This window comes from Salvelinus fontinalis, chromosome 21, assembly GCF_029448725.1.
Source record: "Salvelinus fontinalis isolate EN_2023a chromosome 21, ASM2944872v1, whole genome shotgun sequence".
In the NCBI taxonomy this organism is placed as follows: Eukaryota; Metazoa; Chordata; class Actinopteri; order Salmoniformes; family Salmonidae; genus Salvelinus; species Salvelinus fontinalis.
Window position 1 is genome coordinate 20,420,028 of NC_074685.1, and position 288,358 is coordinate 20,708,385.

A 288,358-nucleotide genomic window follows, 5' to 3' on the forward strand; every position below is an offset into this window, starting at 1 on the left:
AGATCCATCCAACTTGAAGGAGCTGGAGCAGTTTTGCCCTGAAAAATAGGCAAAAATACCAGTGGCTAGATGTGCCACGCTTATAGAGACATATCCTAAGAGACTTGCAGGTGTAGTTGCTGCAAAAGGTGGCTCTACAAACTATTGATGTTGTGGGGGTGAATAGTTATGCATGCTCAAGTTTGTTTTTTTTGGTCTTATTTCTTGTTTGTTTCGCAATAAAACATATTTTGCATCTTCAAAGTGGTAGGCATGTTGTGTAAATTAAATGATACAAACCCCCCCCAAAATCTTTTTTAATTCCAGGTTGTAAGGCAACAAAATAGGAAAAATGCCAAGGGGGGTTAATATTTTTGCAAGGCACTGTACATGTGAATTGTTTGGTCATGGAAGTGTGCTACTACCTTTGTTCAAGAAAGTAAGACTTAAAGTAGACCGATTACCTGAACAGTAGGTTTTCGTGTAGTTTAAAATGTTTGCCAAACATGCCAAACAACATACCTTAAAGACCTACCCCAGTCTAATTTTTACCTCATTTACTTCACAAAAAGCACATCTCAATAGGTGGTCCAGGTATGACATGACATGGCACACGTGGGGGGTGGACCTTAACTCTTTTGTCCTCTATTGCTCTATTGTTTTTCAACAGGAACAGTAAAAAAATTGCTGGAGTGTGTCTTTAAACTGTCCAATGAGTAGGCAATACATTTTTAAAGGGATATTAGCCAATTACAAATTGTTGAATCTTCACAGAAACTGTAAACAGCTCTCTGGTTTGTCATAATTGGCTATATTTCCAGAAAGGGTGCAGTAGCCTATTCGTGTTTTCTAAAGTGTAATTTGTAACCTGGCCAGTTTCCATATCTGCTTCTCTAGGTTGTTCTGCCTCCTAAACATAGGCTGCCAGTTTCCATATTTAATAAAAAAGTGTACCTTTATATAACTAGGCAAGTCAGTTAAGAACAAATTGTTATTTATAATGACGGCCTACCCTGGCCAAACCCCGGCGACGCTGGGTCAATTGTACGCCACCCTATGGGACTCCCAATCATGGCCAGATGTGACACAGCCTGGATTTGAACCAGGGACTGTAATAATGCCTCTTGCACTGACATGCAGTGCCTTAGACCGCTGCGTCACTCGGGAGCCCTGTTTGTAAATGATCCGCGCCTCTAGGTTGTTCTGCCTCCTAAACATAGGCTGTCAGTTTTTTTCACTTCATCATCTAACTGTGTTCACTCCTTCATTAACATCAACAAGTTGAAAGGATGTCTCCATCTTATTTTCTCTTCATTTGTGAGTATTCAATTATCTATTATTTTAATAATATGAATTAATTGTAACAGAGTAATTCATTTAGATGATGTAGGTTTAATATGTAGGACTTCACATAAAAGCCTTTTTTAAATGTTTTGCCATGTTTAAAGGTATGGCTGCTGTTGCAGTTAAAGAAGGTTGTGCAGGTATGTAATGTATTACCACAAGAATATTTCCTGAATCATTCTATTTCTAACAATTAAAATGTGTTCTCATAGTTTCTCTCTTTAACTCTAAACAGATTCAGTCCCTACTCCCACCATTGTGTTAGACCCTGGGTACATCAATGTAGCTATGCCTGTCATAGTACGCTGTGAGTCAACAGGTGGCACAAAGTGCCACTTCTACAAAGACCACGACCCCAACCCAATAAGAGAAGTGAATTCCGGTGTTTGCCAATTCATATTGTTCTGGAATGAGTTCAAAAAGTGGAACAAGACTGAAGTAGATCTCAGCTGTGCTATTCTACAGAAGGGAGAAGAAAAAATAATCCCAACATTTTACAACGCTCGAAGACTTCATGTAAGTGGTAAGTGACCATTTTATTACCATGCAGTATCACATTTGCTTGATTGACTACATAATCTTTCCCCTAATTTACAAACAGATTCCATTGGAATACCCAGGATTTTTGTGGAAAATACAGGAACTTACTTAAGTCTTCGGTGTGAGGCCAAGCATGCTGGTACCTCATGCTACTATTACCTGAACAACAGTGACGTCCCGTTTAAAAGTCAGCCCTACAAAGACAATGTCTGTGTGGGGAGAGTGGCGGAAAAGGATCTGCTGAGAAAGAGGAACAGTGCCGGAGAGGTCTTCATCACCTGTGCTGTGGAGCTGGTAATGGAGGGTGAAGATACTGTGAAATCACAGCATAGTGAACCGTTCAAGATTGCCATAGATGGTGAGACCATCAATTAAATGATTGTGCAATCTAACATGACAATCAACTGTCTGTATTGCAATACTGATGCATATGTCATATTCTTCCTCCAATGATAGACTATCCTGGGCCCACTACTTCCTTATCAACATTCAGTACCAACAAAACCAGTGTAACTAATGGAGAAGGTGAGTAAACTTACTGTTGATAGACCCACCCACCTAAGAGCATTTCAAGATAACATTGACTGATTCTGTTGCTAATGTGCTGTACTGTTTAATCTAATTCAACAAACAATTTCAACTTGATCTGAAAGTCATCTCCCCCTTTAGAGTCCTCAGAGTTCCCCCTCTACATCAGTCTGAGTGTTGGGGCCTTTAGCCTTATTCTGCTGGTTGTATCTGTCCTGTGTTTTCTCCGGTACAAGCGAGGTACATGCATTCAAATACTGATACTTCAAGGCTTAATTTGTTCCAATGTCTATTTTGAGTTATTTGTGTATTATACATGTAAAATCAGGGCTGGTTTAATCTATTATCATTTCATATTTATTTCTGAAGGTGATCAACAAGACTGGTCTGCAAATAGGTAAGTGAGTGATCTATTTGTATTGTAATTACATTTATATTTGTCTTCATACACATCATTATACAGTGTCATATCTAAATGTACTGGGTAAATTGTCTCAACAGATCCCAATGGAACCAGAACAAAGAAGTTATCTGTAAGTATGAAAGGAAACCTACTACAACATATTAATTTCTCAGAAAAGTGGTTATATTCAGTGCTCTACATTTCACCTTTCTCTTATTTGAAATAGATGCAAATGCTTCATTATTTCAACAAGGCGGTCTAAATGTGGGGATGTGACCATGCTGCGTTGTACTAGTTCAAGTGTACTTCCACCTGTTGATGAACTTCCTCCACATCCCTTCTCTGCTTCCTGATTTACATATCTGCCACTCTCTGCTCTTCATGTATTCTGACGCCATCTGTTCTTCTCAGATGAATGGTGTAATATCTTACTGGGCAAGAAATAGATGTGCATAGGTTTTAAGACATGATCCATTTGAAGCTTCACATTGTTTGTATATAAGGGTAAATACCCGTGTTCTTTTATTACCTTGTCTTTTTTTAACGCTTTTCTTATTTTATTACTATTTTTTTATCTACTTTGTATATTGATAGTTTTGCTACTTGACATTTATTCTGCACAGTTGAGGAAAGCTGAAAGTAAGCATTTCACTGTGCCATTCCACCTTCTGTACTCTGGGCATGTGACAAATAAACAGTGATTTAATGTGAAGATTGTGTAGATTAGTTTTAACATACTGGTATACAATTTTCCTATTCTGTACAGTTTTTAATATGTAACTCTGTTTTGAATAAATTCAATACATGTATTGTATTACAGCATTCCCATTTTATGCTGCAATTTGTGGTTCTGTTTTCCTAAGGAAATACAAGTTAGTTCATTTCAGCTTTCAGGCAGTTGAGGGGCTTTTTCTCCCCATCCTGGATTATGTTGATATGGAGGAAGAAATAGCCACAATCAGAAGGGATCATCACTGTACTAGTCCTTGGATGGCTGGTACCATTTTTGCCCAGTAGATGGGGCTGAAAGATTGTGTGAGTTAGAGAAACAACAGAGGTTCGGCATGGAGAAGGGGGATCGTAGAGATGGGGGTAAACTCTAACCACTAGTTTGTGGGGACACAGTGTGATGTTAAAGTAACTAACAGTAACTAAACTGGCTGATGTCGCTTGATGCCTGATTGTTTGTGCTTCGGTTTGTCAAGTAGAAGTGACCACGTGGGGGGTGTACTGATCGTTCACTCACACTCGTGTATTTCCAGAGACGAGACGCTAACAAAGCAGCATAAACTGTTTTTGACTTAACCACAATTAAGCTCAAAAGGCTTTCAACACATCTCATATGAAACGACTTCTCAGAAAACATTGTGTGCATGATAATTTCTTACAGCGGTGTACAGTGCCTTCAGAAAGTATTCATACCCTTTGACTTATTCCACATTTTGTTGTTACAGCCTGAAATCAACATTGATTCATTACATTTCCCTCACCTATCTACACACATTACCCCATAATGACAAAGTGAAAACATGTTTTTAGAAATGTTAGCAAATTTATTGAAAATGAAATACAGAAATATCTAATTTACATAAGTATTAACAACCCTGTCAATACTTTGTAGAAGCACCTTTGGTGGCAATTACAGCTTTTAGTCATCTTGGGTATGTCTGTATCAGCTTTGTACATCTGGATTTGGGGATTTTCTCACATTATTCCTTGCAGATTTTCTCAAGCTCTGTTAATTTAGATGGGGAGTGGCTGTATCGATATCATATCCTTCCGTGCAGCAGGATACATTCCGAGTAAGGATTTCAGACTAGTCCCGTGTACCGGGTAGGGCTGTGGCTGACCCCCTTAAATAGCTGCCGTCACACTACTTCCACCTCGTGTCTTTTCCGAGGCACAAGGATTGGAGGGATCCAATAGCTCACATAACCGTGGTTACATACGTAACCTTCGTTATGCAGCATTATATTGGATCGCTCCAATATGATATCACAATTCCAGATGAATCGGTGAAGTAGTCATGGCCAAGCAAAGAGCAAAGTCTCATAGGACTGAGCTCAGGGCAGTCATGATTGCTGTGTCCCTCCGTCCCCATCCAGGGAAGTGGAGACAATACCCAACATGGCCATCCCGACCTCATTGGCGGCGGAAATATTGACTCGGTAGTACCTAGCAAAGGTGCTAGACGATGCCCAACTGGCCGAGGCACAAATGTCATCAAGGGGAACTCCTTGGAGCAGGGCCCACGATGTAGCTACTCCTCTAGCAGAATGCGCCACTACAGCAGGTGGCAGAGGCCGCCCGGCCAGCTGAGATGCTGTAGGTAGTGTCCACAATCCAATTTGAGAATCTCTGTTTCGATAGGCTCTTCCCCAGAACTCTCTGACCATAGCAAAAGCACAGCTGATCATATTGTCTTTGTCTGTGTAACTCAAGTGTCCAATGCCCTCACCGGGCACAGCACATACTGTAGCTCACTTGCAGCCGTGGGAGGGGCGTATGCGGACAAATGTAAGGGCCGATTCACATGCCTGTCAGACAGGACTTTTGGCAAGAAAGAGGGGTTAGGCCAGTGGATAACACTCACCGAAAGAGCATGACATTCACTGACCCTCTTAGTGGAGGTAATAGGCAACAGGAATTCCACCTTTATGGATAGGTGCTTCAAAGAAATTAACCCCAGGTGCTTCAAAGACATTAACCCCAGGTGCTCGAAGGGTGGCTTAGTAACTGCTAACAGCACCATGTCAAGGTCCCAGCTTAGCACCGAACGGGCCTTCGCTGGACGCAGATGTCGAACTCCCTTCATTAACTCGGAGAGCAATAGGTGGCCACCTATGGGTCCCTCTAGGCCGTCATCATGGCATGCAGAGATTGCGGCTAAATACACTCAAAGTGGACTCCGCTCAGCCCGCATCAAGCAGTGATTGTAAAACATTTTTTAACTGTTTGTCCATCACACGACTCGGGGGCAACATTATGACCCTCAAACCAAGTACAGAATATGTCCCACAGCATCTGATATGACGCGTTGGTGGAGGAAGCCCTGACGTTCAGCAGCATGTTCACCACATTGTCCTGAATGCCTAGACTGGCCCATTTACACTTCTCAGAGGCCAAGCCCAAAGCTAGAGCGGGTGCAGGTCCGGATGCCACAGTGTCCTCTGAGCCTGAGAGAGCAGGTCGGGTCTCTGCGGTAGCTGCCATGGGGTCCCCGACAGGAGGGACAACAGGAGGCTGAACCATGGTCCTCTCGGCCAATATGGGGCTATGAGGAGCAGCAGGTGGCCCATTAAGCTGACCTTATCTAGCATAGATTGTGTTCCCACCATAGGAAATGGTGGGAACACAAAGTGTCGTAGCCAGCCAATCGTTAGCGAGAGCATCCAGACTCAGGGCCTGGAAGGCCCGACACCGAGAACCAGCTGGGGCAACGAGTGTACTTCTGAGATGCAAACAGGTCCCCCTGTGCTCTCCAAATCAAATTTGATTGGTCACATACAGATGTGTAGCAGGTGATATTGCGGGTGTAGCGAAATGCTTGTGTTTCTAGCTCCAACAAGGCAGTAATATCTAGCAAGTAATATCTAACAATTTCACAACAATACACACACATTTAAAGTAAAGGAATAGAGTTAAAACTTCTTGTCAATAGGGGGGCGCTGTTTTCACTTTGGAAAAAATCGTGCCCAAATGAAACGGCCTCGTACTCTGTTCTAGATCATACAATATACGTATTATTATTACTATTGGATAGAAAACACTTTCAAGTTTCTAAAACTGTTTGAATTATATCTGTGAGTAAAACATAACTCATTTTGCAGCAAACTTCCATACAGGAAGTGAAAAATCTGAAAACGAGGCTCTGTTTCAGGGCCTGCCTATTCAACTGGCTTTTATTTATCAATATGCATGCACTTCATACGCCTTCCACTAGATGTCAACGGGTGGAAGGTGGAATGGGGTGTCTAGCTTGATCTGAGGCCGAACAAGAGCTTTTGGAGTGACAGGTCCGGTATTTGCTTTGTCTTCGACGGCGCGCGAGGGACCTCGACATTATCTTCTGAAAAGCGTTTGGTATAAACGGCGAATATCTCCGGCTCTGATTTTATTTGATACATATGATAATAACATCATAAAGTAGGTTTTTTCAACCGAGTTTTATCAGTTTATTCAACGTTTATTGGGACTTTTGGAGTTTTCCGTTCTTTGCGCCAAGAGAGGATGGAATGTTAGCAACCTTGGCTAGCATTGTGGCACGAATTCGACAGAAGAAATGGACATTCTAAAACCAAACAACGATTTATTCTGGACCAAGGACTCCTTGTACAACATTCTGATGGAAGCTCAGCAAAAGTAAGAAAACATTTATGATGTTCTTTCGTATTTCTGTGTAAAATGTTGACTCCTATTCTCCGCCGTGTTGGTGAGCACTGTCTCACAATAACGCAAGCTGTATGTTATGGTAAAGTTATTTTTTTAAATCTAACACAGCGGTTGCATTAAGAACCAGTGTATCTTTCATTTGCCATACAACAAGTATTTTTATGTAAAGTTTATGATGAGTTCTTTGGTCAGATTAGGTGAGTGTCTCCGGAGTTTCTGGTGAATCGTTGCTACATATTCACAATGTATAACCAGGATTTGTAGCTATAAATATGCACATTTTCAAACAAAACATAAATGTATTGTATAACATGATGTTATAAGACTGTCATCTGATGAAGTTGTCCAAAGGTTAGTGATTAATTTTATATCTTTTGCTGTTTTTTGCGAAAGCTACCTTTGCGGTGAATAAATGCCGTTATGTGTTTGGCTATTGTGGTAAGCTAATATAATTCTATATTGTGTTTTCGCTGTAAAACACTTAAAAATTCGGAAATATTGGCTGGATTCACAAGATGTTTATCTTTCATTTGCTGTACACCATGTATTTTTCATAAATGTTTTATGATGAGTATTTATATATTTCACGTTGCTCTCTGTAATTATTCTGGCTGCTTTGGTGCTATTTTTGATGGTGGCTGCAATGTAAAACTATGATTTATACCTCAAATATGCACATTTTCGAACAAAACATAAATGTATTGTATAACATGTTATAAGACTGTCATCTGATGAAGTTGTTTCTTGGTTAGTGACTAATTTTATATCTATTTTGTCGGTTTTGTGAAAGCTACCTATGCGGTGGAAACATGGTGAAAATATGTGGTTGTGTGTTTGGCTATTGTGGTTAGCTAATAGAAATATATATTGTGTTTTCGCTGTAAAACATTTAAAAAATTGGAAATGATGGCTGGATTCACAAGATGTTTATCTTTCATTTGCTGTATTGGACTTGTGATTTCATGAAAATTATATTATATGATATCCCTGTCCCATTAGGCTAGGCTATGCTAGTCAGCTTTTTTGATGAGGAGGATCCTGGATCCGGGAGGGGGATGAAGTAGAGGTTATTAACAGTCTGATGGCCTTGAGACATCGGGTGCTGTAGGTGTCCTGGAGGGCAGGTAGTTTGCCTCCGGTGATGCGTTGTGCAGACCTCACTACCCTCTGGAGAACCTTATGGTTGAGGGCGGAGCAGTTGCCGTACCAGGTGGTGATACAGCCAGACAGGATGCTCTCGATTGTGCATCTGGAAAAGTTTGTGAGTGTTTTTGGTGACAAGCCAAATTTCTTCAGCCTCCTGAGGTTGAAGAGGCGCTGTTGCGCTTTCTTCACCACACTATCTGTGTGGGTGGACCATTTCAGTTTGTGAGTGATGTGTATGTTGAGGAACTTGAAGCTTTCCACCTTCTCCACTGCGGTCCCATCGATGTGGATACTGGGGTGCTCCCTCTGCTGTTTCCTGAACTCCACGATCAGCTCCTTTGTTTTGTTGACATTGGGTGAGAGGTTATGTTCCTGGCACCACACTCCCAGGGCCCTCACCTCCTCCATGTAGGTTGTCTCATCATTCTTGGTAATCAGGCCTACTACTGGTGTGTCGTCTGCAAACTTAATGATTGAGTTGGAGGCGTGTGTTGCCACACAGTCATGGGTGAACAGGGAGTACAGGAGGGGGCTGAGCATGCACACTTGTGGGGCCTCTGTGTTGAGGATCAGCGAAGTGGAGGTGTTGTTTCCTACCTTCACCATCTGGGGGCTGCCCTTCAGGAAGTTCAGGACCTAGTTGCACAGAGCATTGTTCAGACCCAGGGCCCCAAGCTTAATGATGAGCTTGGAGGGTACTATGGTATTGAATGCTGAGTTATAGTCAATGAACAGCATTCTTACATAGGTATTCCTCTTGTCCAGATGGGATAGGGCAGTGTGCAGTGTGATGGCGATTGTGGTGCCTGTGGATCTATTGGGGCGATAAGCAAATTGAAGTGGGTGTAGGGTGTCAGGTCAGGTAGAGGTGATATGATCCTTGACTAGTCTCTCAAAGCACTTCATGATGACAGAAGTGAGTGCTACGGGGCGATAGTCATTTAGTTCAGTTACGTTTGCTTTCTTGGGTACAGGAACAATGGTGGACATCATGAAGCATGTGGGGACAGCAGAATGGGATAGGGAGAGATTGAATATGTCCATAAATACCAGCCAGCTGGTCTGCACCTGCTCTGAGGAAGCGGCTAGGGATGCCATCTGGGCTGGCAGCCTTGCAAGGTTTAACACGCTTCAATGTCTTATTCACGTCGGCCACGGAAAAGGAGAGCCCACAGTCCTTGGTAGCTGGCTACGTCGGTGACACTGTGTTATCCTCAAAGCGGTCGAAAAAGGTGTTTGGCTTATCCGGAAGCAAGACGTTGGTGTCCACGACGTGGCTGGTTTTCCCTTTGTAGGCCGTGATTGTCTGTAGACCCTGCCACATATGTCTCGTGTCTGAGCCGTTGAAATGCGACTCCACTTTGTTGCTTTACGGAGGGAATAACTACGCTGTTTGTATTCGGCCCTCTTCCTAATCACCTTGCCATGGTTAAATGCGATGGTTTGCGCTATCAGTTTTGCCCAAATTTTGCCATCTATCCACGGTTTCTGGTTTGGGTAGGTTTTACTAGTCACAGTGTGTACAACATCTCCTATACATTTCCTGATTAACTCAGTATTCGTCAATATTATTGTCAGAGGCTACCCAGAACATATCCCAGTCCTCGTGATCAAAACAATCTTGAAGCATGGATTCCGATTGGTCAGACCAGCTTTGAATAGTCCGTAGCATGGTTACTTCCTGTTTGAGTTTCTGCCTATAGGAAGGGAGGAGAAAATGGAGTCGTGAACTCCCTCTGACAGGAAGGAGTGAGGGTGCCACTTCAACAGAGTCCTCACCCATGCATTTGTCACTAACAGCTGACGATGTCTGTGTCGTCTCGGGTGTAGATGGTGAGAGTTGAACTGTCGCTGGAGTGAAGGTGAAGAAAGCCCAACGGAATCAACAGAGCAGCTGAAGTGAGTAGGCCGAGGAACTTCTGGCACTCTAACACGGAGAGGGCTCGTCCAAGCCGGAAACAGTCAAGGTAGGTGTGTATCTTTTCTACTTTTCTATTTTTTCTACTTGAGCACACACCAGCCAAGTAGTTGAGCACTAGAATGCCCTGGGACGTGATAGATGCTAGAACTGTGTCCGTGCACTTTGTGAATGTACACGGCGCCAGGGAGAACTTTGAATTCGCAAGCTAGTGATTTTGATTAAAACTTCTTAAGCCGCTAGCGGGACAACTTCCCGTGAAACTGGAGGGGGCACAATTCATATAAATAATCATAAAAATGATGGATATTAAACATTTAGGTACATACACAGTACGTGTCTTATATCGATTGAAAGCTTAAATTCTTGTTAATCTAACTGCACTGTCTGATTTACAGTAGCTATTACAGCGAAAGCATGCCTTGCGATTGTTTAAGGACGGCGCCCCACATCAAAATATTTGTCCACCGGCACTAGTTTCATAAATTCACAAATAGCGATGAAATATTCCCTTACTTTTTGAAAATCTTCCTCTGATTTGTCATCCAATGGGTCCCAGCTATAACATGTAGTGTAGTGTTGTTTTGTTAGATAAAATCCTTCTTTATATCCCAAAAAGTCTGTTTAGTTGGCGCCATCGATTTGAGTAATCCACTCATTCAACATGCAGAGAAAACAATCCTAAAAAATATACCCCTAAACTTTGTTTCAACAGGTCAAAATAAGTTTCTATTTACTCCTCAGATACCCTAAAATGTAATCAAACTATAATATTTCCTACGGAAAGAAGTATGTTCAACAGGAAACCGATTTTAGCAGGTGCATCTGGTCTCCAAGACTGTGTCCCTGTACTAAAACTGATATTTTTTATTCATTTTGGAAGTTACAAGCCCGAAACCTTGAACATAGACTGCTGACACCCCGTGGAAGCCAGAGGAATTGCATCCTGGGAGCTAATTTCCAATATGCCCTTATACTCGCCATTCTAAGAGGATGGTCCCTAAAAAAAAATATAAGAAGTTCATGAACGTGGAAGTACGCATCCTTCAGGGCGAGCGTGGTGAACCATAGGCCACTCGAGATGGCCTGCAACACCCCCGCTGGCAAGTGCATCTTGAACTTGAGCTCCTTTAAACATTTTGAGGTCGACAAGGCCGACCGCCAGCATATCAGGTGGACTGCTGGGGCCCAACCTTCTTAGCTGCGTGTTGCTGCCTGTAAGTGTGTTCACGACGCCTGACCTTGCGCCGTCGGGGTGTAAAACGCTGGTACCAATTTCCCGGCCCTTGCTGTTTCGGCAGGGGAGGAGGGGGCCAAGACGTTGCTGGAGAGCTTTCGAGACATTCAACCCTGTCTTCCAGCTATCATGCAAATTCAGTTGAGTGTGGTGTACCACAGGGCAGCCGACTAGGGACATTATTGTTTTCTACTTTTACTAATACCCTTCCACTGACCTTGAATAAAACCAGTGTGTCTGTGTATGCTGACAACTCAACGGTACACAGTACACACATTGGCTGCAACAGTAAAATAAATAACTGACACCCTTAACATGGAGCTCCAATCAGTTTTAGAATGGGTAACTAGCAATAGGCTGCTGCTAAATATCTCAAATCAAAAAGCATCATTTTTGGGACAAATCACTAAACCTAATTTAGATCTATTATTGAATAATCTGGTGATTGAGCAAGTTGAGGAGTCTAAACTGCTGGATGTAACCCTAGATAGCAAGCTGTCATGGTCCAAACATATACTGTAGACTCAATGGTTGCTAAAATGGGAAGAGGTCCGTTCATGATAGGGCGCTGCTCTGCCTTTTTGACATCTCAGTCAATCAGACAGGTCCTACAGGCTATAGTTTTATTGCACCTGGACTACTGTCCAGCTGTGTGGTCATGTGTGGCAAAGAGGGACATAGGTAAATTGCAGTTGGTACAGAACAAATCAGCACGTTTCGCACTTAGATATTCAGTGCATTCGGAAAGTATTCACACCCCTTGACTTTTTCAACATTTTGTTACATTGAAGCCTTATTTTCAAATGAATGAAATAGTTTTTTCCCTCATCAATCTACACACAATACCCCATAATAACAAAGCAAAAACAGATTAAAAAAAAATGTTTGCAAGTGTATTAAAAACATAAATATCACATTTACATAAGCATTGAGACCCTTTACTCAGTACTTTGTTGAAGGACCTTTGGCAGTGATTACAGCCTGGAGTCTTCTTGTGTATGATGCTACAAGCTTGGTACACCTGTATTTGGGGAGTTTTCCATTCTTCTCTGCACAGCTGTCAGGTTGGATGGGGAGTGTTGCTGCAGAGCTATTTTCAGGTCTCTCCAGAGATGTCCGATCGGGTTCAAGTGTGGGCTCTGGCTGGGCCACATTCAGAGACTTGTCCCGAAGCCACTCCTGAGTTGTCTTAGCTGTGTGCATAGAGTTGTTGTCCTGTTGGAAGGGGAACCTTCACCCCAGTCTGAGGTCCTGAGCGCTCTGGAGCTGGTGTTCATCAAAGATCTCTCTGTACTTTGCTCTGTTCATCTTTCCCTCGATCCTGATTAGTCTCCCAGTCCCTGCCGCTGAAAAACATCCCCACAGCATGATGCTGCCACCACCATGCTTCACCGTAGGGAGGGTATTGGCCAGCTGATGAGCAGTGCCTGTATTCCAAAGAACTCCAAAGAGTTCAATCTTGAATTCAGCAGACCAGATCATTTTGTTCCTCATGGTCTGAGAGTTCTTTAGGTGCCTTTTTGGCAAACTCCAAGCGGAGTGGTTTCTGTCTGGCCACTCTACCATAAGGGCCTGATTGGTGGAGTTCTGCAGAGATGGTTGTCCTTCTGGAAGGCTCTCCCATCTCCTTAGAGGAAGTTTGGAGCTCTGTTAGAATGAGCATCGGGTTCTTGGTCACCTCCCTGACTAACGCCCTTCTCCCAGGACTGCTCAGTTTGGCCGGGCGGCCAGCTTTAGGAGGAGTCTTAGTGCATTCAAACTTCTTCCATTTAAGAATGATGGAGGCCACTGTGTTCTTGGGGACCTTCAATGCTGCAGACATTTTTTGGTACCCTTCTCCAGATCTGTGCCTCGACACAATCCTGTCTCGGAGCTCTACGGACAATTCCTTCGACCTCATGGCTTGGTTTTTGCCCTGACGTGCACTGTCAACTATGGGACCTCATATATGCCTTCCCAAATCATGTCCAATCAATTGAATTTACCACTGGTGGACTCCAATCAAGTTGTAGAAACATCTTAAAGATGATCAATGGAAACATGATGCATTTGAGCTCAATGTCGAGTCTAATAGAATAGGGTCTGAATACGGTATTCATTTTTATATATTTTTTATATATGTGCAAACATTTTCTAAAAACCTGTTTTCACTTTGTCATTATGGGATATTGTGTGTAGATTGATGAGGGACATTTGTTTTATACATTTTAGAATAAGGCTGTAACGTAACAAAATGTGGGAAAATAATGCACTGTGCACAGAGGGCAAGTGTCAGTAACATGCATATCAATCTCTTGGCTCAAAGTTGAGGAGAGTGACTGCATCACAATTGTTTTTTGTTCAAGATATTGATGTGTTGAAGGTACTGAACTGTCTGTTCAAGTAGTTGGCACACAGTGCGGACACTCATCGGTACAACACACATCTCTTGACAGTCCCCAGGTTCTGAACAAAGGCTGGGAAATGCACAGTATTAAATAGAGCCATGACTACATTGAACTCTCTGCCCCCCCAGGTAACTCAAGCTAGCAATAAAACCAGATTAAAAAAACATATAAAAGAACACCTTACTGCACAAAGGGGACTGTGAAGAGACACAGCCATTTTATTCATCTTGTATTGTAATTTACACTGTATTATGTATTAGACCTAAATATAATGTGAATGTACTGATATGTAGGCTATGTGTGACGTTGTAAATGTATGTAGTTCAGTCCTTGACTAATAATGTTCTGTACTATGTATTATGTCATGTTTCATGTGGACCCCATGAAGAGTAGCTGCTGCTTTTGTAGTGGCTAATGGGGATCCTATTAAATATCAAATACCTCTGAGTGATGGCGTTAGGACACACAATTGCCAAGATCTTCTGCAAAGTCTCTCTGTCTTTGCACAGTTTTGTAGTCTGCTGTATGATGTTGTCAACCCCTGGCCCAATGGTGGAACCTGGCGTGAGGGGGGAACTCCAAGAATGTTTTCTTAAATGGCGGTGGCAGTTTAGACGGCGCCCAAAACGGCCTAAGGGCTGCCATGGAGGCCAAAGAGTACATTTTTGGTCTCATTAGACCACAGAATCTTTTGCGGTATGATCTAAGAGTCTTTCACGTCTTTTGGCAAACTAAAGGCATGTGGTCATGTGCCTTTTTCGCGGGAGTGGCTTCCGTCTGGCCACTCTCCCATAAAGGTCAGATTGGTGAAGTGCTGTAGAGAATGTTGTCCTTCTGGCAGGTTCTCCCATCTCAACCAAGGAACTATGTAGTTCTGTCAAAATGTGGAATAAGTCTAGGGGTATGAATACTTTCTGAAGGCACTGGAAAGCACACACCCAGATACCCACTTCTTAAAAGCCAACATTTTCAATTACCCATTTATTTTTTACAGACAACCAGAAACTGCATAGCCAATAGGTCTGCCCCTCCACCAGATGTTTTATTAGCTGTTTATATATAATTTTGTCCAATGAGAAGGGGTATTTTAAGATGTACGAGTCCATGTCATGATTTTGAGATCCTGATTTTCAAATAATGGCTACTCATAGTTGCTTCTAATTATTTCTGTTCTGAAACTGGAAATCTGTTCAGGGTCCCTGAAATGTGAAACATGTATGTTAGTTTGAACATCTGGACATGGTAACTTATCATAAGTTCAACTGTTCAAATGAATCCACAATGGTAAAGGTGGCATAGAGATATCCTTGGTCCCCCACCATGGATTATTCAATTCTCTCTGTTGGAGATGCATTAGCCATCTGAATAATGTGTCTAAACAATAGTTTGGATGCAATAAATGACCTTTGACTAGTTAAAATGCATTCTTTACTCATCAATTTACTGTTCATCTATAGTTTCAGTAAGCAGTATTGAGGGTTCATTACATGGGCAGCAATTTAGTGGACAATGAAAAAAGTCATACATTTCAACGTAGCGCTGGGATGATAAACCTAAAATTATCGACACCAACCAAACTGACACTTATCGTGGACATTTAGCTGATATTGTTCATTACGATAAATAATCTATAGGGCCCTACTAGAGAAATCTGAAGTTTTAAAATGAAATATGTTTAATTATTAATAGGACAATTGATAGCAACAACATTCGAAGTAGTAACGTAAACTCACCCCATTCCGTACAAATGTGCGTAACCGCAACATTCAAACGAGGCTACAAAGAAAACTAATGGGACTGTAGCGACTGTGTTGACTTCAAAATCGGGGGTGTGAACTAGGTTTCTATTCAAGCGTTGATCGACATGGTAATGGCTCTATAGTATTGGAGAAAAGTTGAAAAAACGGATCGTCTGTTACATCGGGACGTGTCATGTCGTAACGTACAGCACACCTAAAGCAACTATTTCTGTCTTACAATCTCTTTCCACCAGGTGTAGCACTTCTCTCATCCTTTAAAAACAAGAAATGGACAGTGACGGGGGTAAGGGGGGGATACCTAGTCATTTTTTGCGTCATCATTGCATGCGATCATCATTCTCAAAGCCGCTGTTTACTTCTAAGATCACTTTAGCACCGCCCTAAACACCCGATTCAAATTCGACACAAACCTTCAAATAGGTATGTAATGACACATTATATAAACTCTTTATAGTGTTTAATTTACATTTTAGAGGCGATAAGGTGATATTTTGGACAGATCGAGTGAAAAAAAGCAATTTTCCCACACGACATCTCTCCTTCTCACTATCACGCATTAGTTTCGCTTCCCCACCCGACGGGGCTCATTGCCTGCTTGAATTATGTAGAAACGGGCAGTGTTTAGGTCATGTAATTGATTCTGTTGGAAAGGGGAGAAATTGTGCTTTACAATGGTATTGACTTTACAGTTGATCTGGAAGTATTACGTTTTTTGGGCGCTAAAATAAGGGCAATTGTACGGACCAAGGCGATGTACGAGTTTACGTGAGTTTACGTTAGTAGTTTTCAGGGTAATATAAAATAATTACTGTGGTGCACATTATGTTCTAAACTTATTGTTCAATTTACCATTATTGTGATAATTCAGTACATTTATGCTAATAAGGATTGTTGTCCATATCGCCCAGCTCTAATTCAATGTGACTTCAGACCTGCCCAGAGTATCCATATCCTCTTTGGGCTGTCCTTTGTCCTAAGCACAGATCAGCTCTCACCTCAGAATCTTATTCGTTGATGGCAGAAAGAGGAAAATATGTCTCCATCTTATTTTCTAATGATTTGTGAGTATTCAATTGTCCCTTATTTCAATCCATTTATATTTAGAGTGTATGGTGTGTATCTTATGTTAACTGAAATGCCTTGTTTAAAATGTCTTCCTGTTATCCTTGTTAAAGTTGTGGCCGGTGTTGCAGTTAGAAAATGTTATGCAGGTATGTATTACATCATGTCATTAGCTGTGGAAGGATATTAGAGATAGGCTATTGTCTTTCATATACGATTTGTCACTACAGCAGTTTGGTGATACCGTTTCTACAACTCGTTCTCTAAATGTACATTATTTAGCCACAACAGTTTCAGAAACATACATAGATTTCAGTCTACGATTGACAGCTTTAACAATTTGAATTCTCACTATTTATATATTTAAATCCAAACAGATTCTGTCCCCACTTCAAGCATTGTATTATCCCCTGGGTACATCAATGCAGCTAGATCTGTCAAAGTACGCTGTGAATCAACAGAAGGTACAGAGTGCTATTTTTACAGAGACCAGGATCCAACCCCAATAAGAAAAGTGGACTACAACAGTGTTTGCCAATTCACATTGTTCTGGGATGAGTTCAAAACCTGGAACAAGAGTGAAGTAGATCTCAGCTGTGCTATTCTACAGAAAAGAGAAGGGAAAATGATAACTTCAGAACGTAGTGACACTCGAAGACTTCATGTGAGTGGTGAGTGACAATTTTACCCTAGGGCCAAAATTAGGGCCTCGGGAACTTGTTCAGTTATTGTTACCCAGAACACACTGGGTTCACTCATATTGTATCTATTATCTTACATTTTTCAAACAGATCCAATTGGGAAACCCAGTGTTGACGTGGAGCAGAGAGGGAAGTACCTCAATCTCAGGTGTGAGGCTCAACATGGCACCTCATGTTATTTTTACCTGAACAATGGTGACTTACACTTCAAAAAGCAACCCTACAAAGACAATGTTTGTGTGGGGAGAGTGGCCCAAGAGGAGCTACTGACGATGAGGAAGAGGAGCAGCCCAGGAGAGATTTTCATCACATGTTCTGTGGAAATGGTGATAAAGGGGAATTCTGTGACATCACAGCACAGTGAACCCCTCAGTATCACCGTAGATGGTGAGGACCCCATCCATTTCAGTGAAATCTATCTATTGCTGCAGCTGCAGTGCATGGCTGATGAATAATTGTTCATATTTGAATAATATTTTCAGATGTAAATCCTACAGGAGCCACAGGTTCCATAGCAGATTTCAGTTCCATCCCACCTGGAGAGGAGAAGGCAGTCAGTGAAGTCATCAGCCTAACTACCCAAGAAGAAGGTATGTACATTTAGGTGGTTTAGACATAGATGCTCACAATTGCAGGACATTATGAACATTAATGTGAAATGGACATGATACATGATGTCCTTTTCCCTTCCAGACCCTTCCTCAAGGATCCCCCTCTACATCGGTCTCCGTGCCGGTCTTTATGTTCTCATCCTTCTGGTGGAATCTCTCCTGTGTTTTCTCTGGTGTAGACATGGCAAGTGCCTTTTGCTTCAAAAATACTCCAATTTGTATGTTGTTCCAAAGGCTGTTGTCAGCTGTACAACCAGGGTCTGTTAGTTACGCTCTCATCATACTTTTGTTTCTGAAGGTGATGAACGAGGAAATAACAGTAGGAGGTGAGAGTGATCTATTTATTTAACTGCACATTTTCATATTATCTGTTTGAATGTACTGGAAACTGCTCTTGACTGGCAAAACCCATATGAGCTGCAAACGGTGTGTGTTGAGTATAACTATACTCTTTACTATCCACTATGGTTATAGTCTATTATAGTGTAACTGTTCACTGCTTATGGTGCATTGTGGTATGTTTTCGCTCTCTTACAGGAAGAGAACTCAAGTCTGCACGACGCTATAAGGATGTGGCCTTGCTGGGGAGTTCAAGTTGGATAGATCAAATCAACTCAAATCAAATGTTATTGGTCACATACACATGGTTAGCAGATGTTAATGCTTGTGCATCTAGTTCCATGCAGTAATATCTAACAAGTAATCTAACAATTTCACAACAACTACCTTATACAGACAAGTGTAAAGGAATGAATAAGAATATGTATATATAAATATATGGATGAGCGACGGCCGAACGGCATAGGCAAGATGCAGTAGATGGTATATACATATGAGATGAGTAATGTAGGGTATGTAAACATTATATAAAGTGGTATTGTTTGAAGTGACAAGTGATACATTTATTACATCCAATTTTTTATTATTAAGTGGCTAGAGATTTGAGTCAGTATGTAGGCAGCAGTCACTTAATGTTAGTGATGGCTGTTTAACAGTCTGATGGCCTTGAGATAGAAGCTGTTTTTCAGTCTCTCAGTCACAGCTTTGAGGCACCTGTACTGACCGAGCGTTCTGGATGATAACTGGGTGAACAGGCAGTGGCTTGGGTGGTTGTTGTCCTTGATGATCTTTTTGGCCTTCGTGTGACATCGGTGGTGTAGGTGTCCTGGATGGCAGGTAGTTTGCCCCCGGTGATGCATTGTGCCAACCTCACTACCCTCTAGAGAGCCTTACGGTTGTGGGCGGAGCAGTTGCCGTACCAGGCGGTGATACAGCCCGACAGGATGCTCTCGATTGTGCGCCTTTAAAAGTTTGTGAGTGTTTTTGGCGATAAGCCACATTTCTTCAGCCACCTGAGGTTGAAGAGGCGCTGTTGCGCCTTCTTCACCCCGCTGTCTGTGTGGGTGGACCATTTCAGTTTGTCCGTGACGTGTACGCCGAGGAACTTAAAACTTTCCACCTTCTCCACTACTGTCCCGCCCATGTGGATAGGGGGGTGCTCCCTCTGCTGTTTCCTGAAGTCCTCCATCATCTCCTTCTCCTTTGACGTTGAGTGTGAGGTTAATTTCCTGACACTGCACTCCGAGGGCCCTCACCTCCTCCCTGTAGGCCGTCTCGGCGATGTTGGTAATCAAGCCTACCACTGTAGTGTCGTCTGCACATTTGATGATTGTGTTGGAGGTGTGCATGGCCACACAGTCATGGGTGAACAGGGAGTACAGGAGAGGGCTGAGAACACACCCTTGTGGGGCCCCGGTGTTGAGGATCAGCGGGGTGGAGATGTTGTTTCCTACCCTCACCACCTGGGGGCGTCCCGTCAGAAAGTCCAGGACCCAGTTGCACAGGGCGGTGTCAAGACCCAGGGTCTTGAGCTTAATGACGAGTTTGGATGGTACTATGGTGTTAAGTGCTGAGCTGTAGTCGATGAACAGCATTCTTACTTAGGTATTCCTCTTATCCAGATGGGTTAGGGCAGTGTGCAGTTTGATTACGTCGTCTGTGGACCTATTGGGGCGGTAAACAAATTGGAGTGGGTGTAGGGTGTCAGGTCAGGTAGAGGTGATATGATCCTTGACTAGTCTCTCAAAGCACTTCATGATGACAGAAGTGAGTGCTATGGGGCGATAGTCATTTAGTTCAGTTACCTTAGCTTTCTTGGGAACAGGAACAATGGTGGCCCTCTTGAAGCATGTGGGAACAGCAGACTGGGATAGGGATTGATTGAATATGTTCGTAAACACACCAGCCAGCATGCTCCTCAGCATGCTCTGAGGACGCGGCTAGGAATGCCGTCTGAGCCGGCAGCCTTGCGAGGGTTAACACGTTTAAATGTTTTACTCACGCTGGCTGCGGTGAAGGAGAGCCTGCTGGTTTTGGTAGCGGGCCGTGTTGGTGGCACTGTATTGTCCTCAAAGCAGGCAAAGAAGCTGTTTAGTTTGTCTGGGAGCAAGACATCAGGGCCCGTGACAGGGCTGGTTTTCCTTTTGTAGCCCATGATTGACTGTAGACCCTGCCACATACCTCTCGTGTCTGAGCCGTTGAATTGCGACTCTACTTTGTCTCTATACTGACGCTTAGCTTGTTTGATTGCCTTGCGGAGGGAATAGCTACACTGTTTGTATTCGGTCATGTGTCCGGTCGCCTTGCCCTGATTAAAAGCAATGGTTCGCACTTTCAATTTTGCGCGAATGCTGCCATCATTCCACAGTTTCTGGTTGGGGAAGGTTTTAATAGTCGCCGTGGGTACAACATCATCGATGCACGTGCTAATAAACTCGCTCACCGAATCAGCATATACATCAATGTTATTGTTCGACGCTATCCGGAACATATCCCAGTCCATGTGATCGAAGCAATCTTGAAACGTGGAATCAGATTGGTCGGACCAGCGTTGAACAGACCTAAGCACGGGTGTTTCCTGTTTTAGTTTCTGTCTATAGGCTGGGATCAACAAAATTGAGTCGTGGTAAGATTTGCCGAAAGGAGGGCGAGTGAGGGCTTTATATGCGTCGCGGAAGTTAGAGTAACAATGATCCAGTGTTTTGCCAGCCCGGGTCGCGCATTCAATATGCTGATCAAATTTAGGGAGCCTTGTTTTCAGATTAGCATTGTTAAAATCACCAACTATAATAAATGCAGCCTCGGGTCATGTGGTTTCCAGTTTACATAGAGTCCATTGAAGTTCTTTCAGGGCCGTCGAGGTGTTTGCTTGGGGGGGATATACACGACTGTGATAATAATCGAAGAGAATTTTTTTGGTAGATAATGCAGTTGGCATTTGATTGTAAGGAATTCTAGGTCAGGTGAACAAAAGGACTTGAGGTCCTGTATGTTTTTATGATCACACCGCGACTTGTTAATCATAAGGCATACACCTCCGTCCTTCTTCTTACCAGAGAGATGTTTGTTTCTGTCGGCGCGATGCGTGAAGAAACCAGGTAGCTGTACCGACTCTAACGTATCCGGAGTGAGCCATGTTTCCGTGAAGCAGAGAATGTTGCAATCTCTGATGTCTCTCTGGAAGGCAACCCTTGCTCAGATATGGCTGGAGAGTATGATTTGTCAATGTTTTTATAAACCAGAAGTCAATAGGAGTAGAAGTTATAAAATTCGAACAAGTTGCAATTTCCATGCACCTTGTGAATGTATTTTTATATTATGCACGGTGTTTAATGTGTTTGTATATGTAAAATATAGCAATTTCATTAGCATTTCATTTTGTTCTGCTCTTGTATGTTGTGTTTTCCAGTGGAAATAAAGCTTGTACAGTATATTGTAAATAATTGTTGGAAATGTTGTTTCTTTTCTCTGGAAGAGAAATTTGTGTTGTTTAGATTACACAGCAGTTGTGTTTCAACGGTCTGTCTCATGATGTTCATTGTTGTACCTGAGCTTTAGCTGAACCTGAGCAGTACCCCCACAGTGGGGGTACTGCTCATTGTAAGGTTCAGCTTTTCTTTTCTTTGTCAACCTTGTGTTCTTTTTCTTTGTGTTCTGGAACGTAGCCCTGTTACTTTGTGTTCTGGAACGTAGCCCTGTCTTTCATTTTTGTTCATTGATTTCACCTGTGTTCGTTTCTCACCTCATCATCAGCTCCCAATTTACTTCAGTTCTTTCTGTTTGTATGGTTGTGAGGTATTGTTTGTTTTTGACTACCTACCTGTGTTTGACCATTGCGTGCCTGTGACCACGATTCCTGCCTTCCGTGAAAGCTTAGTAAACATTTGCCATGCTCTGCGTGTGAATCTACACCTTTTTCTCCCTGAGCATGCATTACACTCATACAGATACAGCTCTATCTATAGAGATGAGGAGAAGGCAGAGTAGAAATGGGTGACCCACGTCTACACCAACATCACCCCTGAAAAACAACACCACAAAGGGCTCTCAATACATCTATCATATGAAGCTCATGTCTATATCCATCAATATACAACGACTTGTCAGTGAACATGCATAGGTGCAGAGGTGTGGAAAGACACAGTAATGGAATTGTGGTCATGATCTAAGCTGAGATGTGCTACAATAAGCCATTGTGCTGCAACTGGTAACCTAACACTCTGTCCCTAGCCCTCAAACCCATCATTTAACATAAATAACATACTAATGGTACGTGCTGTATATATTACAAAATTAAAACATTTTCAAACATTAAAAAGAAACTGGTGCAACCTGCAAGGAGTTGCTGTCAATGTTAACCAATACATAACTGTCATTTGAGGAACAGTCAACGTTTAACCTTTCCACATGTCTTTTTTTATTTAACAATTCATTGGTGGTCATTAAATGAAAAACTACTCAATTATCTTCTGATTCCTGTTTTCCATTTCTCTACAAATCTGCAATACTTGGAATTAACAAAAAAAAAAAAAAAGTTAGCCAAAAATACACAATAGTAATGTGGTCTATGCATGCAATCCAAGCCATTACCTGACACAAACTGGTTACACTGACTGAAAATATAGACAGGGATCAAGGTATCTGTCATTTCCTCATTTGGAGAAACTTTAGTCACCTGCGTAACATGGCTGGAGAGAAGCTGGGTGCTTAAACAGAAAATATCTATAACGTCCGACTACTAATAAAACCCAATAAATAAGCTACTGAACTAATTTTGATCATGTCTTTGTTATGTGGCTCAGGTGGTAGAGCATGGCACTTGCAACACCAGGGTTGTGGGTTTGATTCCCACAGGGTACCAGTGTGAATGAAAATGTATGCACTCACTAAGTTGCTCTGGATAAGAGTGTATGATGAAAATGTATATTTAGGGTAACTTTTTTGTATGTGTACTGTATGTGCAAGGTGTACACAGTTACTGTCTTGTTTGAAAAGTCATCTTTAATGGCAAGCAATGAAATCTTAATCACAAGGGTTCTCCCATTTGAAATAGTTATGCTCTAGTTACCTATATTTTCACTAAATTCAATTAAGGTGCACATCAGGGACAGTCCTTTAGTGGTCAGTAAAATAAGGTGCATTGTTCAACATCACTAGTCATCTGTCACAACATCACTTATGAGTCTCCATATCCTGCTTTCTAGGTTGCTCTGTGTCCTAAGGAAATATACTTTTTACACATTATAATCTGTAAGTTCTCCTTTTTATTGATGGAAGGAAGTGGAAAATATGATCTTATCTTCTATTAATTTGTGAGTTTTCAATTATTACTTTTATTTTTTTATCAATGATCTATTTACACAGATATTTTAAGTAGCCCATTCCATATGTTAGCCTTTCTTGTCAACAGAAGTTTTGTACAACTATGGAGTTATTTAAGAATTTTGACTTGAATAATAACGTTTTATAGTTGCAAATAGAGAAATGCGGAAGTGATACTCCACATGCAAAATACCTTCTAAATCAAGGAACAATTCAAGTTTTCAAAGATTCTTTTTCGCTCTAACAGATTCTGTTCCCACTGTTCCCAACCATTTTATTATCCCCTGGGTACATCAATGTAGCTATTCCGCCTGCTACAGTACGCTGTGAGTTACCAGAAGGCATTATTTGAGGAACAATCCATAACCTTTCCTCCTGTGGTTTACCAAAGAATGTGAAACAATTTATTGGTGATGATGAAATAAAAAACAACTGAAATATATTTAGATTCCTGTTTTGCATTTCTTCAATGCTTGGATTTGCTTCCAAAAAACGAAGTTTGCCAAAAATACACAAAAGTAATGTGATCTATGGATGCAATCCAAGCCATGACTTAGTTGGCACAGACTGGTTACTCTGACTGGAAATATGTATTATGTAAACTAAACAGACATGGATCAAGGTATCTGCCATTTCCTCATTTGGAGAAGCATTAGTCACCTCCATTACAAAGCTGTGAAAGTCGTGGGGTGAAAAATATCAAACAAGAAACTATTCATCAAATTGTCCAACTACAAATAAACCCAATAGATCAGTAACTGAACTCATTTGATCATGTCAATGTGTGTGTTGTGTTGGGTTCTGAGAATATGAAAATATACTTATTCATGTCACTGATGGAGTGCTGACATTTAGAGGGCCTACACCAGAAGTTAATGGTTATAGGAGGAAGTTACAGTTGAAGTCTAAAGTTTACATACACCTTAGCCAAATACATTTTAACTCAGTTTTTCACATTTCTTGACATTTAATCCAAGTAAAAATTCACTGTCTTAGGTCAGTTAGGATCACCACTTTATTTTAAGAATGTGAAATGTCAGAATAATAGTAGAGAGAATTATTTATTTCAGCTTTTATTTCTTTCATCACATTCCCAGTGGGTCAAAAGTTTACATACGCTCAATTAGTATTTGGTAGCATTGCCTTTAAATTGTTTAACTTGGGTAAAACGTTTCGGGTAGCCTTCCACAAGCTTCCCACAATAAGTTGTATGAATTTCGGCCCATTCCTCCTGACAGAGCTGGTGTAACTGAGTTCGGATTGTCGGCCTCCTTGCTCGCACACGCTTTTTCAGTTCTGCCCACAAATTTTCTATTGGATTGAGGTCAGGGCTTTGTGATGGTCGCTCCAATACCTTGACTTTGTTGTCCTTAAGCCATTTTACCACAACTTTGGAAGTATGCTTGGGGTCATTGTCCATTTGGAAGACCCATTTGCGACCATGCTTTAATTTCCTGACTGATGTCTTGAGATGTTGCTTCAATATATCCACAAAATGTTCCTTCCTCATGATGCCATCTATTTTGTGAAGTGCACCAGTCCCTTCTGCAGCAAAGCACCCCCACAACATGATGCTGCCACCCCAGTGCTTCATGGTTGGGATGGTGTTCTTCAGCTTGCAAGCCTCCCCCTTTTTCCTCCAAACATAACAATGGTCATTATGGCCAAACAGTCTTGTTTTTGTTTCATCAGACCAGAGGACATTTCTCCGAAAAGTATGATCTTTGTCCCCATGTGCAGTTGCAAACCGTAGTCTTTTTATGGCGGTTTTGGAGCAGTGGCTTCTTCCTTGCTGAGCTGTCTTTCAGGTTATGTCGATATAGTACTCGTTTTACTGTGGATATAGACACTTTTGTACCTGTTTCCTCCAGCATATTCACCAAGGTCCTTTGCTGTTGTTCTGAGATTGATTTGCACTTTTCGCATCAAAGTACGTTAATCTCTAAGAGACAGAATGCGTCTCCTTCCTGAGCGGTATGACGGCTGCGTGGTCACATGGTGTTTATACTTGCGTTTGGAAATTGGTCCCAAGGATGAACCAGACTTGTGGAGGTCTACAATTTTTTTCTGAGGTGTTGGCTGATTTCTTTTGATTTTCCCATGATGTTAAGCAAAGAGGCACTGAGTTTGAAGGTAGGCCTTGAAATACATCCACAGGTGCACCTCCAATTGACTCAAATTATGTCAATTAGCCTATCAGAAGCTTCTAAAGCCATGACATAATTTTCTGGAAATTTCCAAGCTGTTTAAAGGCACAGTCAACTTAGTGTATGTAAACTTCTGACCCATTGGAATTGTGATACAGTGAATTATAAGGGAAATAATCTGTCTGTAAACAATTGTTGGAAAAATTACTTGTGTCATGCACCAAGTAGATTTCCAAACCGACTTGCCAAAACTATAGTTTGTTAACAAGAAGTTTGTGGAGTCGTTGAAAAATGAGTTTTAATGACTCCAACCTAAGTGTATGTAAACTTCCAACTTCAACTGTATATAGTGGGTGCAATTAAGCTTGGAATGTGTTGAGTGCAGGGAAGCAATTACATGTGGCAGGCATTGATGAAGGGAGAGAGCCATGGATTAGTGATGGAGGGGGGTCAGGTCAGGTCAGGTCACCTTAATGGAGAAATAAAAGTTTATGGCCCGTATCACTAGTGTCCTGCTGTCACGTTCGTCGTATTGAGGAGACCAAGGTGCAGCGTGGTATACGTACATTCTATTTATTAAACGAATGAACACTGAACAAACTAAACAAAATAACAAAACGAACGTGAAGCTATAAAAAAGAGTGCTGTAATAGGCAACTACACATAGACAAGAACCCACGAAACCAAACGGGAAAATGGCAACCTAAATAGGATTCCCAATCAGAGACAACGATAAACAGCTGCCTCTGATTGGGAACCAATTCAGGCCACCATAGACCTACAATATGCCTAGACTTACAAACACCCCTAGACATACAAAAACCCTAGACAATACAAAAACACACCCTCGTCACACCCTGACCTAACCAAAATAATACAGAAAACATAGATAACAAAGGTCAGGGCGTGACACCTGCCTAGCTGTTGTTAGGGTGATGGTTTTGTTTATTTGTGTGTGTATAGTTTAAAGTAACTCTCTGAAAAGTCAACAAGTTTATTTGATCAATTCATCACAAGACTTCTCCTATTTGAAATAGCTGTGCTGTAGTTACCTATATTTTCAGGAAGTTCAATGTAGGGTGGACCACATGGACAGTTGTCAATGAAAGTGGTCAATGAAAATAGGGTCATTTTCTTCAGCGTCACTAGTGATCTGTCACAACATCTCTCGTGAGTGTCCACATCCTTCTCTGTAGGTTTTTCTGTGTCCTACCAAACACACATCAGTTTTCTCACATCACAATCTATGTGTCGAGTTCACTTCACTGACGGAAGGAAGTGGAAAATATGTCTTTGTCTTATATTCTTCTCATTTGTGAGTATTCAATTATTTTGGTCTTTGGATCAATATCTCTTAACACCGATTTTAAGTTTTGGTAATATGTTACTTAATGTATGCTTTATAGCTTGTTCTAAGTATGTATGACACTTTATTATGCTTTATAGTAAGGCTTGTAAAATGTCTCACTAAGTTGTTTTTACCTTGTTTGAAGATGTTGCCGGTGTTGCGGTAAAAGGAAGTTGTGCAGGTACATATACCAAATGTCACTTCTTTAATTGTCCAGCTCAACAGCTATTGATTTATTTCAGGCAAAAAGTTATTTTTTTTGATGACAGATTTGTACACTACTTTTCACAATAGAGTAGCACAATGCTTAAAGTGACAAATCTTTATTAAGAAATGTATTTAGTTGCAAATAGAGAGACAAGGAAGTGATACTCCACATGCAAACACATTCTGAATCAAGATTCTTATCACTCACAATTTCATAGATTCTCTCTATTTCTCTAAACAGATTCAGTTCCCACTCCCACTATTGTAATTTCCCCTGCGTACATCAATGTAGCTACACCTGTTACAGTACGCTGTGAGTCACCAGAAGGCACAGAGTGCAATTTCTACAGAGATCATGACCCCAAACCTATAAGAAAAGTGGATTACAAGCAAGGTGCTTGCCAGTTCAAGTTGTTATGGAATGAGTTCAAAAAGTGGAACAAGACTGAAGTAGATCTCAGCTGTGTAATTCTACAGAACAGACAAGGTGAAACGATCAAAACCTCTAAACCCAGTGACGCTCGAAGACTTAATGTGGGTGGTAAGTGACAGTATTAAAGTACTCCAAACCACATGTTTACCAGAGTACACTTCCCACTTGTTAAATGACTTCATAAATTACTTTCACAATTTACTGACAGATCCAATTGGAAAGCCCAGAGTTAATGTGGAGAAGATTGTGAATTACCTCAATCTTCGATGTGAGGCCAAGGCTGGCACCTCATGCTACTTTTATCTGAACAATGGTGACTCACACTTTAAAAAACTACCCTACAAAGACAATGTCTGTGTGGGGAGAGTGGCAGAAGAAGAACTGCAGAGGAAGAGGAGCAGTGCTGGAGAGATCTTCATCACCTGTGCTGTGGAGCTGGTTGTAGAGGGTGAAGATACTGTGACATCACACTATAGTGAACCCCTCGGTATCACCATAGATGGTGAGGAAGACTAGAGCCCATCATTTTCTGTGATTTCAAATGTGTCAATCTTCTGTCTTTCTATTGTTGTATTGCAAGACTAATATATTATTAATTTATTACATATCAATGTTTTAATTATTTGAGTTGTAAATCCTCCAGGAGCTACTAGTTCCCCATCAGTGTTCAGTGTAATCAAACCTGTTCAGGAGAAGACAAGCAGCAATGTCACAGCCGAAGGAAGAGGTCAGTAACATTGGTTTGGTTTTAGATTAACTGTGAAAATATTATCATGACATTCCTCTGTCTGTCTAGTACTGTATTGCAAGACTAACACTGTATATAATTATTGTACATACTGTGTATATCATTGTTTTATTTATTTTGGTTGTAAATCCTCCTGTAGCCACCAGTTCCATCTCACTTGGAGAAGATAGGTCAGTCAGTAGTATAACTACCCAAGGAGAAGGTGTATTAAATAAACATGGTTATTGTGAGCTCAGTTTGTTGAAATACATCAGCAAGTGCCTATTCAGATACTGTTTTTGATAGTGATGTCCCTTTCCCTTCCAGAATCTGTCTCAGAAATCCCCTTCTACCAGTATACCAGTCTTCGTGCTGTTGTCTATGTTATCATTCTGCTGATGGAATTTGTTCTGTGTCTTCTCAAATCAAATCAAATCAAATCAAATGATATTAGTCACATGTGCCGAATAGAACAGGTGTAGGTAGACCTTACAGTGAAATGCTTACTTCCGAGCCCCTAACCGACAGTGCAGTTTCAAAAAATACGGATAAGAATAAGGGATACAAGTAACAAGTAATTAAAGAGGAGCAATAAAAAATAGCAATATATAGAGGGGGGTGCCTGTACAGAGTCAATGTGCGGGGGCAACGGTTAGTTGAGGTAGTATGTCCATGTAGGTAGAGTTAATTGAAGTGACTATGCATAGATGACAACAGAGAGTGGCAGTATAGACGTGGTGCATGCCTTCTCATACTCACACAAATTGTAACTGATGTAGGAACTTCATTTGATTACTCTTTTGTTTCTGAGAATGTACCTGCACAGCAGGAAATGCCTACTTGCAGTGCATTTGAGATTTAAAAATGCTTCTAAAGTTTGTAATTTCCGCTTTGAAATTTTCAAACTTGATTTGCCCTAAAAGAAATCTATCAACCCCAACAAAAATATCCATTCATTTTCATCCACATAATAATTCACATTTCCTGTTGCTGCCGGATTATTTTCCTGCTGTAGCAAACTGGCTCAAATTAAGATCCTACATCTGTTTGTTGTTCCAAAGGCTTTTGTCATGTCTTTTAATAGCTATACAACCTGCCCGTATGATTTATTTTCATCATACTTTTATCTTTGAAGTTGATCCGCAAGGCAATGTCAAACGGAGGTAAGAGTGGTCTATATATTCAACAAAATGTACTCATGCATGTTTTTATATTATCTGTTTGAATGTGCTGGTGAATTGTTGTGTCTTGACCAAAACCCATCTAAGCTGCAATATGTGTGTGTAGAACAATGCTCTTTACTCCCCACTGCTTGTTAATGTATTTTGTATTATGCAAAGTGTTTCATGTGTAATGAGTTCATATGTCTGAAATACAGCAATTTTATTAGCAATTCTTTTTTTTCTGCTCATGGATGTTGTGTATTCCAGTGGAAATAAAGCTTGTACAGTATATTGTAAATCTTGTTGAAAATGTTTATTTTCTTTGGAAGTTGAGGAGGCACTCTGAGAGGAGACAGCATTGTGTTTAGTTTACACAGCAGTTGAGTTTCAAAGGTCTTCAACGATCTTCAACGGTCCGATGTCTCATGATGTTCACTGTTGTACCTGAACTTTAGCAGAGTGTGTCGAGTCTGTTTGTCACGTAGATGTGACCACAGTGAGAGTACTGATCATACAGGTACACTTCTATTTCTAGAGATGAGGAGAAGGCACCAACATCACCCCTGCAAACAACACCGCAAACGGCTTGCTATACATATCTTCATACTGTGAAGCTCATGTCTATATCCATCAATAGAAATGACTTGTCAGAGAACATGAAGAGGTGTGGAAAGACACAGTAATGGAATTGTGGTTGAGGGCCAGATTGGGAATTTAGCCAGGACACCGGGGTTAACACCCCTACTCTTACGATAAGTGCCATGGGATCTTTAATGACCTCAGAGAGTCAGGACACCCGTTTAACGTCCCATCCGAAAGACGGCACCCTACACAGAGCAGTGTCCCCAATCACTGCCCTGGGGAATTGGGATCTTTGTTTTGACCAGAGGAAAGAGTGCCTCCTACTGGCCCTCCAACACCACTTCCAGCAGCACCTGGTCTCCCATCCAGGGACTGACCAGGACCAACCCTGCTTAGCTTCAGAAGCAAGCCAGCAGTGGTATGCAGGGTGGTACCATACCACTTCACAAATGATTTGAGGTCAAGACCAGCAATGTCCCATTGGGCTCAACAAAGCCGAGAGTGAGGTTCTAGAAAGAGGACTGACTTTCATACCAACTCCTAAACAGGTGAACTGCAGGGAGCTCCGGAGGGATCTACACGTCTATCATAGAAGATTGAAGTTATAAGATCATTTTGATTGTGAAACAGATTTTCTTCATATACTATTTCCAAACCCCTCACATTGGAAACCTCAGTTGGAGTCAGTGTCAGAAACTATACAGACTCTTACACGTAGGGATGTGGCTTCCTTTTCACAATTCAGAACCAGACCTGTACATCACTTTAACCTTACAAATCAACTAAATCAAGCTCTCAAAACATTGAACAGCAATCAGAATATAGTGATTAAACCAGCAGATAAGGGGGCTCAGATTGTTCAAATGGATAAAGTGCAATATCTTCATGAAGCAAATTGAAAGTAGGATAATCACTATTGTAAAGTGGCTGTTCCACTGGATGTCATAAGGTGAATGCACCAATTTGTAAGTCGCTCTGGATAAGAGCGTCTGCTAAATGACTTAAATGTAAATGTAAATCTAAGCTGAGATGTGCTACAATAAGCCATTGTGCTGCAACTGGTAACCTAACACTCTGTCCCTAGCCCTCAAACCCAGATGGATGAGAATAAGATCTATCATACTACAATTTAAATAAATAACATGCCTGTTGTATAATTTTTGGATATATTGCAAGATTCACATTAGAAATATGTCCAACCTTTAAAAAGAAACTGGTGCGTCCTACAAGGAGTTGATGTCAATGTTATCCAGTACTATAACCGAAATCTTAATTATTTGAGGAACAATCCATAACCTTTCTTCCTGTGGTTTACCAAAAAATGTGAAACAATTTATTGGTGATGATGAAATAAAAAACAACTGAAATATATTTGGATTCCTGTTTTGCATTTCTTCAATGCTTGGATTTGCTTCCAAAACACTAAGTTTGACAAAAATACACAAAAGTAATGTGATCTATGGATGCAATCCAAGTCATAACTTAGTTGGCACAGACTGGTTACTCTGACTGGAAATATGTATTATGTAAACTAAACAGACATGGATCAAGGTATCTGCCATTTCCTCATTTGGAGAAGCATTAGTCGCCTCCATTACAAAGCTGTGAAAGTCGTGGGGTGAAAAAGCTCAAACAAGAAACTGTCCTTCAAATTGTCCAACTTCAAATAAACCCAATAGATCAGTAACTGAACTCATTTGATCATGTCAATGTGTGTGTTGTGTTGGGTTCTGAGAATATGAAAATATACTTATTCATGTCACTGATGGAGTGCTGAGGTTTAGAGGGTCTACATCAGAAGTTATTGGTTTTAGGTGGAAGGTATATAGTTTGTGCAATTAAGCTTGGAATGTGTTGAGTGCAGGTAAGCGATTGCATGCGGCAGACATTGATGAAGGGAGAGAGCCATGGATTAGTGATGGAGGGGAGTTGAGGTCAGGTCAGGTCACCTTAAGGGAGAAATAAAAGTTCATGGCCCATATCACTAGTGTCCTGCCTAGCAGAAAAGAATTATGTTTGTACAGATATGTAGAAGGAGACTCAGCCTATGAGGAATGATTAAATATCAGTGCTTGTGTGAAAATGTTTTTTGTCTAATTGGGAAGAATAAACTTGGTTAAGCTTCCATAATGTCTGAGAGTTTTTACTATGAGAATTAGAACCTAACAGTTGTTCGGGTGATGTTGCTGTTAAGCTACTGCATATTTAATTTTGGTTTTGTAAATTTGTGTGTGTATAGTTTAAAGTAACTCTTTGAAAAGTCAACTAGTTTATTTTATCAATTAATCACAAGAGTTCTAATATTTGAAATATCTGTGCTGTAGTTACCAATATTTTCAGTAAGTTCAATGTAGGGTGGACCACATGGATAGCCTCTTAGTGGTCAATGAAAACAAGGTCATTTTCTTCAGCGTCACTAGTGATCGGTCACAAAATCACACGTGAGTCTCCATATCCTCCTCTGTAGGTTTTTCTGTGTCCTACCAAACACACATCAGTTTTCTCACATGACAATCTATGTGTGGAGTTCACTTCACTGACGGAAGGAAGTGGAAAATATGTCTTTGTCTTATATTCTTCTCATTTGTGAGTATTCAATTATCTTGGTCTTTGGATCAATATCTCTTTACACCGATTTTAAGTTTTGGTAATATGTTACTTAATGTATGCTTTATAACTTGTTCTAAGTATGTATGACATTTTATTACGTCTTATAGTAAGGCTTGTAAAATGTCTCACTAAGTTGTTTTTACCTTGTTTGAAGATGTTGCCAGTGTTGCGGTAAAAGGAAGTTGTGCAGGTACATATTAACAAATGTCACTTCTTTAATTGTCCAGCTCAACAGCTATTGATTTATTTTAGGCAAAAAGTTATTTTTTTGATGACAAATTTGTACACTACTTTTCACAATAGAGTAGCACAAAGCTTAACGTGCTATATCTTTATTAAAAACAATATGTTTTTAGTTGCAAATAGAGAGACAAGGAAGTCATACTCCACATACAAATACGTTCTGAATCCAGATTCTTATTGCTCACAATTTCATAGATTCTCTCTATTTCTCTAAACAGATTCAGTTCCCACTCCCACTATTGTAATTTCCTCTGGGTACATCAATGTAGCTACACCTGTTACAGTACGCTGTGAGTCACCAGAAGGCACAGAGTGCCATTTCAACAGAGATCATGACCCCAAACCTATAAGAAAAGTGGATTACAAGCAGGGTGCTTGCCAGTTCAAGTTGTTATGGAATGAGTTCAAAAAGTGGAACAAGACTGAAGTAGATCTCAGCTGTGTAATTCTACAGAACAGACAAGGTGAAACGATCAAAACCTCTAAACCCAGTGACGCTCGAAGACTTAATGTGGGTGGTAAGTGACAGTATTAAAGTACTCCAAACCACATGTTTACCAGAGTACACTTCCCACTTGTTAAATGACTTCATAAATTACTTTCACAATTTACTGACAGATCCAATTGGAAAGCCCAGAGTTAATGTGGAGAAGATTGTGAATTACCTCAATCTTCGATGTGAGGCCAAGGCTGGCACCTCATGCTACTTTTATCTGAACAATGGTGACTCACACTTTAAAAAACTACCCTACAAAGACAATGTCTGTGTGGGGAGAGTGGCAGAAGAAGAACTGCAGAGGAAGAGGAGCAGTGCTGGAGAGATCTTCATCACCTGTGCTGTGGAGCTGGTTGTAGAGGGTGAAGATACTGTGACATCACAGCATAGTGAATCCCTCGATATCACCATAGATGGTGAGGAAGATTAGAGCCCATCATTTTCTGTGATTTCAAATGTGTCAATCTTCTGTCGGTCTATTGTTGTATTGCAAGACTAATATATTATTATTGTACACATATCAATATTTTATTTATTTCAGTTGTAAATCCTCCAGGAGCTACTAGTTCCCCATCAGCATTCAGTGTAATCATAACTGGTCAGGAGAAGACAAACAGCAATGTCACAGACCAAGGAAGAGGTGAGTAACATTGGTTTGGTTTTAGATTAACTGTTAATAGTCCTAAGAACTTCAAATTGCAAGTTTAGTGAATGACTCTGTTTCTAAATGTACAGGTATTGATACATTTCCAACATCTATAAACTGTTAAGTGTCTCGATAGTCGCTATTAATAAGGCTTATTTGCATTAACATACTAGTCATTGTATGGTCAGGTTATACTGTATAGATGACTCACTGTCGGTGAGCCTTCATTCAGTTTCTTCAGGTCCAGGGTTCCTCATCATCATCATTCTGGGTGCTGGTTCCCTTTTCCTGGTTCTGCTAGCTGGGTCTGTGCTGTGTGTTCTCCAATGCAAATGTGGTGCGTGCTTTCAGATAGGTCTTCTCATATCCCATTCTTATTTTGTTCCAAAGGCTACTTTGAGTTTTTTTCAAAATTGCTACATTTTTTCTCTGTATCTTTTGAAGGGGTTCATGGCAGGCCTGTAAATACAGGGTAAGACTGGGGTATTCATTTTAGATTCACGTAATTTATTCTTTATTCATGCACGGCTATATCTTTCTGACTGTACTGCATTGTCTCGACAGAAGGCCACCTGAGCAGCAAGACCAAACCCCACCTTGTGTCTGTGAGTATGAGAGTTAACTAAACCACCAACTTTATCTTCTTTTGTTCAGTGTTTTATTTTCCCTCATTCTCTCATTTTAAACAGATTCTGTCATCACAAAGCCGTCTAGGGATGAGGTGAGTTGGTTTGAACCAGTGCAGTGTGAAGTAGCCTAATATGCACTTTACTTCCACAATATCAAGCAATATTGCCAATAGCACCAATGACAACCCTACCGTGCACACAGCTCAAAGTGACTTGAGCTCTCTCTTACAGGAAGAGGACACTAGTCTGCAATACGCTACAGTGACATCAACTGGTGACCCAGCTAGTATTCAATATGCAACAGTGAAATCTACCGGTAACCAAGTTGGACCTGGGCGCACCAAGATCAAGTTTGAAATAGCTGGAGAGTACGCCCTCTTAGCAGAATCATAGAAGATTAAACATTTACTGGATAACATTTTTTGACATAGTTTACAGTTATAATCCTATATTTCTTTCTTTCTTCATATTGGATCATAATTTACTCATAGTACAACAAATACTGCCACAACAACAAAGACTAAAGATATCTACTCCTTTCTGAAAACAAGCAGTTTCAACTATTTGCATTTTAGGTTAAATGAAATAAATGAAAAATTAACTTTGTCTGAAACGTAAAATAAATATTTTCCTAAATTGAGTTACCCAATCTAGTCAGCAGTCAACAATCAGTAGTCACCAATCTATTTCCCTCCTTGACAAGAGTCAATAGAGACTCATAGCCACAAGAAGGTAGAACAAATGTCAAACTTCGCTTGTTACATCTCTACATCTCTCTCTCCTTTTCTGATCTCTCGCTCTCTACATCTCTCTCTTTAACCATGTCTGGTGTATATTAGTTTTCAGTGGTGGAAAAAGTAGTCAACTGTCATACTTGAGTAAAAGTAAAGATACCTTCATAGAAAATGACTCAAGTAAGAGTAAAAGTCAGCCAGTAAAAGTTTACTTGAGTAAAAGTCTTTCAGTATTTGGTTTAAAATATACTTAAGTGTCAAAATTAAAAGTATAAATCATTTTAAATTCCTTATATTAAGCAAACCAGAATGCACCATTTTTTCTTTTTTTACTGAAGGCCACTCCAACACTCATCATTTACAAACAAATCATGTCAGTTTAGTGAGTCCGCCAGAACAGAGGCAGTAGGGATGACCAGGGATGTTCAGTTGATAAGTGTGTGAATTTGACTATTTTCCTGTCCTGCTTATCATTCAAAATGTAACGAGTACTTTTGGGTGTCAAGGAAAATGTTTGGAGCAAAAAGTACAATATGTTCTTAAAGAATGTAGTGAACTAAAAGTAAAAGTAGTCAAAAATAGAAATAGTAAAGTATAGATACCCCAAAAAGCTACTTAAGTATTACTTTAAAGTATTTTACATTAAGTACTTTACACCTCTGTTAGTTTAAAAAATGTGTTTTGTTATTATCACGGTTTACTTACAGTATGTGCCTTTACTTCCACATGTTGATACACTACCTCCATATTTCTTCTCACTGCTTCCTGATTTAGATATCAAATCACATTTTATTTGTCACATACATATGGTTAGCAGATGTTAATGTGAGTGTAGCGAAATTCTTGTGCTTCTAGTTCTAGTTCCAACCATGCAGTAACATCTAACAAGTAATCTATCAATTTCACAACAACTACCTTTTACACACAAGTCTAAAGGAATGAATTGTAACGAACGTCGTCGGGAGAAGGAGAAGAGGACCAAGGTGCAGCGTGGTAAGTATTCATAATACTTTTAATAAATACAAACACTTGAACAAAAAGACAAACGGACAGTTCTGCAAGGTGCAATACACAAAACAGAAAACAACTACCCACAAACACAGGTGGGAACAGGCTACCTAAGTATGGTTCTCAATCAGAGACAACGATAGACAGCTGCCTCTGATTGACAACCACACATGGCCAAACACAAAGAAATAGACAACATAGAACACCAGACATAGAATGCCCACCCCAACTCACGCCCTGACCAAACCAAAATAGAGACATAAACAAGGAACTAAGGTCAGGGCGTGACATAAATAACAATATGTACATATAAATATATGGATGAGCGATGGCCAAACGGCATAGGCAAGATTCAGTGGATGGTATAGAGTACAGTATATACATATGAGATGAGTAATGTAGGGTATGTTAACATTTTATAAAGTGGCATTGTTTAAAGTGACTAGTGATACATTTATTGCATCAAATTTTTATTATTAAAGTGGCTAGAGATTTGAGTCAGTATGTTGGCAGCAGCCACTCAATGTTAGTGATGGCTGTTTAACAGTCTGATGGCCTTGAGATAGAAGCTGTTTTTCAGTCTCTCGGTCCCAGCTTTGATGCACCTGTTCTGACCTTGCCTTCTGGATGACAGAGGGGTGAACAGGCAGTGGCTGGGATGGTTGTTGTCCTTGATGATCTTTTTGGCCTTCCTGTGACATTGGGTGGTGTAGGTGTTCTGGAGGGCAGGTAGTTTGCCCCCGGTGATGCGTTGTGCAGACCGCTCCACACTCTGGAGAGCCTTGCGGTTGTGGGCGGTGCAGTTGCCGTACCAGGTGGTGATACAGCCCGACAGGATGCTCTCGATTGTGCATCTGTAAAAGTTTGTGAGTGTTTTTGGTGACAAGCCAAATTTCTTCAGCCTCCTGAGGGTTAAGAGGAGCTGTTGCGCCTTCTTCACCATGCTGTTTGTGTGGGTGGACCATTTCAGTTGGTCCGTGACGTGTACGCCGAGGAACTTAAAACTTTCCACCTTCTCCACTACTGTCCCATCGATATGGATAAGGGAGTGCTCCCTCTGCTGATTCCTGAAGTCCACGAACATCTCCTTTGTTTTGTTGATGTTGAGTGTGAGGTTATTTTCCTGACACCATACTCCGTGGGCCCTCACCTCCTCCCTGTAGGCCGTCTCGTCATTGTTGGTAATATCTGCTACTGGCTAGGCCCAACCTAATCTCGAAAACCCAGAACAAAATCTTGCATGAACTTAACTCTCATAACCCCTGTGCTCCCGACACAGGTAACATGTTTGTTTTCCGATCTTAGGACAGAATAGGCCCACCCAGATCTGTCTTATCTACACCTACAATTGGAGCACATTAAAAAACCTATGACAGCTTTAGGTATGTTAGTGTATATGAAAATGATGCACCATCACAAAAGGGAGCTTTTGTTTCACCATAAATGTAGAGAGGAGAGACACAAAATACAGTGTGTCACACTCACTACTGTGGCATTGCCTGAGTCATTATCTACAGCCAACAGCTCCTGTGTATATTTATAAAAACATTTTTGTTGATAATATCTGCTACTATCTGCTACTCTGTGGACCCCACCTATTGTAGTCTGTTCCTGTTCCTCTCAGACCAATTGCATTCTCATACTGGGCTATAAATAGATGTGCAAAGGTTTTAAGATGTGATTCATTTGAACAAGTATACTTGATGCATTTGTAATGAACAGCTTTCATGATGTATAAGTAAATTATTTGTGTGCAAAACTAGAGACTAATGAAACCCACATGATAATTGCAACAATTTAATAAAATTATTATTATTTATTTTTTTACCCCTTTTTTCTCCCCAATTGGTAGTAGTTACAGTCTTGTCTCATCGCTGCAACTCCCATATCGATTCGGGAGAGGCGAAGGACGAGAGCCATGCGTCCTCCTAAACACAACCCAACCAAGCCTGCTTCTTGACACAATGCCCATCCAACCTGGAAGCCAGCAGCACCAATGTGTCGGAGGAAACACCGTACACCTGTCTACCGTGTCAGAGTGCACTGCGCCCGGCCCGCCACAGGAGTCGCTAGTGTAACCGATGTGAAATGGCTGGCTAGTTAGCGGTGGTGCGCGCTAATAGCGTTTCAATCGGTGACGTCACTCGCTTTGAGACCTTGAAGTAGTGGTTCCTCTTCCTCGGCTTTTGTGGAGTGATGGATAACGATGCTTCATGGGTGACTGTTGTTGATGTGTGCAGAGGGTCCCTGGAACGCGCCCGGGTCGGGGCGAGGGGACGGACTAAAGTTAAACTGTTACATTGATGCTGTTGATCCGGGTCACGGCACCAATGTAACAGTTTAACTTTAGTCCGTCCCCTCGCCCCGGGCGGGAACCAGGGACCCTCTGCACACATCAACAACAGTCACCCACGAAGCATCGTTACCCATCGCTCCACAAAAGCCACGGTTCTTGCAGAGCAAGGGGAACCACTACTTCAAGGTCTCAAAGCGACTGATGTCACCGATTGAAACGCTATTAGCGCGCACCACCGCTAACTAGCTAGCCATTTCACATCGGTTATACTCACCCCCTTTCGACCTCCTCCTTTTCCTCAGCAACCAGTGATCTGGGTCAACAGCATCAATGTAACAGTTTAACTTTAGTCCGTCCCCTCGCCCCGGGTGCGAACCAGGGACCCTCTACACACATCAACAACAGTCACCCACGAAGCATCGTTACCCATCGCTCCACAAAAGCCGCGGCCCTTGCAGGGCAAGGGGAACCACTACTTCAAGGTCTCAAAGTGAGTGACGTCACCGATTGAAACGCTATTAGCACGCACCACCGCTAACAAGCTAGCCATTTCACATCGGTTACACTAGTGCACGATGAGACAAGGATATCCCTGCCGGCCAAACCCTCGCTAACCCGGACGACACGGGGTCCATTGTGCGCCGCCCCATGGGCCTCCTCGTCGCAGCCTGCTGAGACAGAGCCTGGACTTGAACCCAGAATCTCTAGTGGCACAGCTAACAATGCGATGCAGTGCCTTAGACCACTTCGCCACTCGGGAGTCCCCAATTCAATAATATTTTTAACATATTTTTTGCAATTACAAGTGGTTCCTGCCAGTTAGGCCTGGTTAGGCCCAACCTAATCTCGAAAACCCAGAACAAAATCTTGCATGAACATAACTCTCAAAACGCCTGTGCTCCCGACAGAGGTAACATGTTTGTTACAGATCGTAGGACAGAATAGGCCCACCCAGATCAGTCTTATCTACAACTACAATTGGAGCACATTACAAACCTATGACAGCTATAGTTATGATAGTGTATATGAAAATTATGCACCATCACAAAAGGGAGCTTTAATTTCACCATAAAAGTAGAGAGGAGAGACACAAAATACAGTGTGTCACTCTCACACTCACTACTGTGGCATTGCCTGAGTCATTATCTACAGCCAACAGCTCCTGTGTATATTTCTAAAAACATTTTTGAGGACATGTGAAAACAGTTGACCCCGAAAGCAAATCTTATTTCCATATATCCTGTTTCACTTCTCTCTCTGCATTATAATAATAACAGGTGGCAGGTTTGGGACGTTCAAAGAACTCTTAACCATGATCCAATGAATGTGCTGCTGGTGCCTTATGTGTGAGTTATGTATTATTAATAATATCATTATTGTACTGTGTAATAAAATGTAAAATGTTTTACTTCTTTCATAACATTATCCCTAATTGTACTTTTGCTGGAAAAACAATGAACTACATTTCTTGTAGTCTCTCTTGACCTACAGTTAACAGATGCAGTGTCACGCCCTGGCCTTAGTTATCTTTGTTTTCTTTATTATTTTAGTTAGGTCAGGGTGTGACATGGGGAATGCATGTGTTTTGGATTGTCTAGGGGTTTTGTATGTTAAATGGGTCAGTGTCTTGTCTAGGTGTTTGTATGTCTATGGCTGCCTAGGTTGGTTCTCAATTAGAGGCAGCTGTGGTTCATTGTCTCTGATTGAGAGCCATATTTAAGGCAGCCATAGGCATTGGGGTTTTGTGGTTAATTGTCTATGTTCTATGTTGCATGTGTGCACTTAGTTCTTTCATAGCTTCACGTTCGTCTGTTTTTTTTTTTTTCGTCTTCCAAATAAAGAAGATGTATTTTTCACACGCTGCGCCTTGGTCCTCTCTCTCACCGCAAGACGATCGTGACATGCAGGTACGATTCTCCCCTTCTCTTGCTTGTTTTGTCATTCAACAATAGGGATGCACTTTTGTGATTTGCATGGTTATCAATGGCTGGGAAATAAATGTTGAGCTCTAAAGATGGGAATAATCTTGCATTTTGAAGTAGTTTTAGAACGGACACAAACTAGTTTTTCACTATGATGTTATCATACCTATCTTTCCTCAACTATCTCTCTCTTTCCTCAACTATCTCTCTCATTCCTCATCCTTCAAGGGGACAAGGAGAATCAGACAAACACTTGGATTACCCAGAAGAAGCACCAGATCTCAGTAAGCCTGAAGTTTGTGACCCTGACTGAAGTGGTTGAGCTGAGCTGCAAGTCCTCTGCCCTTGTAGAGGGTCAGCAGTGTTTGTTCTATGTGGATTCTAAACTCAAGGAGCTTGGTCGCGCAAATGCCAGCCACAAACAGTACTCCCTCCCAGTAATGCGGTCAGAGCTGCTTGAGTGAAAGCCCAGAGGGCTGTGGTCAAAGGTCACCGTCCAGTGTCATTACGAAGAGGAGGAGGGCTTCCACTCACCTCCCAGCAAAAATGTCACAGTGGTGGTGTGGAACACAAGTAAGAAAGATTACATGAGAAATGTAATGCATAGATTCCTGATTTAGGTCATTCATCCATTTGGTCAAAAATACATTGTTCTCTGTTACAGACATGCTGACTAAGTACATCATCGGATGTATGGCCCTGATAGGATTCATAATTATACTTGCAGTATTCATATTCTGCATCACCTGTCTCCTCTCACTGAAAGCAAAGAGTATGTGAACCTGGTATCTAACAGCCTTATAAAAGTATTAGCAAACCGATCAGACAGAATCACTCATGTATTCCATTGTTTTACTGTCATAGGGAACGGACGCCTCGTCATAACAAGGTGAATATTGTTGGTTGTGTGTTGAACAGTATGATTATGACAGCATACAGAACATACAGTTCAAATGTGAAGGCCTATCTCACCTATCCATGTCTTTCAGATTGCCCAGTGTCCAGACATTGCAAGGAGACCCTACCCTAACAAGTATGTATGATGCCACAGTGAAGTGTACGTGTGTAGGCCTATTATTATGGAGATATTTACCACAGTCCCGTATTAACAGCACATTTCTGTGATTCTGTTTACACAGCAAGTGACACAAATCTTGCAGAATCTCCACAGGTGTCACGACCTCCGCCGAAGTCGGTTCCTCTCCTTGATCAGGCGGCGCCCTCTGTTCCCCCCATGTCTTTGTATGGAATTGTTTATTGTAAGTGCATGTGCACATTTTCTCTGGTGCGTGACGGGTTTTGTACCCATTTGTTTGTTCTGGTTTCCGGTGGATTTATTTATAAAACTGTTCCGTTGATTACCCAGTTTTGCTCTCCTGCGCCTGACGTCCCTGCCACCAGTTACACTCCCTTACAACAGGAAAATAAGACAATACCATGACATTTTTATGTAGCTGCCTCATGCTCTTCCTCTACTTTGCCAACATAGTGCTTTTTTAGTTTTCTGTGCATAAACAGTACAGTGGGCTGGCACACAACATATAAGCATGTTATAAATGAATAACAGTTGGAATTTTGGTTTATTGAAAGGATTTGATGATTTTATGTTTTCTTTCAAATAGTGATTTGTCCTCATCCCTTTGTTGCAATCACAGGAAGGTGAAGATGATTTGTGCTATGCCCCCGTGTCCCATGCTGGTGCTCCTCCATCCTACTCAGTCATGTTTGAGCAAGGCCATGACTATGCCACAGTGGTCATATACTGACCAGCATGTGCCGACCTGAATGGACATGAAAGGACTTCCACATGGATAGATTGTTTGACTTCAACACCCCCATTTCAATCTATTTGCATTGTAGTTTTGATCATCCAATTTGTCACTTTAAGAGAACAATAAAGATTTTGTATTCCACCATAATTTCTGTTTATCTCGTGTGCACCTGTCAGTCCCAGTCGCAAGAAACAGTAACATAGCGCATGCTACTTTTTGCTGACCAGGCACTCATCTTTGCTTACCTGCTGAATGCTTCTAAATGTAAGCCATTTACTTAAAGTAATAATGACTTCTTAGGCTACTCTCTCATTTCTCAATTAAATTGAAATCATATGTTAAGTCATCTGCTTTTATAAATTCAACGAGGGTTAAGTCTACTCAATGTGCACGGTCCGTTGGTAAATTGGCAAGTTTTCTAACCGTTATCTCACGGTGTGGTGGTTACAAACTACTCTACTACTACCCCACCGTAGCAATACAAGACACGTTTATACCACTAGGTGGCAATGTTGAATCCTGTTTTGCAACAATTTTAAGAGCTCCTTGTAGGCAGGGAAAACCCTTTTAGGACATTCCTGTTATTGGAATAGGCTATCAAAATAAGTCAATCGTACAATACCATTGGAATTAATGTTGAAAGTTACATTCATGTTCCTAAAATGTAAATTGAAAATGTAATGTCGCTGCTTCCTGTTGACAAGCCATTTTGATAAATAGCCCAATGTCAAAACACAGTCTAGAGATTAGATTAGACAGTTTAATAGTCACATAATGCACATAGTTGCAGATGTAATTACAGGGCACAAGCTCCAACAATGCAGGACAAAGTGAAATAAAATACAAATAGATAAAAATACAATGATAAATGTCCATGGGGGGGGGGGGGGGGGGTGTCACGTTCGTTGTAGTGAGGAGACCAAAGCGCAGCGTGATGTGAATACATATTTTTAATAGAAGACGACTGAACACGAAGAACACTAAACAAAATAACAAAATAACAAAACGAACATGAACGCTATAAACAATGAGTGCAGACATGCAACTTCACATAGACAATAACCCACAAACCAAACTGGAAAATGGCAACCTAAATAGGATCCCCAATCAGAGACAACGATAAACAGCTGCCTCTGATTGGGAACCAATCTAGGCCACCATAGACCTACATATGTCTAGACTAGGCTAGACACACACACCTAGACATACAAAAAACCCTAGACAAGACAAAAACACACATACCACCCTCGTCACACCCTGACCTAACCAAAATAATAAAGAAAACAAAGAATACTAAGGTCAGGGCGTGACGGGGGTTAGCGTCCATTAGAGGGGAAGGGAAATGTCCAAAGGAGGAGCAGCAGGGGGAGTAGGTGACTAGTCGTGACTATTCAGCATAATACATGTCTATTGGGGTGAGGGCAGGGTAAAAAATGACCTTTGAGGTGGGGGGTAGAAGCCTGATGGTCTGGGGGTAGAAGCTATTGGCCAGTCTTACAGTTTTTACCATGATGCTCCTATGCTGCCTGCGTCTGAGTGATAGAAACAGGGAGAACAGTCCATGGCTCGGGTGGCTGGGGTCCCTGAGGATAGTCTTGGCCTTCCTGCGAGACCTGGTGCAGTAGGTGTCCAAATCAATAAGCAATATGCAGAAACAGTTCGTTATATATTTATAATCTAAACCTAAAATCTACTATCTTCACAAGTGCAACAACAGTAATCATCTTACTTGTATTTTTTTAAACGAGCACCTTATAAACTGCACACGCATCAAAACCCAGGTGTTTGGACAAGTGGCAAGAAATCACTGATATCGATTAGGTGGGGGGGGATCAGGTTGTAGCGCTGTTGAAACTAACACAACTAAAAAACACATGGAAACTGTAGATACTTTTTACATCACTGGTTAGAGAACAACCTGCAGAAGACAGTCAGCTACATTTTGGAGTGAGGCAATTTGGTTTGGGGGTCACCAAAACAGAAAGAGAAACGTAACACTTATTTTCCAATCACTCATATTGATATTACATTGAAATCAATTGCGTGAGGGGGAGATAAGTTTGCAAGTCCTGTTAAAACTAACACAGATCAAAAACTACACGGAATCTGGTAATAATGTGTTGCCTACAATTTGTAGAAGACAGCTAGTGTCACGATCGTCTTGAGGATAATGAGTGGACCAAGACGCAGCGTGTGAAAAATACATCTCTTTAATTTGAGACGAGTGAAACACGAATCGAACACTTAAAACAAAACTAAACAAAACAACAAACGACCGTGAAGCTACAAACGTAAGTGCAATACAAAAGCAACAAACGTTCTACATAGACAATTACCCACAAACACATAATGCCTATGGCTGCCTTAAATATGGCTCCCAATCAGAGACAAACGAAAGACAGCTGTCTCTGATTGAGAACCACTCAGGCAACCATAGACTTACCTAGACATATTCACTAACCACAACCCCATACACTAAACCCAACACCCCCTTTACCATATAACCACCCAAGACGAGACAAAACACAAACATTCCCCATGTCACACCCTGACCTAACTAAAATAATAAAGAAAACAAAGAATACTAAGGCCAGGGCGTGACAGCTAGCTACATTTTGAAGTGTTGTATTTTGATTCAAGTGGATTGCCAATGCGGTAAGTGTAATGTAACACTAATTCTTTTTACCACTGATAATGGAATTTATATGTTTAAATTAATGATTAGAATATTCCACCCTGAAACCATATAATTGTATGAAATTGATTAGAATCATAAAATTATATTCTGATGATGTGTGTAGTTTTAGTCAGAATTAGGTTAAAACAATGTATCTGTATAGTTTAAAAACCCAGACTGTCTGAGCAAGGCGTAGCTCAGGATTGTGTGTGTGTGTAGTAAAATACCGAAGAACAATTAAAACTGTTTTTGAACCGACCTGGCTAGGCCTCTGAGAGACTTGGGAGAGGACAGGGAGTACTTCAAGGTCTCCCTAATCTCGGGGGAATGAAACTGTTGGCTGGAGAGGGACACCGAGTGGTGCGAACTGTGGAGAAGGACTGTTTGTGTGTATGTATGTGCGTAGGATACCTACTGTTTGTGTGGAAGTATGTGCGCAGCTATAAAATGGATGTTTTTGTATTCTTGACTTCAGAACGTTCTCTGAATAAACTGTACTAGGCTTTTGCATAAGTTGAGTCTTTGACAAATTATTATTAAACCTATGGTCTTACAAACCTCGGGGATTGGTCAAAGCTATTGATTGATTGTTATTATCATTGCGATTGAAAATTCTCATGACAACCACTTCCATCGATATCATGCTTAAATCAATAGAACAGGGTCAAACGTTTGGGCTGTAGCATTGTTGGTTAGATGAGAACTTATAGAATGCACACAGTATTGGCCTATCTATATTTTGGAATGTCTGAAGTTGATTTTCGGCAAGCAACTTTTATAGAGACCAGGTCCTCCCGAGTGGTGCAGCACAATTGGCCAAGCGTCGTCCGGTTAGGGGAGGGTTTGGCTGGCCCGATTTCCTTGTCCCATTGCGTTCTAGAGACTCCTTATGGTGGCCAGGCACCTCCAAGCTGACTTGGTCGCCAGCTGGATGGTGTTTCCTCCGACACATTGGTGCGGCTGGCTTCCGGGTTAAGAGAGCAGTGCGGCTTGGCAGGGTCGTGTTTCGGAGGACGCATGGCTCTCGACCTTCGCCTCTCCCTAGTCCATAACATGGCTGGAGAGGGTTGGGTGCTTAAACAGAAAATATCTATAACATCCGCCTACTAATTAAACCCAATAAATCAGTTACTGAACTCATTTTGATGATGTCTCTGTTAAGTGGCTCAGTTGGTAAAATCAAATCAAATTTTATTTGTCACATACACATGGTTAGCAGATGTTAATGCGAGTGTAGCGAAATGCTTGTGCTTCTAGTTCCGACAATGCAGTAATAACCAACAAGTAATATCTAACCTAACAATTCCACAACTACTACCTTATACACACAAGTGTAAAGGGATAAAGAATATGTACATAAAGATATATGAATGAGTGATGGTACAGAACGGCATACGCAATGCGGTAGATGGTATAGAGTAGATGCAGTAGATGGTATAGAGTACAGTATATACATATGAGATGAGTACTGTAGGGTATATAAACATAAAGTGGCATAGTTTAAAGTGGCTAGTGATACATGTATTACATAAAGATGGCAAGATGCAGTAGATGATATAGAGTACAGTATATACATATACATATGAGATGAGTAATGTAGGGTATGTAAACATTATATTAAGTGGCATTGTTTAAAGTGGCTAGTGATACATTTTTACATAATTTCCATCAATTCCCATTATTAAAGTGGCTGGAGTTGAGTCAGTATGTTGGCAGCGGCCACTAAATGTTAGTAGTGGCTGTTTAACAGTCTGATGGCCTTGAGATAGAAGCTGTTTTTCAGTCTCTCGGTCCCTGCTTTGATGTACCTGTACTGACCTCTCCTTCTCGATGATAGCGGGGTGAACAGGCAGTGGCTCGGGTGGTTGTTGTCCTTGATGATCTTTATGGCCTTCCTGTGACATCGGGTGGTGTAGGTGTCCTGGATGGCAGGTAGTTTGCCCCCGGTGATGCGTTGTGCAGACCTCACTACCCTCTGGAGAGCCTTACGGTTGTGGGCGGAGTAGTTGCCGTACCAGGCAGTGATACAGCCCGACAGGATGCTCTCGATTGTGCATCTGTAGAAGTTTGTGAGTGCTTTTGGTGACAAGCCGAATTTCTTCAGCCTCCTGAGGTTGAAGAGGCGCTGCTGAGCCTTCTTCACAACGCTGTCTGTGTGGGTGGACCAATTCAGTTTGTCTGTGATGTGTACACCGAGGAACTTAAAACTTTCCACTTTCTCCACTACTGTCCCGTCAATGTGGATAGGCGGGTGCTCCCTCTGCTGTTTCCTGAAGTCCACAATCATCTCCTTTGTTTTGTTGACGTTGAGTGTGAGGTTATTTTCCTGACACCACACTCCGAGGGCCCTCACCTCCTCCCTGTAGGCCGTCTCGTAGTTGTTGGTAATCAAGCCTACCACTGTAGTGTCGTCCGCAAACTTGATGATTGAGTTGGATGCGTGCATGGCCACGCAGTCGTGGGTGAACAGGGAGTACAGGAGAGGGCTCAGAACGCACCCTTGTGGGGCCCCAGTGTTGAGGATCAGCGGGGTGGAGATGTTGTTACCTACCCTCACCACCTGGGGGCGGCCCGTCAGGAAGTCCAGGACCCAGTTGCACAGGGCGGGGTCGAGACCCAGGGTCTCGAGCTTGATGACGAGTTTGGAGGGTACTATGGTGTTAAATGCTGAGCTGTAGTCGATGAACAGCATTCTCACATAGGTATTCCTCTTGTCCAGATGGGTTAGGGCAGTGTGCAGTGTGGTTGCGATTGCGTCGTCTGTAGACCTATTGTGTCGGTAAGCAAATTGGAGTGGGTCTAGGGTGTCAGGTAGGGTGGAGGTGATATGGTCCTTGATTAGTCTCTCAAAGCACTTCATGATGACGGAAGTGAGTGCTACGGGGCGGTAGTCGTTTAGCTCAGTTACCTTAGCTTTCTTGGGAACAGGAACAATGGTGGCCCTCTTGAAGCATGTGGGAACAGCAGACTGGGATAAGGATTGATTGAATATGTCCTTAAACACACCAGCCAGCTGGTCTGCGCATGCTCTGAGGACGCGGCTGGGAATGCCGTCTGGGCCTGCAGCCCTGCGAGGGTTAACACGTTTAAATGTTTTACTCACCTCGGCTGCAGTGAAGGAGAGCCCGCAGGTTTTTGTAGCGGGCCATGTCAGTGGCACTGTATTGTCCTCAAAGCGAGCAAAAAAGTTATTTAGTCTGTCTGCGAGCAAGACATCCTGGTCCGCGACGGGGCTGGTTTTCTTTTTGTAATCCGTGATTGACTGTAGACCCTACCACATACCTCTTGTGTCTGAGCTGTTGAATTGCGACTCTACTTTGTCTCTATACTGGCACTTAGCTTGTTTGATTGCCTTGCGGAGGGAATAGCTACACTGTTTGTATTCGGTCATGTTTCCGGTCACCTTGCCCTGGTTAAAAGCAGTGGTTCGCGCTTTCAGTTTCACGCGAATGCTGCCATCAATCCACGGTTTCTGGTTTGGGAATGTTTTAATCGTTGCTGTGGGTACGACATCGTCAATGCACTTTCTAATGAACTCGCTCACCGAATCAGCGTATTCGTCAATGTTGTTGTTGGACGCAATGCGGAACATATCCCAATCCATGTGATCGAAGCAGTCTTGAAGCGTGGAATCAGATTGGTCGGACCAGCGTTGAACAGACCTGAGCGCGGGAGCTTGCTGTTTTAGTTTCTGTTTGTAGGCTGGAAGCAACAAAATGGAGTCGTGGTCAGCTTTTCCGAAAGGAGGGCGGGGGAGGGCCTTATATGCATCGCGGAAGTTAGTATAACATTGATCCAAGGTTTTACCAGCCCTGGTAGTACAATCGATATGCTGATAGAATTTAGGGAGTTTTGTTTTCAGATTAGCCTTGTTAAAATCCCCAGCTACGATGAATGCAGCCTCAGGGTGTGTGGTTTCCAGTTTACATAGAGTCAGATAAAGTTCGTTCAGGGCCATCGATGTGTCTGCTTGGGGGGGAATATATACGGCTGTGATAATAATCGAAGAGAATTCCCTTGGTAGATAATGCGGTCGACATTTGATTGTGAGGAATTCTAAATCAGGTGAACAGAATGACTTGAGTTCCTGTATGTTGTTATGATCACACCACGTCTCGTTAATCATAAGGCATACACCCCCGCCCCTCTTCTTACCAGAAAGATGTTTGTTTCTGTCGGCGCGATGCGTGAAGAAACCAGCTGGCTGCACCGACTCCGTTAGCGTCTCTCGAGTGAGCCATGTTTCCGTGAAGCAAAGAACGTTACAGTCTCTGATGTCTCTCTGGAATGCTACCCTTGCTCGGATTTCATTAAACTTGTTGTCAAGAGACTGGACATTGGCGAGTAGTATGCTAGGGAGTGGAGCGCGATGTGCCCGTCTCCGAAGCCTGACCAGAAGACCGCTTCTTTTGCCCCTTTTACTGCGTCGTTGTTTAGGGTCGCCGGCTGGGATCAGATCAGATAATGATTCTCTCCACCACAAACGGACCAATGAACTTTGGTGACAGTTTCCTCGATTCAGTCCGTAGAGGAAGATCCCGTGTAGCCAACCAAACCTTATCTCCGATGGTATAAGCGGGAGCCGGAATACGGCGACGATTCGCCTGGATCTGATACCGGTCAGAAACTCTAAGGAGGACCTTCCTGGCCCGATGCCAGGTCCGGTGGCAACGACGAATGTGGGCCTGGACAGAAGGAACCGAGAGATCCCTCTCCTGAGAAGGAAACAAGGGAGGTTGGTATCCGTACAGGCATTGGAAGGGGGACATCCCAGTAGCAGATGAAGGAAGGGTATTATGGGCATACTCGACCAAGGGTAATTGAGATGACCAAGAGGTGGGATCAGAGGAGACAAGACAACGCAGCGTGGACTCCATCTTCTGGTTGGCTCTCTCCGCCTGACCATTAGATTGTGGGTGAAATCCAGAAGTGAGACTGACTGTAGCTCCAATGGCCAAACAGAAGGATCTCCAGACAGCAGAGGTAAACTGAGGACCACGGTCAGAAACAATGTCACTGGGCAATCCGTGGACCCTGAAAACCTCCCTCACAAGGATCTCGGACGTCTCCGTGGCAGATGGAAGCTTGGAGAGAGGGACAAAATGAGCAAACTTGCTGAATCTGTCCACAATGGTCAGAATGACCGTGTTCCCACCAGAAGAGGGCAATCCAGTGACAAAATCCAGGGCCAGATGCGACCAAGGTCGCCGAGGAATAGGTAGGGGTTGAAGAAGCCCAGAGCTGGGCCGATTGGTACTCTTGTTCTGCGCACAAACAGGACATGCGGCAACAAACCTCCGGGTATCTTCTCCCATGGCAGGCCACCAAAATCGTCTGCGCAGTAGCGCCATAGTCCGAGCAACGCCAGGGTGACAAGCTATCTTGCTGGCGTGGGACCACTGAAGGACAGCAGAACGGACCGACTCAGGCACGAACAACCGACCGCGTGGACCGTTACCGGGGCCGGGCTGCTTCTGAAGGGCCGTCATCACATCCTCCTCAAACCTCCATGTAACGGCTCCCACGACAAGGTTCTGGGGAAGAATCGTCTCAGTCTTGGCCCCACTCTCATCCGTCTTGGAGAACATCCGGGACAAGGCGTCCGCTTTGCCGTTCTTCGACCCAGGTCGGAACGTCAGGGAAAAATTGAAACGTCCAAAAAACAACGCCCACCTGGCCTGACGGGAGTTGAGACGTTTAGCCGATTGCACGTAAGCCAGATTCTTGTGGTCCGTCCAAACCACAAACGGTTGCTCCGCTCCCTCCAACCAGTGACGCCATTCCTCCAAGGCAAGCTTCACAGCGAGAAGCTCCCGGTTACCCACATCGTAGTTTCTCTCAGCTGGTGAAAGACGACAAGAGTAGAAGGCGCAGGGATGGAGTTTACCGTCAGTGGAGCTACGCTGGGACTGGATGGCGCCCACCCCCACATCAGACGCGTCCACCTCAACAACAAACTGACGGGAAGTGTCAGGTTGAGAGAGAAATCGGGGCGTTGGTGAATCGGCTCTTCAAGTCCAGAAATGCTCGGTCTGCCTCAGGAGTCCAACAGAAATTCCTGGTACAAGACGTCAAGGCAGTAAGAGGAGCGGCCACCCGGCTGTAATCCCGGATTGAACCCGCTATCTCGTGTAGCGCCGTGTTGTCCCAACATCTTCTCCTGCTGGGTAATTGCATGGCAAACGGAGTCCAGGTCCGCTGGGTTCATCGCTGGCCGGATCGTTCTGTCAGGGTTTACCAAAATTGGACCCAGAAGCAGACCAGGACAAGGTGAGTATGAAGATGGTGAGTTTTTATTAATAAATGAGAGCGTGGAGGTAGATAGTTCCAGGTGGCGGAGCGGGCAGCGGAGGTGTGTTGATGGGAGTGGATAGGCAGATCCAAGGGATAAACAAAAACTGGCGACGAGCAGACAGGGATGGGATATGGGTTCCGGGTGAATGGCTGTAGACAGAACAAACGGAAGTAAGTTAAAGGCAAGCAAGACGTACAAGACAACAAAACAAAACAAAACAAAACAAACTCTATCAACTGGAGGCTGGTTCGTGGGCACAACATACTGTTCATGGCTAACGATCCGGCAGGGAATGGATGTCAGGTCGGGGCTTAAGAAGAGGAGAGATGATGATCAGGACCAGGTGTGCAGATAGCTGATGGGATACAGGTGCGGTTAATCAGAACTCTCCCAACTGGCTACATTGCCCGGCAACCAGACAGGGTGCGTTCCAGGACGCCGGAAAAAACACTCCAGGACAGAACACAGGCAAAAAACAGACTCAGGAAACGGGATTCGTGACACTTTGAGGCACAAAAGCCTTTCTTGTTGATAGACGTTTTGTAAAACTATGGAGTTATTTAAGAATTTTGACTTAACATTTATAGTTAAGGATAGTAAATAGAGAAATATGGAAGTGATACTCCAAATGCAAAATACCTTCTAAATCAAGGCACAATTCAAGTTTTCATAGATACTCTTTCGCTCTAAACAGATTCTGTTCCCACTCCAACCATGGTATTATCCACTGGGTACATCAATGTAGCTAGTCAGCCTGTTACAGTACGCTGTGAGTTACCAGAAGGCATTATTTAGGAACAATCCATAACCTTTACAGCTGTGGTCTACCAAAAAATGTGAAACAATTTATTGGTGGTGATGAAATAAAAAACAACTGAAATATATTTGGATTCCTGTTTTGCATTTATTCAATGCTTGGATTTGCTTCCAAAACACTAAGTTTGCCAAAAATCCACAAAAGTAATGTGATCTATGGATGCAATCCAAGCCATGACTTAGTTGGCACAGACTGGTTACTCTGACTGGAAATATGTATTATGTAAACTAAACAGAGATTGATCAAGGTATCTGCCATTTCCTAATTTGAAGAAGCATTAGTCACCTCCATTACAAAGCTGTGAAAGTCGTGGGGTGAAAAATCTCAAACAAGAAACTATCCATCAAATTGTCCATCTTCAAATAAACCCAATAGATCAGTAACTGAACTCATTTGATCATGTCAATGTGTGTGTTGTGTTGGGTTCTGAGAATATAAAAGTATACTTATTCATGTCACTGATGGAGTGCTGAGGTTTAGAGGGTCTACACCAGAAGTTAATGGTTATAGGTGGAAGGTATATAGTGTTTGCAATTAAGCTTGGAATGTGTTGAGTGCAGGTAAGCGATTAAATGTGCCCGGCATTGATGAAGGGAGAGAGCCATGGATTACTGACGGAGGGGGGTTGAGGTCAGGTCAGGTCACCTTAAGGGAGAAATATAAGTTTATGGCCCGTATCTCTAGTGTCCTGCCTTGCAGTTGTTAGGGTGATGTTGCTGTTAAGCTACTGCGTATTTAGCTTTGGTTTTGTTTATTTGTGTGTGTATAGTTTAAAGTAACTCTTTAAAAAGTCAACAAGTTTATTTGATCAATTAATCACAAGAGTTCTCATATTTGAAATATCTGTGCTGTAGTTACCTATATTTTCAGTAAGTTCAATGTAGGGTGGACCACATGCACAGCCCCTTAGTTGTCAATAGATATAAGGTCATTTTCTTCAGCGTCACTAGTGATCTGTCACAACATCACACGTGAGTCTCCACATCCTCCTCTGTAGGTTTTTCTGTGTCCTACCAAACACACATCAGTTCTCACATCACAATCTATGTGTGGAGTTCACTTCACTGACGGAAGGAAGTGGAAAATATGTCTTTGTCTTATATTCTTCTCATTTGTGAGTATTCAATTATTTTGGTCTTTGGATCAATATCTCTTTACAATGATTTTAAGTTTTGGTAATATGTTACTTAATGTATGCTTTATAGCTTGTTCTAAGTATGTATGACACTTTATTATGCTTTATAGTAAGGCTTGTAAAATGTCTCACTAAGTTGTTTTTACCTTGTTCGAAGATGTTGCCAGTGTTGCGGTAAAAGGAAGTTGTGCAGGTACATATTAACAAATGTCACTTCTTTAATTGTCCAGCTCAACAGCTATTGATTTATTTCAGGCATAAAACATTTTTTTTTATGACAAATTTGTACACTACCTTTCATAATAGAGTAGCACAATGCTTAAAGTGCCAAATCTTTATTAAGAAATGTATTTAGTTGCAAATAGAGAGACAAGGAAGTCATACTCCACATACAAATACGTTCTGAATCAAGATTCTTATCACTCACAATTTCATATATTCTCTCTATTTCTCTAAACAGATTCAGTTCCCACTCCCACTATTGTATTTTCCCCTGAGTACATCAATGTAGCTACACCTGTTACAGTACGCTGTGAGTTACCAGAAGGCACAGAGTGCAATTTCTACAGAGATCAGGACCCCAAACCTATAAGAAAAGTGGATTACAAGCAAGGTGCTTGCCAGTTCAAGTTGTTATGGAATGAGTTCAAAAAGTGGAACAAGACTGAAGTAGACCTCAGCTGTGTAATTCTACAGAACAGACAAGGTGAAACGATCAAAACCTCTAAACCTAGTGACGCTCGAAGACTTAATGTGGGTGGTAAGTGACAGTTTTAAAGTACTCCAAACCACATGTTTACCAGAGTACACTTCCCACTTGTTAAATGACTTCATAAATTACTTTCACAATTTACTGACAGATCCAATTGGAAAGCCCAGAGTTAATGTGGAGAAGATTGTGAATTACCTCAATCTTCGATGTGAGGCCAAGGCTGGCACCTCATGCTACTTTTATCTGAACAATGGTGACTCACACTTTAAAAAACAGCCCTACAAAGACAATGTCTGTGTGGGGCGAGTGGCAGAAGAGGAACTGCAGAGGAAGAGGAGCAGTGCTGGAGAGATCTTCATCACCTGTGCTGTGGAGCTGGTGGTAGAGGGTGAAGATACTGTGACATCACAGCATAGTGAACCCCTCGGTATCACCATAGATGGTGAGGAAGACTAAAGCCCATCATTTTCTTCTGTCGGTCTATTGTTGTATTGCAAGACTAATATATTATTAATTTACACATATCAATGTTTTAATTATTTCAGTTGTAAATCCTCCAGGAGCAACTAGTTCCCCATCAGCGTCCGGTTTAAACACAACTGATCAGGAGAAGACAGGCAGCAATGTCACAGCCCGAGGAAGAGGTGAGTAACATTGGTTTGGTTTTAGATTAACTGATTATAGTCCTATGAACTTCTATTTGCAAGTTTATTGAATGACTCCACTTCTAAATGTACAGGTATTGATACATTTCCAACATCTATAAACTGTTAAGTGTCTCGATAGTCGCTATTAGTAAGACTTATTTGCACTAACATTCTAGTCATTGTAAGGTCAGGTTATACTATATAGATGACTCACTGTCAGTGAGCCTTCATTCAGTTTCTTCACTTCCAGTGTTCCTCATCATCATCATTCTGGGTGCTGGTTCCCTTTTCCTGGTTCTGCTAGCTGGGTCTGTGCTGTGTGTTCTCCAACGCAAGTGTGGTGCGTGTTTTCAGATAGGTCTTCTCATATCCCATTCTTATTTTGTTCCAAAGGCTACTTTGAGTTATTTTCAAAATTGCTACATTTTCTCTCTGTATCTTTTGAAGGGGTTCAAGGCAGGCCTGTAAATACAGGGTAAGACTGGTGTATTCATTTTAGATTCAAATAATTTTTTCTTTATTCATGCACTACTATATCTTTCTGACTGTACTGCATTGTCTCGACAGAAGCCCACCTGAGCAGCAAGACCAAACCCCACCTTGTGTCTGTGAGTATGAAAGTTAACTAAACCACCAACTTTATCTTCTTTTGTTCAATGTTTTATTTTCCCTCATTCTCTCATTTTAAACAGATTCTGTCATCACAAAGCCGTCTAGGGATGAGGTGAGTTGGTTTGAACCAGTGGTGAGTTGGTTTGAACCAGTGTGGATGGGAAATGTCCAAAGGAGGAGCAGCAGGGGGAGTAGGTGACTAGTCGTGACTATTCCCCCTAATCTCGGGGGAATGGAACTGTCGGCTGGGGAGGGACACAGTGGTGTGAGTGGTGCGAACTGTGGAGAAGGACTGTTTGTGTGTATGTATGTGCGTAGGATACCTACTGTTTGTGTGGAAGTATGTGCGCAGCTATAAAATTGATGTTTTTGTATTCTTGACTTCAGAACTTTCTCTGAATAAACTGTACTAGCCTTTTGCATAAGCTGAGTCTTTGACAAATTATTATTAAACCCATGGTCTTACAAACCTCGGGGATTGGTCAGAGCTATTGATTGACTGTTATTATCATTGGGATTGAAAATTCTCATGACAGCTTGGTCCTTCGAGCCAGATTTCAATACCTGTTTTCTGTCGTCCCATGGGAGCGGCGAAAACCGTGCACGGACGGATCGGAGATCTGTAAGTTAAACACCTGACCTCTGGAAATTGAGGTTCCATTTCAGGCCGGTGGCAAACTGGTACACGACAGAAAACAGTGACGAAATCCAACCAACATTGAATTCTCAGCTGCAAGGTAAGGTCTGTGATCTTTATTCAGTAGTTTGGGGTTAAATTCTAAACTTACTAAAAATTAAAGCATTGATCAAGATAAATGTGAGTGAGGATTTTATCTGTAAAACTAACAGTAAGTAAAATTTGTATCGGGTATACCGTCCATATAATCTAATGTAGAGAAAGTTTAAGACAAATGTATCTATGTTAGTGTTGGGTCACTGGGTCACAGATCTAATTAAGAAATTTTGAAGTACAATATCTAACAGTAAGACTTAAAAGTAAAACTGGTTGAAGTACGGTATCTAACAGTAAGACCTAAAAGTAAAACTGGTTGAAGTACAGTAGCCGTAAAACGTAATATAGAAGGCAAAATAAAGTAAAGTAAGTTACGTTAGTCTAGGACTAACGGGAGTAAGTGAGATTTAAATATAATAACAGATTATAGAAACACACACATAGATTGTGAGAATTGGAGCTAATATTGAGACCTAAACGATAACTGGTCAATAAAATATTAGGCGGAAAACGTAATGTAGAAGGCGAAATATAATAATAAAAATTACAAGAAAGTAGGTCGGGGACATAATTTGTATGAATATAGATCCCGTGTCGAAATACATTTTGGAGAGGAGCGCAAAATAGGTCTGATTATTCCAAACAGGAGGAAGGAGGTTACACCCATAGAAAGTGAGAATACATATTACAAAATAAATGTAGTAATTGAGTGAGTACACACATAGATTGTGAGAATAAGCATAATAGTAATTGAATAAACATGGGTAGTAAATCCTCTAAGGGAATCCCGGAATTAACGGGAGATGAGAAATATATGCAGGAAAAAGCTAAGAGGAACATCTATTTTGGCCCGAAATGGAGGAAAAATAACAAATTTGACGGATGTTTAAATATAGAAAAACTGGAATCCATGATTAAACAACTATATAGAGTTTGTGGGGACAAGGTAGAGGAGCAACGGACAGAAGGGCACGACACCGCTCGTATTTGGCTGGCTGAAGCTAGAAAAAGAGCGGAGGGGGCCAAGAAAAAGGGGGCTACTAAGGAGTTAGCCAGGAGCAGACAGGAGCAGACAGAAAGGACTCCCACATCTCCCACAGAGACATCACCTAAACCCAAATTATACCCCTCCCTTGCAGACCAGGGGGAGAGGGAAAATCCAGACGACGAAGTGGTGGTAATGAAACGGAGGCAGCCGAATCAGGTGCCGCCCGTCCCGTTACCCCTTCTCCCATATGCTGGTCCTCAGGGAGCTGAGGGAGGAAGAGAGGAAGAGGCACAGAAAGGAGGACAGGATTTAGCAAACTTATTGAAAAAGTGGATAGAGGTAGAGAAAGGGAGAAAGTTGAGAAAAGTGGATAGAGACAGTCAAAAGAAAGGGGGAGATAGATGCTTTAACTGTCACAAACTGGGTCATTATGCTAGAGATTGTAAGGCACCGTGTAAACACTGCAATAAAGTAGGCCATAATCACAGAGACTGTAAAAAGAGAGACCAGGTTGAGTCAGAGCATCTGACAGTAACTATCGGTCAGGGAGTAACGTTTGCTTTCTTGGGTACAGGAACAATGGTGGACATCGTGAAGCATGTGGGGACAGCAGAATGGGATAGGGAGAGATTGAATATGTCCATAAATACCAGCCAGCTGGTCTGCACATGCTCTGAGGAAGCGGCTAGGGATGCCATCTGGGCTGGCAACCTTGCAAGGTTTAACACGCTTAAATGTCTTATTCACGTCGGCCACAGAAAAGGAGAGCCCACAGTCCTTGGTAGCTGGCTACGTCGGTGACACTGTGTTATCCTCAAAGCGGTCGAAAAAGGTGTTTGGCTTATCCGGAAGCAAGACGTTGGTGTCCACGACGTGGCTGGTTTTCCCTTTGTAGGCCGTGATTGTTTGTAGACCCTGCCACATATGTCTCGTGTCTGAGCCGTTGAATTGCGACTCCACTTTGTTGCTTTACGGAGGGAATAGCTACGCTGTTTGTATTCAGCCCTATTCCTAATCACCTTGCCATGGTTAAATGCGATGGTTTGCGCTTTCAGTTTTGCCCGAATGTTGCCATCTATCCACGGTTTCTGGTTTGGGTAGGTTTTACTAGTCACAGTGTGTACAACATCTCCTATACATTTCCTGATTAACTCAGTATTCGTCAATATTATTGTCAGAGGCTACCCAGAACATATCCCAGTCCTCGTGATCAAAACAATCTTGAAGCATGGATTCCGATTGGTCAGACCAGCTTTGAATAGTCCGTAGCACGGTTACTTCCTGTTTGAGTTTCTGCCTATAGGAAGGGAGGAGAAAATGGAGTCGTGAACTCCCTCTGACAGGAAGGAGTGAGGGTGCCACTTCAACAGAGTCCTCACCCATGCATTTGTCACTAACAGCTGACGATGTCTGTGTCGTCTCGGGTGTAGATGGTGAGAGTTGAACCGTCGCTGGAGTGAAGGTGAAGAAAGCCCAGCGGAATCAACAGAGCAGCTGAAGTGAGTAGGCCGAGGAACTTCTGGCACTCTAACACGGAGAGGGCTCGTCCAAGCCGGAAACAGTCAAGGTAGGTAGCAAACTTATCTTTTCTACTTTTCTATTTTTTCTACTTGAGCACACACCAGCCAAGTAGTTGAGCACTAGAATGCCCTGGGACGTGATAGATGCTAGAACTGTGTCCGTGCACTTTGTGAATGTACACGGCGCCAGGGAGAACTTTGAATTCGCAAGCCAGTGATTTTGATTAAAACTTCTTAAGCCTAGGCTTCCCGCTAGCGGGACAACTTCCCGTGAAACTGGAGGGGGCACAATTCATATAAATAATCATACAAATGATGGATATTAAACATTTAGGTACATACACAGTACGTGTCTTATATCGATTGAAAGCTTAAATTCTTGTTAATCTAACTGCACTGTCTGATTTACAGTAGCTATTACAGCGAAAGCATGCCTTGCGATTGTTTAAGGACGGCGCCCCACATCAAAATATTTGTCCACCGGCACTAGTTTCATAAATTCACAAATAGCGATTAAATATTCACTTACTTTTTGAAAATCTTCCTCTGATTTGTCATCCAATGGGTCCCAGCTATAACATGTAGTGTAGTGTTGTTTTGTTAGATAAAATCCTTCTTTATATCCCAAAAAGTCTGTTTAGTTGGCGCCATCGATTTGAGTAATCCACTCATTCAACATGCAGAGAAAGGAATCCGAGAAAATATACCCCTAAACTTTGTTTCAACAGGTCAAAATAAGTTTCTATTTACTCCCCAGATACCCTAAAATGTAATCAAACTATAATATTTCCCACGGAAAGAAGTATGTTCAACAGGAAACCGATTTTAGCAGGTGCATGTGGTCTCCAAGACTGTGTCCCTGTACTAAAACTGATATTTCTTATTCATTTTGGAAGTTACAAGCCCGAAACCTTGAACATAGACTGCTGACACCCTGTGGAAGCCAGAAGAATTGCATCCTGGGAGCTAATTTCCAATATGCCCTTATACTCGCCATTCTAAGAGTATGGTCTCTAAAAAAATATATAAGAAGTTCATGAACGTGGAAGTACGCATCATTCAGGGCGAGCGTGGTGAACCATAGGCCACTCGAGATGGCCTGCAACACCCCCGCTGGCAAGAGCATCTTGAACTTGAGCTCCTTTAAACATTTGTTGATGTCGACAAGGCCGACCGCCAGCATATCAGGTGGACTGCTGGTGCCCAACCTTCTTAGCTGCGTGTTGCTGCCTGTAAGGGTGTTCACGACGCCTGACCTTGCGCCGTCGGGGTGTAAAACGCTGGTACCAATTTCCCGGCCCCTGCTGTTTCGGCGGGGGAGGAGGGGGCCAAGACGTTGCTGGAGAGCTTTCGAGACATTCGACCCTGTCTTCCAGCTATCATGCAAATTCAGTTGAGTGTGGTGTACCACAGGGCAGCCGACTAGGGACATTATTGTTTTCTACTTTTACTAATGCCCTTCCACTGACCTTGAATAAAACCAGTGTGTCTGTGTATGCTGACAACTCAACGGTACACAGTACACACATTGGCTGCAACAGTAAAATAAATAACTGACACCCTTAACATGGAGCTCCAATCAGTTTTAGAATGGGTAACTAGCAATAGGCTGCTGCTAAATATCTCAAATCAAAAAGCATCATTTTTTGGGACAAATCACTAAACCTAATTTAGATCTATTATTGAATAATCTGGTGATTGAGCAAGTTGAGGAGTCTAAACTGCTGGATGTAACCCTAGATAGCAAGCTGTCATGGTCCAAACATATACTGTAGACTCAATGGTTGCTAAAATGGGAAGAGGTCCGTTCATGATAGGGTGCTGCTCTGCCTTTTTGACATCTCAGTCAATCAGACAGGTCCTACAGGCTATAGTTTTATTGCACCTGGACTACTGTCCAGCTGTGTGGTCATGTGTGGCAAAGAGGGACATAGGTAAATTGCAGTTGGTACAGAACAAATCAGCACGTTTCGCACTTAGATATTCAGTGCATTCGGAAAGTATTCACACCCCTTGACTTTTTCAACATTTTGTTACATTGAAGCCTTATTTTCAAATGAATGAAATAGTTTTTTCCCCTCATCAATCTACACACAATACCCCATAATAACAAAGCAAAAACAGATTTAAAAAAAATGTTTGCAAGTGTATTAAAAACATAAATATCACATTTACATAAGCATTGAGACCCTTTACTCAGTACTTTGTTGAAGGACCTTTGGCAGTGATTACAGCCTGGAGTCTTCTTGTGTATGATGCTACAAGCTTGGTACACCTGTATTTGTGGAGTTTTCCATTCTTCTCTGCACAGCTGTCAGGTTGGATGGGGAGTGTTGCTGCAGAGCTATTTTCAGGTCTCTCCAGAGATGTCAGATCGGGTTCAAGTGTGGGCTCTGGCTGGGCCACATTCAGAGACTTGTCCCGAAGCCACTCCTGAGTTGTCTTAGCTGTGTGCATAGAGTTGTTGTCCTGTTGGAAGGGGAACCTTCCCCCCAGTCTGAGGTCCTGAGCGCTCTGGAGCAGGTGTTCATCAAAGATCTCTCTGTACTTTGCTCTGTTCATCTTTCCCTCGATCCTGATTAGTCTCCCAGTCCCTGCCGCTGAAAAACATCCCCACAGCATGATGCTGCCACCACCATGCTTCACCGTAGGGAGGGTATTGGCCAGCTGATGAGCAGTGCCTGGATTCCAAAGAACTCCAAAGAGTTCAATCTTGATTTCAGCAGACCAGATCATTTTGTTTCTCATGGTCTGAGAGTTCTTTAGGTGCCTTTTGGCAAACTCCAAGCGGAGTGGTTTCTGTCTGGCCACTCTACCATAAGGGCCTGATTGGTGGAGTTCTGCAGAGATGGTTGTCCTTCTGGAAGGCTCTCCCATCTCCTTAGAGGAAGTTTGGAGCTCTGTTAGAGTGAGCATCGGGTTCTTGGTCACCTCCCTGACTAACGCCCTTCTCCCAGGACTGCTTTAGGAGGAGTCTTAGTGCATTCAAACTTCTTCCATTTAAGAATGATGGAGGCCACTGTGTTCTTGGGGACCTTCAATGCTGCAGACATTTTTTGGTACCCTTCTCCAGATCTGTGCCTCGACACAATCCTATCTCGGAGCTCTACGGACAATTCCTTCGACCTCATGGCTTGGTTTTTGCCCTGCCGTGCACTGTCAACTATGGGACCTCATATATGCCTTCCCAAATCATGTCCAATCAATTGAATTTACCACTGGTGGACTCCAATCAAGTTGTAGAAACATCTTAAAGATGATCAATGAAAACATGATGCATCTGAGCTCAATGTCGAGTCTAATAGAATAGGGTCTGAATACGGTATTCATTTTTATATTTTTTATATGTGCAAACATTTTCTAAAAACCTGTTTTCACTTTGTCATTATGGGGTATTGTGTGTAGATTGATGAGGGACATTTGTTTTATACATTTTAGAATAAGGCTGTAACGTAACAAAATGTGGGAAAATAATGCACTGTACACAGAGGGCAAGTGTCAGTAACATGCATATCAATCTCTCTTGGCTCAAAGTTGAGGAGAGATTGACTGCATCACAATTGTTTTTTGTTCAAGATATTGATGTGTTGAAGGTACAGAACTGTCTGTTCAAGTAGTTGGCACACAGTGCGGACACTCATCGGTACAACACACATCTCTTGACAGTCCCCAGGTTCTGAACAAAGGCTGGGAAATACACAGTATTAAATAGAGCCATGACTACATGGAACTCTTTGCCCCCCCCAGGAAACTCAAGCTAGCAATAAAACCAGATTAAAAAACATATAAAAGAACACCTTACTGCACAAAGGGGACTGTGAAGAGACACAGCCATTTTATTCATCTTGTATTGTAATTTGCACTGTATTATGTATTAGACCTAAATATAATGTGAATGTACTGATATGTAGGCTATGTGTGACGTTGTAAATGTATGTAGTTCAGTCCTTGACTAATAATGTTCTGTACTATGTATTATGTCATGTTTCATGTGGACCCCATGAAGAGTAGCTGCTGCTTTTGTAGTGGCTAATGGGGATCCTATTAAATATCAAATACCTCTGAGTGATGGCGTTAGGACACACAGTTGCCAAGATCTTCTGCAAAGTCTCTCTGTCTTTGCGCAGTTTTGTAGTCTGCTGTATGATGTTGTCAACCCCTGGCCCAAAGGTGGAACCTGGCGTGAGGGGGGAACTCCAAGAATGTTTTCTTAAATGGCGGTGGCAGTTTAGATGGCGCCCAAAACGGCCTAAGGGCTGCCATGGAGGCCAAAGAGTACATTTTTGGTCTCATTAGACCACAGAATCTTTCGCGGTATGATCTAAGAGTCTTTCACATGTCTTTTGGCAAACTAAAGGCATGTGGTCATGTGCCTTTTTCGCGGGAGTGGCTTCCGTCTGGCCACTCTCCCATAAAGGTCAGATTGGTGAAGTGCTGTAGAGAATGTTGTCCTTCTGGCAGGTTCTCCCATCTCAACCAAGGAACTATGTAGTTCTGTCAAAATGTGGAATAAGTCTAGGGGTATGAATACTTTCTGAAGGCACTGGAAAGCACACACCCAGATACCCACTTCTTAAAAGCCAACATTTTCAATTACCCATTTATTTTTTACAGACAACCAGAAACTGCATAGCCAATAGGTCTGCCCCTCCACCAGATGTTTTATTATCTGTTTATATATAATTTTGTCCAATGAGAAGGGATATTTTAAGATGTACGAGTCCATGTCATGATTTTGAGATCCTGATTTTCAAATAATGGCTACTCATAGTTGCTTCTAATTATTTCTGTTCTGAAACTGGAAATCTGTTCAGGGTCCCTGAAATGTGAAACATGTATGTTAGTTTGAACATCTGGACTTGGTAACTTATCATAAGTTCAACTGTTCAAATGAATCCACAATGGTAAAGGTGGCATAGAGATATCCTTGGTCCCCCACCATGGATTATTCAATTCTCTCTGTTGGAGATGCATTAGCCATCTGAATAATGTGTCTAAACAATAGTTTGGATGCAATAAATGACCTTTGACTAGTTAAAATGCGTTATTTACTCATCAATTTACAGTTCATCTATAGTTTCAGTAAGCAGTATGGAGGGTTCATTACATGGGCAGCAATTTAGTGGACAATGAAAAAAGTCATACATTTCAACGTAGAGCTGGGATGATAAACCTAAAATTATCGACACCAACCAAACTGACACTTATCGTGGACATTTAGCTGATATTGTTCATTACGATAAATGATCTATAGGGCCCTACTAGAGAAATCTGAAGTTTAAAATGAAATATGTTTAATTATTAATAGGACAATTGATAGCAACAACATTCGAAGTAGTAACGTAAACTCACCCCATTCCGTACAAATGTGCGTAACCGCGACATTCAAACGAGGCTACAAAGAAAACTAATGGGACTGTAGCGACTGTGTTGACTTCAAAATCAGGGGTGTGAACTAGGTTTCTATTCAAGCGTTGATCGACATGGTAATGGCTCTATAGTATTGGAGAAAAGTTGAAAAAACGGATCGTCTGTTACATCGGGACGTGTCATGTCGTAACGTACAGCACACCTAAAGCAACTATTTCTGTCTTACAATCTCTTTCCACCAGGTGTAGCACTTCTCTCATCCTTTAAAAACAAGAAATGGACAGTGACGGGGTAAGGGGGGATACCTAGTCATTTTTTGCATCATCATTGCATGCGATCATCATTCTCAAAGCCGCTGTTTACTTCTAAGATCACTTTAGCACCGCCCTAAACACCCGATTCAAATTCGACACAAACCTTCAAATAGGTATGTAATGACACATTATATAAACTCTTTATAGTGTTTAATTTACATTTTAGAGGCAATAAGGTGATATTTTGGACAGATCGAGGGAAAAAAAGCAATTTTCCCACACGACATCTCTCCTTCTCACTATCACGCATTAGTTTCGCTTCCCCACCCGACGGGGCTCATTGCCTGCTTGAATTATGCAGAAACGGGCAGTGTTTAGGTCATGTAATTGATTCTGTTGGAAAGGGGAGAAATTGTGCTTTACAATGGTATTGACTTTACAGTTGATCTGGAAGTATTACGTTTTTTGGGCGCTAAAATAAGGGCAATTGTACGGACCAAGGCGATGTACGAGTTTACGTGAGTTTACGTTAGTAGTTTTCAGGGTAATATAAAATAATTACTGTGGTGCACATTATGTTCTAAACTTATTGTTCAATTTACCATTATTGTGATAATTCAGTACATTTATGCTGATAAGGATTGTTGTCCATATCGCCCAGCTCTAATTCAACGTGACTTCAGACCTGCCCAGAGTATCCATATCCTCTTTGGGCTGTCCTTTGTCCTAAGCACAGATCAGCTCTCACCTCAGAATCTTATTCGTTGATGGCAGAAAGAGGAAAATATGTCTCCATCTTATTTTCTAATGATTTGTGAGTATTCAATTGTCCCTTATTTCAATCCATTTATATTTAGAGTGTATGGTGTGTATCTTATGTTAACTGAAATGCCTTGTTTAAAATGTCTTCCTGTTATCCTTGTTAAAGTTGTGGCCGGTGTTGCAGTTAGAAAATGTTATGCAGGTATGTATTACATCATGTCATTAGCTGTGGAAGGATATTAGAGATAGGCTATTGTCTTTCATATACGATTTGTCACTACAGCAGTTTGGTGATACCGTTTCTACAACTCGTTCTCTAAATGTACATTATTTAGCCACAACAGTTTCAGAAACATACATAGATTTCAGTCTACGATTGACAGCTTTAACAATTTGAATTCTCACTATTTATATATTTAAATCCAAACAGATTCTGTCCCCACTTCAAGCATTGTATTATCCCCTGGGTACATCAATGCAGCTAGATCTGTCAAAGTACGCTGTGAATCAACAGAAGGTACAGAGTGCTATTTTTACAGAGACCAGGATCCAACCCCAATAAGAAAAGTGGACTACAACAGTGTTTGCCAATTCACATTGTTCTGGGATGAGTTCAAAACCTGGAACAAGAGTGAAGTAGATCTCAGCTGTGCTATTCTACAGAAAAGAGAAGGGAAAATGATAACTTCAGAACGTAGTGACACTCGAAGACTTCATGTGAGTGGTGAGTGACAATTTTACCCTAGGGCCAAAATTAGGGCCTCGGGAACTTGTTCAGTTATTGTTACCCAGAACACACTGGGTTCACTCATATTGTATCTATTATCTTACATTTTTCAAACAGATCCAATTGGGAAACCCAGTGTTGACGTGGAGCAGAGAGGGAAGTACCTCAATCTCAGGTGTGAGGCTCAACATGGCACCTCATGTTATTTTTACCTGAACAATGGTGACTTACACTTCAAAAAGCAACCCTACAAAGACAATGTTTGTGTGGGGAGAGTGGCCCAAGAGGAGCTACTGACGATGAGGAAGAGGAGCAGCCCAGGAGAGATTTTCATCACATGTTCTGTGGAAATGGTGATAAAGGGGAATTCTGTGACATCACAGCACAGTGAACCCCTCAGTATCACCGTAGATGGTGAGGACCCCATCCATTTCAGTGAAATCTATCTATTGCTGCAGCTGCAGTGCATGGCTGATGAATAATTGTTCATATTTGAATAATATTTTCAGATGTAAATCCTACAGGAGCCACAGGTTCCATAGCAGATTTCAGTTCCATCCCACCTGGAGAGGAGAAGGCAGTCAGTGAAGTCATCAGCCTAACTACCCAAGAAGAAGGTATGTACATTTAGGTGGTTTAGACATAGATGCTCACAATTGCAGGACATTATGAACATTAATGTGAAATGGACATGATACATGATGTCCTTTTCCCTTCCAGACCCTTCCTCAAGGATCCCCCTCTACATCGGTCTCCGTGCCGGTCTTTATGTTCTCATCCTTCTGGTGGAATCTCTCCTGTGTTTTCTCTGGTGTAGACATGGCAAGTGCCTTTTGCTTCAAAAATACTCCAATTTGTATGTTGTTCCAAAGGCTGTTGTCAGCTGTACAACCAGGGTCTGTTAGTTACGCTCTCATCATACTTTTGTTTCTGAAGGTGATGAACGAGGAAATAACAGTAGGAGGTGAGAGTGATCTATTTATTTAACTGCACATTTTCATATTATCTGTTTGAATGTACTGGAAACTGCTCTTGACTGGCAAAACCCATATGAGCTGCAAACGGTGTGTGTTGAGTATAACTATACTCTTTACTATCCACTATGGTTATAGTCTATTATAGTGTAACTGTTCACTGCTTATGGTGCATTGTGGTATGTTTTCGCTCTCTTACAGGAAGAGAACTCAAGTCTGCACGACGCTATAAGGATGTGGCCTTGCTGGGGAGTTCAAGTTGGATAGATCAAATCAACTCAAATCAAATGTTATTGGTCACATACACATGGTTAGCAGATGTTAATGCTTGTGCATCTAGTTCCATGCAGTAATATCTAACAAGTAATCTAACAATTTCACAACAACTACCTTATACAGACAAGTGTAAAGGAATGAATAAGAATATGTATATATAAATATATGGATGAGCGACGGCCGAACGGCATAGGCAAGATGCAGTAGATGGTATATACATATGAGATGAGTAATGTAGGGTATGTAAACATTATATAAAGTGGTATTGTTTGAAGTGACAAGTGATACATTTATTACATCCAATTTTTTATTATTAAGTGGCTAGAGATTTGAGTCAGTATGTAGGCAGCAGTCACTTAATGTTAGTGATGGCTGTTTAACAGTCTGATGGCCTTGAGATAGAAGCTGTTTTTCAGTCTCTCAGTCACAGCTTTGAGGCACCTGTACTGACCGAGCGTTCTGGATGATAACTGGGTGAACAGGCAGTGGCTTGGGTGGTTGTTGTCCTTGATGATCTTTTTGGCCTTCGTGTGACATCGGTGGTGTAGGTGTCCTGGATGGCAGGTAGTTTGCCCCCGGTGATGCATTGTGCCAACCTCACTACCCTCTAGAGAGCCTTACGGTTGTGGGCGGAGCAGTTGCCGTACCAGGCGGTGATACAGCCCGACAGGATGCTCTCGATTGTGCGCCTTTAAAAGTTTGTGAGTGTTTTTGGCGATAAGCCACATTTCTTCAGCCACCTGAGGTTGAAGAGGCGCTGTTGCGCCTTCTTCACCCCGCTGTCTGTGTGGGTGGACCATTTCAGTTTGTCCGTGACGTGTACGCCGAGGAACTTAAAACTTTCCACCTTCTCCACTACTGTCCCGCCCATGTGGATAGGGGGGTGCTCCCTCTGCTGTTTCCTGAAGTCCTCCATCATCTCCTTCTCCTTTGACGTTGAGTGTGAGGTTAATTTCCTGACACCGCACTCCGAGGGCCCTCACCTCCTCCCTGTAGGCCGTCTCGGCGATGTTGGTAATCAAGCCTACCACTGTAGTGTCGTCTGCACATTTGATGATTGTGTTGGAGGTGTGCATGGCCACGCAGTCATGGGTGAACAGGGAGTACAGGAGAGGGCTGAGAACACACCCTTGTGGGGCCCCGGTGTTGAGGATCAGCGGGGTGGAGATGTTGTTTCCTACCCTCACCACCTGGGGGCGTCCCGTCAGAAAGTCCAGGACCCAGTTGCACAGGGCGGTGTCAAGACCCAGGGTCTTGAGCTTAATGACGAGTTTGGATGGTACTATGGTGTTAAGTGCTGAGCTGTAGTCGATGAACAGCATTCTTACTTAGGTATTCCTCTTATCCAGATGGGTTAGGGCAGTGTGCAGTGTGATTACGTCGTCTGTGGACCTATTGGGGCGGTAAACAAATTGGAGTGGGTGTAGGGTGTCAGGTCAGGTAGAGGTGATATGATCCTTGACTAGTCTCTCAAAGCACTTCATGATGACAGAAGTGAGTGCTATGGGCAATAGTCATTTAGTTCAGTTACCTTAGCTTTCTTGGGAACAGGAACAATGGTGGCCCTCTTGAAGCATGTGGGAACAGCAGACTGGGATAGGGATTGATTGAATATGTCCGTAAACACACCAGCCAGCATGCTCCTCAGCATGCTCTGAGGACGCGGCTAGGGATGCCGTCTGAGCCGGCAGCCTTGCGAGGGTTAACATGTTTAAATGTTTTACTCACGCTGGCTGCGGTGAAGGAGAGCCTGCTGGTTTTGGTAGCGGGCCATGTCGGTGGCACTGTATTGTCCTCAAAGCAGGCAAAGAAGCTGTTTAGTTTGTCTGGGAGCAAGACATCAGGGCCCGTGACAGGGCTGGTTTTCCTTTTGTAGCCCGTGATTGACTGTAGACCCTGCCACATACCTCTCGTGTCTGAGACGTGGAATTGCGACTCTACTTTGTCTCTATACTGACGCTTAGCTTGTTTGATTGCCTTGCGGAGGGAATAGCTACACTGTTTGTATTCGGTCATGTGTCCGGTCGCCTTGCCCTGATTAAAAGCAGTGGTTCGCACTTTCAATTTTGCGCGAATGCTGCCATCTTTCCACAGTTTCTGGTTGGGGAAGGTTTTAATTGTCGCCGTGGGTACAACATCATCGATGCACGTGCTAATAAACTCACTAACCGAATCAGCATATACATCAATGTTATTGTTCGACGCTATCCGGAACATATCCCAGTCCATGTGATCGAAGCAATCTTGAAACGTGGAATCAGATTGGTCGGACCAGCATTGAACAGACCTAAGCACGGGTGTTTCCTGTTTTAGTTTCTGTCTATAGGCTGGGAGCAACAAAATTGAGTCGTGGTAAGATTTGCCGAAAGGAGGGCGAGTGAGGGCTTTATATGCGTCGCGGAAGTTAGAGTAACAATGATCCAGTGTTTTGCCAGCCCGGGTCGCGCATTCAATATGCTGATCAAATTTAGGGAGCCTTGTTTTCAGATTAGCATTGTTAAAATCACCAACTATAATAAATGCAGCCTCGGGTCATGTGGTTTCCAGTTTACATAGAGTCCATTGAAGTTCTTTCAGGGCCGTCGAGGTGTTTGCTTGGGGGGGATATACACGACTGTGATAATAATCGAAGAGAATTTTCTTGGTAGATAATGCAGTCGGCATTTGATTGTAAGGAATTCTAGGTCAGGTGAACAAAAGGACTTGAGGTCCTGTATGTTTTTATGATCACACCGCGACTTGTTAATCATAAGGCATACACCTCCGTCCTTCTTCTTACAAGAGAGATGTTTGTTTCTGTCGGCGCGATGCGTGAAGAAACCAGGTAGCTGTACCGACTCTAACGTATCCGGAGTGAGCCATGTTTCCGTGAAGCAGAGAATGTTGCAATCTCTGATGTCTCTCTGGAAGGCAACCCTTGCTCAGATATGGCTGGAGAGTATGATTTGTCAATGTTTTTATAAACCAGAAGTCAATAGGAGTAGAAGTTATAAAATTCGAACAAGTTGCAATTTCCATGCACCTTGTGAATGTATTTTTATATTATGCACGGTGTTTAATGTGTAATGTGTTTGTATATGTAAAATATAGCAATTTCATTAGCATTTCATTTTGTTCTGCTCTTGTATGTTGTGTTTTCCAGTGGAAATAAAGCTTGTACAGTATATTGTAAATAATTGTTGGAAATGTTGTTTCTTTTCTCTGGAAGAGAAATTGTGTTGTTTAGATTACACAGCAGTTGTGTTTCAACGGTCTGTCTCATGATGTTCATTGTTGTACCTGAGTTTTAGCTGAACCTGAGCAGTACCCCCACAGTGGGGGTACTGCTCATTGTAAGGTTCAGCTTTTCTTTTCTTTGTCAACCTTGTGTTCTTTTTCTTTGTGTTCTGGAACGTAGCCCTGTTTCTTTGTGTTCTGGAACGTAGCCCTGTCTTTCATTTTTGTTCATTGATTTCACCTGTGTTCGTTTCTCACCTCATCATCAGCTCCCAATTTACTTCAGTTCTTTCTGTTTGTATGGTTGTGAGGTATTGTTTGTTTTTGACTACCTACCTGTGTTTGACCATTGCGTGCCTGTGACCACGATTCCTGCCTTCCGTGAAAGCTTAGTAAACATTTGCCATGCTCTGCGTGTGAATCTACACCTTTTTCTCCCTGAGCATGCATTACACTCATACAGATACAGCTCTATCTATAGAGATGAGGAGAAGGCAGAGTAGAAATGGGTGACCCACGTCTACACCAACATCACCCCTGAAAAACAACACCACAAAGGGCTCTCAATACATCTATCATATGAAGCTCATGTCTATATCCATCAATATACAACGACTTGTCAGTGAACATGCATAGGTGCAGAGGTGTGGAAAGACACAGTAATGGAATTGTGGTCATGATCTAAGCTGAGATGTGCTACAATAAGCCATTGTGCTGCAACTGGTAACCTAACACTCTGTCCCTAGCCCTCAAACCCATCATTTAACATAAATAACATACTAATGGTACGTGCTGTATATATTACAAAATTAAAACATTTTCAAACATTAAAAAGAAACTGGTGCAACCTGCAAGGAGTTGCTGTCAATGTTAACCAATACATAACTGTCATTTGAGGAACAGTCAACGTTTAACCTTTCCACATGTCTTTTTTTATTTAACAATTCATTGGTGGTCATTAAATGAAAAACTACTCAATTATCTTCTGATTCCTGTTTTCCATTTCTCTACAAATCTGCAATACTTGGAATTAACAAAAAAAAAAAAAAAGTTAGCCAAAAATACACAATAGTAATGTGGTCTATGCATGCAATCCAAGCCATTACCTGACACAAACTGGTTACACTGACTGAAAATATAGACAGGGATCAAGGTATCTGTCATTTCCTCATTTGGAGAAACTTTAGTCACCTGCGTAACATGGCTGGAGAGAAGCTGGGTGCTTAAACAGAAAATATCTATAACGTCCGACTACTAATAAAACCCAATAAATAAGCTACTGAACTAATTTTGATCATGTCTTTGTTATGTGGCTCAGGTGGTAGAGCATGGCACTTGCAACACCAGGGTTGTGGGTTTGATTCCCACAGGGTACCAGTGTGAATGAAAATGTATGCACTCACTAAGTTGCTCTGGATAAGAGTGTATGATGAAAATGTATATTTAGGGTAACTTTTTTGTATGTGTACTGTATGTGCAAGGTGTACACAGTTACTGTCTTGTTTGAAAAGTAATCTTTAATGGCAAGCAATGAAATCTTAATCACAAGGGTTCTCCCATTTGAAATAGTTATGCTCTAGTTACCTATATTTTCACTAAATTCAATTAAGGTGCACATCAGGGACAGTCCTTTAGTGGTCAGTAAAATAAGGTGCATTGTTCAACATCACTAGTCATCTGTCACAACATCACTTATGAGTCTCCATATCCTGCTTTCTAGGTTGCTCTGTGTCCTAAGGAAATATACTTTTTACACATTATAATCTGTAAGTTCTCCTTTTTATTGATGGAAGGAAGTGGAAAATATGATCTTATCTTCTATTAATTTGTGAGTTTTCAATTATTACTTTTATTTTTTTATCAATGATCTATTTACACAGATATTTTAAGTAGCCCATTCCATATGTTAGCCTTTCTTGTCAACAGAAGTTTTGTACAACTATGGAGTTATTTAAGAATTTTGACTTGAATAATAACGTTTTATAGTTGCAAATAGAGAAATGCGGAAGTGATACTCCACATGCAAAATACCTTCTAAATCAAGGAACAATTCAAGTTTTCAAAGATTCTTTTTCGCTCTAACAGATTCTGTTCCCACTGTTCCCAACCATTTTATTATCCCCTGGGTACATCAATGTAGCTATTCCGCCTGCTACAGTACGCTGTGAGTTACCAGAAGGCATTATTTGAGGAACAATCCATAACCTTTCCTCCTGTGGTTTACCAAAAAATGTGAAACAATTTATTGGTGGTGATGAAATAAAAAACATTTGAAATATATTTGGATTCCTGTTTTGCATTTCTTCAATAATTGGATTTGCTTCCAAAAAACTAAGTTTGCCAAAAATACACAAAAGTAATGTGATCTATGGATGCAATCCAAGCCATGACTTAGTTGGCACAGACTGGTTACTCTGACTGGAAATATGTATTATGTAAATTAAACAGACATGGATCAAGGTATCTGCCATTTCCTCATTTGGAGAAGCATTAGCCACCTCCATTACAAAGCTGTGAAAGTTGTGGGGTGAAAAAGCTCAAACAAGAAACTTTCCATCAAATTCTCCATCTTCAAATAAACCCAATAGATCAGTAACTGAACTCATTTGATTATGTCAATGTGTGTGTTGTGTTGGGTTCTGAGAATATAAAAATATACTTATTCATGTCACTGATGGAGTGCTGAGGTTTAGAGGGTCTACAGCAGAAGTTATTGGTTTTAGGTGGAAGGTATATAGTGTGTGAAATTAAGCTTGGAATGTGTTGAGTGCAGGGAAGTGATTGCATGCGGCAGACATTGATGAAGGGAGAGAGCCATTGATTAGTGATGGAGGGGGGTTGAGGTCAGGTCAGGTCACCTTAAGGGAGAAAAAAAAGTTCATGGCCCGTATCACTAGTGTCCTGCCTAGCAGTAAAGAACAATGTTTGTACAGATATGAAGGAGACTCAGCCTATGAGGAACAGTTACATATCAGTGCTTGTGTGAAAATGTTTTTTGTCTAATTGGGAAGAATAAACATGGTTAAGCTTTTATAATGTCTGTTGAGTTTTTATACTCTGAGAAATAGAACCCAACAGTTGTTAGGGTGATGTTGCTGTTAAGCTACTGCATATTTAGTTTTGGTTTTGTTTATTTGTGTGTGTGTATAGTTTAAAGTAACTCTCTGAAAAGTCAACAAGTTTATTTGATCAATTAATGACAAGACTTCTCCTATTTGAAATATCTGTGCTGTAGTTACCTATATTTTCAGGAAGTTCAATGTAGGGTGGACCACATGCACAGCCCCTTAGTGGTCAATGAAAATAAGGTAATTTTCTTCAGCGTCACTAGTGATCTGTCACAACATCAAACGTGAGTCTCCATATCCTCCTCTGTAGGTTTTTCTGTGTCCTACCAAACACACATCAGTTCTCACATCACAATCTATGTGTGGAGTTCACTTCACTGACGGAAGGAAGTGGAAAATATGTCTTTGTCTTATATTCTTCTCATTTGTGAGTATTCAATTATTTTGGTCTTTGGATCAATATCTCTTTACAATGATTTTAAGTTTTGGTAATATGTTACTTAATGTATGCTTTATAACTTGTTCTAAGTATGTATGACACTTTATTATGCTTTATAGTAAGGCTTGTAAAATGTCTCACTAAGTTGTTTTTACCTTGTTTGAAGATGTTGCTGGTGTTGCGGTAAAAGGAAGTTGTGCAGGTACATATTAACAAATGTCACTTCTTTAATTGTCCAGCTCAACAGCTATTGATTTATTTCAGGCAAAAAGTTATTTCTTTGATGACACATTTGTACACTACTTTTCATAACTAATATAGAGTAGCACAATGCTTAAAGTGCCATATCTTTGTTAAAAACTATATATTTTTAGTTGCAAATAGAGAGACAAGGAAGTGATACTCCACATACAAACACATTCTGAATCAAGATTCTTATCGCTCACAATTTCATAGATTCTCTCTATTTCTCTAAACAGATTCAGTTCCCACTCCCACTATTGTATTTTCCCCTGGGTACATCAATGTAGCTACACCTGTTACAGTACACTGTGAGTCACCAGAAGGCACAGAGTGCAATTTCTACAGAGATCATGACCCCAAACCTATAAGAAAAGTGGATTACAAGCAGGGTGCTTGCCAGTTCAAGTTGTTATGGAATGAGTTCAAAAAGTGGAACAAGACTGAAGTAGACCTCAGCTGTGTAATTCTACAGAACAGACAAGGTGAAACGATCAAAACCTCTAAACCTAGTGATGCTCGAAGACTTAATGTGGGTGGTAAGTGACAGATTTACAGTACTCCAAACCACATGTTTACCAGAGTACACTTCCCACTTGTTAAATGACTTCATAAATTACTTTCACAATTTACTGACAGATCCAATTGGAAAGCCCAGAGTTTATGTGGAGAAGATTGTGAATTACCTCAATCTTCGATGTGAGGCCAAGGCTGGCACCTCATGCTACTTTTATCTGAACAATGGTGATTCACACTTTAAAAAACAGCCCTACAAAGACAATGTCTGTGTGGGGCGAGTGGCAGAAGAGGAACTGCAGAGGAAGAGGAGCAGTGCTGGAGAGATCTTCATCACCTGTGCTGTGGAGCTGGTGGTAGAGGGTGAAGATACTGTGACATCACAGCATAGTGAACGCCACGGCATCACCATAGATGGTGAGGAAGACTAGAGCCCATAATTTTCTGTGATTTCAAATGTGTCAATCTTCTGTCGGTCTATTGTTGTATTGCAAGACTAATATATTATTATTGTACACATATCAATATTTTATTTATTTCAGTTGTAAATCCTCCAGGAGCTACTAGTTCCCCATCAGTGTTCAGTGTAATCATAACTGGTCAGGAGAAGACAAGCAGCAATGTCACAGCCGAAGGAAGAGGTCAGTAGCATTGGTTTGGTTTTAGATTAACTGTGAAAATATTATCATGACAATCCTCTGTCTGTCTATTACTGTATTGCAAGACTAACACTGTATATAATTATTGTACATACTGTGTATATCATTGTTTTATTTATTTTGGTTGTAAATCCTCCTGTAGCCAACAGTTCCATCTCACTTGGAGAAGATAGGTCAGTCAGTAGTATAACTACCCAAGGAGAAGGTGTATTAAATAAACATGGTTATTGTGAGCTCAGTTTGTTGAAATACATCAGCAAGTGCCTATTCAGATACTGTTTTTGATAGTGATGTCCCTTTCCCTTCCAGAATCTGTCTCAGAAATCCCCTTCTACCAGTATACCAGTCTTCGTGCTGTTGTCTATGTTATCATTCTGCTGATGGAATTTGTTCTGTGTCTTCTCAAATCAAATCAAATCAAATGATATTAGTCACATGCGCCGAATAGAACAGGTGTAGGTAGACCTTACAGTGAAATGCTTACTTCCGAGCCCCTAACCGACAGTGCAGTTTCAAAAAATACTGATAAGAATAAGAGATAAAAGTAACAAGTAATTAAAGAGGAGCAATAAAAAATAGCAATATATAGAGGGGGGTGCCTGTACAGAGTCAATGTGCGGGGGCAACGGTTAGTTGAGGTAGTATGTCCATGTAGGTAGAGTTAATTGAAGTGACTATGCATAGATGACAACAGAGAGTGGCAGTATAGACGTGGTGCACGCCTTCTCATACTCACACAAATTGTAACTGATGTAGGAACTTCATTTGATTACTCTTTTGTTTCTGAGAATGTACCTGCACAGCAGGAAATGCCAATTTGCAGTGCATTTGAGATTTAAAAATGCTTCTAAAGTTTGTAATTTCCGCTTTGAAATTTTCAAACTTGATTTGCCCTAAAATAAATCTATCAAACCCAACAAAAATATCCATTAATTTTCCTCCACATAATAATTCACATTTCCTGTTGCTGCCGGATTATTTTCCTGCTGTAGCAAACTGTCTCAAATTAAGATCCTACATCTGTTTGTTGTTCCGAAGGCTTTTGTCATGTCTTTTATTAGCTATACAACCTGCCCGTATGATTTGTTTTCCTCATACTTTTATCTTTGAAGTTGATCCGCAAGGCAATGTCAAACGGAGGTAAGAGTGGTCTATATATTCAACAAAATGTACTCATGCATGTTTTTATATTATCTGTTTGAATGTGCTGGTGAATTGTTGTGTCTTGACCAAAACCCATCTAAGCTGCAATATGTGTGTGTAGAACAATGCTCTTTACTCCCCACTGCTTGTTAATGTATTTTGTATTATGCAAAGTGTTTCATGTGTAATGAGTTTATAAGTCTGAAATACAGCAATTTTATCAGCAATTCCATTTTTTCTGCTCATGGATGTTGTGTATTCCAGTGGAAATAAAGCTTGTACAGTATATTGTAAATCTTGTTGAAAATGTTTATTTTCTTTGGAAGTTGAGGAGGCACTCTGAGAGGAGACAGCATTGTGTTTAGTTTACACAGCAGTTGAGTTTCAAAGGTCTTCAACGATCTTCAACGGTCCGATGTCTCATGATGTTCACTGTTGTACCTGAACTTTAGCAGAGTGTGTCGAGTCTGTTTGTCACGTAGATGTGACCACAGTGAGAGTACTGATCATACAGGTACACTTCTATTTCTAGAGATGAGGAGAAGGCACCAACATCACCCCTGCAAACAACACCGCAAACGGCTTGCTATACATATCTTCATACTGTGAAGCTCATGTCTATATCCATCAATAGAAATGACTTGTCAGAGAACATGAAGAGGTGTGGAAAGACACAGTAATGGAATTGTGGTCATGATCTAAGCTGAGATGTGCTACAATAAGCCATTGTGCTGCAACTGGTAACCTAACACTCTGTCCCTAGCCCTCAAACCCAGATGGATGAGAATAAGATCTATCATACTACAATTTAAATAAATAACATGCCTGTTGTATAATTTTTGGATATATTGCAAGATTCACATTAGAAATATGTCCAACCTTTAAAAAGAAACTGGTGTGTCCTACAAGGAGTTGATGTCAATGTTATCCAGTACTATCACCGAAATCTTAATTATTTGAGGAACAATCCATAACCTTTCCTCCTGTGGTTTACCAAAGAATGTGAAACAATTTATTGGTGGTGATGAAATAAAAAACAACTGAAATATATTTGGATTCCTGTTTTGCATTTATTCAATGCTTGGATTTGCTTCCAAAACACTAAGTTTGCCAAAAATACACAAAAGTAATGTGATCTATGGATGCAATCCAAGCCATGACTTAGTTGGCACAGACTGGTTACTCTGACTGGAAATATGTATTATGTAAACTAAACAGAGATTGATCAAGGTATCTGCCATTTCCTAATTTGAAGAAGCATTAGTCACCTCCATTACAAAGCTGTGAAAGTCGTGGGGTGAAAAATCTCAAACAAGAAACTATCCATCAAATTGTCCATCTTCAAATAAACCCAATAGATCAGTAACTGAACTCATTTGATCATGTCAATGTGTGTGTTGTGTTGGGTTCTGAGAATATAAAAGTATACTTATTCATGTCACTGATGGAGTGCTGAGGTTTAGAGGGTCTACACCAGAAGTTAATGGTTATAGGTGGAAGGTATATAGTGTTTGCAATTAAGCTTGGAATGTGTTGAGTGCAGGGAAGCGATTAAATGTGCCCGGCATTGATGAAGGGAGAGAGCCATGGATTACTGACGGAGGGGGGTTGAGGTCAGGTCAGGTCACCTTAAGGGAGAAATATAAGTTTATGGCCCGTATCTCTAGTGTCCTGCCTTGCAGTTGTTAGGGTGATGTTGCTGTTAAGCTACTGCGTATTTAGCTTTGGTTTTGTTTATTTGTGTGTGTATAGTTTAAAGTAACTCTTTAAAAAGTCAACAAGTTTATTTGATCAATTAATCACAAGAGTTCTCATATTTGAAATATCTGTGCTGTAGTTACCTATATTTTCAGTAAGTTCAATGTAGGGTGGACCACATGCACAGCCCCTTAGTTGTCAATAGATATAAGGTCATTTTCTTCAGCGTCACTAGTGATCTGTCACAACATCACACGTGAGTCTCCACATCCTCCTCTGTAGGTTTTTCTGTGTCCTACCAAACACACATCAGTTCTCACATCACAATCTATGTGTGGAGTTCACTTCACTGACGGAAAGAAGTGGAAAATATGTCTTTGTCTTATATTCTTCTCATTTGTGAGTATTCAATTATTTTGGTCTTTGGATCAATATCTCTTTACAATGATTTTAAGTTTTGGTAATATGTTACTTAATGTATGCTTTATAACTTGTTCTAAGTATGTATGACACTTTATTATGCTTTATAGTAAGGCTTGTAAAATGTCTCACTAAGTTGTTTTTACCTTGTTCGAAGATGTTGCCGGTGTTGCGGTAAAAGGAAGTTGTGCAGGTACATATTAACAAATGTCACTTCTTTAATTGTCCAGCTCAACAGCTATTGATTTATTTCAGGCATAAAACATTTTTTTTGATGACAAATTTGTACACTACCTTTCATAATAGAGTAGCACAATGCTTAAAGTGCCAAATCTTTATTAAGAAATGTATTTAGTTGCAAATAGAGAGACAAGGAAGTCATACTCCACATACAAATACGTTCTGAATCAAGATTCTTATCGCTCACAATTTCATAGATTCTCTCTATTTCTCTAAACAGATTCAGTTCCCACTCCCACTATTGTATTTTCCCCTGGGTACATCAATGTAGCTACACCTGTTACAGTACGCTGTGAGTTACCAGAAGGCACAGAGTGCAATTTCTACAGAGATCAGGACCCCAAACCTATAAGAAAAGTGGATTACAAGCAAGGTGCTTGCCAGTTCAAGTTGTTATGGAATGAGTTCAAAAAGTGGAACAAGACTGAAGTAGATCTCAGCTGTGTAATTCTACAGAACAGACAAGGTGAAACGATCAAAACCTCTAAACCCAGTGACGCTCGAAGACTTAATGTGGGTGGTAAGTGACAGTATTAAAGTACTCCAAACCACATGTTTACCAGAGTACACTTCCCACTTGTTAAATGACTTCATAAATTACTTTCACAATTTACTGACAGATCCAATTGGAAAGCCCAGAGTTAATGTGGGGAATAATGGGAATTACCTCAATCTTCGATGTGAGGCCAAGGCTGGCACCTCATGCTACTTTTATCTGAACAATGGTGATTCACACTTTAAAAAACTACCCTACAAAGACAATGTCTGTGTGGGGAGAGTGGCAGAAGAGGAACTGCAGAGGAAGAGGAGCAGTGCTGGAGAGATCTTCATCACCTGTGCTGTGGAGCTGGTTGTAGAGGGTGAAGATACTGTGACATCACAGCATAGTGAACCCCTCGGTATCACCATAGACAGTGAGGAAGACTAGAGCCCATAATTTTCTGTGATTTCAAATGTGTCAATCTTCTGTCGGTCTATTGTTGTATTGCAAGACTAATATATTATTATTGTACACATATCAATATTTATTTATTTCAGTTGTAAATCCTCCAGGAGCTACTAGTTCCCCATCAGTGTTCAGTGTAATCATAACTGGTCAGGAGAAGACAAGCAGCAATGTCACAGCCCAAAGAAGAGGTGAGTAACATTGGTTTGGTTTTAGATTAACTGTTAATAGTCCTAAGAACTTCAAATTGCAAGTTTAGTGAATGACTCTGCTTCTAAATGTACAGGTATTGATACATTTCCAACATCTATAAACTGTTAAGTGTCTCGATAGTCGCTATTAATAAGGCCTTATTTGCATTAACATACTAGTCATTGTATGGTCAGGTTATACTGTATAGATGACTCCCTGTCAGTGAGCCTTCATTCAGTTTCTTTAGGTCCAGGGTTCCTCATCATCATCAGTCTGGGTGCTGGTTCCCTTTTCCTGGTTCTGCTAGCTGGGTCTGTGCTGTGTGTTCTCCAACGCAAGTGTGGTGCGTGTTTTCAGATAGGTCTTCTCATATCCCATTCTTATTTTGTTCCAAAGGCTACTTTGAGTTATTTTCAAAATTGCTACATTTTCTCTCTGTATCTTTTGAAGGGGTTCAAGGCAGGCCTGTAAATACAGGGTAAGACTGGTGTATTCATTTTAGATTCACATAATTCTTTCTTTATTCATGCTATATCTTTCTGACTGGCATTGTCTCGACAGAAGGCCACCTGAGCAGCAAGACCAAACCCCACCTTGTGTCTGTGAGTATGAGAGTTAACTAAACCACCAACTTTATCTTCTTTTGTTCAGTGTTTTATTTTCCCTCATTCTCTCATTTTAAACAGATTCTGTCATCACAAAGCCGTCTAGGGATGAGGTGAGTTGGTTTGAACCAGTGCAGTGTGAAGTAGCCTAATATGCACTTTACTTCCACAATATCAAGCAATTTTGCCAATAGCACCAATGACAACCCTACCGTGCACACAACTCAAAGTGACTTGAGCTCTCTCTTACAGGAAGAGGACACTAGTCTGCAATACGCTACAGTGACATCAACTGGTGACCGAGCTAGTATTCAATATGCAACAGTGAAATCTACCGGTAACCAAGATGGACCTGGGCGCACCAAGATCAAGTTTGAAATAGCTGGAGAGTACGCCCTCTTAGCAGAATCATAGAAGAAGAAACATTTACTGGATAACATTTTTTGACATAGTTTACAGTTATAATCCTATCTTTCTTTCTTTCTTCATATTGGATCATAATTTACTCATAGTACAAAAAAATACTGCCACAACAACAAAGACTAAAGATATCTACTCCTTTCTGAAAACAAGCAGCTTCAACTATTTGCATTTTAGGTTCGATTAAATAAATGAAAAATAAACTTTGTCTGAAACGTAAAATAAATATTTTCCTAAATTGAGTTACCCAATCTAGTCAGCAGTCAACAATCAGTAGTCACCAATCTATTTCCCTCCTTGACAAGAGTCAATAGAGACTCAAAGCCACAAGAAGGTAGAACAAATGTCCAACTTTGCTTGTTAAATCTCTACATCTCTCTCTCCTTTGCTGATCTCTCGCTCTCTACATCTCTCTCTTTAACCATGTCTGGTGTATATTAGTTTTCAGTGGTGGAAAAAGTAGTCAACTGTCATACTTGAGTAAAAATAAAGATACCTTCATAGAAAATGACTCAAGTAAAAGTAAAAGTTACCCAGTAAAATTCTACTCTAGTAAAAGTCTAAGTATTTGGTGTAAAATATACTTAAGTATCAAAAGTAAAAGTATAAATCATTTCAAATGCCTTATCTTAACCTGTCTAGGATCAGCGTGGCGCTAGCGGCACACCCCCCCCCCCCCCACTGAAAAACCAGTGCCGCGAAATTCAAAAAAAATATTTTTTTAAAATATTTAACTTTCACACATTAAAGTCCAATACAGCTAATGAAAGACACAGATCTTATGAATCCAGTCAACATTTCCGATTTTTAAAATGTTTTACAGGGAAGACACAATATGTAAAGATGTACATCTATTACCTAAAAACACATTAGCATATTCCACCATCTTTTATTTGTCCACCAACACCAGTAGCCATCACCAATTCGGCTAAACTAAGATATTTATAGCCCCTAACCAACAAAAAAACTCATTAGATGACAGTCTGATAACATATTTATGGTATGGGATAGGTTTTGTTAGAAAAAAGTGCATATTTCAGGTATATGGCATAGTTTACAATTGCACCCACCATCACAAATGGACTAGAATAATTACAATGAGCAACGTGTTTACCTAACTACTAATCATCAAACATTTCGTAAAAATACACAGCATACACGAATCGAAAGACACAGATCCTGTGAATACAGACAATATTTCAGATTTTCTAAGTGTCTTACAGCGAAAACACAATAAATCGTTATATTAGCTTAGCACATAGCAATTAGCAGCCCAGCATTGATTCTAGCCAAAGTGAGCGATAAAAGTCAACATCGCCAAAAGATATTAATTTTTTCACTAACCTTCTCAGAATTCTTCCGATGACACTCCTGTAACATCACATTACAACATGCATATACAGTTTGATCGAAAATGTTTATATTTAGCCACCAAAATCATGGTTAGACAATGTGAAATGTAACTCAGCTGGTCAGAATTTGTCCTTGCGCCACTTAGACAGTGATCTACTCTTATACATAAATACTCATAAACGTGACTAAAAAATATAGGGTGGACAGGGATTGATAGACAATTTAATTCTTAATACAATTGCGTTATTACATTTTTTAATTTATCCTTACTTTTCAATACAGTTTGCGCCAAGCGAAGCTACGTCAAAAAACATGGCGTCCTAAGCCACTAAAATGTTTCGACAGAAACACGATTTATCATAATAAAAATGTCCTACCTTGAGCTGTTCTTCCATCAGTATCTTGGGCAAAGGATCCTTTCTTGGGAGAAATCGTCTTTTGGTGGAAAGCTGTCCTCTTGCCATGTGGAAATGTCAACTACGTTCGGGATGAACTGAAAAGCGTTCCCAACTTTTCACATCGTTGCAAAAATAAATGTCCCAAAATCGCACTAAACGGATATAAATTGCTATAAAACGCTTTAAATTAACTACTTTGTGATGTTTGTAACTCCTATAACGAGTGAAAAGATGACCGGAGAAATATAACAGGCTAAACTAATGCTTGGAACAGGAGAGGGTCGGTGTCTTCCACGCGCGTTACGCAGCAAGAAAAGACTTGCTAGCTAAAGGTTTTTTTCATTTGTAGTGCCTGTGAACGAGCAATCGAGCCCGTTGGAATCGTCATCACGTAAAGGCATCCAGGGGAAGACGTAAGAAGTGTCCGTATAGTCATAGCAACGACAGTGCCCGTTTAAATGACTTCAGAAAAGTGGCCAACGTTTCTCAAATCTGACTCCATGTCAGGGAAATTGCTGTAGAATGGGCTCTGTTCCACTTAGAGACAAAATTTCAACTCCTATAGAAACTATAGACTGTTTTCTATCCAATAATAATAATAATATGCATATTGTACGATCAAGGATTTTGTGGGAAGCCGTTTAAAAAATTAGCCACATTAGCATAAATAGTCTAAACAGCGCCCCCATCCCCAACAGGTTAAGCAAACCAGAATGCACCATTTATTTATTTTTTTCACGGAAGGCCAGGAGCACATTCCAACACTCAGCCATCAGTTACAAACAAATTATGTCAGTTTAGTGAGTCCGCCAGATCAGAGGCAGTAGGGATGACCAGGGATGTTCGGTTGATAAGTGCGTGAATTTGACTATTTTCCTGTCCTGCTAATCATTCAAAATGTAGCGAGTACTTTTCGGTGTCAAGGAAAATGTATGGAGTAAAAAGTACAATATTTTCTTAACTTCTCTAGGGTAAGGGGCAGCATTTGGAATTTTGGATGAAATGCATGCCCAAATTAAACTGCCTGCTTCTCGGGCCCAGAAGATATGATATGCATATAACTAGTAGATTTGGATAGAAAACACTCTAAAGTTTCCAAAACTGTTAAAATAGTGTCTGTGAGTATAACAGAACTGATTTGGCAGGCAAAAACCTGAGAAAAATCCATTCAGGAAGTAGTTTTTTTGTTTGTTGTAGTTTTCTATTCAATGTCATTACAGTATCCATTGACTTAGGACACAAATTGCAGTTTCTATGCCTTCCACTAGATGTCAACAGTCTTTAGAAATTGTTTCAGGCTTGTATCCTGAAAAATTAGGAAGTAAAAGCAGTTTGAATGAGTGGACCCTAAAGTGTCACAGAGCTTTTTCATGCCCGCGACCGAGAGAGTGCGTTTCTTGTTTACCTTTTAAATTGACGACGTTATTGTCCGGTTGAAATATGATCGATTATTTAGGCTAAAAACAACCTGAAGATTGAATATAAACATCGTTTGACATGTTTCTATGAACTTTACGGATACAATTTGGATTTTTATGTCTTCCTGTTTTGACTGCGTTTGAGCATGTGGATTACTGAAGAAAACGCGCGAACAAAACAGAGTTTTTTTGGATATAAAGAGACTTTATCGAACAAAAGGAACATTTATTGAGTAAATTAATGTCTGCTGAGTGCAACCATATGAAGATCATCAAAGGTAAGGGATTAATTTTATCTCTATTTCTGACTTGTGTAACTGTTCTACTTGGCTGGTTACTGTTTGTAATGATTTGTCTATTGGGCTATGTTCTCAAATAATCGTAAGGTATGCTTTCGCCATAAAGCATTTTTACGGCATTTTTACATTCATAAATCTGACACCGTGGTTGGATTCACAAGAAGTTAATCTTTAAACCTATGTAAAATATGTTTTGTTTTCTGAATTTTTATAATGAGTATTTCTGTATTTAAATTTGGCGACCAGCAGTTTCACTGGCTGTTGAAGAGGTGGGACGCTACCGTCGTAAGTTTTAAGATTGTAGTGAACTAAATGTAAAAGTAGTCAAAAATATAAATAGTAAAGTATAGATACCCCCAAAAGGTACTTAAGTATTACTTTAAAGTATTTTTACTTAACTTTACACCACTTTTAGTTAAAAAAATATGTTTTGTTATTATCAAGGTTTACTTACAGTATGTGACTTTACTTCCACATGTTGATACACTACCTCTATATTTCCTCTATCTGCTTCCTGTATTACATATCAAATAAAATTAAATGTTCTTGGTCATATACACATGGTTAGCAGATGTTAATGCGAGTGTAGCAAAATTCTTGTGCTTCTAATTCCAACCATGCTGTCACGTTCCTGACCTGTTTTCCGTTGTTTTTGTATTTGTTTAGTATGGTCAGGGCGTGAGCTGGGTGGGTAGTCTATGTTATGTGTTTCTATGTTGGGTTCAATGTGTTGCCTGATATGGTTCTCAATTAGGGGCAGGTGTTTGACGTTTCCTCTGATTGAGAACCATATTAAGGTAGGCTGTTCTCACTGTTTGTTGGTGGGTGATTGTCTTCCGTGTTAGTGTTTGTACCACACGGGACTGTATCGTTTGTTCTAGTCTGTACCTGTTCGTACGTTCTTCGTGTTTATGTAAGTTCATATGTTCAGGTCGGTCTACGTCGTTTTTTGTTTTGTAATTTCTCAAGTGTGTTACGTGTTCGTCTGGCTTTAATAAAGCATTCATGTCTTCATACCTCGCTGCGTTTTGGTCCGATCCCTACACCTCCTCTTCAGACGAAGAGGGGGAAATCAACCGTTACACATGCAGTAACATCTAACAAGTAATCTAACAATTTCACAACATCTACCTTTTACACACAAGTGTAAAGGAATGAATAAGAATATGTACATATAAATATATGGATTAGCGATGGCCGAACGGCATAGGCAAGAAGCAGTAGATGGTATAGAGTACAGTATATACCCATGAGACGAGTAATGTATGGTATGTAAACATTATATAAAGCGGCATTGTTTAAAGTGACTAGTGATACATTTATTACATCCAGTTTTTTATTATTAAAGTGGCTGACCCATATTTGGGTCAGTATGTTGGCAGCAGCTACTCAATGTTAGTGGTGGCTGTTTAACAGTCTGATGTCCTTGAGATAGAAGCTGTTTTTCAGTCTCTCGATCCCAGCTTTGATGCACCTGTACTGACCTCACCTTCTGGATGATAGCGGGGTGAACAGGCAGTTGCTCGGGTGGTTGTTGTCCTTGATGATCTTTTTGGCCTTCCTGTGACATCGGGTGGTGTAGGTGTTCTGGAGGGCAGGTAGTTTGCCACCGGTGATGCGTTGTGCAGACCTCACTACCCTCTGGAGAGCCTTACGGTTGTGGGCGGAGCAGTTGCCGTACCAGGCGGTGATACAGCCCGACAAGATGCTCTCGATTGTGCATCTGTAAAAGTTTGTGAGTGTTTTTGGTGACAAGCCAAATTTCTTCAGCCTCCTGAGGGTTAAGAGGAGCTGTTGCGCCTTCATCACCTTGCGTTCTTTGTGGGTGGACCATTTCAGTTTGTCAGTGATGTGTACGCTGAGAAACTAAAAACTTTCCACCTTCTCCACTACTGTACCGTCGATGTGGATAGGGGGGTGCTCCCTCTGCTGTTTCCTGAAGTCAACAATCATCTCCTTTGTTTTGTTGATTTTGAGTGTGAGGTTGTTTTCCTGACACCACACTCCAAGGGCTCTCACCTCCTCCCTGTAGGCCGTTTCATCGGTGTTGGTAATATCTGCTACTCTGTGGATCCCACCTCTTCCTGTAGTCTGTCAGTATCTGTTCCTCTCAGACCAATTGCATTCTCATACTGGGCTATAAATAGATGTGCAAAGGTTTTAAGATATGATTCATTTGAACAAGTATACTTGATGCATGTGTAAATGAACAGCTTTCTTGATTTATAAGTAAACTATTAATGTGCAAAGCTTCAACTGGAGACAATTGCAACCCACATGATAATTGCAGCAATTCAATAATATTTTAAATATATTTTTTGCAATTACAAGCAGTTCCTGCCAGTTAGGCCTGGTTAGGCCCAACCTAATCTCGAAAACCCAGAACAAAATCTTGCATGAACTTAACTCTCATAACCCCTGTGCTCCCGACACAGGTAACATGTTTGTTTTCGGATCTTAGGACAGAATGGGCCCACCCAGATCAGTCTTATCTACACCTACAATTGGAGCACATTAAAAAACCTATGACAGCTATAGGTATGTTAGTGTATATGAAAATTATGCACCATCACAAAGGGAGCTTTTGTTTCACCATAAAAGTTGAGAGGAGAGACACAAAATACAGTGTGTCACACTCACTACTGTGGCATTGCCTGAGTCATTATCTACAGCCAACAGCTTCTGTGTATATTTCTAAAAACATTTTTGAGGACATGGGAAAATAGTCGACCCCGTAAGCAAATCTTATTTCCATATATCCTGTTTCACTTCTCTCTTTGCATTATAATAATAACAGGTGGCAGGTTTGGGACGTTCAAAGAACTCTCAACCATGATCCAATGAATGTGCTGCTGGTGCCTTATGTGTGAGTTATGTATTATTAATAATATCATTATTGTACTGTATAATAAAATGTTAAATAATTTACTTTCATAACAATATCCCTAATTGTACTTTTGTTGGATTGACAATGAACTACATTTCTTGTAGTCTCTCTTGACCTACAGTTAAAACTTCTTATGGCTGCAAGGGGCAGTATTGAGTAGCCAGTTAAATGGTGCCCATTTCAAACGGCCTCGTACTCAATTCTTGCTCGTACAATATGCATATTATTATTACTATTGGATAGAAAACACTCTCTAGTTTCTAAAACCGTTTGAATTATTTCTCTGAGTGAAGCAGAAGTCATTCTGCAGCACACTTCCTGACCAGGAAGTGGAATGTCAGAAATCGATGCTCTGTTCAACTTCCTGCCTATACATGGGCATGATACTTCATACACCTTCCCCTGGTTGTCAAGAGGCGGTGAGAGAAGAAATTTCGTGTTTATCTTGGTCTGAGGTGGAATTACAGCTCTTTGTATGACGTGACCGTCCATTTCCTGTTTCTGGAGCGCGCGAAAGGGGACATGGATTTGCCTTCTGTTTAGCTGTCGTTATGGACGACTAACATCTCCGGCATAGATTTTATTTGATACATGTGACCATATCATCGTAAAGTATGTTTTTTCAATATAGTTTCATCAGATTATTGAAACATTTTCGGGAGTTTTGCCGTGTTCCGTTCTCTGACTTTGTTGACGTTGGAGAGATCCGTGTCACTTGGCTCGTGCGCTTCCTAAATCGAGAGGGAAAATGAAGGTTCTAAATCCAAACACCGACTGTTCTGGACAAAGGACACCTTGTCCAACATTCTGATGAAAGATCATCAAAAGTAAGAAACATTTTATGATGCTATTTCATATATCTGTCGAACTGTGTACTAGTCGTGGGCGGCCAACGTTTTGGGTACTCTAGCTATACCGAAGCTGCATATCGTAATGAAGTTATTTTTAGAATTCTAACACTGTGATTTCATTAATAACTGATGGATCTATCATTTCCTATACAACATGTATTTTTTAGTTATGTTTATGAATAGCTATTTGGTCAGAATATGTGTGTCAGAAAAAGTGTCAGTAAAATATCCGAACGTTGTGGGAAATAGTAGCTATGTTAGCAGAATGTATAACCGCTGATTTCAGCTCTAAATATGCACATTTTCGAACAAAACATAAGTGTATGTATAACCTGATGTTATAGGACTGTCATCTGAGGAAGAAAATCAAGGTTAGTCAAAAATTATATATCTTTTGCCTGTTTGTTACGATCGCTTACTTTTGCTACTGGGAAATTGCTTGTGTTTCTGGCTATTGTGGCTATGCTAATATAACGTTATATTGTGTTTTCGCTGTAAAACACTTGATAAATCGGAAATATTGTCTGGAATCACAAGATGCCTGTCTTTCAATTGCTGTACACTATGTATTTTTCAGAAATGTTTTATGATGAGTAATTAGGTATTTGACGTTGGTGTCTGTAAATATTATGGCTGCTTTCGGTGCAATTTCTGAATGTAGCTGCAATGTAAACTATGATTTATACCTGAAATATGCACATTTTTCTAACAAAACATATGCTATACAATAAATATGTTATCAGACTGTCATCTGATGAAGTTTTTTCTTGGTTAGTGGCTATTTATATCCTTATTTGGTCGAATTGGTCTTATTTGGTGATAGCTACTGATGGAGTAAAAAACTGTTGGATTAAAAAAAGTGGTGTCTTTTGCTAACGTGGTTAGCTAATAGATTTACATATTGTGTCTTCCCTGTAAAACATTTTAAAAATCGGACATGTTGGCTGGATTCACCAGATGTGTACCTTTAATATGCTGTATTGGACTTGTTAATGTGTGAAAGTTAAATATTTAAAAAATATATATTTTGAATTTCGCGCCCTGCACTTTGAGCTGGCTGTTGTCATAAGTGTACCGGTGTCGGGCTGCCGTTAACAGATGCAGGTACGTTTCTCCCCTTCTCTTGCTTGTTTAGTCATTCAACATTAGGGATGCACTTTTGTGATTTGCATGGTTATCAATGGCTGGGAAACAAATGTTGAGCTCTAAAGAAGGGAATAATCTTGCATTTTGAATTAGTTTTAGAACGGACACAAACTGTAGTTTTTTCACTATGATGTTATCATCCCTATCTTTCCTCAACTATCTCTCTCTTTCCTCAACTATCTCTCTCTTTCCTCAACTATCTCTCTCTTTCCTCAACTATCTCTCTCTTTCCTCAACTATCTCTCTCTTTCCTCAACTATCTCTCTCATTCCTCAACTATCTCTCTCTTTCCTCAACTATCTCTCTCATTCCTCAACTATCTCTCTCTTTCCTCAACTATCTCTCTCTTTCCTAAACTATCTCTCTCTTTCCTCAACTATCTCTCTCATTCCTCATCCGTCAAGGGGACAGGGAATCAAGGGGACAAAGAATCAGACAAACACTTGGATTACCCAGAAGAAGCACCAGATCGCAGTAAGCCGGAAGTTTGTGACCCTGACTGAAGTGGTTGAGCTGAGCTGCAAGTCCTCTGCCCTTGTAGAGGGTCAGCAGTGTTTGTTCTATGTGGATTCTAAACTCAAGGCGCTTGATCGCTCAAATGCCAGCCACAACCAATGCTCCCTCTCAGTAATGGGGTCAGAGCTGCTTGGGTGGAAGCCCAGAGGGCTGTGGTCAAAGGTCACCGTCCAGTGTCATTACGAAGAGGAGGAGGGCGTCCACTCACCTCCCAGCAAAAATGTCACAGTGGTGGTGTGGAACACAAGTAAGAAAGATTACATGAGAAATGTAATGCATAGATTCCTGATTTAGGTCATTCATCCATTTGGTCAAAAATACAATTTTCTCTGTTACAGACATGCTGACTAAGTACATCATCCGATGTATGGCCCTGATAGGATTCATAATTATACTTGCAGTATTCATATTCTGCATCACCTGTCTCCTCTCACTGAAAGCAAAGAGAGTGTGTGAACCTGGTATCTAACAGCCTTATAAAAGTATTAGCAAACCGATCAGACAGAATCACTCATGTATTCCATTGTTTTACTGTCATAGGGAACGGACGCCTCGTCATAACAAGGTGAATATTGTTGGTTGTGTGTTGAACAGTATGATTATGACAGCATACAGAACATACCGTTCAAATGTGAAGGCCTATCTCACCTATCCATGTCTTTCAGATCGTCCAGTGTCCAGACATTGCAAGGAGACCCTACCCTAACAAGTATGTATGATGATGCCACAGTGAAGTGTACGTGTGTAGGCCTATTATTATGGAGATATTTACCACAGTCCCGTATTAACAGCACATTTCTGTGATTCTGTTTACACAGCAAGTGACACAACAAATCCTGCAGAATCTCCACAGGAAAAGAAGGCAATACCATGACATAATTATGTTTTTATGTAGCTGCCTCATGCTCTTCCTCTACTTTGCCAACATAGTGCTTTTTTAGTTTTCTGTGCATAAACAGTACAGTGGGCTGGCACACAACATATAAGCATGTTATAAATGAATAACAGTTGGAATTTTGGTTTATTGAAAGGATTTGATGATTTTATGTTTTCTTTCAAATAGTGATTTGTCCTCATCCCTTTGTTGCAATCACAGGAAGGTGAAGATGATTTGTGCTATGCCCCCGTGTCCCATGCTGGTGCTCCTCCATCCTACTCAGTCATGTTTGAGCAAGGCCATGACTATGCCACAGTGGTCATATACTGACCAGCATGTGCCGACCTGAATGGACATGAAAGGACTTCCACATGGATAGATTGTTTGACTTCAACACCCCCATTTCAATCTATTTGCATTGTAGTTTTGATCATCCAATTTGTCACTTTAAGAGAACAATAAAGATTTTGTATTCCACCATAATTTCTGTTTGTCTCGTGTGCACCTGCCAGTCCCAGTCGCGGGAAACAGTAAAACGCTACTTTTCGCTGACCAGGCACTCATCTTTGCTTACCTGCTGAATGCTTCTAAATGTAAGCCATTTACTTAAAGTAATAATTACTTCTTAAGCTACTCTCTCATTTCTCAATTAAATTGAAATCATATGTTAAGTCATCTGCTTTTATAAATTCAACGAGGGTTAACCTCTAACAAGCCTCAACCCCGGATCCGGGATCACCCCCCACCCCCCCCCACACTGATTAGCATCGCTAGCATAGCGTCACAATTAAATAGTAGCATCTAAATATCATTAAATCACAAGTCCAAGACACCTAATGAAAGATACAGATCTTGTGAATAAAGCCACCATTTCAGATTATTTTAATGTTTTACAGGGAAGACACAATATGTAAATCTATTAGCTAAACACGTTAGCAAAAGACACCATTTTTCTTTGTCCACCATTTTTTCTCTCCACCAGTAGCTATCACCAATTCGGCTAAACTAAGATATTGATAGCCACTAACCAAGAAAAAACCTCATCAGATGACAGTCTGATAACATATTTATGGTATAGGATAGGTTTTGTTAGAAAAATGTGCATATTTCAGGTATAAATCATAGTTTGCCATTGCAGCCACCATCACAAATCTCACCAAAGCGACTAGAATTACTACAGAGAGCAACTTGTATTACCAATTTACTCATCATAAAACATTTCTTAAAAATACACAGCACATAGCAATGGAAAGACACAGATCTTGTGAATTCAGACAACATTTCAGATTTTCTAAGTGTTTTACGGCGAAAACACAATAAATCGTTATATTAGCATACCACATATGCAAACGTTACCCCAGCATGAATTCAAGCCAAAGAGAGCGATATCGTTATCATCGCCAAAATATATTAATTTTTTCACTAACCTTCTCAGAATTCTTCCGATGACACTCCTGTAACATCATATTACAACATACATATAGAGTTTGTTCGAAAATGTGCATATTTAGCCATAAAAAAACGTGGTTATACAATGCAAAACAAGCAAAACAAGCCTGAAAATGTCTGAAAATGCCTGAAAGCCTGAAAATGCCTGAAAATGTCGGTCGCCATCTTTGAGTGATCTAGTTTAATCAAAAGCTAATCATATACTTGACTAAAAAATACAGGGTTGACAGGAATCGAAAGACAAATTAGTTCTTAATGCAATCGCTGATTTACATTTTTTAAATTATCCTTACTTTTCAATACAGGTTGCGCCAAGCGAAGCTATACAAAACAAAATGGCGGCATAAGCGTTTAACATTTTTCGACAGAAACACGATTTATCATCATAAATTGTTCTTACTGTGAGCTGTTCTTCCATCAGAATCTTGGGCAAAGAATCCTTTCTTGGGTCTAATCGTCTTTTGGTCGAAAGCTGTCCTCTTGCCATGTGGAAATGCCCACTAACGTTCGGCATGAACTGGAAACGTGCCCAGCGGTTCAAAGTGTCTCAGAAATAAATGCCTCAAAATCGCACTAAACGGATATAAATTGCTATAAAACGGTTTAAATTAACTACCTTATGATGTTTTTAACACCTCTAACGAGTAAAAACATGACCAGAGAAATATTACTGGCTAAACAAAAGCTTGGAAGGAGGCGAGTCCGACGTCCTTCGTGCGCCAGGCGCAGGCAGCAAAGGGAAGCTACTTCCGGTATTTGCTGTTTTATACATCCCCTGATTGCGCAATCGACTCCATTCAAAGCGTCATCCTGTACTGACATCCAGGGGAAGACGTAAGAAGTGTCTGTTTCTCCATAGCATTTACAGGGACCTTTAAACTGACTCCAGATCAGGGGCCAAGATGTCTGAAATCTGACTCCCTATCATGAAAGTGCTGTAGATTGAGTTCTGTTTCACTCAGAGACAAAATTCCAACGGCTATAGAAACTAGAGAGTGTATTCTATCCAATAATAATAATAATATGCATATTGTACGAGCAAGAATTGAGTAGGAAGCCGTTTAATCGGTAGAGGAAATTATGCTAATGCGAAACAGCACCCCCTATAGTGGCAAGAAGGCAAATGTGCACGGTCTGTTGGTAAATTGGCAAGTTTTCTAACCGTTATCTCACGGTGTGGTGGTGACAAACTACTCTACTACTACCCCACCGTAGCAATACGAGACACGTTTATACCACTAGGTAGCAATGTTGAATCCTGTTTTGCAACAATTTTAAGAGCTCCTTGTAGGCAGGGAAAACCCTTTTAGGACATTTCTGTTATTGGAATAGGCTATCATCAAAATAAGTCAATCGTACAATACCATTGGAAATTAAGGTTGAAAGTTACATTTATGTTCTTAAAATTTAAATTGAAAATGTATTGTCGCTGCTTCCTGTTGACAAGCCATTTTGATAAATAGCCCAATGTCAAAACACAGTCTAGAGATTAGATTAGACATTAGAGAGTTTAATAGTCACATCATGCACATGGTTGCAGATGTAATTACAGGGCACGAGCTCCAACAATGCAGGACAAAGTGAAATAAAATACAAATAGATAAAAATACAATGATAATTGGGGTCCATGGGGGGGGGTCACGTTCGTTGTAGTGAGGAGACCAAAGCGCAGCGTGATGTGAATACATATTTTTAATAGAAGACAACTGAACACGAAGAACACTAAACAAACTAACAAAATGAACGTGAACGCTATAAACAATGAGTGCAGACATGCAACTTCACATAGACAATAACCCACAAACCAAACTGGAAAATGGCAACCTAAATAGGATCCCCAATCAGAGACAACGATAAACAGCTGCCTCTGATTGGGAACCAATCTAGGCCACCATAGACCTACATATGTCTAGACTAGGCTAGACACACACACCTAGACATACAAAAAACCCTAGACAAGACAAAAACACACATACCACCCTCGTCACACCCTGACCTAACCAAAATAATAAAGAAAACAAAGAATACTAAGGTCAGGGCGTGACGGGGGTTAGCGTCCATTAGAGGGGAAGGGAAATGTCCAAAGGAGGAGCAGCAGGGGGAGTAGGTGACTAGTCGTGACTATTCAGCATAATACATGTCTATTGGGGTGAGGGCAGGGTAAAAAATGACCTTTGAGGTGGGGGGTAGAAGCCTGATGGTCTGGGGGTAGAAGCTATTGGCCAGTCTTACAGTTTTTACCATGATGCTCCTATTCTGCCTGCGTCTGTGTGATAGAAACGGGGAGAACAGTCCATGGCTCGGGTGGCTGGGGTCCCTGAGGATAGTCTTGGCCTTCCTGCGACACCTGGTGCTGTAGGTGTCCAAATCAATAAGCAATATGCAGAAACAGTTCGTTATATATTGAAAACCTAAACCTAAAATCTACTATCTACACACGTGCAACAATAGTCATTTTTTTAAACGAGCACCTTATAAACTGCACACACATCAAAACCCTGGTGTTCTGTTTAAACTAACACAGATCAAAAACTACACGGAATCTGGTAATAATGTGTTGCCTACAATTTGTAGAAGACAGCTAGGTACATTTTGAAGTGTTGCATTTTGATTCAAGTGGGTCGCCAACGCGGTAGGTTTAATGCAACACTTTTTTTTACCACTTCCATCGATATCATGCTGAAATCAATAGAGCAGGTCCAAATGTTTGGGCTGTAGCGTTGTTGGTTAGATGAGAACTTATAGCTTACAGTATTGGCCTATCTAAATATTGGAATGTCGGATGTTGATTTCCGGTGATCTGACAACATTAGTCTGCACTATTGAGGTATGAGTACAGGTTCAGTAGTCTTATTGTTGTAGATTAAAATGCATTATGTCATTATTAAAAAATATATTTATAGGATATCATTCACCAACATTTCAGTAGGTGGCAGTATTATACATATTTTTGTATTCCAGACTATTTGCAAGTATAACATCTATTCTCATAGTGGTATTGACATTTTTGACACATGGGAAAAAACTTAATTGGAACCTGCCCCATCAGTTAGAGTGGAATACTGCCTAGCCTACATTGATGTGCCTAGTATGTCATTTCCCATTTGACATTTGTGCTGAACACAGAATAAACCCCCATTCTATTCCTGGGGCTATTGAACCATATTTTGGAGTGTTTATTGCCTCCAGTTGATTGGGGACCATTACCATCAGTCAAAATAAAGTCCAAAGCTGTCAATCACACAAACGGAATTTCCCTCCCTGCTTGGTGTCAGTAGTGGTAGTTGGAGTTTGTACCCTATTGAATGACACATGAAGAAGTGATGAATGGAAAGACCCCAAATCAATGCAGGTTTTATTGACATACTGTACACACACACACACACACAGACACACACACACACACACACACTCAATAAATAAATTGCTTGGTCACCAGGGAGACATCCCCTATTCATCTATGAGTCCTTAATGGGAAACATTATTAATTATTTATTTACTTGTTTAAACAAAAATGCTTGACTGAGGAATGCACAGTTTCATATATTTGAATATGTGTTCCCTATGCACAGTATTGATTTAATGCTTCATTTTTCGGGTAGGCTAACTGGAATGAGCAAATCATTTCAGTTGCATTCTCAAGCCAGGCAGTTGAATGCAGGTGTGCTGATATATTGGCTCATGGCAACCATAAATAAATATGACTAATGTGTTTCTGGTCAGGTGACTGCTGTCTTAAGACTATGCAGAGAGCGTGATACCCCCACCATGATGTCAGTGTAATTCCTTTGTTTCTATGTCTCCGGCGTTGAGAAGGATTCCACATATAGCGCTGAGATTACATTTAGTGTGACTGGAATATAAATAAATGGAGCGACTAGAATATGCCTTTTACTTCCATTTCCATGTTTGCCCTTGCTCTCTTTTCCCTCGATCAATGATTGTGTGAGGTCCTTATTGGTTCTGGAATGATTCATTATTTGTTCTACAGTGAAAAGGAGAGGGAGAAGACAGGGCGGCAACGTGCATGCAATTTTTATGAAACACACATGTTTTTGATGTTTATTCCTTGTCTGTTGCTGACTGTAAAACATAACAGAACCTGATTAGCTAGGGTGAACACAGCCCCATCTTACTGCTTGTGTACTACTCCATGTCAATAAATCACACAGAGAAATACATACCAACAATTGTCTATACATCTTTGAAAACCCAAAGATATATAGAATAGACTTTAGAGCAGAGCAAGAAAAGGCTGTATATTTAAGCAATAATGCCCAAGGGGGTGTGGTATATAGCCAATATGCCACTGCTAAGGGCTCGGAGTGCCTGGACACAGCCCTTAGCTGTGGTATAATGGCCATATACAACAAACCCCAGAGGTGCCTTATTGCAATTATAAACTACTAATCAACGTAATTAGAGCAGTAGAAATAAATGGTTTGTCATACCCGTAGTATATGACCTGATATACCACGGCTGTCAGCCAATCAGCATTCAGGGCTCGAACCACCCAGTTTATACATTTGATCGAAGAATAACAACATTTCTGCTATACTGCAGGATTGGCGTCCTTTTCCTTTCAGGGAATTGTGGAACCGTGGAAGAGGCAAGAAGAAGCATGGGGTGACAAAAATTATTTGAAGGAATCTGCAGTTCGTGTGCCCTTACAATTGTATTTTACACACACAGTTCTCAGCAGCTTGGTCAGTGAAGTGGAGGATAGAGAGAAGCAGAGGAGGACATAACGGAGGGAGAAAGAGGGAGCTCTGCAGCAGGATCCCCACCGTGCTGAGCCCAGGACTGCGTGACTGGTCTGTGCTGGGTGAGGGGGAGGGGAGGCATATCAGTGCAACACAGCCTTACTGGATGAGTAGCAGCAGCAGCAGTAACACTAGCAGCATCTCATTTGTGGCTGCTGGGGGCTCGGTCGCTAGAGCACCGCGCTCCCGCTCACACACACACAGGCGCTCCCAGCGCCACCGTCACACACACGCAGTGGCAGCCACAGCCGTCGTTAGAGCCTGGGCTGGGGCAGGGACGGGGACCGCTACTGTGACGACTGGAGCTACGGCGATAGCAGCTGCGGCACCATGGCGCAAGCCGCCAAGCAGCTACGCAAGAACAAGGACCTAGCAGAGCTCGCAGCTCAGGAGCTGAAGGATAAGGAGGAGGAGAAGAACAAGAAGAGGAATCGATCGAGGGACCGCAGACGCAAGGTATGGCTGACTGAGGATGGTGTCAATTTCTCTGTCTTTGTTCTCTCTCTCTCTCTCTCTCTCTCTCTCTCTCTCTCTCTCTCTCTCTCTCTCTCTCTCTCTCTCTCTCTCTCTCTCTCTCTCTCTCTCTCTCTCTCTCTCTCTCTCTCTCTCTCTCCCTGTCTCTCTCCCTCCATTGTACAGGATGGGTTAGGAATACTTAACAATATAATTACACACACAGTCACGCGCACACATCCGCCATGTGTAAACCAGTCGTGCACAGATGCTCATGCACAGGTTGTGTTTGTTCAGTCAGACATGCCCTGCCCGCTTCTCCCCGGAGGGTGTCATGCTCTTTACTCTGGTGTTTTCCCCATATGTCATTTCTCTTGGAGGGTGGAGTCACAGAGGGTCGGGGGCGGTGTGGGGAGACAGGCAGGGATCCTCTCTGTCTCCTTCCACTCTTCCCCTCTCCTAATCTCCTAGCTGAGTCGTTATGTCCTGCTTGCTGCGTTTAATGTGCCTTTCAGGTTCTATTGTTTTCCCCTCCTGAGGACCGTCTGTAGTATGTGCCACATATCTCTGATAGGCTGGCTTTTATAGTCACTTTCCTAGATGAGTGTGTGAGAGAGACTGTTCATCCATCCTCGGCTGAGAGGGAAAGAGTGATCTCTTCTCTCCTTCCCCTATTTGCTAAACTTAATATTCCTCCTATAAAGAACAGCCTGTTTTAATGTAAACCTCCCAGCTCTACCTGTGAGATTAAGGTTTAAAAGGATGTTCTCCAATGGGGTGCACTGCAGCTGCCTCCAACTCTCGAGTCAGTGTTCTTTGCTGTAGGCTACAGTGATATCTCCACCTGCTCCTTCAATTATCATGGCTCATTTGCTCATTACCTGGGTATTGATGGTGACATGACACCTCATTGTTGATGTCTTGTGTGTGTATTATCATCACTGTAAGACAACGTGAGGTCAGTGTGTAGAGTGGTGGGATCTTGGAGAAGTCTGAGGATGGTGGGAGAAAAGGAGAGAACAGAGATATATAGATGGAATAGCAGAGAGAGAGAGAGAGAGAGAGAGAATAAGGAGAGCAGAGGCAGAGGAGGGAGCCCGTAGCTCCACGTGACGGTTGTTCATACCATGGCAAACAGTCTCAGCAATGTCAGAGGCGTCTTACATGGAGGATATCCTGTTCAGAACATCTGTCACAGGCCAGCTTTTATCTCTGACCTCCACATCAACACCATCCAAATGAGAGACGGCGAAAGAGAGGGAGGAGAGAAGGAGAGGATACCTCTGCAATACCAGTTAATAGCAATTGTTGGCTGCAATCATTTCAATACAACACACACATTTGAAAACATCATATTGCTTGCTGTATGCCAAGGTTGGCATTGGAATAAGGTTGAGACAGCGGCATTATGAATTATTGAGAACCCTTCCATAATGTGATGATCTACCCTGTCAGTAGTCGGTATGTGTAAAAGGAAAGGTGTCTACACTACAATATCTTCATGCATACAATGCATTCAGAAAGTATTCAGACCCCTTGACTTTTTCCAAATTTTATTACGTTACAGCCTTATTCTAAAATGGATTTAAAAGAAAATCCTCATCAGCTTACACACAATACACCATAATGACAAAGCAAAAACACGTTGTTTGTGCAAATTTATACAAATAAATAAATGAAATAACATATTTACATAAGTATTAAGACCCTTTACTCAGTACTTTGTTGAAGCACCTTTGGCAGCGATTACAGCCTCAAGTCGTCTTGGGTATGTCGCTACAAGCTTGGCACACCTGTATTTGGGGAGTTTCTCTCATTAGTCTTTGCAGATCTTCTCAAGCTCTGTCAGGTTGGATGGGGAGCGTCGCTGAACAGCTATTTTCAGGTCTCTCCAGAGATGTTCGATCGGGTTCATGTCCAGGCTCTGGCTGGGCCACTCAAGGACATTCAGAGACTTGTCCCGAAGCCACTCCGGCGTTGTCTTGGCTGTGTGCTTAGGGTCGTTGTCCTGTTGGAAGGTGAACCTTCACCCCAGTCTGAGGTCCTGAGTGCTCTGGAGCAGGTTTTCATCAAGGATCTCTCTGTACTTTGCTCCGTTCATCTTTCCCTCGATCCTAACTAGTCTCCTAGTCCCTGCCCCTGAAAAAACATCCCGACAGCATGATTCTGCCACCACATTGCTTCACCGTAGGGATGGTGCCAGGTTTCCTCCAGACGTGACGCTTGGTACTCAGGTCAAAGAGTTCAATCTTGGTTTCATCAGACCAGAGAATCTTTTTTCCCATGGTCTGAGAGTCCTTTAGGTGCCTTTTGGAAAACTCCAAGCGGGATGTCTTGTGTCTTTTACTGAGGATTAGCTTCCGTCTGACCACTCTACCATAAAGGCCTGATTGTTGGAGTGCTGCAGAGATGGTTCTCCTTATGGAAGGTTCTCCCATCTCCACAGAGGAACTCTGGAGCTCTGTCAGAGTGACCATCGGGTTCTTGGTCACCTCCATGACCGTGGTCCTTCTCCCCTGATTGCTCAGTTTGGCCGGACGGCCAGCTCTAGGAAGAGTCTTGGTGGTTCCAAACTTCTTCCATTTAAGAATGATGGAGGCCATTGTGTTCTTGGGGACCTTCAATGCTGCAGAAATATTTTGATACGCTTCCCCAGATCTGTGCTTCAACACAATCCTGTCTCGGAGCTCTACGGACAGTTCCTTTGACCTCATGGCTTGGTTTTTGCTCTGACATGCACTGTCAACTGTGGGACCTTAAATAGACAGGTGTGTGCCTTTCCAAATAATGTCCAATCAATTGAATGTACAACAGGTGGACTTCAATCAAGTTGTAGAAACATCTCAAGGATGTTCAATGGAAACAGGATGTACCAGAGCTCAACTTCGAGTCTCGTAGCAAAAGGTCTGAATATTTGTGTAAATAATGTATTTCTGTTTGTTTTTTTAATACATTTGCAAACATTTCTAAAAACCAGTTTACGCTTTGTCATTGTGGGGTATTGTGCGTAGATTGATGAGGGGAAAAAATACTTAATCCATTTTAAAATAAGGCTGTAACGTAGCAAAATGTGGAAAAAGTCAAGGGGTCTGAATACTTTCCAAATGTACCGTATCTTCTCAATCATCACAATTTATAGATCAGTTAGGGTTTTAGGTTGGCTGAGAAAAGTGGAGAAAGTATTATCAAATATAGGGATGCTGTAGAATGTTTTGTGTGTTCATTGCAATGCATTGGGCTGTAGTACATTTTCCTATTTCCACAGGGTGTGGACTTAATACAATACTAGACTCAAGACCTGCTAATTTGTTGTGTGTGTGAGCGCGTGTCCATTTGTATGTGCAATCGCGCATGTGTGTATGAGATGATATGGCTTTAGGGTACCTCATTCCTCTTTTATATAACCTCCTGGATGCAGCCCTCTAATGATAAAACCATTACAGTGTGAGCTCAGAGGCATTCACTCTCTCTAGTATTGCTTTGTCCTTGAGGATGATCTCTTCCTTCATAGGTGGAGGCACAGAGATGACTAAAAATGACAAAATAAATGTTTCAATGACCAGAGATGTGCACTGTCTTAGACCTTCTGTTAGTGGAATTCCAAGCTGTTAACATTTTGCATTAACATTTTTAGAAGCCTTGTTGAAACTGCTATGTACTGCTTGCATAATGATTGTGCTATATCTGTGTGTGCCAATTGACCCTTCGCTAAGCTCCACCTCAACCAATCACAGCGCTCCGATGGATTGCAACTGTCGTCAAGCCTGACACCTCAGACAGGCTTGCTCACGTTTCAAACCTTTGGAAGCCAAGAAGGGCTATGGCAAAAACTGAGAGTTTTTATCAAATAATAAATATTTTAAATTAGGGATGCACGATACATCGGTAGGCATATCGGTATCGGACGATATTATCTAAAAATGCCAACATCGGCATCGGTCCGATGTCTAGTTTAACGCCGATGTGCAAAACCGATGTCGAAGCTGACGTGCATACCTATATAATGTAGGTAGATGACGTAATGACGCCACGGAAAATGCAGCGCTACACAGAACAAAAGAAGAAAAATACTAAGCGCCAACTTCCAACAACTAAACAAGTTCAAGTTGAGCAGTCATTTGAAAGAGTAAGAACACAGAGGAAGAGTAAGCGCACCGAGGGAGAGAGGCCACGGACAGACAGAGCTGAAACTTCACTGCTTGACATGTATGATGAAATCCTGGTTGAGACTGAACAAATGAACAACGAAACATCACAGCAAGTAAGTGAAAGAAATAGGTTTTGATTATGTTTTACTGGTAATGGGGACATACGTAAATGCCAACAAAACAACTTTTTGGTCAGTGTGTGTGTGAGTGTGTGTGTGTGTTTCAACTATTTAACTGTACTAGAATGCTTTAAAGGTCGCACATGTCTTTTCATATCGGTATCATTTCTTTTGGCAAGGAAAATATTGGATATCGGTATCGGCCAGAAATACCATATCGGTGTATCCCTAGTTTAAATGACTAAATAATTGAACAGTGCGCTAGGGGTACTTGCAACTATGAAACATGAAACAGAGTGTCACGTTCTGACCCTAGTTATTGTGTTAATCCTTTGTTTTGTTGGTCAGGACGTGAGCTGGGTGGGCATTCTATGTGTTGTGTTTCTATGTTGGGTTTAATGTGCCTGATATGGTTCTCAATTAGAGGCAGGTGTTTAACGTTCCTCTGATTGAGAACCATATTTAAGGTAGGCTGTTCTCACTGTTTGTTTGTGGGTGATTGTCGCTGTGTCTGTGTTTATTGCACCACACGGTACTGTCTAGTCTCATTCGTTCGTTCGTTCTTTCCTGTTCGTGCGTTCTTCATTTTATGTAGTTTGCATGTTCAGGTCAGTCTACGTCGTCTGTTTGTTATTTTGTATTTATCAAGTATTGTTCGGTTCAGTGTTCGTCTTGTCTAATAAATTCATGATGTCTACATACCTCGCTGCACATTGGTCTTCCGATCCCTCTCTCCTCTCCTCGTCCGAGGAGGAGGAGGAATATTACGACGACCGTGACACAGAGCCTGTTGAAGTGTTTTTCGAATTACGAAATTATACTGTTTTCATTGTTTGCTAGCTAGCTGGTTATTTAGCTCTCATTGAAAATGTTGCTAACGCTAGCTAGCCATAGTGAATATAACTTGTATTCTCCAGATGTATGTTAGCTAGCTAAATTGGCTTTATTAGGAATATAATTGTCATCTGTGTTCAACATCAGCACACGATTTGAGAGCACTTGTTCGCTCCAAAAGTGGTCCAGGTTCCCAGGAAGCAATTGTAATGACAGTTCACCACAACACACCCTAAAGTCTCCTGATCAGCAAGGGGTAGTGTGTGTTTAGTCTCAAGAAATACAGAAAGCATATGCATAACCATGGTAACAATTAAAAGGGAACAGTTTGGAGATTATGGAGAAATGATTAGACTAAAGGTGAAGAGACAACAGTTTACCTGACAAGACTGAATCCAAACATTACACTGTTGATTTCATGTGCATTTTACATTTACTGTACTTTTCGCTGCATTTCTGGATAACAAAATCTGAAAATACTCTGGATAACATTCAGTAACACGATCAGAAAATTCTTGGAATATTTGGGGTAGGTACAACATAAGAAAAACTATTAAAAGGATTTGAGTGAGAGGTCTAACTGTTTTTTCCAAGTGGTCACACACCTCCACAGTTCCTGATTAATTTAAATACACTTTTAACTCAAAGAAGAGTCTTCAAATATAAGGTGTTTTTTTTATCTCTCCTAGCTGTGCCGTTGAGGAACTAGAGCAAGCACACTTGTAGTTGTTTTCTTTGGAACACAACCCTGCATCCCACCATTACACAATTACTGTTGTTGTTTATGCAATCCAAAAACGTTCCATTATAAATCACAATCTGGGTCAGGTGGGCATAATTTGAAAGCTTGTTCTATTGCCAACATGACTAGCTAAATTATAAAATAGGATCTTACAGTGTTAGGCTTTCAGTAGGCAATTCAGAGAAGCAGATCGTTATTTTGGTGCGCATATGTCATGAGTGAATTCAAATGTATGGTCTGCGACAAATTTTCTTCACAATACAATAAACATGGGCTAATTCTGTTCAGGACAACCCAGGTTATAATGCCATGTCTTATTTTAACTGTACATCAAACAGAGTGATCATACACTGAGTGTACAAAACATTAGGAACACCTTCCTAATATTGAGAACGGCCTCAAAGTTTTAAAAGCGTTCCACAGAGATGCTGACCCATTTTGATTCCAATACTTCCCACAGTTGTGTCAAGTTGACTGGATACACAATCTATGTCTCAATTGCTTAAAAATCCTCCTTTAACCTGTCTCCTCCCATTCATCTACACTGATTTGAAGTGGATAAATCCTCTTAATGTAAAGTTCCCATATTTGGGGACCCTATTACATTTTTTTATTCAACTCAGTCTTGTATGAGAACGGTAGCACCTATTGTCACGTTCGTCTTAAGGAGTAGACCAAGATGCAGCGTGGTATGTTTCCATCCTTTATTTTGGATTAGAACATTTCAAAGAACAAACAAACAAACAAAGAAACAAACAAACAAACAAACAAACAAACAAACAAACAAACAAACAAACAAACAAACAAACAAACAAACAAACAAACAAACAAACAAACAAACAAACAAACAAACAAACAGCTATAAATAAGCTCACAAGCAACTATACATAGACAAGATCCCACAGAGCACAAAGGGGAAATGGATGCCTAAATATGATCCCCAATCAGAGACAACGATAAACAGCTGCCTCTGATTGGGAATCATACCAAGCCAACATAGATATATAATTACCTAGATGACCCACCCTAGTCACACCCCGACCTAACCAACATAGAGAATAACAGGCTCTCTATGGTCAGGGCGTGACACCTATCTGCAAAAGTAGGGTGTCTGCGGAAAGCTGAGTATCTTGGCTATTGATCTCTGCCTTAAAATCTTTGGTGTGACCTACTACCATATATGGGCATACACATGTATAAGTGCAGGCCGAGCCGATGACCTCATTTCAAGATGGCTGCTACCTACGTTCCGGTTAACATTGTGAAGCACAAACAAAACAAACACGGAATATGTTGATTCACACCGAAAGCCGGGACTCCATAGATTATGAGAATATCTTATGTGTCTGCCTGTGACCTACCATTATTTATCACCAGCCCCGAGAGTCAAAATATTTATTATACACAATGTTTTCATCTCACAAGGTTCGTCTCACAAAGGTTATTTTACACAGCAAACATCTCACAAGGTAAGCTTCGATTGGGTGGGTATAATTTGTGGAACGTTCCAACAGGAGTCCGTTCCAAAAACTTCGTAAAGTACAAGGTTGCCAACAAACAACGCATACAAAGTAGCATGATCAATTCACCTATCTAACTAGCTGCCGAATAGGCGTCAACTCACCACGTAGCTTATTCATAATGTTTGTCCATAGGCTAGTGAGGACAGACATTTTTCGGAATAAACGTGGTGAGTGAAAAATTCATGAAATAACCCACTCCCTACCCGTTTTCTTATTTGGCCGCTATTCAACTTTGTATGCGTTGTTTGTTGGCATCCTTGTTATTTAAGACGTTTTTTGGAACGGATTCCTGTTGGAACGTTACACAAATTATACCCACCCACCCACCCAATTCTCTAGTGTGACAGTGGCCATTGACGGTGAGCATTTGCCCACTGAAGTCTGTTATGACGCCGAACTGCAGTCGGGTCAAGAACCTGGTGAGGACGACGAGCACACAGATGAGCTTCCCTGAGACGGTTTCTGACAGTTTGTGCAAAAATTATTTGTTTGTGCAAACCCACAGTTTCATCAGCTGTCCGGGTGGCTGGTCTCAGACGATCCCGCAGGTGAAGAAGCTGGATGTGGAGGTCCTGGGCTGGCGTGGTTACACATGGTCTGCGATTGTGAGACAGGTTGGACGTACTGTCAAATTCTCTAAAACAACATTGGAGGCGCCTTATGGTAGAGAAATGAACATAGAATTCTCTGGCAACAGCTCTGGTGGACATTCTTGCAGTCAGCATGCCAATTGCACACTCCCTCAAAACTTTAGACATCTGTGGCATTATGTTGTCGCGCACTAGCGACTCCTGTGGCGGGTCGGGTGCAGTGCACGCTGACATGGTCACCAGGTGTACAATGTTTCCTCCAATACATTGGTGCAGCTAGCTTCTGGGTTAAGCGGGCATTGTGTCAAGAAGCAGTGTGGCTTGGCTGGGTTGTGTTTCGGAGGACGCATGGCTCTCGACCTTCGCCTCTCCCGAGTCCGTACGGGAGTTGCAGCGATGGGACAAGACTGAGAAAAAGGGGAAAAAGGGGTAAAAAAAATGTTTTAATAAAACATTTAAATAAAATAACAATAGTGCAAAAAATGTGTGAGAAATAAGATTTATCTGAGTATGGAACATTTCTGGGATCTTGTCGTGCGGTTCTCAGAATGGATCTCAGTCAAAACCCATCCATATCTGTGAGGTGGAGACCCTGAGCTCTGACGTCATGTATAGCATCTTACTGTGCAGCCATTGCGTTCTAATTTAGGCACTTCTCAGTGTCCAAATCTGCCATTTTCAACCCGTATATGGTATGAGTGTAAAGGTCTACCCTAGCCCAGTCGGCCGGAACTGCACAGACCATGGTGTTTATTGTGAGTAAGACCTACATTCAGTCTTCCTGCTAAGCTGATATATGAAAAGAACAGCAATGTATGTGCGTGAGCATATTTACGTGTGTGTGGGGCGCAAACAGAAGTGTCCCAGATTCCGAGGGACCTGTGTGTGTGTGTGTGTGTGTGTGTGTGTGTGTGTGTGTGTGTGTTTGTGTGTGTTTGTATGCATCTCAGAGGAGTAGGCAGGATGAGGCAAGGTCGGGCTGATGTGTAAGCACCCTTCATCCCAGCCACCGCCATGCTGGAAGAACATTCTGAAACAGGAACATACAGTCTGCTGTCTTTATGACAGGTACCTGCAGTGTAAAACAGGTGCCAAGTAGAGGCAGCAGTAACAGAGAGACAGATAGGGATGAAATTGCAGTTTATAGGATTGTATGAAATATTACAGTAAGAGGTTAGAGGTGGAGGTTATCCTCAGTGTAGGGTTTAGCCAGGTTTCAGCAGGGCTATTACCTCATCACAAGATGGCCATCCCATCTGCCATGCTTGCCTTTATTACCCAAAACCACCTGACTTTAATGAATAGAAATATTGATCCGCTAGACGCCCATCTCCTTTAGTGGCAGCCATGTTATGTTGCTTCAAATTCAATTCATATCTTAAGTACCATCCTATTAAAAGGCACCTTGTCTTTAACATGTCACCGAACATAGACTATGGTTGTCAATGTGGATTAAGGACCTTGTTCATCTCATCTATCAAACTTACCTGCAACCCTCATGATTGTGGAAGATAATGTTTGCTGGGATCTGGTGACAAATGTATCAAACACAACAGATCAATGAGACTTGTTCTGCTGACGGGGGGTTATTTGCCAACTGCAGTCAGAATTATTTTGCTCTAATTGCCGTTGTGAAAAGTGACATTATAAGTGCTTAGAATAAGTAATGAAGCATAGCTGACTTAAAGAAAGGGGCCGTGTGTTGGTGTGTACTGTATGTCCGTACTGCGTGAGTGTGTGCATACACACATGCATGTTGTGTGTCCTTGCACACAAACAGTAGCTGGCCTAGCATCACTGCTGTCAGACCTTGGATGTGGTTCCCCATGGCAACTGAAGGTGTGAAGGACAGGTAGGAGCAGAGGTTGGATCTGCGAGGTTTTGACGTGCAGGTTGTAGTGCCATTGGCATCTGAAACCATCACGTGTGTGTAAATGAATGGAATGGAATATAAACTACTAGTCCAGTAGCAGATCAATTAGCAATTTAGCCAAATCCCCTGTTGTGTTTGTTGTCATGCCAAACATTATGTACGACTTGACAACGGGCGGAAAAACAATTGGCTAAAGGCACGCACATACAGATCTGAGAACATGCTAATAAACTACTTAATGTCAAATTAAACAATTAACTGGGTTGTTTAATTCAGTGTTACAAAATGCCTTCACCTAAATTGGTTATGGAAAGGTGTTTTGGCCACTGTAAAGTCAAGTACCAGTATAAGATACTTTCCCGGCACATCCGGTAGTTTTGGGTGGATTACATCTCCTACTTACCACAGCACTTCAACTGGAGATCCATTATTAGAAGCTCTTAGAGAGGCCTCTGGGAAGGACTGTTACCACCATGTTAAGAGCTTAACCGACTGAATTAGTAATAAAGTAATGGAGTGGGGGCCTTTTATGAATAGTACTTTTGAGACATTAGCTAGAAAACTTAAGCTATAGCCTACTTCTGATTATGGCACCGTGACTCAGTATGAAAAGTAGGTTGACTTGACTGCTATATCTGTTCTGTAGTGTCTCATACTGTATGTGGCGTAGTTAATAATACCAAATCTACTGATTAATGCAAGTTGCTGTGGAGAGGGAGGAATAGAGAGAGAAAAAGGGGAGTGGTGTGGAGGGCAGATGAGAGGTGAGAAGGGTGGATGCCCAGCCTAGGGACCTCTTCCACATGTTTTGATCTGCAGCTGGACTCACAGCTGTCTCAACCCCAGGGTTCTCACTGCATGAGTGTTTCTTTCTGTGTGTGTGTGTGTGTGTGTGTGTGTGTGTGTGTGTGTGTGTGTGTGTGTGTGTGTGTGTGTGTGTGTGTGTGTGTGTGTGTGTGTGTGTGTGTGTGTGTGCACATCTCATCACATGTCTACAGGATGTGTGTCTACTTTGCTAGCTGACGGTGACATGACATGGTGTGTCTGCATGTATTGTGTGGAATGGTTCCTCGATGTGTCTTGGACCAATCCTGCTTTGGTTTGAGGTTTTGTCTCTGGCTTGTCTCAGTGCTGGGTAATATGATGCAGTGAAGTCACGAAAAGAGATCCACTGACAGCTCCTAAAGACAAAAGCGCTCTGTTTTGGCTCATCAAAAATCAATAGCTTCATTAGAAGCGTGTAACCTCTGAATCTTTGAGCTAATTTTATACCGAAGCCCAAACTCTGTCCTGTTGCCAACAGACACCCTGCCAACCTAAGGCACAGAATGGGGGGGAGGGGGGGGTTAGGCCGGGGAAGGGGTATGGCGTCCTCCACAGCATCTGTTTGTTCCTGAGTTATCCTCTCCCCAATCACTTCCACCTCACTGTAGTATTTTAGGGACTATGGGCAAGCCTGTTTTTGGTGGAGAGTTGACCCCTCTCTGGCCATCTCTCTCCAGCCCACTGATCTGAAAGGGACTGAATGGAGTGAGAGCTCTGGGACGGAAGATATCCACCTCGAGGCGGGATAGAGAGGAGAACACCAGTGACTATTTAAGGCTGTTGGGACCTGATACCTAGCTCTTGTGTGTTCCCTGTTTGAAATGAGGGAGCCAGTCTGCCAATGCCATTCAGATCGATATATTGTCTCACCAATCAAACAGCTCATCTATCAGCCTGCCCGTTAATCAGAACATCGCCTCTAGAGGAACTAGACAATCAGAGCCCTTCTAGTGCAGGGGATGGGTAATGGCAGTAAATCGCATCTGCAAAGTTTATTTTGACCTTGGGTCAAGAGGCAGGCATCTGAAGTGACAGATTTTTGCCATGGTGATTACAGTGTGACATATTGACGCTGCACACCAACCATACAGTGATTGAGTCCTGAGAGTAAGCCCAGAAACACACATCAGCTGCAACTGGATTCCGTAGTCTTTTAATTGACCTTAATTATAAATAACATGCTGCTACTACAAGAGAAATCGTCTCCTCACAGATTGGCGCTGTTTTCATCTGATCTCGATTACCATTCCCCCAGATCCGCTGCAGGGGCTGGCCATTAGACCTCTGCTACACAGCCCTCTCATTATCAGACCGAGACAGCGAGCCAGGTTATGTAATGGAAAGAGCTCCTCAAGGTCTGTGTGGATCATGTGGCCTTGGAACACCCTACATCCCATCAGTGACACTCCATGTACCACTCATACTGGACTCTATGTACAGTATGTGCTGCTGGGGACAAGTGGAGGTCACTGAGACAGTTGAGAACAATTGTCCTTGGGATGTAAACAAAGGGAAATTCAATTGGTATCCCTAGAAAGGGCAGATACCTCGTGGAAGATCGTTGAGAGGAGATGGATGATCTAGCAAGGGCAGAGGAAATATTGTTGAGAGGAAAACATACTGTAGCAAAGGTATATGGGAGATTTTGTATAAGGTTGATACACTAGCAATGTTAAAATGGAGATAATAGTTGAGGGATAGTTGGCTAGGCTGGGGCAGAGAGGTGTATACAGTTATGCCCTTGTAGTGGTAGTAGAGGGTATGTGTGCAGTGCACTTTAAGTAATCATGTCTGTGTCGCTGTGCTCCTCTGTAGTGTTGATGCTGTGTTATTGATTGATGTGTTTGATCAGGGAGGGGTAGATCCATCAGCTGGCTCCCTGACAGAACAAGGCCCAGGGAGTTTTACACACACGCACACACACAAACAGCTCTGTCTGTCCTCCAACCCTCTTCCCTTACCCTCCTCTGCCAACCAGCTCCGCATCCCTCACTCCTTCGCCCTCAACCTCTTCCCCTCTCCAGCCCCTTTGCCTCAATCCCTTCTCCCCTATCCCTCTCTCCTCCCCCTGACCCTAGCCCTGCTCTCTGGCTAGCCTCTAATGGTATAGCATGGAGCACATTACTGAGGAAGAGAGAGAGAGAGCGAGGAGAGGGGGAGTGGGAGAAAGGAGCAGCTTACACCCATTCCCACTAGGGGGGAGGAGAAGAGCACAAGGAAAAGGAGAGAGAAGGTAGATAAAAGGATGCAGAGAGATGGGTTGCAGGAAGGAGATAGAGGGGAGTGGTATAGAGGTAGAGAGAGATAGGTGGGAAAGAAGCAAAGAGCAGAGGAAAATGTCCTCTACACTTAGAAAAGAGAGAGACTATTATATCTGGGATGTAGCACAGTTGTTTGCTCTCTTGATTATTCTCTGTTTATTTGCTACAGGCGCAATAGCACACACAGACTGGAAACACTTACAGGCACAGGGCGAGAAAGAGGGGAAGGGAGAGCGAAAGGAGTGAAACTATGGACAGACTGATAGGCGGTTTGTCGCCCCAGCCGTGTTCCTCAATCCTCCCTGTTTAGATACCTGTGGTGAATGCTGATGAACATTCTCCCGTGCCATTCAATGGGAAGTGAGATGATGAATATAGAATAACTGCCACGCTTGGTGGAACCAATATGTAAATGAAGTTAGGAATCCTCTGGCAGGAAGCTGGGTCTACTCCATTTGCTTGGCTTGGCATTCAACAAATATTTCTGAATGATTCCCAATGCAAGTTTAGGAAGGCAGTCTGACCATGGACGTTGATATTGATACCAATTTACATATTATGTTAATTTGTTTGCCAGGGGTCGCTGTGTGTGTGCGTGTGTGTGTGCGTGTGTGTGTGTGTGTGTTTGTGTTTGTTTGTAGGCTACTGGAATTGTGTGTGAGTCTGACTGAGGTTGAGGCAATGTGTTGTTATCAACTGGTTAAGATTCCTGTGTGGTGTCCACATTCTGCCTAATGAACTGACATGGGGATGTTCCTCAGTGGAAAGGCTAAGTACGCTGCCTCTTCCCTGCCTCTGCTGATGGAGTTAATAATGATTATCGACCGTGATCCATTGAACCAAGCTTAATGTTTACCCCATTTCCTGCTCATTCTGCATATTCAGGAACAGCATATTTTGAATGATGTACATTTGATTTGAACCAAAGGGACTCGAAGCCAGTGAGTCAAGCGACCTTCCCATACACTGTGAGTGTATCCCCATTGCTCAGTATCTCCCATGCATATCTGTAATCTGAGAGAGATACAGCGTCTGGAGAAGGAGAGAGAAAGTAGGAGAGGCAGAGCGAAGGAGACCGATGGGTTTTGTTTGGTAAGGTTGATAAGGAATAAGATGTATTCTTTTATGACTCACGTCTACAGAAGCGTCTGGATCTCTGAGGAGATTGAAAATGAGGGAGTCAGACGGCTAGAGGGGGTTGAATTGAGGGGTGGTGAAATACAAATCTAAACTTGGTAGTGTGAGGTGTAGGAGAGGTTGGGTCAGGAAATAGACAGTGTGAAGGAGTGGGGAAGGTACCAGGGTGTTTATTTGATTTAACCTTTATTTTGACAGGGAGTCATGCTGAGGGCAAGGTATATTTTACAGATGAGCCCTATAATTTAAACAAATATACACATCAATACAATATGAAAAGCAAAACAGATACAATCATAGAAAACAAACACATTCTTCAGTCAAAAGGTCATCAATCAGCCGTCTGAATCCTAGAGGCACCAAACCATACAGTTTAAGAGAGTTTGGGAGATTATTCTACAAGTAAGGTGTAAAAAAACACAAGCAGATTTACCTAACTAAGTGGAGATTGAAGGGATCTCCAGAGGTAGCCGTTGAAGATGGAGGAGTTGTATATCACAAGTTGTGAGCATTGATGTGCCCTCCTTCTCACCAAGGTCAACGTCTCCTCTTTTCTGTGACTGTGATTTTAACCTTCTCAGCCCCTCACCATCTCCCTCCTCTCTATTTCCCTCTCGCTCTCCCCTCCTCTCTCTTCCTCGCTCCCTCTCTCTCTCTCTCTCTGCATGCTGGGAGTGTTTGGTGCATGCTGGGAATCGTGTGAGTGAGTGCAAGTGTTGTGTAGAGTTAGATATCTTGGTTTTTCTTTTACGTTTCCTTTTCTTGTTGCTATCTTTTTTTTCTTCCTACGGATGATTAAGGTTATCATTATTTTTATTTAGTTGTTGTGGTAGAATTAAGTATATTGTTTTTCGTGTCGAAATTACCCTGGTTTTGGCGGGGATGGCGACCCACATGGGGACGCCGTCCCTGTCACTTCGGCACGGCTTTAGATGTGTTACTGAAGCTACTGTCACTGTGGAGGAGTTTCTGGTCGCCGTAGGAGAGAAGGTAGGATATGAGAATGTTGCTTATGCGTCACGGATGAATAAAGCGGTTGTGGTTTTTCTTAAAGAAGAGCGTCTTGTTGGAATGTTTGAGCAAGGCGTACTTCTTAAAGGGATGTTTATTCAAGTTACGCCGCTTTTTTGTCAGTCAACAAGGGTAACGATTTCGAATGTACCGCCGTTTATTCCAAATGAGCTATTGGAGCGCGAGTTATTGCGGTTTGGAAAGTTCGCAAGTTCAATTAAGTTTGTCCCGTTGGGTTGCAAACACCCAGCTTTGAAACAGGTTATGTCGTTTCGGCGACAGGTGTTATTTGGACTCACCGGAGCAGACTTTGGAGTTATCATTTAAAGTCAAGTATGACAACAGACTGTATATGGCTTATGCTAGTACGGGTAGTCAATGGTGTTTTGAGTGTGGGGATGTTGGCCATAAGCGACATGCTTGCCCGAAAAGGGAGAAGGCAGAGGGAGAGGCGCAGGTGGTCATCGTAACGCCTGGGCCCACTGATGTAGGGAGAGGTGGGCTGACAGAGGTAGAGCAGCCACAAGCACCTGTTGCTGAGGAACAAGTTGTCCGTGTTGAGGGCACGGAGTTGCAACTTGTACCAGAGGGAAATGTTATGCAGCAGAAAAATATTGTTGTAGAAGGTAAGGATGGATCTGAAGAGCCATTTCCTCAGACTGGTGAGGAGGTGCCCAGTACAAGTGCTGGGGTACAGGAGGGGGTTCATGTGGAGCTAATCTCCCAGGTAGTGGAGGAGATGCCCACTATGAGTAATGGGGTACAGGAGGGGGTTCAGGTGGGGCTAGTGTCCCAGGTAGTGGAGGAGATGCCTGTTACGAGTGATTGGGTGCAAGTGGGGAGTGTTGAGAGGGATATGGTAAAAGAGAGTCGGGTCTGTGGCCTCAGTTGAGGAGGATCAGGAGAAGGATATGGATATCTCTATTGATAAGATAGCAGTTGGTGATGACTCAATTTACAATCTAGAGGAGGTAAATGGGTTCCTGGATCAGACTTTTGGGAAATCTGTCAAATTGGCAGATTTATTTGATGTTGATAAGTTTGTGAGGTCAGCTGTGATGTTAAAGAAGACGGTGGGGTTAGACCAGTTGAGTGAGAAGAAGCGTTTTCGCTTGAGGAAATGTGTTACTGCTGTCACAGCAGCAAAAGGTAGTGGGAAACGTGATCAGGTAAAGAGAACATTTAAATAATGATGATGATCATGCTTCATAGGGTGTCTTTTTTCTCTTTGGTTTCTCTGTGGTTTCTTCTGCTTTTCCTTTCTCCTTTCTATATGGAGATACTAAGGGTAGGTTCTCTCAATATAAATGGGGGAAGGGACAGGAGTAAGAGGGCTTGGGTATTAGAAGTAATAAAACAGAAAAGGCTTAATGTAGTTTTTCTACAGGAGACACGTGGTGATGAGGCTAATGAGGTTGACTGGGGTATGTGGTGGGAGGGGCAGCATATACTCAGTCATGGTACTAATTTCAGTGCTGGGGTGGTGATTTTGTTTTCCTCAGGCTTAGGGGTGATAGTGGTATCTACAACAGAGATTGTTAAGGGTCAGGTTTTATTGGTCAATGTGGATGTTATGGGTTTTTATTTGTTTTTTTGAGTGTTTATGCTCCTAATGAGGGTACAGAGCGTATTGTTGTTTTTGATAAAATAAAGGAAACCTTAAGACAGTGTGACAAAGAGGGGTGTGTGGTTTTAGGGGGGGACTGGAATTGTACAGTAGATTTTACTGTTGACCGCACTGCTGAAGAACCTCACCTGCGGTCAGCCACTTGCCTGTCTGGTCTATTAACTGAGTTTGAGCTTTCTGGTGTGTAGAGAGTTAGGAATGCAAAAGTTAGGCAGTACACATGGCTAAAAGTTAATGAAGGTTGTGTCAGTGCAGCAAGGTAAGACAGGTTGTATGTATCTGAGCAATACTGTAGTAGGGTTGGAAGTTGTGATATTACTCCTGTGGGTTTCTCTGATCACCATAATGTGTCTGTTGATATTCACTTGTCCTGTCCATGAAGGTCATCACCTTACTGGTATTTTAATGTTAAGTTGTTACATGATGTCATGTTTAGAGGTCGACCGATTAATCTGAATGGCCGATTAATTAGGGCCGATTTCAAGTTTTCATAACAATCGGAAATTGGTATTTTTGGACACCGATTTGGCCGATGTTTATTTATTATTTTTTTTATTTTTTTACACCTTTATTTAACTTCTCTGGGATATGTGGGACGCTAATGTCCCACTTGGCCAAAAGCCAGTAAAAATGCAGAGCGCCAAATTCAAATAAATTACTATAAAAATCCAACTTTCATGAAATCACACATGAAAGACACCATATTAAAGCTACACTTGTTGTGAATCCAGCCAACATGTCTGATTTCAAAAAGGATTTATGGCGAAAGCACACCAAACAATTATGTTAGGTCAGTACATAGCCACAGAAAAACACAGCCATTTTTCCAGCCAAAGAGAGGAGTAACAAAAAGCAGAAATAGAGATAAAATTAATCACTAACCTTTGATGATCTTCATCAGATGACACTCATAGGACTTCATGTTACACAATACATGTATGTTTTGTTCGGGAAAGTTCATATTTATATCCAAAAATCTGAGTTTAGGCGGGACGCTACTGTCTCACTTGGCCAAAAGCCAGAGAAAATGCAGAGCGCCATATTCAAAAAATTACTATAAAAATCAAACTTTCATTAAATCACACATGAAAGCTACCAAATTAAAGCTACACTGGTTGTGAATCCAGACAACATGTCAGAATTCAAATAGGCTTTTCAGCGAAAGCAAATTATGCTATTATCTGAGTTAGCACCATTGTAAACAAAGAGAGATAAGCATATTTCAACCCTGCAGGCGCGACACAAAACGCAGAAATAAAAATATAATTCATGCCTTACCTTTGACGAGCTTCTGTTGTTGGCACTCCAATATGTCCCATAAACATCACAAATGGTCCTTTTGTTCGATTAATTCCGTCGATATATATCCAAAATGTCCATTTATTTGGCACGTTTGATACAGAAAAACACCGGTTCCCACTCGTGTTCAATACAGGATTAAAACAATCTGTAGCATGCTTTCTGGTCACGCGCCTCTATCTAACAGTACACCTCAAGTGACCCTCATTCAAAATGGCCGTACTTCTTCATTACACAAAGGAAAAACCCTCAACTAATTTCTAAAGACTGTTGACATCCAGTGGAAGCGGTAGGAACTGCAAGAAGGTATATTAGAAATCTGTATTCCCAATAAAAATCCATTGAAAAGAGAGTGACCTAAAAAAAAGAAAAAAACTGAATGGTTTGTCCTCGGGGTTTCGCTTGCTAAATAAGTTCTGTTATACTCACAGACTCACAGATTCGAACAGTTTTAGAAACTTCAGAGTGTTTTCTATCCAAATCTACTAACACTATGCATATTTTATCTTCTGGGGATGAGTAGCTGGCAGTTGAATTTGGGTATGCTTTTCATCCAAACGTGAAAATGCTGCCCCCTATCCTAGAGAAGTTAAATAGGCAAGTCAGTTAAGAACACATTCTTATTTTCAATGACGGCCTAGGAACGGTGCCTTGTTCAGGGGCAGAACGACAGATTTTTACCTTGTCAGCTCCGGGATTCAATCTTGCAACCTTACAGTTAACTAGTCCAAAGCTTTAACCACCTGCCTCTCATTGCACTCCACGAGGATCCTGCCTGTTACGCGAATTCAGTAAGAAGCCAAGGTAACTTGCTAGCTAGCATTAAACTTATCTTATAAAAAACAATCAATCAATCAGAATCACTAGTTTAACTACACATGGTTGATGATATCACTAGTTTATCTAGCGTGTCCTGCGTTGCATATAATCAATGCAACGCAGGGGGATGATTTAACAAAGCGCATTTGCGAAAAAAGCACAATCGTTGCACGACTGTACCTAACCATAAACACCCATGCCTTTCTTAAAATCAATACTCAGAAGTATATTTTTTAAACCTGCATATTTAGGTAAAATAAATCCAGGTTAGCAGGCAATATTAACCAGATGAAATTGTGTCACTTCTCTTGCGTTCATTGTACGCAGAGTCAGGGTATATGCAACAGTTTGGGCAGCCTGGCTCGTTGCGAACTAATTTGCCAGAATTTTACGTAATTATGACTTAACATTGAAGGTTGTACAATGTAACAGGAATATTTAGACTTAGGGATGCCACCCGTTAGATGAAATACCGAACAGTTCCGTATTTCACTGAAATAATAAACGTTTGGTTTCGAAATGATAGTTTCCGGATTCGACCATATTAATGACCAAAGGCTCGTATTTCTGTGTGTTATTATGTTATAATTAAGTCTATGATTTGATATTTGATAGAGCAGTCTGACTGAGCGATGGTAGGCAGCAGCAGGCTCGTAAGCATTCATTCAAACAGCACTTTCGTGCGTTTTGCCAGCAGCTCTTCCCTGTGCTTCAAGCATTGCGCTGTTTATGACTTCAAGCCTATCAACTCCCGAGATTAGGCTGGTGTAACCGATGTGAAATGGCTAGCTAGTTAGCAGGGTGCGCGCTAATAGCATTTCAATCGGTGACGTCACTCGCTCTGAGACTTGGAGTAGTTGTTCCCCTTGCTCTGCGAGGGCCGCGGATTTTGTGGAGCGATGGTAACGATGCTTCGAGGGTGGCTGTTGTCGATGTGTTCCTGGTTCGAGCCCAGGTAGGAGCGAGGAGAGGGACGGAAGCTATACTGTTACACTGGCAATACTAAAGTGCCTATAAGAACATCCAATAGTCAAAGGTATATGAAATACAAATCGTACAGAGAGAAATAGTCCTTTAAATACTATATTAACTACAACCTTAAACCTCTTACCTTGGAATATTGGAGTCTCATGTTAAAAGGAACCACCAACTTTCATATGTTCTCATGTTCTGAGCAAGGAACTTAAACGTTAGCTTTTTTACATGGCACATATTGCACTTTTACTTTCTTCTCCAACACTTTTATTTTTGCATTATTTAAACCAAATTGAACATGTTTCATTATTTATTTGAGGCTAAATTGATTTTTATTGATGTATTATATTAAGTTAAAATAAGTGTTCATTCAGTATTGTTGTAATTGTCATTATTACAAAAAAATAAATAATCCAATAATCGGTATCGGTATCGGCGTTGAAAAATCATAATCGGTCGACCTCTAGTCATGTTTTGGGAGGGTGTAGTGGAGAAGGTGTGTGCCAGACTGTCAAGGTGGAAATGGGTGCTGCCCCAGCTGTCTTATAGGGGAAGGGTACTGGTAGCTAATAATCTTGCTGCCTCTACCCTGTGGCACAAACTAATGATTTTACAGCCACCGGGGGGTCTGATACAAGAGATTCAGAGGACCCTTGTCAATTTCTTCCGGTCTGGACAACACTGGATTAAAGCTGCACCTGTACCTGCCACTGCACGAGGGTGGGCAAGGCCTGGTAGACATTTATTCCAGGATCATGGCTTTCCGGCTTCAAGCAGCCCAGAGATTGTTGTACAGTGACGGTTCTAGCTGGGTCGACACAGCCTACACATTGATGAGGAGAGCGGGCTGTTTGGGCTTAGACAATCACCTTTTCCTCTTAAAGCTGGAGGGGGTTGATTTGCCTGGCCTGACTCCATTTTATGAGTCTGTTATGCAGGCTTGGAGATTTCATGTCAAGTCCTGTAAGGCCGGCACGCCACCAGGGATGTGTCTTTTTGAAGAGCCTCTTTTTCACAAACTGCCTATTGAAAAGAGGACAGCTGACCTTCAATGGAGGATAATACATGGAGCCATAGCCACCAATATGCATCTGGTACACCTGGATCCGACAGTTGGGGAAGGGTGTCCATTCTTTGCTGAGTCTGAAACTCTGGCACATCTGTTTTTACAGTGTCCCAGGTTGGTCGGGATGATTGACACTTCACTTCTTGGTTCTCAGCTTTGGGGGAAGTTTTCTCTTTTCAACTGTTTATATTTGGGCCAAAGTACAGGTTATTCGGGGACAGCCTATTACAAACTGGTTAACAATATTGATCTGTTTATGAGTATATGGGCTATTCAGAGTCTGTTGTGTTTAGTTACTGTGGAGGAGGTTTTGGTGTTGTGTTTAGTTACTGTGGAGGAGGATTTGGTGTTGCGTTTTTAATTGATGTGTAACTATGGTTTTGTATGAGTTTTTATTGTGTTGTGGGTTCCCAGACCCAATAAAGATTATTTAACTCTCTCTCTCTCTCTTTCTCCCCCCCCCTTGTCTCTGTTCTGTGTGTATTAATCATTGTTTATGTGTGTGGCAGACTGTCACTGAGTGTGACTAACAGTGGGCCCACACTCCCTGTCCCAATCAGTCCCCCTTTCCCAGCTGCCCCAGCCCTCTCTCAGCTCTCATCTCCCTCAATTGGCTATTTACTGATGAAACCTGGGTTAGCCACCCTGTTCCAGGCCACAGAGGACCAACAGTCACCACACTGAGTCACCACACAGCCCACACAGCTCATAGGGCAGCATCACAGACCAGCTAAGTGCCTCCAGATCCTCTATCTCTCTATGTAAACATCACGGTTGCTTAACCCCAGAAGGACCGTAGGTCTCGTTAGAGTTAATTCATTATGACGAACAACTGGCAGATCCTCTCTTTCTCACAAAATGTCCATGTTATTCACACAATTTCCATGTTATTCACACATTGGACACACATTTCTTTATTTTCGAAGATGGACACATACTGTAATAGTGAATCATGGAGTCTGACTCAGCTGGTTTGGGACAGTGACAGGGTGACAGTGCAGTGCTGGCTCGACACAACAGCCCTTGGGTCGGGGTAGCAAGGTTAGAGGAACAAACACAGGGAAGGACAAACACCAGCTGACCACTGACTGACTGTCCTAAAGCCCACCGGCCAGCAGTGTGTGAGAGTGAACGAAAATCATGATTTCTACACTTTTTAAGTAAAGCGTCTGGAAATCCTATAAATCAGTTTAAATCTGTGCTGTATATAAGCATCAGTAGCTGGTTAATGTGGATGTATTAAATTATTTATGATGGGCTCAATGAGAACGCTATATTTTGGGGGCATAATATGTCAACATGTCTGTCTGGGCTATGTTCTTAGGACTCCTTGTGTATCCAATGTATAACAGCATGTGTCATGGAGGATGGGGGTGCTGAGTTCTCAACATACCACCATCATATGATAAATGTCACAACAATGTTGCCACACCACTGTTTGCTTGTTATATGGGCTGTATGATTTTGTCATGCACACATATTACCAATGTCTTGGCTGTGATTATGTGTTAGCTATGCTACAGACAACAGCGAGAGAGTGGATCACTATAAAACGTTTTGGCCTGATTATGGTAATCTCACGGTGTCTATGTGTGTGTCACTGTGATTGTCTCAGTAGCTGGTTAGGCCTGGGGGTGTTTGGCTGCTTTAAACACTAGTTTAATGAGTTTAGATCAGAACCTTATTTAGTATTCCACTCTGCCTCTCTGACTCACTGCTGCTAGATCACGTTTCTAGAAAATAGCCCCAGCCCTAGGCATCAGTTTAGAAAGCAACGCAGAATGTGTTAACCCCTTGGACCTTAAGGCTTATCGTTGACCCTGGCACCAACAATCTATCTGATGAATGGGACCTGAGGATAATGCTGATTCAGAACGGCTATCGACGGTCACATGGAGTGGTCATAATCATATTAAAAGTCTGCTGGAGTCCCATAGAGCAAGAGGGATTTGAGCTGTAGATATGACATAATTCTATGAGGAAAGTAAAGTGACGTATAGTTTACTTACTGGTTTGTATGCTATTGTAGTCTCCTTTGGGAGGGGTTGCAGACTATGCGTGTGGGGGTGGCTTGATGTACTGATCTTGTCCTCTGCCCCACCTTGCAACCTCCTCGTGTCCCCCCTCCACTCCCCTCACCTCCCCTCTCTCTCCCCCTCTCTCCCATCTCTCAGCATGGCCCTGAGTCGTAAGACAACACCCACTGAGTGATTAGTGATAACCTGCTGTCACAAACACAAACGGACGTAGTGGGATCAGCTACACACGCACACAAGTACATGCACACAAACCACAGGCATATTCCTTTTTTGAAATATTGTCCTTTTTTAAATGTTTTTTTTATTTTTACAATAAACAAAAAGATACATACAGTAGACAAAACAATAGACAACTTAGCATTTACATACATACATTTCCACAAACATGAATAATATCCCACTTGCTCAGACCCACGTTACCACCATATCCACACCCAATGTTGTTTCCAATGCTTGTAAGACTCTACCTCATATGACTTTAAATGGTGTTATGTTGTTTCTGTCTGTAGCCAGAGTTTTTTTCAACATTTAAATCATTAAGCATTTTGATTCTTCCATTCTCTTTACATTGGGGTATCATTTGACTTCCAGTATGTAAGTAATAGCTTCTTCAATATAATTGACAAAAATAATATTGTCCAACCCATTGGGTATCTCACCGCACTTCCATATGCCATGTCTTGAAATATGCAGATAGACAGATTAAAAATACATTTACATTGTAAAACTTCTGACAGCCATCTTTTTAATTCTGCCCATAACCTTTGGATTTTATAGCACTCCCAGAAGGCATGAATTATTGAGTCCTTGTTAGATTTACACTTAAGACATGACTCTGCCGTTGTGCTGTAGAATTTGTAAATTTTGTGTCATGTATACATTACTTCATACTGGATTAAGTGTACATTTTCGTTTACTATAATTTAGTTCAATATCTTCCAACACTCCCTCCATCTTGAGCCAATATCCGTTTTTTTTTATTCTTCGTTCCAATAGTTTATATATTTTTTAAGAGATTGTTAGCTGGATAGCCTCTCTGCAAGGTTTTGTATATCTTACTTATCATATGAGTATCTGTTTCTGACTCAAATAGGATTCCCTCAACATTGCTGTGATGTCCAAAACCTTTCAGGTGGAAATTTGGTGATATACAACTTTTAAGATACATATATTTGAAAATGTCTACATTGAGCAGTCCAAATGTCTTTTTAATTCTGTCATGGAAAAAAATGTATTTCCTATTACCACATCATTTACAGTTTCTATGCCTTTAGTTTTCCATGTGAGCCAATGTATCGGTGAATTCTGAAAAGCTATCCAAGGATTGTTCCATAGGGGTGTAGTTTTAGGGAGTGATATTGGTTCTTGTAGAATCCGTTTCATTTTCTTCCATGTTGTTCTAGTGTTCTTAACTATGAAGTTGTTAATATTCTTATCTCCATCCTTTGAAAACAGACATGTGAATGTATTCTGGGCATGAGCATACACATCTTCAATATGTACCTGTTTGAGTTTTCAACATTAGTCAGGTATATCAGGAGATGTTCCCAGGAGTGCTCCTGTCTCTAGCTGTCATATGTGATCAAAGATTGCAGAGCCTTGGTTTCAGTGAGTGAAGATTCACTTTGCAGGGTGTCACGACTTCATCCGAAGTCGGCTCCTCTCCTTGTTCGGGCGGTGTTCGGCGATCGCCGCTCCATTTTTCATATTTCTATTTGTTTTGTCTTGTTTCCATACACACCTGGTTTTCATTATCTAATCACACTGCATGTATTTAGTCATCTGTTCCCCTCCATGTCTTTGTGTGTAATTGTTTATTGTTATGTGACTCTTCCTAGAGCTGGCCGTCCGGCCAAACTGAGCAATCGGCGGACCCTCGTCGCTGACCCCGGACTGGGGACCCTCGTTGCGGCCCCCGGACTGGGCATCCTCGCTGCGGGCCCCGGACTGGGCCCCGAACTGGGCACCCTTGTTCTGGCAGTAGGCACAGGACTCACCAGGGTGGGAAGACATACAGGAGGCCTGGTTCTGGGAGCGGGCACTGGATACACTGGGCCGTGGAGGCGCACTGGAGGTCTCAAGCGTAGAGCCTGCACAACCCGTCCTGGCTGGATGGTTACTTTGGCCCGGCACGTGCGGGGTGCAGGCACAGGACGCACTGGGCCCTGCAGACGCACAGTGCGCAGAGCCGGCGCAGGATATCCTGGGCCGTAGAGACGTACTGGCGGCCAGATGCGCTGAGCCGGCACCCTCCGACCTGGCTGGATGCCCACTTTAGCCCGGCCGATTCCGGGAGCTGGAAGGTAGCGCACCGGGCTGTGAACGCGCACTGGAGACACCGTGCGCTCCACCGCATAACACGGTGCCTGACCAGTACGACGCTCGCCACGGTAAGCATGGGGAGTTGGCTCAGGTCTATAACCCGACTCCGCCAATCTCCCCGTGTGCCCCAGCCAAATCTTTTGGGGGGCTGCCTCTTGGGCTTCCTTGCTAGCCGTGTTCCCTTGTAACGATGGGCCCCTTTACCAGCTGCCTCCTCCTTCCTGGCTGCTTCCACCTGTTCCCATGGAAGGCGATCCCTTCCGGCCAGGATCTCCTCCCATGTCCAGGATCCTTTGCCGTCCAGGATGTCATCTCATGTCCAGTCCTCCTTTTTACCACGCTGCTTGGTCCTTTTGTGGTGGGTAGTTCTGTCACGGCCATTGCTGGAAGAAGACCAAGGTGCAGCTTGGTGAGCTTGCATTTCTCTTTTTAATTAAATGTCGCCAACAAAACAAGAAACGAAAGAACAACCGTGAAGCTTACAGGGCATAAGTGCCACTAACAAAAGTCAACTACCCACACTGAAAGGAGGGAAAAGGGCTACCTAAGTATGGTTCCCAATCAGAGACAACGATAGACAGCTGTCCCTGATTGAGAACCATACCCGGCCAAAACGTAGAAATAAAGAAACATAGAAAAACACAACATAGAATGCCCACCCCAAATCACACCCTGACCAAACCAAATAGAGACATAAAAAGGTTCTCTAAGGTCAGGACGTGACAATCTTGTCTAAGGAATGCCAGCATTAGGTTTTTTTTCAGCTCAAGCTATCACTAGCAAAACCCATTTCCTTGACCATAAGCCGAGACTAACTGCAGGAAGAGACCATGGAGACCATAAAGACACAGCATTAGCAGAACATAAATATCTTACTATTAGTTAAATAGTTGTTGTTAACCAGTAATATCAAATAAATCAGCTAAATACTTAATTTTTCTATTACACACCTTAATAAGGTCTCTCAGACCATGAGAAACAAGATACTCTGGTCTGTTGAAACCAAGATTGAACTCTTTAACCTGAACGCCAAGCGTCACGTCTGGAGGAAACCTGGCACCATCCCTACGGTGAAGCATGATGGTGGCAGCATCATGCTGTGAGGATGCTTTTCAGCGACAGTGACTGGGAGACTAGACAGAGCAAACTACAGAGAGATCCTTGATGAAAACCTGCTCCAGAGCTCTCGGGACCTCAAACTGGGGCAAAGGTTCACCTTCCAACAGGACAACAACCCTAAGCACACAGCCAAAACAACGCAGGAGTGGCTTCTGAATGTCCTTGAGTGTCCCAGCCAGAGCCCGGACTTGAACCAGATCGAACATCTCTGGAGAGACCTGAAAATAGCTATGCAACAACGCTCCCCATCCAACCTGACAGAGCTTTAGAGGATCTGCAGAGAAGAATGGAAGAAACTCCCCAAATACAGGTGTGCCAAGCTTGTAGCATCATACCCAAGAAGGCTTGAGGCTGCAATCACTTCCAAAGGTGCTTCGAGAAAGTACTGAGTAAAGGGTCTGAATAATTATGTAAATGTGATATTTCAGTTTTTATTTTTTATACATTTGGAAGATATTCTAAAAACCAGTTTTTGCTTTGTCATTATGGGGTATTGTGTGTAGATTGATGAGGACAAAACAATTTGATATATTTTAGAATAATGGGTCTGAATACTTTCCGAATGCACTGTATGTGTAGCATGGTGTGCGTATTGTAGCCTATGTGTTATGTGGGTGGTGGGATGGCGTGTACATGTGTGTGATTAGAAGTGAAGAACACATGTCCTGGGAGTGGCTGTTGGCAGCAGGGCTAGGTTGATGTAGTGTGTCCTGACTGTATGATACTTTACGTGTGCCTGCTCGCATAGAACGGTTTGTTGTGTCCGTCTTTGAATAATGTGTGTGTGTGTGTGTGTGCATGTGTACGTGTATGTGGATGCATTTTGCATGTGGATGTATTTTGTGGGTATGTGTGTGTGTCTGTGTCAGCTTTAGAGCACTCTGCGGTGACAGAGATGTGACAGGGATAATTTGGTAGTCAGTCAATCAATGTCAATACAGAACAGGACAGGAGCGTGTACCCCACTTCTATCTCTTTCTACAAGAAGCCACAGCGACATGTTACATCCCACAATGACCTTACCAAAGTCATCCAATACTAGGGTTGGGACGATAGATGAATAAATAGAATATCGTGAATTTTTGACATTGACGGTATATGGTAGTGTGCAAGAAGATATATTGTGATGTGCAAGACTATACTCTATTTGAACTTTACAAATCAAAACTGTGCAGTTGTATCAGTTAAGCTGTATCTATATGTCAAATGAAGTCTAAATGAATTAACTAAGATACATTTTTTCGGCACACAAAGATTATTTAATGGGAATGTGACTCTAATTTTGTAAATAAGCACAAAAAAAACATTTTGTCATTAATGGCGCAAAACAATTATATCGGATATCGCAATATTTGGTGTAGAAAAGCTGTCCCCAAATATCACCCAACCCTATAGAGTACTGAAGCATGTTTCTGCCAAGTTGACTTCCTGTCCTGAGTTTTCATTATAGAGGACCAGGATGACTCCGCAACCTCATGTCTTACAACTGACCTTCCCCTGGTACACGCTGGCTGCTATACAGTAATAGAGATGAACTATCTTTCTCCTCTGGCCTCTAACAGTATGGCAACTTACCGCTATGACCATGTTGTAGGTCACTGCCGTGTTGTAGCTTGATAACAACCATGTTGTAGGTCACTGCCGTGTTGTAGCTTGATAACAACCATGTTGTAGGTCACTGCCGTGTTGTAGCTTGATAACAACCATGTTGTAGCTTGATAACAACCATGTTGTAGGTCACTGCCGTGTTGTAGCTTGATAACAACCATGTTGTAGGTCACTGCCGTGTTGTAGCTTGATAACAACCATGTTGTAGGTCACTGCCGTGTTGTAGCTTGATAACAACCATGTTGTAGGTCACTGCCGTGTTGTAGCTTGATAACAACCATGTTGTAGGTCACTGCCGTGTTGTAGCTTGATAACAACCATGTTGTAGGTCACTGCCGTGTTGTAGCTTGATAACAACCATGTTGTAGGTCACTGCCGTGTTGTAGCTTGTGTCACAAGCCAGCTCATAGCCTGTGACAAATGAGAGGACACGAACAACAGGTATAGGCCAATTTAAAAGTGTTCTTTATTATTAAACAAACTATTAACTTAAACTAAGAAAAAGGAATGAGGTGTGGATGTATCATAATGTAAGGTGTATGTAAAGTGCATGGGTGCATGAATATGTGTGTGTGAATATGACTGAGTGAAAACTATGCAAAACTAAAAAGGAACAAACAAATCATGAGCATACCTGGAGGAGCAGAGAGAGAGCGAGAGAGAGGTGATTAGTAAGCAGTTTTATACCCTGAGCCCAGGTGGCTCCAATCACTTAACAACCCTCCTCTGCCTGCAGGAGGAACCGCCCCCTGCACTGCAGAGGAGGAGCCGTGACACCCCCCTCCTTAAAATGAGGGTCCCACCCTCAACCCAACTTCCTCCAACATATTCCAAATAATTCAAATTTCCCAAAAAACAAATAAACAACAAAAATACCAATCCCGGCTCCTAGCAGTAGCCCCGTGTCCCCCAGCTGACTGTCCGCCCCTCAAACTCAGCAGCCCTGGTACCTAGGGAGCAATTTAAGAGGAAAGAGGCGCAGACAGCCCGTAGGGTCAGCAGAGAAGAGATACAAGCTAGGTTAAAGGAGCACGGGACAGAGCATCAGCAATGATATTATCCTTACCACTAATGTGTCTAATATCAAGGTTGAAAGGTTGCAAGAACAAAGCCCAACGCATCAGGCGCTGGTTTGGGTTTTGCAGGGACCTCAGAAAAACAAGTGGGTTGTGGTCAGTGAACACAGTTAAAGGGGTCAAACCAGAACCAACATAGACCTCGAAGTGCTGTAAAGCCCAAATGAGACCTAAAGCCTCCTTTTCAATTACAGAATAGTTTTTCTGATACTTATTAAATTCTCGGGAGAAGAAACGGACTGGACACTCAACCTTGTCGTCATTCTCCTGGAGAAGCACAGCCCCAGCACCGATTTGACTGGCGTCTACCTGCAATTTGAAAGGTTTCCCAAAATTTGGTGCTGCCAACACAGGTGCCAAACACAAAAGAGTCTTAACTGCATCAAATGCCTCTTGACACTGGGTGGACCAGATAAACTCAGCCTTGGCCTTCAACAGATTGGTCAGTGGGGACACTACTACCGAAAAGTAGTTACAAAAAGCACGGTAGTACCCCGCCATTTCCAGGAAGCGCATCAGTTCCTTCTTTGTAGAGGGCTGTGGGAACTGCTTCACAGCCTGAACCTTGGCTTCTACGGGACAGACAAATCCCTGACCAACAACCTTGCCTAGGTATGTGACTGTAGCTTTGGCAAACTCACATTTTGCCAAATCAATACCTGTGTCCAACATAGACTGCATCTCTGTTTCCAGTTTTAGTCTCTTCTCCTCAGATACACGATAAAATCTCTGTTTGATAGGCTTAGCATCTCCGATGTCTATATCATGTTCAATTAAGTGGGTTTGCGATGGAGTGTCAGAAAACAAAACAGGGTAGTTTCTAATAAGAGCTACCAATTCATCACGTTTCTCAGAGTCTAAATGATCTACCAAAACCCCAAGGTTTTGCAAAGTCTGGGAGTTTTTCAACCGTCCTTGTAAGACCTCATCTGAAACTTTAACTTCCTCTTCTCCCCCCTCCACCAAATTAAAGCCACAAGATGCAGGGACTGGGGCAGCAGTCAACACTGACCTCACTGCTGGAGTGCCTTCAACTTTGCTTAGATCACGGGAGTGATAACATTTTAACAGGTTCACATGGCATAATTTAGAGGACTTCCTATGACTAGGGGTTTCAATAAGATAGTTCAAATCTGACACTTTACGCAACACAGTGAAAGGACCACAGTATTTTGCCTGAAAAGGTGAACTTACAAGAGGCAGAAGAGCAAGTACCCGATCACCGGGACTAAACTCACGCAGCTCAGCCTGTCCGTCATATTTCAGTTTCATTTTCCGTTGAGAACATTTTAGTTTTTCTTTCGCTAGTTCACCAGCCCTATACAACTTCAACCTAAAGCCATTTACATAGTCAATAAGGTTCCGAGGTGGTTCCTCAGGCAAACAACCATCCTGCAACACTGCTAAAGGCCCACGCACCTTATGGCCAAACACTAAGTCATTTGGGCTAAACCCTGTGCTTTCCTGCACTACTTCACGAGCAGCTAGTAACAGCCAAGGTAACCCCTCCTCCCAGTCGGCAGACAGTTCCGTACAATATGCACGAAGCAAGGATTTTAAAGTTTGATGAAAACGTTCCAAAGCTCCCTGGCTCTGGGCATGGAACGCAGTAGACTTGTTGTGTTTAACTTTAAGCTGTTTGAGAACCTGAGCAAATAAATGAGAGGTAAAGTTAGACCCCTGATCTGACTGGATGGTTTTTGGAATCCCAAATGTTGAAATAAATTGAGTTAAAGCTTTAACTACTGATTTTGAAGTTATGGTACGCAAGGAAAAAGCTGCCGGATATCTGGTTGCTTGACACATAACAGTTAATAAGTAGCTATGACCTGACTTGGACCTTGGTAATGGCCCAACACAATCGATAATAAGATGCTCAAAAGGTTGCCCTACGGCTGGTATTGGATACAACGGTGCAGGCTTTACAACCTGATTTGGCTTGCTTGTGCGCTGACACGTATCACAAGTTTTAATAAACTGAGATACATCCCGCTTTAAACGTGGCCAGAAAAAATAACGAAGTATGCGATCATAAGTTTTACGAACACCCATATGACCTGCCACATCACCATGTGAAGTTTGCAACACTTTATTTCGCAAAGTAGTAGGTACAACTATTTGAAAGACTGGTTCTCCTAGACCCTGATCATAGTGTGGAACCCATTTCCTGACCAACAGCCCATCAAGAAGAAAATAACACTGAGCACTATTCCTCACCACTGAATCAGGAACCACTTTATCAAACAGATCAGCCAAAGTAGTATCGGCTTTTTGCTCAGCCATCAATGAATCTCTAGAACTAGTCAACTGTTCTGTCTGGAGTTTGACTGGCAACTCAAGACTTTCTGGCTTACTCTCAATCTCCTTACGAGAGGCTGCGCGGGTAACCGCACAAACTGGAAATATCTCAGGAGACACACAGTTCTGATCCGGAGATTCCCTTGCAGGGGACACTGAAGGTTGCTTCTTACAGATGTTTAATTTGCCATCTGCCCACACCTTACTACCTGCCAAGTCATTCCCCAAAATCATGTGGACTCCCTCTACTGGCAACTGAGGTCTAACCCCAACATCTACATCACCCTCTACCAGACCACATTTTAGGGTAACTTCATGTAAAGGACAAGAGAATGGAACTAAACCCATACCACATACCATTACACAACGGCCAGTATCAGACTCTTTAGAGAACGGCAAAACAGATTCCAGAATAAAAGAATCTAAAGCTCCAGTGTCTCTTAGGATCTTGATTTTAACATTCTGGTTGCCATCTCCCAGGGACACTACACCATCTGAAATAAAGGCTGAAAAATCACAGCGGGAAAACTGAGAATCAAACTCAACTAGTGGCTGAAACAGCTCACCCTGGTGGTCAGAGGCTGTAACAGGACTTGCCATCACAGCAGGTTTAACTTGAACTGACTGTTTTAATTTAAGCAGAGGACAATTTTTCTTCCAATGTCCTTCAACTAAACAGTAGCGACAGGTATTAGCATTAACCGGTCCTTTAAGTCCTCCAGACTTAAACTTCTGCCCAGGCCTTTGGAAAGAAGCCCCCAAAACAGGTGACCTATTCCTAGGAGTAAAGTTATTTTTATGGTACATGTCACTGTTTGACTCAAAATGGCTTTTATGTGTTAGCCTGTACTCATCTGCAAGGATGGCTGCATCACTTGGAGACTTAACTTTACGTTCATTCATGTATGTAGCATGTCACGAACCGGCTCAGAGCCCGTAACAAAAGGGAGACCACGTGGAAATAAGGAGTAACAAAATATATTTATTAGATAAAGAAACTAGGTATAATATACAATGGTGTGTGTAATCAGTAATCAGTAGTGTAAGTGAATGTTTTGCATGCATGATGTGATAATGCAGGGTGTTGAAAGATGCTAGAACAAACAACCAAAAAAAAAACCATGAAACATAACCGAATCTATTAAGGTGTCTACATGGAGAGAGTCTCCTTGATGAATGGGGAAGTGGTGATTTTATCTTGGGAGAGTGGGCCCAGGTCTTCCCCATGTAGCTGACGACCCTCCCAACTCCGCCCACCGGCATCCTAATAGGGAAACAAGAGCAAGGAGAGAGAGAAAACGGTAGACAGAGTGGGAGGGTCGTCACAAGCAACCTGGTCAGACACAGAATTTTTGAACTGTTCTAACACAATCAAATTAGACAGACCCTCAAAAGTACTAACTTCAGAAGCTGTACACCAACGATTAAATGCAGAAGTCAAATCACAAACAAACTCAGAATAGGTTTGTGAATCTAACTTTTTCCTGTAACGAAAACGTTGACGATATGCCTCTGGCACAAGCTCGTAGACCTTCAGAACTGCTGATTTAACTTTAGCATAAACTTTACTGTCAGCTACACTCAGTGCTGCAAAAGCCTCACGTGCTTTACCTGTAAGTACACATTGCAACAACATAGTCATGTCCAAATCTGACCAAGCTCTAGCTTCCGCAATACGCTCAAATAAAGTAAAGTATGTGTCTGGATCTGACTCATCAAATTTAGGCAACAAACGAAGATTCTGTGAAACATCAAACTGTGGTAGTCTTTCCGGTCTATTAGCATTTCTCAATCGCTCTATCTCTAATTGCATTTGCAACAGTTCCCTCTGCTGCTCAAAAGTTAATGAAGGGCTAGACTGAAAACTTGCACCCTCACTACTAGCAGACTGACCGCCAAAAACACCCATTTCCCTAAGACCCTGCTTTAAGCTAGTTTTAACAGTCTCTTTAATTTTTTTATCAACAATCTCAATCTGATAATGTTCAGCAATTTCAATTAACTGCTCCTTAGTACACAACTCTAAGGCTACCTCTGAAGGAGCTTGAACAAAACTACACAAAATGGAAGACATTTTCCTCAACCAATACAACTATTACAAAATGCTCAAAAAAACACAACTCACCTGCTGTCAATCTGGGTTCAAGGACAGGAGCCACACCCCACTATCCTCCAAAAACTACTAACTAACTGGCCCTGGTCTTCGTGCAGTCACATGTGGTGGGGTTTTATGCACACAAAACCAGTGGAGAGGAAAAGACAACCAGAAACTGGCAGCCCTCCCATAACCACGGAGGTGCTCCCGAGCCGATGTAGGGGAAAAGGGAAAGGGATGCTCTACCCACGTTCACTGCCACCTAAAACAAAAACACCACAAGCCTCCTATTGACACTCGCTGATATGCCTGAACAGGAGAGGACTCCCACCTGAACAAAACCCAGAAAAACACAGAGTGAATTGCTTAGCTACCAAACTAACTGAACCAAAAGAACACATGGCTCTCAACTCTCTCTTAAACAAAAATTGGCCCAACCAAAACATCCACTCAAACAAAAAAAATTGTCAATCTGAACTAAACTAACCCAAGTTAACTACTATCCCGGATGAGCCCCCACTTGTCACAAGCCGGCTCATTGCCTGTGACAAATGAGAGGACACGAACAACAGGTATAGGCCAATTCAAAAATGTTCTTTATTATTAAACAAACTACTAACTTAACCTGTCTAGGATCAGCGTGCCGCTAGCGGCACTCCCCCCCCCCCCCCACTGAAAAACCAGTGCCGCGAAATTCAAAAAAAATATTTTTTTAAAATATTTAACCTGTCTAGGATCAGCGTGGCGCTAGCGGCACACCCCCCCCCCCCCCACTGAAAAACCAGTGCCGCGAAATTCAAAAAAAATATTTTTTTAAAATATTTAACTTTCACACATTAAAGTCCAATACAGCTAATGAAAGACACAGATCTTATGAATCCAGTCAACATTTCCGATTTTTAAAATGTTTTACAGGGAAGACACAATATGTAAAGATGTACATCTATTACCTAAAAACACATTAGCATATTCCACCATCTTTTATTTGTCCACCAACACCAGTAGCCATCACCAATTCGGCTAAACTAAGATATTTATAGCCCCTAACCAACAAAAAAACTCATTAGATGACAGTCTGATAACATATTTATGGAATGGGATAGGTTTTGTTAGAAAAAAGTGCATATTTCAGGTATATGGCATAGTTTACAATTGCACCCACCATCACAAATGGACTAGAATAATTACAATGAGCAACGTGTTTACCTAACTACTAATCATCAAACATTTCGTAAAAATACACAGCATACACGAATCGAAAGACACAGATCCTGTGAATACAGACAATATTTCAGATTTTCTAAGTGTCTTACAGCGAAAACACAATAAATCGTTATATTAGCTTAGCACATAGCAATTAGCAGCCCAGCATTGATTCTAGCCAAAGTGAGCGATAAAAGTCAACATCGCCAAAAGATATTAATTTTTTCACTAACCTTCTCAGAATTCTTCCGATGACACTCCTGTAACATCACATTACAACATGCATATACAGTTTGATCGAAAATGTTTATATTTAGCCACCAAAATCATGGTTAGACAATGTGAAATGTAACTCAGCTGGTCAGAATTTGTCCTTGCGCCACTTAGACAGTGATCTACTCTTATACATAAATACTCATAAACGTGACTAAAAAATATAGGGTGGACAGGGATTGATAGACAATTTAATTCTTAATACAATTGCGTTATTACATTTTTTAATTTATCCTTACTTTTCAATACAGTTTGCGCCAAGCGAAGCTACGTCAAAAAACATGGCGTCCTAAGCCACTAAAATGTTTCGACAGAAACACGATTTATCATAATAAAAATGTCCTACCTTGAGCTGTTCTTCCATCAGTATCTTGGGCAAAGGATCCTTTCTTGGGAGAAATCGTCTTTTGGTGGAAAGCTGTCCTCTTGCCATGTGGAAATGTCAACTACGTTCGGGATGAACTGAAAAGCGTTCCCAACTTTTCACATCGTTGCAAAAATAAATGTCCCAAAATCGCACTAAACGGATATAAATTGCTATAAAACGCTTTAAATTAACTACTTTGTGATGTTTGTAACTCCTATAACGAGTGAAAAGATGACCGGAGAAATATAACAGGCTAAACTAATGCTTGGAACAGGAGAGGGTCGGTGTCTTCCACGCGCGTTACGCAGCAAGAAAAGACTTGCTAGCTAAAGGTTTTTTTCATTTGTAGTGCCTGTGAACGAGCAATCGAGCCCGTTGGAATCGTCATCACGTAAAGGCATCCAGGGGAAGACGTAAGAAGTGTCCGTATAGTCATAGCAACGACAGTGCCCGTTTAAATGACTTCAGAAAAGTGGCCAACGTTTCTCAAATCTGACTCCATGTCAGGGAAATTGCTGTAGAATGGGCTCTGTTCCACTTAGAGACAAAATTTCAACTCCTATAGAAACTATAGACTGTTTTCTATCCAATAATAATAATAATATGCATATTGTACGATCAAGGATTTTGTGGGAAGCCGTTTAAAAAATTAGCCACATTAGCATAAATAGTCTAAACAGCGCCCCCATCCCCAACAGGTTAACTTTCACACATTAAAGTCCAATACAGCTAATGAAAGACACAGATCTTATGAATCCAGTCAACATTTCCGATTTTTAAAATGTTTTACAGGGAAGACACAATATGTAAAGATGTACATCTATTACCTAAAAACACATTAGCATATTCCACCATCTTTTATTTGTCCACCAACACCAGTAGCCATCACCAATTCGGCTAAACTAAGATATTTATAGCCTCTAACCAACAAAAAAACTCATTAGATGACAGTCTGATAACATATTTATGGTATGGGATAGGTTTTGTTAGAAAAAAGTGCATATTTCAGGTAGATGGCATAGTTTACAATTGCACCCACCATCACAAATGGACTAGAATAATTACAATGAGCAACGTGTTTACCTAACTACTAATCATCAAACATTTCGTAAAAATACACAGCATACACGAATCGAAAGACACAGATCCTGTGAATACAGGCAATATTTCAGATTTTCTAAGTGTCTTACAGCGAAAACACAATAAATCGTTATATTAGCTTAGCACATAGCAATTAGCAGCCCAGCATTGATTCTAGCCAAAGTGAGCGATAAAAGTCAACATCGCCAAAAGATATTAATTTTTTCACTAACCTTCTCAGAATTCTTCCGATGACACTCCTGTAACATCACATTACAACATGCATATACAGTTTGATCGAAAATGTTTATATTTAGCCACCAAAATCATGGTTAGACAATGTGAAATGTAGACAAGCTGGTAAAGAAAACGTCCTTGCGCCACTTAGACAGTGATCTACTCTTATACATAAATACTCATAAACGTGACTAAAAAATATAGGGTGGACAGGGATTGATAGACAATTTAATTCTTAATACAATTGCGTTATTACATTTTTTAATTTATCCTTACTTTTCAATACAGTTTGCGCCAAGCGAAGCTACGTCAAAAAACATGGCGTCCTAAGCCACTAAAATGTTTCGACAGAAACACGATTTATCATAATAAAAATGTCCTACCTTGAGCTGTTCTTCCATCAGTATCTTGGGCAAAGGATCCTTTCTTGGGAGAAATCGTCTTTTGGTGGAAAGCTGTCCTCTTGCCATGTGGAAATGTCAACTACGTTCGGGATGAACTGAAAAGCGTGACCAACTTTTCACATCGTTGCAAAAATAAATGTCCCAAAATCGCACTAAACGGATATAAATTGCTATAAAACGCTTTAAATTAACTACTTTGTGATGTTTGTAACTCCTATAACGAGTGAAAAGATGACCGGAGAAATATAACAGGCTAAACTAACGCTTGGAACAGGAGAGGGTCGGTGTCTTCCACGCGCGTTACGCAGCAAGAAAAGACTTGCTAGCTAAAGGTTTTTTTCATTTGTAGGGCCTGTGAACGAGCAATCGAGCCCGTTGGAATCGTCATCACGTAAAGGCATCCAGGGGAAGACGTAAGAAGTGTCCGTATAGTCATAGCAACGACAGTGCCCGTTTAAATGACTTCAGAAAAGTGGCCAACGTTTCTCAAATCTGACTCCATGTCAGGGAAATTGCTGTAGAATGGGCTCTGTTCCACTTAGAGACAAAATTTCAACTCCTATAGAAACTATAGACTGTTTTCTATCCAATAATAATAATAATATGCATATTGTACGATCAAGGATTTTGTGGGAAGCCGTTTAAAAAATTAGCCACATTAGCATAAATAGTCTAAACAGCGCCCCCATCCCCAACAGGTTAAACTAAGAAATAGGAATGAGGTGTGGATGTATCATAATGTAAGGTGTATGTAAAGTGCATGGGTGCATGAATATGTGTGTGTGAACATGACTGAGTGAAAACTATGCAAAACTAAAAAGGAACAAACAAATCATGAGCATACCTGGAGGAGCAGAGAGAGAGCGAGAGAGAGGTGATTAGTAAGCAGTTTTATACCCTGAGCCCAGGCGGCTCCAATCACTTAACGACCCTCCTCTGCCTGCAGGAGGAACCGCCCCCTGCACTGCAGAGGAGGAGCCGTGACACTTGATAACAACCATGTTGTAGGTCACTGCCGTGTTGTAGCTTGATAACAACCATGTTGTAGGTCACTGCCGTGTTGTAGCTTGATAACAACAATGTTGTAGGTCACTGCCGTGTTGTAGCTTGATAACAACCATGTTGTAGGTCACTGCCGTGTTGTAGCTTGATAACAACCATGTTGTAGGTCACTGCCATGTTGTAGCTTGATAACAACCATGTTGTAGCTTGATAACAACCATGTTGTAGGTCACTGCCATGTTGTAGCTTGATAACAACCATGTTGTAGCTTGATAACAACCATGTTGTTGCTTGATAACAACCATGTTGTAGGTCACTGCCGTGTTGTAGCTTGATAACAACCATGTTGTAGGTCACTGCCGTGTTGTAGCTTGATAACAACCATGTTGTAGGTCACTGCCGTGTTGTAGCTTGATAACAACCATGTTGTAGGTCACTGCCATGTTGTAGCTTGATAACAACCATGTTGTAGGTCACTGCCATGTTGTAGCTTGATAACAACCATGTTGTAGCTTGATAACAACCATGTTGTAGCTTGATAACAACCATGTTGTAGGTCACTGCCGTGTTGTAGCTTGATAACAACCATGTTGTAGGTCACTGCCGTGTTGTAGCTTGATAACAACCATGTTGTAGGTCACTGCCATGTTGTAGCTTGATAACAACCATGTTGTAGGTCACTGCCATGTTGTAGCTTGATAACAACCATGTTGTAGGTCACTGCCGTGTTGTAGCTTGATAACAACCATGTTGTAGGTCACTGCCGTGTTGTAGCTTGATAACAACCATGTTGTAGGTCACTGCCGTGTTGTAGCTTGATAACAACCATGTTGTAGGTCACTGCCGTGTTGTAGCTTGATAACAACCATGTTGTAGGTCACTGCCGTGTTGTAGCTTGATAACAACCATGTTGTAGGTCACTGCCATGTTGTAGCTTGATAACAACCATGTTGTAGCTTGATAACAACCATGTTGTAGGTCACTGCCATGTTGTAGCTTGATAACAACCATGTTGTAGCTTGATAACAACCATGTTGCTGCTTGATAACAACCATGTTGTAGGTCACTGCCGTGTTGTAGCTTGATAACAACCATGTTGTAGGTCACTGCCGTGTTGTAGCTTGATAACAACCATGTTGTAGGTCACTGCCGTGTTGTAGCTTGATACCAACCATGTTGTAGGTCACTGCCATGTTGTAGCTTGATAACAACCATGTTGTAGCTTGATAACAACCATGTTGTAGCTTGATAACAACCATGTTGTAGGTCACTGCCATGTTGTAGCTTGATAACAACCATGTTGTAGCTTGATAACAACCATGTTGTAGGTCACTGCCGTGTTGTAGCTTGATAACAACCATGTTGTAGGTCACTGCCGTGTTGTAGCTTGATAACAACCATGTTGTAGGTCACTGCCGTGTTGTAGCTTGATAACAACCATGTTGTAGGTCACTGCCATGTTGTAGCTTGATAACAACCATGTTGTAGGTCACTGCCATGTTGTAGCTTGATAACAACCATGTTGTAGCTTGATAACAACCATGTTGTAGCTTGATAACAACCATGTTGTAGGTCACTGCCGTGTTGTAGCTTGATAACAACCATGTTGTAGGTCACTGCCGTGTTGTAGCTTGATAACAACCATGTTGTAGGTCACTGCCGTGTTGTAGCTTGATAACAACCATGTTGTAGGTCACTGCCATGTTGTAGCTTGATAACAACCATGTTGTAGCTTGATAACAACCATGTTGTAGCTTGATAACAACCATGTTGTAGCTTGATAACAACCATGTTGTAGCTTGATAACAACCATGTTGTAGCTTGATAACAACCATGTTGTAGGTCACTGCCATGTTGTAGCTTGATAACAACCATGTTGTAGGTCACTGCCGTGTTGTAGCTTGATAACAACCATGTTGTAGCTTGATAACAACCATGTTGTAGCTTGATAACAACCATGTTGTATTAGTTAATCATCTAGTAAGCACTGCGGCTGCTAAAGGAGGCTGCTCTGGATGGGAACATGTGCTGCAACACTACTGAAAGTGTAAATGATGTACACATTTTGACATACAATTGTGATATTTAAATCAAAATCAAATCAAATTGTATTTGTCGCATGCACCGACTACAACAGGTGTAGACCTTACAGTTAAATGCTTACTTACAAGCCCTTAACTAACAATGCATTTTTAAGAAAAATAAGTGTTAAAGTATTTACATAAAACAATGAAATAATAATAATTAAAGACCAACAATAAAATAACAGTAACCAGGTTATATACTGGGGGTACCGGTACAGAGTCAATGTGCGGGGGCACCGGTTAGTCGAGGTAATTGAGGTAATATGTACAGTATATCACAAAAGTGAGTACACCCCTCACATTTTTGTAAATATTTGAGTATATCTTTTCATGTGACAACACTGAAGAAATGACACTTTGCTACAATGTAAAGTAGTGAGTGTACAGCTTGTATAACAGTGTACATTTGCTGTCCCCTCAAAAAACTCAACACACAGCCATTAATGTCTAAACCGCTGGCAACAAAAGTGAGTACACCCCTAAGTGAAAATGTCCAAATTGGGCCCAATTAGCCATTTTCCCTCCCCGGTGTCATGTGACTCGTTAGTGTTACAAGGTCTCAGGTGTGAATGGGGAGCAGGTGTGTTAAATTTGGTGTCATCGCTCTCACACTCCCTCATACTGACTGGTCACTGGAAGTTCAACATGGCACCTCATGGCAAAAAACTCTGAGGATCTGAAAAAAATAATTGTTGCTCTACATAAAGATGGCCTGGGCTATAAGAAGATTGCCAAGACCCTGAAACTGAGCTGCAGCACGGTGGCCAAGACCATACAGAGGTTTAACTGGACAGGTTCCACTCTGAACAGGCCTCGCCATGGTCGACCAAAGAAGTTGAGTGCACGTGTTCGGCGTCATAGCCAGAGGTTGTCTTTGGGAAATAGACGTATGAGTGCTGCCAGCATTGCTGCAGAGGTTGAAGGGGTCAGCCTGTCAGTGCTCAGACCATACGCCGTACACTGCATCAAATTGGTCTGCATGGCTGTCGTCCCAGAAGGAAGCCTCTTCTAAAGATGATGCACAAGAAAGCCCGCAAACAGTTTGCTGAAGACAAGCAGACTAAGGACATGGATTACTGGAACCATGTCCTGTGGTCTGATGAGACCAAGATAAACGTATTTGGTTCAGATGGTGTCAAGCGTGTGTGGCGGCAACCAGGTGAGGAGTACAAAGACAAGTGTGTCTTGCCTACAGTCAAGCATGGTGGTGGGAGTGTCATGGTCTGGGGCTGCATGAGTGCTGCCGGCACTGGGGAGCTACAGTTCATTGAGGGAACCATGAATGCCAACATGTACTGTGACATACTGAAGCAGAGTATGATACCCTCCCTTCGGAGACTGGGCAGCAGGGCAGTATTCCAACATGATAACGACCCCAAACACACCTCCAAGACAACCACTGCCTTGCTAAAGAAGCTGAGGGTAAAGGTGATGGACTGGCCAAGCATGTCTCCAGACCTAAACCCTATTGAGCATCTGTGGGGCATCCTCAAACGGAAGGTGGAGGAGTGCAAGCTCTCTAACATCCACCAGCTCTGTGATGTCGTCATGGAGGAGTGGAAGAGGACTCCAGTGGGAACCTGTGAAGCTCTGGTGAACTCCATGCCCAAGAGGGATAAGGCAGTGCTGGAAAATGATGGTGGCCACACAAAATCTTGACACTTTGGGCCCAATTTGGACATTTTCACTTAGGGGTGTACTCACTTTTGTTGCCAGCGGTTTAGACATTAATGGCTATGTGTTGAGTTATTTTGAGGGGACAGCAAATTTACACTGTTATACAAGCTGTACACTCACTACTTTACATTGTAGCAAAGTGTCATTTCTTCAGTGTTGTCACATGAAAAGATATACCCAAATATTTACAAAAATGTGAGGGGTATACTCACTTTTGTGATATACTGTATATATAGGGAGAGGTATTTTGACTATCCATAGTTAATAAACAGAGAGTTACAGCAGCGTAAAAATGCGAGGGGGGGGGTGTTCAATGCAAATAGTCTGGGTAGCCATTTGATTAGCTGTTCAGGAGTCTTATGGCTTGGGGGTAGAAGCTGTTAAGAAGCCTTTTGGACTTAGACTTGGCGCTCCGGTACCGCTTGCTGTGCGGTAGCAGAGAGAACAGTCTATGACTAGGGTAGCTGGAGTCTTTGGTAGTTTTTAAGGCCTTCTTCTGACACTGCCTGGTATAGAGGTTCTGGATGGCAGGAAGCTTGATGTACTGTGCCGTACGCACTACCCTCTGTAGTGCCTTGAGGATCTGAGGACCATAGTGTTCATAGTTTTCCTTTAGGTGCCTTTTGACAAACTTCAAGGGGGCTGTCATGTGCCTTTTACTGAGGAGTGGATTCCGTCTGGCCATTCTATCATAAAGGCCTGATTGGTAGAGTGCTGCACCTCCCTAACCAAGGCCCTTCTCTCCAGATTGCTCAGTTTGGCCAGGTGGCAAAAGTCTTGGTGGTTTCAAAGAGTCTTGGTGGTTCCAAACTTCTTCCATTTAAGAATTATGGAGGCCACTGTGTTCTTGGGGACCTTCAATGCTGCAGAAATGTTTTGGTACCCTTCCCCATATCTGTGCCTCGACACAATCTTGTCTCGGAGATCTACGGACAATTCCTTCGACCTCATGGCTTGGTTTTTGCTCTGACATGCACTGTCAACTGTGGACCTTATGTAGACAGGTGTGTGCCTTTCCAAATCATGTCCAATCAATTGAATTTACAACAGGTGGACTCCAATCACGTTGTAGAAACATCTCAAGGAAGATCAATGGAAACAGCATGCACCTGAGCTCAATTTTGAGTCTCATAGCAAGGGGTCTGAATACTTATGTAAATAAGGTATTTCTGTTTTTAATTTTTATACATTTGCAAAAATGTCTATAAACCTGTTTTCACTTTCTCATTCAAATCAAATCAAATGTATTGGTCAACATACACATGTTTAGCAGATGTTATTGCGGCTGTAGCGAAATGCTTGTGCTTCTAGCTCCGACAGTGCAGTAATATCAAACAAGTAAAATCTAACAGTTTCACAACAAATACCAAAAACACACGTAAATCTAAGTAAGGAATGGATTAAGAATATATACAGTTGAATTCGGAAGTTTACATACACCTTCGCCAAATACATTTAAACATAGTTTTCACAATTCCTGACATTTAATCCTAGTAAAAATTCCCTGTCTTAGGTCAGTTAGGATCACCACTTTATTTTAAGAATGTGAAATGTCAGAATAATAGTAGCTGGATGTCACGCCCTGACCTTAGAGATCATTTTTATTTCTCTATTTTGGTTTGGTCAGGGCGTGAGTTGGGGTGGGCATTCTATGTTTTGTGTTCTATGTTTTCTTTTCTGTGTGTTTGGCCGGGTGTGGTTCTCAATCAGAGACAGCTGTCTATCGTTGTCTCTGATTGAGAACCATACTTAGGTAGTCTTTTCCCACCTGTGTTTTGTGGGTAGTTGTTTTCTGTTTTGTTTTGCTGCACCTGACAGGACTGTTTTGTTTCGTTCATTCTCTTTGTTATTTTGTTCAGTGTTCTGTTTTAATAAATTAACATGAACACTTACCACGCTGCGCTTTGGTCCGATGATTCCTCATCTTCAGACGACGAACGTTACACAGGAATTATTTATTTCAGCTTTTATTTATTTCATCACATTCCCAGTGGGTCAGAAGTTTACATACACTCAATTACTATTTGGTAGCGTTGCCTTTAAATTGTTTAACTTGGGTCAAGTGTTTTGGGTAGCCTTCCACAAGCTTCCCACAATAAGTTGCGAGATTTTTTTGCCTATTCCTCCAGACAGAGCTGGTGTAACTGAGTCAGGATTGTAGGCCTCCTTGCTCGCACATGCTTTTTCAGTTCTGCCCACACATTTTCTATTGGATTGAGGTCAGGGCTTTGTGATGGCTCTCCAATACCTTGACTTTGTTGTCCTTAAGCCATTTTAACACAACTTTGGAAGTATGCTTGGGGTCATTGTCCATTAAAAGACCCATTTGCGACCAGGCTTTAACTTCTTGACTGATGTCTTGAGATGTTGCTTCAATATATCCACATAATTTTCCTACCTCATTATGCCATCTATTTTGTGAAGCGCACCAGTCCCTCCTGCAGCAAAGCACCCCCACAACATGATGCTGCCACCCCCGTGCTTCACGGTTGGGATGGTGTTCTTCGGCGTGCAAGCCTCCCTCTTTTTCCTCCAAACATAACGATGGTCATTATGGCCAAACAGTTCTATTTTTGTTTCATCAGACCAGAGGACATTTCTCCAAAAAGTACAATCTTTGTCCCCATGTGCAGTTGCAAACCGTAGTCTGGCTTTTTTATGGTGGTTTTGGAGCAGTGGCTTCTTCCTTGCTGAGCGGACTTTCAGGTTATGTCGATATAGGACTCGTTTCACTGTGGATATAGATACTTTTGCACCTGTTTCCTCCAACATCTTCACAAGGTCCTTTGCTGTTGTTCTGGGATTGATTTTCACTTCTCGCACCAAAGTACGTTCATCTCTAGGAGACAGAATGCATCTCCTTCCTGAGCGGAATGATGGCTGCGTGGTCCCATGGTGTTTATACTTGCATACTATTGTTTGTACAGATGAACGTGGTACCTTCAGGCGTTTGGAAATTGCTCCCAAAGATGAACCAGACTTGTGGAGGTCTACAATTTGTTGTTCTGTGGTCTTGGCTGATTTCTTTTGATTTTCCCATGATGTCAAGCAAAGAGGCACTGAGTTTGAAGGTAGGCCTTAAATTACATCCACAGGTACACCTCCAATTGACTCAAGTTATGTCAATTAGCCTATCAGAAGCTTCTAAAGCCATGACATCATTTTCTGGAATTTTCCAAACTATTTAAAGGCATAGTTAACTTAGTGTATGTTAAGTTCTGACCCACTAGAATTGTGATACAGTGAATTATAACTCTGAAAACAAGTCTGAAAACAATTGTTGGAAAAATGACTTGTGTCATGCACAAAGTAGATGTCCTAACCGACTTGCTAAAACTATAGTTTGTTAACAAGACATTTGTGGAGTGTTTGAAAACAAGTTTTTATGACTCCAACCTAAGTGTATGTAAACTTCCCACTTCAACTGTACATATGTCAGAGCGGCATTGGATAGTGGCATAGTATAGAATACAGTATATACATATGAGATGGGTGATGCAATATGTAAACACAATTTAAAAGTGACGAAGTTACCGTAGAATTATGTGGAATGCAGTTTATACATATAAGATGACCAACGCTAGATACGGAAACATTATTCAAGTGGCTAGTGATCCATTTCTAAGCCGCCTCTGATGTGCTAGTGATAGCTGTTTAGTAGTCTGATGGCCTTGAGATAGAAGCTGTTTTTCAGTCTCTCGGTCCCAGCTTTGATGCACCTGTACTGGATGATAGCGGGGTGAACAGGCAGTGGCTCGGGTGGTTGATGTCCTTGATGATCTTTTTGGCCTTCCTATGGCATCGGGGGCTTTAGGTGTCCATTAGGGCGGGAAGTTTGCCCCCGGTAATGCGTTGGGCAGACCGTACCACCCTCTGAAGAGCATTTTGGGGTATTGTGTGTAGATTGATGAGGATTTTTTTTAAATACATTTTAGAATAAGGCTGTAATGGAACAAAATGTGGAAAAACTTGAGGGGTCTGAATACTTTCCGAATGCACTGTATATATATTCAAAATGGAGACTGCCTCCAGCTCACATTGTGAAGCGGTGGTGACGCGCTGTTAGCCTGTTGCCTGCACTGCACTGGAACGGGGAATGGTAGGCGCGCTTTAATTACCAGTTGATAAATTGTCACGCCCTGACCATAGAGAGCTTTTTTATTCTCTATGTTGGTTAGGTCTAGGGTGACTAGGGTGGGTCATCTAGGTAATTATATTTCTATGTTGGCCTGGTATGTTTCCCAATCAGAGGCAGCTGTTTATCGTTGTCTCTGATTGGGGATCATATTTAGGCAGCCATTGCCCCTTTGTGCTTTGTGGGATCTTGATTTTGTGTAGTGCCTGTGAGCACTGCATTTTTCTTCACGTTTCGTTTATTCGTTTATTGTTTTGTTTTGCTTTGAGTTTCACATAGAAATAAAAGATGTGGAACCCAGATCACGCTGCGCTTTGGTCCCGTTATTATGACGATCGTGACAGAAATAAAGGTAATGGCTATTTTGTATCGTGCACTAAACTGTTTTTATCATACAATTTGCATAAAAAATTGTTGCTCAATGAATGGGCTTATGAAAGCATGTTTTAGTCCAGCAGCAATCCGCTGAGGAGCTGCAGGTGAAATCATGCTCCAAATCGGCTCTGTATGCATGATGATTAATGAGTATACACACACACCAATTTAATTCCATTATATGATTAAAATGTACCTATAGACCGATAACCATGGTGGTCAAATGTATTTACATCGACTGGTATTTCTATCAATGAATAGAAAGCATTATTTCGCAATGGGATTTTTTTTTTCTTTCTGTCATTTCGGCCAGCAACATTTTTATTTATCAGCTTAAAAAAAAATGTGGCCAACAGCCGCAAATGCCAACAGGCAAATGCCGGCTAATGGAAAACCTTGTCAGAGCTGAATAATTCAGTGTTGTGACAGTGATCAGGTTGAGACAGTACCTGGCCTTGGCCCCGGACTGAGGTCACCTGCACATGAACAGATGATGAATCTACAATCACATAGAGGAGAGGATTATGGAGGGATGATGACCTCACACCTCTCAAAAGAGGAGTGTGACAGAATCGTCTGTGGGGAGACGGCGCAGAACAGCTGCAGACGAGAGTGTGTGTGAGTATGTCAGTGTGTATGAAGGGAACAGACTCGGTACGACAGGAGAGAGAAAGGAGGGCTCATATGTTACCATGGCAAATTCATTATTGATGGCATGTCAGGCAAAGGGCTGTTACCGCCCCCCTCACTAGCTCAAACTGTCAGAAATAAGTGAGTGGAGTTATTCCCACTCCCAACGATGGAAAAGAAACCTTATTATAACTTGTCCCAATTTCATTGATGTAAGGGATGTAAAAATTAGCCCTGGCTGTCCTCTAGTTTGTTTCAGAGAGACAAGCCATGATAGTAATGTATTTAAGGATTTACCTTGCCCTTGCCTTGTGTCCTCTGACACAACAAAATATCCTCTCTTTGTCCCTCTCTATCTCTTTCCTTTCCCCTCTCTCTCTTATGTTCCTCTCCTTTAGTTTCCTTCTCCAAAACATCAGCACTTTCACTTGACCCCTCTCTCTCCCTTTATCCCAGATCTTCAACTGTTTAGCTCCCCATCTCCATATCTTGTCTATTTACCTCCCCTCTCACTCCCTCTTGCTAGCTCTGCTTCTTCCTTCTATAAGAATATTTAGAAGACGCAAAGACAGAGTACGAGAGGTCAATACAGAACTAAAGACAGAGGACGAAAGTCAATAGAGTACTAACGATCAATGGAAATAGTGTTCTTTCTGTAATAGAGAAATATTGATCAATGGGAGACATGGGAGGAATTTGTCTAGGCGTCGAGCCTGGATTAGGATACTTGTTATTTGGCCATTGGCCCCGTTTTATTGCAAGGAATTCTAATGGTCAACCACAGGCTAGGGCTGGGTTATAAACTACATCCTGTCCCTTTGTTCTGTGGATAGATTCACGGGAGAGAATCACTGAGGGAAGAATCACCGAGGACAGAGAAGGAACGGCCATCTACCATCTACCTCTCAGCATAACATCTATGATTTATCCTCTATGAATAAACCTATTTTCCTCCACCTGATTTGCTTTGGGGTCTGTGTTATTAAAGAATAACTTCAACTTCTAACATTTGGTGCCGTGACCCGGATGAATTGGTCTGAACAACAACAAGAAAAAACGTATCAACTGTGTGTTGATGCAGAAGAAAGAGAGAAGGCTGTGCGTAACCCACTTTGGGGAGTCAACTCTTAATCTCCTGATTGATGGCATAATTGCTGGGTGAGTCTAGACCAATATCATTTTACAAGAACCAAATCAGGTTCAAATTAGTGCATGCAATGAGTGATATGTATCTGTGATGTATAAGGTTCAAGTCCTTTGTTCTCTGTTATAGAGTTTAGTCCTTTGTTTGCTCAGTTAGTGGTTTGAGTCCTCTTACAGCTTTGTTCTCTATTATAGGGGTTCAAGTCCTCTATTACAAGATTAGAGTCCTTTCTTTTTGTGAAACCTTCTTGTTTCATAGAAGTGAGTTGCTAGTTGAGTAGCAATTTTTACATGTGTGGTTAATGTAAGCCTCGATAATGTCCGTTATTTATGTCCAATTAGCTACTTTGGTTAGCGCGTTTGGTAAACAATTCCAAAGTCACAAAGCGCGTCCACTATAACGTGACGAAATGTCCAAAAGTTCCATAACAGTCAGTAGAAACATGTCAAACGATGTACTGAATCAATCTTTAGAATGTTGTTAATGTTGTTAACATACATCTTGAATAACGTTCCAACCGGAGAATTAGATTGACTTCAGTTGAGCGATGGAACAGAGCTGCCTATCACGTGAACGCGCGTGGTCAAAGCATGGTCAGCTCGTGGCAGTGGTGACTAATTCCTGTCTCCTTCGGCCCCCCTTCACATTAGAGTCATCAGACAAAGTTCTATTGACTGTTGACATCTAGTGGAAGCCGTAGGAAGTGAACACTCATCAATATATCGCTGTAATTTCAATGAGAGCTTGGTTGAAAATCTGCCACCTCAGAAAAAATCCAAACAGGAAGTGGAACTTCTCAGGTTTTTGCCTGCCATATGAGTTCTGTTATACACACAGACATAATTCAAACAGTTTTAGAAACTTCGGAGTGTTTCCTATCCAATACTAATAATAATATGCAAATATTAGCAACTATGACTGAGGAGCAGGCCATTTACTCTGTGCACCTTTCATCCAAGCTACTCAATACTGCCCCTGCAGCCATAAGAAGTTAACTGTTTTTAGCCAAAATAAGGAAACAAGAGAATCATGATAGGACATTGCAAAGAGATGAGGATAGTTTGAAAGCTCTTGGTGAACAGATCAAAACCTTGAAAGAAGAAATGCAACAATTACAGGTAAGGGTCGTAAAAACAGACTTGACCCCCACCTGTGGACTCTTTGTTCCCTCAATCTATCCTCAGGCTAAGTTGCGCAAGGCAGCACAGGTTTCAAGCATCTGGTCAGCACTGCCTGACTTTGAGTCAACAGATTCTGACAGCAGTGACGAATGATGTCTTAGGCCAACCAGAACACAGGCTGTAAAAGGTAGTAAAGACAAACCTCCGTTGACAGTAATCACACAAATCAGCATCTCCAAAACAGTTGGATGAATGGTCAAAAACGTTGAAACATCCCCTAGAAGTGGGTATGAAAACGTGAGACCATTTGAAGCGTTATAAGAAACTCTACAATCAACATCGTTATGATGGGTTGCAGTTATTAGCCTTTGTTTTGAACAACCGTGAACATGGTGTACTTGAAGAAAATGTTTATAGAGCTGTGGGTGGTGAAGAGCAAGATGTGACTGATGGATGGAGAGCCATACATGTTTTCCTTAAGGGTCTGATCAATGCAACCATCAATTGGGGAGAGAGAACCAAATGTGTTCAAAAACTGAAATAACCGTTTGTTGAATTGAAGAAAGGTTTAGAGCAGTGTTTAGATACAGTGGGTTACCTGACATGGAAGATGAAGATACACTCTATTCCTCCAGAAATGGTGCAATCACTCATCAGCTGATGCAATCCATACATGATGATTTGCACAAAAAAATTGTTTCCACAACTAATGAATGGGAGAGACAAAACTATGGCGACTTCATTGACAGGTTGTCACGACTGGACAGAGACATCAATCAACATAATAAACCGGCTGTTATCAGAGTTGTGCAGGTTTCGAATGAAACCAACAACATTATTTGTTCAGCAGAAGATACTGGCAAGAAGAATGTCGGAAAAGAAAATGTGTTCTTATGAGGAATGGCCAGGAGAAGCAGGGTCCGTCTAAGGGAAAATGGAAACAGGACAACAGCCCCAAGGATACAATGCTGATGCAGAAATGTAAGAAGCTCTCTCTGGCTCAGCAGCAGAGGTTGCTGGATGCTGTGGAGGGAACTAATAGACCTCCTCTTACGTCCCATCTCAGCTTGTGTACATATGAAATCGGATGAAATATATGTGAACATGATGGTTAACAACTTTGCAGTAGATTATTTAGTAGATACGGGTGATGAAGTCACTGTATTACCCATATCTTATGCAAAACATATATGTCCTCAGTACAAGGGCAAGAAGATAAGAGCAACAGGAGTGGAAGGGAAGACAGAAATGAAACAGACTTAACCATTATCAGTTTCTATTGGTCCTATGAAGATTGATGCAGGGGTGTGGATAGGCTCATTTGAACAACCTATTTTAGGCCTTGATGTTATTACGCAACTTGACTCTACACTGAACATTTCTGAAGGGAAGGTGAGAATTAGGCAACTGCAGGAATCTACAGTTCAGAACCATCCTATTTGGACTACGAAGAGAAATGAGTGTGGAACGTTGGATATCGAACCAGTGTGCTAGCAAAGAAGCTATGGACGCTACTAAAGTAGTGTAGGCTCCTAACATCATCATACAACGTGGCACACCATGTAATCCAGCTACTCTGATGCTTCCTCCAGATACCACATTACTTGAACATGACTGTTGTGAGTTGGTTTTGGATCAGCTCTCTGATGGGTTTATTAAGAGTCATCTGTTTGAAAACCCTGAGTTTATCTTATACACAGACGGTTCAAGCATTGTGGAGGGGGGTGTGAGGAAGGCAGGCTGGGAAGTTATTACAATAGACAATGTGATAGTACCAGGCACGTTAGATTTGAGAAAAGCAGACGTTCTCTTTGAGGGACACAATGCTTAATTATTGCATACATCTCTCTAATGCAGTAGGGGAAGCAGACAGACAAGTAAAAGAGGCGTGGGGAATAACTTCTGAGGGGGGACATGACATACATAGTACCAGTGGGTGATGGTACAAAAAAAAAATGTAACAGAGACATTAGGGCCAAAATGGAAAAGTCCTTATCAAGTTTTGCTCATAACGAGGTCAGCAGTAAAAGTCCAGGGAAAATCACGATGGTTACATGTCACTCATTGCAAGGTTGTCTATTTTGATGACAAAGCGGAGCCTGGAGAATAAAGAACTGATTGATTAGCAATCAGGGGCCAATCTCGGTTGAAGAAGCATAGTAAGATGATCAGAAGCTGATAAGCTTCTATGTTGTACACCGCAGTCATCATATTAGGGATATTTAGGTGAAATGTCCCACTTTTTCCTGAACATCAGGACATGCTTAATTAGTGAAATCTATGTGAAATATGAATTTATCTTGAAACCAGGACATGTTACTTTCACTTTTTTGTTTCCTTCCTTACAGGTTATGAGAATCTAGAGTCTGAAGCTGAAGCAATATCCCTTGAACCAAGGACTCTACCTGAAATGATACAAGATCACCGGTGAAGTGTTCAGTAGAAAAGTCCTTAACCCGTGGAACGGAAGAAGAATTCCTCATTACCGGCAGACTGCCAGAACATCATTTCTAATAGTTATCTATGTGGGACTGACCAGTGTGGAAGAGCTGGTCACTTTTAAAGGACTTGGTGAATGATTAGCTTGCCATTAGGACGATTGAATATTATTTTCTTGTAGACACTTTTTTTTGTGTGTGTGTTTCCTCCTAATACAGGATGTGGTGGGAATTGTAAGAGACACCTGTTAATACTTTTTATTTTTATTTTTTTTATTTCACCTTTATTTAACCAGGTAGGCTAGTTGAGAACAAGTTCTCATTTGCAACTGCGACCTGGCCAAGATAAAGCATAGCAGTGTGAACAGACAACAACACAGAGTTACACATGGAGTAAACAATAGACAAGTCAATAACATGGTAGAAAAAGAGAATCTATATACAATGTGTGCAAAAGGCATGAGGTAGGCAATAAATCGAATAATTACAATTTAGCAGATTAACACTGGAGTGATAAATCATCAGATGATCATGTGCAAGAAGAGATACTGGTGTGCAAAAGAGCAGAAAAGTAAATAAATAAAAGCAGTATGGGGGTGAGGTAGGTAAGTTGGGTGGGTAGTTTACAGATGGACTATGTACAGCTGCAGCGATCGGTTAGCTGCTCGGATAGCAGATTTTTAAAGTTGTTGAGGGAGATAAAAGTCTCCAACTTCAGAGATTTTTGCAATTCGTTCCAGTCGCAGGCAGCAGAGAACTGGAAGGAAAGGCGTCCAAATGAGGTTTTGGCTTTAGGGATGATCAGTGAGATACACCTGCTGGAGCGCGTGCTACGGGTGGGTGTAGCCATCGTGACCAGTGAACTGAGATAAGGCGGCACTTTACCTAGCATAGCCTTGTAGATGACCTGGAGCCAGTGGGTCTGACGACGAACATGTAGCGAGGGCCAGCCGACTAGGGCATACAGGTCGCAGTGGTGGGTCGTATAAGGTGCTTTAGTAACAAAACGGATGGCACTGTGATAAACTGCATCCAGTTTGCTGAGTAGCGTATTGGAAGCTATTTTGTAGATGACATCGCCGAAGTCGAGGATCGGTAGGATAGTCAGTTTTACTAGGGTAAGTTTGGCGGCGTGAGTGAAGGAGGCTTTGTTCCGGAATAGAAAGCCGACTCTAGATTTGATTTTGGATTGGAGATGTTTGATATGAGTCTGGAAGGAGAGTTTGCAGTCTAGCCACACACCTAGGTACTTATAGATGTCCACATATTCTAGGTCGGAACCGTCCAGGGTGGTGATGCTAGTCGGGCGTGCGGGTGCAGGCAGCGAGCGGTTGAAAAGCATGCATTTGGTTTTACTAGCGTTTAAGAGCAGTTGGAGGCCACGGAAGGAGTGTTGTATGGCATTGAAGCTCGTTTGGAGGTTAGATAGCACAGTGTCCAGGGAAGGGCCGGAAGTATACAGAATGGTGTCGTCTGCGTAGAGGTGGATCAGGGAATCGCCCGCAGCAAGAGCAACATCATTGATGTATACAGAGAAAAGAGTCGGCCCGAGAATTGAACCCTGTGGTACCCCCATAGAGACTGCCAGAGGACCGGACAACATGCCCTCCGATTTGACACACTGAACTCTGTCTGCAAAGTAGTTGGTGAACCAGGCAAGGCAGTCATTAGAAAAACCGAGGCTATTGAGTCTGCCGATAAGAATATGGTGATTGACAGAGTCGAAAGCCTTGGCCAGGTCGATGAAGACGGCTGCACAGTAATGTCTTTTATCGATGGCGGTTATGATATCGTTTAGTACCTTTAGCGTGGCTGAGGTGCACCCGTGACCGGCTCGGAAACCGGATTGCACAGCGGAGAAGGTACGGTGGGATTTGAGATGGTCAGTGATCTGTTTGTTGACTTGGCTTTCGAAGACCTTAGCTAGGCAGGGCAGGATGGATATAGGTCTGTAACAGTTTGGGTCCAGGGTGTCTCCCCCTTTGAAGAGGGGGATGACAGCGGCAGCTTTCCAATCCTTGGGGATCTCAGATGATACGAAGGAGAGGTTGAACAGGCTGGTAATAGGGGGTGCGACAATGGCGGCGGACAGTTTCAGAAATAGGGGGTCCAGAATGTCAAGCCCAGCTGATTTGTATGGGTCCAGGTTTTCCAGCTCTTTCAGAACATCTGCTATCTGGATATGGGTAAAGGAGAAGCTGGGGAGGCTTGGGCGAGTAGCAGCGGGGGGGGCGGGGCTGTTGGCCAAGGTTGGAGTCGCCAGGTGGAAGGCATGGCCAGCCATTGAGAAATGTTTGTTGAAGTTTTCGATTATCACGGACTTATCAGTGGTGACCGTGTTATCTAGCCTCAATGCAGTGGGCAGCTGGGAGGAGGTGCTCTTGTTTTCCATGGACTTTACAGTATCCCAGAACTTTTTGGAGTTAGAGCTACAGGATGCAAATTTCTGCTTGAAAAATCTGGCCTTTGCTTTCCTGACTGACTGAGTGTATTGGTTCCTGACTTCCCTGAACAGTTGCATATCACGGGGGCTCTTCGATGCTATTGCAGTTCGCCACAGGATGTTTTTGTGCTGGTCGAGGGCAGTCAGGTCTGGAGTGAACCAAGGGCTATATCTGTTCTTGGTTCTGCATTTTTTGAACGGAGCATGCTTTTCTAATATGGTGAGGAAGTAACTTTTAAAGAATGACCAGGCATCCTCAACTGACGGGATGAGGTCAATATCCTTCCAGGGTACCCGGGCCAGGTCGATTAGAAAGGCCTGCTCGCAGAAGTGTTTCAGGGAGCGTTTGACAGTGATGAGGGGTGGTCGTTTGACCGTGGACCCGTGGCGGATACAGGCAATGAGGCAGTGATCGCTGAGATCTTGATTGAAGACAGCAGAGGTGTATTTGGAGGGCAAGTTGGTCACTTATTTTCTATGACTTTGTTTTAAATCTATTTATTATTGTAACAGTAAGAACAATATGCCCTTTGTGTTTTATGCTTACAGCTAATGTTTTTTTATACTGTCTATTTTTTCATGTTTTCTGTTTTCTAAAAATACATTTTTAAGTATATTTATTTTTTAAATGGTCTAGGGGAAAGTATAAGAATATTTAGAAGATAAATACACAACGCAGAGACAGAGGATGAGAGGTTAATACAGAACTAAAGACAGAGGACGAAAGTCAATAGTGTACTAACAAACAAATGGAAATAGTGTTTTTTTCTGTAAAAGGGAATTATTGATCAATGGGTCAGAGACATGGGAGGAATTTGTCTAGGCATTGAGCCTGAATTAGGATACGTGTTATTTGGCCATTGGCCCCGTTATATTGCAAGGAATTCTAATTGGTCAACCACAGGCTAGGGCTGGGTTATAAACTATTTGTTCTGTGGATAGAATCACAGGAGAGAATCACTGAGGACAGAGAAGGAATGACTGTCACACCCTGACCTTAGAGAGCCTTTTTATTTCTCTATTTGGCTAGGTCAGGGTGTGATTTGGGTGGGCATTCTAGTTTGTCTATTTCTTTGTTGGCCGGGTATGGTTCCCAATCAGAGGCAGCTGCCTATCGTTGCCTCTGATTGGAGATCATACTTAGGCGGCCCTTTTTCCTACCTTCAGTTGTGGGATCTTGTCTTTGTATAGTTGCTGTTTAGCGCTACAGAGCTTTACGTTCGTTTCGTGTTTTTGTTGTTTTTTTGGTGTCATTTGAAAATAAAGTAAAATGTACGCCTACCGCGCTGCACCTTGGTCTCATTCTAACGACGGACGTAACAACGACCATCTACCTATAAGCATAACATCTATGACCTATCCTCTTTGAATAAACCTATTTTCCTCCCCCTGATTTGATTTGGGGTCTGTGTTATTGAAGAATATCAACTGCTAACACCTCCCTCTCTCCCCTCCTCCTGCCACTACCTTTCTTTGCTCTTCCGTCCTCCTCCCCTCTACATTATCCATCCCCCTTCTGTCCTTTCCTTCTGCCTCTCTTCTCCTCCCCCTCCCCCCTCCCTCTCTCACTCCCTCTCTCCTCCTCTACCTGTCACAGTGATGGTGTATTGGGCCTGTGGGAGCTGGTGGAGTCATTGACCGTGTGGTGCTGAGTGCTCTTTATAGGACCTGCTGCCACATGACTCTCAGACACACAGACTTCCTCTCCTCATAGCACCTGCTGGAGCACCGCTTAACCAACCTGACTTTAGAGCTGACAGAGACAGACTACATACACATCTAGTGTTGTATTATTCCAGAGTATATTTATAAGTGGTCCAGAGTCTATATTTAAGTGGTCAAGAGTCTATATATAAGCTGTACACAATATATAAATATTTGATGGCCTTGTTGTTAAACCCTCTGTTAATATGTTTTATTTACCTTTGCATATAAACAGAGAAGGATTCTTAAGATATTTTTTTATTTGCCAGTATTGCACATGTAGCCAATATAAAGGATAGAACCCAGTGAACATAAGCTGTGTACTGAAATGCTGGATCATGCCCTGCGCTAGTCACCAGAGAGGTGAGGGAGCCAAGCGTCAGCAGAGAGTGATGATGTCATAAAGAGACTCAGGAGCTCTACCCAGCATGCTCAGGGTCCGGAGCTCCTGCAGTACTCATGAATAAAGAAAGGAAACAAATAGAGAGGGAGTGGGGAACTGCGGCGGGTCAGGGAGAGAAAGTGGGAGATCGGGGAAGGTCATAGAGGGAGATAGGGGAGGGTCATAGAAGGAGATAGGGGAGGGTCATAGAAGGAGATAGGGGAGGGTCATAGAGGGAGATAGGGAGGGTCATAGAGGGAGTTAGGGGAGGGACATAGAAGGAGATAGGGAGGGTCATAGAGGGAGATAAGGGAGGGTCCTAGAGGGAGATAGGGGAGGGTCATAGATGGTGATAAGGGAGGGTCATAGAGGGAGATAGGGGAGGGTCATAGAGGGAGATAGGGGAGGTTATAGAGCGTCAGGGAAAGGGAGAAACGATAGGGAAGAGGATGGGGGGAAATGGGGAGACGGAACAATGCCATATAGAGAGTGAAATAGACACAGGGAGTTGTAGAGATTTAGGTAGAGGGAGAGAATGAGGGAGGAAATAAAGGAATGTTGAAGGGGAACGCAGTGGGCTGCAATGTGATGAGATTGAGAAGTGCTAGTGAAGAGTAGAGGAGTAGAGAGATGGAGAGAAACAGAGATAAAGAGAGAGATGGAATGTGATCTGCAGGTTTCTTCCATGAAGCAGTTAGGTGAATATGGCATGGTTAATAAAGAGGGAGAATCAGATGCAGTCTAATTGGAGGTTATGGGAAGTGAGAGAATACTGTACAATGGTTCTGATGTATACAGGGCACGGTAGCTAGACATGGGTATGCAGTACCTGCTGTGTTTCATTGTTGTCCATTATGCATCTTATGAAAGATGGTTTAGACTGGAGCTGAGTCACGATCAGGTGTCTGTGTATTTGTGTGCGTCTATTGACTTATTTGTCTGTATCTGTGTTGTATACGCACAGTGGATTATGTGCCGTAGTATGTATGTGACTGTGTTAAGACAGAGAGAGAATGGGAGAGAGATAAACGTAAGATAGAGTATGCTTTGATTGTAATGGAGCGCAGAGGCAATGGCCTGACAGAGACTATAATTATTTCAGGGCCTCCGTTTTAGCACAGGAGGGAGAGGAGACAACATGAAGCTCCTTATTTTGATGTCTCATTACTTATTCATGAGGAGGGAGGAATTTTGTGGCTTTTTGGCATGCTCCTCTTCATCTTCAAATAGTTGGTTATATGTGTCTTAACTGTGCTTTTACTGCATGTTGTTCCTAGGTTAACATATGGGAATCTGTGTGTGTGTGAGTGTCTGTCCGTGTAAGTGTGTATGACTGTGTAATGTATACATACCTGCATGTCTGTGTGTTTGTGTTTGAGTGCCTCATTCCAACACACATATCCTCCATCAATATTTGATGAACTCCCACTCATGAGCGCCTCCTGGGCTAGTTATTGATTTCTCATTCTCTAGGCCACGACTCCATCTTGCCAGTCATGCAGATGGGATGCAATGCTTTCTGGGAAATTATCTCCTAAAACAAAAGTGTAAGAAGTAACAAATCCAAGGTTAATTATTTGTACACAGCACACCATTTGCAGAAAATACCCATCTCCATGCCATTTACCAGCATAGGAATAGAGAGAGATGCAGAGAGGACACTAGTAGGTGATGTTTTTCAATTAGACGTCTCATGATGAAAGGAAATAGAAATGTGAATGGAATGAGTAAAGAATGACAGGAGGAGCCAGACCAGATAAGAACAGTGGTGATAATTATAGAGTCTAGTATATTTATAGCTGAGCAGAACACAATGACCTTCCAGATCCAACAATTGTTTTCACAGGATGTGTTTCTCAGTTTCCTTCTTCTACTGCTGAGCTCCCATAGGCTTCTGTGCTGTAGCTAAGCCTGACTGTCCAGGGACCGATGAGACTGCCACCATTCAAAACCTCATCGCCCCGTCTACTGCTAACAACTGAGCCTCATCATAATGTGTGTGTGTGTGTCGGTCTGTGTCTTGCTCATGGAAGTGGGTCTTTGAGTAAACCCAGGAGGGTTACGTTAACACTGCATGAGGTCTGTGCAGCTATTTTTGGTGTGGGTATGGGTATGTGTTGTGTGTGTCTTCAGGGGAAGTATTTGTGTGTGGATTTATGCATGCATGCTACTACATGGCAGAACATTCACAGCTTTCACAGATTAAGAAAACGTGCCAGACCTGGGTTGGAACAGGGACAACGTACTACTACATCAATCATATAACAAATCTAAGTCAACAACCTACAGTACCTCCAACCTCATCCTGGAATCATTATGGTTTGGCTGATTCCCACTGAATGGCCTTCTCCACTATGCCTCGTCGGTGGAGATTAAGGTGGAGTGGCGTCTGCCTTAAGAGTTTTGTCTGTCTGCATGTCCCCCTCTCTCTGCTGCCTAAGTGGAACTGAGCTGAGAGAAGCTGGAGCATGTCCATCTATTTTAAAGCATCCAAATTCTTGACCTGAGAACCAGTTACCTCTGTGTTACTGAATTCCAAAGACATGTTCACTGCTGTCTGTGTTCTTCTCTAATCCATTTTATCCTAGCAGGCTGCTCTCAGGTTCCTGTTGAAGATGTATTGCTGATAATAGTCTAGATGTGAGAGGAATACATGTAAACGGTCTTTCTCAGATGTTGAAAGTCAATCTACTTATCTCAATTGTGCCTTTTCTGAACTAACTCTATAGTACCTGAAGTTTAAATATAAAGTGGAACTCTTAATTGAATTTGGTGAGGAAGTCTATGTAAGTGAAGTGAGGACACATTTGTGAATCTAAATCACCAGTGACAGGTGCTGTCGCTACAGTAATGACTTCTGACCGCTCTTCTGTCATTGTGTTTTGACATCCCAGACCGAGACAGTGTTTAAAGATTTGGCAACCACATTGGCAACCACATTGCTGCACTTTTCCTATAATTTAGAATTTTATGATTAGTAGGTTAAACTTGCTGAATGGACAGTTTTGACTCCCCCTGTCACACCCTGGCCTTAGTTATCTTTGTTTCCTTTATTATGTTTGTTAGGTCAGGGTGTGACATGGGGAAGGTTTGTGTTTGGGTGGTTATATGGTTAAGGGGTTGTTGGGTTTTGTGTTTGTGGTTTTGTGTTGAGTGAGTATGTCTAGGTATGTCTATGGTTTAGTGAGGGTTTCTAGGTATGTCTATGGTTGCCTGAGTGGTTTCTCAATCAGAGACAGGTGTCTTTCATTTGTCTCTGATTGGGAGCCATATTTTAGGCGGCCATAGGCATCATGTGTTTGTTGGGTCATTGATTTAGTCATTGTCTTAGTCTGTGTCTAGGTCTGTTTCAGGTTTGCATGTTTTGCATTTAATCGGTTTTGGTTTCACGTTCTTGGATTTGTTGTTTTGCTTCGTTAGTTCCTCTCCTAAATAAAGAGAAGATGTATTATTTACACGCTGCGCCTTGGTCCTATCTCTCTCCCATGGTCGATCGTGACAGAATGACCCAACCACTCAGGACCAAGCAGCGTGAAAGGAGGGAACCAGAGCCCGTTGTGCAGATAATGGAGGTGAGCAATGGGAAGGATACAGAGACTGTTAAGGAGTTAATGAAGAGTTTGGAGGAGAGTGAAAAGAGGGACCTGCTGTGTTGGTGCGTGAGGCACGACATCCACCCGACAGAGCGTGTGCGGGAGGTGATGTTACCTGAGTCAGTTCTCCATGCTCGTCCTGAGTTGCGTGCTAACCGTCTGGGAATGACAGTCCCACGAACCAGGCCTCCTGTGTGCATTCCTAGTCCTACACCTCCTGTAACACCTTTCCGCCCCAGCCCAGTACCACCAGTTCCGGCACCACGCCCCAGGATTCCAGGGTGTCTCCAGAGCCCTGTTCGCATTGTTGCTTCTCCCCGCACTCGCCCTGAGGTGCGTGTCCTCATCCCGGTACCACCTGTGCCGGTACCACGCACTAGGCCTATAGTGCGCTTTGAGAGCCCAGTGTGTCCTGTTGCTGCTCCCCGCACTAGCCCTGAGATGTGTGGCCCCAGCCCGGTACCACCAGTTCCGGCACCACGCACTAGGCCTAATGTGCGTATCCAGGGTCCAGTATGCCCTGTTCCATCTCCCCGCACTAGCCTTCAGGTGCGTGTCCCTAGCCCGGTACCACCAGTTCCGGCACCACGCACCAGGCCTATAGTGCGTCTCAGCCGGCCAGAGCTGCCAGTCTGCCCCGAGCCGTCAGAGCTGCCAGTCTGCCCCGAGCCGTCAGAGCTGCCAGTCTGCCCCGAGCCGTCAGAGCTGCCAGTCTGCCCCGAGCCGTCAGAGCTGCCAGTCTGCCCCGAGCCGTCAGAGCTGCCAGTCTGCCCCGAGCCGTCAGAGCTGCCAGTCTGCCCCGAGCCGTCAGAGCTGCCAGTCTGCCCCGAGCTGCCAGTCTGCCCCGAGCCGTCAGAGCTGCCAGTCTGCCCCGAGCCGTCAGAGCTGCCAGTCTGCCCCGAGCCGTCAGAGCTGCCAGTCTACCCAGCGCCATCTGAGCCATCCGTTAGCCCAGCGCCATCTGAGCCAACCGTCTGCCCAGCGCCTTCTGAGCCATCCGTCTGCCACGAGCCAGAGTCGCCCGCCAGCCATGATCAGCCAGAGTCGCCCGCCAGCCATGATCAGCCAGAGTCGCCCGCCAGCCATGATCAGCCAGAGTCGCCCGCCAGCCATGATCAGCCAGAGTCGCCCGCCAGCCATGATCAGCCAGAGTCGCCCGCCAGCCATGATCAGCCAGAGTCGCCCGCCAGCCATGATCAGCCAGAGTCGCCCGCCAGCCATGATCAGCCAGAGTCGCCCGCCAGCCATGATCAGCCAGAGTCGCCCGCCAGACATGATCGCCCGCCAGCCATGAATCCGCCATTCAGCCAGGATCTACCAGAGACACCGAAGCGGAGATCGACTATGGTGGAGTGGGGGCCACGTCCTGCACCCGAGCCCCTAAAAAAAAAATGAAAAAAAAAAAAAAAAAAAAAAAAAAAAAGGCCTACACCGGATCCTCCCCTAGACTTTGTGTTGGTGCGCCCGGTGTTCGCACCTTAAGGGGGGGGTTATGTCACACCCTGGCCTTAGTTATCTTTGTTTCCTTTATTATGTTTGTTAGGTCAGGGTGTGACATGGGGAAGGTTTGTGTTTGGGTGGTTATATGGTTAAGGGGTTGTTGGGTTTTGTGTTTGTGGTTTTGTGTTGAGTGAGTATGTCTAGGTATGTCTATGGTTTAGTGAGGGTTTCTAGGTATGTCTATGGTTGCCTGAGTAGTTTCTCAATCAGAGACAGGTGTCTTTCATTTGTCTCTGATTGGGAGCCATATTTTAGGCGGCCATAGGCATCATGTGTTTGTTGGGTCATTGATTTAGTCATTGTCTTAGTCTGTGTCTAGGTCTGTTTCAGGTTTGCATGTTTTGCATTTAGTCGGTTTTGGTTTCACGTTCTTGGATTTGTTGTTTTGCTTCGTTAGTTCCTCTCCTAAATAAAGAGAAGATGTATTATTTACACGCTGCGCCTTGGTCCTATCTCTCTCCCATGGACAATCGTGACACCCCCATGGGAGACTGTATAGCAGTGGGGGATGCTCCACACTGGTATGGCTCCAGCGACTGGCCAAGGAAACACATGCCTCTTACCTTTAGAAAAATGAATAATGACTCTAACATTCTAGAAACAGCTACAATGACCAAATGTATTTACAGTATACAAAATAATTTTCCAGTTTCTGTAACATATCAGTTTCCAACTCCTCTTCTTCAGTTACCCTGCTGTGATTTGTATGTCATGGAGCTTGTTCCTAATAATGTATATTTTCACATATTGTGGAATATTTAGTCTTTGAATGCAATGTGTTTAAATAAGTGTGTAATTGTAGTCATCTTTTTTTGCCAAGCGGCATTTCTGTAGATTTATTGTGGCATAACTTTTATTTGGATATTGCACTATGTTTTTGTGTTTTGGCTAAAATGTGTCTGTGTTTGTGTAGTGAGGTCTTTAGTTGAAATGCCGTCACCCTGTGTGTTTGGCTCTGTAGTCACTCGGTTGGCTGTAGCTTAGTGGAGCAGAACTCCAGTCCTCATGGGCTGTGATATCTGTTGCCTGTCTTTGTCACGTTAGACCCGGCCTCCATGTTGGAGCTGCTGCTGCCATTTTTTTTCTTATTAGTAATCGTCCTGTTTTGATGGTGTGTGTCATTCCTGCATGCCAGTGGTTCCCAAACTTTTTATAGTCCCGTACCCCTTCAAACATTCAACCTCCAGCTGCCTACCCCCTCTAGCACCAGGATCAGCGTACTCTCAAATGTAGTTTTTTGCCATCATTGTAAGCCTGCCACACACACACTATAAGATATACTTGTTAAACATAAGAATGAGTGTGAATTATTGTCACAAGCCGGCTCGTGGGAAGTGACAAAGAGCTCTTATAGGACCAGGGCACAAATAATAATATAATAATAATCAATAATTTTGCTCGTTGTTTAGCCATCTTACATATAAAACCTTATTTGTTCATAAAAAAATGGTGAATAACTCACCACAGGTTAATGAGAAGGGTGTGCTTGAAAGGATGCACATAACTCTGCAATGTTGGGTTGTATTGGAGAGAGTCTCAGTCTTAAATCATTTTCCACACACGATCTGTGCCTGTATTTAGTTTTCATGCTCGTGAGGGCCGAGAATCCACTCTCACATAGGTATGTGGTTGCAAAGGGCATCAGTGCCTTAACAGCGTCATTTGCCAAGGCAAAAAACTCTGAGCGTAGCCTAATCCATAAATATTGCAGTGGCTTCTGATTAAATTACATTTTCACAGAACCGCTTGTTGCAATTTCGATGAGGCTTTCTTGTTCAGATATTGGTAAGTGGACTGGAGGCAGGGCATGAAAGGGATAACGAATCCAGTTGTTTGTGTCGTCCGTTTCGGGAAAGTACCTGCATAATTGCGCACCCAGCTTACTCAGGTGCTTCGCTATATCACATTTGACATTGTCCGTAAGCTTGAGTTAATTTGCACACAAAAAAATTATACAATGATGGAAAGACCTGTGTGTTGTCCTTGTTAATGCAGACAGAGAAGAGCTCCAACTTCTTAGTCATAGCCTAAATTTTGTCACGCATATTGAATATAGTTGCGGAGAATCCCTGTAATCCTAGATTCAGATCATTCAGGTGAATGAAAAAGCATCACCCAGATTGGCCAGTCATGTGAGAAACTCATCATCATGCAAGCGGTCAGGCAAGTGTAAATTATGGTCAGTAAAGAAAACTTTAAGCTCGTCTCTCAATTAAAAAAAACGTGTCAATACTTTGCCCATTGATAACCAGCACACTTCTTCTGTATGTTGTAAAAGCGTTACATGGTTGCTGCCCATATCATTGCATAATGCAGAAAATACACAAGAGTTCAGGGGCCTTGCTTTAACAAAGTTAACCATTTTCACTGTAGCGTCCAAAACGTCTTTCAAGCTGTCAGGCATTCTCTTGGCAGCAAGAGCCTCTCGGTGGATGGCATTCCCTTGGCATTTAAAAATTAGCCTCCAACACTCTACTCAGCAAATTGGATGCGGTCTATCACAGTGCCATCCGTTTTGTCACCTAAGCCCCATATACTACCCACAATTGCGACCTGTATGCTCTCGTTGGCTGGTCCTCGCTACATATTCGTCGCCAAACCCACTGGCTCCAGGTCGTCTATAAGTTTTTGCTAGGTAAAACTCTGCCTTATCTCAGCTCACTGGTCACCATAGCAACACCAACCCGTAGCTTGCGCTCCAGCAGGTATATTTCACTGGTCATCCCCAAAGCCAACACCTCCTTTGGCCACCTTTCCTTCGTTCTCTGCTGCCAATGACTGAAACGTATTGCAAAAATCACTGAAGTTGGAGACTTATATCTCCCTCACTAACTTCAAGCATCAGCTATCAGAGCAGTTTACCGATCGCTGCAGCTGTACACAGCCCATCTGTAAATAGCCCATCCAATCAACTACCTACCTCATCTCCATATTTATTTATTTTTATTATTATTATTCTGCTCTTTTGCACGCCAGTATTTCTAATTGCACATCCTCATCTGCACATCTATCACTCCGGTGTTAATTGCTAAATTGTAATTATTTTGTCACTATGGCCTATTTTTTGCCTTACCTCCTTACTTCATTTGCACACACTGTATACAGATTTTCTATTATGTTATTGACTGTACGTTTGTTTATCCCATGTGTAACTCTGTGATGTTGTTTTTGTCACACTGCTTTGCTTTATCTTGGCCAGGTCGCAGTTGTAATTGAGAACTTGTTCTCAACTGGCCTACCTGGTTAAATAAAGGTGAAATAAAAAATAAATAAAAATAAAGTGACGTCGGGAGCAACTGCTTGCACGCACGTTATCACTCCACTATGTCTCCCTGTCATGCCTTTTGTGTCATCAGTACAGATACCAACACATCTTGACCACCAAAGTCCATTTGATGTCACAAAGCTGTCCAGTACTTTAAAAAATATCCTCTCACGTTTCCAGTGGTTTGCAGAAGAGGATGTCTTCCTTAATTGATCCCCCATAAACGTAACGGACATATACCAGGAGCTGTGCCAGGCCCGCCACGTCTGTTGACTCATCCAAATGTAATGCACATAATTCACTGGCTTGTATGTGAGCAGTAATTGATTCAAAACATCTCCTGCCATGTTACTGATGCATCGTGAAACAGTGTTGTTTGATGAAGGCATTGTCTGTATAGTTGTTTGGGCCTTTTCCCGCAGCATTGTCCCAGCCATATCCGCGGCAGTAGGAAGAATTACGTCCTCCACAATAGTATGGGGCTTGCCTGTCCTAGCCACTCGGTAGCTCACCATTTAAGACTCTTCTAGTCCCTTCTTATTACAGTTTTTTTTCAATTGTTTAAGCACAATTTTGAAAACAGGGCCCGGTTTTTCAAAACACTACACACAATTAGCACAACCCTACACCAAAGTAGCACAACACTTCAGATCATTTGCAAAAAGGAACACTTTCAATAAAACTATACACGACTTCATAAAAATAATATTTTGTTACCATACGAAACACACACATTTCATATGACTTCAATCTTTTTGAACCAGTTACACACTGCTGTTGCTAACCTAAAACACTTTTAGCAAGTCTAATTGTCAGTGATTAGAGTAGTGTAAATGAAGTACACAGAGAAAGTGCAACTATACAAACACTACACAAGACCAATGCTGCAGACTGAGGAAAATATCATTTATTTCTCTCCATATACCCAAATCAGTCAACATGTCAACATGGAGATTCACAACAAAACATGTCCCCGTTTTCATGCTACTACAGTAGTGTGCATAACACTGTTAGCTCAGCAAACAGACAAACTTAAAATAATGTATCCAGTACAGGTTACAATTACAGTAAATAACAACAACAACAAACATAAAAAATAATCAGAAAAAAACTGACAATATTGTACAGAAAATACTACGGTAAACATACTATACATTATCTCTTCGCCTAGCTGGTTCTGGCCAGAGAATTTCATCAACATCACACGCAATATCGTCATTAGCAAGACAACGCGGGAAGAACCGTCTTGAATGTCGAATCCATCCTTGCACAGCTGCGGCGTCGACTTGGTCACAGGCGTCCTCCATGGCCTGAATGAGGGGTACCTGAGCCTGGGGCTGGAGATCGTAAACCTTCCACCGCCATGCAGAGAAAAACTCTTCTATAGGGTTTAGAAACAGAGAGTATGGTGGAAGGTATAGTACTGTCAACTGTGGATGGTGTTGAAACCAGTTCTGGACCAAAGCAGAGCGGTGGAATGACACATTGTCCCAGAAGACCGTGTATTGCATCTGGTGCATTTCATTACCTACTGTGACGATGTGGTGCAATCGGTCCAAAAATGTGAGAATGTGAGGTGTGTTGTAAAGGCCCATTTTGGCATGACGGAGGACAACCCCATGCTGTGAAATGGCAGCGCAAAGGGTGATGTTATCCCCACATTGCCCTGGGACATTGATTATAGCCCTGTGGCCAATGATATTTCTGTCTCGCCTTCTTGCTTTTGTGAGATTGAACCCTGCCTCATCAGTATACAGTATATGAATTCATGCAGGATTTCCTCAGCATCCATCTGCAAAACTCCCTGAAATACAGTGAAAGACAAGATTGTGTAGTTCAGGATAGGTCTAGTATACAGTCAATGTAAAAAAGTAATGTGTGCAGTATGCAACATCACAGTGCTAAAGTGAACAATACAAACCTCCACATACTCATGCCGCAGCCGTTTGACCCTCTCTGAATTCCGCTCAAAAGGCACTCGGTAAAGTTGTTTCATTTGAACCTGATGTCTTTTCAGGATGCGTGCCAGTGTTGACTGAGAGACCTGATGGACATTATTGAAAATGGCATGGTCACCGATAATGTTGGCTTGTAGTTCTCTGAGCCTGATAGCATTATTGGCCAAAACCATGTCTATTATCTCTCTCTCTCTTGTTCTTGCGTGAATATGGGCCCCCTTCCTCCTTGTCGTTCCCGACCCTCAATCCTATGTAGAGAATAATACATGTAACTTACTGTACAATGTCACAGGAAGGGGTATCACAAGTGCGGATATGGTGCATACAATAAGCGGCTGATTACTGTAACTGTAGACAGATCTTCTTTTACCTGTTTTCCTGTCGAAAAGTGACATTATGACAGATGCCACTGTATATCTGCTAAGATTTGGCTGAACTCTCAGTCCAGCCTCCCTCAGCGTCAATCCGTGGTTTACAACATGGTCCACTAGTGTTGCACGAATGTCATTTGATAAGTTTGGTCCTCTTCTTCTTTGTGCACATTCTCCTCCTGCTTCAGGTATTCCTCGACCTCTGACTCTGACTCTTCCTCTACCTCCTTCTCTGTGTACTCCTCCTCTCACCCTCACTCTTCTTTTGACTCCTTCCATTTTGGTTGAAGGCAGGTGAACCTACCTCCTGCATTTTTATAGTGCTTAAACCTGATTGGTGTGTCTACAATTTAGCAATCATGTGTTTGTGCACCTGATGGCTGTGTTTAACAGATTGGCTCATAGGTGTGGGAATTTGACAGTCAGTGCTTTTGAATTGCAAGGAAGTGACATCATGATATACTTCTGTGTCTGATGTATACAAGTGTGTTTAGTGTTTTGCAAATCACTGTGTGTAATGTTTTGCAAATAGTGTGAAACTGACAATGTGCTTACAGTTGTGCAAATCTAGCCTTGTGTTTTGCTCCTTGAGTGTAAGGTTTTGCTAATTGTGGGAAAAGTTCAATTGTAGTGTGTCAGCAATCGTAAAAAACTGTAATGGTATCTGTTGCTTTTATACATGTCTTACTACACGAAAGTCATCTTTATTCTCGCTAAAAAATCTCCCGTGGCTTATTTTTCAAATTGTGTTAATTATTAATTGTGTTAATCATGTTAATTATTTGACTAGGCTACCTATATTTGACATTGTGTTGTGATTTTGCTGAACAGTAGATGGTTTCATTTTATTTTGGGCAGTGAAACGAGGCTACTCAGGTGAGAAAAAAATCTCACCCAAATGTATAGCCCTGTTGGAAAATATAAATGTACAGTTTGAAAATGTGAAGTGTATTTTATATATATTATTTTTCAATGTGAATCACATTTTTATTTGGCGACCCTCGACGGCATTGTGGTACCCGTGTTTGGGAATACCTGCTGTCTGCTGTTGTGGTCTTGGTTCATTAAATTGGCCGCATCAAGGGCCAGTGGAGTCCTGGAGACTCCTGGGCCCATATCCACAAAGTATCTCAGAGTAGGAGTGCTGATCTAGGATCAGGTCTCCACCTGTCCACATAATATTAGATCAGCACTCTCACTGGGCCCTGTTCCCGTGGTTGTATTTATATTTTCATGCTCATTTTAGTCTACTTGCCTTTGAGTTTGCATCAATTTCTTTCTAAAGCCACCCTACATTTGGCTGCATCTTGTACAGCGTGTGACTGTGTCTTCATGATTGCTTGGTGTGTTTTTTGGTTGTGTGGTTGTGTTATTTAGTTATTCTTTTGCCAAGGTGCATGGATTACATTAGCATGCTTTGTGTCTCTTGTAGGGAGTCTTCCAGGCTTATGGATGTCTATTGGTTTCTTTCTTTGTGTTACAAAATAGGTGGTCTTGTAGTAGGATTGTTGTGTGTGTGTGTGTGTGTGTGTGTGTGTGTGTGTGTGTGTGTGTGTGTGTGTGCGTGTGCGTGTGCGTGTGCGTGTGCGTGTGCGTGTGCGTGTGCGTGTGCGTGTGCGTGTGTGTGTGTGTGTACTGTACACAGTATTTGGTAGTGTATTCCTTTTACATCATTTGAATATAAAAAATATCTATATTATTTTCTCCCTTAGAGATTCCTTTAGATTTAGATGTGTTATGTACAAAGATGAATGTGTGCTTTATTTATATTTCCATGCAAGCTTCATCTCTGTGTCCTCAGACTCATTCTTGTGTCAGCTGGTATGGTGCATGTGTACTTTATTATTGTGTTTGAGTGTGTTAGTTCTTATTATGTGTGTTTTTACATGTCAGTGAATCACATTAAAGTAAAAGGCTTTGACTTCATCAAGAGTCTTCAAGACTAACATGCAGTCTATGTCATTCAGTCTGCGTACCGTATCTGTTTGTATGTATGTGTGTACCTGTATGTGTGTCACATTAACAGGCCTTATCTTTGTGTTGATGTGTCTTCTAGGCTCATGTGGTTCAGCGCTGGCTTGTCCATCAGGACAGTAGTGTGAGCTCTGAGAGGTCGGCCAATCGAGCCCGGGGAATATGGTACTATGATGACAGAGTAAATATCATCCGATACACACGCTGTATACTTCAACACTTTCTCTCTATATATCTCTATGGCAGCTCTATGTGGTCGTGGTTTGTGTCGTTGCTTCTTCTTTGGGATCTTCCTCTCGTGATCTCTTGTGGCTTCTTGAGCTCTCTGTACAACGTATGTGTTGTTGTTGTGATGTGGCTGGGCGGTAGAGTTAGGTTTGGTGGTTCTTTGCAATACCATGTATCTATTTTCACCGCTTTCCTCTCTTTATCTCCTTTTATGTAGTACTTGTTTGTCTTTATGTGTGTTTGGTGGACAATTCTTTTCACTGTAGGTGTGCAAGAGTTTGCGGTGTTTATTTGGTGCAAATTTGTGCATTCTTCACCGTACGTGGACACTCTTTATGTATGTCTGTTTTATAACTCTTTATGAGTGTGCCAAGCAAACCGGGAACATTCCCAGGAAATTAGCTAAGATTCCTATTAAGTTCTAGTTAGGGTTTTATCAGAGAATGTTTTTGATAACCACAATTTCTTTCTAAAAATGTTTTAAATGAAATATTCTTGGATTATTCTCCTAACATTCACTATAATGTTGTACACAAGATCTGTAACAACCACCACAGAACATTCCCCCAAAGTTCCCCAGAAGTTCTCCAAGTAATAAATGCTTTCCCAGCAAACCAAAATTGGTTTTGTAAAAGTTCATAGAATAATTGTTAGTTCGCAGCAAATGTTTTCATAACCCAAAAACTATCCAGTTGTGCTGATGATTATAATGTTTTGTTTTAAACATTCAGCTGATGTTGCAAGAACGTTCCTAGAACACATTTAATCTGTTCTTTAAAGGTTCCCAGAATGTTTCATTAGGTTGTGAGCCCTGGCTTGGAAACCAAACATTGCAGGTTCAAACCCAACATGTCAGCTTGAGGTCCTGAGGGTGGCGCAGTGCTTTAAAGCTTTCACTACATAACCTAGTTATATTCCAGACTGTATCCCAACCAGCCGTGGCACAATTGGCCTAGTGTCGTTAGGGTTTGGCCGGGGTAGGCTGTCATTGTAAATAATAATTTGTTCTTAATTGACTTACCTAGTTAAATACAAAATTTAAAAAAAACATGTCAAATGTAAATACAGACACCTTGGAAAGTATGCAGACCCCTTGGAAAGTATGCAGACCACTTGGAAAGTATGCAGACCCCTTGGAAAGTATGCAGACCCCTTGGAAAGTATGCAGACCCGTTTGGAAAGTATGCAGACCCCTTGGAAAGTATGCAGACCTCTTGGAAAGTATGCAGACCCCTTGGAAAGTATGCAGACCCCTTGGAAAGTATGCAGACCCCTTGGAAAGTTTTCAGACACCTTGGAAAGTATGCAGACCCCTTGGAAAGTATGCAGACCCCTTGGAAAGTATGCAGACCCCTTGGAAAGTATGCAGACCCCTTGGAAAGTATGCAGACCCCTTGGAAAGTATGCAGACCCCTTGGAAAGTATGCAGACCCCTTGGAAAGTATGCAGACCCCTTGGAAAGTATGCAGACCCCTTGGAAAGTATGCAGACCCCTTAGAAAGTTTTCAGACCCCTTGGAAAGTATGCAGACCCCTTGGAAAGTATGCAGACCCCTTGGAAAGTATGCAGACACCTTGGAAAGTATGCAGACCCCTTGGAAAGTATGCAGACCCCTTGGAAAGTTTTCAGACCCCTTGGAAAGTATGCAGACCTCTTGTAAAGTATGCAGACCCCTTAGAAAGTTTTCAGACCCCTTGGAAAGTATGCAGACCCCTTGGAAAGTATGCAGACCCCTTGGAAAGTATGCAGACCCCTTGGAAAGTATGCAGACCCCTTGGAAAGTATGCAGACCCCTTGGAAAGTATGCAGACCCCTTGGAAAGTTTTCAGACCCCTTGGAAAGTATGCAGACCTCTTGGAAAGTATGCAGACCCCTTAGAAAGTTTTCAGACCCCTTGGAAAGTATGCAGACCCCTTGGAAAGTATGCAGACCCCTTGGAAAGTATGCAGACCCCTTGGAAAGTATGCAGACCCCTTGGAAAGTATGCAGACCCCTTGGAAAGTTTTCAGACCCCTTGGAAAGTATGAAGACCCCTTGGAAAGTTTTCAGAACCCTTGGAAAGTATGCAGACCTCTTGGAAAGTATGCAGACCCCTTAGAAAGTTTTCAGACCCCTTGGAAAGTATGCAGACCCCTTGGAAAGTATGCAGACCCCTTGGAAAGTTTTCAGACCCCTTGGAAAGTATGCAGACCCCTTGGAAAGTATGCAGACCCCTTGGAAAGTATGCAGACCCCTTGGAAAGTATGCAGACCCCTTGGAAAGTATGCAGACCCCTTGGAAAGTATGCAGACCCCTTGGAAAGTATGCAGACCCCTTAGAAAGTTTTCAGACCCCTTGGAAAGTATGCAGACCCCTTGGAAAGTATGCAGACCCCTTGGAAAGTATGCAGACCCCTTGGAAAGTATGCAGACCCCTTGGAAAGTTTTCAGACCCCTTGGAAAGTATGCAGACCTCTTGGAAAGTATGCAGACCCCTTAGAAAGTTTTCAGACCCCTTGGAAAGTATGCAGACCCCTTGGAAAGTATGCAGACCCCTTGGAAAGTATGCAGACCCCTTGGAAAGTATGCAGACCCCTTCGAAAGTTTTCAGACCCCTTGGAAAGTATGCAGACCCCTTGGAAAGTTTTCAGACCCCTTGGAAAGTATGCAGACCTCTTGGAAAGTATGCAGACCCCTTGGAAAGTTTTCAGACCCCTTGGAAAGTATGCAGACCCCTTGGAAAGTATGCAGACCCCTTGGAAAGTTTTCAGACCCCTTGGAAAGTATGCAGACCCCTTGGAAAGTATGCAGACCCCTTAGAAAGTTTTCAGACCCCTTGGAAAGTATTCAGACCCTTTGCCTTTTTCCACATTTTGTTACGTTACAGCTTTATTCTAAAATTGATTAAATAGGTTTTTTTTCTTAATCAATCTACATACAATACCCCATAATGACAAAGCAAAAAGGACGATCTCAAGGATGATCAATAGAAACACGATGCACCTGAGCTCAATTTCGAGTCTCAAAGCAAAGGTATTTTTGTTTTTTTATTTTAATACGTTTGCAACATTGTCTTAAAACCTGTTTTCACTTTGTCATTATGAGGTATTGCGTGTAGATTGCTGAGGATTTTTATTCATTTAATCCATTTTAGAATAAGGCTGTAACGTAACGAAATGTGGAAAATGTCAAGGGGTCTAAATACTTTCCAAAGGCACTGTATATCAAATGAACATGTATTATCTGATGTCCTCACAATGTTCTCACCAGACTGTTCCCACAACCTAATGAAACATTCTGGGAACCTTTAAAGAACAGATTAAATGTGTTCTAGGGACGTTCTTGCAACATCACGTAAATGTTTTTTACAAACATTCTATAACCATCACCACGACTGGACAGTGTTTGTCTTATTAGGACATTTCCGCGACCTAACAAATGTTCTGGGAACTTTCACAGAAACAATTTTTGTTTGCTGGGTGTGCTGTCCTGTCGACCACTCCTTTTATGAGTGTGTTTGAGTTAAAGTGAAGAATTTCTCAACATCTTTATTTATTTATTTATTTATTTTACCGTTATTTTACCAGGTAAGTTGACTGAGAACACGTTCTCATTTGCAGCAACGACCTGGGGAATAGTTACAGGGGAGAGGAGGGGGATGAATGAGCCAATTGTAAACTGGGGATTATTAGGTGACCCTGATGGTTTGAAGGCCAACATCTGACATTGACTTGACCCTTTAGGATATTTGTATTTATTTTAAGAGCCCACTCACTGCAGTGTACACATCTTTACATCCACTCACCTTGAATCACATACATTTTTTCTTCCAAATGGACATAATCCATTCAAATCCACTAGAGCCCTGTATATGCACACACCCTCTGGAAACAGATTTTCCTTCTAGAAGGAAAATAAATGGCCTTGGTAGGGCAGACAGATTTGTGTACTGCACAGGTAAAGACTACACATGCACACACAGCCTCACCCATACACTACAGAGCATTGTGATAGCACTGGAGAGAAGCACAAAGCTAAACACAGAGATATGATACAGTATTAGATTCCTCCACAGATATGAGATTAAAGGCTTTCATTGAATCTGTGTCAACACGGACATGTCCTCTCTCTGATCTCTCAACCCTCCTCTCTTCCACTGGCCGTCACTGTAGGAATGCTTGTGATATGTCACGCCATACTGCAGCATACCATGATTACACAGCATCACATCAATATGACACAAGAGGGACACAGTGATCTGAGGAAAAGCAGGGAAGTGGGGGGAGAAGGAGGGAGGGAAGAGAGATGGAGGGCGTGAGAGAATGAGGCGGGGAGCCTGCCATGCCAGGGAAGAAGAGAGAGTGCAAGAGGGAAAATGAGATAAAGAGAGAGAGGGCTGGGGGCACGTGAGCCGTGGGAAGGCGGCGTGCTGAGTGTAAATCACCATGTTTGGCTTGAGGATCTAATTACTGAGTAAAATTGACGCACCGACTGCATATGACAATTACAAATTAATAGACAGGGCTGGGATGCATTGATTTAAACTGACCACATATCACAGACAGCGGGAGAGGGGGATGAAAATGAGGATGGAGAAAGGGATGGCGGGGAAGGTGGAGAGAGGGATGGAGGGGAAGGTGGAGAGAGGGACATGAGAAGGAAAATCGATTTGTGCCTCACAGCGTAAGCACAAGCACCAGTTGACAGAATGTGTTTGCAAAGCAGTTCTGCAGTCATTTCCATTTCTAGGAATATATGAAAACACGCACGCACGCGCACACACACACACACACACACACACACACACACACACACACACACACACACACACACACACACACACACACACACACACACACACACACACACACACACACACACACACACACACACACACACACACACACACACTTTCAAGCACAATCATGCGCAAACACGAGCGTTTATTGACCCTTAGCCCCCTCCTCCCTCAGACAATCGTGTGAAGAAACACACATTGAAGATCATAGATGCACTTATCAATCCATTCAGAGACTGATGGAGACTGGGGGAGGCGGTCGGCTGGAGACGTTATCCTCAGTATTCTGCTCACATATGGCCTACTTAGAAGGAGCAGAAACATCCATCGTATCAATCAACAGCTGTGAAATCCCATAAAAAAATGGCCGAAGGCCGCAGAATGAAAATTGGAGCATAAAAATGCTGAACATTTGCTGACAAGTTGGCATGAACACTCAGAGCTGCAGCATGAGGCTTCGCATGTGAAAACATCCTACATGTAGTATAATAATGGTTTGTTACAGGGGAACCTTGACTCAGTGACTTAAGTCTTCTAAATGTCCTCCGTCAACTCACAGAACAGAGGGTGGGGTCTAAGATGACAAGGTGTTAAATACATACAGTTGAAGTCGGAAGTTTACATACACTTAGGTTGGAGTCATTAAAACTCGTTTTTCAACGAATCCACAATTGTCTTGTTAACAAACTATAGTTTTGGCAAGTCGGTTAGGACATCTACTTTGTGCATGACCCAAGTAATTTTTCCAACAATTGTTTACAGAGAGCTTATTTCACTTATAATTCACTGTATCACAATTCCAGTGGGTCAGAAGTTTACATACACTAAGTTGACTGTGCCTTTACACAGCTTGGAAAATTCCAAGAAAATTATGTCAGGGCTTTAGAAGCTTCTGATAGGCTAATTGACATAATTTGAGTCGATTGGAGGTTTACCTGTGGATGTATTTCAAGGCCTACCTTCAAACTCAGTGCCTCTTTGCTTGACATCATGGGAAAATCAAAAGAAATCAGTCAAGACCTCAGAACAACAAATTGTAGACCTGGTTCATCCTTGGGAGCAATTTCCAAACGCCTGAAGGTACCACGTTCATCTGTACAAACAATATTACGCAAGTATAAACACCATGGGACCATGCAGCCATCATTCCGCTCAGGAAGGAGACGCATTCTGTCTCTTAAAGATGAACGTACTTTGGTGCAAAAAGTGCAAATCAATCCCAGAACAACCGCAAAGGACCTTGTGAAGATGCTGGAGGAAACAGGTACAAAAGTATCTATAGCCACAGTAAAACTAGTCCTATATCGACATAACCTGAAAGGCCGCTCGGCAAGGAAGAAGCCACTGCTCCAAAACCGCCATAAAAAAAGCCAGACTACAGTTTGCAACTGCACATGGGGACAAAGCTCATACTTTTTGGAGAAATGTCCTCAAAAATGGAACTGTTTGGCCATAATGACCAACGTTATGTTTGGAGGAAAAAGGGGGAGGCTTGCAAGCCGAAGAACATCATCCCAATCGTGAAGCACGAGGGTGGCAGCATCATGTTGTGGGGGTGCTTTGCTGCAGGAGGGACTGGTGCACTTCACAAAACAGATGGCATAATGAGGGAGGAAAATTATGTGGATATATTGAAGCAACATTTCAAGACATCAGTCAGGAAGTGTCACGCCCTGACCATAGAGACCTATCGAGCGTGTCATCAGTCCGGTGAAACCTGTGCCGGCTCCACGCACCAGGCCTCCAGTGCGCCTCCCCATTCCGGTACGTCCTGTGCCGGCTTCCCGCACTCGCCCTGAGAGTGTGTCACCAGGCCTGAGTCTCCAGCGACGGTCTACAGTCCAGAGCTTCCAGTGACGGCCCACGGGCCGGAGCTTCCTGCGCCGGTGCCATGGCTGGAGCCTTCCTCTGCGCCGGTGCCCAGTCCAGGCACTGCGTCCAGTCCTGCTCCATGGCCGGAGCCTTCCTCTGCTCCGGTGCCCAGTCCGGGCACGGCGTTCAGCCCGGCTTCATGGCCGGATACGTGGTCTGAGCGGGTGCTACGTCCCGCACCGGAGCCGCCACCGACGCTAGTTGCCCACCCTAACCCTCCCCAACTAGGTTCAGGTTTTGCGGTCGGAGTCCGCACCTTTGGGGGGGGGGGGTACTGTCACGCCCTGACCATAGAGAGCCCTCTGGGTTCTCTATGGTGTAATAAATCAGAGCGTGACTAGAGGGGTTTTCTAGTTATTTTAGTTCTACGTTGGTGTGTGAGTATGGTTCCCAATTAGAGGCAGCTGAATATCGTTGCCTATAATTGGGGATCATACTTAGTGTGTTCCTTTTCCCACCTGCGATGTGGGATATTGTTTAGAGTTTATGCCTATGTGCGCTACGTATTTGCACGTTCGTTAATCTTTGTTGTTGTTTGGAAGTTCACTATAATAAATATGTGGAACTCTACTCACGCTGCGCCTTGGTCCACTTATTTAAATGACGGGCGTGACAGGAAGTTAAAGCTTGGTCGCAAATGGGTCTTCAAATGGACAATGACCCCAAGCATACATCCAAAGTTGTGGCAAAATGGATTAAGGACAACAAAGTCAAGGTATTGGGGGCCAAAATGCACCCAACCTATTGTGGGAAGCTTGTGGAAGGCTACCCAAAACGTTTGACCCAAGTAAAAAAAAAAAAAAGTTAAGTCAATGCTACCAAATACTAATTGAGTGTATGTAAACTTCTGACCCACTGAGAATGTGATGAAAGAATAAAAGCTGAAATAAATCATTCTCTCTACTATTATTCTGACATTTCACATTCTTAAAATAAAGTGGTGATCTTAACTGACCTAAGACAAGGAATTTTTACTAGGATTTAATGTCAGGAACTGTGAAAAACTGTGTTTAAATGTATTTGACTAAGGTGTATGTAAACTTCCGACTTCAACTGTAGATCATATTAACTCTCAGGCTACCCCTTAGCTACCGTAGGTCAGAATGAGATAACAGAAAAAGCCTTAAAATGGTGGAACTGATCATGCATATCAGATGTGAATCCAATATACGCTCATCGGCCAGTTTATTAGGTACACCTATTTAGTAACAGGTCGGACCCGCTCGTTGCTTCCAGAACATTCTGAATTATTTGGGGCATTCTAAAAGGCGTCGCAAAGTTTTCCAGGGATGTTGGTCCATGCTGACACGATGGCATCACACAGTTGATACACATTGGACTGCGGTACTTTCATGCTGTGAACAGCCCGTTCCAGGCGATGTTTTTCCACTCCTCAATTGTCCAGTGTTGGTGATGCCCACTGGAGCCGCTTCTTCTTGTTTTTAGCTGATAGGAGTGGAACCTGTTGTGATCGTCTTCTGTAATAGCCCATCCATGACAAGGATCAACGAGTTGTGCGTTCAGAGATGCCGTTCTGCACACCACTGTTGTACTGCACCGTTTATTTGTCTGTTTGTGTCCAACCTTTTCACTTGCACGATTCTTGCCATTCTCCTTCGAACTCTCTCTCTTTTCGCCCACAGGACTGCCACTGACTGGATGTTTTTTTGTTTGTCGCACCATTCTCGATAAACCCTAGACGTTGTCGTGCATAAAAAGCTCAGGAGGGAGGCCGTTTCTGAGATAATGGATTAGGTGCACCTGGCACCAACGATCATACCACGCTCCAAGTCGCTTTGTCACTCGATTTTCCCATTCTAATGTTAAATCAAACAGTAACTGAATGCTTCGATGGCTGTCTGCCTGCTTTATATAGCAAGCCATGGCCGCGTGACTCACTGTCTGTAGGAGCGATCCATTTTCATGAGCGGGGTGATTTACCTAATAAACTGTCCGGTGAGTTTATATTTCTACTTCCTGTTTGAAATATATCAGAAATATGTTCCAGTACCCATGTGTGCGCAATACATATTTATTGATTTTCAATTGAACAAATGAAGTGTGTATGAGGGAGGACACATTATATCTTGGTAATAGCAACTTATCTAACACAATACATGAGACTGAATGAAAATACACACACTGCATAGTGTTAGTTTTATGCTGGGAAGACCTCAGCCTGGATCCATCATCCATGCATTACTGAGGAAGAGAGAGAGAGAGAGAGAGAGAGAGAGAGAGAGGAGAGGAGAGGGGGAGTGGGAGAAAGGAGCAGCTTACACCCCCTCCCACTGGGATTGAACACAGTAGAGAGAGCGAGAGCGAGAGAGAGAGAGAGAGAGAGAGAGAGAGAGAGAGAGAGAGAGAGAGAGAGAGAGAGAGAGAGAGAGAGAGAGAGAGAGAGAGAGAGAGAGAGAGAGAGAGAGAGAGAGAGGAGAGAGAGAGAGAGAGAGAGAGAGAGAGAGAGAGAGAGAGAGAGTATGTTAACCTGTCTAGGATCAGCGTGGCGCTAGCGGCACCCCCCCCCCCCCCCACTGAAAAACCAGTGCCGCGAAATTCAAAAAAAATATTTTTTTAAAATATTTAACTTTCACACATTAAAGTCCAATACAGCTAATGAAAGACACAGATCTTGTGAATCCAGTCAACATTTCCGATTTTTAAAATGTTTTACAGGGAAGACACAATATGTAAAGATGTACATCTATTACCTAAAAACACATTAGCATAATCCACCATCTTTTATTTGTCCACCAACACCAGTAGCTATCACCAATTTGGCTAAACTAAGATATTTATAGCCCCTAACCAACAAAAAAACTCATCAGATGACAGTCTGATAACATATTTATGGTATGGGATAGGTTTTGTTAGAAAAAAGTGCATATTTCAGGTAGATATCATAGTTTACAATTGCACCCACCGTCACAAATGGACTAGAATAAATACATAGAGCAATGTGTTTACCTACTTACTAATCATCAAACATTTCGTAAAAATACACAGCATACACGAATCGAAAGACACAGATCCTGTGAATACAGACAATATTTCAGATTTTCTAAGTGTCTTACAGCGAAAACACAATAAATCGTTATATTAGCTTAGCACATAGCAATTAGCAGCCCAGCATTGATTCTAGCCAAAGTGAGCGATAAAAGTCAACATCGCCAAAAGATATTAATTTTTTCACTAACCTTCTCAGAATTCTTCCGATGACACTCCTGTAACATCATATTACACATTCCATATAGAGTTTGATCGCAAATGTTTATATTTAGCCACCAAAATCATGGTTAGACAATGTGAAATGTAGACAAGCTGGTAAAGAAAATGTCCTTGCGCCACTTAGACAGTGATCTACTCTTATACATAAATACTCATAAACGTGACTAAAAAATATAGGGTGGACAGGGATTGATAGACAATTTAATTCTTAATACAATTGCGTTATTACATTTTTTAATTTATCCTTACTTTTCAATACAGTTTGCGCCTAGCGAAGCTACGTCATAAAACATGGCGTTCTAAGCCACTAAAATGTTTCGACAGAAACACGATTTATCATAATAAAAATGTCCTACCTTGAGCTGTTCTTCCATCAGTATCTTGGGCAAAGGATCCTTTCTTGGGAGAAATCGTCTTTTGGTGGAAAGCTGTCCTCTTGCCATGTGGAAATGTCAACTGCATTCGGGATGAACTGAAAAGCGTGCCCAACTTTTCACATCGTTGCAAAAATAAATGTCCCAAAATCGCACTAAACGGATATAAATTGCTATAAAACGCTTTAAATTAACTACCTTATGATGTTTTTAACTCCTATAACGAGTGAAAAGATGACCGGAGAAATATAACAGGCTAAACTAACGCTTGGAACAGGAGCGGGTCGGTGACCAGCACGCGCGTTACGCACCAAGGAAAGAATGACTAGCTTCAGGGTTTTTTCATTTGTAGGGCCTGTGAACGCGCAATCGACCCCATTGGAATCGTCATCACGTAAAGGCATCCAGGGGAAGACGTAAGAAGTGTCCGTATAGTCATAGCAACGACAGTGCCCTTTTAAATGACTTCAGAAGAGTGGCCAACATTTCTGAAATCTGAATCCATGTCAGGGAAATTGCTGTAGAATGGGCTCTGTTCCACTTAGAGACAAAATTTCAACTCCTATAGAAACTATAGACTGTTTTCTATCCAATAATAATAATAATATGCATATTGTACGATCAAGGATTTTGTGGGAAGCCGTTTAAAAAATTAGCCAAATTAGCATAAATAGTCTAAACAGCGCCCCCATCCCCAACAGGTTTTAAGGCCACAAGGAAAGGAGAGATAAGGTGGATAAAGGGATGCAGAGAGATGGGTCACAGGGAGAAACAGGAAGCAGATAGAGGGCAGTGGTAGAGAGAAATGGGTGGGAAAGAGAAATAAAGAGCAGATGTCTTCTACACTCTTAGAAAAAAAGGGTTCCAAAAGGGTTCCCATAGGAGAAACTTTTTTGGTTCCAGGTAGAAACCTTTTTGGTTCCATGTAAAACCCTCTGTAGCTGTGTGGCTGGAGGTGAGTAGGCACACTGTATAGAATCTATATAATACCTGGCCTCAAGACGGAGACTGAATTCTGGACTACAGTATTAGGCAGCCATGTTAGAATCTCCCTGTCTGGCTGATCATGGTGGCAGAGGTGAAACACATCACTTTCACAGAGGCTTTAGAAGTCAGACATCATGTTCTCTGCTATGGATAGCTGCCAAACTCCTAGTGAAGGGCAGCCTCGCCACTTTGGATTGTCAGCCATTTTTAGACTCTAAGACAGCAGAATACTGAGTAGTTTCGAAGAATAGAATGATATTGAAGAATGTCTCTGACCTACTATTGTAGATCATGGATGACCAAGCAGCTGTTATACTGTTATGCCTATGTTTTTCATTTTTTCAGAAAATGGAATTGGTTAATGTGAACTTTTTTGTCTCGTGTTAGCCCTGGAATGTACAACCAGACTAATTGTCTGTCTCTCATTTCTTCTCTCTCTCTCTCTTTATCTTTGTCATTGTCTATCTCTGATTGTGTTCTCCTCCTCTCCAGGCGGATGCTGCCACCAGTTTCCTCCGTGCGGCCCGTTCAGGGAACCTGGACAAGGCTCTGGACCACATCAAGCATGGAATAGACATCAACACATCCAATCAGGTACATCAGAGATCCCTCATGCTGCCCAAGGTCACTGTCTGGTACACAGGGGCTCTAGGCAAGAGAGTTCATGTGTTGTCTCGTAAAACATTTATTTCATCAGACTTTATGAAGATGAAATTATAAATTGTGGTTTTTATAGATGACATTATTTGTTTTCGGCCAAACACAGTCATTAACAGTCAAGTCTAGCCTAGATAAACGTGTAGTTCATTGTCTCAGTGTGTGTGTGTGTGTGTGTGTGTGTGTGTGTGTGTGTGTGTGTGTGTGTGTGCGTGCGTGCGTGCGTGCGTGCGTGCGTGCGTGCGTGTGTGTGTGTGTATGCACGCATGTATAACCATGTCACAACATAGCTCCCTGTGTTCCTGTGTCATGCTACTCCAGCCGTGTTTACTGTGGCACTAATGCCAGTCATTCACAACCTTAATGAAAAAATATATATAATTAGCCATATATCCAGACCCTCTCTCTTCTCCTCCCCGCTCCTCTCCTCAATCTGTCCAATAGCACCTTGTTGCATCATGAGAGAAGCACAATGTTTAAATAACATCACATGTAAAGAATAGCTAAGCATGTAGTTTTAGTTTCTGTTTTGAACATACAGTTGTGTTACATTTGTGAGTGAACGCTAGCTCAAGTGGAAGTGAATCTGTTATGTATTTTTCATCAGTACTTTGGTGAATGGAAGGGAGTTCAGTTTGTACACATAACCACTTAGGGCAGCTTGGGGAATGCACACCCACTCTGTAAGCCTACAGCCTGCAGCCTGCTACTGCAACCCCTCAGCACCATTCACAGAAACAACCATGGCACCAAGCCGTCAATAAAACGAATACCACAATCTCTACACCAGATAATACTGCCACTCTAATAATACCACTCCTGGCTAAGGCTAGGATCAGAGGTAGAGCTATCATACAAATGAGGATGTGTGCTTTAGTGTGCATTCTTTGCAGCATGTGTGTCTACACTGCCTTCAGAAAGTATTCAGACCCCTTCCCTTTTTCCACATTCTGTTATGTTACAGCCTTATTTATTCTAAAATCTTTTTTTTTAATTCCCCTCATCAATCTACACATAAAACCCCATAATGACAAAGCAAAAAAAGTTGAAATGTTTTGCCTGATGCCTGATTTACATAAGTATTCAGACCCTTTGCTATGAGAATCAAAATTGAGCTCAGGTGCATTCATCATCCTTGATGTTTCTACAACTTCATTGGAGTCCACCTGTGGTAAATTCAATTTATTGGACATGATTTGGAAAGGCACACACCTGTCTATATAAGGTCCCAGTTGACAGTGCATGTCCGAGCAAAAACCAAGCCATGAGGTCGAAGGAATTGTCCATAGAGCTCCAAGACAGGATTGTGTCGAGGCACAGGTCTGGGGAAATGTACCAATACATTTCTGCAGCATTGAAGGTCCCCAAGAACACCGTAGCCTCCATCATTCTTAAATGGAAGAAGTTTGGAACCACCAAGACTCTTTCTAGAGCAATTGGCGGAGAAGGGCCTTGGTCAGGGAGGTGACCAAGAACCCGATAGTCACTCTGACCGAGCTCCAGACTTCCTCTGTGGAGATGGGAGAACCTTCCAGAAGGACAACCATCTCCGCAGCACCCCAACGATCAGGCCTTTATGGTAGAGTGGCCAGAAGGAAGCCACTCCTCAGTAAAAAGCACGTGACGGCCTGCTTGGAGTTTGCCAAAAGGCACCTAAAGGACTCTCAGACCATGAGAAACAAGCTTGTCTGGTCTCATGAGACCAAGATTGAACTCTTTGGCCTGAATTTACATTTACATTTAAGTCATTTAGCAGACGCTCTTATCCAGAGTGACTTACAAATTGGTGCATTCACCTTATATCCAGTGGAACAGCCACTTTACAATAGTACATCTAAATCTTTTAAGGGGGGGTTAGAAGGATTACTTTATCCTATCCTAGGTATTCCTTAAAGAGGTGGGGTTTCAGGTGTCTCCGGAAGGTGGTGATTGACTCCGCTGACCTGGCGTCGTGAGGGAGTTTGTTCCACCATTGGGGTGCCAGAGCAGCGAACAGTTTTGACTGGGCTGAGCGGGAACTGTACTTCCTCAGAGGTAGGGAGGCGAGCAGGCCAGAGGTGGATGAACGCAGTGCCCTTGTTTGGGTGTAGGGCCTGATCAGAGCCTGAAGGTACGGAGGTGCCGTTCCCCTCACAGCTCCGTAGGCAAGCACCATGGTCTTGTAGCGGATGCGAGCTTCAACTGGAAGCCAGTGGAGAGAGCGGAGGAGCGGGGTGACGTGAATGTCAAGCGTCACGTCTGGAAGAAACTTGGCACCATCCCGACGGTGAAGCATGGTGGTGGTAGCATCATGCTGTGGGGATGTTTTTCAGCGGCAGGGACTGGGAGACTAGTCAGGATCGAGGGACAGATGAACGGATTAAAATACAGAGAGATCCTTGATGAAAGCCTATCTCAGACTGGGGCGAAGGTTTACTTTCCAACAGGACAACGACCCTAAGCACACAGCCAAGACAACGCTGGAGTGGCTTCAGGACAAGTCTCTGTATGTCATTGAGTGGCTCAGCCAGAGCCCAGACATGAACCCGATCTACAATAACATCTCTGGAGAGACCTGAAACTAGCTGTGCAGCAATGCTCCCCATCCAACCTGACAGAGGTTGAGAGGATCTGCAGAGAAGAATGGGAGAATTCCCCAAATACAGGTGTGCCAAGCTTGTAGTGTCATACCCAAGAAGACTCAAAGCTGTAATCACTGCCAAAGGTGCTTCGACAAAGTACTGAGTAAAGGGTCTGAATACTTATCTAAATGTGATATTTCGTTTTTTTATTTTTTATACATTTGCATAAATTTCTAAAAACCCGTTTTTGCTTTGTCATTACGGGGTTTTGTGTGTAGATTGAATCGGGGGGGAAAACTATCAATTTTAGAATAAGGCTGTAACATAACAAAATGTTGAAAAAGTCAAGGGGTCTGAATACTTTCCGAATGCATTGTACATGGGTATGTGATGTGTGTATGTCAACATACACATTTTCTATGTTTTGTATATGTGTTAAAATTAGGATTGGAGTTGAAGTAGAGCATATAGCTATGCTAAAAGTTGGTGCTACTGCTGCTGTTCTAGAAAATCCTAGGATTCAGGGTTTTACATGTCAGCCTGCCAACCTGCCCCTGCCCTATCTACAATCCATCAGACTCCAGCCAGCTCACAGAAACACACCGGTGATTTGTGTGTGCGTTTGCGCTTGCGTGCATGTGTGTAGTTTGTCTCCCCCGTGCGTGTTTTATCCACGTGAATTGAGTGACACTGCAGTTTCAGGGCAGTAGAGGGACCAGTGTGCTTTGCAAACTGTGGCCAGTCACGGTACTGCAGGCTGTCAGAGCAGAGACAGGCACAGACTGTACTCTCGCTCTGTAGGCTGACGATTTGTTCTGATGGTTCTGTGTGATCACTGCTGATTTCCACTGCTGTCACTGCAGAATGGGCTCAACGGTTTGCATCTGGCCTCTAAAGAAGGCCACGTCAAGATGGTCCTGGGGCTACTACACGCTGGCATTGTCCTGGAGACCACAACTAAGGTAGTACTCACACACTGCTCACTGCTTATCATGACTCCACTCACATACTGTACCACAGTTGCATAGCACCTGCCTCTGACTTCTGATTGAGATATTCACCAGCTAGCTATATAACAGGCTGTTTACAGACAGGATCCACCACATGTATTATAAGCTTATACACATGCTTATGACTTATTCCGCTCATTTGATTGGCTTGTAAACATATATCTAGTTTAATCTAACACATATCTATCTAATCATAACTCATTATTTCTGAGCTGTGTTTCGTTAATGAAGCTTTTTAAATAGAGATTTTGGTCATTAGGCACTTCTCTGCTCCCTCTGTGTGTGTGTGTGTGTGTGTGTGTGTGTGTGTGTGTGTGTGTGTGTGTGTGTGTGTGTGTGTGTGTGTGTGTGTGTGTGTGTGTGTGTGTGTGTGTGTGTGTGTGTGTGTGTGTGTGTGTGTGTGTGTGTGTGTGTGTGTGTGTGTGTGTGTGTGTGCGTGTGTGTGTACGCGTGAATACATAACCATGTCACAACATAGCTCCCTGTGTTCCTGTGTCATGCTACTCCAGCCGTGTTTAATGTGGCACTAATGCCAGTCATTCACAACCTTAATGAAACAATTGTTTGTGTATGTGTGTCTGTCACCTCCAGAAAGGGAACACTGCCCTCCATATCGCTGCATTGGCAGGCCAGGAGAGAGTGGTGGCTGAGCTCGTCAACTATGGAGCCAACGTCAATTCCCAGTCACAGGTGAGTCATCTGGGACATTATACTGCACATTACCGTTACCTGGGGGGGGGTTATGTGCATGTATATTTGTGTGTGTTGCTGGTAACCATGCGCCATGTTCCTCTTCCTTACAGAAAGGCTTCAGTCCCCTATACATGGCTGCACAAGAGAACCACTTAGATGTAGTAAAGTTTCTGCTAGAGAACGGAGCCAATCAGAGCCTTCCAACAGAGGTGAGTGAAAGCCCACAGAGCAAACAGACATTTAGTTGTTTCTCAGATGTGTATTGGATTCAGTCCAATAGACAATGCTACATTAACTTTCTCTCATCTTTCTATTACAGTAATCTCAATGTACATTGTCTCAAATTTGCCACTATCTTTATTTTCTTTCTCTCTCTCTTCCTCTCCCTCTACTTACCCATCTCTCACCCCCTCCATTACCATTTGGCTTGTCTCCCTTTCCACCTCTCCCTCTTTTCCTCCTACTCCCTTGCTGTCTCTCGTTGACCTTGCTTACCTTCTCCCTCCCCTCCTCCTCTTTACCCCTTCTTACTTTACTGCCTCGCTACCTCTCCCTCTGTCCTCCCCTCTCCCCCTTCCTCCCTTTTTACCCCGACCACCCCTCCTTCTATCCCTTCTGCTCCCTCCCCTCTCTCACCCTGTCTGCCAGGATGGGTTCACGCCGCTGGCGGTGGCTCTTCAGCAGGGTCATGAGAACGTGGTGGCCCTGCTCATCAACTACGGCACCAAGGGCAAGGTCCGTCTGCCTGCCCTGCACATCGCTGCACGCAACGACGACACACGCACTGCCGCAGTGCTGCTGCAGAACGACCCTAACCCCGACGTCCTCAGCAAGGTACTATTCACTGTGTGTGTGTGTGTGTGTGTGTGTGTGTTTGTGTGTGTGTGTGTGTGTGTGTGTGTGTGTGTGTGTGTGTGTGTGTGTGTGTGTGTGTGTGTGTGTGTGTGTGCGTGCGTGCGTGCGTGCGTGCGTGCGTGCGTGCGTGCGTGCGTGCGTGCGTGCGTGTGACTGTGATGACTCATTAAGCCTTAATATGCTGATGTCGTTAGCTGAACTAATCAGTCATAACACTGTTGTGTTGACTTGGAGAAAAACAATAGCAACAAAAGTGATTACATGAATAAACAAAAAAGCTGCCATCAAAAGCTGCCTGCAAACATGGATTATGAAAATAAGATAAAAAAATATCTTTCTCTCTCTCTGTCTCTATCTGTGTCTCGCTCTGTCTCTTTTTCTGTCTCTTCATTTCTCTCTCTCTGTCTCTCTCTCTCTTTCTATCTCTATCTCTTTTATCTCTCTCTCTTTCTTTCTCTGTTTCTCACTCTGTCTCTCTGTTTCTCTCTCTATCTCTGTAGACTGGCTTCACTCCTCTCCACATTGCGGCTCACTATGAGAACCTGAGTGTGGCCCAACTGCTAATAAACAGAGGCGCCAATGTCAACTTTACTCCCAAGGTCAGTCCATTAACCCTCACCGCTACTGCCTTAACCCTGACATTGATAACATAGTCCCTCAAGGACCCCATTTCCTAACAGGAGAGTCTTTGATTAAATTTATTTAGAAATTGTTCTTTCCCCTTTCTCAGAATGGTATCACCCCCCTACACATAGCCTCCAGAAGGGGTAATGCGATCATGGTTCGACTTTTGCTGGACAGAGGGGCCCAGATAGACGCCATGACCAAGGTACGGTAACCCTACACTTGCTCCTCCTCTTCTTCCTCCCCCTCCTCTTCTTTCTGCCATTTGACTTGAAAACTTTTGAACCCTACCTGGCTCCTTCCATCTATTTAGGATGAGCTGACCCCTCTGCACTGTGCGGCCAGGAACGGTCATGTCAGAATCATCGATCTCCTGCTGGACCTGGGGGCTCCTATCCAGGCCAAGACCAAGGTCAGCCAGAGGCCTCTCGTGGCCCACTCTAGGGAAAATAAAGGGCCATACTTTATGGCCACTTTGGCACGATATCACACTCACTTGCAATTTTAGCAGTAACCAATGCCAAATGATCCTCTGCCAACTACGCTGATGCGTCACTTATTTCAGTATTATGAATTTATAGATGCTTTCTTCTCTCAAAGGTCTTACACTGCCCTTCTCTTTGTTTCCCTTTCATTCCTTTTATATCTTTCCCGGTCCTCCCTCTCTCCCCTCCAGAATGGCCTGTCCCCCATCCACATGGCGGCCCAGGGAGACCACATGGACTGTGTGAGGCAGCTCCTCCAGTACAACGCTGAGATCGATGACATCACGCTGGACCACCTGACCCCTTTACACGTGGCGGCCCACTGTGGTCACCACCGCATGGCCAAAGTGCTGCTGGACAAGGGGGCCAAGGCCAACGCACGTGCACTGGTCAGCAGCTCTTCTAAGTGTCCTTCTATTTCTGTATACTGGTGCTTAATGTGTGAGGTGTACTGGAGATGTCCATTGGTCAGGCTTACTGAACCTTTATAACTGGGTTGCGTACAGCAGGCACAAAGAGTAGAAAACATTATGAGATATGAATAAGCATTATTGGACAAGTACAGGCAGTACCATTTCTGAATGTGTTCTCCCATTTTGTGCATACTAAACGCAACCCTATGCTGAATTTGCTACATTTTCGGTCTGTGTTTTTATATTGTGTTCAGAATGGGTTCACTCCCCTCCACATTGCCTGTAAGAAGAACCACATGCGCTCCATGGACCTTCTGCTGAAACACTCTGCCTCCCTGGAGGCCGTCACAGAGGTGAGATAACACTCTTTTGAAGAGCAATGGGACTTGTTGGGGTTCTCAGGACAAGCTGTACTTTTTGTTATTGTTGAAATTGTTGGGTGTCAATTCTGTCATTCCAAAATATCTGGAGGTGTAAATGTAAGCGTAAGCGTAATGGTAATGAATTGTTATTACCCTTAACCCTTAACTCTCCTCTCTCTTCATATGCCCCCTGTTTCTCTCTCCCATTAGTCTGGTCTGACCCCTCTTCATGTAGCAGCCTTCATGGGGCACCTGAACATTGTGAAGAACCTGCTCCATAGAGGAGCTTCACCCAACGCCTCCAATGTGGTGAGAGAAGCCCCTTCATAACCTTTATTCCTGACACGGGGGGGACATTTCCATCACACTCTGATTGACTAGTAGTAACTTGTTGAAATGTTGAAATGAACACCAGCAAAGGTTATGGTAGATGGATTGGTATCTGGTCCATGCATTAATAATAATTTGATGACTAAGGCCTGGTCTCTGTGTGTATAAAGTGATATTTTATGTGTGTTACTGATATTACATAGCATAGTCACGTGTTTAATGGCAGAGTGATTGTGACAGGCTATGTGACCTCTGAACTGGGTTTGTGTAACAGAAAGTGGAGACACCCCTCCACATGGCATCCAGGGCAGGCCACTGTGAGGTGGCTCTGTTCCTGTTGCAGAACACAGCACAGGTGGATGCAAAGGCTAAGGTACTGCACACACTGTCATGCAACCATACATACTGCACACATCTACTGTATGTACGTCCTAATGTTTTACAACAATCTTTGTCCTGGCTGGAATACACATTTTCTTCAACTACAGTCTACAACACCATACACTGCACAAATACCTCACTGCTCACTAGATACAGTTATCATTCCAACCTCTGTTTCTCCTCACTCTCACTCTTTTTCTCCATCCCTGTCTCTCTAGGATGACCAGACCCCTCTCCACTGTGCGGCCCGTATGGGACATAAGGAGCTGGTCAAGCTGCTCCTGGAGCACAAGGCCAATCCCGACTCGGCTACCACAGCTGGCCACACCCCCTTACACATCGCCGCCCGCGAGGGACACACCCACACCACCCGCATCCTCCTGGATGGGGCGGCCCAACAAACCAAGATGACAAAGGTTCTCCTTTAATTTACTGACTTTTCTCTCTCTGTCTCTGTCTCTGTATCTCTCTCTCTCTTTCTCTCTTTATGTCTCTCTCTCTCTTTCTCTCTTTATGTCTCTCTCTCTCTCTCTCTCTCTCTCTCTCTATGTCTCTCTCACTCTCTCTCTCTTTCTCTCTTTCTCGTTCTCTCTAACCCAATTTCTCTCTCAAACTCATTCAATCTCAATCCTAATCCCTTCACACCTGACCTCTTTTAGTTCTCCTGCTCATGCTGAATGTGTGTTTGTGTGTCCAAGCAGAAAGGCTTCGCTCCTCTCCATGTGGCCTGTAAGTACGGCAAGGTGGATGTGGTTGAGCTGCTGCTGGAGAGAGGAGCCAATCCCAACGCGGCTGGAAAGGTATGAAGAACACACTGCAACACAGCATGGACTGTCTTGTGCTTTTTATCAGTGTTAGGCATACTTATCAATGCTGTGACCCCCCATAAAGCTTATTGAACTTTCCTGTGACCCAAGTAACAAATAAACCTTCTATTCTTAGCACTGACCATCTTTAATCACAGCCCAAAGGGAATCACTGTGTCCCACCATTTTAGAAACGTTATGCGCCCACAAAGGCAGGCTGATATTCTGTTATTTCAATAGCTAGTGACAGTAGATGTGTGTATGTGTGTCCAAGCAGAATGGCCTGACTCCTCTACATGTGGCCGTCCATCACAACAATCTGGACGTGGCCAAGCTGCTGGTTAGCAAGGGAGGCAACGCACACAGCACTGCCCGGGTAAGAGGAACAATGTAACACACACACCACACGCATTACTATACTGTATACCCCCCCTTTTCAGGATCATTGTACAATATGATAATATGACACACCCATTGATGATCCATTGCATTTCCCCTGCTGACTCCTGTGTCTGTCTACAGAATGGCTACACTCCCCTGCACATTGCAGCCAAGCAGAACCAGGTGGAGGTGGCCGGCTGCCTGCTGCAGCACGGAGCCTCTGCCAACGCTGAGTCTCTCCAGGGGGTCACGCCCCTACACCTGGCCTCCCAGGAGGGCCGGCCGGACATGGTGGCCCTGCTCATCTCCAAACAGGCTAACGTCAACCTGGGGAACAAGGTATTGAACTAGAGAGAGGAACAATTAATCTCTGACCTTAGCAGGGTTTGAGGCAAGCTTTCAGGGATAGCTAGCTAAGTTACACAGGGTTTGATAGACATATGGTAAGATAAAGTGTTGAGGGCCTACAGGGCATGATGTTTTCATCACTGTGTCAAACCGGTTACTGTAATTACCTACTAGTATAGCATGCATGCTGTGGTACATATTTGACGGTCCACTGTGACTCAGACTGACTCAGAGCTGGTTAGTGAACAGACTGACCAACAGCCTCCTGTTCCCCCTGTGTCTATCAGAATGGACTGACCCCTCTGCACCTGGTGGCCCAGGAAGGTCACGTAGGGATAGCAGACACCCTGGTCAAACAGGGGGCATCAGTCTACGCAGCCTCACGGGTAAGGCATACATATGATATTAACCACACACCTCATAATAGAGTATAAAACCAGAACAGTTTTGTAATGTAGTGTAATGTAGTCCTTTTGTTACATTCAGTAGAGTGGGGTTCATTATAAGCAGTATAATGTACCACACACTATGATGGCATGTCATATCCAATACTTTCATACAGCATCCACACTCTCAAATATGTTTTACTGCTAGGACTGGTACAACAAAGCCACCAAGCTGTTTATAATGAGGCAGTAATGAGGCCATTGAAACACTGCCAACTCTCACTATTTTCTCTCTGTCTCTCTCTCCCTCCCTCCCTCCCTCGCTCTCCATCTCTCTTTCAGATGGGCTACACAGCGCTTCACGTGGCCTGTCACTATGGCAACATCAAGATGGTGAAGTTCCTCCTGCAGCAGCAGGCTCATGTGAACAGCAAGACCAGAGTGAGACGCTGCTGCTACACTCCTCCTTACACATGGCACCTGTTAGTGTGGCTCTGCCCTGCCTCACGTCACTTCCGCCTTCACTCCAATTACATTAGATTGGACATGGAATTTATATTGAATAACGTCTTGTCAATGTCAGCAATCTTGCATTTACCGTAGCACTCAAACTCTCTCTCTCTCTATGCTCCCCTTCTCCACCCCTCCTCTAGGTGGGCTACACTCCCCTGCACCAGGCCGCCCAGCAGGGTCATACTGACATTGTTACCCTGCTGCTCAAACACGGAGCCCAGCCCAACGACATCACCACTGTAAACACACTCTTCTTCCTTTTCCTCATCCCTCCATTCCACCCTTCTCCTCTAGATCTGCTTTTCCTTTACTATATATTCTCTTCTTCACTTCTTCACATTATCCCTTCATTGCTTTCCTCTATTCTCCTTCCATCATGCTTCCATCTACAGGCTTCTTCTGGTGTCTGATCTGTGTGTCTCCTGTCTGTCTCTGTTCTCTGTGGTAGAATGGGACTTCTCCTCTGGGCATCGCCAAGCGTCTGGGTTACATCTCTGTCATTGATGTGCTGAAGTTGGTCACAGAGGAGGCCGTTTCCGTGGTGAGCAGCACTTCACGTGGTTACTAGTGGGTTTGTGTATTCTGTGAATCTCTGACCTACAGTACAATAACATTTTAACTGGAATGATGTATTTGAGCATGTCAGATGATAGCACTCATTTCTCTCTCCTTCTCTTCACTTTTCCCAGATCACCACAGAGAAACATCGGATGAGTTTCCCTGAGACAGTGGATGAGATATTGGACGTTTCAGAGGATGAGGGTAGGTTGGTGCACTCCCGAGACACGTTTATTCTTAGCTCGTAAGGCTTTCTGTCAGAAATAGTACTTCTGTGTGTCTTGTGATTGTCAGCCCCGGTTCAGTGTCATGGCAGAGGACCGAAGACTAGAGAAAAAGGTCAAGCACTGCCATGAGACTGAAACTTTTATTTATTTAACTAGGCAAGTCAGTTAAGAACAAATTCTTATTTTCAATGACGGCCTAGGAACAGTGGATTAACTGCCTTGTTCAGGGGCAGAACGACAGATTTTTAGCTTGTCAGCGCAGGGATTTGATCTTACAACCTTTCGTTACTCGTCCAACACTAACCACTAGGCTACCTGCCTAGTGGTTAGATGACTAGCCTAAACAATGCCTTTTTCCATTTGTTTTGTAGGCATTGCAGCGCTAACATTAGGTAGGACTGTGTCCGTCTCTTTGTTTTGTCCGGTCATCTGTTGGCTCGTGCAATTGTGCCTTCGTTGCAAGCACTTTCTCATTCTCTATTCTCTATCAATCTCTCTTTATAACTCTCTCACTTTCTCTTACACTCTTCCTGCTATCCTCTTCTCTTTCTCTCTCTCTCTCTCTTTCCCCTCTCTTTTCTCTCTCTCTTCCTCTATGCTCAATGTAACAACAATGTCAGTGTTTTATTGGCATGTGATGTGGTCATGACATTTTCCTTTACTGCTCTGCCACTGACGGGTCCAGTCCGGCAGTGCTTAATTGATCAACAGACTAATTACACAGATACAACTCCAGCTGAGAAGCACTCAAGGAACAGCAAAAACACGTTGACTGTGTTGACCTCTCTGTAACGGCTTGTAGTTATATGAACATTTTCCAGTAACCAAGGCTTTCCCCCCCATACAGAAATCCAATCTCTAATGGGCATGCTCACTAAAGCTGTAACCAACCAGGTGCCATGCTGGGGACCATGCAGTGTGTGTTCTATTCTGTGTTGTCAATCGTCTTGTTTTTCCATCGGTCTCCATGGGCTCTGGTTGTTGTCGGTTTGACTCCATTGCTTTGATCGATCTGAAACTGCTTGGTGATGTTACTATATTTGGAAATGGATGGACGGTGGGCGGCATTGGGTAGTGGTATAGTGGCTAATATGACAGTGTAGACTCTCTATTGACTTCTGTCTGTCTGTCTGTCTGTCTGTCTGTCTGTCTGTCTGTCTGTCTGTCTGTCTGTCTGTCTGTCTGTCTGCCTGCCTGCCTGCCTGCCTGCCTGCCTGCCTGTCTGTCTGTCTGTCTGTCTGTCTGTCTGTCTGTCTGTCTGTCTGTCTGTCTGTCTGTCTGTCTGTCTGTCTGTGCTCTGTAGGGGATGAGTTGCTGGGGATGGATGGTGCTCGCTACCTGAAGCTTGATGACCTCAAGGACCAGGATGATGATTTCCTGTCCCCTAAGAAGACTCTGAGAGACTTTGAGGGTGGACTGGGTACCACGTAAGTGACAGCGCCAGGGTCGGTCTGAACACGTTGTGCATCAGAGTCCAGTCATCTGAGGAAATGTCCTGAAATGTGAGGGAAAGGATTTCCCACCATATTCATCTTTGGCCCACTCACTTCTTTTATCTCTTTCTTTTTTTGGTGTAGGCCATACTCTCCTGCTATTCCTAGAATCCCATGCGTGTCCCCAGAGACCGTCCTGCTGGAGGGGGTAATGTTTAAAAGAGTTATTAACCTGTCTAGGATCAGCGTGCCGCTAGCGGCACTCCCCCCCCCCCCCCACTGAAAAACCAGTGCCGCGAAATTCAAAAAAAATATTTTTTTAAAATATTTAACTTTCACACATTAAAGTCCAATACAGCTAATGAAAGACACAGATCTTATGAATCCAGTCAACATTTCCGATTTTTAAAATGTTTTACAGGGAAGACACAATATGTAAAGATGTACATCTATTACCTAAAAACACATTAGCATATTCCACCATCTTTTATTTGTCCACCAACACCAGTAGCCATCACCAATTCGGCTAAACTAAGATATTTATAGCCTCTAACCAACAAAAAAACTCATTAGATGACAGTCTGATAACATATTTATGGTATGGGATAGGTTTTGTTAGAAAAAAGTGCATATTTCAGGTAGATGGCATAGTTTACAATTGCACCCACCATCACAAATGGACTAGAATAATTACAATGAGCAACGTGTTTACCTAACTACTAATCATCAAACATTTCGTAAAAATACACAGCATACACGAATCGAAAGACACAGATCCTGTGAATACAGACAATATTTCAGATTTTCTAAGTGTCTTACAGCGAAAACACAATAAATCGTTATATTAGCTTAGCACATAGCAATTAGCAGCCCAGCATTGATTCTAGCCAAAGTGAGCGATAAAAGTCAACATCGCCAAAAGATATTAATTTTTTCACTAACCTTCTCAGAATTCTTCCGATGACACTCCTGTAACATCACATTACAACATGCATATACAGTTTGATCGAAAATGTTTATATTTAGCCACCAAAATCATGGTTAGACAATGTGAAATGTAGACAAGCTGGTAAAGAAAACGTCCTTGCGCCACTTAGACAGTGATCTACTCTTATACATAAATACTCATAAACGTGACTAAAAAATATAGGGTGGACAGGGATTGATAGACAATTTAATTCTTAATACAATTGCGTTATTACATTTTTTAATTTATCCTTACTTTTCAATACAGTTTGCGCCAAGCGAAGCTACGTCAAAAAACATGGCGTCCTAAGCCACTAAAATGTTTCGACAGAAACACGATTTATCATAATAAAAATGTCCTACCTTGAGCTGTTCTTCCATCAGTATCTTGGGCAAAGGATCCTTTCTTGGGAGAAATCGTCTTTTGGTGGAAAGCTGTCCTCTTGCCATGTGGAAATGTCAACTACGTTCGGGATGAACTGAAAAGCGTTCCCAACTTTTCACATCGTTGCAAAAATAAATGTCCCAAAATCGCACTAAACGGATATAAATTGCTATAAAACGCTTTAAATTAACTACTTTGTGATGTTTGTAACTCCTATAACGAGTGAAAAGATGACCGGAGAAATATAACAGGCTAAACTAACGCTTGGAACAGGAGAGGGTCGGTGTCTTCCACGCGCGTTACGCAGCAAGAAAAGACTTGCTAGCTAAAGGTTTTTTTCATTTGTAGGGCCTGTGAACGAGCAATCGAGCCCGTTGGAATCGTCATCACGTAAAGGCATCCAGGGGAAGACGTAAGAAGTGTCCGTATAGTCATAGCAACGACAGTGCCCGTTTAAATGACTTCAGAAAAGTGGCCAACGTTTCTCAAATCTGACTCCATGTCAGGGAAATTGCTGTAGAATGGGCTCTGTTCCACTTAGAGACAAAATTTCAACTCCTATAGAAACTATAGACTGTTTTCTATCCAATAATAATAATAATATGCATATTGTACGATCAAGGATTTTGTGGGAAGCCGTTTAAAAAATTAGCCACATTAGCATAAATAGTCTAAACAGCGCCCCCATCCCCAACAGGTTAATTTGATTGGAAACAGGTGGTAGATTTATCTCATCAAACGCAGTTGCTAATGCTGATGATTAGAAAGTGCTCTCTCTCTCTCCCTCCCTCGGTCTCCACAGCACACCCCTGTCCCCCTGCCTAAGGACTATGATGAGGACTCTCTGATCCCCAGCAGTCCTGCTACAGAGACCTCCGACAACGTCAGCCCAGTGGCCAGCCCTATACACACAGGGTCAGTTTACTCCCTCTACAGTGCTTATGCACTACAAAACCTGTACACCCTATTGCACACAATACTAACACATTACAAGTATAACGAATCTGCAGCTTTCTTCATATTTCTTCCATTCAGTGTGATTGCATCCCTTTTACAGGGTCATTATGATTGTTTTGTGATTTAGTGTTGAATGGATGATGATGTTGAATGAAGCACGGTTGGATAGTTATTCTCTCAATAATGGTGGTTCTCATTGGTTGCTGTTCAGGTTCCTGGTCAGTTTCATGGTGGATGCCCGGGGGGGCTCCATGCGTGGCAGCAGACACCACGGGCTGCGTGTCATCATCCCCCCTCGGACCTGTGCAGCCCCTACCCGTATCACCTGTCGTCTGGTCAAACCCCAGAAACTCACCACCCCTCCCCCGCTAGTGGAGGGAGAGGGCCTGGCCAGCCGTATCATCTCCCTGGGGCCCTCCAGTATGCAGTTCTTAGAGTAAGTGTGTGTGCAAATGTGTGCATATGTATGTATATATGTCAGTCAATCACCCTGTATTTGATGGGACAGTGGGAATCTTGCATTTCAATGTCCAGTGGAGAGTGATAGTGACGATTGTTTTATAGGGGGGGAATTATTTTTTAGGAGCATTAATCACAATAGATTCAAATACATTAATCACACAAAAATCACAATGTCAAACAATTACTCTGTTCATAATTGGATCAGAGAGGCATACATTGGAATAATTTTCAAATAAATGTTTCATATACATAAATAAAAAAGCCCACATGTCAAAGTGTAGGTGATATGCATATTGACCACAGCCTCGTGTCAAAACCGATGCTGACATGAGGCGGCAGAAAATTTTGCCAAACTTTAATGAGACTTTTAATTACATATATATAGGCTAGTGTCATGTTTGAAAAATATAATGAAGGATAATTAACGTCTAAAAGCTTGATAGTGCCTGTTGTGCACTGCACATCACCCACCTGGAATCTGAGCAATCAATCAATCAAATGTATTTATAAAGCCCTTCTTACATCAGCTAATGTCACAAAGTGCTGTACAGAAATCCAGCCTAAAACCCCAAACAGCAAGCAATGTAGAAGCACGGTGGCTAGGAAAAACTCCCTTGAAAGGCCAGAACCTAGGAAAAAACTGAGAGAGGAACCAGGCTATGAGGTGTGGCCAGTCCTCTTCTGGATGTGCCGGGTGGAGATTATAACAGAACATGGCCAAGATGTTCAAATGTTCATAGATGACCAGCAGGGTCAAATAATAATAATCACAGTGGTTGTCAAGGGTGCAACAGGTCAGCACCTCAGGAGTAAATGTCAGTTGGCTTTTCATAGCCGATCATAGTATCTCCACCGTTCCTGCTGTCTCTAGAGAGTTGAAAACAGCAGGTCTGGGACAGGTAGCACGTCCGGTGGACAGGTCAGGGTTCCATAGCCACAGGCAGAACACTTGAAATTGAAGCAGAAGCACGGCCAGGTGGACTGGGGACAGCAAGGTGTCATCAGGCCAGGTAGTCCTGACGCATGGTCCTAGGGCTCAGGTCCTCCGAGAGAGGGAAAGAAAGAAAGAAAGAAAGAAAAGAGAAAGTGAGAGAGAATTAGAGAAAGCACACTTAAATTCACACATGACACCGGATAATACAGGAGAAATCCTCCAGATATAACAGACTGACCCTAGTGCCCGACACATTAACTACTGCAGCATAAATACTGGAGGCTGAGACAGGAGGGGTCGGGAGACACTGAGGCCCCATCCGACAATACCCCCGGACAAGGCCAAACAGGCAGGATATAAACCCACCCACTTTGCGAAAGCACAGCCCCCACACCACTTCAGGGATATCTTCAACCACCAACTTACCATCCTGAGACAAGGCCCACAAAGATCCACAAAGAGTATAGCCCACAAAGATCTCCGCCACGGCACAACCCAAGGGGGGTGCGCCAACCCGGACAGGAAGATCACGTCAGTGACTCAACCCACTCAAGTGACTCACCCCCCTAGGAACGGCAGAGGCGATCATCATGTTGAAACAATTTAAAACTATAAACTTAATTGTTTAAAACTAAAAACTGTCATTTTTGGAAGCATGTTTCACCTTGTTTCAAAGTAGCCTTGACAAAATGCGACTATAGAAATGTTGAGGGAGTTACTTTAAACACTTAATATGCCTTTGAAACCAGCATTTTTACATGTTCTATTGGTTTTCAAATCAACTTTCCTTTACTTTCATAATCCTAGTAACCCATGCTAGTTCATGCATCTTTAGATCTCCCCTCTTTATTCATTTCGAAAAGGATATTTTCATCTGTCACATGAAACCGCTCGCACGTGTGGTAATTGCATTTTGGAACGTTTGCGCATAGCCTACAGCCACGTGTGCGTTGTTGAGCGTATAATATGAACAAATACAACTGTATCAAAATGTTAAGCTAAACGGTCTTATTTGTTGCATCAGCCTCATTGCTTTTCTAAATGTTTTAATTTGCAGTGGTTTTATGATTTTGGGATCTATCATCCCAGAGCTGTCCCAGAAGACTGTTTTGAACTGTATACATATTTTTTTATCATCCCAGGGATGACGGGATGCCCTTAATTTCGAGCCCTGGAGGGATTTATTTTATAAAGACATTACAAGTATTTGTGACCGACCTGAATTCGGTCATATGTTGCAAAATTTGATATTGTGTTTTTTTCCAGTGAACAAAAGTACAGACTCGGACCTACAAAATGGTATATCATATAATGCAGTTGAGGAACAATGGGAAAGTAATTCTGCTTTGAAAGTTGATAAGCTTTTAACCCCACTTTTGAGAAAACGGCTCTTGAATGTTCTGGTACACCTACTGGAGACCTCTTCTTTGTCTACACCTATTCAGCATCGTTCACACCCTGTTAAGCCTTAGCCCCACCCATCTCTTTAAGTATCCACATGTGAGGCCATGTGCTAAACAGAATGGGTAAGGTAGTGCAGCAAACAACCAAAGATGTCAAGACTAAAATTGGTGAAAGTAGTAGCTAACAATATGGAAAAACTCCAGGTAAAAATACACTTGATCTGGTCCTTGGCCTATATCCTAATGTGACTTTGGTGCAGGTCATGTTGTTCTTCACATGATAGTCTCTGGTAAACACACACTATATCAAATAAAATCTAAGTGTAATTGTCATATTGTCATCGTTCCAAGATGGCGTAGCAGTGTAGACGTGTTTGTTTAGTCCTCTTGTGTACGTTTGTATTTTTCGTATTTCTTGTATATATTTTACTTTTTTTTCGATTTTTAATTCGATTATACCTTCCGGTAACCTACCTCACCCAATGTGATTATTTTTTAACTTTGAAACACATTCAAGAACCCCCAGTAGCTAACCAGCTAATCAGCTACAAGCTATTTAGCCATTTTTAGCCGCTGCTAGCAGCTTTTACCTTCTGCACAGACACCAGCCCTGTTATTAGCCTGGATATTACTCACCAATTTACCAGCATCGGACTGTCTCTCGACAACAACGCCGGATTCCTGCCGTAATCCCTGAGCCACTACTTCTGATCCTCACAGCTAGCTTGCAGCTAGCGCAGCTAGCGCAGCTAGCGCCACTGCCACGAAGCTAGCACCAGTTAACAAACACAATTCTACAATCACAACCTCTCTTTCGCCATCACCATCCGGCTTGGATTCTCTGTCGACACGACCACGTCTGGTCTGCAGATGAATACCCCATCCGCTGTGCCCTCAACCGGCCTCCGTCTGAGCAGACCCCCTCCGTCTGAGCAGACCAACCCCCGGGCTACTAACTTTAAACGCCGTGTGCTAGCTTAGTGGCAGCTTCCCTGCTCCATCTACGGCTGCCCCCTTGACACTATGATCACTTGGCTACATAGCTGATGCCTGCCGGACTGTCCATTAATTCACGGTACTCCATTCTGTTTATTTGTGTTTTATCTGTCGGCTCTGTGTTTTAACTCAGGCTCTGTGTGTAGTTAATCCGACCCTCTCTGCCTAGTCGTCGCCATTTTTACCTGCTGTTGCTGTGTTAGCTGACTAGCTGCTGTTATCTCACCTGTTGTTTTAGCTAGCTCTCCCAATCAAGACCTGCAATCACTTTATGCCTCACTGTATGTCTCTCTCAAATATCAATATGCCTTGTATACTGTTGTTCAGACTAGTTATCATTGTTTTGGTTTGCAATGGACCCCGTAGTTCCACTCTCCGTACCTCTGATACCTCCTTTGTCCCACCTTCCACACATGCGATGACCTCACCCATTGAGACCAGCATGTCCAGAGATACAACCTCTCTTATCATCACCCAGTGCCTGGGCTTGCCTCCGCTGTACCCGTGCCCCACCATACCCCTGTCTGCACATTATGCCCAGAATCTATTCTACCACGCCCATAAATCTGCTCCTTTTATTCCTTGTCCCCAACGCTCTAGGCGACCAGTTTTGATAGCCTTTAGCCGCACCCTCATCCTCTGTTCCTCGGGTGATGTGGAGGTAAACCCAGGCCCTGCATGTCCCCAGTCACCCTCATTTGTTGACTTCTGTGATCGAAAAAGCCTTGGCCTCATGCATGTCAACATCAGAAGCCTCCTCCCTAAGTTTGTCTTACTCACCGCTTTAGCACACTCTGCCTACCCTGATGTCCTTGTCGTGTCTGAATCCTGGCTTAGGAAGGCCACCAAAAATTCTGAGATTTCCATACCCAACTATAACACTTTCCGTCAAGATAGAACTGCCAAAGGGGGAGGAGTTGCAATCTACTGCAGAGATAGCCTGCAGAGTTCTGTCATACTTTCCAGGTCTATGCCCAAACAGTTCGAACTTCTAATTTTAAAAATTAATCTCTCCAGAAATAAGTCTCTCACTGTTGCCGCCTGCTACCGACCCCCCTCAGCTCCCAGCTGTGCCCTGGACACCATCTGTGAATTGATCGCTCCCCATCTAGCTGCAGAGTTTGTTCTGTTAGGTGACCTAAACTGGGATATGCTTAACACCCCGGCAGTCCTACAATCTAAGCTTGATGCCCTCAATCTCACACAAATCATCAAGGAACCCACCAGGTACAACCCTAAATCCGTAAACATGGGCACCTTAACCTGTCTAGGATCAGCGTGGCGCTAGCGGCACACCCCCCCCCCCCCCACTGAAAAACCAGTGCCGCGAAATTCAAAAAAAATATTTTTTTAAAATATTTAACTTTCACACATTAAAGTCCAATACAGCTAATGAAAGACACAGATCTTGTGAATCCAGTCAACATGTCCGATTTTTAAAATGTTTTACAGGGAAGACACAATATGTAAAGATGTACATCTATTACCTAAAAACACATTAGCATAATCCACCATCTTTTATTTGTCCACCAACACCAGTAGCCATCACCAATTCGGCTAAACTAAGATATTTATAGCCCCTAACCAACAAAAAAACTCATTAGATGACAGTCTGATAACATATTTATGGTATGGGATAGGTTTTGTTAGAAAAAAGTGCATATTTCAGGTAGATGGCATAGGTTACAATTGCACCCACCGTCACAAATGGAATAGAAAAACTACTTAGAGCAACGTGTTTACCTACTTACTAATCATCAAACATTTCGTAAAAATACACAGCATACACGAATCGAAAGACACAGATCCTGTGAATACAGACAATATTTCAGATTTTCTAAGTGTCTTACAGCGAAAACACAATAAATCGTTATATTAGCATAGCACATAGCACATAGCAGCCCAGCATTGATTCTAGCCAAAGTGAGCGATAAAAGTCAACATCGCCAAAAGATATTAATTTTTTCACTAACCTTCTCAGAATTCTTCCGATGACACTCCTGTAACATCACATTACAACATGCATATACAGTTTGATCGAAAATGTTTATATTTAGCCACCAAAATCATGGTTAGACAATGTGAAATGTAGACAAGCTGGTCAGAAAATGTCCTTGCGCCACTTAGACAGTGATCTACTCTTATACATAAATACTCATAAACGTGACTAAAAAATATAGGGTGGACAGGGATTGATAGACAATTTAATTCTTAATACAATTGCGGAATTACATTTTTTAATTTATCCTTACTTTTCAATACAGTTTGCGCCAAGCGAAGCTACGTCAAAAAACATGGCGTCCTAAGCCACTAAAATGTTTCGACAGAAACACGATTTATCATAATAAAAATGTCCTACCTTGAGCTGTTCTTCCATCAGTATCTTGGGCAAAGGATCCTTTCTTGGGAGTAATCGTCTTTTGGTGGAAAGCTGTCCTCTTGCCATGTGGAAATGCCAACTGCGTTCGGGATGAACTGAAAGCGTGCCCACCTATTCACAGCGTTAAAGAAATAAATGTCCCAAAATCGCACTAAACGGATATAAATTGCTATAAAACGCTTTAAATTAACTACCTTATGATGTTTTTAACTCCTATAACGAGTGAAAAGATGACCGGAGAAATATAACAGGCTAAACTAACGCTTGGAACAGGAGAGGGTCGGTGTCCTCCACGCGCGTGACGCACCAAGAAAAGACTTGCTAGCTACAGGGTTTTTTGATTTATAGGGCCTGTGAACGCGCAATCGACCCCATTGGAATCATCATCACGTAAAAGCATCCAGGGGAAGACGTAAGAAGTGTCCGTACAGTCATAGCAATATCAGTGCCCTTTTAACTGACTTCAGAACAGTGGCCAACATTTCTGAAATCTGAATCCATGTCAGGGAAATTGCTGTAGAATGGGCTCTGTTCCACTTAGAGACAAAGTTTCAACTCCTATAGAAACTATAGACTGTTTTCTATCCAATAATAATAATAATATGCATATTGTACGATCAAGGATTTTGTGGGAAGCCGTTTAAAAAATTACCCAATTAGCATAAATAGTCTAAACAGCGCCCCCATCCCCAACAGGTTAATAGACATTATCCTGACCAACTTGCCCTCCAAATACACCTCTGTTGTCTTCAATCAAGATCTCAACGATCACTGCCTCATTGCCTGTATCCGCTACGGGTCCGCGGTCAAACGACCACCCCTCATCACTGTCAAACGCTCCCTAAAAAACTTCTGCGAGCAGGCCTTTCTAATCGACCTGGCCCGGGTACCTGGGATATTGACCTCATCCCGTCAGTTGAGGATGCCTGGTCATTCTTTAAAAGTTACTTCCTCACCATATTAGACAAGCATGCTCCGTTCAAAAAATGCAGAACTAAGAACAGATATAGCCCTTGGTTCACTCCAGACCTGACTGCCCTCGACCAGCACAAAAACATCCTGTGGCGAATTGCAATAGCATCGAAGAGCCCCCGCGATATGCAACTGTTCAGGGAAGTCAGGAACCAATACACGCAGTCAGTCAGGAAAGCAAAGGCCAGCTTTTTCAAGCAGAAATTTGCATCCTGTAGCTCTAACTCCAAAAAGTTATGGGATACTGTAAAGTCCATGGAGAACAAGATCACCTCCTCCCAGCTGCCCATTGCACTGAGGCTAGGTAACACGGTCACCACCGATAAATCCGTGATAATCGGAAACTTCAACAAGCATTTCTCAATGGCTGGCCATGCCTTCCACCTGGCGACTCCAACCTTGGCCAACAGCCCCCCCCCCCCCCCCGCTGCTACTCGCCCAAGCCTCCCCAGCTTCTCCATTACCCATATCCAGATAGCAGATGTTCTGAAAGTGCTGGAAAACCTGGACCCATACAAATCAGCTGGGCTTGACATTCTGGACCCCCTATTTCTGAAACTGTCCGCCACCATTGTCGCACCCCCTATTACCAGCCTGTTCAACCTTTCCTTCGTATCATCTGAGATCCCCAAGGATTGGAAAGCTGCCGCGGTCATCCCCCTCTTCAAAGGGGGAGACACCCTGGAACCAAACTGTTACAGACCTATATCCATCCTGCCCTGCCTATCTAAGGTCTTCGAAAGCCAAGTCAACAAACAGATCACTGACCATCTCGAATCCCACCGTACCTTCTCCGCTGTGCAATTCGGTTTGCGAGCCGGTCACGGGTGCACCTCAGCCACGCTCAAGGTACTAAACGATATCATAACCGCCATCGATAAAAGACATTACTGTGCAGCCGTCTTCATCGACCTGGCCAAGGCTTTCGACTCTGTCAATCACCATATTCTTATCGGCAGACTCAGTAGCCTCGATTTTTCTTATGACTGCCTTGCCTGGTTCACCAACTACTTTGCAGACAGAGTTCAGTGTGTCAAATCGGAGGGCATGTTGTCCGGTCCTCTGGCAGTCTCTATGGGGGTACCACAGGGTTCAATTCTCGGGCCGACTCTTTTCTCTGTATATATCAATGATGTTGCTCTTGCTGCGGGTGATTCCCTGATCCACCTCTACGCAGACGACACCATTCTGTATACTTCTGGCCCTTCCTTGGACACTGTGATATCTAACCTCCAAACGAGCTTCAATGCCATACAACACTCCTTCCGTGGTCTCAAACTGCTCTTAAACGCTAGTAAAACCAAATGCATGCTTTTCAACCGTTCGCTGCCTGCACCCGCACGCCCGACTAGCATCACCACCCTGGACGGTTCCGACCTAGAATATGTGGACATCTATAAGTACCTAGGTGTCTGGCTAGCCTGCAAACTCTCCTTCCAGACTCATATCAAACATCTCCAATCCAAAATCAAATCTAGAGTCGGCTTTCTATTTCGCAACAAAGCCTCCTTCACTCACGCCGCCAAACTTACCCTAGTAAAACTGACTATCCTACCGATCCTCGACTTTGGCGATGTCATCTACAAAATAGCTTCCAATACTCTACTCAGCAAACTGGATGCAGTTTATCACAGTGCCATCCGTTTTGTTACTAAAGCACCTTATGCGACCCACCACTGCGACCTGTATGCCCTAGTCGGCTGGCCCTCGCTACATGTTCGTCGTCAGACCCACTGGCTCCAGGTCATCTACAAGGCTATGCTAGGTAAAGTGCCGCCTTATCTCAGTTCACTGGTCACGATGGCTACACCCACCCGTAGCACGCGCTCCAGCAGGTGTATCTCACTGATCATCCCTAAAGCCAAAACCTCATTTGGACGCCTTTCCTTCCAGTTCTCTGCTGCCTGCGACTGGAACGAATTGCAAAAATCTCTGAAGTTGGAGACTTTTATCTCCCTCAACAACTTTAAACATCTGCTATCCGAGCAGCTAACCGATCGCTGCAGCTGTACATAGTCCATCGGTATATAGCCCACCCAATTTACCTACCTCACCCCCCATACTGCTTTTATTTATTTACTTTTCTGCTCTTTTGCACACCAGTATCTCTTCTTGCACATGATCATCTGATGATTTATCACTCCAGTGCTAATCTGCTAAATTGTAATTATTCGATTTATTGCCTACCTCCTCATGCCTTTTGCACACATTGTATATAGATTCTCTTTTTTTCTACCATGTTATTGACTTGTTTATTGTTTACTCCATGTGTAACTCTGTGTTGTTGTCTGTTCACACTGCTATGCTTTATCTTGGCCAGGTCGCAGTTGCAAATGAGAACTTGTTCTCAACTAGCCTACCTGGTTAAATAAAGGTGAAATAAAAAATTTTAAACAAATATGCACAGTACACAGAAGGTGTAAATGGTACAGTGAAATGGTTACTTGCATAGTAGCAATATAAAAAATAGAAAGTGTCCAGATAAGAATATTTTATCATTATTAGATGATGCTTACCCAGGCACACTTGTCTAAATTGATAGGTCATGTAATAGAAAGTCTATAACCACCCTCCAGCCACATCTAGCTAAGTGGATGTGTCACTATAGTCTAGACATATACACAAGTCCATGAATTTAAATAGATGGCCATAATCATCCCCAGATACACCTGGCTAACTTGATGGGTCATATAATCATCTGGAGTCTTTTGTTTAGACATGTAGCTAGCTAGCTAAACAATTAACCATAATCCCAACCCATACTACTAGCAATACAAAATGATTTGTCATAGCTAGCCACCATGCATGAAATTATGTAATATGAATCTGCAGGTAGCTAAAACTTACCAACTAGCTAGCTAGCTAGCTAACATTAGGCTATAACTAGCAATGCAACAATGGACAGCTGTCTCTAATTGAGAACCAATCTAGGCAACCATAGACATACATACACCTAGACTAGACACTGCCCCATAAACATACAAAACCCCTAGACAATACAAAACACATACATCCCCCATGTCACACCCTGACCTAACTAAAATAATAAAGAAAACAAAGATAACTAAGGCCAGGGCGTGACACTTTCTGACAAAATTAGAAACGTATAATATCTGAAAATGTAGCTAGACTCTTACACGTGTACATGGATGAACGCTTCACGGCAGACTGTAACCCCTTTAACTCAGTTTTGTTTGTACAGCTTGTTTGGTCCGAGTTGTGTCAAGTCACTCTGGTTCAAAGTGATTGTTTGCAGAAAGTAGTCCATCACAACTTTTTCCCACTGATGTCGGTAGCGCCTGCTAAATTCAGGGCAGCAATGTTGTTGAGAGCAGTGGCAACACTTTTGCAGTTCTCCATGGCTAACGTTTATCTTTCAGAAAAGTCGTGGTAGCAAGGATTATTTACACATACTAAGCAGCTCATGTTATAGACAGAAGCATGCTACATGACAGACCAATCCGATCTCATCTCTCGGCATGTCCAGCCCATCCATTTTCTCAGCCAATCCGTGGCTAAAACTCGTAATTTAACCATTTTATTTGTATTTACAGATGACATACACGTTTGTTATTAAGGCACATGAACATTCACATGTTCCAGAAGGGATTTCTGACAAAAAACGTTCAAATGCCTTTCCTGTGAAGTAGTGACGTGCGACATATGACTAGCTTCCTGAAACGGGTCGCATTTGATTGTAATTGTAATTTTATAGGCTATCAAGGGTGGCCAACCATCCTCCAGGAGAGCCTTAAAGGGGCAGTGTTGTATTTTGAGACAGGCTTGAATATGCAAAGAAGCCAATAGGCAGCCTACATTTTTGTCTGATTCTCTATGGTAAAAAAGGTAGTAATGTATTTTATTTTGCAAAGTGGTTCCTTGCATCATACAATGATGTAAAAATGGTGGTACAGACCAAGTGGCTTGAGCTTTTGGACAAGTACAAAATCAGTCCTACAAGTGGCTAAAAAAGTTAATATCAAGCCCTGAATAGTATAATAATAGTATGTTAATGTAGAGTGGTAATGTCTCTATAGGCCAGTGATAGTGGAGATTCCCCACTTTGCTGCTCTGGGTCGAGGGGTCCGGGAGCTGGTGGTTCTGCGCAGTGAGAACGGCTCTGTCTGGAAGGAGCATCGCAATCGCTATGGCGACGAGGTGCTGGAGACCATTTTGAATGGCATGGATGAAGGTCAGTGTAACAATGATAAATGTCATCCCCCTAAAGCAGAGCCAGCTGCATCTTCATGCACTATCCTGTCTATCTAAGGACAGACTATTCACATGTACCACACATTTAAGTAGTCTACAGTATATCATTTGAACAACAATGTTAATCACACAAAAACATACTTATACACAAACCTAATCCATATGCCTTTCTCTCTGCCGCCCCTCCCTCAGACCTGGAGAGTCACGAGGAATTGGAGAAGAAGAGAATCCGCCGAATTATCTCCACTGACTTCCCCCTCTACTTCGCTGTGGTGTCCCGCGTCCAGCAGGAGAGCGACCTGATTGGCCCAGAGGGAGGTCAGCTGACCAGTAACCTGGTCCCTCATGTCCAGGCCATCTTCCCTGAGACAGCGGTCACCAAGAGAGTTCGGCTGGGGCTGCAGGTGAGGAAGAGGATGAGGAAGATAAAGAGGAGGGGAGAGAGCAGCAGAGATATGTTCAGCAGTTTCAGACACCGAACATCCCTCCTCTGGATTCTGTCTTTTTAAAGAGGACTTTATGGAAATGCAGGTTTTCATGCAGTAGTGAATAATGCTTTCTGCACTGCTCTTACAAAGAGCTGTCCCAGGACTGTATTCAATCAAGTTTGATTGAATGGGACATCTTGGCAGGTAGCTGCTCTGTTTAGCTTACTCAATCAGTGCTGTCTGCCCTGCCAAACAAGCAAGGTTGGCACCACAGGAACAATGAAGCTGGCTAATGCATCAAACTGACTATGGAATATACACATAGAAACTGGCCCTCAGGAATGCTGACTACCTCCAAATACTGAAGCTGGATTCGTTTTATTTTTCCATGACCACAGTTTGTTGTTTTATTTCTTGCTGAATCTGTGTCCCATATTGCTTAATTTTTTGTACACTGTAGTTGTCATATAGCATTTTTGCATGTATGAATGTTGTCTTTTTCTTTTTTTCTTCACATTTCAGTTCCCTGAGCTAAATCCTGCTACGCTGACAAAGATGATGAACTGATATTCAAATGTGCATGTTACTTGGTTTTATGTGTGAGTATGATTGTGTGCACTTTTTGTCCATTGGTTAGATGTACAGTATGTTCAGGTAGGACTATGTATTATGTTGTCTGAATATGTTTGAGTTTGTCTTAATAATAGTTTGTTGACTGTGCTCCGGAGGGCGAGTAATGTGAGACAGAAAGTTCTAAACTAATTATGTTATATTTATTCCTATTTTTGTCTCCCATTTTAATGCATCACCTGTCCTTTCTCCTTTATCCCTTTCTCTTTTCTCTCACTCTTTCTCCTCTCCCTTCTTTCCTCTCCCTCTTCAGGCTCAGCCAATCCCAGACGAGCTGCTGACTCGACAGCTTGGTAACCAAGCGACCTTCAGTCCAGTGGTCACGGTAGAGCCACGACGACGCAAGTTCCACCGGCCAATCGGATTACGTATCCCACTGCCCCCTTCTTGGAGGGAGAGTCCACGTGACGCTGGGGATGGGGACACCACCAGCCTGCGCCTCCTCTGCAGTGTCATTGGTACGGTCCGGCGTGGAGTTTAATTATACCCTTAACAACTGATTCATGGCCAATAGCGTTCATTGCCAACATAAGTGAGTGTTAGGACAGGGGTGAAGGCGAGAGAACTAGTGCTGACCAACAAAAAGCATCACGACCCAAGCCAGTCTGTTTTATGAAAGCGGTACAGGGACAATAGCAGGTCTCTGGGGGGAAAGAGAGGGAAAGAGGAAGTGGAGGTGTATAAAAAGAGAGAGATGAAACAGTCCTTTGTCTCCCAGGTGGAACAGCACCTGCCCAATGGGAGGATATCACTGGCACCACCAAGCTGATGTACGCCAAAAACTGCGCCAACTTCACCACCAACGTCTCCGCAAGGTGTGTCCTAATTCACACTCACAACAGTCAGCCATGCACTCTCCTTTAGAGGTTATACAAAATGTATGAAGCAGAACAACCTGATACTATTTACCCAATGCATATAGCCAGATGTAACCTCATCCTGTGCCAAACCACATTGAGTTCCACCCCCTGACGATATGGAACACCTGACTTTCCATTACTTTTACTCTTTAACACAACACCCACTCTCTCTAACGACTATCCGTCACCCTTCTCTGTGCGTCATCTCTCCTCTCATCCTCTGCCCAGGTTCTGGCTGGCAGACTGCCCTCGCACGGCCGAGGCGGTGACCTTCGCCAACCTGCTGTACCGGGAGCTGATGGCAGTGCCCTACATGGCCAAGTTTGTGATATTCGCAAAAATGAATGAGGCGCGCGAGGGCCGCCTACGCTGCTACTGCATGACCGACGACAAGATGGACAAAACCCTGGAGCTGCACGAGAACTTCAGCGAGGTGGCACGGAGCAGGGATATAGAGGTCAGCAAGGGGCAAGGGTCAGGGGAAAGGGTTTTAGTGTGTGTCAGTAGGTTCTACTATATTTAAATATGTTCACATAACTCAGACATTTGTGTAAATAATCCATTGAAAGCAATGGAGGATTTTTATCCCCTGACTCTCTGTCGCCCCCTAAGGTGATGGAGGGCATGCCGCTGCACCTGGAGTGTTCTGGGAACCTGGTGCCTGTGAGGAAGGCCACTCAGCAGCCACGTAGCTTCAGCTTCCAAGCCTTCAGAGACAACAGACTGCCTGTCTCGGTCAAGGTCCGTCTCCCACTCATTCTCTATGTTTTCCCATAGGAATTGTGATCCAGTCAATTTAATTGAAATGTCCTTCTGTCAGTCAGTCTGTTTTATTCCTTCCAGGACATGTCAGTCTGTCAAACTGTCTGTTTATGCATTTAACATGTTAGTCAGACAGGTTTTGTGTTGAATCAACAGTTGGTCGGTCGACAGTCAGTCGGTCTTTTTATCCAATCTATATGTCTGTGTGTACATCTGTCCCATCCATCTATCTCTTTATATTTTTACAATCATTGTGTACCTTCTCCCATCTCTATCACTCCATCTCTCCAAATGTTTCAATTCTATCTTTCTCTCCATGTTTAACTGTGTTGAGTTCCAACCAACACTTTTCTATCACATACACCCTGTCCCTCTATCTGTGTGGCTGTCTGTGTTCCTCTCTGTTTGTGTGTCTATGGTATGTGTCTGCGTGTGCGGCCATATCTTTGTCTACCAATAAATCTGTCTGTGTCATCTGTATGTCTTTCTGTGTGGCTTTGAGTGTGACGTGCGCTTCCGTCTCAGCCAGTCTCAGACGAGTGTGTTGTATTCTCCACTGTGGTGTACCTACCGACTCTCTCCCTAGCTGTAACTGTGTGCACATCCTTTAGCTCTTTCACCTTCTTGCCTGCCTGCCAATCTTGTGGCCTGCCTGTCTGTATGTCTGTCTCACTGTCTCTCTTTCTCTCTCTCACGGTCTCTGTTACTGTCTGATCTGACAGACGCCCAGGTAAATGTGCAGGTAAATCTCTCTCTCTCGCCTGCCTATGGACTGCTTCCATCCCTTCCCTGCTATGTTTCTGCTCGACAGACCCACTACACTGCAGGTTGTCTAATTCCCACCTTTGCTCTGTTCTTCTTCCCCCTCTCTTTTTTCCATTATTTTTCACCCTATCCTCTTGTCCATCCTCTTCTTTATCCTTCATATCTGCTCCTCTTACCTCTGTCACTCTCTCTTGTCTCTCCTCCTCGAATCTACCTCTTCTGGTTTTCCTGCTTCTCCCTCTGTCTCTCTGTCTCTCTGTCTCTCTGTCTCTCTCTCTCTCTCTCTCTCTCTCTCTCTCTCTCTCTCTCTCTCTCTCTGTGTATCTATCAGGTTAGAGACAGCAATAAGGAGGCCTCTGGGTTCCTTTCTTTCCTACGAAAGTCTACCAAGTATGAGGACTCCCAGCATGTGCTGTGTAACCTCAACATCACCATGCCACCCTGTGTCAAGGTACACACAGTCTCTCACACCCACTAAACTACTCACATGCAACCCCTTTTAACCCTTCTAAACCACACTCCACGACCAATATTACACACTCACAACCCCTCTTAACCTTGCCAATACAAAAATATATTATTTCCGTTCTACATTAGCAGATATCATTACAGTCATTAATTGAATTGACATTTTGAATGGGGTGTTTTTTTGCTTTATTGTTGCTGTTGATTGATTGGTTCTTTAATGTTGCTGTTGATTGATTGGTTCTCAGTCGTAACAAAAGATCTCTCTTAGGGAGCTCTGTCTGCACCTTCCTCGGCTGATGAATGATCAGTTGAGCTTTGAAGGCTTAAAAAAGACCTGAAATACAGACTTTAAGAGATACCGTATCTAAAGAGACTAGTCAGTCTGTTGATTGGTGGTTTTAAAAGCAAAGATTCACCAAATATTTAGATGTCCTGCTATCATCCCAGTGCTATTTTAAGCATTTTTAAAAATCTCAAAATCAGTTTTATTTACACTAAGATAGTACAGTACAAAGTAATAGTCACAAAAGCAGCATAGATACAATAAACCACATTCAAACATATCATTAGACAACCTTGGGAGAAGTAGCTGATATTTCAGAGGGAGCAGCCATATCTAGTCACTGATGTGTGTGCTTTGTGACTGTGTCCCTTGTGTGTGATCCAGGTTGTGGGGAGTGAGGAGCGCAGGCGAACTCTGACCCCACTGGCCCTGAGGGAGCGCTACAGCACGCTGAACGAGCCCGGTCTCGGTAAGTCATACCATGCCTGTCCAGAAGCCCTCTCCCCACTATACAGGAAGAGACAGGGCCTGAATGTTGCACCCCTTCTTCCCTGCTTCCCAGTCTACTACTCTCTCTATTTTATGCATGCATGAGCCTTGGATGCACTGCACTACTACGCCCCATAATACACAGCAGTGTGATGATGGCGCTATATTGATTATGTGCCAAAGATTAGCTAATACCTACACATCCAAACAGCTCCATTGAAAACTAGAACCCTTCCAGAGTTCTGGTAACATTAGTACTGAATGACCTGTTATGGTTTGCATGCCGCTGGTGCTGGTTGCTCCACTGCGAGTCCTGTTAGCATGGCGGATATTTAGCATTTAGCTTAGCGCTGGGAATGGGCGGGTCCTCACAGTGGAGCCAGACAGAGGAGCCCTCTGATTGGCCCATGGTAGATGAGCAGAGAAAGGAAGGAGTGCTAATTGGTTACATGGTGAAGCACAGCACTGGTACCTTGCACCTCAGTTCCTCATGGTTATGTTACGCTAACAGAATGGACTGGTGTCTGAATGATTGCCTCCAATACTCTACCTACCTCTAACCTACCCTGCCTATAGTCTGCTAACACACATGGATCGTATTGGCAAAAACACTATACTCTGTGGGTAATGTGTCACGGTAAGTTTGCTATTATCTTTTTTAAAAGCAACTGATTTTAATGGGTTTTATTTGTTGGGTATTTTGGTGGTTAGTTTGATTAGTTATGAGTAACATGGAAAATGGTGTAAAAATGTTACAGTTGTTGTTCTATACTGTTTATACAGTTTACAGTGTTCAGTTGTAAAGTCGGGATTGAGTAATTCATTTGCAGTAGATGTTCTGAGTCAGACACAGTTGTGCTTGTAAAGTATATTTAGCTCTGAGACTGTTCTGTTTCTGAAGTTGTCTTTTTTTCCAGTGAATGCCATGGAGAGGACCGAGCTCAAGATCTCTCTCATATCTGAACAGCTGGGCTTGAGCTGGGCAGGTCAGTGCTCCTCTACATGGGTGATACTGTATACAGTCTACTATATGTGGTAAGATAAACTTACATACGTATTTGATTGACCTAATTATTTATTCTCCCTCTCAGAGTTGGCGCGGGAGCTGCATTTTGGTGTAGATGACATTAACAGAATCAGGGTGGAGAATCCTAACTCCCTCCTGGACCAGAGTTCAGCCCTGCTCAATCTGTGGGCCGGCCGGGAGGGCAAGAGGGCCAAGAGTGAGTCTCTATCTGTCTGTCTGGCTGTCTGTCTCTCAGTCTGTGTCTTACTACAGTCCCCCAACACAACTCTCTTCATTCCTTTCCCTATTTTCTGCCCTCTCTCTCTCCTTTACTTTCTCTTTCCCTCTGTCAGTGGAGAGTGTGTATGGGGCTCTCAAAAACATTGACCGTTCAGACATTGTGAGTTCAGTGGAGGGCCAGCCACAGGCAGAGGCCGGGGCCTCAGAGGAGGGTGCCTGCAGACTGGCCGACCGCGACTCCACCCTGCTCTCCCCCAGTGTTATCAATGGTAAGAGACACATGCACAGAGATGTGCACACACACACACACACACACACACACACATACAGTTGCGCTCACACACACACACACATTCCAGCAATGTGATCAGTAGTATGAATAGACCATACTTGCCCCTAGTAATGTCAATGGTGAAAACAAGATCAATGAGAAGCCCAATAGTCTTCCCAACTGTATGGGTAACACAGATTGAACCTTATCTCTGTTGCTCCACAAGAGATCACGGACACAGGTCGGCCACCTGTAGTCTTCAAGCCACGAGTTATTAGGCACCCATTTTTCAGAAGGGGTAAGTGGGCTGCATGGTTGATTTCTTCTGATGATTCTCAAAGGATTTTGAGTCACGTCTGAGGAAGGGTGCGATTTCCACCATAACCCAGTGATATGTGAGCATGTAATGTGAGCATTTCCTTATTGCATTTTGGTGACAGCCGTCATTCCAGTTTCACTGTTCTGACACCTCATGCTTTAGGCCTGAACATGATGGTTCTCACATGACATCATAGGAGATGTGAGGATAAAACCTCAAATAAACACAACTTGAAGACATATGTCATTTGAAATGACAGTTCTACACATTGAGTTAGTAATTAGGAAAGACTAAAATATAAATTTTACCGTTGTGTGTTTATGTTTTAGTCTAGTATATGGATGAGTCGGATATGCGTGCGTGTGGGGGGGGGGGGGGGGGTGACCACTAAGTGGCACTAGTACACAGTTTGCACACAGTTTGTGTGCTCTGGGCCTCCATACCTTGTTCCTTTGTTACTCCCCTCTGTCTCTCCTAAGTCTGTCCCTCGTTCTCTATGTGTCTGTGACATGTCATATCTGCCGCCCTCCTCTTCCTCCTCCTCAAAGCTCTTCCTCTCCGACCTCTGACCTCATATTGACCTCTGGGCCTCTCCTCTCTCCTGTCATCTTATTTTGTCGTGCTCACATGTTCAGTCAAGCTAACCTCAAATCAGCTAACCTCCTCTCTCGGTGTAGCTCTGTGTCTATGCATGTGCATGCTGCCTGACTCACTGTACCTCTCTCTGTGTCTCACATCAGGGAAAGGTGTGTTTCTATAGGTCTGGGAGGGTCAGTGTTGATGTGTTGTGGGGTGGAGGGGTGTCAAAATAAAGGTCTTGCTATCAAAATAAACGTTTGCTGTTTTGGAATAAGAACTGTGTATTTGCATGGCATGCTTTCTGTATGACTATTTCCTTATGTGTATTTTACTTTTTCTTGTTTCTCTGCTTTTTGTCGAACTTGTTTTAAATGCTGTATTAACTCCTTAAATCTCAGTGGGGTTTCTGTGAATTCTATGGTGTTGGTTTAATGCTAGGCTGTAACACAAAGTTGACCGAACAGCACATAATGTTCTAAAAATAATGTAGCTGTGACATGACAGCTTTGTCATTAAGACAATGTTGTCGTAATGTTACAGATACATTGTTAGAATGTTATGTGCCAGCTAATGTGTTCGATGGTGTGGAGGAGTGTGTGGGTGTGTGTGTTCCTGAGTACAGTGACCTGTGAACTGTGTGTGTGTGTTTTCATGTGTCTCTGTATGTTTGTGTGTGCTGTTCATAGGTGGACAGTGCTGTGTATTGTATTTGTGTGTTTGTAGATTGACAATCTATGTGGAGTTGTTGTGCTTCACTATGTGTTGTAATGTTATTTTTACACTTTTGTCTTTAAATTGGGAGGTACAGTAAGGATTAATCCAGATAAACCATTGTCATTCCAACTCATTTCTTCAACATCCGTTAAATTCAGAACATCTCTACCCCTCTTCATCCTCACCTCTACTGTCTCTGTACTGCATCTTCACCATAGCATCCCAAAAACAAACATGCACGCTCACATACACTAACACACTTTTACAGTTAAACTATTCTCAGTAGGCATCACCACTCTGTGTAACGGTTTTCCTCCTCCTCTTCATCCGATGAGGAGGAGCAGGGATTGAACCAAAATGCAGCGGAGTTTGAAGACATGATTTATTAAAGAAAAACACGAAAACACGAACTTGACTAAACTAACAAAAACAACAAACGGTGTAGACAGACCTGGACGACGAACTCACATAAACACGAAGAACGCACGAACAGGGAAAATAGCCTACACATAAAAATGACGATAAACAAAACAAACCGAACAGTCCCGTATGGTGCGACAAACACAGACACAGGAGACAACCACCCACAACGAACACTGTGAAACAACCTACCTAAATATGACTCTTAATTAGAGGAACGCCAAACACCTGCCTCTAATTAAGAGCCATACCAGGCAACCCATAAACCAACATAGAAACAGAAAACATAGAATGCCCACCCAAACTCACGCCCTGACCAACTAACACATACAACAAACTAACAGAAATAGGTCAGGAACATGACATAACCCCCCCCCATAAGGTGCGAACTCCGGGCGCACCAGCACAAAATCTAGGGGAGGGTCTGGGTGGGCATCTGACCACGGTGGTGGCTCAGGCTCCGGGCGAGGTCCCAACCCCACCATAGTCAATCCCAGCTTACATTTCCCCCTATGAATGACCACCCTCATCTTACCCCCACTAAATCCTTTTGGTAACATCGACACCAGGGGCAGCACCGGGACAGAGGGATAGCTCAGGACAGAGGGATAGATCAGGATAGCGAGGTAACTCAGGATAGAGAGGTAGCTCAGGATAGAGGGGCAACTCCGGACTGAAAGGCAGCTCCGGACAGAGAGACAGCTCTGGACTGAGGGGCAGTTCTGAATAAATAGCCGCTCTGGGCTGAGGGACAGCTCATGACTGGCTGACGGCTCTGGACGCTCATGGCTGGCTGACGGCTCTGGACGCTCATGGCTGGCTGACGGCTCTGGACGCTCATGGCTGGCTGACGGCTCTGGACGCTCATGGCTGGCTGACGGCTCTGGACGCTCATGGCTGGCTGACGGCTCTGGACGCTCATGGCTGGCTGACGGCTCTGGACGCTCATGGCTGGCTGACGGCTCTGGACGCTCATGGCTGGCTGACGGCTCTGGACGCTCATGGCTGGCTGACGGCTCTGGACGCTCATGGCTGGCTGACGGCTCTGGCAGATCCTGTCTGGTTGGCGGCTCTGGCAGATCCTGTCTGGTTGGCGGCTCTGGCAGATCCTGACTGACGACTGGCTCTAGCGGCTCCTGACTGACTATCGGCTCTGACGGCTCGGGACAGACGGGCGGCTCTAATGGCTCGGGACAGACGGATGGCTCAGACGGCGCTGGGGAGACGGATGGCTCAGACGGCGCTGGGGAGACGGATGGCTCAGATGGCGCTGCGGACACGGATGGCTCAGATGGCGCTGCGGACACGGATGGCTCAGACTGCTCCTGTCTGGCAGAAGGCTTTGGCTGCTCCTGTCTGGCGGAAGGCTCTGTAGGCTCATGGCAGACGGGCAGCTTTGCAGGCTCATGGCAGACAGGCAGTTCATGCGCCGTTGGGCAGACGGCAGACTCTGGCCGGCTGAGACGCACTGTAGGCTTGGTGCGTGGTGCCGGAACTGGAGGCACCTGACTGAGGACACGCACTTCAAGCCTAGTGCGGGGAGCAGGGACAGGGCACACTGACCTCTCGAAGCGCACTATAGGCCTGGTGCGTGGTACCGGACTGAGGGCACCCACCTCAGGACGAGTGCGGGGAGAAACAACAGTGTGCACAGGACTTAGGAGACGCACAGGTGGCGTAGTGCGCGGTGCCGGAACTGGAGGTACTGGGCTGGAGACACGCACCATAGGGAGAGTGCATGGAGGAGGAACAGGGCTCTGAAAACGCACTGGAAGCCTGGTGCGTAGTGTAGGCACTGGTGGTACTGGGCTGGGGCGGGGAGGTAGTGCCGGAAATACCGGACCGTGCAGGCGTACTGGCTCCCTTGAGCACCGGCTCCCTTGAGCACCGAGCCTGCCCAACCTTACCTGGTTGAATGCTCCCCATCGCCCGACCAGTGCGGAGAGGTGGAATAACCCGCACCGGGCTATGTAGGCGAACCGGGGACACTATGCGTAAGGCTGGTGCCATGTAAGCCGGCCCGAGGAGACGCACTGGAGACCAGACTCGTTGAGCCGGCCTCATGACACCTGGCTCAATGCCCAATCTAGCCCTACCAGTGCGGGTAGGTGGAATAACCCGCACCGGGCTGTGCATACGTACAGGAGACATCATGCGCTCTACTGCGTAACACGATGTCTGCCCGTACTCCCGCTCTCCACGGTAAGCCTGGGAAGTGGGCGCAGGTCTCCTACCTGCCCTCGGCCCACTACCTCTTAGCCCCCCCCCCCCCCCAAGAAATTTTTGGGGTCTCCTCTCGGGCTTCCAGCCACGTCTCCTTGCTGCCTCCTCATACCACCTCTCTTGGGCTCTCGCTGCCTCCATCTCCTCACGAGCGCGGCGATATTCCCCAATGTGAGCCCAGTGTCCTTTACCCTCCAATACTTCCTCCCAAGTCCATGATTCCTGTGTAGCAGGCCACTGCTCGACTTCACGCCGCTTGGTTCTGGATCGGTGGGTGGTTCTGTAACGGTTTTCCTCCTCCTCTTCATCCGATGAGGAGGAGCAGGGATTGAACCAAAATGCAGCGGAGTTTGAAGACATGATTTATTAAAGAAAAACACAAAAACACGAACTTGACTAAACTAACAAAAACAACAAACGGTGTAGACAGACCTGGACGACGAATTCACATAAACACGAAGAACGCACGAACAGGGAAAATAGCCTACACATAAAAATGACGATAAACAAAACAAACCGAACAGTCCCGTATGGTGCGACAAACACAGACACAGGAGACAACCACCCACAACGAACACTGTGAAACAACCTACCTAAATATGACTCTTAATTAGAGGAACGCCAAACACCTGCCTCTAATTAAGAGCCATACCAGGCAACCCATAAACCAACATAGAAACAGAAAACATAGAATGCCCACCCAAACTCACGTCCTGACCAACTAACACATACAACAAACTAACAGAAATAGGTCAGGAACGTGACACTCTGAAAGAAATAAAGCCATACTTCATTCATTAGTCCAGTGTCCATGAACACTTCACAGTTCCTTCTGCACCTTACCATCACATTACATCATACTCATTACCACCTAGAACACAGACTGTCAAGATGTAAATATACAAAGAAGTCACACTGAAAGCCTTTTAAGATGGACAGAACAGAGAAAGACAACCTGTCACGTTCCTGACCTGTTTTCCTTTTTCTTGTATTTATTTAGTTGGTCAGGGCGTGAGTTGGGTGGGTTTGTCTATGTTTGATTTTCTATGTTGGGATGTTTGTGTTCGGCCGGGTATGATTCTCAATCAGAGACAGCTGTCAATCGTTGTCCCTGATTGAGAATCATACTTAGGCAGCCGGGGTTTCACGTGTGTTTTGTGGGTGTTTGTATCTCGTGTCAGTGTTCGTGCCACACGGGACTGTTTTCGGTTTGGTCACGTTTGTTGTTTTTGTATGTGTAAGTGCTCAGTTTACGTTCAATAAAATATGACCACTTTCCACTCTGCGTGTTGGTCCGATCCATGCTCCTCCTCGTCCGAGGAGGAGGAAGAATATGACGATAGCCGTTACACAACCATGATGATAGGAGACAGACAGAAAGACAGATATATTTGTATGTGTGCCTGTGTGTGTGTGCACTTGTGCATATGTGTGTGTGAGGGTGAGTGCAAGTGCAAGTAACTTGTCATTTTCCCAGCAGCTTCCTGACCCTCTCACTTGTGATTAGGTTTGGAACGATAATGGAATTTGTATGTCAATGATTATAGTATCACAATAAAATGTTTTTATCACGATAATAGACATTGGAGCCTATCAGTTTCAATCTAAATGTTGTTGCCAATAACTAATTGAGAACAATGAAAATGATATTGCGATAAACATGGACACAATTCAATTCAATATCACAGGTATCATTGAACATGCGTATCGTGATAATTTGGTAGTATTGATTATCGTGCCAACCCAACTTACCCCAAGCACTCCACTCACCTGCTCTCTCTTAATATCTTGGATGACAGTTTCAACTGCCACTCCACATTCTTACTTATTAAGAAAACCTACCACTTCACCCCTTTCCCACAGACAATGGACAGACAATAAATAAGACTCCATGTCTAAGCCTTTATTCCCTATATAACACCTGCTGCTCTCAGGGTGAAAATCCTGTCACATGTCACAATACTGTAAAACTGCTTCCTTCCATGCAGCCTCCATTTGAACCACTGACATATCACCAGATCAGTGGTCTGCAAAATCACTGTTTTTCATGGAACGTGAGACACTTTTTTCACTACTACTGACTCCAAGAAGGTGCCAGTGAGTGTGTGTGCTTTCTTAGAACTGGAAGTAGTGAAAATAAATCTAATCACTTTCTCTTACAAAGCATATTGTGACACAGGACTGAGCCCCACTGTTTCCTATAGGGCAGAGAAACAGACCCACTACTCCCACATCCCTGTCTAATCCTCCTCTCCCCTCCCCTCCTCTAACTCCCCCATCCCTGTGCCTGCGTGGTGTTAGTCTCCCTCTCTCTTTATCTCGCCTCCCTCCCAGGTTACGGGCTGGTGCAGGAGGAGCTGCTCTCCCCGGCCTCCTTGCAGTACAGCCTGCCCTCTCCACTGGGTGCTGAGCCCTACTGGCAGGAGGTGTCCAGTCTGGAGTGTGCCCCAATCGCCACCACCGAAGAAGACATCCTGATGGAAATGTCTGACGTGCAGGTGTGGCCCTTGGGGGTCAGCCCCTCTCTGGTCACAGTGGAGGACTCATCCCTGGATGGCAGCAGCCGGGCTGACGACTCAGAGGGGGCCACCCTGTCCCTTCCCTTCAGCCTGGGGCGCCCCAGCAGTGGGGCAAGCGGGGCCAGTGGCTCCATCATGGGGCTGGAGGAGGAAGAGGAAGGGGAGGTAGAGGAGGTGCGGCAGGAGCCGGCAGACAGGGACAGGGTGAGGGCCAGCGGTGCGGTGCCAAAGGTCAACCTGAATGGCCAGCTGGGAGGTCAGAGGTCAGAGGGCAGGAGGGTGGAGGTAGCAGCATCAGTGGTGGGCAGCAGTGTGACTGGAGGAGGAGGAGTAGGGCAGAGTTCAGAGGAAGGGCTTTCTGTTGTTTCAGGACAGCAGGTCTATGCCCAGCTGTGTGAGATGTCAGGACTGAGCCGAACCATGGAGCACAACGGAGACAACAGGTGAGACTCAGTCAGGGGTTCAGACTGGTCTAGTCAGACAGTCTTGCTCTCAACCTTATGCTCTATGTGTGTACTGAGTCCATACTCAATACTCATTTCCATGAATACATTATGGCATTCTTTTTTCGTGTATTTTGCCTGTCTGTCTTGTTCTCTTTCCTACTCGCACCTCTGTCTCTGTCACTCTGACTTTCTGCTCCTCTGTCCACTCTGTCTCTCTGTCCTTGTCTCCCCCTCTCTCTCAGGGTGTTGGGAGGCAGTGCATTCCAGCCATACCTACCCGACAAGGACTCCCTGCATGGCTGGGCGGGGTTGCAGACACCCAGGCTGCCCCGGCAGAGTGTGGAGACGCTGATGATGTTACCAGGGTCACGCGAAGCCCAGGAGGCTATCTTGACGCCGGTGTGTGACATGGGGCATGCTGTGCAGGCAACTGTTTGGCACGCAGCCCTTTGACAAGGGGCTGGGCTTCTTTCATCAGGAGGCGGGGCCTGGGAGCAGGAGCGGAGGCGGGGCCAGGTCAGGTTGTCACGCCGACTGACCACCTGCTGCTTCCTGTGCCTGGAGGAGGGACTTCCTGTCCATGCCTGCGATAGATAGGACAATCTTTTAATTTGGTTTCAATCATCAAAATTCCAACCATCAACATTTTTATGATGTTATGCTACATCATGACCCGAAATTGGGTTAATAGGATAAAGTTGTGTTGCGTGGTTTGTAAACCTGTGTCCTAATGTCATTTGGTAATTTAATGTGTTATATCCTGATGTTTTGACACAGATTAATGTTGATAAAGAGGACTATGCTGTTGAGTTTCTGGCTGAGGAGCAGTTTGTGGACGAACATGGAAAAGTCGTCACTAGAAATGTTGGTTTGTCTTCTTCTGCACAACTAATTCCAACAAGTAGACTCACACACTCACAAATAGACACATACAAACATACATACAGAAACACACATGCTTGCAAATTCACATCACATAGATCAGTGTTAACTCCTCTGTGTATTTTCTCCTACCCTGCAACCTCCCTCCCTGCTGTACTGTAGGTGGGGGTGGATGTGAGGAAGGGTCCTCAGTCAGTGAAGCGCACCAGTCTGCGTAGAGTATAACACTGAAACACACGTACCCAGTCCTCAAGGTACGGAACACATAAGCTCTCGTGTATATATTCCAGTGCTTGGATAGATGCTTTTAGAAGTGTCTATCAGACCCTGGTCAACCAGAGTAGGTTGAAGTTAGACTGGCTAATGTAAATGACAACCCCTGCACACTACTCTTTTGAAATAATGTTACAAAGTGAAAGATTAAAGAATCTTTGTCCGACAGCTCTCATTAGAGCATGTATGTGTACATAATATTCTACCACTTCTGAATGAGAATACATCACTTGTTATCTTTAGGTGTTGTTCTTTTTTTGTCATCAGTTACTTGTTACTTCATCGTCTTGTCTGGAGACCTCTGTCCATCTCTTTATATGTGACGAGATCGTAGTAGTTAAAAACAATTCCCTTTTTACTGAATTCTGGGGTTTTTTCTGTCCCCTAGGACCGGACATCCACTGCCAAACTATCCTCCACAAACACAAAGCCAGGTGACAGAGGGAAATGAGGAAAAGATTGAGAGGAGAGAAGAGGGAACGAAGACTGATAGAAAGACTAAGATCTGCAAACAACAAATACAAACACAAAATTATCTGCAGAACGACCCTGGAGTTCCACAGCAAGAGGAAAAGAGACAGAGATCTACTTGTAGTTTTGTAACATTTTTTTAAAGAAAAAGATACTAAACTAGAGTAGAGCATGATTTTTTTTCTATGAAAAACATGAGAAAATCCAACCCCCAAAAAATGCAACAAAAAAGTGCTTCCTGTCAACTGTAACCGCATGATTGACTGATGGTGCATGACCTTTGAACTGTCATTATCTACAAACTGAAGGGGTACAAGGTACACGGCCGACCCAGGACTCGGTCAGGGGTGAGTTTAAGGATACTTTTTCCCCCAAAAGGGAGTGGTTTGTGTAAGCAAGTTGATTCTGGCAACACTAAAGCCAAAAAAGCAAGTATTTTTTCCCCACAACTGATTGGTACGATACAGCGAAGCCAATGCTGAGCCTAACAATGCTTCATTCACTTGGATCCTATTTCCCTGTTATTCTATGTGATATATTCTCTATGCTTTGTGTCTGTGTGTGTACCTTTACTGCACGTGTTCTCTCGCTTCAGGCTTGGCACTGAGCCTTGTCCTGGTTGGTCGGTGCTCCTGTGATGTCACGGCGTGCTCAGTGTGGGAATGAGAACGCCACTGTTCTCCCTGTCTCACTGTTCACTCGTGAGCGTCTGTCTGCGTGTGCCGTCTTTCCTTTGTGAATGCGCTTCTTGTGTTTCTTGTGTTTCTTTAGCGTTGTCAACCCCAGTTCCATTTTGTCTAACTTTCTCCCCCTGTTTTACTCATAAAAAGGTTTGATAGCATTGTGTGGCAGCCAGTGGACTCTAAGATTCTTACCCAACACATCCCTGATTTATGGTAGCATGATGTGCCCTTCCCCTCATACCACCCTCCCCTCCGATATGTTGACACCATACTCCTCTCCATCAACTCCTGTAGCTCCAACTTATGTCTATACCCTATCAGCTTCCCCCTTTGCTCTCTCTCTCTCTCTCTCTATCTTTTTCTCTCCTCTCTGTTTGCTTTGGCTGTAGCACCTCATGGCTTCGTTCTTTTATGGTTCACATTAGATTGTGCTTTCGGTTTTAGGGGGTGAAGAAGATAGGGGCATAATAAATCATATTTATGGGAACGAGATGGAGGTATATGTGGAAGTTTAGATGAGATTTTAGAGACTTTAGAGACTAGCGTAGCTAATCAAGTAAGGACATACTGACAGATAGCACTGTGACCGCCCAACTTAACACTGACCCCTGAGCCCATGTACCTTGTACTGTGAACTTACACATACACACACCTCATACATGCATACATACAAACACACACATAACCATTATACACACTCGCACATATCACTAATACACACATGCACATACAGTAATTGATCTATTGTGCCCTAGTTGTTATGAGAAGCAAGGTCAGGCTCAGATTATGTACTTTGGTGTCTGCCACAGCAATAATATCCGACAAGGAGAACACAGAGGGATATATACAGTTGAAGTCGGAAGTTTACATACACTTAGGTTGGAGTCATTAAAACTTGTTTTTCAACCACTCCACAAATTTATTGTAGAATATTTCACTTATAATTCACTGTATCACAATTCCAGTGGGCCAGAAGTTTACATACATTAAGTTGACTGTGCCTTTAAACAGCTTGGAAAATTCCAGAAAATTATGTCATGGCTTTAGAAGCTTCTGATAGGCTAATTGACATAATTTGAGTCGATTGGAGGTGTACATGTGGATGTATTTCAAGGCCTACCTTCAAACTCAGTGCCTCTTTGCTTGATATCATGGGAAAATCAAAAGAAATCAGCGAAAACCTCAGAAAAAATTTGTAGACCTCCACAAGTCTGGTTCATCCTTGGGAGCAATTTCCAAACATCTGAAGGTACCATGTTCATTTGTACAAACAATAGTACGCAAGTATAAACACCATGGAACCATGCAGCCGTCATACCGCTCAGGAAGGAGACGCATTCTGTCTCCTAGAGTTGAACGTCCTTTGGTGCAAAAAGTGCAAATCAATCCCAGAACAACAGCAAAGGACCTTGTGAAGATGCTGGAAGAAACAGGTACAAAAGTATCTATATCCACAGTAAAACGAGTCCTATATCAACATAACCTGAAAGGCCGTTCAGCAAGGAAGAAGCCACTGCTCCAAAACCGCCATTAAAAAGCCAGACTACAGTTTGCAACTGCACATGGGGACAAAGATCGTACTTTTTGGAGAAATGTTCTCTGGTCTGATGAGACAAAAATAGAACAGACCATCGTTATGTTTGGAGGAAAAATGGGGAGGCTTGCAAGCCGAAGAACACCATCCCAACCGTGAAGCACGGGGGTGGCAGCATCGTGTTGTGGGGGTGCTTTGCTGCAGGAGGGACTGGTGCACTTCACAAAATAGATGGCATCAGGAGGGAGGGAAAAAATGTGGATACATTGAAGCAACATCTCAAGACATCAGTCAGGATGTTAAAGCTTGGCCGCAAATGGGTCTTCCAAATCGACATTGACCCCAAGCATACTTCCAAAGTTGTGGCAAAAGGGCTTAAGGACAACAAAGTCAAGGTATTGGAGTGGCCATCACAAAGCCCTGACCTCAATCTTATAGAACATTTGTGGGCAGAACTAAAAAAGCATGTGCGAGCAAGGCGGCCTACACACCTGACACAGTTACACCCGCTCTGTCAGGAGGAATGGGCCAAAATTCACCCAACTTATTGTGGGAAGCTTGTGGAAGGCTACCCGAAACGTTTGACCCAAGTAAAAAAATATAAAGGCAATGCTACCAAATACTAATTGAGTGTATGTAAACTTCTGACCCACTGAGAATGTGATGATAGAAATAAAAGCTGAAATAAATCTTTCTCTCTACTAATATTCTGACATTTCACATTCTTAAAATAAAGTGGTGATCCTAACTGACCTAAGACAGGGTATTTTGATAGGATTAAATGTCAGGAATTGTGAAAAACTGAGTTTAATTGTATTTGGCTAAGGTGTATGTAAACTTCCAACTTCAACTGTATATACAGTATAGTGTGTGTGTGTGTGTGTGTGTGTGTGTGTGTGTGTGTGTGTGTGTGTGTGTGTGTGTGTGTGTGTGTTTGTGTGTGTGTGTGTGTGTGTGTGTGTGTGTGTGTGTGTGTGTGTGTGTGTGTGTGTGTGTGTGTGTGTGTGTGTACCAGTCACAATTTTGAACACGCCTGCTCATTCAAGGGTTTTTCTTTATTTGTACTAGTTTTTACATTGTAGAATAATAATGAAGACACCAAAACTATGAAATAACACAAATGGAATCATGTACAAACCAAAAGTGTTCAACAAATAAAAATATATTTTTGATTTTACATTCTTCAAAGTAGCCACCCTTTGCCTTGATGAAAGCTTTGTACACTCTTGGCATTCTCTCAACCTGCTTCACCTGGAATGCTTTTCCAACAGTCTTGAAGGAGTTCCCACATATGCTGAGCACTTGTTGGCTGGTTTTCATTCACACTGCGGTCCAACTCAACCCAAACCATCTCAATTGGGTTGAGTTCAGCTGATTGTGGAGGCCAGGTAATCTGATGCAGCACTCCATCCCTCTCCTTCTTGGAGAGAGATGGAGTCAAAGGGTGGATACTTTTATTTTTTGGTTACTACATGATTCCATATGTGTTATTTCATAGTTTTGATGTCTTCACTATTATTCTACAATAAAGAGAAATAAAAAAATAAAGAAAAACCATTGAATGAGTAGGTGTGTCCAAATTTTTGACTGGTACTGTATATACAGTATGTGTATGGTGGTTGGGTGGGTGTTCTGTATCTGCACATTATGGTAGCATTAAAAGCATTTCTCTCTCTTGCATGTATACAAAGGGTACAATCCAAGGCTGCAAATGGTTTTCCCCTCACAAATGTGATCCTTTCAATGTATTCACCAATGCCATTCAACAACAGCATCTCCTTAGTTGCATTGATGTATTAGTGGGGTGGCACTCCCACCTGGTGTCGTAAAGAGGTATCACATACTACATAACGGTTGTATGTGGGGAAAGGGGGATACCAAGTCAGTTGTACAACTGAATGCATTCAACAGAAATGTGTCTTCCGCATTTAACCCAACCCCTCTGAATCAGAAAATGGTTTGGTCCAGCACTTAACGTAGCAGATATTATCCAGGATATGCTAACTTCATCCATTGCATCTTGGGAATGAATCTCTCGTTGTAGCACTCATTTACTGAGAAAAATAGAATATGTATCATAACCACTGTAGCTGGAGTAAAAAAATACACTGAATTTGGTATTTGTATTTATTATGGATCCCCATTAGCTGCTGCCAAGGTAGCAGCTACTCTTCCTGGGGTCCAGCAAAATGAAGGCAGTTATATACAATTAAAATTATTACATTACATTTCACAACATATTTCTCAACACATTAAGTGTGTGCCCTCAGGCCACTACTGTACTACCACATATCTACAACACAAAATCAATGTGTACATGTGTGTATAGTACATATGTTATGTGTGTGCGTGTGCCTGTGTGTGTGTGTGTGTGTCTCTTCACAGTCCCTGCTGTTCCAGTTTTCAGTTTTCTTATCAGATTTTACTGCATGCACGAGTTACTTGTAGAATAGAGTTCCATGTCGGACTGACTCTATGTAGTACTGTGCACCTCCCATAGTCTGTTCTGCCTCTGGTGGCATGTCCCTCTTTGTGACACCTGACCACACGACTGAACAGTGGTCCAGGTGCGACAAAACTGGAGCCTGTAGGACCTGCCTTGTTGATAGTGACATTTGTGTTAGTGTCGTACATGTTCAATGCCCTTCTCTATAAGCATGCTGAAAATCTGTTGTTACTGTGAAATAGAATTGTATCTGGTCAAACACAATTTTTTTCAAAAGTTTACTAAGGGTTGGTAACAGGCTGATTGGTCGGCTATTTGAGCCATTAAAGGGTGCTTTGCTATTCTTGGGTAGCGGAATTACTTTTTCTTCACTTTCTTGTTGGCTTAGATTGAAGAGATGGCAAATAGGAGTAGCAATGTTGTCCACTATCATCCTCAGTCATTTCCATCCAATTTTGTCAGACCCAGGTGGCTTGTCATTGTTAATAGACAACAATAATGTTTTCACCTCTTCCACATTCACTTTACGGAATTCAAAATTGCAACGCTTGTCTTTCATAATTTGGTCAGTTATGCATGGATGTGTAGGTTCAGAATTTGTTGTTGGCATGTCAGGCTTAAGTTTGCTAATCTTGCCAATGAAAAAATCATTAAAATAGTTGGCGATATCAGTGGCTTTTGTGATGCATGAGCCATCTGACTCAATGAATGATGTTGTCGAGTTCGCAATTTTGCCCAAAATTTTATTTAAGGTGCTCCAAAGCATTTTTCTATCATTATTTATATAATTGATCTTTGCTTCATAGTACAGTTTTTTTTTTTGTCACATGAATGACTGAGTGAATAGATTAGTAACACATCACAGACACATTACCTGCCAATCAGTGCACATTAAAACCTCATCTGTTATGCCACATTTAACACATATAACTTATCGTTCACTCTTATTCAACTCAGGTTTCAGTTCTAGCAGGATCCCAGCTGTGTGTGTGTGTGTGTGTGTGTGTGTGTGTGTGTGTGTGTGTGTGTGTGTGTGTGTGTGTGTGTGTGTGTGTGTGTGTGTGTGTGTGTGTGTGTGTGTGTGTGTGTGTGGGTGGGTGGGTGGGTGGGTGGGTGGGTGGGTGGGTGGGTGGGTGGGTGGGTGGGTGGGTGGGTGGGTGGGTGGGTGTGTGTGTGTGTGTGTGTGTGTGTGTGTGTGTGTGTGTGTGTGTGTGTGTGTGTGTGTGTGTGTGTGTGTGTGTGTGTGTGTGTGTGTGTGTGTGTGTGTGTGTGTGTGTGTGTGTGTGTGTGTGTGTGAGAGAGAGATGTAATGGGTTACAGGTGAGCCTCCACTCTCCGGGTCATTTTTCTGTTTAAACAGCAGTGGAGATGATTGGCTTATGTTGCTGCTTTGGGTCTGAATAGGCTGATGATGAAACTCTCAATCAGCAATGGATAAGTCAATCAATGTATCAATCAGATTTTCCACAACAACAAGACACTGAGACCGGATATGGATGAAATATAGAGACCACAGTCTGAAATGTATTTAAAATTGATGTTCAGCATGTTTGATGAGTCTCAGATTAAGGGTAACTGTGTGTTGGCTTAGAGGTTTTAGATTTTTTAATTTCCAAGATCAAACTGAGCCGGTCCACAACCCTTTGCACTGTGAGAACTGTAGACTCCACCTGTGTGTGTGCGTGTGTGTGTGTGTGTGTCTGCGTGTGCTTGCTGTGTTCAAGAGGTTGATGGGAGGGTTAACTGTTAACTGTTGCAAAGAATAGAGATCACCTATACTCCTTTAGAATGGATACATGACAATATTAACGCAATATCATATTACTCTCTACTAAGGAATGCAACTGTGCACATGCACAGAAAATGTTTTTATGAAAATATATGACAAAATATATTGAATTAGAATGCTATGCACCCTTATAGAGTTGTTATAGATGTTCTTTAAGCATATTAACTAGACTATAGGCAAACGCCCTCATCATGGGGACTGTAGAGGCTTTGTGGGTATTTCAACTTGTTTACTTTTCTTTTTTATTGTCATGGAGAGAGGGAAAAACAAACATGAATATGTATACAAACCTTTGTTTCAATCAGATTCATTTTGACACGAAGATATGTATAGATCAGGGTTCCCCAACTTGTGGCCTGCGGGTGATTTTATTTGCTCCCCCCCCCCCCCCCACACACACAGTTTTCTGAGCCGAAACACGTTTCATTTTTTTGTTGGACATAAAAGTGTGAAAACACAAGCAAATCAGCTCCAAGTGATTTTCATTTTGCAAATATGTTCCAAAGTATTCCCACACATAATAGAGAGACAGTACCAGTACAACGTTTGGACACAGCTACTCATTCAAGGGTTTTTCTTTATTTGTACTATGTTCTACATTGTAGAATAATAGTAAAAATAAAGAAAAACCCTGGAATGAGTAGCTGTGTCCAAACGTTGTACTAGTACTGTCTATGTGATCATATACAAATGTAAGCAAGGTTTGAAATTATTATGTTTTAATCAAAATGTTATATCTGTTTGGGCTTCTTGCGGTCAATTTGCAGTCTACAAATTATTTTTTGATATGTTCTGGCCCCTTGACCATCCGCTCAAGAAAAAATTGACCCGCGGCTGAATCCTAGTTGATAATCCCTGGTGTAGATCATCTACCATGTACACCAGCTCCAACCATTTACAGCAATTAATAAAGAAAGATGTGAACATAACTGATGTGTTGTCTTACACACTTTGATGTGTTTGAGAATCAAATGTAAATTGATGTACATTTGGAAATGTAACTCTATGGGCATGTGTACAGTATAAAGCAGTGGCAGTCAGTGCCGTTTAAGATGAGGACCATTTTTCTTTTCATGAGCATGGCCTTATTTCTATTACTGCATACTGGATGACTGTCATTCATATTCCATTCACCCAGTTAAATGTAACAATAATAGGTTTAGGCTACTACATGATACTCTAATTTGAGAAAGATTTGAGGTGACAAGCAGTGACACATGCACAGACAGTGACACATTCAATACCGCCTTTCACCCTCTTGCCTGCATCTAGCTGATATAGGGTGTAATCATTAGTCCAACAGTTGCAAACAAGAGTTTTTATTAGATAATTTCAGGTATGTTTATCCACGTTTGTTCCATTTACTTCCGTTTAAGAAACGTTTTTCATCAGAATCGGCGGAATGAATACACCCCTGATCCTGTGTAAACACAGTACACTTTCATAGCAGGCACGTTGTATTTCTTCTCACATCTATGCGCTCTCCTCCTCTCACCTTTTCCTTTCGCTTGTGGACTTCAATGCACAACACATCAGCTGTATGTAACCAGGCGAAAACAAACTTTCCAAGCCAAACCATATTATAACCGGTACACACAGCCTACGTTGTTGTCACCATATTAGCTAAAGTAAAGTCATAGTCAACATAGCTAATAGAACTAACGAGTTAGTAAATCCGCTACAATCATGCAGTAACTTTACAGTATACAGTCAGTAAGCAGGTTAGCATTTACACCGGCGGGCCCCGGTGGCAATAAATTGGTCAAACCAAAAGCTTACCTTGACTTAGAAGAGTTCCAGTGTTGTGTTGGATAGTCATAGCCAGCAAGCTAACATAGTGTCCCTCTATTTGAGCAGGGTGTTTGAGTAGGCTAAACTAGCTAGCCGCATTTGCTAGCTAAGTAAGTGAAAAACATGATGGAATCTCTCTCATCCCCTCTTTCTTCTCCTTCATTAAGGAAGAAATTCAATTTTCCAGTGCTTAACTATTGTCTTTCTCTCTCTTTCAGTTAACTACTCACCAGATGTTATGCACTGCAGTGCTAGCTAGCGGTAGCTTATGCTTTCAGTACTAGATTCATTCTCTGATCCATTGATTGGGTGGACAACATGTCAGTTCGTGCTGCAAGAGCTCTAATAGGTTGGAGATGTCCTCCGGAAGTTGTCATAATTACTGTGTTAATTAAGTCTACGGAAGTGGGTGAGAACCATGAGCCTCCTAGGTTTTGTATTGAAGTCAATGTTCCCAGAGGAGGACGGAATCTAGCTGTCCTCCGGCTACACCAGGTGCTACCTTACAGAGTGCTGTTGAGGCTACTGTAGACCTTCATTGCAAAATAGTGTGTCTTAATCAATTATTGTGTGAAAATGATTATATTTAGGATAGTTTTATCTAAAAAGGATAACTTTTTAAATGTTGTACAATTTAAAAAGAAAAAAATGAAATTCACTGAGAAGGATGGCCTCCACTGGTATAAAGGTATTTACATTGGTGCAAAACATTTATCAGGCAGAGAGTGGATCTTATTCTTGTTTCAAAGACTATGTATAGCCATACATAGGCTATACATATACTCTCACAGGGATATTGATATCTTCATTTTTCCAGTTTACATAGTTATTTAGGCTATTTTATATTCCTCTACATGGGTGTTAGTATCATGACACACGACAAGACCCAGATGCAGATACAGGAGACAGATGGTTGGAGTCTAAGATGTTTAATAATCCAAAAAAAGAGTAGGCAAGAGAATGGTCATGGACAGGCAAAAGGTCAAAACCAGATCAGAGTCCAGGAGGTACAGAGTGGCAGACAGGCTCGAGGTCAAGGCAGGCAGAATGGTCAGGCAGGCGGGTACAGAGTCCAGAAACAGGCAAGGTCAAACCTGGGAGGACTAGAAAAAGGAGAATAGCAAAGGCAGGAGAACGGGAAAAAACGCTGGTTGACTTGGACGAACTGGCACAGAGAGACAGGAAACACAGGGATAAATACACTGGGGAAAACAAGTGACACCAGGAGGGGGTGGAGACATAACAAGGACAGGTAAAACAGATCAGGGCGTGACAGTTAGAGGATTCAATAAAACTACAACTTGCTGTATGTAACCTCTCCCTTCTTTGGTCTCCAATATTTCAGCCAATCAAAGCTGGCACTCCTGGCAGTGTTTTTTTGAGGAGTGCCACTTGCTGTTTGTGTATTGGAGGCACGTGGAGGGCAAGCAGTTACGACAGATCATAAACGATTGAATGTCAAGAAAAACGGTGACATTTAGATGCACATTTTTCTCGCCGTCTGTCAGCAGCTATAGGCCTACGCTTGATCTTGTTTACGAAGTGCATGGTTTTCTAGCTGTTTAGTAGTTTGTCTTCATAGTTCGAAGGATGTCTTCAGGTACTGGTAGTCACACTACTAGTTGGGGAATCCCTATCACCCACAGTGTCACCATCAATAATACATCAAGAGTATTCTACAACACCAGGAGGAAGACTCTTTAGTATGACCCCTAGACCCACTCCAATTTGCATACTGACCCAACAGATCCACAAATGAAGCAATCGTACTCCACACTGCACTTTTCCACCTGGACAAAAGGAACACCTATGTGAGATTGCTGTTCATTGACTACAGTTCAGCGTTCAACACCATAGTGCCCACAAAGCTCATCACTAAGCTAAGAACCCTGGGACTAAACACCTTCCTCTGCAACTCGATCCTGGACATGGTAAGGGTAAGCAACAACACATCTGCCACGCTAATCCTCAACACGGGGGCCCCTCAGGGGTGCGTGCTTAGTCCTCTATTGTACTCCCTGTTCACCCACGACTGCAGGGCCAAGCATGACTCCAACACCATCAATAAGTTTGCTGACAACACAGCGGTGGTAGGCTTGATCCCGACAACGATGAGACAGCCTATAGGGAGGAGGTCAGAGACCTGGCAGTGTGGTGCCAGGACAACAACCTCTCCCTCAATGTGGGCAAGACAAAGGAGCTGATCATGGACTACAGGAAAAAGAGGGCCGAACACATTCACATCAAAAGGGCTGTAGTGGAGCAGGTCGAGAGTTTCAATTTCCTTGGTGTCCACCACCGACAAACTATCATGGTCCAAACACACCACGAAAGTCATGAAGAGGGCACGACACCTTTTCCCCCCAAGTCATAATACTGCTAAAGAATTAATCAAATGGCCACCCGGATTATTTGCATTGACAACCCCTCCCCCAATTTGTTTTTACACTGCTGCTACTCGCTGTTTATTATCTATGCATGGTTACTTTACCGGTACCCCCTGTATAAAGTGTCATTATTGTTCTTTTATTGTTACTTATTTTTTAAGTTCTTTTTACTTGATTAAATATTTTCTTTACTCTATTTTCTCAAAACTGCAGTGTTAGTTAAGGGCTTGTAAGTAAGCATTTCACGGTAAGGTCTACACCTGTTGTATTCGGCGCATGTGACAAATACAATTTGATTTGATCTGAGGTATGTGAAACTCAATCATAATAAAAGTAAATACACTAATGTTATTATAAGAATAATCATTATTATATTAATAGGCCTGATTTAACAGTATGTTAGGATCTTCTTCATCACCATCCTCATGAGTAGGCATAGGCCAATGATAATGTAGGCCTATAATCTGTGTCAACATGTATCCTTTCAGACATTTTCTTTAAAAAATGTAATGCAATGTTATGTATGCTTAATTAGCACCTTGTTTATCACTCTAAACTTCTATCCTATTTATATATTTCCTTCCATTGCCATTGACACACTATGGAAATATGTTGGCTTACTGTCAAGCACTTGGCTACCAAACAAACACTCAAAGTGCTAAAACCTTTCTCTGTGAACCATTACAAGTGTCTATATCCTGTTTAAGGTACTATTTCAAGGTAAAAGACAACATATATAAAGAATATAGCTCAGAGCATGGTCTCTAACCAATCCCATTTCATTAGCAGGTTGTGGGAATGTTGGCACTTAACTCATCTGGCCACAGGCTGAACAGATAAATGGTGACTGGTTGTTGTAGCCTGACAGAGATCCAATGTGGGTCAGTAACACATTCACAGGTACACTGCTGCCATGACGTGAAACACAGAACCCTGTTTGTGATCTCTCTCACTGTCGATCGACCTCCACCAAACCCACCCAGTTACACAAAACATCTATGACCGGAAGTTCCTCCTGGAGTGTCAAACCTCCCCTCTGACATGCACCCCTCCCTGTCTTCCTGATATTCCAGGGGTAACCAACCCCCTCTCAAACAACACTACGACTGACACAGCCCACCCCAAACAGACCCCCAACAACCACAATCCCCCAGTAGACAAGAGTGCAGGTAAGAGTCTAAGGGTAGGTGTGAGTGTGTGTGTGCTCACAAGTGTATGACATATTGTGTCATTTGTGATGAGTATTTTCATCATGTTTTTGCTTTCAACTTGTCTTTGCAGGGGAGGATGCTCAATTTGAAATGGACATTTAGCCATTTGATGGATCTGCTGGATCTGCAGCCTTGAGGATGACAATGAAAGAGTGACTCATGTTTAAACAGTCTTTTTGGAAACAGCACAGCATACTGAAATGAATGAAGACTGCATTATTGAAGTGATGCATTATTATGTGCAGTCATAATTCTAATCGCTCAGGAAGAGACAAAATGTACATACAATCTCTCTATTGATTTAATATTATTTACTAATTGTTAGTCATTAACCTGTCTTAAAGATGAAGCATTTGAATGATATGTTTGAGTCTTCTCCAGTAGCATTTTGTTGTATTCGGGTAATACGTTGTTGATTGTAAAACTAGGGCTACATTTTGCAGAATAATTTTTCTCCAGAAGAACTAATAAATTACAAACATACTTTCTACTATCCTTTTGTGTTACTATTAAATAAGATAAGAGTATGCAACTTTCAAAAATATCCCATGTTGTTAAAAAATACAAGTCCTGTGAAAAGCATAGATGGAGACGGAAATAAATTGAGGATTTATTAAACAAAAGGTTCATGTGACATTTTACAGATATTTCATCCTTTATGAAATAATACTTCTCGCATGAATATGTACTCTTTTTTTAAACCATATGATTACCAGGTCACACAGTGGAATTAAAGCGCTTTAGGGGTCAGCATTGACAATGGCAACTTAAATGTGTCCTTGTATCTGCTATTGTCTCAATCATGAGTCCTTATGCATAATACATGTATGCAGTCAGGAGATCTCAGTTTAAAATCCTTTCGAAGTGATTCTCTTGATCCTTTCAGTGCTTGTGTTCAGAGTCTGCTTCAATGTCCAGTACATCCATATAGTTTAGCATGGCTGAAGGCAGCAGCTGCCCTACTAGAATAGCCCTGAACTTTGAGGCTACACTCACAGTGAGCCCACACATTTGCACCTCAACTGTCTTTGTGAGGTCTGCAGGTCGAGCAGAAACTGGTACAGAGTGATGTTCTCTGGGAAGGAAAGTGCCTATGGGGTGTTGGCAGACATGCTGATCAGTGGCAGCCACACTCGTCCACCACCATGCCCTCAAAGTGCTGCATCAGCACCTCGCTGTTTTCGTAATACAACATGGACAGAGGGGCCAGGTGGGTGGGCACACAGGATGGGCACAGGACCCGGTCTGAGCGGTGAAGCTTCAGTAGACTCTGGAAAGAGAAGAAAAAGACATGTTAGTACAAGTGAACTCACAAACAAACAGGAAATCATACAATATTGTAATAGGAAACAAATCAATGGCTCTATTTTAAATCTATTTCAAACATGTACATTTTCAGCAGTGATAATGTAATGTTGGTAGTCTTACCTGCATGTAAGCATGGTTGGTGGGGGTGAATGTCTCGTCCACTGGGGTAGGGCAGCTGCCCTCACAGCGGTAGGCGTTATAGCGCTTGGGGTAAAGAATCCACTCACTCCAGCCTATCTGGTCAAAGTCCACCCACATGTCTACCTTCTTGCACAGCGGGCCCTTCCTCTCCTCGGTGTGGGCCACGCCAGGGGCCACCCCAGCCACTCCTGCTCTCTGGTGAAGCCTGTGCCTCTTCCTGCGCCGGGCTCCCTTTCCTCCCTCTACGCTGACAGTGGGGCCAGCTCCAGCTCGCTCCCGGTCCAGAGTGACATACTTGGAATGTTCAGCGGTGCGGATGAGGGTGGGGGCCCTCTTCTTTGTCTGATGCTTGGAGAAGACCACCATCATGACCCGGTCGGCTGTGGGGTGCAGGACGCTCTCCAGACCCTTCTCTCTCTCTGCCCTTCCCTCTTCATGGCCAGGTGCGGAGCCTCCCTGGTGCAGCCAGTAGTAGCGGAACAGGGTGGTGACGTTGAACACCCTCCAGTTGGATGTGGCGGTCAGGGAGCTGGGCTCTGCCCTCAGGCATCCCAGGAAGAGGCTCTCTGGGCATGGCGGGCTGGAGCAGCGGCCACTCTGGGAGTGGTACAAGTCCACAGTAACATGCTCAGAGGCAGAGAAGGTAGGCAGGCGGATCCGCAGCTCAGAGCGCTTGATGTTGTCACTTGCAGAGATGGAGGACGCATCAAAGGTGACAGACCACCTCCCACCGCTCTGGTGACAACCTGGAGAGATAACAGAAAATGTGTTGTTATGTGTTAATAACATTTAGACTACGTTACCCAGCAGGCTATGCGGGCGCGGGAGATGGTTAAAGAATGCCTTGCATGGCTAAACATGGAGTTTTATAGCTGAAGTATATGTTCATTAAAAGTAGTTAAACCTACGCCTCGGTTTGTCATTATATAAGGAACAAACATAACATGGTGTCAGATTGGTAGTCGCTATGAAGAGACAGAGAAAAGAAAGGAGTAACTCTGCAAATTTCCGCGACGAAAATTGAACATTCTACCACAAGTCAAGTGACGTGAGTAGTCGAAGATGCTAGCTTGCAAGAGCGAGGACAACGAGCCGCAGCAGCGAGAGTGACAGCAGCGAGAGCGAGGCTGCATTGGAATTTGTTGATGAGCAACATACTGTGAAGTAAGAGAAATTGGCACTGTTCCTGATCTCCGTCATGGATAGGCTTAGCCCTCCTACTCCTATGCAGTTAACAGGCAATTTAGCGGACAATTGGAAACGTTTCAAGCAGAGATTCAAAATCTACCTAGCAGCCAGTGGTGCAGGGGGAGATGATGACAAATTGAAAGCTTCCATTTTTCTGCATGTTATTGGAGAGGATGCATTGGACATTTACAATAGCTTTCAGAAAGACGAGGCAAACTTGACATTGACTGTGCTAATGGCTAAATTTGAGGAATACTTTGTACCAAGCCAGAACGTCACGTTTGAGAGATACAAGTTTTTCTCTCATGATCAGAAACAGGGAGTCAGTTTTGACCAGTATTTGGCTGAGCTGAACACACTGAAAACGTGTGAATTTGAAAATCTGAAAGACTCACTAGTGAAGGACAGGATAGTCTGTGGCATACTTGATAATGGACTCAAGGAGAGATTGCTGCGTGAGCAAGATTTAACTTTGGATAAAGCAGTGAATATGTGTCGAGCAGCTGAAACCACCAGAGCACGAGCTAAAGAGCTGTGCAGGGATGAGACATCAGTGCATGCAATAAAAAGAGAGGAGCAGTACATACAACGCCTTACAAAACAAAAACAAGCAAAAGAGAGAAATCAAAACACTACATGTGGAAAATGTGGATTTATCCACAACCAAAAAAATGCCCTGCATATGGCAAATCATGTAACAACTGTGGGGAAAATGATAATTTCTCAAAATGCTGCAAAGCTGAGGCGACAAAGAAAAAGATTCACACAGTCGAGGAGATGGAATAATTCTTTGTTGATTCTGTGGAAATATGCAATGCAGTAAATGCTGAATGGATTGTGCCATTGACTGTGAATGAAACTATAATACCATTCAAGCTTGATACTGGAGCACAGGTAAACCTGTTATCGCTGGATGACTACAAAACACTGAAGGTGAAGAGCAAAACACACCCGGTGAAAATTAAGGTTACTGGTTATACTGGGGAGAACATACCAGTCAAAGGTAGCTGCATAGTAACTTTACAGCATAAAGGAAAAAAGTTCAGAGCACAGCTGCTGATTGTGGAAAAGCGTGTACAGCCTATTCTAGGAATCAATGCATGTGAAAAGCTCAATTTGTTGAAAAGAGTGTATGTAGTGACATCACAGACTGAAAATGACCAAGAATCACTACTGGCTGAGTATGAGGATGTGTTTGAGGGTCTTGGATGTTTACCAGGAGAACACAAAATATGTACTGATGACAAAATTACTCCAGTTGTGCATGCATGCAGCAAAGTTCCATTTGCACTGAAAAAAAAGCTTGAAGAGGAACTCGGACGCATGGAAAAGATGGATGTCATCACAAAAATGGATGAACCTACAGACTGGGTAAGCTCACTGGTTATTGTGGTGAAAAAGAACAGCGATCTCAGGATATGTCTAGACCCGAGAGATCTCAACAAAGCAATCAAGAGAGCGCATTTCAAGTTGCCAACCAGAGAAGAGATAATGTCGCAGTTTGCTGGAGCAAAGTGGTTCAGTAAGCTTGATGCCTCATCAGGATTCTGGCAAATGAAGCTAGATGATGCAAGCTCAAGGCTATGCACATTCAACACACCTGAGGGCAGGTACAGATTTCTTTATCTACTATATGGGATTCTCTCAGCGCCAGAGGTCTACCACAAGGCAATCCACATGATCTTCGAGCACATTCCAGGAGTGGAGACTATGATGGATGACATCATCGTCTGGGGGTCCACAAAAGAAGAACACGATGCGAGAGTGAGACAAGTGCTGGACCTAACACGGAAAGTCAACCTAAAACTAAACAAGGACAAATGTGAGTTTGGTGTGAAAACACTTACCTTCGTGGCAGATGTACTTTCAGAGGACGGAGTCAAACCAGACCCGAGGAAAACATCAGCCATCAACAACATGGAGCGCCCGAAGAACAAGGACGATGTGAGACGCTTCATGGGCATGATCACCTACCTTGCAAAGTTCATACCTCAACTGTCAGTACAGTCCGCTCCACTGGAACAGAAAAATGAATGGGAATGGTCCCATGAACAGGAAAACTGCTTCAAAAACCTAGCAGAGGTTAGCAGAGAGTTCAGTCAAAATTGTCAAAGGTCTGATGAAAAAGGCACATGATGGAACGGAGGATTTCCTAAAAAATCTGATGATCTACGGCAGCGCACCGCTGCAGAACGGACTTTCACCTGCACAAATGTTGATTGGACGCCGCATCAGAACCAACCTACCCATCCATGAGGACTTGCTAACACCCAGAGGTGCTCACAAAGTCAAACTCGCAAAGGAAAAGCAGAAAGACAAACAAAAACAGCGACACGACAAAAGTGCAAGACACTTACCTGAACTGAAACCTGGAGATCATGTACGACTCCGAGACATCACTACAGGAACCTGGATGCAGCAAGGGTGTGTGCAGAGAGAAGTTGCACCGCGATCCTATGAGATCCAAACGGAGCATGGATCACAACTGAGACGAAACAGAGTGGATCTAAGGCTTCAGCCATTCACTCAAGGGACTGAGGATCATCAGGAGAATACTGCTGAAGCGTCAAATGCCTTTAGAAATGGACAATTCAGTCAGAACACCCTGACTGACAATGAACACTGTCCCACTGTTTCAGGAAGCACTTCAGCAGAACGACCAAAAAGGACTGTCAAAGCCCTTGAAAGGCTTATTGAGAATTGCTAAAAAAGAAAATCTAAAAAATACAAAAAAAGGGGCACCTGGACTGAATGTTTTGTTAATGTGAATAGAAATAGAGCCACAATAGAGTATTGTTGGACAGACTATATTTAGTTGGAAAACTATTTTATTTTTAAGGAAAAAAAATTGGGGGAAAGAAATGTTTGTTATTGAAAATTGCATGTTTTGCAGGTTGAGTAAACAAATGTGATGTGACATGTGTAGTTACATAGAAAAGTAGTTTTCTTTTAAAGGAAAGAAGATGTGTTGTTATGTGTTAATAACATTTAGACTACGTTACCCAGCAGGCTATGCAGGCGCGGGAGATGGTTAAAGAATGCCTTGCATGGGTAAACATGGAGTTTTCTAGCTGATGTATATGTTCATTAAAAGTAGTTAAACCTACGCCTTGGTTTGTCATTTTATTTATTTATTTTTATTTATTTCACCTTTATTTAACCAGGTAGGCAAATTGAGAACACGTTCTCATTTACAATTGCGACCTGGACATATATACATTATATAAGGAACAAACATAACAGAAAATATTTGAGCAAAGCAGACAGCAGACACGGATTATGAAAGTGTGCAAGCATGTCTCTCACCTCTGTGACTATCAGACTGTCCCATTCATTAAATCAATCACAGATAGTGTCAATTATTTTATTGTTGCCCACATACAGCTTTCACACGCCATCTTTTGACATGCAATGAGCAGTTAATAAAGTAGAATGTTGTTACTGTCGCATTGTGTATTGCTCCCTTCCTGACACACTTCTAACAGACAGCCTGGGTCTAGTACGCGCTAAAGTGCCATAGCCTAGAGGCTCTTCACAATACGCATTGTATAAGGTTCCCAAGCTAAAATAATTGCGAAGCACATAGGCGCAAAGTAATCAAAACGCGCTCTAGTAGCCTAAACTCAAATCACTGTTTATTGAATAAATGTAACTGAGAGGGAATTCGCTTGTTATTATAATTAACTAATAATTAAATCCTTACATTGCGTTTAATTCGTGTGCCCAATTGAATTGTTGCTTCATAAAAAGTGTTGCAAAATAAAGATACTCACTTTTGGCTACCAGACTGAGTACAGAGTCAGAATCGTGAAGACGGGAGATGTCCTCACTCTTGGCCGGGGCGGCGCTGACAGATGGCGGCGCACAGGATGTGTCTCCCTCCAGCAGAGTCCGGTAGAGCTGCATCATGTAGAGTGGGAACCTGCTGGAGTGATGAACATGGTCCCTGTGACCTCCACTACTTCTGTGGAAGAAAGCCTCACGGTTCCCAGGGATATTTTCCGCTCCAACCACCGAGCACAAATCCACCAGAAGCACAGAAAAGATAGACAGGGTGAGTCCTTCCATAATTCGAAGTTAGTTAATCCAAGGTAGTATTTTCCTGTAAATCCAAATCAGTAAAACTCTTGTGCTAAGAGTCAGACAGGTAGGATAGAGCTCATTCTCCCAGCTTGTCCAGTTGAGAACACCTCAGGTGAGATATGCTGTCCGCTGGAGTAAGAACTCTTATAACAACCCTGTGTCTTTCTTTGCAAATTCTGTCATGCCACGGGTTTTTGAAGTGACGGTGTGATCAGCGGGAGAACAGAGCTCAAAGGGTTAAATCTGTTCATGTGGTTGTGTATCGGAACCAACTGCTCTTTGGAGTGGGAAACGTGAAAACGTTAATACTTCTGCGTTGAGTGTTGTAAATTAGAGATCTCTTTGATAAGGAACCGCGACAATTAGTTAAACAGATTAGTAGTTGAACGTTGCACTTTGATTAATGGGGACTAAACAACACGCGAGTTAATCACTCCATGCCACTTTTATTAGTTATGGCCTACACTGGGCGTACAATATGATAGGCTAATTATAACCACAGTATTTATAACCTATTTTATCCCATCACAGATAAAATGGTATGGTCCTCGCATGACAATAAAACTGATCAGTGTTATCAACATTATAATCTCACATTTACTGTAGCTTTCAGTTGTTATTGCACGTTACAATGAAATGCGAGTGAAAAAATGTAATTGGCCTGTTTATTTTAGTAGGCTAGGTCTATTTAGTCTCATTGTGTTAGGTATCTCTTGACGCTTATCTTTATAGGCCTAGATGTGATTTGGCTATATGATTGATTCTCTCTGAAGAGGTACTACTAGTTTTACCACTTGTTTGGGGATTCGTTAGGCCGGAGCAAGGAGTCTGGGTAGCTAGGCAACTAGGCTATAGGGATTCTACATTGACTGTACAGAAATCTTCATAGACCCTATCTAGCCTACTTATTTTTTAGATTAATCTGAAGAACGACACAACAAAGTATGCGAACTATTTTATGAAAAAAGGTGTGTAAGAAATGTAATCAAAAGGTTTATGATGACGTTGCACGATTTTTGGCCGGGCTTGCAATGTCGTGTGCTTTCAAAATATCTTCAAAAGATGTTTGAACTCGCTTTAATTAGAACGTAATTGCAACAACACTATGGTATATGCTAATTGAGCAGCGCTGATTGGGGGGAAAAAAACAACAATTAATTCAATAGCTGGTTAGGCTACATTTTATTTGTACTTAGTTTTTCAAAATGTATGCATTTAATGGATATAATGTCACCTTTGAAATTACGTTTTATCCTTAACGTTTGGCATATAGTCCTGATAAAAAATTCATTAAAATTACAAACATATTTTTATAGCTTGTCTTGTGTTGGACTATATTTAATCAATGATCAAATCAACAATCTGCAAAATGTGCAAATTGTAGGCCTAATTGTGATACAGGTATAGACCGAGCCAAGGATACTTAATATGATCTCAATAAATCATGTTAAATCAGTTTTGTGAGTTGTATGGTGAGAGGCTATTGTTTCACCCATTGGCCCACCTCACACACAGGCATACATGTAAGCTACACCTTGATCTGAAAGGATGTGGCATCTGATCCATCTATTATCGGATCTATCCAGCAGGGGGCAATGTGTGGCTATGAGTCAACAACAATCTAATGAGCAGTCAGCCACAGCCTGTGTGTGTATTACTGCAGCCTGTGTGTGATGTTCTGTAATTTTGCACTCTTTTCTCCATAAACTGAAATCACAGTTCAGTTCATATTGGAATCGGGCTCGTGTGGTGGAGAAGATCTTTGTTGACTACACTCAACCTTGTCTCAGGGTAGTAGGTTGGTGGTTTGTGCATATCCCTCTAGTGTTGTGGGGGATGTGCTTTGGCAAAGTGGGTGGGTTATATCCTGCCTGGTTGGCCCTGTCCGAGGGTGTCATCGGACGGGGCCACAGTGTCTCCCGACCCCTTCTGTCTCAGCCTCCAGTATCTATGCTGCAATAGTGTGTCGGGGGGCTAGGGCCAGTCTGTTATATCTGGTATAATTCTCCTGTCTTATCTGGTGTCCTGTGTGAATTTAAGTATGCTCCCTCTAATTCTCTCTCCCTCTCCTGGAGGACCTGAGCCCTAGGACCACGCCTCAGGACTACCTGGCCTGATGACTCCTTGCTGTCCCCAGTCCACCTGGTCGTGCTACTGTTCCAGTTTCAACTGTTCTGCCTGCGGCTATGGAACCCTGACCTGTTCACCGGACGTGCTACCTTGACCCAGACGTGCTGATGATTTCTACTCACATTCTCTACCGCAACTGCTTTCTCGAAACCTGAATGCTTGGCTATGAAAAGCCAACTGACTACTCCTGAGGTGCTGACCTGTTGCACCCTACAACCACTGTGATTATTATTATTTGACCCTGCTGGTCACCTTGGCTATGTACTGTTATAATCTCCTCCCGGCACAGCCAGAAGATGACTGGCCACCCCTCAGAGCCTGGTTCCTCTCTAGGTTTCTTCCGAGGTTCCTACCTTTCTAGGGAGTTTTTCCTAGCCACCGTGCTTCTACATCTGCATTACTTGCTGTTTGAGGTTTTAGGCTGGGTTTCTGTATTACACTTTGTGTCATCTGCTGATGTAAAAAGGGCTTTATAAATACATTTAAATCTTGATACATTTTCATGAAGCATTACTAATCCTCTCTGATGAGTAATTTAGAGAGAGAAAGAGAGTGTATGTGTGTTTTCATTGGAAGGAGTGAGGGGCCCAGGGGGATTATAGCACTGTAGGCTACAGTGCTATAAATGCGCTGGTGAACTGACCAACACTTATTTAAAATGTGTTACATTTCCATCGACAGAACCAGTTATGGTGGTGGTGGGTGGGGGCTAGGCTATAAAATATTAAAGGGCTTTCCTGTGGCCCCTGCTTCAACAGAATAATAGGGATAATTATCTACTGAGCGGAGAGGGGCAGCCAGTTGAAACTGGGCCCTTTGATAGGAACTTCAATTCAGTTAGACCGCTGTTTGATTAAGATTCAGTTGGGAGGGAGTGGTGTGTGTTTGTTGTGTGTGTGTCTAGATAAAAAATAAAAAAAGAGTATGTAAACTGACTGTACAAAACATTAGGAACACCTTCCTAATATTGAGTTGCACCACCCTCTTTTGCCATCAGAAGAGCCTCAATTCGTCGGGGCATGGCCTCTACAAGGTGTCAAGAGTTCCACAGGGATGCTGGCCCATTTTGACTCTAAAGCTTCCCACAGTTGTGTCAAGTTGGCTGGATGTCCTTTTGTTAGTTGACCATTCTTGATACGCACAGGAAACTGTTGAGCATGAAAACCCAGCGGTGTTGCAGTTCTTGACACAAACCGGTGCGCCTGGCACCTACTACCATACCCCGTTCAAAGGCACTTAAAATCTTTTTTCTTACCCATTCACCCTCTGAATGGCACCGCATACACAATTCATGTCTCAATTGTCTCAAGGCTTACAAATCCTTCTTTAACCTGTCTCCTCCCATTTATTTACCCTGATTGAAGTGGATTTAACAAGTGACATCAATAAGGGATCATGGCTTTAACCTGGATTCACCTGGTCAGTCTATGTCGTGGAAAGAGCAGGTGTTCCTAATGTTTTGTACACTCAGTGTATCATATTCATTACTATCATTAATTGTTCCTCTAGTGAGTAAATGAGCTATTATCACTAGGTGCCCCACTGTCACGATTCTGTAGTGAGCTGAGATTACAGAGCTGAGAAATATTCACTACATGTACGTCCTCAACCCCAGAGAACAAACCCACTGGGCACACCACTTCATTTCAACATGGAGAATTGGATAATATTTGGTTGGTACGTTGAATGAGATTACAACCTATTTTCACACACTCAAAAATACAATCAAAAGTTAGATGAATTCCCAATGTGTTATCACTATGCTTTCAACTATCTAAAAAGCAAAAACAAATTCCAATGAAAAATCTATGTCTGATTTTTGGTTTAGTTGTCACCTAAATGTGATATCACTGCGCTTTCAACAATTTAAAAACACAACAAAGTCCAAATCTGAATACAATGTAAGATATTTAGTTTATTTATACAATTTAATGTGTTATCACTGTGGTTCATCTAATAGCACAACCAAATTACCTGGATTGCAATTGAGATAATTTAGGTACAAGTGGTCAATGCCGTTTGAGATTCTGCAAAGATTATTATAGCATTTGTGAAGATCTCCACAGACCTGCGACATTTAGACGCTATGTTGAAAATGCACGCTTTCAATGATTACATAAGAAGATATTTATTGTTACAGTAACCTCAATGTGGCCAGGGATGTGTTATTCATTTGAAAGTTGAGTAAATACTGTTACATTAGTTTGTCAGATAGCTGTAACTTTAGGCTATTTACTGTATTAAAAAAGTAATATTGAATTCTGTTTGGTTGACAATGAAACCAAATATCAACATTTAAAGGAGATGTATCTACTGCTTGTTTAGTTTCATCTGAGCCACTGGCTTAATCCTATTCTTTAACTTTTATTTTCGGTTGAGTTTGAGAGCTGAATCCAACATATCATTTGTTAAATTAATGACACGTTAATGTCTATTTACTGTATTGCAGAAGTGATATTGAGTTTGGTTGTCAACGCAACCAAATATCAACATTTGAAGAAGATGTGTGCTTGGATAATTCTGTCTGTGCCACTAAGGCTGGCTTTATTTCCAGTTTGTCTACAAGTTAATAATTGATATGTTGGATTCACGTCATAGTTAATTAATAGGACTAAATCAAATCAAACTTAAATGCACTTTAAATACAGTTTGATTTGTTTGAGTCATATTCTTTCACTTCGATTTTTGGTTGAGATGGAGATGTGAGCCCAACATATTTATTTACCAACTTGTAGATTCCATTTGAAATCAACCAAAGCTTGAAACCCTAGGCCTATATGTATTGTCTATTTTTGTTGAACCCTGGGTTGAATTTTAACTATAGCTGTTGACGACTTCCCACATGCTATACAGGCTTAAATAGCATCATTGATGATATATGAGTAATAAAGTGGTCACATTTCATTTGCTCTGTTAAACCTACCCTTTGGAATGACATCTATAGCAACAGTGAATCTATTAAGTGTAGATTACTCAACACTCATTCTCACGATAGCACATTTTTTATTTTATTTAACCTTTAATTAACTAGCCAAGTCAGTTAAGAACAAATTCTTATTTACAATGACGGCTTACTCCGGCCAAACCCTCCCATAACCCGGACTATGCTGAGCAATTGTACGCCGCCCTAAGGGACTCCCAACCACGGCCGGTTGTGATACCATCCGGGATCGAACCAAGGTCTGTAGTGACGCCTCTAGCACTGAGCTGCAGTGCCTTAGACCACTGCGCCACATTGGTAGCAGTTGCTGACAAATATCTAAAGCTAAGCAGGACTGGGCTTGGTTAAAAACCTGGGTGGGAGACCAAAGGGTAGCTCAACTCTCCAGTCGGAGGTGCTGCCCTGCCTGTTGTTTTTTTCTTATAGTGGATATTACATTGAAGATCTGACGTTTTGTTTCAAAAGTACAAATTCAACATATTTTATACAAGGTTCAACAATGTTGAAAATTGCTTACCATGGTGACATAATCCTGTGGTTGAAATTTCACCATCAAAACAACAGTTTACGTTGAAGACTTTTATCAAATCCAATATATTTTGCATGTCACAATACATTGACAAATTACTTTGAAATTACATTGATTTAACCAGTTTGTGCCCAGTGGGAAGTATCTTTCTTTGCCTCAGAAAAGTTATAAGATTTCTCTGTATGTAGTTTGCAAGCAGAGTTCTGCAAGCTTTGCGAGACTCCCAGCAATGTTTCTGAAAGTTTTCTGACCTATTCCAGTCTTGTTAGTCCTGCCAATTGCCTTTACTTTTAATGAGTCAACAACCTTTTACAGTGTCACATACAATCTATAACCCATAATCCACAGCCCCCAGGCCGTACAATTTGCATTTTTATCGATGCGAGGAATATGATGATTGTAGCAGTAGCATAGCTGATAGTGTCTGCAGTCTGACCAAAGTCTGATAAGTGGTGTTTGGAGTGTCTTGGAGCTTCTTGGGGACACTGGTCGGAATCAAAACATGTTTTTCTCACTTGTTGATCTATTTGGAGGGCTTTTGATGAGAATCTCATGGCCATTAGAGCGACCACGCTCAGCCGTGTGCTTAGTGTATCTCTTTCTAGACGGGCTAACAATGTTCTGAACAAACTAGTCTGACATGAGTCATGTTATGCCAATCTCGTTTATGCTTAACTTAGTCATATCCAGGCCTCCAGATATTAAATTATATGATGGTATGTCCGCATATCTGTGACATCACAGACTTTGTTTTTCACAAGACAGAGTTGTTGTCAATACCATCTCGTCTCATTCATTTAATTTGTATTTTTTTCAAAGTGAGTAAGTTCAAATAAATTATCCCAACCAACCCTGCTTGGTGATCATTTATATTGGCTGTGTATTTATAGGAAAGGTTCCCAATAATAGACGAGGGGTCTATTGTAATTGTCCAGGTGGGTTGGACCTAGAGAACAGAGACCGTTCAGAGAAAACACAGCAGGACTGTGTAAATCTCAAGGAGGAAATTGCAGGGAAAGGATATGTGTTAGAAACACTATTTCACTGGAAATAGGTGTTTTCTCTTTCAGTACATCCTGAATCATAGGGACCATCAGTATTGGTAAAAACAAGTATTTGACAGATGGTATTGTAAGGGACCTGTATAATTTCTTTGTATTCTTTTAAAATATATATTTCAAATACAAAACAGATGAAAATGAGTCATGTATTTGTATATCATGCTGCTCTCCAAACTACTGCTGGTTAGAAGTTGATCCATAGTGGATCTATGGTAAAGCAGTCATATCTGTGCAGAGAAGTACTAGTGGGTGGGGTTATATCCTTCCTGTTTGGCCCGGTCCGGGGGTATCATCGGATGGGGCCACAGTGTCTCCTGACCCCTCCTGTCTCAGCCTCCAGTATTTATGCTGCAGTAGTTTATTTGTCGGGGGGCTAGGGTCAGTTGGTTATATCTGGAGTACTTCTCCTGTCTTATCCAGTGTCCTGTGTGAATTTAAGTATGCTCTCTAATTCTCTCCTTCTCTCTTTCTTTCTCTCTCGGAGAACCTGAGCCCTAGGACCATACGTCAGGACTACCGGGCATGATGACTCCTTGCTGTCCCCAGTCCACCTGGCCTTGCTGCTGTTCCAGTTTCAACTGTTCTGCCTGCGGTTATGGAACCCCTACCTGTCCCAGACCTGCTGCTTTCAACTCTTAATGACCGGCTATGAAAAGCCAACTGACATTTATTCCTGATTATTATTTGACCATGCTTGTCACTTATGAATATTTTGAACATCTTGGCCATGTTCTGTTATAATCTGGCCACCCCTCATAGCCTGGTTCCTCTCTAGGTTTCTTCCTAGGTTTTGGCCTTTCTAGGGAGTTTTTCCTAGCCACCGTGCTTCTACACCTGTATTGCTTGCTGTTTGAGGTTTTAGGCTGGGTTTCTGTACAGCACTTTGAGATATTAGCTGATGTACGAAGGGCTAAATAAAATAAACTTGCTTTGATTTGATTTGATTAGTCTCCCTGGCACTGTCTGTATCAGCTCAGTCAAGGTCATCACATGGATCATTAATACCTGCATTAAACAACACCACAGGTTCCAGTGATATAGCCAAACGGAGCAGGGGCACCTCAAGACCTGTCAACTCCTGATGAATTTGCTGCTGGGAAGGACTGGCCTGAGAGATAGCTGCCTCTGATATTGCCTGTCACTGCGACCATGAGAGGGTCCTCTCTCACACCCTGGGGCTCTCAGGCAGCCATCTGAGGGGATAGGTGACTGTTGGAATGGTTGTTTATGAGAGGGAGTTTGAGGATTGTATGATTTGAGGAAATTTGATACGGTGTGTGTATGTGTGTGTGTGTTTGTGCATCTTTTTGGACTTGTATGTGCAAGAATGTGGTCAGGTGCACATTAGTTCGTACTGTTGGGTTCTGAGAATATGAAAATATTCTTATTCATGTCATTGATGGAGTGCTAAGGTTTAGAGGGTCTACACCAGAAGTTAAGGGTTATAGGAGGAAGGTATATAGACTGTGCAACTTAGCTTGGAATGTGTTGAGTGCAGGGAAGCAATTACATGTAGCAGGCATTGATAAGGGGAGAGAGCCATGGATTACTGATGGAGGGGGGTTGAGGTCAGGTCAGGTCACTTTAATGGAGAAATAGAAGTTTATGGCCCGTATCACTAATGTCCTGCAGTAAAGAACAATGTTTGTACAGATGGGTAGGAGGAGACTCAGCCTAGGAGAAAGGGTTAAATATCAGTGCTTGTGTGAAATGTCTTTTGTCTGAATCCAGCTGTATCGACCCTTTGGGAAGAATTAAACTTGTTCAAGCTTCTCTAGTGTCCATAAGTAATTTACTCTGAAAAGTAGAACCCAACCGTATGTACAGTTGAAGTCGGAAGTTTACATACACTTAGGTTGGAGTCATTAAAACTCGTTTTTCAACCAATCCACAAATTTCTTGTTAACAAACTATAGTTTTGGCAAATCGGTTAGGACATCTACTTTCTGCATGACACAAGTAATTTTACCAAAAATTGTTACAGACAGATTATTTAATTAATAATTCACTGTATCACAATTCCAGTAGGTCAGAAGTTTACATACACTAAGTTGACTGTGCCTTTAAACAGCTTTGAAAATTTCAGAAAATATGTCATGGCTTTAGAAGCTTCTGATAGGCTAATTGACATAATTTGAGTCAATTGGAGGTGTACCTGTGGATGTATTTCAAGGCCTACCTTCAAACTCAGTGCCTCTTTGCTTGACATCATGGGAAAATCAAAAGAAATCAGCCAAGACCTCACAAAACAAACTGTAGACCTCCACAAGTCTGGTTAATCCTTGGGAGCAAATTACAAACACCTGAAGGTACCATGTTCATCTGTATAAACAATGGTACGCAAGTATAAACACCATGGGACCACGCAGCCATCATACCACTCAGGAAGGAAACGCGTTCTGTCTGCTAGAGATGAACGTACTTTGGTGCGAAAAGTGCAAATCAATCCCAGAACAATCGCAAAGGACCTTGTGAAGATGCTGGAGGAAACAGGTACAAAATTATCTATATCTACAGTAAAACAAGTCCTATACTGACATAACCTGAAAGGCCGCTCAGCAAGGAAGAAGCTGTTGCTCCAAAACCGCCATTAAAAAAAGCCAGACTACGGTTTGCAACTGCACATGGGGACAAAGATCGTAGAAATGTTCTCTGGTCTGATGAAACAAAAATAGAACTGTTTGGCCATAATAACCATTGTTATGTTTGGAGGAAAAAGGGGAGGCTTGCAAGCCGAAGAACACCATCCCAACCGTGAAGCACGGGGGTGGCAGCATCATGTTGTGGGGGTGCTTTGCTGCAGGAGGGACTGGTGCACTTCACACAATAGATGGCATCATGAGGTAGGAAAGTGATGTGGATATATTGAAGCAACATCTCAAGACATCAGTCAGGAAGTTAACGCTTGGTCGCAAATGGGTTTTCCAAATGGACAATGACTCCAAGCAAACTTACAAAGTTGTGGCAAAATGGCTTCAGGACAACAAAGTCAAGGTATTGGAGTGGCCATCACAAAGCCCTGACCTCAATCCTATAGAACATTTGTGGGCAGAACTGAAAAAGCATGTGCGAGCAAGGAGGCCTACAAACCTGACTCAATTACACCCAAGTTAAACAGGCAATGCTACCAAATACTAATTGAGTGTATGTAAACTTCCGAACCACCGGGAATATGATGAAAGAAATAAAACCTGAAATAAGTCATTATCTCTACTATTATTCTAACATTTCATATTCTTAAAATAAAGTGGTGATCCTAACTGACCTAATTCAGGGAATTTTTCCTAGGATTAAATGTCAGGAATTGTGAAAACTGAGTTTTAATCTATTTGGCTATTGTGTATGTAAACTTCAGACTTCAGCTGTATGTGTGTGAAGGTCTCACTCCAGTAGATTTTAATCTCTCACACTGAACCCTGATCTGACCACAGCTGCCTACCCCTCCAGCACCACTACAACACCCCTGGGCCCTCCTCTACTCTCTCTGCTTGTCAAAGTGATGGACGTCCCTAAACACACACACTTTCAGCAAAACAGCTAACATGACTGCATCAGGCCAGCTGACCCTGGACAACCACACACCCATTATGGTTTAGCTCAACATCCACTTGATAATGCTTTCTCTCTCTGTAGATAACGCTCATTGACCCTTGAATCACTAGAGATGTTTGCCAATGGGTCGCTATGCGCTGCACTGTGTCGTATGGACCAGAAAATATTAGTGATTTGATTTGGAAGATCTTCATTTACTTTATTTCCTATTTATCCACACCTTTGAGAATTTAGCTGATCTCCTACTATTTGTTTTGGGAGATGCACTGTCTGTTAAGGTGTCTTTCCTGTTGAATCTATGATGAAGAGCTCCGTGAGACTGTGTTAGGTTCATGTAACAGAGAGAACTGGTGGCTGACAGTGATACATGCATTTTCAAGACATCGCCAAGGGAGACAGATGAACATGAATAAAAATGTCAGCGCTATGACATTTACGATGATGAGGATAGAGGATCTCACCTCTTCTACTCATCTATTTTTCAGTCGCTCAAAAAAAGATTTGTGACCTCCGAGCTAAGAACTTCACAAGCCAAGGTTGAAAAAGATTGTTTGCTGTCAGTTGAAAAGGGGTCCATGATGCGTATGTCTAGAAGTGTTGTTGAAAGTTTTTCTGTGTATGTCAATCTGGGTTATGTCTCAAGAGAGGTCAGTTGCACATTATTTTGAGGTTAGGCAAGGTACCCAATTTCAGTGCATTTATAGTGTAGACAAATGCATGGTGTATTGTTCGAAACACAAAATATACACTATATATACAAAAGTATGTGGACACCCCTTCAAATTAGTCGATTCAGCTATTTCAGTCACACACATTGCTGACTGGTGTATAAAATTGTCTGATCTTTCCAATGAGGAGTTGCTCTGGTCATCTAGTATAAAGTACAGCTTGAAAGTGCTTTCACGCTGACCCTTGGGTTATACTCTCACTAGGCAAATATTTGACCATGAACGGACCCTTACCACATACCTCAGTACATTGGGAGCTGATTGCCGGTGCATTGGTTGGGTTTCCTTCCCCCTCCCTGCCGTTCTCAGACTGGTCCAGGGGGCAGGGCCTGGATGCATTGCTGTGCTGTGCCATTCGCTTTCACACTCTTTGCATTTCAATGCTATGGTGCAGTCTTTTGCCAGGTGGGAGGATGAAGTACAGCAATTGAAGCATATTTCCTTCTCTTTGAGAAAGGCCTTGCACTCATCGATGAATCATCTACATTTTCTGAGCAGATGTGGTTTATTGTGGATGGAGCAATCTTCTTTATTTTCTGTGGTTACTGTGTTGGGGTCAGCAGCGGTGGCAACGTCCGTTTTGTGTACAGATGTAGGTGTTCTCGTGTTCCTCATGGCTGGGTACTCGCTTCTCGCAGGTCCACTGCCGCCACTATTAGAAAGGGCAAGGCTCAGGTTGTTTCTAGTTCTTGCTTCATTGCATATGAACTTTGAAAAGAAGGAGAATGGAGGAAAGCACTGGTTGTTTTCGTTTTTGTACTTTGAACCATGGGAAATCCATCTTTCCTGAAGGCTATGTGGCAGTTGTTCCACTATGGGGCTGATACCACGGGCGGTGTCCAGGTCAGTTAGCGCAGCTCCATCTTCTTTTGCAGACGGATATCACCTGATGGAAGTTCTAAGTTCTATTAGCTTGGAATAGTCTTTGCTAGAGATTCTGGGGAAGCTGTCTAACTTCTTAAAGAGTTCAGTTTCTATGACTACTGATGAGCCGTAACACTGCTTCAGTCTGTCCCAGGCCTTTTTCAGGGCTGCACGTTGACGTGCACTGAGCGGACCCTCTTTACATGTTGTGACGACTCCTTACCCAGCCATTTTGTTAGCAGATCCAGCTCCTCACTAGCGGTGAGGTCCAGGCCCTTGGTAGCTGGTCGTCAAACTGTGTGAATCCTGTGTTTACCAACTCACGACGTGCTAAATATTTATCATGTTCGGAGCTTGAGTCTGGTCTCCTATAGCTGTGTTTTGCTTAGGGGTGTAGTAAATTCATTTGATTGGACATGATTTGGAAAGGCACACGGCTGTCTATATAAGGTCCCAGTTGATAGTGCATGTCAGAGCAAAAACCAAGCCATGAGGTCGAAGGAATTGTCCATAGAGCGCCGAGACAGGATCGTGTCAAAGCACAGATCTGGGGAAGGGTACCAAAAAACTTGTCATTGGAACCACGAAGACTCTTCCTAGAGCTGGCCGTCCGGCCAAACTGAGCAATCGGGGGAGAAGGGCCTCGGTCAGAGAGATGACCAAGAACCTGATCGTAACTCTGACAGAGCTCCAGAGTTCCTCTGTGGAGATGGGAGAACCTTCCAGAAGGACAAACATCTCTGCAGCACTCCACTAATCAGGTCTTTATTGTAGAGTGTCCAGACGGAAGCCACTCCTCAGTAAGAAACACATGACAACCCGCTTGGAGTTTGCCAAAAAGGCACCTAAAGACTCTCAGACCATGGGAAACAAGATTCTCTGGTCTGAAGAAACCAAGATTCAACTCTCAGACCTGAATGCCAAGCGTCACATCTGGAGGAAACCTGGCACCATCCCTACGGTGAAGCATGGTGGTAGCAAAATCATGCTGTGGGGATGTTTTTCAGCCGCAGGGACTGGGAGACTAGTCAGGATTGAGACAAAGATAAATGGAGCAAAATACAGAGAGATCCTTGATGAAAACCTGCTCCAGAGCTCTCAGGACCTCAGACTGGGGCGAAGGTTCACCGTCCAACAGGACAACGACCCTAAGCACACAGCCAAGACAACGCAGGAGTGGCTTCGGGACAGGTCTCTGAATGTCCTTCAGTGGCCCAGCCAGAACCCGGACTTATACCTGATAGAACATCTCTGGAGAGATGTGAAAATAGCTATGCAACAACGCTCCCCATCCAACCTGACAGAGCTTGAGAGGATCTGCAGAGAAGAATGGGAGAAACTCCCCAAATACAGGTGTGCAAGCTTGTAGCATCATACCCAAGACTTGAGGTTACAATCACTGCCAAAGGTGCTTCAACAAAGTACTGAGTAAAGGGTCTGAATACTTATGTGAATGTAATATTTCAGTTTTTTATATTTAATAAATTAGCAAACATTTCCAAAAGCCATTTTTTGCTTTGTCATTATTGAGTATTGTGTGTAAATTGATGAAAAAACAACAACATTTAATCAATTTTAGAATAAGGCAGTAACCTAACAAAAATGTGGAAAAAGTCAAGGGTCTGAATACTTTCCGAAAGCACTGTACATCACACTTTTCTAACAATGAGTTTGAACTGCATAATTTCCTATTTCCTGTTTTACCACCAACAAAGAAGTAGCACAGCATAGTGACAGGGGTGGGCAAACGTTTTGGCTCGAGGGCCACATCGGGATTTTGAAATTCAACAGAGGGACGCATTTTTGGGGGTGCAATTGTTTGTTAAAATCAATTTGCGGTGGCCTCCCGGGTGGCGCAGCAGTCTAAGGCACTGTATCACAGTGCTTGAGGTGTCATTACAGACCCGGCTTCGATCCCAGGCTGTGTCACAGCTGGCCGTGACTGGGAGACCCATGAGGCGGTGCACAATTGGCCCAGCATCGTCCAAGTTAGGAGAGGATTTGGCAGGCTGAAATATTTTTGTCCCATCACGCTCTAGCGACTCCTGTGGCGGGCCGGGCGTATGCACGCCGATGCGGTCGCCAGGTGTACAGTGTTTCCTCCGACACATTGGTTTAAGCAGGCATTGTGTCAAGAAGCAGGGCTGCTTGGCTGTTTCAGGGGACGCGCGGCTCTCGACCTTCGTCTGTACGGGAGTTGCAGTGATGGGACAAGACTGTAACTACCAGTTGGATACCATGAAATTATGTCTCGTGGGCCGGATTGAAGTACTCAGTGGGCCGTACTTTGCCCCCCTTGGCATAGGACATGTTAGCTGCAGCTACACATTACAGCCACTGGATGGCGCCAAGTCAAGATGTTGAGATGTTGGATGTTGGACGAGTACTTTTGGTCATGAAGTATATCATAGATAAGACTAGCCTTACCTTAAGTACAGTACACTACTAGAAAAATGGACTCTCTTTAGTGAAAGGGATAGGTGGAACATCTAGTGGAACCTCTGGAGAAACCTCTCAGTATGTGTAACTTGTGACACTTTGTCTTTTGTGTGTATTTTGTATTTTTTTACAATATTTTATGTACATGCTGCTATTTCCCTGTTTTGCCTTCTTGCCAGGTCGCCCTCTCAAAAAGGTTTTTAACCTCATTGGATCTTACCTGGGTAAATAAAACATTAAACAAATCTAGAGTGCCAGGTGTATTGTTTGTAGTTTGTCCTTTGTTCAGATGAATCATCACTTCCCACCTGTTTGTAAAAGCTTTGTATCTGAAGAGTGCCATTGGAAGTGTAAACGGAGCAATTTTTGTTTTTAACTAGGCAAGCCAGTTAAGACCAAATTCTTATTTTACAATGACAGTCTACCGGGGAACAGCAGGTTAACTACCTTGTTCAGGGGCAGAACAGTCAGCTTGGGGATTTGATCCAACAACCTTTAGGTTACTGGCCCAATGCTCTAACCACTAGGCTATCTGCCACCCCATATACTAGTAATCTAGAGTTCTAACCTCCTCTGAGCTTCTAAAGATGAAAGGACCCAGCCTATTTTCAAAACCAAAAGATTTGTATTTCATTCAAACACTCTATCCAACCCAAATAGAGGAGCTTCCTTATGAAAAAAATGTCCCCTTCAGCAAACTTGATCTGTTATTTGTTTAGGTATCTACAGCCTACCCTTTGTGGTGATCATCAAGTACTATATATCCACATGAATTTTCAGTTTGTGTGTGTGTCTGTATGTGTGTGTGCGTGCGTGCGTGCGTGCAAGTGTGTTCGACAGAGATCGCCACAGAGCTTTGTCCCTCAATAAAATGACCAGCCACTGGGGCAGCACATCTTAAGACATTTCCAGTAGAGTAAAGTAACGATATAATACTATTTTTGTGTCATCTCATGGGCTTTTGATATCATTCACAGCATGCCTGATAATAATGACTTATGCCGTTACAAAAAGACAAATACTGTAGAGATGTAGGCCTAGACCTCAAATATTACCAGTGTTTGAAATGCATTATCATTTCCACAGACCTGTAAAACTCTTTAGGATTACTAGTGAGTCTATAAAATATTCAAACACCCCCTCATTTCCATATCCTGAGCAGAGGAGAAATTTCAAGTGACTTGGGCAACTTTGAGAGTAAAGTGAAGAGAAAATTTCCCTGGATGACCAAAAAAACTGAATTTGAAATGCTGAACGTAAAAAGTACTCCTCTCCAAGAAATCTTCCCATTGTCCCTCATCCTACTGTTGTCTGTCGACCACTGATCTTGGGTTGGTTGAGCCTCAGCTGTACAGTTCACAATGTATCCATTCACTCTGCCTTAAGCCTGTTCCAATATCTCTCTTTGTGTGTATTTTCATTTTCTGAGTCGTGATTGTCTGTACTGTATTTCTATCTGCATGGTCCTTATTGATTGCTGACATATTGAATGTGACTCAAACCCATTTCTACCTGCTCACCACCCATCTACTGGGAAAGGAATTCCCTATGAATAGTTTATGCACTGTTTATGCATGTGTATATGTACTGATAACTTCCTTTGATGATAAGCAGGCTAAAATCAAGACATGATCTCCCCTAGCATGTTGTTCTTGGATGCTGCTCAGGCAAGCCAAAAGCAATTCCTTTAAGTCTTCAGCACTCCGCTAATGATAGGAATAAAATGCCAAACAAACCTCTACTTCTGTCTAATTCATATTTAACTGTTTAACTTTCCCTTAAGTTAGACTGCTAGCAGTGTGCTCATGTGCTTCTGATTTTCTCCATTGACAGCTCCTGACGCCAGAGAGGTTTCTAATCTGCTCTGCTGCCAAACGCAAGTCAGAACTTGTGTACACCATGATCCACATTGTCAGCAGTCAAAGAGAATATTTCCTCAACTCTGCAGCACCTTTCTAAAATAGAACAATGAGTGCAAGCTTCCCTGTCTCTCTCAATCTCTCTGTCTCTCACTGTCACAGAGATGAGTGTCTTAGGTGAAAATGGAGCATTAAGTTTCACACATTGATTTAATTGAGAGAACAGATTGTAGGTTTGTTACTTTTGTGTATTGATGTTATGTGCATTTGCTCAATGAAGAAACTGTGGGGAATTGTGTTAACAGTCTACACACCCCCCTCTATCTCGTGCACACGCAGACACACACACACATTATTTCAGAAGACTATCATTACAGTACCTTCCAAGTAGCCAGACTCAGTCAGTGTTGGCGAGCAGTAAAAGGCCATGTCAGACACAATGATCAGCCTCTTCAGTGTCCTTTTCCTCCTTCTCCTGATTGCCGCTATCATGCTGGGCGGTGTGTGGGTGAGCTGCCCGACTCTCATCTCTTAAATTAGCATTTACCTGGGTTTATATTCAAACTGAAACTGCTTTGCTCCTGCATTCTGTTATAGCATATCTGTAGATAAAAGTAATGAGAACTAGAACTAGAATGAACTTGCTTCAGATGTCTAAACATTTCTTATGGTAGGAACATTTCGGTTTTTGATGATGATGATGACTGGCATGTGGCAGGTCAGCGAGATGGACAGCCAGGGGGTAAGAGTTTAGTCTCAGTTTAATCTAAGGACAGAGGTGTTTTCCACAGTATCTCTTTGGTGGAGGAAGAGGAGGAAGAGGAGAAGGTGGAAGCGTGTGTGTGTGTGTGTCAGACCTGGTACCTGAGGGGAGAAGGGTCATGGGAAAGGAAAATCAATCTCCATTCATGTGAGAGTGGATGTGACTTCCCTTCACGTCAGTCAACTGCAACACAACAAACACACAGACGACCAGGGAGAGAGAGAGAGAGTGTGTGTGTGTGTGTGTGTGTGTGTGTGTGTGTGTGTGTGTGTGTGTGTGTGTGTGTGTGTGTGTGTGTGTGTGTGTGTGTGTGTGTGTGTGTGTGTGTGTGTGTGTGTGTGTGTGTGTGTGTGTGTGTGTGTGTGTGTGTGTGTGTGTGTGTGTGTGTGTGTGTGTGTGTGTGTGCTCCAGGTGAACACCTGCAGCTGCCAGCTGAGTTTTTGCAAAGTCGTTGTGACTGTATACTATCGGGATCTGTAGGGTTCATCATTTTAGAGACAGTATGAAAGGCACAGCCTGATTTATGCAAATGTCATGTTTGTGCTTTTGTTACTAATTTGGTAAGGTCTGGGAAGTTATGTGTCTAAGAAGTTTACTTATTCAGTGAGTATTCATTTATAGCTGTGTTTGTGTTTGTGTGTGTGTGTGCTTGCATATTTGTCTGTGTGTATGTGTGTGTGTGTTTGTGTAGATACAGGTGTTATGGTTGTCAGTCTCAGATCAGTGATAGGATCTGTCAGTTGTGATGACAGCCTAATTATCAGGCAGTGTAATGGTAAGACCTGTGGGTGTTACACAATGAAGCAGCGCAATCAGACCCAGAGGAATTATCAGTTATAACTGGCAATGGTAGCCATTGCAGTCTGGCAGCTCTGGCAGCTCTTCAAACTCAACAGAGCTCACTAAAGCTTCAACAATTACACCACAGGGGAAGAGATATGTCATCATTCTCCTGTTGCTTACTCGTCTCAGGGAAAATTAGTTTCCTGTTCCTGATCAGGACACAGACAGCCTTTGACACTGACATCACTTTGTCTTTTTCAGCCACTCACACACTGTCAATCACTCAAACTTATTCATGGTGTATTTTGGGGGGAGATTTTCAGGTAGCTTGTGGTCGTTAGGGGCATTTATGATAGTTTGTGGTGTTTAACGGTATTTCGGGGGTGTTTTGGGGTAGTTTGTGGTAGTCATCCAAACTTGAGCTAGGAGTGGCAGTTATGCCATCTCATTACCTTTAACTGATATATCTCTGTCTTTCAGAAACAGGCCATCTGCTGAATCTTTCCAGACAAGATAAAGGAATAATCTGTTCCCCCCTGTCATCTCCCAACGTTAAGAAATATCATCTAGCTCAACACAAAATACACATGAGCCCATGAATCCTTCCCTGGACTGCACTTTTGGATCGATAGAAAGTCTCTGTGGTATTACCAGGTATATGCCAGTTTCAGTCCCAGATTAAAATAAATCTATACATTTTCAATGTTTTATGCTCTCTTCCCTCTATATTTACAAAGAAAGGTAGATCAATTGACACAATGGGTCAATGTTCTTGTTGGACTGTGACTCCGTTAGATAACAATGTTTGGGATTGTTTTATGGAGTGCTTTATTCTTTACTCATTACTCACAGTAACAATCTGTATTCTGTCCTGCTGATGAGACATTCATATAGCATTTGTTAATAAGGTGTCAAACCTCCCTCTTGCATCATCATAATCAACCTTTTTGTTCATTGACCATCTTAATTAATCTGTGTGCCTGTCTGTCGATGAATACAGATTTTTTTCTCTCCTTGCAGCCCAAGATCTATGAGTAAAGATACCACAGGTTGTTATATGAACGTACCATACTGAGAGATGTACAACCATCTAGTACTGGGTCAAACACCCCTTTGCCACCAGAACAGCCTGAATTCTTCAGGGAATTCTACAAAGTGTCGGAAACGTTCCAAAGGGATGTTGGTCCATGCTGACGCAATGGCATCACTCAGTTGCTGTAGATTGGAGGGCGGTATATTCATGCTGTGAACAGCCAGTTCTCTCATCCCAAACATGCTCTATTGGGTTGAGGTCTGGGGACTGCACTGTTCACTCAAGTATACTGAACTTTATGTCATGTTCCAGGCAATGTTATTTCACTCCTCAATTGTCCGGTGACATCGTGTGTCCATTGGAGACACTTCTTATTTTTTAGCTGATAGGAGTGGACCCGCTGCGTTTGTCTGCTGCAATAACCGATCCGGGACAAGGATCGACAAGTTGTGCATTCGAAGATGCCGTTCTGCACACCACTGTTGTACTGCAGCGTTGTTGCTATTCTCCTTCGACCTCCCTCATCAACAAGCTGTTTTTTCGCCCACAGGACTGCCGCTGACTGGAGGTTTTTGTTTGTCGCACCATTATCGGTAAACCCTAAACACTGTCATGCGTGAAAAGCCCAGGGGGGAGGCTGTTTCTGAGATACTGGATCCAGCGTGCCTTGCACTGATGATCATACCACGCTCAAAGTCACTTAGGTCACTCGTTTTGCCCATTCTAAAGTTAAATCGAACAGTAACTGAATGCCTCAATACCTCAAATGCCTCTCTGCCTGCTTTATATAGAAAGCCACGGCCATGTGACTCACTGTCTGTAGAAGTTATCCATTTTTGTGAACGGGGTGGTGTACATAATAAACTGTCCATTGAGTGTATTGTCCAATGTGGGTGCTGTCTGTGGTGCTTTAAGGGTCGTTTGGAGGTGTTCTCTGTTATGCCCTCATGGCTCACTGATTTACAGTGGTCATTAACTGAGCGAAGCTTATCCTGGCTGTTAGTAAATGTATGTAGTCTGCTCCAAGCCTTGAGAGACTGCTTTGGGGCAGGATCCATCTTCCACCTCTAGGGGTTTTCTAGCTTTAGCTCTTTACATCTCAGGGCACAATGGACTTGCCTGGCTACCCACACTCCTTGCTCCGGCCAAACGCCACGCACACGGACATTCGTTTTCTTCTCCGCAATGAGTCTAGATCTGAGTACCTCCCCAACCCTTTACTGAATGTGAACACATTAGGGGCCGTCTAATTGGTCCAGAAACCGAGGGGTTGGGCCAGAGCCAGAACACACATGGGTAAAGCAGCACCTTGAAAATGAGTCTTTGGCTTTGATTCTCTGATTGGTAAGAGATGATCCAATTGCTGAGGAGTTTGTTTTGTACAATGCCCTTGGTGCCCTTTGTCACCACAAACAACTTCAATGATGGCAGTCTCAGACTAAAGTATGTAGCGAATGACATAGCAGCAGAATAATTTAGTGAGAGTCAGCGGGATAACATTGGACTGCATCTCATTTATTTCATGAATCCTTTTCTCCAGTGCTCTTGTTTTTTGTAGTCTCTTTTCTATGTGAGACCACTGCACTGACCTTGTTGTGATTAGGTTTGCTACTGTAGCTCATTACTGTGTTTATGGGGCGGCAGGTAGCCTAGTGTTTAGAGTGTTGGGACATTAACCGAAAGGTTCCTGGATTGAATCCCTGAGCTGACGAGGTACAAATCTCTTAGTCCACTGTTCCCCGGTAGGCCATCATTGTAAATAAGAATTTGTTCTTAACTGACTTGCATAGTTAAATAAACATGTCTTCAGGCTGGCTGTGTGGTTTTAGTCCTTGGCACATTCATAACCACCTACAGAGCTACTGACAAACCCACAGCCATCAGCCAATCACACGGATAAGTGCTCTTACATGGCCTAATGGTTCTTCCGACATACTGTATGTTTCCTTAGAATATAATTTACGTTTAGCTACTCTCATCACGGTATTACACCCACTTGGCCTAGATTCTAGGAACGTTGGTTTACATGTCTTTTATGGGACACATGTACCATTCCTCTCACCGTTTCCATGGTTACTAAAAGCATTTGTCAACCTGTAAGATATTTTTTTACATTTGTCCAGGTTCTCACAAGAGAGTGGCGGTGTTTAAGAGTAAACGAGATGTCAGTCAGGATGCAAACGTTAATGCTGCATTACATGGAATACAATCTGTTAAACTAAGTAGGCTACTGAGTGCCAGCCTGCCAGCACAGCCAGGGGTTTTCCCTTGTTATGTGGAAAAGAGTGATAGGTCTTTATGAAATATATAATGGCTGGGTTCAGGCACATTATGTATATAATCTTATGCTTGTTGTTTACTGAGGGCTACATAGTTACATTTAATTATTATTTTTTTTTATTTAACCAGGTAAGCTAGTTGAGAACAACTTCTCATTTGCAACTGCGACCTGGCCAAGATAAAACATAGCAATTCGACACATACAACACAGTGTTTTTTTTTTCTGTTTTTTTTTCTGGGGGGTGATCAGCTTAATATTGCGGAAAGAATGTTGCTTCCAATGTAATTGTCTGCATCATTTCCAATCCCCCATATTTTTTGGGGTAAATATATATATCCATTCACGTATGCATACATATACACATATATACATACACATTCCTACATAGACATACATACTTTTTTTAAAGAGTATACCTTTATTATTATTCCCCGCAAACCCTACCACCGATCCCCCAATTGGAGTAAACTGATAAACATTTCTGTTTTTACCTTCAATTTATACATCTTATACACATTTTACAGACACAGTCTACTTTATAATAGTTCTCTCTTGTTTGTTCTTAGTCCTTCCTCTATTTCTGTTGTCCATCCAGTTTGATTTCCACTTGTAACTGTGCTATTTCACAATAGCTCCGCACCTATACACATTTCACAGATCCCGTATGCCCTACATTGTTTATCTTGTTATTAGTCCCACCCTTCAGCTCCACTCAACCTTTCCCATCTATCTTCCAACATCATCCATTTCGGATTTTTATTTGCCATATATTTTTCAACTGTGCTGTGATGCTTCACAAAAGATTTGAATCTTCCTATTCTCATAGCTTCCATGGATTGTAAATTAAAAATAAACATTTTTGCTAAAATAATTATTATATTATTGATTGATTGACTATGGCTTTTCAAATCCCCCAGTATTGCTATCTGTAGCGTTAGTTCTACGCAAATGTTGCAATTCTTCAACCATTCCTGGACCTGTGATCAAAAACGAGCTACATGCGGACAATACCAAAATAAATGGTCTAATGACTCTGCCTCCTCACAGCAGAATCTACAGAGCTGGGAAGATTGTATCCCCCATATATATAACATTCTATTAGTTGCAAGAATTTTGTACAATTTAAATTGAAAAATTCGAAGTTTTGAATCCGGCGTTGTTTTGCGTATCAATTCATAAACCATGTGCCATGGAATGGGTACATCGAAAATCTCTTCCCAACTATTTTGCAATTTATATGGCACAGCTGTTTTTTGGTCCTTAAATGAAATTGGTATATGTTTTTATTTATCACACTTTTCTTTAACCATTTATGTTCTTTAATATAAGGCCGACATACAAGTTCCTTACTTTTATCCCCTTCCACCTGCCTCTTCCATTTTTGTGGTAATGCTGCAATTAATTGGTTGTAATTTTGGGTAGAGCAGACATTTCCATATGTCTGTGTTAGCTGCATGTGTGACATTACTCCACCAGTCCTATTTATGATATCATTCACAAAAATTATACCTTTTTTAAACATTTCTTCGATAAATACATTTTTTTTATCAATTACTATATTTGAATTTAACCACAAGATTTGTTGTACTATTTGTTCCGTCCTTTCAGGTGGATTAAACTGAAATTGCAACCAACTTTCTAAGGCTTGTTTAAAAAATAAAAGATATTTTGGAGATTATTTCCTTTTCAAGCAACCGAAAGTGAGCAGGTGTAATCTGAATAAAGGGAAAAAGGCCCTTCTTGAACATAGGATGAGACATTCGTACCAATCTACTAGAGAACCAGTTTGGATTTAAGTATAACTTTTGTATGACTGATGCCTTTAGTGTGGGGTCTAATGCTTTAATATTTAATAATTTCTGCCCTCCGAATTCATATTCGTTATATAAATAGGCCCTTTTAATTTTATCTGGCTTGCCGTTCCAAATAAAATGGAATATTTTTTGTTCATATAATTTAAAAAGCAGGTCAAAACCATAAGCAAATAGGCAAAACCATAAGCAAATAGGTAAACTGTGATATGATTAAAGAGTTAATCAGGGTGATTTTCCCACAAATAGACAGGTATTTTCCTTTCCATGGTAGCAAGATCTTATCTATTTTTGCTAACTTTCTATAAAAATTTATTGGAGTGAGATCATTTCTTTCTTTTGGGATTTGTATACCGAGTATGTCCACATCACCAACAGACCATTTAATTGGTAAACTACATGGCAATGTAAAATGTGTATTTTTTAGTGATCCAATACGTAATATGGTACATTTATCATAATTTGGTTTTAATCCAGAGAGAATAGCAAATGTATCTAGATCCTCTAAGAGGCCGTGGAGAGATTCTAGTTGTGGTTTTAAAAGAAAACATGAATCATCGGCGTACAATGACACCTTAGTTTAGGCCCTGGATTTCTAATCCCTTAATATTAATGTTTGATCTAATTTTAACAGCTAACATTTCGATGGCAATAATAAATAGATATGCCGGTAGTGGACAACCTTGTTTTACTCCTCTAGATAGTTTAAAACTTTCTGAGATGTAGCCATTATTTACTATTTTACACCTAGGGTTACTATACATAATATTTACCCATTTTATAAGAGATTCCCCAAAATTGAAATATTCTAGGCATTTATATATAAACTCCAGTCGTACTTTATCAAAAGCCTTTTCAAAATCAGCTATGAAAACCAGGCCTGGTGTCCCCGATATTTCATAGTGTTCTATTGTTTCCAGTACTTGCCTTATATTATCTCCAATGTATCGTCCATGTAAAAAACCTGTCTGATTAGGATGAATAATATCTGACAAAACTTTTTTTATTCTATGCGCCAAGCATTTTGCTAGGATTTTTGCATCACAACACTGAAGTGTAAGAGGTCTCCAGTTTTTTAAATGGACTGGATCTTTATATATACCACTTGGGTCCTGTTTCAGTAATAATGATATCACACCTTATTGTTGCGTGTCTGATAATCTATCATTTATATAGGAGTGGTTAAAACAAGCTAATAATGGTCCTTTGAGTATATCAAAAAAATGTTTGTATACTTCCACTGGTATGCCATCCAGTCCAGTCCTACAACACAGAGTTACACATGGAATAAACAAAACATACAGTCAATAACACAGCAGAAAAAAGAAGAAAAAAGTATATATACAGTGAGTGCAAATGAGGTAAGATAAGGGAGTTAAGGCAATAAATAGGCCATGGTGGTGAAGTAATTACAATATAGCAATTAAACACTGGAATGGTAGATGTGCAGAAGATGAATGTGCAAGTAGAAATACCGGGGTGCAAAGGAGCAAGATAAATAAATAAATACAGTATAGGGATGAGGTAGACAGATGGGCTGTTTACAGATGGGCTATGTACAGGTGCAGTGATCTGTGAGCTGCTCTGACAGCTGGTGCTTAAAGCTAGTGAGTGAGATATGAGTCTCCAGCTTCAGTGATTTTTGCAGTTTGTTCTAGTCATTGGCAGCAGAGAACTGGAAGGAAAGGCAACCAAAGAAGGAATTGGCTTTGGGTGTGACCAGTGAGATATACCTGCTGGAGTGTGTGCTACGAGTGGGTGCTGCTATGGTGACCAGTGAGCTGAGATAAGGCGGGGCTTTACCTAGCAGAGACTTGTAGATAACCTGTAGCCAGTGGGTTTGGCGACGAGTATGAAGCGAGGGCCAACTAACGAGAGCGTACAGGTCGCAGTGGTGGGTAGTGTATGGGACTTTGGTAACAAAACGGATAGCACTGTGATCCAATTTGTTGAGTAGAGTGTTGGAGGCTATTTTATAGATGACATCGCTGAAGGCAAGGATCGGTAGGATGGTCAGTTTTACGAGGGTATGTTTGGCAGCATGAGTGAAGGATACTTTGTTGCGATATAGGAAGCCGATGCTATATTTAATTTTGGATTGGAGATGCTTAATGTGAGTTTGGAAGGAGAGTTTACAGTCTAACCAGACACCTAGGTATTTTTAGTTGTCCACGTATTCTAAATCAGATCCGTTCAGAGTAGTGATACTGGACGGGCGGGCAGGTGCGGGCAGTGAACGGTTAAATAGCATGCATTTAGTTTTACTTGCATTTAAGAGCAGTTGGAGGCCACGGAAGGAGAGTTGTATGGCATTGAAGCTCGTCTGGAGGTTAGTTAACACAGTGTCCAAAGAGGGGCCAGAAGTATACAGAATAGTGTCGTCTGCGTAGAGGTGGATCAGAGAATCACCAGCAGCAAGAGCGACATCATTGATGTATACAGAGAAGAGAGTCGGCCCCAGAATTGAACCCTGTGGCACCCCCATAGAGACTGCCAGAGGTCCGGACGACAGGCCCTCCGATTTGACACACTGAATATCAGAGAAGTAGTTGGTAAACCAGGCGAGGCAATCATTTGAGGAAACCAAGGCTGTCGAGTCTGCCAATAAGAATGTGATGATTGACAGAGTCGAAAGCCTTGGCCAGGTCGATGAATACGACTGCACAGTAATGTCTCTTATCAATGGCGGTTATGATATCATTTAGGACCTTGAGCGTGGCTGAAGTGCACCCATGACCAGCTCTGAAACCAGATTGCATAGCGGAGAAGGTACGGTGGGATTCGAAATGGTCGGGTAATCTGTTTGTTAACTTGGCTTTCGAAGAACTTAGAAAGACAGGGTAGGATAGACATAGGTCTGTAGCAGTTTGGGTCTAGAGTGTCACCCCCTTTGAAGAGGGGATGACCGCGGCAGCTTTCCAATCTTTGGGAATCTCAGACGATACGAAAGAGAGGTTGAACAGGCTTTTAATAGGGGTTGCAACAATTTCGGCAGACACTTTTAGAAAGAGAGGGTCCAGATTGTCTAGCCCGGCTGATTTGTAGAGGTCCATATTTTGCAGCTCTTCCAGAACATCAGCTATCTGGATTTGGGTGAAGGAGAAATGGTGGGGGCTTTGCCGTGTTGCTGTGGAGGGTGCCGGGCAGTTGACAGGGGTAGGGGTAGCCAGGTGGAAAGCATGGCCAGCCGTAGAGAAATGCTTGTTGAAATTCTCAATTATAGTGGATTTATCGGTGGTAACAGTGTTTCCTAGCCTCAGAGCAGTGGGCTAAGTCTCCATGGACTTTACAATGTCCCAGAACTTTTTTGAGTTTGTACTACAGGATGCAAATATCTGTTTGAAAAAGCTAGCCTTAGCTTTCCTAACTGCCTGTGTATATTTGTTCCAAACTTCCCTGAAAAGTTGCATATCACGGGGGCTATTCGATGCCAATGCAGAACGCCACAGGATGTTTTTGTGCTGGTCAAGGGTAGACAGGTCTGGAGTGAACCAAGCACTATATCTATTCCTAGTTCTAAATTCTTTGAACGGGGCATGCTTATTTGAAGGCATTTTTTTTTTATTTTTTTTTACACCCTTCTCTCCCCAATTTCGTGGTATCCAACTGTTAGTAATCACTATCTTGTGTCGGAGGAAACACCGTACACCTGGCTACCTTGGTTAGTGCGCACTGAGCCCGGCCCGCCACAGGAGTCGCTGGTGCGCGATGAGACAAGGATATCCCTACCGGCCAAACCCTCCCTAACCCGGACGACGCTAGGCCAATTGTGTGACGCCCCACGGAGGCCCTCAGGAAGGCACTTTTAAAGAATAACCAGACATCATCTACTGACGGGATGAGGTCAATGTCATTCCACGATATCCCAACCAGGTCGATTAGAAAGGCCTGCTCGCAGAAGGGTTTTAGGGAGCGTTTGACAGTGATGAGGGGTAGGGGTGGTCGTTTGGTCGCAGACCCATTACGGATGCAGGCAATGAGGCAGTGATCGCTGAGATCTTGATTGAAAACAGCTGAGGTGTATTTGGAGGGCGAGTTAGTTAGGATGATATCTATGAGGGTGCCCATGTTTACGGATTTGGGGTTGTACCTGGTAGGTTCATTGATAATTTGTGTGAGATTGAGGGCATCAAATTTAGATTGTAGGATGGCCGGGGTGTTAAGCATGTCCCAGTTTAGGTCATCTAGTAGCACTAGTTCAGAAGTTAGATGGGGGACAATCAATTCACATATGGTGTTGAGGGCACAGCTGGGGGCAGAGGGTGGTCTATAGCAAGCGGCAACAGTGAGAGACTTGTTTCCGGGAAAGGTGAATTTTTAGAAGTAGAAGCTCGAATTGTTTGGATACAGACTTGGATAGTAATACAGAACTCTACAGGCTATCTTTGCAGTAGATTGCAACACCGCCCCCTTTGGCAGTTCTATCTTGGCGGAAAATGTTATATAGTTAGGGATGGAGATTTCAGGGTTTTTGGTGGTTTTCCTAAGCCAGGATTCAGACACAGCTAAGACATCCGGGTTGGCAGAGTGTGCTAAAGCAGTGAGTAAAACAAACTTAGGGAGTAGGCTTCTAATGTTAACATGCATGAAACCAAGAGTTTTACGGTTACAGAAGTCAACAAATGAGAGCACCTGGGGAGTGGGAGTGGAGCTAGGCACTGCAGGATCTGGATTAACCTCTACATCACCAGAATAACAGAGGAGAAGTAGGATAAGGGTACGGCTAAAAGCTATATGAACTGGCCGTCTAGCACGTTCGGAACAGAGAGTTAAAGGAGCAGGTTTCTGGGCACGATAGCATAGATTCAAGGCATAGTGTACAGACAAAGGTAAGGTAGGACGAGAGTACATTGGAGGTAAACCTAGGCATTGAGTAATGATGAGAGAGATATAGTCTCTAGAGACGTTTAAATCAGGTGATGTCATCGCATATGTAGGAGGTGGAACAACATGGTTGGTTGAGGCATATTGAGCAGGGCTAGAGGCTCTACAGTGAAATAAGACAGTAATCACTAACCAGGACAGTAATGTACGAGGCATATTGATATTAGAGAGAGGCATGCATAGCCAAGTGAACATATGGGTCCAGTGAGTGGTTGGCCTGGCTGGGGACACGGCGATTCAGACAGTTAGCAGGCCGGTGCTAACAAGCTAGCAGTTAGTAGGCCGGGGATAAACAAGCTAGCAGTTAGCAGACCGGGGCTAGCAAGCTAGCAGTTAGCAGACCGGTGCTAGCAAGTTAGCAGTTAGCAGACCGGGGCTAGCAAGCTAGCAGTTAGCAGACCGGGGCTAGCAAGCTAGCAGTTAGCAGACCGGGGCTAGCAAGCTAGCAGTTAGCAGACCGGGGCTAGCAAGCTAGCAGTTAGCAGACCGGTGCTAGCAAGTTAGCGGAAGGGCCTTTGCGGGACGTCGCGATGGAGGTAAGTCTGTTTTTGCCTCTTCGTGCGGTGACGTCGATAGACCAGTCAAGGATTAGTAGGGTTCCAAGTAGCTCTAGGTAGCTAGCAGGCCGCGATCAGCAGAATGGACCTTCAGCGGACGTCGTGACTCAGGAGCCTGTTGGAATCTTCGGGCAGATTATGTCGCTATTCCAGTCGTAGAAGATCGGCGGGGTTCCGTGCCCCGTACCGGCAGTAGAAGGGGTCCGGATATTGTAGCCCAGGAGTGGGCTTCGGTGGTAGCACAGGAGCACTAGCCAGGCTAGCTTCAGGCTAATTGGTGCTTGCTCCGGGATGGAAACGCTAGCCAGGAAGAGTCACCCGGGATTGCGGTTAGCTAGTTGCGAAGATCCAGATGAACATGTTCAGAGTTTGCGTTAGGAATCCGGGGATATGGAGAGAAAAACGTATACATTTTTAAGTATTTAAGTATTTATTTAAGTGTTTTCCAGTTTCCCACCCGATTAGATCTAAAGAAGATTGAATTAATATGGACATACCTGCTCTAGCTGAATTTACAACTGTGTATCATTTACAGCTTTCGTCTGACAGACTAATGATAATAGGGTAAACTAGCAGGGAGAATATGGATAGTGCTTGTATCTCCTGTGTATACAAGCAAGAGTTTGATCTTGTTCTCGCTGGAATAGTTGCGAAATTCGTGAAAGTGGTGTTTTAAGGTCTGCTGTATGACCGTGTATGTGAAGTTAACAGCTGTTGACTATAACAGTAAGTACTGTATGTCATGGATCAGCTTAATGGTGATACCCTATAGCAGGGATGGTGGATGGGCAACTTTGATGGGGATGTCAGCCACAAAAAAATCTGAACTCATCATGAGGGGCCGCAGTGGCAGAGAAGATTTTTCAATTTTACAGCAAATTTTCTGCAATTCTACACATTTTGCCATAGGGTGGAAAGAAATGTCTGCAGTTTTTAATATAATATCTGGGTGACAGTGACTAACAAAATCAGTGGAGGCCCCCCAGTCGGTTCAACCATGATTAATACAAGTTTATATAGCTGGCCTCCAGACTAATTTACCAATCTAAAAACATATTAACCATCATGGGATAATTGAGTGACTGTCAGTGACTAACATAGCAAGAGTCAAACTGCTGATGCACAACCAGACTTGACATTGTACCTAGTTTATTTTACTATTCTAACTGTGAACAATATGTTTTGACTCTAACTGAGTTCCTGTGTCCCATACACACATGCATGTTAATATTAGTTGAGTTCATGTAGCTCAGACTTTCCTGTTCAGGCTGTCAGTATGTCCATAATTGTAGTTTCATGAATGCCTGCTGCTCGTCTCTGCTACACTCCTTCACAGAGTCAGAATTTGGCCATGAGACTCGAGTTGAGCTCAGGTGCATCCTGTTTCCAAAGATCATCCTTGAGATGTTTCTACAACTTGATTGGAGTCCACCTGTGGTAAATTCAATTGGTTGGACACGATTTGGAATGGCACTCACCTGTCTTTATAAGGTCCCACAGTTGACAGTGCATGTCAGAGCAAAAACCAAGCCATGAGGTCGAAGGAATTGTCCGTAGAGCTCTGAGCCAGGATTGTGTCGAGGCACAGATCTGGAGAAGGGTACGAAAATAATTGAAGAATTTACGTTTTTTTCAGCGGTAGGGACTCCAGCCTGTAGGCTACAGAAAAGGCCATATTCTCATTCTACCATAGGCTATGTTAGATTATTTTGGGGCAGAATGTTGGTGGATTGCGGCAGCAAATTCAACTCTCTAACAGTACCCTGTAGAGGCGTGCCCGGCATGGACAAGCAATATATTTTGCACCCTTGCTTTTGAACAAGTGGCCACTGCTTATCACAGGTGACATCTGTGCTCACCTGAATAGCCCATATGCCACTGGGTGAGAGAAAGTATCATAGGTTTTGGGCAGAATTATGTGAGGTTTTATGTGTTGTTGGAGGTGTCTAGGTCAGTTTAGCTTAGAAAATCCCAATCTTCCTCTGTAGGGGGAGGTTCCTGGTGGAGAGCCAGACGTGATCACCAGGAGCCTCACTGTGGTGGCGATCCGCCTGCTCTTTCTGACGGAGGATGGCGCGCTGGAGTCTCATGTGGGTTTCGTTCCATACCTCTTCGCATGCCTGAACCACTCGTCCACCGCAGGAGCTTCGGTCTGGCTTGGAGTCCAAGGAGCCAGGGCTGGCTGATAACCCATAACACACTGGAAGGGAGTCAGCCCGGTGGAGGAGTGTTGCATTCAGCCCAAGGGAGGAATCTGGCCCACTCCCCCTGCCGGTCCTGGCAGTGGCTCCTCAGGAACCTCCCCAGCTCCTGGTTCATCCTCTCTACCTGCCCTTTAGACTGGGGCTGGTAACCGGAAGTGAGGCTGACCTTGACCACCAGCTTTTCCATGAAAGCCTTCTATACACGTGATGTGAATTGGGGGCCACGGTCGGAGGAGATATCCTCCGGAAGGCCATAGTGCTGGAAGACCTGCTGAAACAGGTTCTCAGCAAACTGGAGAGCGGTAGGGAGACCTGAGAGAGGGATGAAATGGCATGATTTAGCGAATCTGTCCACTATCACCAAAATGGTGGTAAAACTATCAGAAGAGGGGAGATCAGTGACAAAGTCAATCGACAGATGAGACCAGGGACGCTGAGGCTCGGGAAGGGGAAGGAGTTTCCCTGCTGGAATGTTCCGGGGGGATTTGGATTGGGAACATACGGAGCAGGAGTTGACATATCAAGTGACGTCATGCACCAAGGTGGGCTACCAGTACTTTCCAGAGATGGACTGAATGGTGCGGGTAATACCTGGATGTCCAGCAACGACAGCTGTGCACCCAGGTCAATAGCCAATCCCTTATCCCCGTTGAAACGTAGGGCCGCTCAGGAGGAGAGGTGGCAGGTGCGGGTTCCCACTCCAGGGCCTGGTAAATGTGCACATATACATCCCAAAGCACGGGGACTATGACTGGAGATGGTGGGATTATGGGTGCACTCAAGACAGGAACCTCTCCTGAATCGTGGAGATGGGACAGGGCATCGATGTTTTTTTTACCTGGGCAATATCAAATCTGTTGCGGCTTCTTCACCACACTGTCTGTGTGGATGGACCATTTCAGTGTGTCTGTGATGTGTACGCTGAGGAACTTAAAACTTTCCACCTTCTCCACTACTGTCCCATCGATGTGGATGGGGGGTGCTCCCTCTGCTGTTTCCTGAAGTCCACCATCATCTCCTTTGTTTTGTTGATGTTAAGTGAGAGGTTGTTTTCCTGACACCACACTCCGAGTGCCCTCACCTCCTCCCTGTAGGCTGTCTTGTTGTTGTTGGTAATCAAGCCCACTACTGTTGTGTCACCTGCAAACTTGATGAATGAGTTGGAGGTGTGCATGACCACGCGGTCATGGGTGAACAGGGAGTACAGGAGAGGGCTGAGCACGCACCCTTGTGGGGCCCCAGTTTTGAGGATCAGCGAAGTGGGTATGTTCTTTCCTACCTCCACCACCTGGGGGCGGCCCGTCAGAAAGTCCAGGAACCAATTGCAGAGGGCCAGGTTGAGACCCAGGGCTTCAAGCTTAATGATGAGCTTGGAGGGTACTATGGTGTTGAATGCTGAGCTCTAGTCAATGAACAGCATTCTTACTTAGATATTCCTCTTGTCCAGATGGGATAGGGAAGTGTGCAGTGTGATAACGATTGTAGAGTGAGATCAAATCTGGTTCAGTTGCCTCCTTGTCCATATATACTCCAGGTTCCGATGGTCGGTGAGGATGAGAAATGGGTCATGGGTGCCTTCCAGCCAGTGTCTCCACTCCTCTAATGCCAACTTTATCGCCAGGAGCTCCCAATCGCCAACATCATAGTTTCTCTCTGCAGGAAACAGCTTTTTTTGAGTAATATGCACATGGATACAATTTCTGTGGACCTTGACGTTGGGACAGGACAGCCCCCACACCTACTTCTGAAGCGTCCACCTCCACCACGAAGGGCAGAGTAGGATCGACTCTTCAGTAGGCTGAAGGCTTTGTCAACGACCACCCTTGAGGAGAGAAGTGAGAGAAGAGTCGATCGACTTAAAAGTGCTTCATAAATCGTCAATAGAAGTTGGCCCAAAAAAAACGTTTTAACCCCTTTATGGTGGTTGGGACTGGCCATGACCTGACAGCATCCACTTCCTCTCATCCATCATGATTCCTTGCGGGCCGATCAGGTAACCCAAGAAGGAAACCTCAGCATGCGTTCCAGGACTACTCGGATGTGAGCGATGTGCTCCTCCAAGGTAGCCGGGTAGACCGCGCTGAAGGCCGTCTTCCATTCATCCCCCTCCCGGATGCAGATCAAATTGCAGGCACTACACAAGTCCAATTTATTGAAAAACTAGGCCCTGCAGAGTTGTTCAATCACATCCGGAACCAACAGGAGAGGGTAGCGGTACTTTGTGATGATGGATTTCAGATTTCTGTAATCGATGCATGGGCGCAATCCTCCGTTTTTCTTGGCCATGAAGAAGTAGCCTGCTGATGCAGGGGAGGTGGACGTGCGAAAGAAACCCTGCTGGAGAGCCTCCTGGATGTACTCCTCCATAGCCTTGGTTTCAGCCACCGACAGAGGGTAGATGCGGCCACACGTGGGCGCAGAGCCTGCAAGCAGGTCGATGACACAGTCCCAGGGGTGATTAGGAAGGAGACATGTGGCGCGGGTCTTTTGCTGAAGGACAACCACGGGGCTTTCCACCGACGTGGAACCACAGGGAAAGGGTGATGAGGAAGGGAAGGATTTCTTTATATATGGATTCCACGGTGAGGGTGAGTGGTGCTGTTATGTGTGTGATTGTCCTGGATCCTAGTGGTTGACTATCCAGCGCTTGAACAGGACAATGAGAGGAGAGCGAGTATGAGGTGACGTTAAACCTCTACTTCATCACCCTACTGGATCCGGGATCCTCCTCATCAAAAAAGCTGACTAGCATCGCTATGTCCGGATATTTTTATGACACTCACCTATTCTGACCAAATAACTATTCATAAACGTTACTAAAAAAATACATGTTGTATAGGAAATGATAGATACACTAGTTCTTAAACATTGTGAATACGTAGCATCGATTCACCAGAATCTCCTGAGATATTTTGGACACTCACCTAATCTGACCAAAGAACTCATCATAAACTTTACATAAAAATACTTGTATGGCAAATTAAAGATACACTGGTTCTTAATGCAACCGCAGTGTTAGATCATTAAAAATAACTTTACCATAACATACAGCTTGCGTTATTGTGAGACAGCGCTCACCAAAACGGCGGAGAATAGGAGTCAACATTTTACACAGAACTACGAAATAACATCATAAATGTTTTCTTACTTTTGCTGAGCTTCCATCAGAATGTTGTACAAGGAGTCCTTGGTCCAGAATAAATTGTTGTTTGGTTTTAGAATGTCCATTTCTTCTGTCGAATTCGCGCCACAATGCTAGCCAAGGTTGCTAACATTCCCATCCTCTCTTGATGCAAAGAAGGGAAAACTCCAAAAGTCCCAATAAACGTTGAATAAACTGATAAAACTCGGTTGAAAAATCCTACTTTATGATGTTATTATCATATGTATCAAATAAAATCAGAGCCGGAGATATTCGCTGTGTAAACCGAACGCGTTTCAGAAGACAATGTCGAGCTCCCCCGCGCACCTTCGAAGACAATGAAAATTCCGGACCTGTCACTCCAAAAGCTCTTGTTCGGCCTCAGATCAAGCTAGACACCCCATTCCACCTTCCACTGCCTGTTGACATCTAGTGGAAGGCGTATGAAGTGCATGCATATCGATAAATAAAAGCCAGTTGAATAGGCAGGCCCTGAAACAGAGCCTCGTTTTCAGATTTTTCACTTCCTATATGGAAGTTTCCTGCCAAATGAGTTCTGTTTTACTCACAGATATAATTCAAACAGTTTTAGAAACTTGAGAGTGTTTTCTATCCAATAGTAATAATACTATGCATATTGTATGATCTAGAACAGAGTACGAGGCCGTTTCATTTGGGCACGACTTTTTCCAAAGTGAAAACAGCGCCCCCGTATTGACAAGATTAAGGGAGGAGGGCCTGGTCAATAAAATTCCCCATGGCACTGGAGTCCACTAGAGCTGTAGAAACAAAACATGAAGGACAGCCAGCCAGTGAAATTGATACAAGAAAAGGTTTGGTGGAAATTGATGATAATGGAATACTGACGCCAAACCCAGGAGACGGATGATCACGTGGCTGTCCCTCTGCTCTCATGGAACCCCAGTTAGAACATACCGGACTCCATTGAATCTAGTGCCCTTCTTGTCCACTATATGGACAGAGCACCAGCTGTCTACGATGGCATCGCTCAGCCACGGAGAGGCATGTGGCCCCTACCTCCATGGGTTCAGGCTCTGAACGATCAACAGAGAAGGGAGAGAGGCGATGGGGGTACCGACGCTCCTGAAGCAGGTTATCCAGGTGGGTGGCCATCGCGATGAGGGCATCCAAGGATAGGTTGTCGTCTTGGCACGCCAACTCCATCTGGACCTCTTCACGCAATCATCTTCTGAATAGGGTGCGGAGTGCTGGCTTATTCCATCCACTGGATGCTGCCACTGTCCGAAAGGTGAGCGCTTACTCTGCCGCAGTCAGGCCATCCTGCCGTAGTTGGAGTAGGCGCTCAACCCCCTCTCTACCCACTGGTGGATGGTCGAAGACCCCCCTGAACAGAGCCATGAGCCCCTCATAGGAACCCAGCTCCTCCGCTCCTCTCTCCCAGACGGCTGTGGCCCACTCCAACGCCCGTCTGGTCAGCAGAGAAATAACCGTGGCAACCTTGGATGTCTCGGTGGTGGGGACTCCACTCTGATGGGCGAAATAGAGCGAGCACTGGAGTAGGAAGCCACAGAATTTTGATGGAGTCTGTCATATTTGTCCGGGGAGGACAATCGGACATCGCTGACCAGGACGAACTGCTGAATGGGCTGGGGTACTGGCTCGCTGGGCTGACTTGTGGCAGATAATTCTCTGCTCTTCCGAGATGATGCCCCTTGAGTAATGACGACTCGTTGAAGAACGCGGAGGACCTCATCCATAGCCGTTCCCAATTGAGCCAGCTGGTCTTAATATTGACAAAATAGGTGTCCCTGTTCACCGACAATCTGGGAGATGTCTTTATTAACCCTTTCACAAGTGCCATCACACGGGTTTGATCGTTCTACAGTGGTCCCTGAAGCTTACATCACACCGTGTGATTAGAACGCTTCTTTATAAAGGCCAGTTTCGAATGATGCAACAGGTCGATCAGCATTTGAGCTGTTCACACTTTTTTCAGAAACCATTTACACAAACAGTCCTTACAAAGTTATCTCCAGAATGTGAGCAGTTTATATTTGGATGCAAGGTTCAGATATTCACAGAAGTATCTATAGCATAACACAATCATCCAACTCGGAAAAATGTAGGCTACATTTGTCCTAGCGCTGAGGAAAGACTGACGCACACAAGCGGTCATTTTATAACTCTCCTAAACTACGGTATGAATTAGTTAATAGCAATTACTATTTATAATTAATCACATCATGGGTGAACTCACCATTGATCTAAATAATTGAGTAAAACACTTTCTAGAAATCAAAAGTAATCCGACAAATAGTTCCAGCGCGCAGCCATGCTTTTTTTCCTTACAGAAACCAAAGATAGACGACAAGATGTGTTTGGTCTGTTTATAGTATGCATGTTGAAGGGGTGTGTCGTCTACCATAGTTCCCATCCCACCATTCACTTCCTGAAGTTTTCAAAAAATGAGTGAACCCTTACTCGCCTCATTTTGTTATAGCATCTTTGGTCTGACAGACGATTACGTGAAACCCAGAATGCATTGTATGTCAACAAACTTGGCACTACACATAGCTGGAATTAGCTTATCTCATCATAATCAGTACAACCTTCAACAAAGTATTTTACACACGTATTATGTGCCCATTACAATCTGTGCAAGAATCGGAATGCATGATTTATCATAATTACCACGCAAAACATTTTCTGATAGTGATTTGATACAAATGGCGTGTGCAGGCAGTCAATCACATAACCACGCACTCTCACTGAGCAATTCAGTGTTGTTGTTTATGTATGTAGGTAGTGAGCTAAACTGTAGCATTAGCAACTCACAAATGAAATTCTGGAGATTTTTTAAAATTCTGACAATGAGTCTGAAAGTCAGGAATCAGATTCTGACAGTGACGAGCTGCCCCCCAGCCATTGAGAACCCTGAATCTGAGGACCCCTTGTCCACTGACAAAGTCCCAGTTTCCTTTGAAGATGCTGGTGGTGATGGAGGCAGACCGACAGTGGCTGAAGTACAGGAGTTCTGTGGTATCTGGAAGGCTGCCAGCCATTTTACCCCTCCTGGCCCTGCTGTTTGCTTTGATGAGTCCCAGTCTGGAGTGCAACGCCCCTTGCCATTTCCATCTGAGGCAGAGTGCTTCAAGTTGTTTCTGACAGAGGAGCTGGTGGGAGACATAGCAGAGACCAATCACTATGCCTTGGAGCTACAGAAGAAGAGCCAGGAGTGTGGGGGAATAACCACAATTAGTGAAATGTATACCTTCCTGGTGACAGTCCTTCTCAAGGGGATAGTAAAGAAGATCTCCCTAAGAGAATACTGGAGCACAGATCCTGTGTTTGCAAATCCCTTCTTTGCCAACCTCTTTTCCCAAGACTGCTTCCTAGTTCTGCTGCAATGACTGCATTTCATCAACAATGCTACTGCCATCCTAAATTACCCATTATACAAAATAAGAAATGTCAACAGCTGGCAGTAAAGTGGCATGACAAATGAGACAGCCATGTCCTCTTCAATATCCATACAGCAACCATGTGGACCACCCGACGGGAGAGAGAAAAATCATACAAGACTGCGTGCTTGACTATATCCACTGCCCCCATTGAGGTTAAGGCGGACATGATAAACAGCTTTGTGGAATGCACTCAGAAAACAACCAAGTGGTATAAAATTATATTTTTCCATCTGATCAATGCAGCCCTCAATGGCCACATAGTTCACCGCCAACTAACAGGTGAGATGATTACTGAACAAGGGATTTTGTTGTAATTGGACATACAGTTCACTTACAGAAACTATTAACTTAATAAGGCACTTACTTTGATAGAAACACAGCCTGGATTTGAACCAGGGTGTCTGTACTGACACCTCTAGCACTGAGATGCTGTGCCTTAGACAGCTGTGCCACTTGGGAGTCGTAAGGCCAAGGTAGCTTCAAAATACAACAAGCCAATACTTCTGACGCAATTAGCATTGTTTTACAGAGCTAATAGAAGAAGGTAGCTACATAAGCACAATTGAATAGGAAACCATAAAGGTTATGAAATGAGTAACATTACCTCACGTGTCCGCGGCTATAAGGAATATACACAAATATATTACGCTCCATACAGTGAGCTACAGTAGAAATGGTATAACACGACATACAGAAAGTATTAGAACGTAATAAAGCACTTTGATAGAAACACAGGCTGGATTTGAGCCTGGGTGTCTGAAGTGACGCCTCTAGGCCTGAGACGCTGTGCCTTAGACAGCTGCGCCACTTGGGAGTCATAAGGCCAGGGTAGCTTCCAAATACAACACATGCTAATACTTCTCTGATGCAATTAGCATTGTTTTCCAGAGCTAATAGAAGAACATAGCTAGCTACCTAAGCATTGAGTATAACACCATAAAGGTTATGAAATGATTAACAATACCTCACGTGTCCACGGTTATAAGGAATATACACCAAAATATTATGCTACAGTAGAAACGAAATGCAGAAACTATTATAACGTAATAAGGCACTTTGATAGAAACACACACATTTCCAAAGTTATTATTGGTAACGAAAACAACTATGACTGCTATGCAGGCAACAGACGGAAAATGTGAACACGTGTGCAGGAAGGGAGATTAGCAAATGTCTGCAGACTTGAACTGCACAAACTATTGTTTAGTATTAGGGGAATTTTGTCCGGGTCAGAAATGTTAAAAAAAATGTAATTGGTCCACATAAGTAAAAAATGTATACTTTTATACACTGCTCAAAAAAATAAAGGGAACACTTAAACAACACAATGTAACTCCAAGTCAATCACACTTCTGTGAAATCAAACTGTCCACTTAGGAAGCAACACTGATTGACAATAAATTTCACATGCTGTTGTGCAAATGGAGTAGACAAAAGGTGGAAATTATAGGCAACTAGCAAGACACCCCCCAAAACAGGAGTGATTCTGCAGGTGGTGACCACAGACCACTTCTCAGTTCCTATGCTTCCTGGCTGATGTTTTGGTCACTTTTGAATGCTGGCGGTGCTCTCACTCTAGTGGTAGCATGAGACGGAGTCTACAACCCACACAAGTGGCTCAGGTAGTGCAGTTCATTCAGGATGGCACATCAATGCGAACTGTGGCAAAAAGGTTTGCTGTGTCTGTCAGCGTAGTGTCCAGAGCATGGAGGCGCTACCAGGAGACAGGCCAGTACATTAGGAGACGTGGAGGAGGCTGTAGGAGGGCAACAACCCAGCAGCAGGACCGCTACCTCCGCCTTTGTGCAAGGAGGTGCACTGCCAGCGCCCTGCAAAATGACCTCCAGCAGGCCACAAATGTGCATGTGTCAGCATATGGTCTCACAAGGGGTCTGAGGATCTCATCTCGGTACCTAATGGCAGTCAGGCTACCTCTGGCGAGCACATGGAGGGCTGTGCGGCCCCACAAAGAAATGCCACCCCACACCATGACCGACCCATCGCCAAACCGGTCATGCTGGAGGATGTTGCAGGCAGCAGAACGTTCTCCACGGCGTCGCCAGACTCTGTCACGTCTGTCACATGTGCTCATGTGCTCAGTGTGAACCTGCTTTCATCTGTGAAGAGCACAGGGCGCCAGTGGCGAATTTGCCAATCTTGGTGTTCTCTGGCAAATGCCAAACGTCCTGCACAGTGTTGGGCTGTAAGCACAATCCCCACCTGTGGACGTCGGGCCCTCATACCACCCTCATGGAGTCTGTTTCTGACCGTTTGAGCAGACACATGCACATTTGTGGCCTGCTGGAGGTCATTTTGCAGGGCGCTGGCAGTGTACCTCCTTGCACAAAGGCGGAGGTAGCGGTCCTGCTGCTGGGTTGTTGCCCTCCTACGGCCTCCTCCACGTCTCCTGATGTACTGGCCTGTCTCCTGGTAGCGCCTGCATGCTCTGGACACTACGCTGACAGACACAGCAAACCTTTTTGCCACAGCTCGCATTGATGTGCCATCCTGGATGAACTGCACTACCTGAGCCACTTGTGTGGGTTGTAGACTCCGTCTCATGCTACCACTAGAGTGAGAGCACCGCCAGCATTCAAAAGTGACCAAAACATCAGCCAGGAAGCATAGGAACTGAGAAGTGGTCTGTGGTCACCACCTGCAGAATCACTCCTGTTTTGGGGGGTGTCTTGCTAATTGCCTATAATTTCCACCTTTTGTCTATTCCATTTGCACAACAGCATGTGAAATTTATTGTCAATCAGTGTTGCTTCCTAAGTGGACAGTTTGATTTCACAGAAGTGTGATTGACTTGGAGTTACATTGTGTTGTTTAAGTGTTCCCTTTATTTTTTTGAGCAGTGTATGAATGAATGAGGCGGAACACTCAACTCAATTCAAACTGTTCTTAGAAAATAAAAAACTATTTGAAATTGACAAGTTGAAAACAGCCTATAAAAACAGGCTGCGTACCTTGGTTTGAGGGCAGCGCGGATTAAATGTATTGTTGCATAACAATCACATTCTGGAATGGAGAGAACGTTTTAACATCATGTGCATAAAACATTTTTTTTAAACACACTGGGGTGACGGTTAGAGATATTTGGAACTCACACATGAAAAGGTTAACTGCAGCTTTGATTTTTTTGAGGTAGTATTCTGTAACGTAGACACAGGCAGTCAGGAAGCAGGTGCAGTTAATAAGTTTAGTAACAATGACCATGGACCAATACAAACCAAGTGCAGCATCTGACATGGAAACAACCAATTCTACCTGCTGACTGATAACAAAAGAGTGCTAAATAAAGGGTTGGTAATAAAAGGAGTAATGAAGTACAGGTGTGACTGATGATGAGACGCAGGTGTGCGTAATGATGGTTGCCTGGTGTGCGCAAAGATGGGTTGCCAGGACTGGTGGTTAGTAGACCGGTGACGTTGAACGCCGGAGCGGGAGTGGACGTGACAACGACACATACATGATATCTGAATATGTGAAATATGTGAATTTGAGTTATTCATCATATGGTAGTGGTTGCATGGAGATTAGCCTACATCTAGTAAAAGCAATTGAGAGTTCAAAGAACCGTTGTCACTAATAGTCAAACTAAGTCAAACTAAGACAATGACTTCTCTGGACATTGTTCTGTCACGATTCAGCAGTGTAGCGAATTTACAGTTGGTTGAGATTTCAACTAACGTGAATTCAACGTGAAATCAATCAAAAATGTCACCATGTCATTGGATTTACGTTAAAAGTTCGGTGAATAAAATATGAAATTCCCTTACGTTGATAACATTGATAAGTTTTTCATTGCAGAAGGAAATTTCAGCACATACTCAAACGCTGGCCTTTGTCTCAGCATCATGAATATAGAAATCTGCTCCGATTTAGGAAGTTGATTAAAAGTTTGCATGAACAGTCTGTGGCACTTATTAGACATTTTATTGGGACAAATTAAAGGCTTTTAACCACCGTCTCGTCTTCGGGCTGAATCCAACACAGCCTCACGCTGACTGACGTGACAGCCAACATGCTGAGACTGAAATAACTCCTCGCTCTCGTCTCCTCGGATTTCATATTGCAGCTTTTTCTTCTCTTAGTTAATGCCCTATAGAGTGTGGTTGGATTCTGACTTATTAGTGGAGAGGTTCACTATAGCTGGAGTATAGGAAAGGTCTGAACAGGAAATGAACTGTAGGATGTGGTGGAAACATAAAGACTAATAGAAGAGATGCTGAGATGATGCATGCTGTCTGGAGGGAGTTGGCTGTGTTTTAAGTAGAAGAATATGCAATTTAATCTATTCCTTATTTCCTCTTGGATGTATCGAATCTGATTATTATCTGCACACACACACACACGCAGACAGACTGCTCTGACTGAATTTTGTGGACTGTGACTAAAGTGAGAAGGTGCCCTTTCTCACTGATGAGATGAATATGTATAAGCGAGAGGAGGAGAGGAGAAGAGGCAGCTGAGACATGACTCTGGACCCACTCCTTGACAAATCACAGAGGTCAAACACCCAGCCACTGCTGACTCCATAGCCACAGCCACTGTGTGTGTGTGTGTGTGTGTGTGTGTGTGTGTGTGTGCGTGTGTTTGTGTGTGTGTGTGTGTGTGTGTGTGTGTGTGTGTGTGTGTGTGTGTGTGTGTGTGTGTGTGTGTGTGTGTGTGTGTGTGTGTGTGTGTGTGTGTGTGTGTGTGTGTGTGTGTGTGTGTGTGTGTGTGTGTGTGTGTGTGTGTGGGTGTGTGTGTTTGCCTATGTATGCATCTGTGTCTGTGTGTGTTCATTGAGAAGTAAAGTGGTCATCAGTTATGCCCCTGTGGAGACATTTAACCAGCACACAAACACACACACATTTCCATCTAAGATTGCTGATTGCCACTAAATGTCTCAAATTGCACTCTCGTGTTCCTCTTGACTATCAAGTGTCTATTCTATATTCTCACCCTCCAGTGTCGGTCCTCATACTAGAATCAAAGCTGATTATTCATTGAAGGTGTATCTGCACAGCTAAAGTGACATACAGTACTTGGCTACATGCAGCTCACTCTACCAAGTTTCTTTACAAATATTTGAATACAGTTTTGTATGTTTTTTTTTCATTTCAAGCAGGAGTGGCCAACTCTGGTATTTGAGATCCACATGTTGTAAAGTATTTTGTAAAAGCCATATTAATGTAGTTAAGCTGTTTCATGACTGTATGTCCCAGTGAGCGTTATTACTTTGTCTGGATAGCTGTTGTGTTGTTTGGGGTTGTCAGGGTTTGGGCGGCTGGTGGTGGGTGGTGGGTGGTTTGTGGTGGGTGGGTCATTGGGATGGAAGAATGTTAGATGGGGCACGTGCCCCCAGCCGGTGAGCAGTCAATGACTGTGTGAGGATGTCCCCAGACAGCTGGGAGGCCGCGGGGCAGGCCTGGCTATGGGTGCTCCTCTCATAACCTTGCTGTCCAGACTGCCTATCTGTTGTCTGTAAAGCTGATCTGACAGCACTCTGCTCCGAGCCCTGGGCCCACGTTTGAAAGCACAACCAGCAGGTCCCAGACAGACAAACAGACTGCAGGCTCCGGACAGAAGGACAGACAGACACACGTACGAACACAGACACACACAAACACACAGATAAATACATTTCTAGAAGGTCATTACCTGATCGTTAATAACCAAGGAATGAATATTTTTTGTAAGGTATTTTAATTTCAGGGTTTTAAATGTTCACTTTAATGTGCACTATAACCATCCTAAGTGAGACATACTGCGCATCCTCAGATTACATTTTCTCAGATTTTGATTGGTTTTTGTGACATGCCACTGATTGACTGTAATGATGGTAAATCAATTAACAGGAACATTTGCAGTATGAGAATAAAATCCAAATTCACACTGCAAATTGAACATTATAATTTAGATGTTGCTTAATTAACTTTGATAGTTCAGACAGATTTACACAAATTAGTTTTGAAGGTTCTGTCAATCACAAGACAGACAGGCAGCAGTGTTTTTGCTGTCATCTAATTACAATACAGGTTGGAAGCCACTGTTTGCCATGATTTTGAGATAACACAACTTTTTAGAAAAGTTTAAATCAGATAAATCCTTGTAGACTACCTAAGAGACAGTGGCAGACTCATCTCAGTCGGTTAATATACATTGGCAAGAAAAAGTTTGTGAACCCTTTTGAATTACCTGGATTTCTGCATAAATTGGTATTAAAATTTGATCTGATCTTCATCTAAGTCACAACAATAGACAAACATAGTGTGATTAAACTAATAACACACAAATTATTGTATTTTTCTGTTCTATATTGAATACATCATTTATACATTCACAGTGTAGGGTGGAAAAGGTATGTGAACCCCTAGGCTAATGACTTCTCCAAAATCTAATTGGAGTCAGGAGTCAGCTAACCTGGAGTCCAATCAATGAGATGAGATTGGAGATGTTGATTTAGAGCTGCCCTGCCCTATAAAAAACACTCACAAAATTTGAGTTTGCTATTCACAAGAAGCATTGCCTGATGTGAACCATGCCTCAAACAAAAGAGATCTCAGAAGGCCTAAGATTAAGAATTGCTGACTTGCATAAGCTGGAAGGTATCTCTAAAAGCCTTGATGTTCATCAGTCCACAGCAAAACGAATTATCTATAAATGGAGAAAGTTCAGCACTGTTGCTACTCTCCCGAGGAATGGCCGTCCTGCAAAGATGACTGCAAGAGCACAGCACAGAATGCTCAATGAGGTTAAGAAGAATCCTAGAGTGTCAGCTAAAGACTTACAGAAATCTCTGGAACACGCTAACATCTCTGTTGACGAGTCTACGATTGTAACAATCATTGATAGAAGGATGGTTGTACCAAGATGCAGCGTGGGGTAGGTTAATCAATTTTATTTATGATAACCGGCACAAAACAAGAAAGAGTAACAAACGAAACGTACAGCTTTGTAGGGCTAAAAAGCAACAACACAAAATCAAGATCCCACACCCAACAGCCTAAATATGATCCCCAATCAGAGACAACGATAGACAGCTGCCTCTGATTGGGAACCATACCAGGCCAACATAGAAATACACAAACTAGAGTACCCACCCTAGTCACACCCTGACCTAACCAAAATAGAGAATAAAAAGGCTCTCTAAGGTCAGGGCGTGACAGTACGTTGCCGGGGACTCCGGACCGTGGATCGTTGCCGGAGGAACCAGACCGTGGACCGTCGCCGGAGGAACTGGACCGTGGATCGTCGCCGGAGGAACCGGACCGTGGATCGTCGCCGGAGGAACCGGACCGTGGATTGTCGCCGGAGGATCTGGACCGTGGATCGTCGCCGGGGACTCCGGACCGTAGATCGTCGCCGGAAGCTCCGGACTGAGAACCCTCGCTGAAGGCTCTGGACTGGGAACCCTCGCAGGAGGCTCTGTACTGGGAACCCTCTCCGGGCCATGGATCATCACTTGAGGCTCCGGGCCATGGATCATCACTGGAGGCTCCGGACTGGGAACCGTTGCTGGAGGCTCCGGACTGGGAACCGTCGCTGGAGGCTCCGGACTGGGAACCGTCGCTGGAGGCTCCGGACTGCCAACCGTCGCTGGAGGCTCTGGACTGCAGACCGTCGCTGGAGGCTCTGGACTGCAGACCGTCGCTGGAGGCTCTGGACTGCAGACCGTCGCTGGAGGCTCTGGACTGCAGACCGTCGCTGGAGGCTCTGGACTGCAGACCGTCGCTGGAGGCGTACCGGGCTGGGGAGACGCACAGGAGGCCTGGAGCGTGGAGCTGGCACAGGACGTACCGGGCTGTGGAGGCGCACTGGAGGTCTGGAGCGTAGAGCTGGCACCACGTGTCCTGGACAGATGACAACCTTCGCACGGCAAGTGCGGGTAGCTGGCACAGGACGTACCGGGCTGTGGAGGCGCACTGGCGACACAGTGCATAGAGCCGTCACACATTGTACCAACGATAGGCAGCTGCCTCTGATTGGGAACCATACCAGGCCAACATAGAAATACACAAACTAGAGTACCCACCCTAGTCACACCCTGACCTAACCAAAAGAGAGAATAAAAAGGCTCTCTAAAGTCAGGGCGTGACAACGATACGTAAAACACTAAACAAGAATGGTGTTCATGGGAGGACACCACGGAAGAAGCCACTGCTGTCCCAAAAAAACATTACTCCACTTCTGAAGTTCGCAAAAGAGCAGCTGGATGTTCTACACCGCTACTGGCAAAAATATTCTGTGGACAGATTAAACAAAATTTTTGTTGTTTGGAAGGAACACACAACACTATGTGTGTAGAAAAAAAGGCACAGCACACCAACATCTAAACCTCATCCCAACTGTAAAGTATGGTGGGGGGAGCATCATGGTTTGGGGCTGCTTTGCTGCCTTAGGGCCTGGATAGCGTGCTATCATCAACAGAAAAATGAATTCCCAAAAATAATTAAGTGGATGGCACATTAAAGAATTCAACCAAACATTGACTGTTAAATGATTTACATGTAGTTTCCTTAAAATGTGCACATAAAAGTAACTGTTAGGAATTTGATGAATAATGACTAAAACAATATCTACATTTAGATAAAACTCTAACTAATTGAACTCTGCACTGTATTATTATTATATCTGATTAATAATGTTAATTCATAATGAAGGGATTATGTAGTATGAACAAGGAGGAATTAAAACATAATAAACACCATTCCAACTTAGTTAGAGAGATTTGTGCTGTGGGTTATAAAGTAAGCAAAAAGGGTCGTTAAACTATGGTTGAACTGACCCAACTTAGCCCTGAGATGTTTAGATAAGGCAGTGAGTAACTTTTTAGGTATTCCATTATCTTGAGTTGTCTGCCAAAGTGGTAATAAATTATAGTGAGCCTTCAGGAGAATAACTGATATTGTGTGTCATGTGTGTACGCTGGTGAGTTGGAATGAACTTTCGAACCTGTTTTATCTTGGTCAAAAGGAGGAGCTTTATTCTGTAACCAATGACGTCATATTTTGTATATAAATTGTTGTTTATGGTTAAATGGGAGCGTGCTCCGAGAATAAATACTATTATCTAATTTTAATAAGACTGTACCCTGTCTATTTTATGTTAATAAGTATCTTACAAATACTTAGAAATAGACAGATTGATTTTTATTAATGAGTACATAGAGGAATTATTTAATTCCCTTGACGGTAACATAAGTGTTTGTTTCAATGCAAAACAAAATAGGCTAAACACCAAAGGCTGTAGTAAAACTGACTTTTCTAATACATGGTTTTAACAGGGTATTACACAGATAAATGAGAACATAACTCTATCAGGTATGAAGGTAAGATGCAGACCCCCCAGAGGTGGGGCAATGGTACCGGGCGGCAGGCAGGGTCAGGGTAAGGCAGAGTTCGGTAATCCAGAGGGGGGCAAAAATACAGGTCGGCAGGCAGGCTCAGGGGCAGACAGAGTGGTCAGGCAGGCGGGCTCGGAGTCAGGACAGGCAAGGGTCAAAAACCAGGAGTGCGAGAAAAGAGAGACTGGAAAAAGCAGGAGCTAAGACACAAAATGCTGGTTGACTCTAACAAATAAGACGAACTGGCAACAGACAAACGGAGAACACAGGTATAAATACACAGCGGATAATGGGGAAGATAGGTGTCACCTGTAGGGGGGTGGAGACAATCACAAAGACAGGTGAAACAGAACAGGGTGTGACAAACTCTTGTCTGGATGGCCTTTTCTATAAAGGTAGGATTATCATTTGTTTGTCCTCTGAATGTAGACTCCATCAGATATGAGTTTCAGAAGGGAAATCAATTTTTCTATGTGTTGGCCCTGCTGTGCAGTGCTGAATGTGGCAGGTGTGATAGCCTTTGCCTATTTGATAGATTTTTCCACGTTTCCATCTACAGGTTTAATGCGAGTAAAGTCATACCATATAAAACAATGTAGACAACTGTGGTGGATACAGGAAGTTTAGGCACCATTTTATAAATGCCGACAGATCATTTGTTTGTTCAACATAGTGGAATATTTTTGTGTCTGTAAAATGTATTTGCGAGAAATGGCAGTCTGTCACTTTCATTTCGCACACCTGGCCCCTATTCCCAGTGATTAGTAATTGTATAAGTGTGTCCTTGGTTTATGTGCCATTGTGGATTGCCCAGATGATTACTGGTCTCGTCCCGTGTGTTAATCATTGTGCGCGTGTGTTATTTATTCTAGGTATTCCTTGCTCTTTGTTTGGGTTTCTACCCTGTGTTTTGTATAGTGTTTGTTTGGTCTTCGTCCCCGTGCCTTCACACGGCACGCTGTAATTTGGGTGAAAAAAATATATATATAATATTACGCATTACTGTGGCTGTCTCTCGACATTCATACCAGCGTGACACTGGCAAAATGTCTTTATGCGCAAATATTGATATAATAACCATCATATCGAGGTAAACATGGAGTCACAAGATGACAAGTCACAAAACCATGCAGTTTATTAGGCTACAGGTGAAATAACTTCACAGAGTGGTGAAAGTGCAAGGTGATGAGCTTGATGCTCCTTTCCAATAAATGTTGAGGGTCTTATTCTGGTGACATGATGATCAATGCTTGACTGCCGTAATATTCTCGCTCTTATCCATAATAATCTCATTATCTATTGTAGATTAATTTACCCGCAGAGCCTACCCCTACTGTATCTGTGAGCTGTTGGCTTGAGTGCAGGTGCCCGGACCAGAGTAGGCACATTTTCTATTTAACCAACAGTTTTTGTGACAAAACTATCGATAGAGTTGAAAATGTGATGAAAACAGAGATTGGAAACCCAAATTGGTCTACACAGACAAGTTCTGGCCTGGTTTAGATCTTATCTGTCGGAAAGATATCAGTTTGTCTCTGTGGATGGTTTGTCTCTGTGGATGGTTTGTGGATGGTCTGACAAATAAACTGTAAATTTCGGTGTTCCTCAAGGTTCCGTTTTAGGAACACTATTGTTTTCACTATATCTTTTACCTCTTGGTGATGTCATTCGGAAACATAATGTTAACTTTCACTGCTATGCAGCTGTACTTTTCGATGAAACATGGTGAAGCCCCAAAATTACCCTCCCTGGAAGCCTGTGTTTCAGACATAAGGAAGTGGATGGCTGCAAATGTTCTACTTTAAACTCGGACAAAACAGAGATGCTTGTTCTAGGTCCCGAGAAACAAAGAGATCTTCTGTTGAATCTGAAAATTAATCTTGATGGTTGTACAGTCGTCTCAAATAAAACTGCGAAGGACCTCGGCTTTACTCTGGACCCTGATCTCTCTTTTGACGAACATATCAAGACTGTTTCAAGAACAGCTTTCTGTCAAAAATTATGCAGAAAAATGTATCCATGCTTTTGTCACTTCTAGGTTAGACTACTGCAATGCTCTACTTTCCGGCTACCCGGATGAAGCACTAACTAAACTTTAGTTAGTGCTAAATACGGCTGCTGACTAATCCTGACTAGAACCCCAAAAATGTATCATATTACTAGCCTCCCTACACTAGCCTTCCTACACTGGCTTCGTGTTAAGGCAAGAGCTGATTTCAAGGTTTTACTGCTAACCTACAAAGCATTACATGGGCTTGCTCCTACCTATCTTTCCGATTTGGTCCTGCCGTACATACCTACACGTACGCTACGGTCAGAAGACGCAGGCCTCCTTACTGTCCCTCGAATTTCTAAGCAAACAGCTTGAGGCAGGGCTTTCTCCTATAGAGCTTAATTTTTATGAAATGGTCTGCCTTCCCATGTGAGAGACGCAGACTCGGTCTCAACCTTTAAGTTTTTATTGAAGACTCCTCTCTTCAGTAGGTCCTATGATTGAGTGTAGTCTGGCCCAGGAGTGTGAAGGTGAACGGAAAGGCACTGGAGCAACAAACTGCCCTTGCTGTCTCTGCCTGGCCGGTTCCCCACTCTCCACTCTGATTCTATGCTAACCCTATCACAGGGGCTGAGTCATTGGCTTACTGGTGCTCTTCCATGCCGTCCCTAGGAGGGGTGCGTCACTTGAGTGGGTTGAGTAACTGACGTGATCTTCCTGTCCGGGTTGGCGCCCCCCCCCCCCCCCCCCCCCCCCCCCCCCCCCCCTTGGGTTGTGCCGTGGCGGAGATCTTTGTGGGTTATACTCGGCCTTATCTCAGGATGGTAAGTTAGTGGTTGAAAAGATCCCTCTAGTGGTGTGGGGGGCTGTGATTGGCAAAGTGGGTGGGGTTATATCCTGCCTGTTTAGCCCTGTACAGGGGTATCGTCGGATGGGGCCACAGTGTCTCAGCCTCCAGTATTTATGCTGCAGTAGTTTATGTGTCGGGGGGCTAGGATCAGTCTGTTGTATCTGGAGTTTTTCTCCTGTCTGTGTGAATTTAAGTTTGCTCTCTCTAATTCTCTCTCTCTTTCTCTTTCTTTCTATCTCTCTTTATTTCTTTCTTTCTCTCTCTCAGAGGACCTGAGCCCTAGGATCATGCCTCAGGACTACCTGGCATGATGACTCCTTGCTGTCCCCAGTCCACCTGGCCGTCCTGCTGCTCCAGTTTCCACTGTTCTGCCTGCGGCTATGGAACCCTGACTTGTTCACCGGACATGCTACCTGTCCCAGACCCGCTGTTTTCAACTCTCTGGAGACAGCAGGAACGGTAGAGATACTCTGAATGATCGGCTACGAAAAGCCAACTGACATTTAGGTGCTAATTGCTGACCTGTTGCATCCTCAACAACCATTGTGATTATTATTATTTGACCCTGCTGGTCATCTATGAACATTTGAACATCTTGGCCATGTTCTGTTATAATCTCCACCGGCACAGCCAGAAGAGGACTGGCCACCCCTCATAGCCTGGTTTTTCTCTGGGTTTCTTCCTAGGTTCTGGCCTTTCTAGGGAGTTTTTCCTAGCCACCGTGCTTCTACACCTGCGTTGCTTGCTGTTTGAAGTTTTAGGCTGGGTTTCTGTACAGCACTTTGTGACATCAGCTGATGTTAGAAGGGCTTTATTATTAAATTTGATTGATTGATACATTTTTATGTGCAAAAAGTCAGTTTGGTGTAAATACACCACAGGAGGGGAAAATGCGCATATTTTATTTATGCATCTTTTTTTATATTTGCATGAAAATCTATCACCAATTGGATGGAAACCTAATGTGGGGACCTGTTGCAGATCCAATCTTTGACCGCAAGCCCAATTTTTGTGTGTGTTGCACAATATTATTTCTTATGCTTACCCCCCAGGCTCAACTTACCATTCTCCACTTGACTTGTCTTTGTCTCTCTGAGGAGCTTTTGACTTTCCTCACAATAACCACTACTGATAAGAGGCTTCGTTATTTTTCATCCAGAGGGATGATGTGTGTAAATTAATTAAATAAGTGGCATTAGTGTTGGCTTGAAGGGTCCACCAAACAAATAGATAATTACTTGTTACACTCAATGAAGGTCTCTGCTAAGCTATTAAGCTGAGTGAGTGAGTGAGTGAGTGAG

At 42.9% G+C, this 288,358-nt stretch overlaps 7 protein-coding genes and 5 long non-coding RNA genes across 14 annotated transcripts in view; 11 read left to right on the forward strand and 1 right to left on the reverse strand.

Annotated features, from left to right (window-relative positions):
• LOC129818396 (uncharacterized) overlaps positions 1-3,603 on the forward strand; it is a 5,936-nt gene extending 2,333 nt beyond the window's left edge. Inside the window, exons 1-8 of the mRNA XM_055874239.1 lie at positions 1-1,463; positions 1,559-1,846; positions 1,925-2,221; positions 2,320-2,388; positions 2,533-2,631; positions 2,761-2,788; positions 2,893-2,924; positions 3,021-3,603. The exon at positions 1-1,463 is cut by the window's left edge and continues 2,333 nt beyond it. Coding sequence (XP_055730214.1) covers positions 1,418-1,463; positions 1,559-1,846; positions 1,925-2,221; positions 2,320-2,388; positions 2,533-2,631; positions 2,761-2,788; positions 2,893-2,924; positions 3,021-3,070 — 909 coding nt within the window. The 5' untranslated portion in view covers positions 1-1,417 and the 3' untranslated portion in view covers positions 3,071-3,603. The remainder of the gene's footprint in view (positions 1,464-1,558; positions 1,847-1,924; positions 2,222-2,319; positions 2,389-2,532; positions 2,632-2,760; positions 2,789-2,892; positions 2,925-3,020) is intronic.
• Positions 3,604-13,822: 10,219 nt separating this feature from the next.
• On the forward strand, positions 13,823-18,894 carry LOC129818397 (uncharacterized). Of its 3 annotated transcripts, none has more exons than XM_055874241.1 (8): positions 13,823-16,695; positions 16,810-16,845; positions 17,074-17,367; positions 17,488-17,784; positions 17,895-17,987; positions 18,091-18,192; positions 18,307-18,334; positions 18,546-18,894. In XM_055874241.1, exons 1-8 carry the CDS (start codon positions 16,668-16,670, stop codon positions 18,574-18,576), a joined length of 909 nt encoding a protein of 302 aa, XP_055730216.1. In that variant the 5' UTR covers positions 13,823-16,667; the 3' UTR covers positions 18,577-18,894. The 3 variants fall into 3 exon arrangements, with proteins under 3 accessions (XP_055730216.1, XP_055730215.1, XP_055730217.1); XM_055874240.1 differs by having other exon boundaries at positions 13,826-16,695; positions 17,880-17,987; XM_055874242.1 differs by having other exon boundaries at positions 13,828-16,695; positions 17,183-17,367; positions 17,880-17,987.
• Positions 18,895-26,937: 8,043 nt separating this feature from the next.
• Positions 26,938-30,382, forward strand: LOC129818398 (uncharacterized). Its single transcript, XM_055874243.1, has 4 exons — positions 26,938-27,131; positions 27,310-27,345; positions 27,613-27,912; positions 28,013-30,382. Exons 1-4 carry the CDS (start codon positions 27,104-27,106, stop codon positions 28,318-28,320), a joined length of 672 nt encoding a protein of 223 aa, XP_055730218.1. The 5' UTR covers positions 26,938-27,103; the 3' UTR covers positions 28,321-30,382.
• Positions 29,682-38,774, forward strand: LOC129819185 (uncharacterized). The gene is made up of 10 exons (XM_055875738.1): positions 29,682-29,694; positions 33,020-33,076; positions 33,348-33,647; positions 33,748-34,041; positions 34,167-34,265; positions 34,504-34,608; positions 34,716-34,743; positions 34,836-34,876; positions 34,961-34,992; positions 35,132-38,774. The coding sequence occupies exons 1-10, from the start codon at positions 29,682-29,684 to the stop codon at positions 35,291-35,293; spliced, it is 1,131 nt and encodes a 376-aa protein (XP_055731713.1). The 3' UTR covers positions 35,294-38,774.
• Positions 38,775-39,179: 405 nt separating this feature from the next.
• Positions 39,180-42,726, forward strand: LOC129818399 (uncharacterized). Its single transcript, XR_008753939.1, has 7 exons — positions 39,180-40,284; positions 40,780-40,845; positions 41,089-41,433; positions 41,525-41,749; positions 41,850-41,893; positions 42,000-42,119; positions 42,516-42,726. It is a non-coding gene; the product is annotated as an uncharacterized LOC129818399 (long non-coding RNA).
• Positions 42,727-51,749: 9,023 nt separating this feature from the next.
• LOC129819186 (uncharacterized) lies at positions 51,750-66,700 on the forward strand. Its single transcript, XM_055875739.1, has 16 exons — positions 51,750-51,774; positions 53,693-53,749; positions 54,017-54,316; positions 54,417-54,710; positions 54,829-54,912; positions 55,166-55,255; positions 55,363-55,390; positions 55,483-55,523; positions 55,608-56,264; positions 58,679-58,815; positions 65,054-65,206; positions 65,321-65,356; positions 65,585-65,878; positions 65,999-66,295; positions 66,391-66,498; positions 66,602-66,700. Exons 1-9 carry the CDS (start codon positions 51,750-51,752, stop codon positions 55,724-55,726), a joined length of 1,038 nt encoding a protein of 345 aa, XP_055731714.1. The 3' UTR covers positions 55,727-56,264; positions 58,679-58,815; positions 65,054-65,206; positions 65,321-65,356; positions 65,585-65,878; positions 65,999-66,295; positions 66,391-66,498; positions 66,602-66,700.
• Positions 66,701-73,756: 7,056 nt separating this feature from the next.
• Positions 73,757-74,627, forward strand: LOC129819114 (uncharacterized). The gene is made up of 3 exons (XR_008754017.1): positions 73,757-73,842; positions 74,021-74,056; positions 74,334-74,627. It is a non-coding gene; the product is annotated as an uncharacterized LOC129819114 (long non-coding RNA).
• Positions 74,628-78,260: 3,633 nt separating this feature from the next.
• Positions 78,261-79,671, forward strand: LOC129819115 (uncharacterized). The gene is made up of 3 exons (XR_008754019.1): positions 78,261-78,509; positions 78,688-78,723; positions 78,991-79,671. It is a non-coding gene; the product is annotated as an uncharacterized LOC129819115 (long non-coding RNA).
• A 453-nt stretch (positions 79,672-80,124) lies between these two features.
• LOC129819116 (uncharacterized) lies at positions 80,125-81,113 on the forward strand. The gene is made up of 5 exons (XR_008754020.1): positions 80,125-80,251; positions 80,359-80,386; positions 80,470-80,510; positions 80,595-80,626; positions 80,766-81,113. It is a non-coding gene; the product is annotated as an uncharacterized LOC129819116 (long non-coding RNA).
• Positions 81,114-96,624: 15,511 nt separating this feature from the next.
• LOC129818400 (ankyrin-1-like) lies at positions 96,625-224,643 on the forward strand. Its single transcript, XM_055874244.1, is given in 46 exon segments — positions 96,625-97,346; positions 166,192-166,290; positions 178,067-178,168; positions 181,656-181,754; positions 182,394-182,492; positions 182,606-182,704; positions 183,144-183,329; positions 183,851-183,949; positions 184,081-184,179; positions 184,288-184,386; positions 184,651-184,848; positions 185,127-185,225; positions 185,445-185,543; positions 185,839-185,937; positions 186,164-186,361; positions 186,647-186,745; positions 187,029-187,127; positions 187,274-187,471; positions 187,768-187,866; positions 188,209-188,307; positions 188,520-188,618; positions 188,828-188,920; positions 189,069-189,141; positions 189,536-189,556; positions 190,468-190,591; positions 190,742-190,805; positions 192,751-192,863; positions 193,117-193,341; positions 204,090-204,244; positions 204,457-204,668; positions 205,576-205,780; positions 206,041-206,137; positions 206,411-206,639; positions 206,795-206,923; positions 208,041-208,160; positions 208,845-208,929; positions 209,867-209,935; positions 210,041-210,172; positions 210,309-210,464; positions 217,056-217,683; positions 217,929-218,102; positions 218,104-218,168; positions 218,171-218,202; positions 218,464-218,550; positions 218,731-218,822; positions 219,230-224,643. Coding segments are annotated over 45 exon segments (5,844 nt in total). The 5' UTR covers positions 96,625-97,220; the 3' UTR covers positions 218,794-218,822; positions 219,230-224,643.
• A 492-nt stretch (positions 224,644-225,135) lies between these two features.
• Positions 225,136-231,643, forward strand: LOC129818402 (uncharacterized). Its single transcript, XR_008753940.1, has 2 exons — positions 225,136-231,111; positions 231,224-231,643. It is a non-coding gene; the product is annotated as an uncharacterized LOC129818402 (long non-coding RNA).
• Positions 231,644-231,750: 107 nt separating this feature from the next.
• On the reverse strand, positions 231,751-238,149 carry ndr1 (nodal-related 1). The gene is made up of 3 exons (XM_055874245.1): positions 237,564-238,149; positions 232,582-233,348; positions 231,751-232,423 (listed from the first exon to the last, which is right to left on the reverse strand). The coding sequence occupies exons 1-3, from the start codon at positions 237,856-237,858 to the stop codon at positions 232,271-232,273; spliced, it is 1,215 nt and encodes a 404-aa protein (XP_055730220.1). The 5' UTR covers positions 237,859-238,149; the 3' UTR covers positions 231,751-232,270.
• Positions 238,150-288,358: the final 50,209 nt, after the last annotated feature.

Bases quoted from the DNA above. Each gene is read 5' to 3' on its own strand.
- LOC129819185 (XM_055875738.1), top strand. The intron at 33,648-33,747 runs GTAAGTGACAGT...ATTTACTGACAG, and splicing joins TCGAAGACTTAATGTGGGTG to ATCCAATTGGAAAGCCCAGA. The intron at 34,993-35,131 runs GTGAGTTGGTTT...TCTCTCTTACAG, and splicing joins CAAAGCCGTCTAGGGATGAG to GAAGAGGACACTAGTCTGCA.
- LOC129819186 (XM_055875739.1), top strand. From the start codon at position 51,750: ATGGCTGTAGACAGAACAAACGGAA. The intron at 55,256-55,362 runs GTGCGTGTTTTC...TATCTTTTGAAG, and splicing joins TGTTCTCCAACGCAAGTGTG to GGGTTCAAGGCAGGCCTGTA. The intron at 55,391-55,482 runs GTAAGACTGGTG...TTGTCTCGACAG, and splicing joins GGCAGGCCTGTAAATACAGG to AAGCCCACCTGAGCAGCAAG.
- ndr1 (XM_055874245.1), bottom strand. From the start codon at position 237,858: ATGGAAGGACTCACCCTGTCTATCTTTTCTGTGCTTCTGGTGGATTTG. The intron at 233,349-237,563 runs GTGAGTATCTTT...TTATCTCTCCAG, and splicing joins ACTCAGTCTGGTAGCCAAAA to GTTGTCACCAGAGCGGTGGG. The intron at 232,424-232,581 runs GTAAGACTACCA...TTCTCTTTCCAG, and splicing joins CCAACCATGCTTACATGCAG to AGTCTACTGAAGCTTCACCG.
- LOC129818398 (XM_055874243.1), top strand. From the start codon at position 27,104: ATGTCTTTGTCTTATATTCTTCTCATTT. The intron at 27,132-27,309 runs GTGAGTATTCAA...CCTTGTTTGAAG, and splicing joins GTCTTATATTCTTCTCATTT to ATGTTGCCGGTGTTGCGGTA. The intron at 27,346-27,612 runs GTACATATACCA...TTCTCTAAACAG, and splicing joins GGTAAAAGGAAGTTGTGCAG to ATTCAGTTCCCACTCCCACT.
- LOC129818397 (XM_055874240.1), top strand. From the start codon at position 16,668: ATGTCTCCATCTTATTTTCTAATGATTT. The intron at 16,696-16,809 runs GTGAGTATTCAA...TCCTTGTTAAAG, and splicing joins ATCTTATTTTCTAATGATTT to TTGTGGCCGGTGTTGCAGTT. The intron at 17,785-17,879 runs GTGAGGACCCCA...TAATATTTTCAG, and splicing joins CCTCAGTATCACCGTAGATG to ATGTAAATCCTACAGGAGCC.